The sequence below is a fragment of the Eschrichtius robustus genome, chromosome 5 (genome assembly GCF_028021215.1).
Source record: "Eschrichtius robustus isolate mEscRob2 chromosome 5, mEscRob2.pri, whole genome shotgun sequence".
Lineage (NCBI taxonomy): Eukaryota > Metazoa > Chordata > Mammalia > Artiodactyla > Eschrichtiidae > Eschrichtius > Eschrichtius robustus.
In genome coordinates, this window is record NC_090828.1 from 9121283 (window position 1) to 9391154 (window position 269872).

The 269872-nt window shown below is 40.8% G+C and overlaps 3 protein-coding genes across 15 annotated transcripts; 1 reads left to right on the plus strand and 2 right to left on the minus strand.

The window, feature by feature from the left end:
* Positions 1-10110: 10110 nt before the first annotated feature.
* LOC137765063 (nuclear autoantigen Sp-100-like) lies at positions 10111-94961 on the minus strand. 4 transcript variants are annotated; one of them, XM_068544259.1, is made up of 17 exons: positions 94812-94917; positions 61408-61502; positions 54705-54867; positions 53385-53553; positions 51095-51178; positions 49827-49976; positions 49307-49390; positions 46968-47060; positions 46183-46266; positions 42361-42414; positions 41657-41740; positions 36768-36821; positions 22232-22279; positions 20860-20964; positions 18654-18796; positions 16017-16055; positions 10111-10197 (listed from the first exon to the last, which is right to left on the minus strand). In XM_068544259.1, the coding sequence occupies exons 3-17, from the start codon at positions 54711-54713 to the stop codon at positions 10126-10128; spliced, it is 1272 nt and encodes a 423-aa protein (XP_068400360.1). In that variant the 5' UTR covers positions 54714-54867; positions 61408-61502; positions 94812-94917; the 3' UTR covers positions 10111-10125. The 4 variants fall into 4 exon arrangements, with proteins under 4 accessions (XP_068400360.1, XP_068400357.1, XP_068400358.1 ...); XM_068544256.1 differs by lacking the exon at positions 61408-61502 and having other exon boundaries at positions 94812-94961; XM_068544257.1 differs by lacking the exons at positions 10111-10197; positions 61408-61502 and adding an exon at positions 15537-15751 and having other exon boundaries at positions 94812-94961.
* Positions 94962-102798: 7837 nt separating this feature from the next.
* On the minus strand, positions 102799-179263 carry LOC137765065 (nuclear body protein SP140-like). 6 transcript variants are annotated; one of them, XM_068544261.1, is made up of 27 exons: positions 179157-179263; positions 175109-175264; positions 164300-164477; positions 163226-163394; positions 159274-159357; positions 155813-155896; positions 150916-150987; positions 149295-149366; positions 144365-144448; positions 142301-142381; positions 141084-141167; positions 140601-140681; positions 130932-131018; positions 130600-130716; positions 129740-129793; positions 120099-120164; positions 118385-118465; positions 115231-115305; positions 113854-113958; positions 111513-111655; positions 110306-110353; positions 107961-108005; positions 105568-105683; positions 104767-104875; positions 104412-104489; positions 104049-104192; positions 102799-103262 (listed from the first exon to the last, which is right to left on the minus strand). In XM_068544261.1, exons 2-27 carry the CDS (start codon positions 175138-175140, stop codon positions 103155-103157), a joined length of 2397 nt encoding a protein of 798 aa, XP_068400362.1. In that variant the 5' UTR covers positions 175141-175264; positions 179157-179263; the 3' UTR covers positions 102799-103154. The 6 variants fall into 6 exon arrangements, with proteins under 6 accessions (XP_068400362.1, XP_068400361.1, XP_068400367.1 ...); XM_068544260.1 differs by having other exon boundaries at positions 150907-150987; XM_068544266.1 differs by lacking the exon at positions 155813-155896 and having other exon boundaries at positions 150907-150987.
* SP110 (SP110 nuclear body protein) lies at positions 179254-222111 on the plus strand. 5 transcript variants are annotated; one of them, XM_068544271.1, is made up of 22 exons: positions 179254-179404; positions 181725-181872; positions 183488-183656; positions 186186-186452; positions 187875-187958; positions 189888-189965; positions 191799-191867; positions 193833-193982; positions 195756-195842; positions 196910-196963; positions 199371-199436; positions 200945-201094; positions 203651-203719; positions 212517-212615; positions 213077-213219; positions 213590-213634; positions 218123-218236; positions 218710-218825; positions 219485-219593; positions 219890-219961; positions 220543-220683; positions 221779-222110. In XM_068544271.1, exons 2-22 carry the CDS (start codon positions 181735-181737, stop codon positions 221890-221892), a joined length of 2334 nt encoding a protein of 777 aa, XP_068400372.1. In that variant the 5' UTR covers positions 179254-179404; positions 181725-181734; the 3' UTR covers positions 221893-222110. The 5 variants fall into 5 exon arrangements, with proteins under 5 accessions (XP_068400372.1, XP_068400369.1, XP_068400368.1 ...); XM_068544268.1 differs by lacking the exon at positions 187875-187958 and having other exon boundaries at positions 179296-179404; positions 221779-222111; XM_068544267.1 differs by lacking the exon at positions 219890-219961 and having other exon boundaries at positions 179296-179404.
* Positions 222112-269872: the final 47761 nt, after the last annotated feature.

The following is a 269872-nucleotide window of genomic DNA, read 5'->3' on the forward strand; positions in this document are numbered from 1 at the left end:
GTGTGTTCAGACCTTACTTCCTGGGATATGGAGAACTGCTTATAAATTTCAGTGCACAATTTTCCCAACTTGGAGGGCTGAAGGGCTGCAGTCTCTGGTCCTTCCTCTGCCTGTAGCAATTTCTGCAAGAAGCGGGCTTCTTCCTGGTGCAGGGCCTGGGACAGGCTGGGTGTGATGGCATCAGAGAACTCATGCCCTCTGGACCCCTTGCAGGTGCCATTGCCTTTTCCCTGTGTTGTGATCCCCAGGATCATGCTAATGACATGGCTCAAACTTGCAAAGTGCACGAGACACTTAATGCATTTGGCATAAGGAGTTTATATCTGGCATTCTTTTTTCTGGTAGGATACCTTTTTGTCCAAAATGTCAGAGACAGAGTTGTATTTCAGAAGGCTCACTGCTGTGTAGGCCGATGAGGTCCCTGGCTCGGAGCCTCTACATGGTAAGCAATGGCAGAGGAAAAGAGTAGGGATGACTGGGAGAGATCCAGCCCAAGGGAGAAGCCAGAGAAACCAATAAGGGCGATGGTAGAGGCCTGCAGATGGGCTTATGGGGTGTTTAGCAGAAGGAAGTTCAATGGGAGCAAGAGAGGCTGAGGTTGAAGGGAGGCATGGAGGAGCTGGGAAGGAGTGAACCACCCTGGCGAAGGAGAGACAGAGGGAAGGAAAGAAAGCCAAGAAAAAGCTGGAGAGAAAGAGGAAATGAGAAATGTAAGAGGGGGAGGTAGAAGAGTTTCCGGAGGTGAAAGGAAAATTTGCTTCACATGAATATGATACAGAACACGAAACTTTTCAACTTAAAACGCTCCAACAAATTCCATCAATTTCATGTTAAAGCAAAGCCCTAAAATAGCCTCCCAGGCCCTCTGCCGTCTGTCTATCTGCCTCCTATCTGAGGCCATCTCACCAGCTCCCCTTCCCACTGCGCACCAGACGCATCAGTCTTCACCGCGGGGCCTTTACACCGAAGCCCCGCGTGTTCACACCGCTTATTTGCTTGCTTCCCTCTGGGCTCCGCTCAGATGTTACCTTAACAGGAATGCTAGCCCGTACATTCTGTGAAACAGCCGAAGCTCCTTGACCTCCTCTTACTTCCTGTTTCCCTTACTTTCCTTTATTTCTACTTAGCACCACTTGACATGCTGATTGGTTTTATTTATTTTCTGCCTCTTCCCACTTGAATGTAAGCGCTGTGATTTTTTTTTTAACACTTTTTTTAAAAAAATTTATTTATTTATTTATTTATTTTTGGCTGTGCTGGGTCTTCTTTTCTGTGCGAGGGCTTTCTCCAGTTGCGGCAAGCGGGGGCCACTCTTCATCGTGGTGCGCGGTCCTCTCACTATCGCGGCCTCTCTTGTTGTGGAGCACAGGCTCCAGACGTGCAGGCTCAGTAGTTGTGGCTCACGGGCCTAGTTGCTCTGCGGCATGTGGGATCTTCCCAGACCAGGGCTCGAACCCGTGTCCCCTGTATTGGCAGGCAGATTCTCAACCACTGTGCCACCAGGGAAGCCCTCAGTGATTTTTATGTGTTTGTTTTTGTCTGCTGCTGCATCCCAGTGACTAGGAATGTGGAAAACTGTATTTTTCCATAAGATGTTATTCACTTAATTTAAGACATTAGAGTTTGATGCTCATGATTATGATAATAATAATGACCAGCTAACACTTGCATGGCACTTAATGGTTAAGGTGTGTGCTGCTAGATAGCATTGACTTGGTCTTTGCCCAGGGCACCTAGAAGCAGGTAAATCCTGCTCGCAGACCACTGACACCTTCATCCTTCATGAGATCCCCACATGGGGTCCATGCCCAAGGAACAATGGGAGAGGAAACCAAGTCCCCCGTTACTGTTGATGGGACTCAAACCCCGATCCCCAAAGCAGAATCTGAGAGGTCGGGCTGAACCACACATAGAAATCCTTGTTCATTAATTGTCAGGCTTTAAATTGAAGACTAAGATGACATAGCACAGTTCCCTACCTCTTCCCTTCTCCACTGCCCTCCCCCCGCCCTCTGCCTCACCAAGGGCCCTGACCACCAAACAGTGCCCCAAAAGGGGAATCACATGTAACCATTCTTTGGCTGCATTGAAGGAAGGGGCTGCAGGGAGTCAGGTAGTTTGGTCTGATCTGAGGCAGCAAGACATGGGGACATTGGCTAGGATTCTTTTGAATGAAAATGATAGAAATCCAATTCAAAGCTCATATGTGGGAGAAACCTCCAGGAAAAGTAACTCAAAGTGAAGGCTCACAATGCTGGCTTATTTGCATCTTCAACAAAGAACAAAAACCTGCAGAGAAATGACAGGACAGAGGAAAGCAGTTTCAGGCTTCCCAGGGCGGCAAACTGAAAAGGTAAACATATGGGAGGCAGCTGATAGTGTAAGGTTTGTTTGCAGATTCCTCTGGTGCTGATAAGAGTGTGTCTCCAGCACAGGGAGAACTTATATCCCGTCTTCAGGCAGAAAAGCGGAGGGTGGAGAGAGCTTTTTCTGTGTTTGCTGCTTTTTTTTGTTGTTGTTGTTAAATGAGTAAATGAAAAATTTATTTTCACAGCTGTATAATATTTCATTGTGTACCTTAATTTATTTATCTGTTCTCCTGACCATGGACATTTGAGTTGTTTATAGCTTTTGCTATTAAGACCAATGTTGCTAAAAATATTATTGTACATATTGGCTCTTCACATGTGCAAGAGGTTCTTTTGGCTATATACCTAGGCATAGAATTCTAACAAGGGTATGCCAATATTCAACTTTACAAGTTGTTTCTCAAACTCTGCTATTGTCATCCTTCCTAATGCTTGCCAAAGGAATGCATGTAAAGAGTGACGTAGTGGATTATAAAATTGATTGTTGGTTGCCTTCAGCTCAAACTAATTTTTATGGCAAAGAGGCATATTTGGGGGACAGAGTCTGGTTTCCTTCACCTGTCTCTGGCATAACCTGAACTAGTACGGGACCATGGGTTCCCCTACTCCCTGCAAAACCTCTTATGACGAAAGCAGGTCTCAGAATGAATCTAGGGCAGTCACAGAAGTACAGGAAGGGGGCGCTGTAGACTGGTTTGATGACTTTGGCTTTTACCCTGAGCAAGGTAACAATGCCTGGAGGATTTTAAGCAAAGGAGTGACAACATCTGACTCACCCTCTAAAGGATCATTCTAGCTCCAGGAGGAGATGTTAAATAGGCAATGGATATTCAAACAAGCTCAGGTGGGAGATCTGGCTAGGTGATACATTTGAAAATCATTAGCTCAGAGATGGTATCAAAAGCTGTGAGGCTGGATGAGATTTCTGAGGGATAATTAGGAAAGAGACCAAGTCCAAGAATTGAGCCATGGGGTATGTCCTCATTCAGAGGCCAGGGAGATGGAGAGGAACCAGCAAGAGCCTAGGAAAAAGCAGTCCTGGAGGAAGTCCAGGAGAGGGTCAAGTCCCAGAAGCCAAGAGCAAGTGTAAGAGGGAGGGAGTGGCCTGTTTTTGGTTTTTTCAAACGCTTCCAGATTAGGGATGAAAGTTGACTGTTGGATTCAGCAGCGTAAAGTTGGCTCATGACCTTGACAAGAGCCATGTTAGCAAGTGATGGGAGTTAAGAGCCCTACTGCATTGGTTCAAGAGAGAAGGGAGAAAAGGAACTGGAGAAAGTGAATAGACACCTCTCTTTGGAGCATTTTGTTGTAAAGGCAAAGAGAGAAATTGGGCAGTGGCTGGAGAAGCTAATGGGAGAGGAAAAGGTGTTTTTAGGATGAGAGAAATAATAGTGTGTTTCTCTGCTGCTGGGAAAGACCCAATATAGTGAGAAACCTGATGATACAGTAGGTGGAGGGTAGAATTGCAAAAGAGATGCCCTTGAGTCAGTAAGAAGGAATGGGGTCCAGTGTGCCAGTGGGAGGTGTAGCCTTAGCTGGGGCACAAGTGAAACATCCTTGGTAATTTTCTAGGCAAGATAGTAGAGTATTACATATGACAGTCCCATGTAGACACTATAACATGTGCCAAAAAGGAACCGAAGGTGTATCAGAGCCGTTCGCTCCATGGATGACTCCACTGTGTCTGGATGATTTTGCACGTGAAAATTTAAGTCACAGTTCAAGTGTTCCCTCCTACAGAAGCTTTCTCAACTCCCACAGCCTATCAAATCACTCTACCTTATTTTCCTCAGCGTGCTCATTCACCATCTGAAAATAGCTTGTTAATCAATTAATTAATTCTTTGATTTTCATCTCCTAGAACATGTGCTCTGCAAGGGTTATGACCTTGATGGTTTTGCTCATTGCTGTATTCTAAAAAATAGTGGTTGGCCAATGGTATACTGGTAAACCAACTCTCTGAAAAAAAAAAAAAATCCAGAAAACCAAAAACAACAAAAGTCTGATTTGCAGCATTTGCCTAGGGTACAAATATTCCCACCATGGCCAATTTCAAGCTACCAACATGACATCACGGGATGCGGAGTTGGGAAGAGACGCGCACGTTGGCTTTCACCAGCTGGTACAAGCCAGCTGTACTGCAACTGGCACATAGGTGGTGCTCAGTAAATACTGGCTAGTTATTCCATAAAAGGTAGGTCTCTGGATATTCTTGGAAGGTTTATATTTTTCCTGCTGCCTTTTAATCTTCTGTCTTTGCTCTTTTTTCTCTTCCCTGGGCATTCTGTATGTCTCCTGCACTGCCTTGTTGAAAACCTCCCGTGATGCTGCTTGTACCAAAATTTACTGAAGGTTTGAGCAGCAGAGAGGAGTTTGGTCAGGTCCTGACCCTGGGAGCATCTTCCGGTGTGTCCCTCTGCGCAGGGCTCCAGCCTGCAGGGTTAAGGTTGGGTTCCTTTCTTCTCCATCACCTGCCTCTTTAGGAAGTTAATGTTTTCCTCCACTTCACCTCTCTTCAGGGCCACCAAACTAAGCTTAGAGCCCATCCTTCCATAGTTAAAACCTCATGAATATGTCCCCTCATCCTGAAGGACATCTTTCTACTCATCATCTTCTAGCATCTTTGAGGATCAGAGTGCACAAAAAGAAACCCTGTGACTTTTCTTTTTATCCTGGGCAGGGTTAAATTTGTTGGCAGGGTTGCCACGCTGATTTCCATCCCCGCACTCCTCTCCAACAACCCGGCACATCTGAGAAGGCAAAAATGGCTCCTTTGAAGTTATTTTTTCTTCACTTTAAAAGACTTTTTTTTTTTTTTTTTTTACAAGAAGAAAGTGTGTGAATGGATAGAGAAAGACAATTGCAAAAGCAGACCCTGGGGATCACATTGATTCTACAGTTTTCACTGCAAATGTCTGATGGTCTCTGGTCAACGTGGCTGTCTGAGATCTTACCTGGAGGGTTCTCTTAACTCAAGACTTCAGAAAGACAACCAAAGAATTAATGGATATGGACAGCCCGAAGATGAACTTCTGACTCTTCTTCTTGAGTGAAAACTCTCTTGAGCAGGGCTCTGGAATTGTCCCTTCTCTGGTTCCACCCGGATTGCTCTTTGGTCCTGCTCCAGTTCAATTCTGCTCCGTGTGTCCTATGCGGATATTGTCCTGTCCTGTTCTGCCCTGAGTAGCTGCTTCCTTGTACTGGGGACTCTGTTACCTGATGGCAGGAGCATCTCAGTCTCTGTACCTGCAGCTGCTCCAAATGAAATCAAACTCTTTTTCAACTGTGAGGGAGCGTGCTTTGCCCCAGTGCTCTCTGCAGAAAGACCTGTTGCCAGTTAGTTATAGATTTGGAATCTTTTTTTTTTTTTTTTCCTATTTGCATGGTTCTCTGACTGCCTTTAGTATTCTCTGCTAGCTGCCTTTGCATTTCCCCATTTTGTGAATTGTTAGCCTGGGTTGCCGTGGCAAGGGATTTATAAGTGTGTTCTTTTCTTGGGATGGGTGTTCATTACACAACAGTATAAAGCCATTAAACTTCCTGTGTAACTCTCTTAAGCTTCCTCCCTAAGTTTAGGAGAACTTGGGTTTTATCATTTTAGAGTGAGCTATTAAAACCCCTTGACAACTTTATGAGCTGATTAAACACTCTTCAACTTTTCGTTTCTTCTCTAAAAAACAATGAAAATGGAAACAATGACAAAAATAATTATTTATTGAGTACATACCACAGACCAGGAAGTCTACTCTTTTCACATATTTTAAACTTTAATTCTTAGAACAACCCTAGAATTATTCTTATTATTATATAAAGAAACAAACACATAGGAAGTAATGTGCCCTAGGTCACTGAAAGTAAATTACAGATCTAGAACACAAACCCAGGTCTGGCTGACTCCAAAGTCTTTGCTTTTAAAACTTTTCACTGAATTTTGAGATCTCTCTCTCTTCCAAGGGCCATTGCAGCCAAATTATTTTTCAGGCTGAAGTGACAATGACAAAAGCCATGATCACCTTAGTGGTAAAGAAATTCAATCAAGGGCTAGAATTGCCCAGTGGACAGAGAATTTCTACCTTTAGATCTCTTGTTCTGTAACAACTTTTATTTCTTTGATTAGTACCCACTGAGGTTGCTTCTTTAAAAATTATTTACATGGAGGCCTAAGAGATGGCAGCATCATGGAAGGTATTTATTTATTTATTTGAAATCATTTTTATAATTGAAGTGTAGTTAATTTACAATGTTGTGTTGTGTACAGCAAAGTGATTCATATATATATATATATATATATATATATATATATATATATATATATATATACATATATATATATATATATACACACACACATATATATATATATATTCTTTTCCAATATAGGTTATTACAAGATATTGAATATAGTTCCCTGTGCTATGCAGTAGGTCCTTGTTGTTTATTTTATATATAGTGGTATGTATCTGTTAATCCCAAACTCCTAATTTAACTCCCCACCCTGCTATCCCCTTTGGTAACCATAAGTTTGTTTCCTATGTCTGTGAGATGGACGGTACTTACTGCCCTGCATTAGATGGTCCACAATGACTAATGTAATGAAGTGTACTTGGGATCCATGATGATGAAAATGATGAAGAAGATGATGATGGTGATTTTTTTTTTTTAGTCTGGGTTTATTTCTTGACTCCAAAACCAAAGGGTCAGATCTTGGCCTTTTTTTTGAGTATGTTTTCATTCCTCTGGAAGGCACAAGTAGTTATCTTTCCTGGTTATACTGAGCTTGTAATTAAAAGCCCCTTTTCTAGAATGGGACTATACTCCAGATGTACCTTCTTCTTTGGGAACTTGGTAGAAATGCAAATTCTTTGGCCTCCACCCCAGACCTCCTGAGTCAGAACCTCTGGATGTGGGCTTAGCAATCTGTGTTTTAAGAAGCCCTGCAGGTGACTCTGGTGCTCAAGTTTGAGGACCGCTGGTGTAGACACTCACACTCATCTTGCCCCACTTGCTCTCCTAGGCAACTTCAACCTCTCCCAAGGCTTTGATGGCTTCAAATATCTTCAACCAAGATGTGCTTTCTGAGCTCTCAGCTCAATATATCTACCTGTCCGCATGATGTCTCTATTTGGATATGTCACTGGGACCTCAAACTCAACATCTTAATAAACATTTATGCTTCAAGTTAAGTGGCATTTTCTCATTGGACTAGGATTTTTGGCCTGCCATCTCTGCCATTGCACTTTATTAGAATTCCTTTGTTTAAACTATGCCTTCTCTGCCACACCAGCGCCTGGCGAGGGCAGGGACTGGGTCTGCCTAGCGATGGCTCACTTAGGATCACGACTAATATTTACTGAGTGAATGAATGAAAACTCTTATGTTCTCTATACCAGGGGTTATGGACGGAACTGAAATATTAGAACCCTAATCCCCAGTGTGGCTGTATTTGGATATAGGGCTGATAGGAGGCAATAAAAGTTAAATGAGGTCATAAGAGTGGGACCTTAATCTGATAGGACAAGTGGCCTTATAAGAAGAGGAAGAGACACCAGAGAGCTCTCTTGCTTTCTCTCCACGTTTATACAGAGGGAAGACCATGTGAAGACACAGTGCGAAGGTGGTCGTCTACAAGCCAGGAAGAGAGCTCTCACCAGAAACCAAACTTGCTGGCACCTTGATCGTGGACTTCCAGCCTCTGAGACTGTGAGAAAATAAATGTCTGTCATTTAAGCCATCTAGTTGGTGATGTTTCGTTATGGCAGCCCCAGCAGAGGTTGGGTTGACAAACGACGGCCCATGTGCCAAATCCAGCCCACCACCTGTTTTTATAAATAAGGTTTTATTAGAACACAGTCATGCCATTCATTATGTGTTGTCTCTGGCTATTTTTGTGTCAGAACTGAGTAGTTGCTACAGAGACCTTCTGACCGGCATAGCCTAAAATATTTACTCTTTGGTCCTGTATAGAAAACATTTGCCCACCCTGATGTGTCTCCAGAAAGGCCAGATCCAGGTGCTGTTCTGTGCTATACTACGCTGAGCCCTCTAGGATGCCAGCCTGACTGTGGGGACTTCATGTGGTCCCATAGGAAGCATAAACACACCTGAGCAAAAAACCAGTGTGACGGGGGAAAAACAACCTATTAGCTCGGAATTTATAAACAGGCTTTGGCATTTATTTGAACAAAGGAGGAGGAAAGTGCTTACAACCAGAGACTGGGGGCCATCATGCCCCAGTTCCTTAACACATCAACTTACACATTCTATTTCATACATTGTCAAGAAAAATGAAGAGATTACCTGGGCATTCTTTTAATGCAGTGCTGGCTATGCAAATTTGATTGACCTTTTACGGCCTTGAATATTTTATAACTCTAAGAGGTAGAAGTTAACTTGCAGAAAGCTATAATAACATAAATGATTCTTATCTGAAAGCTTCGTAAATAATTCTTATCCATAGTCATACAAATGAATTTTGTCTGCGAGAGATGCAATTGAGTACTCTCTGGTAGAAAAGATGACCTCAAAGAGTTTATGTCCCAGTGGGATATTAACCAGTTTTGTATATATTAGCAAATTCATTTCAGCATTTCTTTGACATAAATCTCAGTTTTTCAAAATCTCTTTTGAACTAGTTTTAAACATTTTTCTGGTTCTCTCATTAATGAAATGAATTTAAAAAACCACTGACACGTGTTTGTTTTATATTTGTATGACAGTTGTAAACTCTTTTGAAAATTATAACATGAATACAACCTGTTCCCCCTTCCATGGGTTGCTTTGGGGTCAGCTGGGAAGGAAGAACCTCATGACATGCAGGTAAGAAAGATGAGAGCTAGTGACACTTAGCAAGGGATGGGGCAGTGGAACATTGTGGACCACTATTAGCACTCTTCAAAAAGGTCATAAGGAAAGAGTAATGATAAACATCTGAAAGAGGTCACAGTATTTCTCCACTAAAACACTGAGGATTTGTAAAGCATTCTTAATATTTGTGCTGGGGAGAAACACATTAAGCATTTTTTTGTTACTTGGGATTTTAACTTCCAGGATTTGTGACGTGAAGTTCTTTTGCTTACGGAGGCTGTTTTCCTCTTCACAAGGCTGGGAAACACTTAACTCCAGGCATGTTGCTCCTGCTGCAGATGCTTGCTTGCCCTTGGCAGATGTTCTATGTGGATATAATTTCCTGGGGCCAGAGCCATGATGCCACCTTAGTTATGGTTGTCAGTTTGAGAAGACCCATTCTGTGCTCTGTGTAGGACTCCTCATGAACATACAAAGATTTTCGTTCTGTCTGCCAACCGCACATTTCACAGAAAGAGTTTCCACTGGAACATCACCTCTGGTGTGGAGCCATTTCTCCACCACCCATCACCTCCTGAACAATGGTCACATGCTGCACATTAACTCGTGCTAGACAGTACTTACGATGCTGCAGGGATGGAGCCCTCCCCAACACGGTGTCCACTTACAACAACCCACTTCTCGTCTCCCCTAAAAAGATAACTGTCAGCTGTGGTTATGCTCACCTTAATACCCAGATTTTTCTTCTCTGTTCAAGCCACCATTGAGGCTCCTCTTGCAGGAAGCATTCACAGAGGAGAAAGTCCATAGGGCAAGCCAATGGACGTCAGCAGGCTCTGTGCCGAGGCGGAGGCTGTCCAGATGAATATGCAGGCACCACCTCACTGCTCTGGAGCTTCAGGGACCCCCTGGTTCACTGTGTGAGTTCTCTGAGGGGCAGAGTGTTCCCAGCCTAAGGGGAAATCCAGAGGGCAGGGATGCCTTGTCCTTGAGGACTCCTAAGCCCAATGAAGGTCTCAGGGACCTAGGAAGATGGACAGCTCAGAAAGCGGGTGGAAAAGAGTCAAAGACACAGGGCATCCTCACTATTTGAACTAAGACTTCTCTGTCTAGGTCACAAATCACTTACGGGCCTATGAACTGCCAAACAAGAAAACCATTATTTCACTCCCTTTTATTTAGAAGGAAATAATATCACTTCTAACCTTGGTTTTGAGCTCTTTGGTTAGAGGGTTAAGGAATGAATTCTACTTTTTCAGGAGAGACAACAGGATGAATTAGGAGAGGAAAAGGTTCAAGACAGTTCTAAAGGGGACTGTGCAATAGCAACATTCAGCCACCAGAGGGCAGTGTAGACTTTCTGGAGGGTCTGGAGAGAGGAAAGCGGTACCGAGAGAAAGGACGGTAAAATGCAAATTTAAAGTTCAGTTTCGTCTGGTAAAATCAGAATTAAAAACAAAACAAAACCCAGTAGTAGAGTCTTCCCTTTCATTCTGCTCTGTGTGCTCCGGATGAAAACTGACACCGGCCGAAGGCTGCAGCAGATTCCTGAAGGACCCCAGGACATCAGGTCGCTGACTGGGGAAGGCTTGGGTGGGGGCTTAGGGAGAAGACGGTTGGGGGCGGGTGCTTCGGGAAAGTGAGTGGGTGGCCCCCAGCCGGGCTGAACTTGCGCCAGCAGCTGACTTCCAGTAAGGGAGCTTGTGCAAGAAGGAGAGCGAATCCGGGGCTGGAGGGGGAGTCCCCGCCCCGTTTTCCATATCCGGTGTTTGCTAGAAGAAAACCGCTCCTGCCTGACCTTTTATTACCCAAGCGCTGCTTCAGTGGCTCATCCTGTGACGCAGGAAGGGACTGGGTCAGAACAGGGTTCCTTCCTTTAGGGAAGAACGAGGTGCAAGGGACAGGAATTCCTCCTCATCCTGAATTTCTTCACTTTTGTTTTCTGTTAAACCATTAAGTTTACCTGGTCACCTAGTTCACCCCAGGGTGTGGTGGAATTTAGGGAGAAGAGGAGCAGACCCCCTGGAAGGCTTGCTTAAAAGCGGACACCCGGGGCTTTCTGCCACTGCTTGTTTGTAGATAGTCGAAACCAAGAGAGTAAGAAGCTCAGATGTGGCTCTGAGAAGTTTCTGATATTTGTCAGGACCTGAGTGACCTGTAAGATCTCGCTCTCCACTAGGCTGAGAATTTGCCTCCCCTCCACCCCATTTACTTTTCTGTCCCCAAATATGCTCAGCTCCAGTGTCCTGGCTCTCAAGAGAGCACCAGGTGACGACTTAGTTGGAATAATTAACACAAAGCTCCAGATTCAAATAATATGAGCCCCCTCCAGTTAGTATTTTTAAAATTGTGGTGAAGTGTATATAACAATATTTATCATTTTAATCATTTGTAAGTGGATAATTTAGTGATATTAAATACGTTCACCATGTTGTGTAACCATCACCACTATATATTTCCAAAACATTTTTGTCGTCCCCAAAATAAACTTTGTACGCATTAAAAAAAAGCTTCCTCCTTCCCTGCACACGCACCCCCTTCTGCAGTCCTGTACCCTATATTCTACTTTTTGTTTCTATGAATTTGCCTATTCTCAGTTTCTCCTATAATTAGAATCACGCATTTGTCCTGTGTCTGGCTTATTAGCGTAATGTTTTCAAGGTCCATCCATGTAGTGGCATATACTAAAATTGTTATTCTTTTTTTTTATGGCTGCATAATGTTCCATTGTATGTATACACCACATTTATTTATCCACTCATCTGTTGGTGGACACGGGTTGTTTCCAGTTTTTGGCTATTGTGAATAATGCTGCTGTAAACATTGGTGTACAAATATCTGTTTGATTTCCTGCTTTCTTATGGATATATACCTAGGAGTGGAATTGCTAGGTTGTATGGTAGTTGCATGTCTAACTTTTTGAGGAGCTGCCCAGTTGTTTTCCCCAGCGGCCGTACCAGCAAAGCATGATGGTTCCAATTTCTCCACATCCTCACTAGTACTTGTTGTTTTCTGTGTGTGTGTTTAAATTATTATTTTTATTATAGCCATTCTAGTAAATATGAAGTGATATCTCACTGTGGTTTTGATTTACGTTTCCATAATGACTTATGATGTTGAACATCTTTTCATTTGCTTATTGGCCATTTGTGTATCTTGTTTGTTTGGAGAATGTCTACTCAAGTCTTTTGCCCATTTTTTAAAAATGGAAGTATAGCTGATTTACAATATTGTGTTAGTTTCAGGTGTACGGCAAAGTGATTCAGTTATATTATATATATATATATATATTTTTTTTAGATTATTTTCCATTATAGGTTATTATAAGGTATTGAATATAGTTCCCTGTGTTATACAGTAAATCCTTGTTGCTTATCTGTTTTATGTACGGTAGTTTGTATCTGTTAATCCCAAACTCCTAATTTATCCCATCCTGGTCTTCCCATTCCCCTTTGGTAACCATAAGTTTGTTTCCTACATCTGTGAATCTGTTTTTGTTTTGTATATAGATTCATTTGTATTATTTTTTGGATTCCACATATATGTTATATAATATTTGTCTTTCTCTGTCTGACTTACTTCACTCAGTATGACAGTCTCTAAGTCCATCCATGTTGCTGCAAATGGCAATATTTCATTCTTTTCTATGGCTGAGTAATATTCCATTGTATATATGTACCACATCTTCTTAAACCAATCGTCTGTTGATACTTTGCCCATTTTTGAATTGAATCGTTTGCAGACCTTCAGGAAGTCTTTACATATTCTGAATATTAATCCCTTATCAGATATACGGTTTCCAAATATTTTTCCCCATTCTGTAGGTTGTGTTTTCACTTTCTTTTTTTCTTCTAATTTTATTTTATTTATTTAATTTATTTAATTTTTAGTTACGTTTTGATTTTCTCTAAAAACTGACATATCATTGAGACTATACTGATGTTGACAGACCAGGGTTATAAATATATTTATGGGAAAAATTGTTGCATTAACTAAACAAGCTGTTGTACCAGGAACAGCCCTTGGGCATTTATATTCAACTTCTGCTACATTTCGAAGGGCAGGCCACCCTGATATGGCATGCTCATGAAAAGTAAGTAGCATTGAATACTGGCAAGTCCCAATATAACCTCTGCAGAAATGTTATATGGAAGGCATTTCTTCTGGGACTAGTAAGAACTTGCTGTTATTTGCAGTAGCATTTTTTCATTTTCACATTCATGTTACAGCTAAGCACTTTTTGTGCCCTAAAAAGGAGGCAGACAGACTCATACCTCATCAGAACTTGGAACACGAGGAGAGTGTGTCATGATAACCTCTGGGAGATAAGGTGGTGAGTAGGAAATGGCCTTGTAGCAGCTGCTCAGAAGCTTCCCAGGCTCTCATGTTCTGTAAGGATCATAGGGCATTCTCAAGACTTAGATCAGCTACAGGCAAGTCTTGCCTATGTGGCCTATGTGGAAACATGCAAGGTCACCAGGATGCCATGGCAGAGTCATTCCCCAACAGAACCAAGAATTGTCAGAGGTGAGGAATGCTCCCATCAGCTGTACCAATTATGATTGTACGAACTGAAAGTTAGAAATGCTGTGCATCTACTATGGGCTTGACTTGACTCCCTAGGACTGGGCAGAAACGTTTGGTCTTAATGAACAGAGCAAATAGCATCTCTTTCTTCGGAAAACCCAGTGGATGCAGAGCTTAGTTATTGAGTCTTTAGCATAAATTCAGTTGAGCTGGTAGCCCCAGAAACCAGCTTTGTGAAGACCTCAACTTCCTGGTTTGACTGAGATGACCAAGGTCACTGCTGTCGGAGGTCAGGAAAATGGAAGTTTTTCTATTTCCTTTTTTCACCTCACATGTTCTCTCTCACACCCAGTCTTGGAGAGGAAGACATCAACTATCTGACTGCCTTCCCTGAAATCCACACAGCATAGAAACCACTGGTCCATGAACTTCACATGCTACTTTGAAGGAGAGAGAATTTGCCTTCGTAGATGGAACTGCAGTCTGCAAAGCCCCTCTGTTGGGGCCAAAGGCCCCTAGACAAAGGAAAGAACTTTCCAGATCAGCAGCCTCTCCCACAGGGCATATCTGCTTCCCAATCACTCTATTCTCTAACGGGTCATCTCCATAAAGGAAATAAAATTTCCCTTGAAAAAGGACTTAGCATAAGTGTGTGTGCATGTGAAGGAGAGGTTTTGTTTTTTTGCTTTACCAGGTGACATATGGCTATATATCCATTCCAAAGGGGGACTCTACATTAGGTCTATATTAGGTTAGCTAGAGTGACCATGAGATGTTTCCATTTTGCTCAATTCTTATTTCATTAAAGCTAGAACCCAGAAAAACCGATGAAAATAAAATCAGTGTTGCGAAAGCAATAGTCATTAAATGTACTTTTTTGTGCCTTTCAAAATCATGCTTTTCCAGCTCCAACTTCATCTTTTATGTCTAATTTTAAGACAGTATGCCCTCTGTAATGGCCTATATGGGAAAAGAATCTAAAAAAAAAAAGAGTGGATATATGCATGTGTATAACTGATTAACTTTGCTGTACACCTGAAACTAACACAACATTGTAAATCAACTATACTCCAAAAAAAAAAAAAAGACAGTACAGTAAGAGTTCCATTCCAAGAGTGCCTTTGTAAGTCCAGCAAAGTTAGCCTAGGTACCCAACTAACACAATCGGCTATATAGTACTGTACTGTAATAGGTTTATAATACTTTTCACACAAATAATACATAAAAAACAAACTCAAAAAGTAAAGAAAACATTTTTAAGCTTACAGTATAGTACCTTGAAAAGTACAGTAGTACAGTACAACAGCTGGCATACAGGGGCTGGCATCGAGTGAACAGGCAAGAAGAGTTACTGACTGGAGGAGGGAGAGGAGGTGGGAGATGGTAGAGCTGAAGGGTCGTCAGCAATAGGAGACGGATGGCAAGCTGCAATTTCACTCATGCCTGATGTTGATGGCACAGGTTCTGGTTCCTTGCTGGATTCAATTCTATCTACCCTCTTGAGAAAACGATCCAGTGACGTTCTGGGTAGTAGCTCTTTTTTTCTTATCATAGATGACACGGTAGCACTGGATTACACTCTGAATGGCTGCTGCAACCTTCACGTACCATTCTACATTCGGGTCCTGCGCCTCAAAAAATAACAGTGCCTCCTCAAATAAAGAAAATCCCCTTGCCATTTCCTACGTCGTGAATCTCTTCGGTTCTTCAGTTACTTCTTCTTCCTCTTGTCTCTCTCTGTCCTTCCTCTGGGCCTTCAATTCCTGGCTCTTCTTGGCAGTACCAGCTACATCATCGCTGCTTTTACACTTGCTTTCAGACATCCTGAGCTTGAAATAAAGACACTGTACTACTGTACTCTATACAGTACTGTACAATAAAGTACACAAAAGCACAACCACTTGTAGAGGATGCACGCACGTGACAATGTACACCAGACATGGGAACTAACTTACGTGATTGGACATGAGAACGCACGTTCGCATTTTTGAAAGCTCGCAACTTGAAGGTTCATACGTTGGGGACTTACTGTATGCCATTCACATATTTTTCTAAAACAAATGTACAAGGTCAGTTCTGCCTCATTATCTATTTTTAAGGATTACCCCTGCACCTCTATCTCAAATATTTTAATGCTCAAAGAAATCCTGGCCTCACACACTGAAATGTTTGGAAGTAGCAAGTGTAAAAGCACCATATTATAAAATCAAATTTCAACATAATTGGTTAATTTAGAAACTATAAAATAAAGCCAGAGAGATGGAAAATCAACAATATGGTAGATGAGACATGGCCAGAAGGTCATGTGATAATTACCTTTTTTATTTTTCTTGGCGGGTTTGGTAGAAATTCTCTCTGAAAGAAAAATGAGATTCATGCTGTGAAGGGTCCTTGTCTCTACTTTGTGAGATCAGTAATTCCACTACCTTCCACTCATGTCCCATTGTCAACACAAACTCAAGGGGTCTTCATGGAAAATAACCTCCCTCTCCAAGTCTGTAACATGGTGCTCTCTGTTATCCAGACTCAGCTTTAAAGTCAGCTTTAAAAACTGCATCCTCTCTCTTGCTCTCCTTATAAAGTTTTGCCAGATTTTCCTTTAAAACCACTTCTATACCCACCACTCCCTTTCCATTCTCCCAGTACCCCTCTAGCTTTTATCTTTATACCTTGCATACTATAGCTCCATTGGCACACACCTGGTGAGTGATTGACAGCTGGCAGGCCCCATCAGTGGCCTTGGACACACAAAGGTATCCAGGCCTTTGGGGAGACAAGTGGGAAAACCTGGCATATAGTGGGGTAAGGATGATAAAGTGTAAACTGTGCCCTCATGGAGTATTTTGGGATCCGGAGATGGCTGAGTATAGTACGCTAAATAATGCCCCCCCCCGACCCATGAATTTGTTCTAATCCCCAGACCCATGAATGTGTCAACTTACATGGTAAAAAGAACTTTATTAATGTAATTAAATGAAGGAGCTTGAAATGGAAGATGATTCTGATTATCTGGGTAGGGCCAATGTAATCACAAGGGTCCATACAAGAGGGGGTAGGAGAATCAGAGTGAGTAGTAGGAGAGGTGTTGACAGGAGAAGAGGTTGGAGTGATGTGAGGAAGGGGCCACGAGCCAGGAAATGAAGGCTGCTTCCAGAAGCTGAAAAAGGGGAGGAACACGTTCTCCCTGGAAGGCTCCAGAAGGAACCAGCCCTGCCGACACCTTGACTTGAGTCCAGTGAAACTGATTTCATACTTCTGGTCTCTAGAACTGTAAGATAATAGATTTACATTGTTTCAAGGCACCAAGTTTGTGGGAATTTGTTATAGCAGCAATAGGAAACAAATTCAGTGAATTTTAAAGGACTTCAGCAGAGAGTGTGCTGTTTGAGCTGGGCCTTGCAGGTTGAGTGGGGTGGATCAGGCAGAAAGGTGGTGAAGGTCATTTGAGGTCTCCATGGGTTAAAGCACTCTACCCTCTAATCCATCTTGCATTCCTTGATCAGATTCATACCTCTAAAACACTCTTTCAACTTTGTCAGTCCCTAACCCAAACCTTCCACGATTCCCCCATGATTAAATGAAGGGTTCAGCCTCCTTTCTGGGGCCGCAGGACCTCCACAATCAGCCCAGCTCATGTATTGAGACTTATAACCCACAACTTCTTGACAGTCATGGGGAGGATTTTCATGCCATCCTTTCTATGTAGAATTCCTCATTATGACATTTTTGCTTGTCAGAACTATTCTTCTTTTAAGACCCAGCTCCGTGCAAACTGTTCCATGAAACTGTCCTCAACCTCAAAGACAGAAATGAACTTCCCTCTCCTGAGCTTCTGCATCTCCTCCTGCCAGAGAATCTCATTATGGCATCTATGAGCTGTGCAATCCTGTGTTTATAAATGTGCAGCCTTCCTCCTGGTTGGGGGCTGGGGGCCACACCTTACAGTCCCTGTGGCTTTAGATGTATTCAATAACTATTTGCTCATCATTAGAGTGGCACAAGGAAGGACCGTCTGGGGCATGTGACAGGAAGCATCAGAAGGCATGGGTTCATCTGTGACAGAGACCTGGCCCGTTTTGTCCACATCAGTGGGCCGAGATGAGGACCAAAGAGATATTTTAAAATTCATTAAAAAATATTATTTTTCAAGAATGAATTTCAGATGGCTATCCAGAAAACACTCATTCTGATGTATTATTTTCAGATACATAGTTCTATTATTGTTACTTTCAACATTGCCCCCCACCAAAAGTCTAAGACCCTCCCCCGCCAAATTTAGTTTACTTTCCTGTGACCAAACTAAACAGTGGCAATTATTAGTGGCAGTGCCAAGGCCACAATTTACTGTCCTACCTTCAACAATGTAAGAGTTTGAATACTATTCAGCCATAAAAAAGAACAAAATTTTGTCATTTGCAGCAACATGGATGGACTTGGAGGGCATTACGTTAAGTGAAATAAGTCAGATGGAGAAAGACAAATATTGTATGATATCACTTATATGGGGAATCTAAAAAATATAACAAACTAGTGAATATAACATAAAAGAAACTGACTCATAGAGAACAAACTAGTGGTTACCAGTGGGGTGGGGGGGAGAGGCAACATAGAGGTGGGGGAGTGAGAGGTATAAACTATTGGGTGTAGGATAGGCTCAAGGATGTATTGTACAACATACAACCAATGTTTTGTAATAACTGTAAGTGGAAAGTAGCCTTTAAAAATTGTATAAAAATTAAAAAAAAAATTAAAGTGTAAGAGTTTATGCACTTGGAGGATTAAGCTGTAATGTAAGCCAGCAAATATAACACCCACATGGAATGTTAGTGATAATATACGCATTGCGACCTGGGCAAGGGGAGTCATGATGGTTTTCTGGAAATTCTGCTAAAGCTTGAAGTTGATGACTTGTGGCACTAAATCCTTGATTGTAGCGCTTTGTCATTAGAATACCTGAATCAAGGTTTTCAGGGGCCATCCACCGCAGCGCACACTCAGCTTCCAGTTCTTGGATGCTTTGCGGTTTCCTTCAATTTCAAATTCCCTGAGGGTGAACCACTTTCCATGTGCATTCTGTATACACTTCTCCGAGGTGCCTGTGAGACCAAGACAAGCTGAGCTCCCTTTGTGGCCAGGGTGTGCCCCCAACTGTGAAAACCCCAGAACTTGACCTCCCCCCACGTGAATCTGGGCTACTCGTTTTGGGTTCATAATCTGCAGCAGGATAGCTGAGTCCCCTCTCTGGGGCTCCACAGCAGTCCGAAAGGCGAGGGCAGGAGCAGACTTCCTGCCCTGTGTGCATACTCTGACCCTCATGCAATGAGAAGGACAGTAATTACTACCAACATTTACTTTAAAAAAATATTTCACTATATTCAAAAGAGAAAACAGGGCTTCCCTGGTGGCGCAGTGGTTGAGAATCTGCCTGCCAATGCAGGGGACACGGGTTCGAGCCCTGGTCTGGGAGGATCCCACATGCCGCGGAGCAACTAGGCCTGTGAGCCACAATTTCTGAGCCTGTGCGTCTGGAGCCTGTGCTCCGCAATAAGAGAGGCCGCGATAGTGAGAGGCCCGCGCATCGCGATGAAGAGTGGCCCCGCTTGCCACAACTAGAGGAAGCCCTAGAACAGAAACGAAGACCTAACACAGCCATAAATTAAATAAATAAATAAAAATTAAAAAATAAACAGGAGCTGTTGTTTAAAAAAAAAAAAAAAAAAAAAAAAGAGAAAACAATGGATGACTCTAAAGAATAGGCAAGATTCTTTCCCTTCTCTTCTCTGAGACCCGGGATAGAGCCAGGCTGAGTATCTGAGGCAGCAGATGAGGTCACACATGGGGCCGTGTGTCAACTGTCACCACAGCCATGTCTGCCTTGTCCTATACAAAAGTTGATCAGCCAGCAAATGGCAATCAATTATTGCTCATATTTTGGACTCATAGCTATTTTATGTTAAAAGCAATTGTAGAAATGTTATCAAGTGGGAGAAATTAAATTATATATATGCTATGTAATCATTGGGAAAACATTTATATTTCTTGGTACCTAAAGAACCATATTTTGGGAGGAGGGAATCAATTATGGTAGATGAACATTTGTACTGTACTTTAACAGTTGTAATTTGCAAACTTTTCTATCTGTTATCTTGTTTTTTCTCATAATAATACGGTGAGGAAGGTTTTATTATTATTTTCATTTTGTAGAGGACAGTTCAGGATGACAGAGACTTAGTAACTTGGCCCATACAAAATAGACACTCTTGGTACAGCTGAAACTCGAATCCAGGTCTTCTGAGTCTAAATCTTGTGCTCCTCCCAGTTAGCACAAGGCCATACAGATGTTATAGGGAATGTGGCTGTGAAGGTTGCTGTTGCATTTCTCAAATGTGTACATCTTCCATCCTGTTATTGAAGCACTTGCCCCTGTATTGGGTGCTGGATGGGCACCTGTAGACCTTTTCCATGGGGGAAAGTGGAGATGGCCTGGTAGGCTAATGTTTATTAATTTTAAAAGAGTGGGAATGCCATCTTTCCTCCAGCCTATCTGGGATGCTGTGTGGAAAAAGAGCTAACAGAGCAGAACTGAGGCTGCTTTCTTTAGAAAGTCTGCTTGCAAGGTTGGTGCTTGGCTGGTATCTGGGAACTTGGATTTGGGGAGGGGTCTCACCACTCCCAGAACTTAAGGGTAGCTCACTGTGCCTTAACTATTTATACAAACAGTATGGTTTATGTGAACACCTGCCTTCCTTCTGGGAGTTTGGAGTTTTGGCATGTGCTAGGCAGAGGGTACTTATGTAACTAACCCCTGATAAAAACCCTGGACTCTTAGACTCAGGGCAGCTTCCCTGGCAGACAACATTTCACATGTGTTGTTACAATTCATTGCTGGTGAATTAAGTGTGTCCTGGTGACCCGACTGGGAGAGGACTCTTGGAAACTGACACCTGTACCATGTGCCTTTTCCCTTTGCTGATTTTGCTTTGTATCCTTTCAATTTAATAAATCACAGCCATGAGTTCAACTATATGCTGAGTCCTTTCAGTCCTCCTAGTCAGTCACCAAACCTAGAGACCCCCAGTACAGGTGTCTACCCCCTGTATAATATATTATTCACATGGGAGTTTTCCAGTTGAAAAGTGTAGAAGACCACGAAGCCCACCTTTTTTCATTTTCTCCTTGTATAAAATCCCCTTCGCCTCACCACAAGTCACAGAAAGTTCAGGAAGCTGAAAATCCGTATATGTTTCTTTGGGAATTCTTGGACCTGCAAGGAAGCATTGGTTTCTTCATTCCATCTTGCTCTAAAGCTGTGTACCGTCTCTCCTCACCCATCTTGAGATACTTCTTTATAAGTTAAAATGTAATGGAAGGATTTGCCCCATGAATCAGGTACATTTCTAGGCAGGTTAGGTACATAAAGATAACGTCAACCTCCACCACCATCATCTAAAATCCTATATACAAACCTCTTGTGGAAGGATCTGATTCCCAAGCTTGCTGGTCCCAACTACCTATTGCATGATAATTTTCCTCCTGCTGTTTTGAAGGAAGATTTATAGTCATATTATTGCTTTGAAGTCATACAGATGGAGAAAAAACCCTCAACTTTTAATTTTTTCTCCCCGTTTGAGGGCTCACCTGGGGAAAAAAGCAGGATTGCAATGGGACCCCCAGCAGGGGCAATGTCTGTCTTCCCACCTTGCTCTCTGTTTCACTTCTCTTTCATGTGAGCTTTCTCTGTGGCTAGAAGGTAATTTGCTCTAGAAGAAACTGCAAATTGCTCAGGGAGAGGGTTTCTGTACATCCTTGGGTGAGGGTGCTGGCATCTAATTCCTCTGAAGCAGTTGTTGAAAGTCTTAGAAAGAATGTCAGTAGCAAGAGCACCTTCTCTTGCCCTTCTGGCCAACATTGAGGAGGATCCTTTAAAGACAGGTCTGGGGGCTTCTCTCTGGATGGGGAGGGTAGGCTGTCAACAGTCCTTCCAGAGTCAGTTCTATTAGAGCTTGGGTGGGTGTAGGGGGCCATTCGGTCTAATTCACCTGCCACCCACCAATTTACAGAGGAGGAAATTGAAGCAAGAAAGAACAGCTGACAAGCCAAAGTTACACAGTCAAAGGAATTTTAGGAATTAGGACATAGGTCTTGTGTTACCACCCAGAGTCCCCCTTGGTGGGGAGCCTATGGCTCTCTATGTGGGCAAGAGAAGGGTGAGAGAAATATCATGTGAGTCATACCTTTTATATATTTTTCTTTATATTGCCCTCCTCAAAAGTTATCAGTGCAGTGAGAGGAGCCCTGCACAGGCCCAAGGAGGCCTGGGGTCTCTCACAGGTCGACTGACTAATCAACGGAGCGGGTGTTATCACCATCCTGTCATGTGGTCGAAATTGACCAAGACCAAGGACTATCCTAACGTTTGCTATCGGCTCTGTAAGCCAATTAAGAAAATTTATTGATCACTAAAAACATGGATTATAAAATACAAATTTAGATGTTTAATTATTAAAACTGCATTAATCACTTATTTTTACCTCTTTTTCTGCCTCTTTTCAAAGGCCCAGTGTTGACTGTTTTTCTCCCTGAGGAAGTAGAAAAATAACATAAATGTCTCTTTTTATAACATTGCATTGCAAATAGTAGTGTTTTGCAAAAATACCATTCAAATGTCACTTTTTAGGAGTTTACCTAGTACTTCAAGAAAAATATCAAATGCTTAGATCAGAAATTAGGAACTTTTTCTGTAAAGGGCCAGATAGTAAATATTTAAGGTATTGTGGACCACAATCTCCTTTGTGACTACTCAACTCTACTGTTTTATTGTAAAAGCATCCATAGACAATTCATAAATGGAAAGATATGACTGTGGCTGCGTTCTGATAAAAATTTATTTACAAAACAATTCATGGGTTGAATTTGCCCTGTGGGCCATAGTTTGCGGAACCCTGGTCTAGACTTAGTTAGTTACAAAGATGATGTTTAACTGAGATATATCCTATATTTCTTTTACTCCAAGTCGTTCTAAATAAAACTGAAACCGTGTTTTATGTGTTTCCCAAGCAACAGAGCAGCAAGGTGAGAAGAGTAATGAAGTTGTACATCTTTTGAGTCCTTGTTGTGTGCCAGGAACTATCCTTAGACCTTACCTCTATTAATTTACTTTATCCTTAGAGCAAATTTAGTCAAATTAGGGACTTAGTCAAACAGGGACTAATACTATCCTTATCTTACAGATGAGGAAATTGATATGCACAGATATAAATGCAAATTAACTAAAAGCATTGAAGATTTACTTTGATAAAGAGGCAGAGATAAAAGGCAGTAATATTAGGTCTCAAGGGGGACTTCATGCTCAACTCTATAGGTCAGATAGCTGCTGCAAACCTAAACTTGAAAGATTTTTGTATCAAAAATGGTTGCAAAAATGAGCAAGGACTTAAAATCTAGCCCAATGGCTCAATGACGGGGAGCTTATAAAATTGATGCCCAAGTTCCAAAAGTTGTAGGGTTAGAGATGGCACAAAAGGTTGACTTAAGAGATGTTTCAGAAAAATGTAGTATCTGATTTAATTGTTGATTTTGTCCAAAAAGATTAATCATGTCCATGTTCATGTTCAGGTCTGCCATCATTCAAATGTGTCTGAATGTTGAAGTCAGGGATGCTTTCTTGCTAAAGGTCTGTGCCCATCATTCTGTTCCCATGGCTGGAATCCTGGGGTGCTAATTTGGGTAATGCAAGTCCCAGGAGAAAATCCCCTCCAGAAAGTCAATCATGACTGATCTTTCCTTTAAGCAGATTATGACCAGATGAGGCTGGAAAGGAATATTTCCTTCAACCAAACACAAAAAGCCTTCAGGTTGATGATGTTATCTCGTATTCAGGGACTTTGCCATAACAATTACTCAAGTTTAAAAAAAAAAAACTCACCAAAATAAAAATGGCCCCATGAGATATTTATTAATGATTTTCATCCCAAGAGAAATCACACCCCAAGATCAACATGTTCTACCTTACAAAATGTTATCCTTAGGAAGTTTATCAAGGTATTAGGGAGGTACACTGAGGAGAGATTACTAAACCTGTATAAGAGAATCATAAGCATGGCTATGATCTTGAAGACTTAAGAGGAACAAGTGAATGGGGGAAAATGTAGACCTGAAAGTAGATGAAGCTTTCTTTAAAAATTGCTCTAGATGGATTGGTTTCAAAGAACATTACGGTACCAAATATGGTAGTTAGTAGTTGCCAGGTATAAAAGGTTATCCACACAGGTGTGGGTCTTGGTGAAACAGTCCTCTCCTGTCACTAGTGATGCTGAAGTGGGAAAAGGCCAGTTCTGATTCTCTCTCTCTCTTTTCCTGCAAGAATCAAGGCCCACTGTCCCACAAGAAGACACTTGTGTTCTCTTGGCTTTCTCCTTGCTCTCCTCTCCCATGCGGTGATGAAATTGAAACCCCAGTTCTAACTATAACTTGAGTCTGTCCAACAGTAGTCCTTATTGGCAAACGTGCATTCTCTTGCTCTCAGTTTCTCTCTGTTTAAATATTTCTGGGACTAGTTGGTGAGTTAGACTTCTATTTCATCAAAGCCTGTTGAGGGCAAACAACTTCACGGCAAACAAACAGAAACTCGTTGTACTCCAGCTCAGTTCTCAGAAATTTGGTCTGGAGACCAGATCATATGAACAAAGTGCTGCTAAACTTTACAGGGGTTATTTGTGTGTTAGCGAGCTCCAGCACTTTACTATCCTAGATCCAGAAAGTAAAATGCCTGGACAAAGTAGGATTTAATTATTCTTGGGTCTACCATCTTAATAAACAACTACTAATGCTATACTAAAACCCTACATTAACTCTTACAAATAATAATGTGGTCAGAAAAATTAAAAGTCATTTAAAAATAATCTTCTTAATGGTTGGAACTAATCTTTATGGGCAAAAAAGTATATCAGGATGTTTAGGTGATCTTTTGGTTGCCTCAGAGTATCAGAGAGTCCTCAGTGTTTAAGAACAATAGAATAGGAGCCCAGTATGCCTAGATCCTAAAGCAAGTGCTAGTCTAGCCCTGTTGCACAGACCATGGTAAGGGATAGTGAGGTTGGTTCTGCCGGAACAGGCCTTCCCCACCTCCAGGTCTTGTGAAAGAGGCTACATTTCTTTCAAGAGAATCGTCAGACACCTCCCCTCAGGCCAAGACAAAATATGTTAAAGGATCCACACAGGAGATGGGTCTCAGTCCTTGGGACATCAGGGAAGGAGAGATTATCAGACTCATCCTTACCAATATAAAGGTGAACGTCATGGCTAGAGTGTTCTGTGGTGGGAGAAGGGCTGAGCCAGGAGCCAGCAAGGGAATCAGTGAAGAAGCATGATTCCCTTGGCCTGGTGGGGGGCCCTGTGGATGGGAGTTGAACTGAGTATTTTTGAGAGATACTCTTCCCAAAAGAAGCACATAGGGCAACGAGGTAGCTACTGCAAGGGTGCTAACCTTCCAGAAGGGCCATCCAATGTCTTCATTCCCAAGCAAGTTGGCCACACTCACTACTGAGAGGTGGTAAAATATATTGCTTCTGCTGTTCTAGTGGGAAACTTCTAGCCAAATTTTTTTTCCAGACAAAGAGTTTTAGATTGTAATTTGTCTATAATTTGACAAATTTGTAGATATGATCCAGAGACTAGCTGAGCCGTGAGCAGGATCACAATGGGGCAGCCTAGCAGGAGATGGGGTCTGTCTTATTTGCTTGCCTCACTTCTCCTTCACAGCAGCTTTCTCCTGGCTGGAAGGGAAGCTCAGGGGAGTTCTACTGTCTTCTGAAAATTGCTCAGGGCGGAAGGAGGGTCTACCTCTACATGAGAGGGTTTGGTGGTGGGGGGCGGGGAACTGAGAGTCTGACTCCACAGAAAGGAGTCTTAAGATTAGCTGCTGTTCCTGCCCTTCCAGCCAGCGATGTTAGGAATCCATTAAAGATTTGGGGAATCCATTAAAGACACTCCTTGGGCTCCCTGTTCTTGATGCTGATGAGAGAGCTGCCCATGGTCCTTACAGAGTCCAGTGGTAGATCTACAGAATGTGAAACTGTATATGAAGCTGGGATGGGCCTTGGTGAACAGTCAGTCTCTTTATTATCATTTCACTTTACAGAGGAGTAAACTGAGGCAGAAGAGGTGAAGTGACAGACCCAAGTCCACAGGACTACCTCAGGGTGGTGGGACATGAGGCAGGACATCTTTGTCACTTGTGAGTTACACAGTGTTTTATGGCTACAACTATTTCCAGCCTCAAAAGTTACCAGTTCATCAGAGGCAGCACTTCAGTGGCCCTTGGGTCCTGGGTTTTGGTTGTGGATTCATCACCATGTTGCTTGTTTGAGATATCATATTTCTCTCCCTGTCATGTTTTAGAAGTTGAATAAATCTATTTCCCAATGGTTAGTAGTTACAGAAAGTAAATAGAGAAACAGGTCTATTAACAAAAGCATAGACTAAAGCATGAGAATTTAGATGTTTAGTTAGTAAAATTTATATATGTATTTATTTCTTCTTGGTTTGCCTCTTTTCTTTGGGGCTCTGTTACTCAGAATTTCAATTCTATGTCTGCCCCTCTTTCTGAGAAAATAGAAAATTATAAAACAGATGCTGCTGAAAAGTTGCATGGTATATAATAGTGCTTTTCAAAAATTCCATTTTACTTTAAATTTTCAAAAGCTTACTGCATAAAGAAAAAATATATAACCCATAGCCTTGCACCTACTAAGCCTTTGATGGTTAACCTGGGTTCATCCTAGATTTCATTTTATTTGCCCTCACATTAATAAAAATTCATTTATATCCACATTAATAAAAAAGAATTTAAGACAGAGTTTTGTTCCTTATATCTCAAGGAACACTGTGAGAATAATAATAATGAGAGCTAACAGTTGTTAAGTGCTTATTATATGCTAGACATGAACATAAGACCCTTACTTCTACTACTTTATTTTAGGGATTTTTACTATCCCCATTACCAATGAAGAAACTGAAGCATCCTGAAATTAAAAAATGAAGTGAAGCAATGCAGATTTCCTTTGGTTGAGAGGCAGAATCAATGGCAGTTATGCAAGACTTTGGATTGTCTAGGGAGATGTGATGGTGAGCTACACAGATAAAATATAGGCCATCATCTTAGCCCTGAATGAAGGCTTTTAGGCTGAAAATATCATGAAAGTGACCAAAGACCTTGTTCACATGGGTTTGGACAAAAAAATAGGATTTAAAGAACTAACCAAGAAAATATTGCCCAAGGGGAATTTGTAGAAATAGAACTTCAAGTCCTAGAAAACCTTAGGGTTAGAGATATCAAAAAAGGGTTGATTGAAACCATATGTCAGGGGAATATGCTCTCAGATTTAGGAGGTGTGGGTGGAAAGATGGTGGGGTTTGCGCAGGTGACTCTCCTGAGTGCCATGTTCAAACGTGTTGATCTCCAAAGCAGGGCCATAAAGTGCACACATTTCCTTTCCCCTTTCCTTTCCTTTCCTTTCCTCTCTTCTCCTCTTCTTTGTTTTTCTTTCTTTCCTTCCTTCCTCCCCCTTTTCTCCCTTTCTTCTTTCTATCTTCTTTCTTTCTTTCTTTCTTTCTTTCTTTCTTTCTTTCTTTCTTTCTTTCTTTCTTCCTTCTTTCTTTCTTTCCTTCCTTCCTTCCTTCCTGTCTTTCTTTCTCTCTCTCTCTCTTTCTTTCTTTTCTTTCTTTCTCTCTTTCTTTCTTTCTTTCTCTTTCTTTCAATGCCTGGACTACAATTTGGCCCTGTTCAACCATAGACATCTTAGACAAACAAAAAATATTTGCTTTCCCTCTCTATCTTTCTCTGGCACTGTTTGATTCACCTTTCATCAAACCTGTTGAGGCCAAATAAATTAAAGATACAAAAGTAGTCTAGTTCAGCTTACCAGAGTTCTCCTTACTGGGAGATTTGGGGTTTAAGACCTGCTAATTATTGTTCTTTGTGAAATTTCTCACTGAAATACCCCACAGGAAGTAGAGTGGTTGTTCTTGGGTTTCCTATCCAAATACTGTTTATTGACACCAGAGGCTTGCTATAGAAGTTAAGTGTTCCCCTCCCCTCAAGGCAAGTGAGAAGGCTTCAGTCTCAAGGTGATTAATCTGTGTCTCTAAGAGCTTGAGGGAGGCAGAGATGTTTAAAGACTCAAGCCTGGAAAGTCTAGAGAGGGTGACTGCGTTGGGAGCCAACCCCACATCCCCTGGTCGTAGGACCATGAAGAGACATGGTTCTCACGAGCCTCCCTGGGGAAGGGAGGGGCTCAGTTAGTTCTTGAGAGACACTGTATCCAGGAGGATCATTTGGATGAAAGAGGTGACCCCAGGAGGGGTGTGGACCTCCTAGAAGCTGGGAGACTAAGAAGGAAGTGGTAAGGCATCAGTTAGATTTCCTGCATCAGGGGAACTTCAGTTGAGAAATTCTCCCTAAAGAGAGTGAATATCTGAAGAATCCACAAATGTGGCTCATGCATCTGCCATTTCTGGGAGACATGAAGGATCTATTGTAAGAGGGCCATTCCTGCTCCTTACCACTTCCTTCTTTCCTTCCTCCTCAGTTTGAATTAGCTAAAAGCAACACATACTGAATGGTGTTAGAGAGGAAGTGTGGATGAAAGAAGAGGCTGGCCTTATCCAACTTGCTCACTACAAATTTTACAGTTTTAATATTATATCAGCTCAGTCTTTTAAATACTGAATGAGAATATCACTGCTGCTGAAAAGGATTAGCACAACTCTGGGGCTTATCTAAGATTTCATCCTGGGGCACAGAAAGAACTATTTGAGAGAACAGGTTTGACAAGGAAGTAAGTAGGAGAAAGAACAAACTGTGCTTAGACTACCCATGCCAAGTACTATAATAAATCAAGTATGGCAGTGAGATTTCACAAAAACTCAGAGAACAAAAGTCTTAGACTTGGGTAAATATAACCTGGGAAATAAACAAGATGATAAAGATAAGTATGGAGAAAAAAATGATAGAGATGCTAAAAACATAAGTATATATTTATTTACACTTATTTACGTTTATATTCTAAAATATATTTAATATATAATAATAATATATTTAAATATATATATGGTGTTAGAAATAATCAGAAGAAATGGAAACAAAATATATCTGAATATGTTTCAACTCCAGAAGGAAAATCTTGCCACCTCTACAGTGCTGTATAAACCCAACAGCAGTATTTTATATGATGTGATGTAAAAGAATGAACAAAAGAAATAAAGTATACAAGAAAAACATTAGTAGAATGGGAGAGGGGTGGGAAAAAGAAGACAGACGAAGAAGAGGAAGAAAACAAGGAATGAGAAAGAAATGAAAATTACAGAACTTAATTCAGAGAATGGAGGTTCACTTATCTCTACTGCACCAACACGGTGGGGTATGTGCTATTAGTTTGGTTTAAATAACAGTGTTTAGATCTGATGTGATACCAGGGGTCTGGCTTCTGCTTAATTGATTATGTTCTCTCTTGTCTGTTTCTCCTCATTTGGTTTAGAGCTGTGTTCATCAGTTACAACAAACTTTTCTAACGCTTTCTCTCTTATTTCTCACTCAGGGCTGGCTTGTCTCTGGCCACAAAGCTCTGTGTTGCATCCAAGTTCCAGTTCCTTTTATTGCCAAAGGGCCTCAGGTGACAACAAGGCTGGGTTTGAACCAATGGAGAGTCTGAATTTTCCTCTTTATTTGAGGAAATTAGTGACTTTGGATGAAAACATGGAGAACAAGTAAGCAGATTGCTATTTGTCACCCATAATCATCCTTTCTTTTCTTCCATAGGGATAGAGTTACAGCCAGACCCTTGGCTGCCTGTCTAGAGATTATATTTCTTAGCCTCACCTCGCAGCTAGCTCTGGCCATGTGACTAAGGGTTCTCCAATAGGATGCGAGCAGAAGACTCTGGGTCTTTCCTTTAAAAGAAATATGTGGGTGATATTCCTGTCAAGAAAAGGCAGTAAACAAATCATTTGAATTCTTGAAGAAGAAAACCAAAATAACAGAAGAAATAATTGAAGATAAGTTCAAGAAAAAGTTTTCTGAAATTATAAAAAAAATGAATATACATATCATAAGTACTTGTGTTTTCACTCTGTAGCAGAGAAAATTGACTTCAGTCAACCCTGACATATATTCCAGCAAAGTTACCGTACTTTAAAGAATTGAATGGGCAGCCTGGGCAAAACAACCAAGTCATTTTCAAGGGAGAGGGATCTCGTTGGCTATAGAATTTCCCATAGCAACATTTAATGCCACAGAAAAAAAGTACAAGAAGTACAAGACACTTCTAGAAGTAAAGAGTGAGCAAATTATTTTCAGGTATAAATAATAAAAACAAATACTTTTGAATAGGGAAATTCTGGAGATACTGTTCCTATGAGTACTTGTTCCTTTGAGAAGACTACTAGAGGATCCACTTCAGCAAACCAAGACAGGACTGGAAAAATTTTGGCAAAAGGATTAAAATAAAAATGGAGATGAGGTGACAGACCAGGGCATAAATGTATATGCCCTTACAATATAGAAATGATATAATATTAAAAAAAATTGGGAGGAAGGGAGAAATATGGGTGGTAAGGCAAGGTCATAGTTTGTTCTACAGCTAGGAGTCAAAGGGTATTATTTGGATAAATAAAGGATAAATATAAAACACATTTAATAGCTAAAAGGTAAAAATAAAGGGAACATCGTGGCCTAAATTGGGTGAGAGGGGAAAGAGAAATAGGACATACACTAATTTTATAAATCTCCTGGGTGGGAAATTAATGGGTTCTGTCTAAAGAGAGGACCAAAGGTATCATATAAAGGTAATTCTAAGAGTAATCACTATAACAAAAGTACAAACCTTTGTAAATATCAGAAGTATATACTCCTAACCAATGGAAATATGGGAAATGAGCAGGGGCTCAACCATTCATTTCTTTTAAGGAAAGACCCAAAAGAGGCTCACATTTTTTCTACTCAGATGCCATAGTCGCTTGGCAGGACAGGGAAAGCTGGGAGGGTTAGTCTCAGCTAAGCAGTCATATGCCCAGCTGTAACCACTACCACAGAAATGCAAACCTTCCTAAGTATCACAAGTACATACATGCACATAAATGCATTGAAGACAGAATGCAGAGTGTTGACATTTTTAATATCTAAGACACTAGAACAAGATGAATCAACAATATAAATTAATATGACAGGAACAAGTTCAAACACTTTGGTCCTAAAAATAAAAATAGATGGACTTAACTCACTTATTTAAATAAAATATTTTGAGATTAAATTACATAGTAAACCCCAACTTTTAACCATATACAAAAGACTCAAGTAAAAACATAGTTTTAAATGTTGAAAATAAATGTATAGGGTTTCCTTGGTGGCACAGTGGTTAAGAATCCGCCTGCCAATGCAGGGGACATGGGTTCGAGCCCTGGTCCGGGAAGATCCCACATGCCGCGGAGCACCTAGCCCAGTGCACCACAACTCCTGAGCCTGCGCCTAGAGCCCATGCTCTGCAACAAGAGAAGCCACTGCAATGAGAAGCCCACGCACCCCAGCGAAGAGCAGCCCCTCCTCACCACAGCTAGAGAAAGCCTGAGCACAGCAACAAAGACCCAGGGCAGACAAAAATAAATTAATTAGATAAAATAAAAATTTTTTAAAAAATGAAAATAAATGTATAGACAAAGGTATATTCAGCATACATCAACAAAAAGAAACCAGGGAGTCATGATCTGAATTTCAAAGAAAGTGTGATTCAGGCCAAAAAGTTTTAAGCAAGTAGAAAATACAGGAAATACCATGAGAGGTAAAAACACTCTACTAGTAGACAATTTTATTGTTATGTCGCTCAGTCCACAGGTGATCAAGTGGACAAAATGAGGAGGCTATGAAAGACCCAAATAATATGTTTTAACAGGGTTATTACTGGTACATATTCAACTCCATACCCAGAAAATAGAAATAGAGAATGTACATTTTCTCCCACCCTCTCTTAAGTAACTCTTGGGTCAAAGACTAAATATAAATCCAAATTGCAGGCTATCTGGCAAACAACAATAATAAAATGTTGCCTATGAGAACAGATGTATTATTTAATTTAAAAAACTAATTCTAGAAAGAATGAAAATATGTATACATACAGCCAATTTTCATTATTCACAGATTCCATATTTGTGAAGTCACCCACTCCCTAAAGTTTATTTGCAACTCCCAAATCAGTACTCAGGGCACTTTCATGGTCATTCATGGTGAGGCTCAGAGCAGTGAAAATTCTGAGTTGCCAGCCGCACCTGTTCCCAGATGAGGTTGAACAAGGCAATGCTCTGTCTCCTTGTTTCAGCTTATTCTGTAAACAAGTGTCCTTTTGCCGACTATTTAGTTCCATGTTTTTCTCATTTTTGTGTTTTCTGTTGGTGATTTTGCTGCTTAAAATGGCCCCCAAGCCTAGTGCTGAAGTGCTGTCTAGTGTTCCTGAGACTGTGATGTGCCTTATGGAGAAAATCTGTGTGTTAGTTAAGCTCCGATCAGGCATGAGTTATAGTGCTGTCGGCTGTGAGTTCAACATTGATGAATCAACATATATATTAAATTAGGTGTCTTTAAACAGAAACACTCATAAAACAAAGATATATATTTATTGGTTTACAAAAATGTGACCAGAGGCTCACAGGAACCAAACCCTGTATTTCTCCTGGGAGCAAAGGTACAAGATTAGCTATTTTTGTGTTTGGGGTGATTCATGAAACCTATATACCATGAAAAATGAGAACTGGCTGTATATGTGTACACACTCACACACACAATTATTTTCAGAGTTCACCCACTTTTTTCATTGTTTTTTATTTCAGTTATTATACTTTTCAATCTCAGAATTTCTATTTGGTTCTTTTTAAAATATATATATATATATATAGTTTTGAAACTTGATGAATGAATGTGGGGTGGGGGTTAGGAAAAAGGGAGGAATCAAACACATCTTCTACACTTTTGGCTCAAGCAACTGAGTAGAATTAGTGCCATTTTCTGAGATAAGGGTGAGTGGTGGTGGATGACAGGATTGGGAGTGAAATAAAGGAATCTGTTTCATGTGTCAAATTTGAGATTCCAAGTGGAAGTTTGGAGTAGGAAGTTGAACTTATGACTTGGCAGTTCAATAGAGGGATCAAAGGAGGTGAAGTATAATCGGCAGTCATTAACATATTGATGGAATTTATAGCTACCAGACTGGATGAAATCCTTAGGGATGAAACCTCTGGTACATGCCAACACGTAGATATCAGGAAGCCATGAAGGGACCATCACCACCGATAGAACCACCACTATCGACACTATCATCAACATCACCAACAAATGACCAGGAAGGAGCTATTAGCAAGTAGGAGACCAAGATGCTCCAGAAGACAAGAGAGTGCATCAAGTTCTCCCAGCTTACTCACCTGATCACAGTGAGGCCAAGGCTTGCCAGGTGTTAGGAGGCAAGAGGCAGCCAATGACCTCCCAGTCAGAAAGACCATGATCAGGCCACCCTCTGATAAGCTGCACCAGCTTCATCCTCTTGACTGGAGAAACCAGCTTGTTAGGGACAGATCCCTTCAGGTCTAATGCCCAGGCTCCTGGGAAGATGTTTGCCTCCCCATGCACACTGCTCTCCACACCTGCTGCCTACCCCTGCCTCACTCATGAGGTCAGCAGGGCCGCTCATCTATGGTCAATCTGTATAGTCCTCTTGGGAGCCTGTGGTGTAGAGGCAGCCCCACCCTCACAATGAGATTACAGAGAATCCTCATTAGCCAACAACATTGATTACTACATCACTATCCATGACAAAGAACTAACTACGAAAAATTACCAACCTTCTAATTGTAGTTTGCTGGCATTTCTTTATCCCTCCCTTTATTTTAATGTCTTTTTTTGGCTTTAAGTATACAATCATGTATTTGGATTAAATTTTTCACAAACTGATAGAATTAATTTATTCATTTAAGTTACTATCCAACACATTCTTGGATGCATCAATATGCAGAACCTCAACTATTTCTAATGCAGAGTCTCTTCTTACCTGCTACACAGCAGGAGGAAGGAATTCCTTTAATGCTAGGAACTTTAACCTGGGGCAAGGACAGATGGAGGAGGAAATCATTCCAAGTGTTTGGGGTATGACACTGGTCTAACCTTGCGGAATTAGTACTTTTTCTGTTTCATCATGGTGGAAAAATACGGCTGTTCCCACATTGCATTTAGCACCTAAGGTTGCTAGATTGTGGGGCTGTGTCAACAAGTATATGTGTCACTGGGAACCATTGTTGTGACCGGACCCTGGGCTATGTTGCAAATGAGACCCTTGACTCTTTGCCTCTGGGTGAAACTCAGAGTTTTTAAGAAAGGGAAGCTCTGGGTTCACTTCTTTCTTCTCTGGAAGTAGGGGTCGCTGTGAATTATCCTGCCACATTATAGGACGAGCTATGGGAACTTCATCTGCAGCCAGCAGAATTCTACCCAGTCTTCAGCATGAGCGCAAGCTTGGCCAAAGTCTTTCAAAATCTTGGCCTCTCTGCTGAAGCCTTCTATACCTCTCTTTTGGGGGATATCCCAAATCTGGTTTTTCCTTCCATGATGCCAAATTCCCATGCTACACCAGTAATGATGCTCAGTTTTGAAGTCTGTTTGTATATCTTCACCCAAAATGGGTACCATGAAGGAAGACTGGGTTTTAGCAGTCATTAGTATAGATGTGGTCTGATTTTCCAGGAAAGAGAAGTTGTAGAAGTGTTGAGAGTGTGAAATGGGTAAATCGAGCCGTGAAAATTGAAGTGGGATGAGGCCCATAAGGATGAGGTCTGGTAAATAGAACGTGTATAAAGAGGAGTCCTCAGTATTTGGAGATCAAAGAAAAACTGTAGAAAGTATTTTAATGATACTGGGAATAATAATTAGCCTATAAGTAGTAATGCTTATTAAATATATATATAGTTTAAAAAAAAAGATATTGTAAACATCCTCATGTAAATACTGAACAAATCATTCACATTATGTATTTAGGTGAAGGCAAGAAAGGAAATTTGAAAAAAAATGATAAAGATCACAAGCTGATTCAGATTTAGCAACAAGATGGGAGGCTAAAGTAGAAAAATTTATATACATCTTATTTTACTGTTTTAAAAATACTCTCCAGGTCCTTTTTTCTCTATTTCTGCCAACACAATCCAACTCTATGGGCCTGCGTTTCTTACAAGGCTAACTAATCAAATTCCAGAGACCAGATTTTTAAAATGTAAGTCTTCATAACTAACAGAATTACAGAAAGAGGAGGGAAAGTCCTCTCAAACCATAGCTGTAGAAGGAGAGAGAGCAGTCTGTACCACAAAACTAACATAAAGAATTGATTTGACAGTATTGAGAAATTTCATAAGAAGATAAGTCTTTTGAAATATGGAGACGTGTCTGTTTGTAACCATTACCAATTTGTTCTGTTCTCTGTAATATAAACTTGTCCTTGAAAGAGTTATTTGAAGGGGTCTTGTAATAAGCCCCTCAGTTGAAATTATTGCCACTTCTTATGAAGACAATTTCTTCAGAAACTTAGTTCTGATTGATTGTCTTGATCCTTTAGGGGCCTGGCCATAATATTTTAAGTGACATTTGGATCCTTAAACTATATAGATGCTTGTAAGATTTTATATTGAATCAGAAGAAGATCCTTGGCATTCTGATTTCCTCATATGCAAATGGATAATAAAATGACCATAGACTTCCTATTTAAATAAAGATTTTGAGAGTCTTGTCTCACTTAAATTTATTCCAGCTATTTTTTAATGGGAAAAAAAGATATTCATAGAGAGAAACAAATGGCTTCAGCATATAAATTTTTTAAAGGTGTATGAAAATTCTTAGTAGAAGAACATTAAATAAGATATGAATAAATGGGTATAAGTCTTTGCTCTCCCCAAATTAATCTGCAACTTCAATGCATTTCTAATTAGAGCTTCCAATGAACTTGGGAAGGAAATGGGGGAATCTTCTTGAGTTAATTTTAAAATTCACCCCCAGTGAATCATCAGTCTGGTGCTACTTCTGAGCTCTCCTTTCTCTTCTGCAATTTTCTTGTAAAAGAAAAACTAATATATAGACAAGCAAAGACACTGTGTGATCGAAGTGGTGATTGAAATCATAATGTAATAGTGTAAGGAATATTTTAAAAATTCTCACCTCACATATACACAAATAGGCAAAACTCACAGGGTTTTGGATGTAAATATTAAAAATGATAAGGTACTTCAAATATTCTAGAATCAAATATAGAACAATATTTTTAAAATCTTCAGCTAGAAGCTGTTGTAAATATGATAGGAAACCAAAGAACTAGAGAGAAAAAAGCTAACAAATTTGATCCCTAAAAATGTATAACTTCTCTAGGACAAAATATTCCATTAACAAACCTAAAAGAAAAACAACAAATGGGACAAAATGTTAGGAACATATAGAATCAAGATTTAATGTACATGTATATCATATAAAGATTTCTATATTCATTCAGCATGGTAAGAAAAATACAAACACCACAACATGGCCGAGCATTCTATGACAAAGAGTTCTATGAAGAAGAAAAACAAATGACCAATAACAAATGGAAAATACTCAACCACACTAAAAATGAAAATAGTGCATGTTAAAGCATCCCTTAAAAAAGACTTTTTGTAGTTCAATTTAAAATGTTAAATATTTTAATTTTCTAGGTATGATATAATAATTTTAAGAGGGAAAGTACGCATAGAATTATCCTATTTAGATAAATAAAACTACATTGCAAAATGTGTTAACACATGCATAGAAAAATTCTGGAAAGATATAGATCAGTGTTTATAAGAAACATTTTAAAATCTGCATAAAAAGCAATGTGAAGGTATGAGCATTTTGAAAAAAGTTACTTTAAAAGGCATTAACTTTTTGTCTTATTAAAGGTATAGAAAATAATAATGAACTTTAGCATTAAAAAATAGTTGATTTGTAACATGAAAATTGAGTAAATTCTTATGCACTCTTACTTCTTTTCTCACTGTGTTTTCCCAAAGTAGAATCGTTTCCAGTATCCGTGGTATCTAGAAAGTAACAGGTGGTGGTCAGAAACTGTAAAAATTTTGAAACTGTAAAAAACTGTAAAACTTTGAAAACTCTCTTCACTACTTATGTGCATCAGTTTCCTCATTTATGAACCAGGGATAACAACAGTTATGCGATTCAGGTTTTAAATTTCTTATGAAGATTAAATAAGATCTTAGCTGCAAAAGCTAATGAGAAATCACTGTGTAAATCAGTAACATGCTAGAGAGCATCCTTCAAAACTATATGGTGAGTTTATGAATAGTTGTCTGAGGTCTTTTATTCCTGTCAGGGCAAAGGACCATTTATTTGTCTTTTGAGACCTTCCCAACGTTGTGACAAAGTGACACTATTATCTACCAGCAGAAGAGCACTTTTATGTCTTCGCTCCGTGATACTGCCATTTTTACCAGTGTATTTCAACGACATCATCCATGTATAATCGACAGGACCCATTCTGTTAAACAGAATTCTTTTCTCCCTGCAGTTCCCCAGTGGGTCAGTTCAAGCAAACGAAGAGGGGAAAGGGATTCTGACATGGACTGGATGTACTCCTTGTCAAAGTATGTTTAGAGTCAAGTGCATCAGGAACCGGAGCTCTGATTTCAGACTCCTGACATCCTGCAGCACAGGCCCTGTGACCTTCACCTTCCATAACTGGCCCGCCCCCTGTTGTGAGCTGGTAAGGGTTCTCCCTGAACACCGATCACCTACCACAGCTCCCCCAGGGTCTGTGGTGTCTGCTGAACCACCTCTACCCTGACCTTGGGTGTCCTCACCCATCATGTCAATGCTTGGCTACTTTCAGTCCTTTCTTCTTGGCTTCTAGACACACTTTTTGAAAAACACATGACACGGGAACACTTCTCAGGTCCTTGGAGCTCTGTTCCTAAGTTATGATTTGTAAAGAATTTTCATCCGAACCCCTCCCCTCCCTTCCGAGCAGCCACCTTTCACGGACGTCTACGTCACAGGGTGACTCACCTCTGAGATCGCTTTCTCTTTCGTTGCTCCTCACTGCCCTTGTCTCTTCCTTTTAATCTGCCTTTTCTCTTTTTCTCTTTGCCCAAAATATATATCTTTGTTTTTCTATTTTTTCTTTATATGCTTTTCCCATCCATCCATTAATGACGTTTTTATATACATTGGTACTTACTTTTATGTGACATTATTCTTTTCCAGAAATATTATTTATTACATTTATATGTATATATATATATACGTAATTCAATTATTAAAATAATTTTTATAGATATTCTCATATAAATACTATAAGAAACTCATTTTTACCAAATTCCAAATGTTGGAATACAGAGAGTGGACTTTTTTTCTATTCACTCAACAAGTTTGCTGAGCATCTTTCAGGTACCAGGTGCTGAGGTGCGTGATGATGGTGCACGAAGAGTTAACGCTTGTCAATCTTATGAGCAACCAGGGAACTGACACTTAATGAGTGAATACATAGAAACATGGAGAATGTGAGGACACAGATTGTACAGGATACTCTGGGGATGCAGAAGGCAGGAGGAACTTGCAGAGTTTGAGATGAGGTACCTCTTCCGGAGGAGGTATCATGGAAACAGTAGTTAACCAGATTAGGGAGAAAGGTGACTAAGATGATAGCCCCAAATGGATGGAGAAGCATGTGCAAAGGTCTGGATTCAGCAAATACAAGTAACCAAAAGGAGTTTAGTATGTCTGAACATAGAGTGAGAGAATGAGAGGGAATGGTGAGAATGGAGAAAGAAGCAGGAGCCTCAGGTATGGAGCTTTGGAGATCACATGAAGAAGAATTAACTTATTCCTAAAGAAAATTAAATGATATTTGGCTCTTATGTAGGAAAGCAGCATGAACATAATTGCATTTTTGAAAGATCAATTTAGCTAAATCACTTAGAATGTGTTTGGTGGGAACAACATGAGAAGGTGGACAAATAGGAGCCTGTAGACCTCATTCAAGTGAGAAGTGATATAGATATGGATGAGAGTGCTGGCATGGAGATGGAAATAAATGGGCAGGGTGGAGACATATAAAAGGAATAATTGATAGAGTTAGGTGACAGATGGGGTACATCAATTGAGGAGATGGCTGTGTCACGGATGACTCTGAGAATTTCAACTTGAAAGAATGAGTCAGTTAATAAGTGTTTTAGAGATAGCGAACACTGGAGGAGTAGATGCTTTCTTTAGGGGGAAAGATGATGTGCTTAGTTTTAAAAGTGTTGAGTTTGAGAGACATCTAAGTGGAGAAGTCTAGAACCTTCAGGACCTTAGCCAGAGGCCTTTCTGACACTTGGATAATTGAGTTTGGAAGCTTAGAAGGCAGAGCTGGGCTGGAAATGTGTGTTTAGGAACCATTAGATTGTAGATGGTGATTGAGACCGTAAGAGTACACGAAACCCCTTTGGTGAGGTACCTTGTAATCTGGGTGAGTTACAGGAGCCACTTTGATACCTGGGGACACCTTACCCTGAAAACTCACTGCTAGTGTGAACCACCCCTTGTGCCAATGTTGCTTTTGTCTCATGGTCATCTCAGATCCCACAATTTCTCCATCTCTCTCCTTTCTTTCTTTTACACTGCCCCTTTCTCTCTCTACCATTTTTCTCTCATCTTTTAACCCTTTATCTATGCAGTTATCTCTGTGCCTCATCTTTATACCTCTCCATTGATTGCTTCCTGTATGTATCTCATTCCGTCTAGTTTTTTATGCTTCTGTCTCTGGATCTAGTTTTACTGTTGAAGTAATCCTCTTTATATTGTCACATCACTTTCTGTTTTCTCTTTGCTTCAGTTTGTTTCTCTTAATCTTATCTTGATCTTTTGGCTTTAAAAAAATTACAATCTTTGTGTTTATCTATATTTTCTTCAACCATATTTGGCTTCATCTCACAGTTTACCACTTTCATTGTCACCATCTGCCTGCTTTTTTGACACTGACCACACTATTGACTATTATTACTTCTGCCAGTTCTCTATGAGCTTTCTACATCACAGGACTGTCCATCAGTCACAGAGTTTATTATCATGTTTCTGGTAAACTTCCTAGAGGTATCTTGAAAATTATCCATCTTCCTCTACAAAACTTCCCAATCTCGTGATATTTGGATCTCATGTCCACTTAGAAAAACTTGACACTTACTCAGATATCTTTTAATTTGAGGAAACTTACTCAGATATCTTTTCAGCCTAATTTTTCCATTATTTCTCCTTGCATTATCCACTTAGTGTCACCTCCCTCCACCCAGAAGCTGAGCTCTTCTTTCTCGTTTGGCTCCTTCAAACCTGTTGAAAACAGTCCAAATCTGTGCACAGACCTGTCTCTATATGAGTATGTGTATTGGTGTGTGCGTGTATGGCAATGTTTTGGGGGAGAGGTAGGTAAAGAAGGAAGAGCTTTTCCTCTGTGCAGACAGTAAAACAAAGATAACTGAGAACTAGTATCACAATTGGCTTTTCTATCACATGCTAATAGATTGGCATCTCTTCTGAGTCTCTTCCTCTATTTATTTTTAGAGTTTTGAATCCACAGGACATTGAAGGGAAATAAGGAAACAGCAGACTGTAGATGGCGACCAGGAAACAGACTTTGATGCGGTCATGCTGATCTATGTTTGAAGCTCAGATGGGCTGAAGAAAAATACACCTGCTCCAATGACTACACCTCATATCCAACAGAGATTTTCTCTGTCTCTTTCAATCTAACCACACCTCCTCCTCCTCCTTTTCTTCAATTTTCTGCCCACCTGTGAACTTCGCTGTCCCTGATTTCTCTCATTTCATCAGTTATACTCTTAATATCTGTTCCTTTTTATTTCTCTGTTCATCCTTTTTGGCATTATCCTTCTAGGTGTTCTGTATATCATACAACTGGTTCCATTCCTACCCTCTCTGTTTCTTTATGGTTTTTGCTTTTTCCCTCTCAATCTGAATATATATTTCAAAATCCACACCAATACTGGTGGTTATATACCCACCAATACCTATACATATATATGTATATATGTGTGTATATGTATACACACATACACACACACACACACACAAACACACACACATATATATATATACATATGTATTTATTATTGTTGCTAAATAAGTTTTCTTGCATCAGGCACTGATACATTCCCCTGTGAATATGCCAGATCCCTCGTATCTCCTCTTTGGGCTCTGATCATGGGACACAGCTCTTATCTTTCTGCCCGTTACATAAAATAGTCACCCTTTTTTACCCTTATACATTTGTACATCTATTTCCTGATCCTAAAATGGGGAAGCAAGAGTTAACCTTCCTAAGTCTTAAAGATTTTGTGATAACAGAGTAAGATCTTATTTGCCAAAGGAATTTAAAATATCACGTTACAATCCAATTATAATGTGATGAATATCTGTCACAAACTATACTAAAGTTTGAGAATGGTTGATCTGAAGCTTTTATTTCTGTCTATAATTACACAGCAGGACCAGTTGTCTTTTGAGGCTTTTACGATTACAAATGACATTAATGTCAACCAGTATATCACTATAGAAATCTAGGATCTTAGTGTTAGCAGGCATGACAGTAAATGTTTAAAAAGAGACCATCATTTTGGTGATTATTTCTGCTAAAATAGGAATATAAAATTACATACATTTAGTGAATATGAGTTATTCTATTAAACATGAATTTATAAAAATTTCCTGCCTCTTTCCATTTTCTAAAATCCGAAAAGTAGTTCCCAGGATTAACTGGATACAAGGTAGTCAAGGTCTCAGAATTAAATACACCAGGAAACAGTGTCTTTTCATTCCTGACATTCTGCAGGCCAAGGCTTGGCATCGTAATCTTCTTTACCTGACCCATTTCTTAGGACTGAGCTAGACATTTCCTGAAGCTCATCTTCGTTACTCAGTTCTGAAGTGTCACTACTGCTGATTCCTGCAGAAAGAAATAAAATTCCTTTACAGTCTCAGCCTGTGTCCTAGGACCTATACAGCATGGAGTTCTTTAAAAGGAAATCTGGAAAGGGGAAGCTTACGTAGAAGAGGTAGGAATATTCCTGCCACCAGGCCCCCTACGGCTCCATCTGGCCTCCTGGTCAAGGTTGCTCCAGGGACCACCCCCAAGGCCAGGACTGGACACAACTTTGCCATGGAAGGCACTCGCTTTGGTCACTATTCTTTACCCTTTCCTCTTGTCTGCACATACTTCTGCTTCCACTTTGTTTCTTATCCAGGGGGACGGTGGAAGCAACATTTTCAAGATGTCAGAGCCTCCATCAGCTGGGCCCTCAGTGAGCACCCCTCCACCCTGGGAACCACTTTATCTTTTTATGTGAGTGAAGGATAAACTTGTACCGCACTTGTGACACTGAACTTCTTGAGGCCTACAAGTAACATCAATTAGCCCAGCTCACCTAATTCAAAATGTATAATGTGAATCATCTAAAAGGCCAACAAATTTATCATTTTATTTTAAAGGATATAACCAAAAATTTGACTGAAGCTTTTGTAGCAAAGAAAGATATTTGTTACAGCAAGAATTTTGATTGTTCTTACGTCTTTTCCTATGGCTTATGCTGCAAGTTGATGTGTTTTCAATATCCCAAGGATCTAGGAAGGAAAGGAAAATACAACCAGTAATCTATAACTAAAAGAGTAGTAAATCTTATGACTACTCACATTGTAGACAGGATTTGGACTCTAAAGACACAATGATGATCATTTCTGTCTCTTCCTGTCTAAAGGAAAGTGATCACTTCCAAATGTAGCAAAGACCCCCCCCCAATCCTTCAGCCCTAATTGCAAAGTCAAAGAAGTTTTGAAAACCAATATTTTTTCAAGGTTTGTACTAACTAGTTTGGCAATGAATCTGGACTTCAGCTGCCATGAGTCCAATAAAATATTTATCACAGTTGTTGTGAATTCACACAATTTGCTGCAGGAACACTAATACAGTATATTTGAGAATGAGATTCTGTCCCAGACCCTACTGGAGTGTTTTATAACAAATAGGATATACACCACACTGTCTTTCTAAAATAATAAAACATTATTATCTTACATCTGGCTTTAAAGATTTTGAATAAATGATTATGAATATTTGCTAAGGGTCCAGGTTGTTAGTTCTGACTCTTCCAATAATTGTCCATATGTGAGGTGTAAAGGTCCTTAAATGTTTATGTGCTGGAGTTTCCTCATCTGTGAAATGAGGGAACAACAGTTTTCTGACCTACCTTTTAGGTTGTTGTAAACATAAAATGATACCTTACTTGTGAAAATGTTTTCAAATATCACTATACAGGCCAATGTCATGTTGCAGGTAATGCTGGGTTCCTACCTGGCTCTGCCTTTTACTCTCCATGTGAATTCATAAAAGACCCTCAAACATTACCAACTCCAGTTTCCTCATCTATAAACCTGGGATAACCTGGTGACCCTAACTCCCTGTTAAGGTTTTTGTAAAAACAAAGGGAAGCTTTATTTATAAAAACCCTATGAGAAATCACCGTGTAAGCCAATGATTTAACTATAATTGGGGTTTGAGAGTATTTGGTCTTAAGCTATTTTTCCATCAATAATTTAATAGAAGCACAAATTATTCTGTGAAGTCTTTCTAAGTTGGGGACTCATGACAATATTAACAACAAATAGAGGAATGCTGTGCTTAGTATGCTCCATAGAATAAAAGCATGCTGAGGAATAAGTACACTATTTCCACTCTTTAGCATTAATAGATATGATAGTGTGTAGTAAAAGGTATAATTTTACTAGCCTATTTTTGCTACATTTTCAATACATCAATTGACCGGGCTCATCCAGTTAAACAACAGTTTATATACAATACCTCCTTGCCTCCTTCCACTTCCCAACAGGGCCAGAAAAGTTAAAGGTGGAAAATGATATCCTAGAAGGAATCAAATCAAGGCATGTGCAGAATGCTCAGAATAAGATTCATCAGGAAAACAGAGCTCTGGATTTACACTCGGGATATTTGCTGTCCATGGCTGCAATCCGTATCTTCCTACACGAGACATCTGGGATCGTGAGCAGGTGGCTTTTTGGCCCCTCCTCCCTCACTTGATTCTAAAAAGTCAAGGTTATTGGTCACTGCACAAAGGAACAGGATTCTCGAGGGGTTTGGGTGTGTGACCAAGGAACGCATTCAGCAGGAAATTCCCTCATAAGAAAACTTGCAAAAGTCTTGAAAAGCCATGCGAGGCATGGCCTGCACCCAGGCCACTCTGGGCTGCCCTTCTAAGTCATCTGCTGTGTAGGTTAGCGATGTTCCATTCCCTGTTCCCAGGGCAGAGACAATTCAAATGCAAGGGGCAACTTTGCTCTGCTTGAACCTTACCGTCCTTCCCTTCTCTCTCTTCTACTTCTGACCCCTTCTGTTGTCTTTTCAAACTTCCTTCATCTGCTGTTTCTCATGTAGGGTACCTTGGAAACCTTGTGTTCAAGACCTTGTGTGAGTCTCGTCTCCTCACCTCCTCCCACCCCCTGCCAACCTGGTGCCCTCCTGAACTATTTGCAAGCCTGGGAAATAATCTTCTCATGTGTCTGAGCCGTAGATGTGTTTTAGGACTATCTTCTAGAGCAGTCTTCCTACTAGTACTAAGACAAAAGTGTTCCTTAAAAACTGAAACAAATCTACATTTTACTTTGATAGATCTAGTGAGCAATTAGATTGAGTGTATTATTTAAAATATTGCTCTTTTATAGCACCAAGATCAGGTAACATTTTATTTCTTAGGACTGTTCCTAGTGTGTTTCCATAAATAGGTATGTTTCTGATATTGTCTAGGTCTAAAAAGTAGAAAGGGACAAAAATTCACCAATTTGTACACTACAGAGACATGGATCTTATGGCAACTCAGGCTACCCATAGGATTGAGGAACTAACATTTTGATAATCATTTCGAGCTTCAATTTTACAAGAAAATAATGCAGAATCCAGGACGCTAGACTTGTTATTCCCTTCAGTCTCCCATGAGACTTTGTAGAGACCTTGAAGCATTTATGTGATTGTGTTTCCTCATCTAGAAGCAAGGGTTACAATGTCCATCCTGCTTAGCCCTTAAGGTTGTTGTAAGATGTTGTTTGCAAAGGTCCTTTGAAAAAATCACTGTATATGCCATGACTTGTTGAAGAATTCTGTCAAAAACAATCCTTTGGGTTTCAGAATGCCTTATACGAAGCCTTTATTTCTGCTAACACTAGGTAGCTGGACAAGTTATGACATGATTCAAGTTTGTGATCAGATGATAATATGACCTTCCAATAAAGGAATACAGCCCACCCTTGAACAATATGGGTTTGAACTGCACAGGTCCACTTAAACTCAGATTTTTTCCATACTAAATACTACAGCAGGACTTCCCTGGTGGCACAGGGGTGGAGAATCCGCCTGCCAATGCAGGGGACAAGGGTTCGATCCCTGGTCTGGGAAGATCCCACATGCTGCAGAGCAACTAAGCCCGTATGCCACAACTGCTGAGCCTGCGTGCCACAACTAGTGAAGCCCACGTGCCTAGAGCCTGTGCTCCGCAACTAGAGAAAGCCCCTGCTCAGCAATGAAGACCCACCACAGCCAAAAAGAAAAAAGAAAGAAAAAGAAATTAAATACTACAGCACTAAACGATCCACAGTTGGTGGAATTCATGGATGTGACCTGTGTGTATGGAGGGCTGACTCTTAAGTTAGGCAGATTTTTGACTACACTGGAGGTTGGTGCCCTTAACCCGTGCATTGCCAACCGTATTTAGCTTTCTGTTCTTTGTAGAAATCACTGTATAAATCCACCACTTTATAGGCATAGCAACTAGTAGTTTTTTTTTTTTGGCTGCGCGCAGGCTTTCTCTAGTTGTGGCGAGCGGGGGCTACTCTTTGTTGCGGTGGCTTCTCTTGTTGCGGAGCACAGGCGCCGGGTGTGCGGGCTTCAGCAGTTGCGGCATGCAGGCTCAGCAGCTGTGGCGCACGGGCTTAGTTACTCCGCGGCATGTGGGATCTTCCTGGACCAGGGCTCGAACCCGTGTCCCCTGACTTGGCAGGCGGATTCTTAACCACTGTGCCACCAGTGAAGCCCACAGCTAGTAGTTTTTAACACACTCATTACTTTGCTGGCCTATTTCTACTATATAATCAATATAGGGTACATATATTGATTAATGGGACCCAATAGTTAATAGGCCTCATTCTCAGATATAGATTTCATATCTCTCTGCATTTCCCATAAAAGTCCAGTAAAATAAAGACAGAGAATGGGATTCCAGAGTAAACTGGAACCATGCTACAGAAGGGGCTCAGAATAAGATCTCAGGGAACAGTGGCTCTGGTTCAGATTCCTCCAGCCTAGACCTTGCTCTCCCACTTCCTTACCAGACGACTTTCTCAGTGCTGACGTGGAGGGTTCTGGGGACTCCTCCCCATCACTGGATTCTGCGGAGTCCTCACTGCTGATCACTGCACAGAGGAAAACAACCACTTAGGATCTCAGGGTGGAGCCCACGCGGCAGGAAACCCCAGAATGAGAGCACTAGGAAGATCTAGAAGCTAAGTTAACTCAGGGCACCGTGGCCTGTGCTTGAATGTGTGTGACCTGCAGGTTTCTCCAGGTCCTGCACAAAAAGTGACGATATTCACAGGGGCAGCTTTGCCCATCCTGCCAACACTCTTCTTTCCTCACCCTCATTCTACCTCTTACCACCACCCTCAATCTACCTCTGACCCTCTACTTCATTCTACCTCTTTCTTTCATTCTTATTTTACTTCTTCACCTTCCTCTTGGCTTGGCCCATTTTCCCTACTTATGCCTCTCTTTCTGGGGATGGTATCTCTTTATACCTCGCTTTGTCTTCATGTGTTTCTCTTCCATCTCCTCTCTTGAATACCCTGGGTCTCTGATTTTTTCCCTTTTCTTTATCTTCTACCCCCATACTTTCCTCTCTTGCTTTAGAGATTGTCTCTTGGACATCAATACTTATTATCTACCCCTTTTGTCTTTTGATATTTTTCCAGTTCCTGGGGAATCTCTTCTGCTAAACTCACTGCACAGGGCACTGGTTCCCTCCCCTTCCTGCCTCTGTCCACGGCCACCTGCCCTGACCTGCCCCAGCCTCTTGCCCTGTTCCTGTGATTCCTGCTCCACACTGTGTCAGCCTTACCTATTACATCAGATGCCTGGTTACAGTCAGTCCTGGCTTGGGTTTGCCATTCAACTTCGGGGTTAAAAAACGGCGTTTCCTTCTTTATATCCACTAGAAGGACAGAACAGGAATTGGTTTGAAATCCATGGCTGGGTAGCTTTGCTTCTGGATCAAATTGTAATGAATGAAGAATTGTAATTTGTCACTCCAAAAGGGAGTAAGCACCGTTCATTAGCATTAACAGCCTTCTCCTTGTAATTCCACTGCAGGAGGGACGCTTCACCCCAACCCTTCCCCTTCCTGCTGTTCAACTCTGTCCCTTTCTTTGTGTCTCTCTCAACTCTCAGGTTTTTATTTTATCTCTGTTTTTACTTTCTTTTCACTTACTTTTCTCATCTTTTGATGATTTTTTTTTTTTTTTTGCTTTTCAAAAATAAAAATCATAATTGTAGTATAACCCATAGATAAAAATGCACGAATCATAAATTTTGAATTATCACAGAACAAGCATATCTGGGTAACCATCACTTTGATCAAGTAATAAGAAATTACTAACACTCCAGAAACCTCTTAGTGATGCCCCCACTAACTGTCCAGATGTATCTTGCTCAAGTTAACCACCACTTTGACACTTTTAATACCATAGATGATTGATTTTGCTAGTTCAAAATTTATATAAATTTATATAAGTGGAATCATTCACTCTTGCTCTCTCTCTCTGTCCCTCGGACTTTTCAGGGGCGGGGGTGGATTTGGCTTCTTTAATCAACATGTGTGTGATAGTCATCTGTATCCATTTCGTATATTTATCTTCACCACTATATAATATTCCTTTATAGAAATTATCCATTAAAAAATAAAACCATAAAATATCCATTTTTGCTGGCTCAAGCTTTAGACTACTATGAATAAAACTATGATGAACATTCTTTTGTATGTGTTTTGATGAAGATAATATGCATTTCTGTTGATCTGTTGAGGAATGTAACTGCTGAGTCATAGGCTATGTGTAAAGTTAGGATTGACAGAAGTGACAAAACCATGGTTGGATTAATCCACTAAGTTTTGGGACTATTTTTTTATACAGCAATAGATAACTGATACAGCTTCCAAATAGAGATGTCCATCAGATCCTTGAATACAGCTCTTCAAGCACTTGGAGGAATGAGTCTAGAGATCAGGTGTGGGCTGGAGATGTACATCTAGGAATCAATAGATGATGGATGGTACTGAAACCATGGGGAGGGTGAGATGCCTGAGGAGAGGCCTATTTTTATCTGAGGGGGTTACAGGGCTATTTTGATCATTGCAGATACCGTACCCTTCTCAATGGTATTAGGAACAGCCCCTTGTGTCTTCTTTTTTGATGACTGTCTCCTCAAATGGGGTAATGTCTTGATTTGTCTCCTCTCTCTGTTTGGCCCACTCTCTACCGATTTTTAACTCATTGTCCTTTAAATTATTCTCTTTGTGCCTCTCCTACCCCCATTTTTCTATTTATTGGTATTCTTTTTCATCTGTATCTTTCTCTATTCATCTCTTTTCCTCTACATTTGTAATCACTGTCCCCAGTGTCCAGCAGGGTCTAGGACCAGGCAAAGGAGGTGCCTAGGGCACAAGAAGGTGCCAAGAGTAAGATAATCCTTATATGTGTCCCAGGGTCTCACCCTAGACCTGACCCTGCTGTCCCATACCTGCTTTTTCAATGTATCTATTCTCTGTTACGTTTCCTACTTTCTCTTACTCTATCCCTGTTTCTTAATTATTATTATGACCTGCACATGTCTCCTCTATATCAATTTTGTCTTTCTATATATTTTCCTCATTTAAGCATTCAAATCATCACCAAAGTTCTCCCTGTGTGCCACTGTCCAACAAACCACATCCCTCTACCTGCCACTTCCTTTCTAAAAGGCCATTCACCTGGGCTTCCTTACTTGCAAATCTGACCTGCAACATCTTACATGATTTACATGTTTCTGTTATAACCTCTGAAAAGGAAGTTGCAACTTATTTCTTTTCATCAACTCCACAACATGGCATTATTTTGATTCCATGTCAATTTATCTAAAATCTATCTCACTCTTGTACTTTGTTATTTGGTGCTGCACAGTCCACCTTTTCCTATTTTTCATCTTTGCATTCTCTTCCCAGGGACACCCCATCCACCAAAGAGCTCAGCTCTCCTTCTCCCTTGCAACTTACATCTGCTAAAATCAGCCAGAGGTTGTGGAGAAGGCTGTGTGTCTTGGACAGTGTTAGGATTGGGAAGGGGTGTATTAGTATGGGAGAACAAAGGAGAGCTTTTACTCTCATAGGAAAACAAAGATGTAATTAGAAAATTGGTAAGTAATTACTTTCTTCCTCATAAGGCAATGGGCTGGGTGTCTCCTTTCTTGCATCACCATTATTTGATTGGATAGGTACTTGTTCGCAGGACTCTGAAGATAAAAAAGACCACAGAGACTTGATTTGCCCTGTTTCCATTTTCTTGCATTTCATCCGACTTCTCTTTCCTTCTTATGTTTCTACTTATAACCTGTCTGCATATACTGCCACCTTCACCCTGTGAAAGTGCTGTGCTTCATTGATTCTGGAGTCAATCTCTCCCTGACTTGTTCGACTTTTGTTTCTGTCTCTCTTCCCCAGTGGGGCTCTGCAACTCTTCGCCTTCTGTCTCTTAGTTTTTCCTTTCTCACTTTCTTCCTCCAGGTCTCCCCCATCAATATATCAGGCCCCATTCCTGCCCTCTGTGTGTCTGTGTGATTTCCCCTTCTTTGTTAATAGATGTCTCCTTGAGTGGTGCATTACTTCCTTCTCTGCCACTAGTCAGGACCTCTTGGCCCTTCCACACTCATCAAACCCAGCCAGTCTTACCTGCTGGTTCAGACTCTTGGGCACATTGTCCATTTGCTTGTTGGCTTTCTAGTGCATCGTTTTGGTCACTGGTTGTATCTTTCCTCTTTGCATTTATCTGTTCTGTTTCACAGAGGTTATCCGAGAGTCCATTTTCAGGTGAGGTCGTACCTAAATCATGTTTTGATTCATCAATACTTTGTTTTCCTCCGGCATCAATCAGCATCCAACAGGAAAATACAAACCACCCGCGGTCATAGGGAACTTGCCTTTGTCCCCAGAGCTGCCCCTGACTGGTGGCCTTCCCTTACTTCCTGCAAAGTCCTGCTGCCTCTTCCACACTCCCTCTTACTCCACCCCCTCCCTGTGCAAGTCTTGTTGGCCTTTCCATGAGGATTCAGTGTCTGATTCTCCTCCACTTTCTCCAGCCCTTGGGATTTCCCTCTTTATATGTTTCCTTATTTTTGTTTCATGGTTCTGTCTTTTCCATTAGGTTACCAGGTAGTATCCAGGGTTGCAAACACAGGCTCTGGGTTCAGAACGCCTGGGTCTATCCTTGCTCATTGACCCCAGGACAACTATTTACATGGTCTCTCTAGATTTCAGCTTCCTTATCTGCAAAATGGGCACATGAGTGATAACATCGTCCAATGGCACTAATCCCACAACTGCCAGAATAAACGTTCAATCAAGTGAGCTGTTAATAACTTGGTTGTTTTTGTTGTGTCCCTGACCCCTTTCTCCTTTCATTTCTTCTTTCTCTTCCTCTCTGTCTCTCAAATACCCACATCCTCTCCTCCACGTCTCTACCACTTCCTTGCTTCTGTCTCTATATGACTGCCTTTCTCCTTGAATATTCCTGCTCTTGAACAACATACCCCACGTTTAAATCGGTCCCTCCTTCTGCCATCATCAAGGGTCTCCTCTTTGACGCTGACCTTGGGCCCATAGTCCTTAGCCCTTCACACCTTTACACTGATCTTCTCCTACAGGAGTCTTTCTAAATCACAATTACTTCCAGGTAGTCATTCTCTTTAAATCTGGTTACTGACACCCTGGGTTCCTCTTCCTTTGTCTTGGTATTTGGGCCCACAATCTCTTGTCACAGCTACTTCTCCAGGACTCAGCCTCTGGTTACGTGCTCATACAGACACCCCTCGCCGCCTTCTCCGTGGTCCTTCAACATTTCTTCCCTGATTCTCAGTGTTTGCTCAGGACTTGGGCTCACACCTCCCCTTCCCCTTTCCCTCTTAGCAGATGGGAATCGCTTTTGTATTTGTCTCAATCACCTTGCTCAAGGCTTAGTGGGAGAGTAGGCCTCTCCTCCCTCTCTTCTCCATTGCTTCCTTCATGATTAATTTTCCCCTGCATTACTGAAGAGAGGGACAGAGAAGAAGACAATTAGAGATCTCCACCAGAGACCAGGAACATCATCTCAAAATTACAAATTTAGGAATTCCTAGCCCTCGGGTCACTCAGAGCTCAGGGGTTCCCAATCCTCTTGGTAAAGTTCCCCCATCATCCTTGGACAGAAGAGAAGCCCCAGCAAGCTGAATGCTATGTAACCCAAACAGAAATGAGCCACTTGTATGTAAGGATAAAGGAGTCGTGGAAACATCGTGATCCTGTCAGTTATGTAAAATATACCTCGCATCGTGGGGAAAGCACATGGCAAGATAAATAAGGAAAGTGAAATGTGTTTACTGAACTGTTCAAACTGTAAGGAAGAAACAGAGAGATTTCCTCTGGAGAAGGGGTAGGATCCTAGAGAGATCCATGTGTATAAAAGAGAAAGCCCAAGAGCTATAAAGATGGGACTAGGGACTTCCCTGGTGGTCCAGTGGTTAAGACTCTGAGCTCCCAATGCAGGGGGCTCGGGTTCCCATCCCCGGTCAGGGAACTAGATCCGCATGCCGCAACTAAGAGCCTCCATTCTGCAACTAAAAGAGCCCGCGTGCTGCCTCGAAGATCCAGCGTGCCACAACTAAGATCTAGTGCAGCCAAATAAATAAATAAATAAATAAATAATAAAAAGAAATAAAATAAAGATGGGACTAGATAAGATGAGGGTTGGACTTAATTGTGTTGGGGAGGATGAGCGGTTCCCAAAGAGACCAAGCAGAAGGGGTGATGCGTTTGGTGGGGTTACTAGACAGGGTTCCCATAGTGGCCCAGATCCCACAAAGAAGGACACTCTGAAGCCGCAAGCAGGGAGTGCCTGTTGCAGCACTGCAGGACGTCCCCATGACTCCTGGACCAGGGACCCAGGAGGCTGCCCCAACAAGGAGAGGCCAGGACACCAGCCCAGGGCCCCTGCAGCTAGGTGACCCAGCAAGCGTAGGAGGAAGGAAATAAACCAGGGAGCCTAGGGCATGGATCCCTGCCAGGAGTCCGGGGAGGAGACACCAGGGGAGGCAGTGGAGCCCGGGCTGCCCCAGAGCTGATGGCAGGAGCACCTCCTGGGACAGTGCCTTTTAGGGGGTGAGATGGACAGGACTGTGAGAGCCATGGCTGCTTTGTCTCCCCCAGGACACGGGCTTCAAGCCTCAGCAAAACCAGGCGGAAGGTGCGAGGAGAACAATGGCCCAAAGCCCAGAAGAGTTGAAGGAGGCCTGTGGGCAGGCACTGGGGGCTTCAGCACATGAGATGGAGGTGGGGACCTGGCAATAGGAGAGATGTCACGCCCTGGTCACAGTCTCCAGCCTCTAACTTTGGCCGCTGACCCGAGCTCTCGGGGACAGCAGAGTCCAGGAGGCGGCAGCAGCAACCTTCCCCAGGGGCAGGTGGATGGCAGCAAGTGTAGGTGTGAGTCGCCCCAGCATTCAAAAAGTATAAATTATGCCTTCTCAGGAAAAAGTCAAGATTTAGTTTTGTATAGCACCAAAAATAGTCCCTGGAAGAGAAGAGCTTGTGTGATTATTTGAGGAGAAAAAGTTAATAAAACCATTTTTCCTTTAAGGGCAGATTTGATATTGAGTTAGCTTTCTTGCTCATTACTCTGGAAATCTGATGAAAGTGGCCTTTCTTCTGTGTTACTAAGCCAACCCTGGGTTTAGGGCTTAAAATGACCTGTGACTGGTCCTTTACATGTAGACTGGGATCTAGGCACTATTCTTGGGTCTTCCTTCAATGTGGTGATTCTTGTAACTCGGCTTGTCCCTCTAGGGGTCCCTAAAAGTTATGATTCTGGAGTGGTTGGGATACTGACTCCCATTGATCTGGTGTTGCCAAGCCAGGATAGATCCTGCACCCGCAGCTAAGCTTCAGATGGGTAGTAGTGAACTCAGTGGACTGCTGTGTAGACCACTGCTGCCCTGTCATTTGTCCTTCTATCTAAATTGGATGCCACTGTGGCTCTGGTTGTCCTGTGAGTCTAAATGCCTAGTTAAGCAGAGCTCCAGGTTGGTGTCATACTGTAGCCATTATAACATGAGCTTTGATAAGGCTCATGGTACGTGTTTTGCTAACTGTTATATCCCCACTACCCAGCACCATGTATGGCTTGTGGTACAAGCTCAATCTATACTTGTTGAAAAGAATTGGCCTTGAACATCAAAAGGTAGAGAATAAGCTAATTACCCTTTATGAAGCTTTCATAAATGTGATTTAAATCAGGATATTCCTGCCGGTTGACCTCGCTGAACAAAGCTTCCAGAAGCGACATGTCAAATGTCTTCTCCAGCTCACTGAGAACATTGTAAACCACTCTCGATACAGGGACCAGGTTTCTACAAGAATCTTGACAGTCCTAAAAAATATTGAATGGAAAAAATATAAATACAGACTTCCACGTTACAGAAGAGCCCTAGAAAGAGATTTTATAGTTAATGTATTCCAATTTCCATACATACTTATCTTTTCACATAAAGGTTTAGAATTTCAGTGTATTTGTATGGCTACTAAGTGAAACAGTAAATCCTTTCTCCTTAGAAATCCCCATTTGTGAATCTGATCTCCTCACCCTCATTTATATTAGATGTAAGAAGGAGCAATTCTGAAGAATAAAATGGGTTCAAAGTTAATGGATTTGTAGGCTTCTAAGAACTTGGTCAAATGTTTTAGGAATAGACTTGGCAGGTGATGAGCAGCTATTCTGTTGACTGGACAACTCCTGCCCCTTCACCGAGACTGACTTGGCCTGGAAGGGCTCAAGGAAGGCAGGTGACAGTTTCCCCTTTTGTGAACTTGACCACAGGGAAAGCATATTTGTAGGGCAAGGAGAAGACTTGCATCTCTGTAGCTCCAACAACACCTATTGCTAAAATTAACCGAAATTCCAAGACTCCAGAAATAGCATAAATAAAATAAGTAAATAAATGGGAAAAAAAGAACCCCCCCTCCCACACCGAAAACCACTGGAGAAAGAATAGCAAGCATATACTCCCAAATTTGTCCTAACAGGACATCAATTCCCTGTGGGTTTTAATGTTCTCAGATCTAACTATTTAAATTGAAGTTCATTGAAAAGAAATGCTGTGTCAATTATTATTTCATTAAATCATCTCATTTAAATTATTCATCAATTCATTAAATTTCTTTTAATTCTTAGTTTATGCTCTACTGTGTGCATTTCTACAAGGAATTAAACATCTGTGGAGCACACCTGCTTCAGATGCAGCCTGTCTCCAGTGCTACTCACCTTGACGCCAGTGGTCACCATGAGCACCATCCCTTCAGTTAGAAGCAGGACTGTCTCCAGTGATGCCTGTTTCTACTCTCCCTCTCCCTTTTTACCTTATCACAATACTTGAACAATTGCAAAAATACTTGAAAAGGTCTTCTTCTCATAGGACACTCCTCAGTTAGGTACTTGTGCCCTTACTTCTGTGTTCAGGTTATCGAAGCATAACTTAGTGTGGGGCTAGTTTACCAGACTGTGACATAATAAACCTCACTTACTTCATACATTCTATTGGTGATGAGTTCACGGTCACGAAGACCCTCAAGGAAAGGAAATGTTTTTTTTATTGCAGTTGAAATCTCCACTTTATGTCTTTTGAAGTGCCTGAATGCAGGCTCTAAGTTAAGCCTGTTGTCTGTGTTCTGATTTGCTGTGGCTATCCTAGGGAGGAAGAATACCATGTGAAAACAGTCATCAATATTCCAAGACGCTTGTGGAGGCTGTAACATTTTATATATAAAGGATAGGTTGTGAAGAACCAACACATATAAAATAAGTGGTTTCAGTAGAGACCAGAATAAATGGAATTGAAACAACAAACAATGATATAACAGAAGAAAGTGAGGAGGTTAAGAAAGACTGAAGCACAGGACTGAAAAAGTCCATTCCAGTCTGTCCCAATCAAAACCATTGTAAAGATATCTCCCCTTACCTGGTATATTTTTCAATTAAAAAAATTTAAAATTTGTACAAAATCAAGTGGAATAAACAGAGGAATGAAAACAATAGAATAAAAAATCTAACCTTGAAAAATGTTTCTTAATTAATAACTAAGAGAAAATAAAACAAGATGTCCCCTCCTCTGATCTATAACTGTTAAGAGAAATACCATCTTATATTATAAAACTAGTTCATAAATGATAAGATGTGGTTAAGAATGATATGATATGGATAAACTGAGAAATTCACAAGACTATCAGTCGTTTCTTCTGGGACTTCTACTTTGTGTTAATATAAATCTTTCTGTGTTATTGTTTTATATAGTGTATCTTTCTAGACATCTGAATTTCAGAAATTGCTGCTATTTTCTGTGATAGTAATTTTAAACCTGAGCCTTTAATTCTGGTTCTTAGGTGATTATTTTATTGCTCTGATAATGTTTTAATCAACATTTTGTATTCATAAAAGTTATGAAGACATTAGGATTCTTTGTCAAACCAGAAGAAAATTATTGTCACTTACCAGTACCCAAAACCATCAAAGAAATGTCACATTATTTTGTTGAATTCTGCATAAAGAAGTTTCTGATTAAAGACTGCAGATTGAAGAGAATCATTTGTCTTCTCTTTTATTATCTCCCCTCCCCCCACTAAAATGCTAATGAAGGGATTAGATTCACAATGACAAGGAGAATGGCAGGGGGCAATGAGCAGATGAGAGATTACTACCGAAATCTATAAGACAAAAACTGGTCAGAGGATCGCTAATTACTATTGTAGGTGTAGGATGCCCCCAGAGGTCAGAGAAGCAACCAGTGTGCCCTGCAGCACCTGGAGAAGCAGTGGCGATCACAAGGGGGACATGGTGCTGAAAACTGTTGTGTTATTTGAAAAGTGAAGAACAGAACAACACACCCTCCACCCCTCAACTTGGATCCTGACCACTTGTGCCCAGGCAGCCTCTCAGATGGAAACATTGCTGTCCTTTCTGTCACCATATGTTAATTTTGCCTGTTCCTGGATTCCACATACATGAAAATAATACAACACATGTGCTTTGTGTCTGACTTCTTTTGCTCATCATCCATGTTGTTGGATGAACAGAAATTTGTTCTTTTTTATTGTTGAAGGTATTCCATTGTGTGGACCTACCACTATCCGTTTATTCATTTTCCTGTTTATGGACACTTGGGTGGATTCTAGTTTGGGACTAGTTTGAATAAAGCTGTTGTTCTTGTACAAGTTTTTTAGTGGCAAGATGTTTTAATTTCTCTTGTGTAAATAACTAGGAGTGGAATTGTTGGGTCATTGTGTAGGAATATGTTTAATGGTTTTAGAACCTGTCAAACTGTATTTCAAAGTCTATGTTTGACCCATTTTAGTCTATAATGTATAATGTGATATCCCATATAGTTTTAATTTGTATTTCTTTAATGACTGATAATATTGAGCACACTTCTGTATGCTTATTGGCAATTCATAATCTCCTTTTGTGAAGTGTCTTTCCAAGTCTTTGGCCCATTTATATTATTAGATTGTCATTTATTAATTATTGATGTGTAGGAGTTTGTATATATTATGGAAAGAAGTGTTTTGTTTAATATACGTATTATGAACATTTTTTCCCATTCTGTGGTTTGCCTTTCATTTTCTTAACCATGTCTTTTGAGGAGGAGAAATGTTTAATTTTGATGAAGCTAAAGCTATCATTTTTTTCTTCTGTGGCTAATAACTTCAGTGTACTACTTAAGAAATCTTTGCCTTCCCCAAGTTAATGAAAATATTCAAAAAGTAATTTACAGTATAAGCATGGGTCTATTTCTGGATTTTCTATGCTATACTATTTATCTGTTTGTCTATCCTTGTGCCAATAGTATATTGATTTGAATACTACAACTTATAGTAAGTTTTGAAGTCAATTAGGAAAATATGTCTTGGGTTTTCTAGGTCTTTTGTTTTTCCACATATCTTTTAAATTGGATTTGTCAATTTCTACAAGAAAAGCATTTTAGAGTTTTATAAGGTTTGCATTGAACTTGTTGATAAATTTGGTGAAAAGTGACATCTTAACAATATTGAGCTCTAATCCATTTATTTATTTTCCCTTAATTTTGCCAGAAGTGTTTACAGCTTTCAGTATAGAAGTCATACACTTCTTTCATTAAAATTATTCTTAGTTATTTTATTCTTTGAGGGGGCTACTTTAAATGATATTGCTTTTAAAATTATTTCTAACAACTGTATGAACATAGAATCGATTTTCAGAAACATTAACCATGTATTCATGACCTTCCTAAATTCATGTATTCTAGTATATATTCATAGATTTCCTTTGGATTTTATAGAAAAAAACAATCATGTCATCAGCAAATAAAACTCCTTTACTTCTTCCTTTCCAAAAATTGTTTCTTTTTTCTTTCTTGTTGCACTGGTTAGGAGTTTAAATACAATGTTGAGGAGAAATGGTGAGAATGGAATCCCTTGCCTTGTTTCCAATGTTAGAGAAAATGCATTTAGTATCACCATCAAGTATGATGTCATACACACACACACACACACACACACACACACAACTGAGGAAGTTTCTGTTTATTGCTAGTTTGCTGAGAGTTTTATCATGGACAGACGTTAATTATCAAATGCATCTATTGAGCTATTCATATCGTTTTCCTTCTTTATTCTTTAATTTGGTGAGTCACGTTGATTGATTTCCAGAGCCTCCTCTTAAGTAGAAGCAGATAACCACAGGTCAGCAGACATTTGAAGAAAGTCTCCAATATTAGAAAGAAAGAAAAACATTAAAAAAGAGAAAAAGTTGCCCCAGGAGAAACAGAGATATTGTAGGAAACAGGAGAAACTTCCAAAACCTCTAATATTTTTAGAGAGATTTGAGAATACATATTGCACCCCTGGTTACAAAGAAAAAGGAACTAACAGAGAAAGAGATAGTGGCATTAGATATTTTTTTAAATTGATTTTTGGAAATTTACTAAGATTTACTAAAATGGTTGTAAAATAAAGTTAGGGAAATTTCCCACAAAATTAAATGAAGAGATTAAAAGAACAAAAAAGAATAAATTTGAAAGACAACATAGGAGAGTAAGATTAATTTAGGGGTCTAATAGCAACCTAATTAGAGTCAAGAAAGATGCACAAGGAAGTGCAGAGGAGGACCACATCAAGAGAATTATTTAAGGAGATATATACCATGGAGTAGAAGGACATGGATTTTTTTAAAAGGACTTAGAGAAATGAATTTTAAAAGAACCAAACCAAGGCATATCACTATGAAATGCCAACATCTAAAAAACAGAGAAGAGCCTAAAATATTCCAGAAAGAATTAAGAAACTGGTCACTTATGGAGGAATGATGGCAAGAATAGCTTGAGACATCTCATCAGTAACAGATCTAGCCCTTCAAAATGCAGAGTGAATCAGGACAACTTCAGACATGTAGGGCTGAGAAATTTTACTTTACAAACATCCATTTTGAGTGTTTTCCTAGAATTTTCTTTATTTCCTTTATGCATATGTCAATACATATATTTAAGGTTTAAAAATACAGTTTATACGTGCTCTAAAATTTTTATGCAATCGTTATTTTCCTTTCCATCCACATCACTGTGCCCACTCCTCCTGCATAATCCATTTTAATAACCTTGCATGTATTCTTTCCTAAATTCTCCATAAGCATATAAATCCATCTACCTATTTCTATAACCTACCCATATCTTTCAGGGGTTTTATTCATCATATTATATTAAAATATTATATAATTTTCTTTGAATTACAAATTGTCTTCTGCATCAAATTTGTCTTCACATTAATACCTTGCAAAATATCCTCTAAGTCATCTAGTGCGGTTCTAGCTTGTTTATTTATTTATTTTGTCAATGTATAATATTGAACAGCACACACCCACTCTTAGGAAAATACAATATGATGGATTTTGGAAAAACAGGGAAGTAATCCAGTAATGAGGAAGATGTGAAAATTAGAAACCAGTGGATCCAGTAATGGATCCAAGTTGGCAGTCCAGTAACAGATGGAGAACATGAACATCTCAGATTGGAACAGGTGATGATTAGAGCATATAAATAAGTGCAATGAATGACAACAATGTCATAAGGGAAGGGAGGAGGGAATTGGGAATACTCTGCTATAAGGTACCTGTGCTACAGGGGAAGTGGTATAAATGTGTATTGCAATCTCTAGACAACCACCAAAAACATTTAAAAAGAAGTATAATTGATATGTTAATAGAAGACTAAGATGGACTCATATAAAATGCTAAATTAAAACTAGAGAAGGCAGAAAAAGGGGGGGGGGAAGAGACAAAGAACAAATACAATGAATAAAGAACAGTTACAAACATGGTAATATAATCCAGTATATCAATAATTACTTTCAGTGTGAATGGCCTGAATACTCCAATTAAAAACAGAGATTGCCAAAGTGACTGAGAAAACAAGACCCAATCTTATATTGTCAATAAGAAAAAAACAAATATGAAGATGCGGGTTAAGAATGGAGAAGGAGATACCGTGTCAACACTAATCAAAAGAAAGATAGAGTAGCTATATTATTTCCAGAGAAAAAAGACTCAGGACAAGAAAAAATATTAATTAAGAGAAAGAGAGCATTACATATGATAAAGGGGTCACTTTTCCAAGAAGACATAACAATCCTTAATGTGGTATTTACACATGATAAACACACAGCAACAAATTGTGTAAGGGAAAAATTGATAGAACAGTAATAGAAATAGACAAATCCACTATTCCAGTTGGATACATGAACAGCCCTCTTTTAGTCATTTATAGATCAAGCAGGTAGAGAAGCCATAAGAATATAGTTGACCTGAACATCACTACCAATCAACTTGATCTGTTTGACATTTTTAGAATACTCCATCCGACCACAGCAGAATACACATACTCCTCAAGAACACATGGAATAATCACCCTTACCAAAATAGAATACACTCTGGGCCATAAAACACATCTTAAATTTAAAAGAATAGAAATCATAAAAAGTATGTTCTCAGAAAAAAGGAACTAAACTACAAATAAATAACAGAAAGGGGTGGGAAATTCCCCCAAATACTTGGAGATTTAAAAATACACTCTTAAATAACACGTGGGTCAAGAAAAAGTCTTAAGAGAAATTTTAAAATATTTTGAACTGAACAAAAATAAACTAAACTACAACTTATCGAAATTTGTGGGATGCTGAAAAAGCAGTGACTACAAAGAAATGAATTCCATTGAATATATATATTATTATGTATATATTAGAAAAGAAGAAAGATGTAAAATCAATAATATAAGTTTCTCCCATTGGAAAGTGGAAAGAAAGAGCAACTTAAGCTTAAAGCAGTAGAAGAAATGAAATAAAAGAGCAAAAAGCAATGAAAGAGAAAATTCCACAAAACCTAAAACTTGTTCTTGGAAAAGATCAATAAAATTGATAAACTTCTACCCAGACTAACTAAAGAAAAAAAGAGAAAGAAGTCACAAATTACCAATATCAGAAGTGAAATTAGGATCATCACAACTGATTTTATGAACATTAAAACGATAACAAAGGAATACTATGAACAAATCTGTTCCCCAAAATTTGATAACTTAAATAGAATTGACCAAATCCTCGAGAGATACAAACTATCAAAACTCACACAAGGAGAAATGGACAGTTTGAATAGGCCTATATTCATTACAAAATTGAATTAGTAATTAATAACTTTGAAAAAAGTAAGCACTAGGCCCAGGGGATTCCACTGGTTAATCCTACCAAACATTTAAGGAAGAAATGATACCCATTCTCCACATTCTTGTCCAGAAAATAGAAGCAGAGAGAACACTTCTTAATTCCTTCTATGAGCCCAGCACTACTGCAATACTCAAAGCAGGTAAAGACAAACTACAGATCAATATCTCTCATGAATATAGATGTAAAAATCTTCAAGAAAATATTAGTAAATTGCATCCAAAAGTGTAAAAAAATATGTAGCATGACCAAGTGTAACTTATTCCAGATATGCAAGCCTGGTTCAATATTTGAAATCAATCAGTGTAATCCACCATATCAACAAGTAAAAGAAAAAAATTTGGATGCTCATATCAATTGATATGGAAAAGTCATTTAACAAATTCCATCACTTTTTCATGTAAAAACCCCTAGAAAACTAGAAATAGAGAGGAACATCTTCAAAATGAGAAAGAATATCTATTAAAACATCTATAGCTAGTATCATACTTACTGTTGAAAACCTGCTCCCTTTCCTCCTAGGATGAGAAACAAGGCAAAGATGTCCTCTTTCACTATTCCTATTCAACACTGTACTAGAAGGCACAGCTAGTGCAAAAAAAGGAGAAAAGGAAATTTAATGTACAGAGTTTGGGAAGGAACAAAACTATCTTTGTTTGCAGATAACATGACTGTTTATATGTAGAAAATCCCAAAGAATTCACATGCACACAAAACCTGGAACTAATAGTTAAGTATAGAGAGGTTGCTGGACACTAGGTTAACATACAAAGATCAATTGCTTTTGTATATACAGCACTGAAAACTCGGAATTTGAAATGCAATAAGACAATAACATTTACAATAGCACCAAAAATATTAAATACTTAGGTATGAATCTAACAAAATATATACAGAATCTATATGCAGAAAATTACTCTAGAAAGAGAAGAATTTTATTTTGCAAAATAATATAATAGTAACTACTTTGATGTAAAATTTCAAATTATATAAACAGTGTTGAGCTTAGTGGTAAAGGAAAATTCTTATTAAATTATTTCTTTTAAACATGAAATTCGAACAATATGGTTTCAAATTCACCACCAAAAAATACAGAAAAATAGATTAAAACTTATTTTGAAAAGTTGAAAATAACCACTGGTTGAGTGAAATCAGACTCTAATAAAACCTTATGAAAGACTAAAAAATAATATAAAAAGGAAATATAGCTTGCATTTTTAGAGAGTAAAAAATCAAGGAAACTAATAGGAATTTAGTAACTAACAGAAAAAAAACAAGTATGAAAAATACATTATTAAAAACACTAAATGTAAATGAAAAAATAATGGTATTGAAAGGCACAGGATTAAAAATAGGATCCAATAAGAGACACAAGAAAGACAAAGTGACAAAAAATTTGTTAAAATCAAAAATAGGCAAGTTATGGTATTCAGATATAAACAAAATAAAAAATAAGGGTATTTATATTCAACTCAAAGCAAAATTCAAAGAACAAATAATGGGGCAAATGTTTTATGAATATTGAGAAACAATTCACCTCTAGTGTTTGACTCTTCATGTATTCAAATAATGATCAAAATATACAGGCTCTGGATAAATTAGCAAGAAAGATTTATTATTTAATCTTGTGACCTAAAAACAGAAAATTTTCTCCAATGTCCTTAAATGCATATCAATACAATCATAATCTTGACCATAAATGAAGTCTCAATAAGTTAGAATCAGTAGATGCTAAATAGGCTGCACGTTAAAGAAAATAAACCACACAGAGTTTTATAAAACAAAACAAGGACTAAGATAAAAACCACAAGCCTCAAGGGTCAGTAAGTGGCGAGAGCACCGGAATCACAACTAGCTGCTGAACAATCATCGACAGGAAGATACTGGAACTCACCAAAAAAGATACCCCACATCCAAAGACAAAGGAGAAGCCACAATGAGACGGTAGGAGGGGTGCAATCACAGTAAAATCAAATCCCATAACTGCTGGGTGGGTGACTCACAGACTGGAGAACAATTATACCATAGAAGTCCACCCACTGGACTGAAGGTTCTGAGACCCACGTCAGGCTTCCCAACCTGGGGGTCTGGCAACGGGTGGAGGAATTCCTAGAGAATCAGACTTTGAAGCCTAGCGGGATTTGATTACAGGACTTTGACAGGACTGGCGGGAACAGAGACTCCACTCTTGGAGGACACACACAAAGTAGCGTGTGCATCAGGACCCAGGGGAAGGAGCAGTGACCCCACAGAAGACTGAATCAGACCTACCTGCTAGTGTTGGAGGGTCTCCTGCAGAGGTGGGGGGGTGGCTGTGTCTTATCGCGAAGACAAGGACACTGACAGGAGAAGTTCTGGGAAGTACTCCTTGGTGTGAGCCCTCCCAGAGTCCACCTTTAGCCCCACCAAAGAGCTCCTGTAGGCTCCAGTGTTGAGTCGCCTCAGGCCAAACAACCAATAGGGAGGGAACCCAGCCCCACCCATCAGCAGAAAAGCAGATTAAAGTTTTACTGAGCTCTGTCCAGCAGAGCAACAGCTAGCTCTACCCACCACCAGTCCTCCTATCAGGAAACTTGCACAAGCCTCTTAGACAGCCTCATCCACCAGAGGGCAGACAGCAGAAGCAAAAAGAACAACCCTGCAGCCTGTGGAACAACAACCACATTCACAGAAAGATAGACAAGATGAAAACGCAGAGGGCTATGTACCAGATGAAGGAACAAGATAAAACCCCAGAAAAACAACTAAATGAAGTGGAGAGAGGCAACCTTCCAGAAAAAGAATTCAGAGTAATGATAGTGAAGATGATCCAGGACATAGGAAAAAGAATGGAGGCAAAGATCAAGAAGATGCAAGAAATGTTTAACAAAGACCTAGAAGAATTAAAGAACAAACAAACAGAGATGAACAACACAATAACTGAAATGAAAAATACGCTAGAAGGAATCCATAGCAAAATAACTGAGGCAGAAGAACAGATAAGTAACCTGGAAGACAGAATGGTGGAATTCACTGCTGTGGAACAGAATAAAGAAAAAAGAATGAAAAGAAATGAAGACAGCCTAAGAGACCTCTGGGACAACATTAAACACAACAACATTCGCATTATAGGGGTCCCAGAAGGCGAAGAGAGAGAGAAAGGACCAGAGAAAATATTTGAAGAGATTATAGTCGAAAACTTCCTTAACATGGGAAAGGAAATAGCCACCCAAGTCCAGGAAGCGCAGAGAGTCCCATACAGGATAACCCAAGGAGAAACATGCTGAGACACATAGTAAGCAAATTCGCAAAAATTAAAGACAAAGAAAAAGAGGGAGAGGACTCAAATCAATAAAATTAGAAATGAAAAAGGAGAAGTTACAACAGACACTACAGAAATACAAAGCATCCTAAGAGACTATTACAAGCAACTCTATGCCAATAAAATGGACAACCTGGAAGAAACGGACAAATTCTTAGAAAAGTATAACCTTCCAAGACTGAACCAGGAAGAAATAGAAAATATGAACAGACCAATCACAACTAATGAAATTGAAACTGTGATTACAAATCTTCCAACAAAAAAACCCCAGGACCAGATGGCTTCACAGGTGAATTCTATCAAACATTTATAGAAGAGTGAACACCCATCCTTGTCAAACTCTTCCAAAAAATTGCAGAGGAAGGAATACTCCCAAACTCATTCTATGAGGCCACCATCACCCTGATACCTAAACCAGACAAAGATACTACAAAAAAGGAAAATTACAGACCAATATCACTGATGAATGTGGATGCACAAATCCTCAACAAAATACTAGCAAACAGAATCCAGCAACACATTAAAAGGATCAAACACCATGATCAAGTGGGATTTATCCCAGGGATGCAAGGATTCTTCAGTATACGCAAATCAATCAATGTGATATACCATGATAACAAATTGAAGAATAAAAACCATATGATCCTCTCAATAGATGCAGAAAAAGCTTTTGACAAAATTCAACACCCATTTATGATAAAAACTCTCCAGAAAGTGGGCACAGAGGGAACCTACCTCAACATAATAAAGGCCATATATGACAAACCCACAGCAAATATCATTCTCAATGGTGAAAAGCTGAAAGCGTTTCCTCTAAGATCAGGAACAAGACAAGGATGTCCACTCTCACCACTATTATTCAACATAGTTTTGGAAGTCCTAACCACGGCAATCAGAGAAGAAAAAGAAATAAAAGGAATACAAATTGGAAAAGAAGAAATAAAACTGTCACTGTTTGCAGATGACATGATACTATACATAGAGAATCCTAAAAATGCCACCAGAAAACTATTAGAGCTAATCAATGAATTTGGTAAAGTTGCAGGGTACAAAATTAAGGCACAGAAATCTCCTGCATTCCTGTACACTAATGATGAAAAATCTGAAAGAGAAATTAAGGAAACACTCCCATTTACCATTGCAACAAAAAGAATAAAATACCTAGGAATAAACCTACCTAGGGAGACAAAAGACCTGTATGCAGAAAACTATAAGATAATGATGAAAGAAATTAAAGATGATACAAACAGATGGAGAGATATACCATGTTCTTGGATTGGAAGAATCAATATTGTGAAAATGACTATACTACCCAAAGCAATCTGCACATTCAGTGAAATCCCTATCAAATTATGAATGGCATTTTTTTCAGAACTAGAACAAAGGATCTTAAAATTTGTATGGAGACACAAAAGACCCTGAATAGCCAAAGCAGTCTTGAGGGAAAAAAAACGGAGCTGGAGGAATCAGACTCCCTGACTTCAGACTATACCACAAAGCTACAGTAATCGAGACAGTATGGTACTGGCACAAAAACAGAAATATAGGGCAATGGAATCGGATAGAAAGCCCAGAGATAAACCCACGCACCTATGGTCAACTAATCTATGACAAAGGAGGCAAGGGTATACCATGGAGAAAAGACAGTCTCTTCAATAAGTGATGCTGGGAAAACTGGACAACTACATGTAAAAGAATGAAGTTAGAACACTCCCTAACACCATACACAAAAATAAACTCAAAATGGATTAGAGAACTTAATGTAAGACTGGACACTATAAAACTTTTAGAGGAAAACATAGGAAGAACACTCTTAGACATAAATCACAGCATGATCTTTTTTGATCCACCTCTAGAGTAATGGAAATAAGAACAAAAATAAACAAACATGACCTAATGAAACTTAAAAGCTTTTGCAAAGCAAAGAAAACTACAAGCAAGACGAAAAGACAACCCTCAGAGTGGGAGAAAGTATTTGCAAACGAATCAGTGGACAAAGGATTAATCTCCAAAATATATAAACAGTTCATGCAGCTTAATATTAAAAAAACAAACAACCCAATCCAAAAATGGGCAGAAGACCTAAATAGACATTTCTCCAAAGAAAACATACAGATGGCCAAGAAGATGAAAAGCTGTTCAACATTACTAATTATTAGAGAAATGCAAGTCAAAACTACAATGAGGTATCACCTCCCACCAGTCAGAAGGGCCATCATCAAAAACTCTACAAACGATAAATGCTGGAGAGGGTGTGGAGAAAAGGAACCCTCTTGCACTGTTGGTGGGAATGTAAATTGATACAGCCACTATGGAGAACAGTGTGGAGGTTCCTTAAAAAACTAAAAATAGAATTACCATATGACCCAGCAATCCCACTACTGGGCATAGACCCAGAGAAAACCGTAATTCAAAAAGAATAGCCAGGTCATGGAAGCAACATAAATGCCCATTGACAGACGAATGGATAAAGAAGAAGTGGTACATATATACAGTGGAATATTACTCAGCCATAAAAATGAACGAAATTGGGGCATTTGTAGAGATGTGGATGGATCAATCTAGAGACTGTCATACAGAGTGAAGTAAGTCAGAAAGAGAAAAAAATATATCGTATATTAACGCATATATCTGGAACCTAGAAAAATGGTACAGATGAACCGGTTTGTAGGGCAGAAATAGAGACACAGATGTAGAGAACAAACGTATGGACACCAAGGGGGGAAAGTGGCAGGGTGGGGGTGGTGGTGTGTTGAATTGGGAGGTTGGATTGACATGTATACACTAATATGTATAAAATGGATAACTAATTAGAACCTGCTGTATAAAAAAATAAATTTCAAAAATTAAAAAAAAAATTACTATGCTTTCCTAATTGGTGGCACCTTATATATCTCTGTATATTTAGATCTTGTTTAATTTCCTTCAATAAGATTTTATCGTTTTTTTCTTCATATAGGTTCATACTTTTCAGATGTTTATAAATATATACATATTTGCTATTATGTTTGAAGTATTATTTTATTTCTTTTATGGTGTTCCAAATAAAATCTATAAATTTTATATGTCTATTTTGTATCCATGCAGATTGGAAAATTCTTTTTCTAGTTCTTACGGATTTTAGTTAGGACGCTAGAGTTTCTATGTATATAAACGTAGGACGTATAATGTTGTATCTTATTTTAGTATTTATACCAATGACTTCATTTTCTTATCCTATTGCATTAGCCAAAACTTCTAAAAATATATATATAAAACAAAGATGGTTAATGGTAGGCATCTCTGCCTTTTTTTCTATTTAAATTATTTCATCATTTCAATGTTTACTGTAATATTTGTTATTTTTGGAGACTTCATATGGTGTTAAGCATTTGTATATTTCATATAGTTTTTTTTCTATCTTTTTTTTAACATCTTTATTGGAGTATAATTGCTTTACAATGGTGTGTTAGTTTCTGCTGTATAACAAAGTGAATCAGCTATACGTATACATATATCCCCGTATCCCCTCCCTCTTGTGTCTCCCTCCCACCCTCTCTATCCCACCTCTCTAGGTGGTCACAAAGCACCAAGCTGATCTCCCTGTGCTATGCGGCTGCTTCCCACTAGCTACCTATTTTACATTTGGTAGTGTATATATGTCAATGCCACTCTCTCACTTCGTCCCAGCTTACCCTTCCCCCTCCCCATGTCCTCAAGTCTATTCTCCATGTCTGCGTCTTTATAAAAATAGCTGTTAGGTCTTAAGAAATTCCCTTTTAGGATTATTTATGGGTATATTTATACGCTTTTTCTCCTTTTGTTTGTTGATGTAATAAACTATATAAAGAGATTTCCTACTGCTAAACCATCTTTACTCATTCTCATTTAGTATTGCATTTTCTTCCACTTTTTTTTAAAAATAGCCTCTAACCACAAAATCTCATCTTTGACCCAACACAGTATATTTTGGTTTTTGTTGTTTTCTTTTTTAGGAAGGCACGTTTGGTTTATTTTTTTTTCTCGAATATTTGAATTTTATTTTATTTATTTTTTTATACAGTAGCTTCTTATTAGTTATCCATTTTCTACCTATTAGTGTTTATATGTCAATCCCAATCTCCCAATTAATCACACCAATACCCTTCCCCCACCACCACGTTCCCCACTTGGTGTCCATATGTTTGTTCTCTACATCTGTGTCTCAATTTCTGCCCTGCAAACCAGTTCATCTGCACCGTTTTTCTAGCTTCCACATATATGCGTTAATATACGATATATTTTTTTCTCTTTCTGACTTACTTCACTCTGTATGACAGTCTCTAGATTGATCCATCCACATCTCTACAAATGCCCCAATTTCATTCCTTTTTATGGCTGAGTAATATTCCACTGTATATATGTACCACTTCTTCTTTATCCATTCGTCTGTCGATGGGCATTAAGGTTGCTTCCATGACCTGGCTATTGTAAATAGTGCTGCAATGAACATTGGGGTGCCTGTGTCTTTTTGAATTACGGTTTTCTCTGGGTATATGCCCAGTAGTGGGATAAGCATAGTAATTTTAAAATGTCAGTCCTTCTGAAATTATCATAAAAGTGTGGCACACTTGCAACTTGTAATCCCATTGGAAGTGGATAAAGTAGTATAAAAACATACATGACAGAATAAATATCTGAGTCAAGCCAAGAAAAAGCATACAAAGAAAAAGACCTGTACTTAGAAAACCATAAGATACTGGTGAAAGAAATCAAAGATGACACAAACAGATGGAGAGATATACCATGTTCTTGGATTGGAAGAAGCAATATTGTCAACATGACTATACTACCCAAAGCAATCTACAGATTCAGGACAATCCCTATCAAATTATCAATGGCTTTTTCACAGAATTAGAACAAAAAAATTTACAATTTGTATGGAAACACAAAATACCCCGAATAGTCAAAGCAATCTTGAGAAAGAAAAACGGAGCTGGTGGAGTCAGGCTCCCTGACTTCAGACTATACTACAAAGTTACAGTAATCAAAACAGTATGGTACTGGCACAAAAACAGAAATACAGATCAATGGAACAGGATAGAAAGTCCAGAAATCAACTCGTGCACCTATGGTCAATTAATCTATGGAAAGGAGGCAAGAATATACAATGGAGAAAAGACAGTGTCTTCAATAAATGGTGCTGGGAAAACTGGACAGCTACATGTAAAAGAATGAAATTAGAACATTCTTTAATACCATACAAAAAAATAAACTCAAAATGAATTAAAGACCTAATTGTAAGGCCTGATACTATAAAACTCTTAGAGGAAAACATAGGAAGAACACTGTCTGACATAAATCAGAGCTAGATCTTTTTCGATCCGTCTCCTAGAGTAATGCAAATAAAAACAAAAATAAACAAATGGGATCTAATTAAACTCAAAAGCTTTTGCATGGCAAAGGAAACAATAAACCAAATGAAAAAGCAGCCCACAGAATGGGAGAAAATATTTGCAAAGGGACCAACAAGGGATTAATCTCCAAAATATACAAACAGCTCATGCAGCTTAATATCAAAAACACAAGCAACCCAATCAAAAAATGGGCAGAATATCTAAACAGACATTTCTCCAAAAAAGACATACAGGTGGCCAAAAAGCACATAAAAGGTGCTCAACGTCATTAATTATTAGAGAAATGCAAATCAAAACTACAATGAGGTATCACCTCACACCAGTCAGAAGGGCCATCATCAAAAACTCTACAAACAATAAATGCTGGAGAGGGTGTGGAGAAAAGGGAACCCTCTTGCACTGTTGGTGGGAATGTAAATTGATACAACCACTATGGAGAACAGTATGGAGGTTCCTTAAGAAACTAAAAATAAAACTACCATATGACCCAGCAATCCCACTCCTGGGCGTTTATCCTGAGAAAACCATAATTCAAAAAGATACATGCACCCCAACGTTCACTGCAGCACTATTTACAATAGCCAGGACAGGGAAGCAACCTAAATGTCCATCAACAGAAAAATGGATAAAGAAGAAGTGGTACATATATACAATGGAATATTACTCAGCCATTAATAAGAATGAAATAATGCCATTTGCAGCAACATAGGTGGACCCGGAGATTATCATACTAAGTGAAGTAAATCAGACAGAGAAAGACAAATATGATATTGCTTATATGCAGAATCTAAAAAAATATGATACAAATGAACTTATTAACAAAACAGAAGCACACTCACAGACTTAGAAAACAAACTTATGGTTACCAAAGGGGCAAGGTGGAGGGAGGGATAAACTGGGAGTTTGGGATTGACATATACACACTCCGGTATTTAAAATAGATAACCAACAAGGATCTACTGTATAGCACAGGGAACTCTGCTAAATATTCTGTAATAAGCTAAATGGGAAAAGAATTTGAAGAAGAATAGATACATGTGTACGTATAACTGAACCACATTGCTGTATACCTAAAACTAACATAACATTGTAAATCAACTATACTCCAACATAAAATAAAAATTAAAAAAAAATAAAATGACAAGCAAAAGAAGTCTGAATAATATTCCTTTATAAGTGTATTCCACATATTCTTTATACATTCATCTGTCAACAAATATATGGATTGTCTCCATATTTTGGAAATTGTGAATAATGCTGCAGTGAACATGGGGGTGCATATATCTCTTCCAGATCCTGATTTCTATTCTTAAAGATAAACACCCAGAAGTAGGATTGCTGGATCATATGGTAGTTCTATTTTTAATTTTTTTGGAACCTTCATATTGTTTTCTACAGTGGCTGCACGACTCTATCAGTGTACAAGTGTTCCAATTTCTCCATATCTTTGTCAATACTTGTTATCTCCAATTTCTCCATATCTTTGTCGATACTTGTTATCTTTGGTTTTTTGATAATAGCCATCCAAACAAGTGTGAGGTGATATTTCATTGTGGTTTTGATCTGCATTTCTCTCATGATGAGTGATGTTGAGCATCTTTTCACATACCAGGTAGCAATTTGTATGTCTTCTTGGAAAAATGTCTATTCATGTCCTTTGCCCATGTTTTTTAAAAATTGGTTGTGTTTTTTGTTTGTTTGTTTTGCTATTAAGTTGTAGGAGATTTATGTATATTGGATATTAACCCCTTGTCAGATAGATGGTTTACAAATACTTTCTCCCGTTCCATAAGATGTCTTTTCATTCTGTTGATGTTTTCCTTTGCTCTGCAGAGCTTTTTAGTTTGATATACTCCCACTTGTTTATTTTGGGGTTTGTTGCCCGTGTTTTTGCTGTCAGATCCAAGAAATTATTGCCAAAAGCAATGCCAAGACTCCCCCCCCCCACACACACACAATGTTTTCTTCAAACAATTTTACAGTTTCAGAGATTTTTTTTAAAAACTATGTTTAAAATAGACCTTTTTTAAAGAGCAGTTTAGGTTCACAGCAAAATTGAGTAGAAAGTAGAGATTTCTCCTATGTCCTCTCCCCTAAACATGCCTAGTACACTCCATTACCAATGTTCCCCAACGGAGTGGTACATTTTTCACAATTATGAACCTACTTTGACACATCATCATCACTCAAAGGCCATAGATTACATTAGGATTCATTCTTGTACACTGTTGGCTTAGACAAATACATAATGCCATGTATCCACCATTATAGTATCATACAGAGTAGTTTCTCTGCTCTAAAAATGCTCTGTGCTCTGCCTATTTATCCCTGCCCCAAATCCCTGGCAACAACTGATCTTTTTACTGTCTCCATTGTTTTGCCTTTTCCAGACTGTCATATGGTTGGAATCATAGTATGTAACCTTTTCAGATTGTCTTCTTTTACTTAATAACATGCATTTCCTTTTGGCCTGAATAGTATTCCGTTGTCTAAATGTACCACAGTTTATTTATCCATTCACTTTTTGGAGGACATTTTGGTTGCTTCCAAATTTTGGCAATTATTTATAGATTTTTAAAATTTAGGTATAACTGGCATATAACATTACATTAGTTTCAGGGGTACATCATAACAATATGATATTTGTATATATTATGAAATAATCACCACAATAAGTCTACTTAACATTCATCACCATACATAGTTACAAATTTTTTCTTGTGATGAAAACTTTAAGATATACTCTCTTAGTATTTTCAAATATGCAATACAGTATTATTAACAAGAACCCCCATGCTCTACATTACCATAGTTTCAGGTCTTACAGTTAAGTCTTTAATCAGTTTTGACTTGATTTTTGTATATGGTGTAAGACTGGGGTCCAGTTATGTTTCTTATTCCTTCGCTCTGTGAAATTGGCTACTGCTTATACATCCGCATCTCATCTTTTGAAATGTCTGCTTGACATCTGGTGTTTGATATCCTCCCTTCTGTTCTCTCGTCCTTGCTGCTTTCTGCCATGTAACTCTCTGACATGATTTAGTGTTAGAAGGAGCACTGATAAATGCAGATGTGTTCAATCTGCCGGGTTTAACCAAAAGCATAGAAAAATTTTCTAATGTGACCTGTCCTAGAATTCCTGAGATGATACTTATGTGGTAATATCACACTAATTTTTCATCCCCCCTTGGACTGGACTCACTAATATCTTTTTAAGGGATTTAATATTATGTGTTTATAAGCAACATTAACCTACAATTTTCATTTATCTTGTGTTTATCTGGGTTTGATAGCAGAAATATAGTAATCTCATGATGATTTGGGGTGATTTGAATTTTCTTAACTTATCGGAATAATTTACTTAATACAAATATTCTCTGTTCCTTGAAGGATTGCTGGAAATTATTCATTAAACTGTTTGATGTCTAGGGGTGGGGGTGTCGGGAGGTGGGGAGAGGGCGGGGTTAGGGTAGGTCTGGAAGGACATTGTACATTTCTTCTACTACTTTTAGTTCTATTTAGTTCTCAAGTTGACTCAGTTTTGATCATTCCTATTTTCCTAAAAAGTAACCATTTTTCCTAGATTGTCATATTTATTGGTAGGAAATTATACATGGATTTTTTTAATATAAAATTTTAATCTTTTCTTTCACTAGAGACATATCCCTTTCCTTATTTCTGGTGTTGTTCATTTATGTCTTTCCTTTTGTTCTCTTGATCAAATGTTCCATTTTGTTATTCTTGTCCAAGAACCACCTTTTGGTTTTCTTGGTTCCATTATTCTTATTTTTTGTTTGATATTTAATTAAATACTGCTTTTAAAATTATATTTATATATTTTTCCCTTCCTTATTCTAGTCTTCAACGTTCTTGGGGGGATTATCTTGATTTCTTTTCCTAATACCTTGATTTAAAGTTAAATTTACTTTTCAACATTTCCTGTTTTCTAATAAATGGATTTTAGGCCATGAATGTTCACCTTTGTGCCCATTTGGGTATGTCTGTGGTTTTTGTATGCAATGTTTTCACTGGAGTTTATTTCTTAATCATTTGTAATTTCTATTTTGATTTTCTCTTTAAACTAAGGAGTGTTTGGAAGGAGCTTTGAAAACTTCTCAGTGGATGGATTAGGGAAGGTCTTCCTTTGTCCTGGTTATTTATTCTGATCTTATCATATATGATTAGAAAATGTGTTCTTTAAGATTTTTTCACTTAAGAGTCTATTGTTATTTCTTTTGCAGCCTAATGCATGTCATTTTTGAGGCTTCTTCATGTTTGAAAGGCAATATATTGTAGTGATTAATAGTGTGGTAGCCAGTGCCAGACAGGAGGAAGGATGGAAGGTGAGGGGATAGGTAGGAAGGTGGGGAGGATGTTTTGAACTCCAGCTCTGCCATTGCATAGCTGTGGAGGTAGGGCAGCCTGAGTTCCCTACCTGTAGAATGATGTTGACAATAATGGTACCCATTTCATAGAAGGGTTATGAAGAGGAAATGTGTTAAACCACGTATCAAGCACTTAAGAGTGTTAGTGGAGAGTGAACATCCAAAAATATCAGATATTTTTAAATTTGCTGAAACAAATTTTAACCGCTGCTTTTCACATCTATTTAATCCAAAGTGCTCATTATTTTATTCAAATCTTTTTAAAATTTAATTTTGGTTTACCAGATTTGCTAGCTTCTAACAGAGATCTGTTAATATTTTATACTCTAACTGTAGGATTTGAGGTTTTCCTGAACATCCAGCAAACTTTCCCTTCAATATTCTAAGGATATTTTATTACAGATCATAACTTCTACCATTCAGTCTGGTAGAGTGTACATTTTATCAGTACGAAATAACCTGCATTCTTTGTAGTACAAGTGAATCTAAATTTTATTTGTTTCTGAGATTAGTTTTGCTACAGAGTGCTCTTTAACTTTGCAGTCATTTAATATGTCTCTTCCAATCCCTTTATTTTCAATCTCGTTGAGTTGTTTTATTTTTAAAACTGGCTGAATTTTGTTTCCTATCCAACATACATATTTCTATATTTTATGTCAGTTAATTACATTGACATTTATTTTGATCACTAGTGTGTTTGTATTTATTCTTGCTATCTTAATTATTACTTAGTATTTTCAAGGATTTCTTATTATTCTCCCACCCTCTTTCTCACCTGTTTTTTGATTGATCACATTTCCGTGGCTCCATAATTTTCCACCAATACATTGGAAGTAATGTCTACTCTTTTTTTCAGTTGAATTTTTAATAAACAAACTTAGGTATATATTATTCTCTCAATGTCAGGAGTTATTTGGTATCTTTTCTCAAGCTAAAAACTGAAACTTGATATTATTTCTCTCCTCTCTCTTCCTATTCCCATCATAAACTTTCTGAATCTTTGTGGTCTGAAAATATCTTCATTTTACTTTCATACATGCATGAGTACTTGTGTATGTTTAGAATTAAGGTTCAAAATTATTTTTCACTTAAAAATTAGGACATTTTCCTTCATTGTCTTCCTGCGTTCAGTGTCGCAAATGAAAATTGCAACTTCCATCAGGTTTTCATTCCTTGTATGTCCATTGCTTTTACTTTCTGGAAACTTTATGATTTGTTTGTTATTTGTGATATTCTAGATTTTCACTAGAATGGTGAAATCCTAGGTATGGGATTTAAAAATTCATTCTCTGTAATGATGGGACTTTTAAATCTAAAGTTCTAGCTTCCATTCTGAGAATTGTTTTTCCCTCTTTTTATTTGATTTCCTCATTCTCATTCTTTCTCTTCTTCTGGAATTCCATTGGCAGAATGTTGAAACATCAGATTATGCAGTATATCTTAATTTTTTCACATTTTCCATTTCTTCTAACTAACCTTACTTCAACTGAGTCTATTCAGCTAACACACTTACCTTTGTTTTTATAAAAAAAAAATTATTTTAATGAGGTAAAATTTATATACCATAAAATTTGGCTGTTTTAAATTTACAATTCAATGATTTTTAGTAAATGTATAGAATTCTGCAATCATGAACACAATCCAAATTTAGAACATTTTTATTACCCCAGAAAGTTTGCTCATGGCTATTTGCTGTGATTCCTGTTTCTATTCCCCAGCCCCAGGCAACCACTACTCTACTACCTGTCTCTGTATATTTCCTTTTTCTGGACTTTTCATATAGATGAAAGCAAAGATTATATGGTCTTTTGCAACTAACTTTTTTTCACTGAGCATAATGTCTTGGGGGTTCATCCATGTTGCCTCAGGTATTAGTATTTCATTCCTTTTTATTGCTGAATGGTATTCCATTGGGTGGAATTATCACATTTTATTTATCCGTTCACCAGTAATGGACATTTGGTTTGTTTCCACTTTTGGCTATTATGGAAAATGCTGCCATGAATATTTGCATACAAGTCTTTGTGTGGACATACGTTTTTATTTCTACATAACTACCTAGGAGTGGAATTATTGGGTCATATGGTAACATTATTTTAGCTTTTTAGGAACTGTTTTACAGTGCTTCCAAAGAACCATTTTACATTCCTACCACTAGGAATGTAAGGGTTCTAGTTTTTCCACTATCTTGCTAACCCTTTATGTCTTTGATTGTAGCCAATCCAGTGGGTATACATTGGTATTTTGTTTTGATTTTAATTTGCTTTTTTCCATAATGTCTAATGATGTTGAGCATTTCACATGTTTATTACCTTCCATATGACTCCATGGAGAAATATCTATTCAAACCATTGGCCCATCTTTTAATTGGACTGTTTGTCTAATTATTGAGTTGTAAGAATTCTTTACATATCCAGGTGCAGTTGTTCATTACAAACATGATTGGTTAATATTTTCTTCCAGACTGGGATTAGTCTTTTATTTTCTTAATGGTGTCTCTTGAAGTACAAAAGATTTAAGTTTTGTGAACTCTGATTTATCAACATATTATTTTATGAATCATGCTTTTTGTGTTCTAACTACCTTTTTGTCTAACCCAAAGTCACAAAGATTTTTCTTCCATATTTTCTTCTAAAAGTTTTATCATTTTCTAAATTTGGAGTTTGGGATTAACAGAAATACATTACTATATATAAAGTAGATAAACAAAAAGGACCTACTGTATAGCAAAAGGAACTATAATCAATATCTTGTTATAACCTATAATGGAAAAGAATCTGAAAAAGAATATATATATATATATATATATATATATATATATATATATATAACTGAATCACTTTGCTGTACATCTGAACCATTATAAATCAACTATACTTCAATAAAAAATGAAAATTAAAAAAAAGTTTTATCATTTTCACTGTCACACACACCCAGCTACACAATTTGTGGGACCCAGGGAAAAAGAAATTAGTGGGACCCTTGTTTACAAACCATTAAGAATTTCAGAACAGTGAAAGCAGAGCAGTAAACCAAGCACAAGGCCTTGTGCATCTGAATAAGATGCATGGCCCTGAATCTGGCCCTGCTCTTACATTTTGGTCTTTGATCCATTTTGAGTTGATTTTTGCAAATGGTGTGAGGTAAGGGTATAAATTAATCTTTTTGCGTGTAGATATCCAAATGTTCTAGCACCATTTGTTGAAGAGACGATCTTTTCCTCCTTGAGTTGCCTTGGCACTTTTGTTGAAAATCAATTGACCCAAAACATCAGTGTTTATTTCTGCACTCTCAATTCTGTTCCATTGATTCTAGATCTATCTTTATGGCAGTGCTTTAACTGTCTTTATTAATGTAGCTTTGTAATAAGTATTGAAATCAGGAACTGTAAGTCTTACAACTTTTTCCTTTTTAAGATCATTTTCACTATTCTGGGTCCTTTGCATTTCCACACAAATTTTAAGATCAGCTTCTCAATTTCTGCGAAAAGGCCTCCTGGGATTTTGATTTTGCATTGAATCTGCAGATCAATTTGGGAAGAATTGCCATCTTAAAAATACCGAGTCCTCCAATCCATGAACCATAATTTTCTATTTATTTCGATATTTAATTTTTCTTACAATGTTTTGCAGTTTTGACATATAAGTCTTATGTTACATTTGTTAAGTTTATTCCTAAATATTTTATTATTTTGCCTACTTTTATTTCTGTAAAACAACTTTTAAATTTCTAAGTTTCCTAGTTAATTGTTTTATAGAAGCAATATTATCTCATAAGCTGTGGGAGGATTGAATATACTTAGTCTGAAGTCTTGTTCTGTTGGCTCTATTATTTCTATTTCCTCTGATGTTACCAAGAAATGATTAAAAAGAAGGATCTGAAGGGACCTGGGTGTAACCCGGACACTCTTCACTAAGCCATTGTTAACAGCCTGGGGCGTAGCATTCCACGCCTTTCCCATCATTTGTTCCAAAATTTACCACAAGTAAAATATTTTTATTACTTTGATTTGTATAAAAATAGGGACATTATATATATATATATATATATATATATATATATATATATATATATATATATATGTTTTTTTTGTTTTTGTGGTTTTTTTTGGCTGCTTTGGGTCTTCGTTGCTGCGCGCAGGCTTTCTCTAGTTGCGGCGAGCGGGGGCTACTCTTCATTGTGGTGTGCATGCTTCTCATTGTGGTGGCTTCTCTTGTTGTGGAGCACAGGCTCTAGGTGCACAGGCTTCAGTAGTTGTGGCACGTGGGCTCAGTAGTTGCAGCGTGTGGGCTCAGTAGTTTTGGCTCATGTGCTCTAGAGCACAGGACCAATAGTAATGGCACACGGGCTTAGTTTCTCCTCGGCATGTGGGATCTTCCCAGACCAGGGATTGAACCTGTGTCCCCTGCATTGGCAGGTGGATTCTTAACCACTGTGCCACCAGGGAAGTCCTGGGTCATGATATATTAATCTGAACTTGTTTTTATTCATTAATAAAACTATGCCCTTCTATCCAAATTATTAGAAATAAATAGGTATGTAATACTCTAGCAATATGTATTTACCATAATTTATTCAACCATTCAGCTCAATGGACAATCAGATTGTTTTCAGATTTAGAGGTCAGTGTTATGTAGTCATTGTTCTATTTTGCCATCAAAAAACAATGCTTCAATAAAGACATTTATACTTACGGCATCTAACCAATTTATTCGTGCTTTGTGTGCATCAAGTACTCAAGAAAAATCAAGGGACAAATTAACAAATTTCCTATGCTCTGGCATATGTATTTTGGGAGATGTCAATGATTGAGACAATAAACACTAAATAAAATAAATAAGTAATTAATTTAGTATGTTAGGGAGTGATAAGGACATCACAGACAATAAAAATAGAACCAGATTAGGAGGTTGGGAGTATGCAGGTTGGGTGGGGGGCTGGGCTGTGGCTGTGATTTTGAGTAGGTTGGTCAAAACAGCCCTCATTGAGAAGGTGACCTGGAGCAAGGATTTTAAGGAGATGGAAAGTTAGTTCACTAATAGGTATCTGGACAAAGAACATATCACACAGAGGTGAGAGCCAGCACCACTTTCCTAGAGCTGTAGTGTGCCTGGTGTAGTCAAGAAACAGCAAAGAGTAGTGTGGCCAGAGAGGAGTGAGGTAGAGGAGAGGAGAGAAGGGCTGGATCGTTTCAGGTCCTCTGAACACTCTTAAGGACTTGGCTTTTACTTTGGGGGAAATAGGGAGCCACTAAGTTCTGGAGCTTTTGTATATGCATATTGGTGTTTTTATTTTCACAGGATAGGTTCCAAAAGTAGGACTGACTGCTGGGTTAAGCTGTAGTGTATCTTAAAATTTAGTAGATATTGCCAGATCTTTCCTGAAAAGGCTCTAGCAATTCATGCTCAACCCAGCAATAAATGTCTGTTTCTCTGAATCTTCTCCCACACTGCAATGTCATTTATGAAGTTATGTTTGCCATTCTAAGAGGTGAGAAATGGTTTCTCACTACCATTTAATTTGTATGTATTCATATGTTTATTGCACATTTTTATTTTCTCTTCTCTAAGCTTTCTGTTCAAGTCCATTTTCTTTGGAGTTATTTGTCATATTTTATCAGTGGGCTGGGTCTGTGTATATCAGATATATTAAGCCTTTGTTATATGTGTTGAAAATATTTTTCTACATTGTCTTTTAATGTTTGTATTGCTTTTTTTACATTAAATCTATTAAATCTTCCTCTACCTATTTTTTTTAAATTAATTTTTATTGGAGTATAATTGATTTACAATGTTGTTAGTTTCTGCTGTGCAGCAAAGTGAATCAGTTATACATATACATATATCCACTCTTTTTTAGATTCTTTTCCCATATAGGTCATTACAGAGTATTGTTTTCTCCAGATATAGGCCCAAGAGTGGGATTGCTGGGTCATATGGTAGTTCTATTTTTAGTTTTTAAAGGAACCTCTGTACTGTTCTCCCTAGTGGCTGTACCAATTTACATTCCTGCCAACAGTGCAGGAGGGTTCCCTTTTCTCCACACCTTCTCCAGCATTTATTGTTTGTAGAGTTTTTGATGATGGCCCTTCTGACTGGTGTGAGGTGATACCTCATTGTAGTTTTGATTTGCATTTCTCTAATAATTTGTGATGTTGAGCATCTTTTTATGTGCTTTTTGGCCATATGTATGTCTTCTTCGGAGAAATGTCTGTTTAGATCTTCCACCCATTTTTTGATTGGGTTGTTTATTTTTTTGATATTGAGCTGTATGAATTGCTTGTATATTTTGGAGATTAATCCTTTGTCAGTTGCTTCATTTGCAAAAATTTTCTCCCATTCTAAGGGCTGTCTTTTCATCTTGTTTATGGTTTCCTTTGTTGTGCAAAAGCTTTTAAGTTTAATTAGGTCCGATTTGTTTATTTTTGTTTTAATTTTCATTACTCTAGGAGGTGGGTCAAAAAAGATGTTGCTGTGATTTATGTCAAAGAGTGTTCAGCCTATGTTTTCCTCTAAGAGTTTTATAGTATCCTACCTCACATTTAGGTCTTTAATCCATTTTGAGTTTATTTTTGTGTATGGTGTTAGGGAGTGTTCTAATTTCATTCTTTTACATGTAACTGTCCAGTTTTCCCAGCACCACTTATTGAAGAGGCTGTCTTTTTTCCATTGTGTATTCTTGCCTCCTCTGTCATAGATTAGGTGACCATGGGTGCGTGTGTTTATTGCTGGGCTTTCTATCCTGTTCCATTGATCTATATTTCTGTTTTTGTGCCAGTATCATACTGTTTTGATGACTGTAGCTTTGTAGTATAGTCTGAAGTCAGGGAGCCTGATTCCTCCAGCTCTGTTTTTCTTTCTCAAGATTGCTTGCTATTCAGGGTCTTTTGTGTCTCCATACAAATTTAAAAATTTTTATTCTTGTTCCGTGAAAAATTCCATTGGTAATTTGATAAGGATTGCATTGACTCTATAGACTACCTCAGGTAGTACAGTCATTTTGACAATATTGATTCTTCCAGTCCAAGAACGTGGTATATCTTTCCACCTGTTTGTGTCATCTTTGATTTCTTTCATCAGCTTCTCATAGCTTTCAGAGTACAAGTCTTTTGTCTCCTTGGTAGGTTTATTCCTAGGTATTTTATTCTTTTTGATGTGATGGTAAGTGGGATTGTTTCTTTAAAAAAGAAAGAAATCCTGCCATGTATGACACCATGGATGAACCTAGAGGTTCACTATGCTAAGTTAAATAAAGCAGTCACAGAAGGATAAATACTGCATGATTCCACTTATATAAGGTATCTAAAATAGTCAAACTCATAGAAGTAGAGACTTGAATGGTGGTTACCAGTGCTGGGGGTGGGAAATGGGTAATTGTTTTTCAATGGGTATAAAGTTTCAGTTATGCAAGACGAATAAGTTCTAGAGATCTACTATAAAACATAGTACCTATAGTTAACAAACACAAAAAAGGGTTTTGGAGGTGATGAATATGTTTAGTACTTTGGTTGTGGTGTGGTATCATGTCCAAACTCATCAAGTTTTATACATTAGATGCGTGCAATTTTTTATATATCAATTATACTTCAATAAATCTTTAAAAAATATAGTTACTCATACAAGGGGAAACTGGAAAGAGGCAAGCCAATTTAGGCTTCTGAATTGTGAAAGGGGTCAGGAATCAGAGGCACCATTACTTCAGAAGACAGATTGAGAGGTGAAAATCAAAACTGGCACAATGAAACTCACCAGTCAACTAGAGGCATCCTTTACACAGAGCCCTAATCAAGTTTTCATGTCTCATTCTTAAATGTAAATGGGCACCTGATGGAATCCTTGAGAAGAAACAAATAGTAGGGAAAGAGCTGGAAAGTAACTAACTCTCAAAAAAACCTTGTAATGAATGGAATTAAAAAAAAAAAACTATTGTCTTCAGTAGTAGAAAAACAGTATCGGATTCATTTTTCAAAAAAGGTGGTATAAAAAAAGAAAGTTTTAAAAAGAGCTTTTGGAAATTAAAAATATGATGGCAGAAATTTAAAAATCACTAGAATGAATGAATGAGCTGAGAAACTTTTACAGATGGTAGATTCAAAAGAAAAAAATATAAAGAACTGCCCCAAGACCCTGAAAAGCAGGAAGCTTGTAGAGGATCAACCTAGGAGACCTAATATCCAACTAACATGAATTCCAAAAGATAGGAGAAAGCAGAAGGGAGGAAATAAGTGAAGAAATATTACAAGCAAAATTGTGTGACTTAAAATAAGTAGGTTTCTATTTGAAAGGGCCCTGGAGTACCCAGAACAATGAATAAAACCAACCCTCACACTAAGGCAATTAAAAGAACAAGAGAAATCTCCTGAAAGAACAAACAATGAAACAGACCTCTCCAGTCTGTCAGACCCTGAATTGAAAAAGGAGGTAATAAAATTGCTGAAGGAATTAAGAAACACTATCGATAGAAATGCAGATCACTGTAATACGGAACTAGAAATTATAAAGAGGAGCCAATCAAAATTAGACAACTCAATTGCTGAGATGAAAACTGAGCTAAAGGCAATAAATCTGTTGCATTTCTTTACACTAACAATGAAATATCAGAAAGGGAAAGTTAAAAAAAAAAGCAGTCACTTTTAAAATTGCATCAAAAAAAAAAAAAAAACAACTTAGGAATAAACCTGACCAAGACGTGAAAGACTTATATGCTGAGAACTATAAAACATTGATAAAGGAAATCAAAGATTTCTCCAGACAAATACAAGACAATATTAGGAGAAGAAGTCCACTTAGTAAGATTTGTATCCATAAGATCAACAAACTCAAACCGAGTTTTCCCCTATGCCAGCAATAAAAATTTAGAAAATGTAAAAGAAAAATGAGTTCCCATTTATAAATATAATTGTAAAATGCCTAGCACTAAATTGACCCAATGAGCTTACCATAGGGATCATTGAAAAACAATAACTTTACTATAGAACTTGAATATGTACTTGAATAAATAAAGAGACATGCTATCTTTCTAGTTGGGACCATTCAGAATTTTTAAAATTTTAATTTAATTTAAAATTTAATTTAAATCTATATATTCGTTCAATGTCTATTGACTGAATCCCAGAAAGATGGGTTATACTACAGAACATTAACAGTTGGTCCCAACATTTATCTAGAAGAGAAAGAACTCAAGAATAGCTATGAATATTTTGAAAATAGGAATGATAAAGAGCTTTACCTATAAAGCCATAGTAACTAAAATATTTCAGTGTTGAAAGAGGAATAAAAAAATAGAATCATGAATCAGAACAAGGATCACCTATATATAAAAGGTAATCTAGTATATGTTTAAAATGTTATTTCAAATCAGTAGTTAAAGGATAAACTACTAAGTTAATGTTATTGCATAAATGGTCCTTTTTTTGAAGGAAAAAAATGGTAGTTCTGTATCTCATTCCATGTGCAAAAATAAATCTCCCGTGAAATTAAGAAGGAAATATAAACCAACCAAAAAACCAACTAAACAAACTATAAAACATTTTATCTTTCTTTTTTTCTTTCCTTTCTATCTGCCATTCTATTGGCTACTGTCCCTTATTCGAAGAAAATTTTTGCAAATACCTTACCAGGAGTCCTTACAAAATTCATGATTATTTCCATATTCACAGAGATTCCATTAAATTTCCTGATCTTTCAACTTACTGACCTTCCTATCTCTAATAATCTTGTCTTCCACTGGATTTCTGCAACTTTCTTCCATGGCCATACTTTAGACTTCATCATTCCTCCAATTTGTGCATGCTACAAAATCTCAGACTGAAATATGACCACTGCCTCATCTATTGCAGGTCATGTCTTCTAACACCTGCACTCCAATGAATCTGTGATCCCCTACACTCAGGCTCCCAATTCTGCTACTGTTTTTTTTTTAATTTTCCATAATTGCTTCTATGTCTTCACTTTTCTTACCCACCTAAATTCATGATATATTGTTATATTCCAGTGTTCTTAACCTTGGCTATACATTAGAATCTACTAAGGAGTTTTAAAACATCCTAATACCCAAGTACAACTGGGAAGGGGATCAGTAAGTTCAAAGCTCTCCATCATGCAGTCAAGTTCTAGGACTGCTATTAAAATCTGCCTCTTAAATTCACCTTTAACTTCCTCGTTCACACCTCCCTCCAGTGAATTTATCTAATATATCGATAACCCTGGATAAAATCAGATTAGCCCCTCTTCCACTCATCAGCACCCAAGCTGTCTGGAGAAAAAAACAAGCATGTTAAGTGCTCTCTCTTTAAGTTTATAATCATTAAGCTGAAATGGATTCTCAGTGCTGTTGAGTAATCCTACATCATGCTATTCATTTCACATTTTCCTTCCCTGAATGACTGTTTTACAGCTTTTCTATCCTCAAACTCTTCCCACCCTTTCTCTCCCTCTCAACTGAGAATGTAGACGCAAAACAGAAGAACGTAACTGCATCCTCTCACCATGGAATACGTCAGCCTACCTACCTGGGCACCCATTGGCCTTCCCTCCTGTTACAGTGCACAGATTGCCCCTCTTCAGCCTAAGGACAATCCACCCACTTGGGCACTGTTTTCCATTACCTCTCCCTGACTCAGGCACAATCAGTACAGAACCATTCTCTCTCACTTCTGCCTCATCAACTTCTCCTTCTCTATTGGACTATTACTATCAACATACAGCATGCTTCAGTATTACCCATTTAAAAATCTCCCTACACTCAGATTACCTCTCCTGTTGTGTTTCTCATTTGAAATTGTTGTCCATATTCACTGTCTCCACTTTTCCACCTCAGTCTCTCTTGCACTCATTCAAGTTTTACCCTTACCAATACCCTATACATAATATTCTGGGTTTATGTTTTCCCTGACCTCCACACTGCCAAACCCAAAGGCCAATTCTCAGTCCTCCTCTTATCTCATCCCTCAACCTCATGGACATTGAACAACTTCTCCCTTCTGGAAATGCTTTCTTCATTTGGCTCCTGAGAGCCATGCCTTTATGGCTTTCCAACTATCTCCTTGGCTATTCCTGCTCTTCTGCATGTATTCAACTCCTCAGGGACAGTTCTCTTACCTCTTTTCTATCTGCACTCCTTCCCTGTGTAATCTTATCTATTCCCATGGCTTTGGATACCAGCCACACATGGACAATTCCCAAATGTGCATCTCTACCTCATATCTCTCCCCTGGACTCCAGATTTATATTCAACCATCTTCACTTTGATGACACAGGTAGGCTTTTTCCAATTAGCAGGCAGCAACTGATCACTGATCTTCTGAGTCACCTCTTGAAACCTGCTTATTTTCTAATTTTTCCATATATAGGATTTAGTAAATACATATAACAGCACCTATGAGGTATATGCTCTTATTATCCCATTTTACAGATGAAGAAACAGAGGTACAGAGATGTTAAGCAATATCCCCAAGGCCACATAATTATTGAAGAACAGAGTGAGGCTTTGGACCAGAGTCCAGGCCCTTTAATCACTACACAATGTTGCCATCTAGGCAAATGACAACTCTCTCCTTTAATTTCTTTGGCTAAAACATTTGCAGTCTTCTATGACACTTCTCTTCCTCTCATACTTAATGTTTGATCCATCTTCGACTGTTCTTGGCTTTACCATAGAAATATATCCGATATCCCACCCTTTTTCTTAATATTCATTGCACCAACCTGGTCCCAACCACCATCATCTCTTGCCTGGCTACTGTAATAGCTACCAACTAGTCTTCTTGTTTCCACTCATGTCATATTGCAGCTGTTCTCCAAACATCAAACATAAGCAAAAGAGATCTTTGAAAAACTGAAATCAGATTATTTCACTCTATTGAAAACTCTCCAATGACTCCCCACCCTATTTTGAATAAAATATAAAGTCTTGACCATGACCCGTGAGAAACATGACATTCCAACCTCATTTTCTACTACTCCTCTTCTAGATCACTGCCCTTTGGCACCTTAACCTCCAAGCCTTCTTCAGACATTCCAACCATGTTTCTATGCCTGACTTTTCGTTGGCTGTTTCCTCTACTTAGAACATTTCTTCAGGAATTGGCATGGTGCTTTTCCTCAATACATTCATGACTCTCATCATATACTAACCTCTCAGAAAGCCCTCCCAGGACATCCTGTCTAAAATTGCACTCCCATTACACTCTATCCATGTACCCCATATGCTTTTTTTCTTTATACTCTTACCACTTTCTGCCATTAAATTATACATTTATTTGTTCATCTGTTTACTATTTTTCTCTCACTGGAATGTCATTTCCATTAGGGCAGGGACTTGGTCTGCTTTGCTCACCATTATATTCCAGCATCTCATTAAGTTCTGAAAACATGGTATTGGGAAATATTTGTGAATGAATTAATAAAGTATTAGTATAATATATAGGAGAATATGGTTAGAATTCTGAGAATATAAAAGGCATTTTAAAAAAAGCATAAGGAGGACAACATTGGTAAACTTGAGTATAAAAATGGATATGGAAACATGTACCCCAATGTTAATAGCAGCATTATTTACAATTGCCAAGATATGGAAGCAACTTAAGTGCCCATCAACAGATGAATGGATAAATAAGGCATGATGCACACACACACACACACACACACACACACACACACACACACACACATTGGAATATTACTCAGCCATTATAAAAATAAAATTTTGCTATTTGCAGCAATGTGACTGGACCTAGAGTATTATGCTTAGTGAGACAAGTCAGATAGAAAAAGACAAGTACTCTATGTTATCACTTATATGTGGAATCTAAAATATAAAACAAATGAATGTATATAACAAAACAGCAACAGATTTACAGATATAGAGAACAAGTTAGTGGTTACCAGTGAGGAGAGGGAAGTGGGGAGGGGCAAGATAGGCATATGAGATTAAGAAACACAAACTACTATGTATAAAATAAATAAGCAACAGGGATATATTGTATAGCACATGGAAATATAGCCATTATTTTGTAATAACTTTAAATGGAGTATAATCTATAAAAAATCGAATCACTGTGTTGTACACCTAAAACTCATGTAATGTTGTAAATCGACTCTACTTCAATTAAAAATAATAAAAATTAAAAAAAATTTGTATGTGATTTTTGAATAAGATCAGAAAATGAAACTAGACTATAGGTTAACCCTTGGTTAGTATCCACATAAAATAATGTAAACAAAAATTCATCAGAGGGTAGGATCGAACAGTTTGAGGCAGGCCAGAAGTCCAGTAGAGAACAATTAGAAGAGCTGGGTAGAATACCAGAACACTATTTTAAAGGAACTAGAGAGCTACAGAAGCAACAGAGTCTGCAGAGACTAAGGTTCTAGAGACTGGAGACCTTTGGGAGCTGAGAAGCTATAATTGTTATTTTTCAGGGTAGTGGCTGGTATTTGCTGATTCTGGGAATAGAGGCTGAGAATTTGGGCTTGGCCAAGAGCAAAGAGTGTTACTCTGAGCAGGGAACACAGAAGAGCTTGTGACAGTCACACAGGGCTGGAGACTTGACGGGCCTCAATACACAACCCGTTCTTCTTCCCAAGATATTTGGTAAAGTTTTTAAGGCCAGGAGGCTGGAATAACTATGTAAAAAGTCTCTGAAAGGCAAAGAATTACCTGAAGGCTCACCATGCGGAAAAGGCAAAGACAATCATGATGAGGTCCAGAGAACATAAAGGGAGAGAGTTGAAAGCTCTGAAGGGAGAGGTGATCTGGCTTTGGAATCTGTAGCCTTTTTGTCCCATGACAGCACTTGTAAATTCTGAACACAGCTAGAAGCTGAGAATCTGGACTTGGCACAGGCAAAGGGCTGTAGCTGGAGGACAAAGAAACTAGCAGAACTTCTGATGGTCATTTGGAGTTGGAGTGCAAAGTTAGAGACTTCAAGGAAATTAAAAACTTGGTTGGTTTTCTCAAGAACTTTTTTCAATTCGAAAGCTGCATGAGGAAAGAGGGTGAAAATATGACAAAATCTTTGAAAAGCAGAGAAAACTTGATTGCTGTCTCTCAGTTGAAAGCCCTGGATGTCCTCATCTGTGATCAGGGCAAACCAGAGGTATATTAAATCTTATCAAAAAATGCATACTATTCTTGAGTCATTTCATGCCCTGAATGTGTAATGTAGTCTGCCTCATTGTTTTACTTGCTTAGCAGAGGAAAGGGGAATTACTCTTATGTGGAAGAGAATATTTGGAGGCTGCATGTCTTGCATACACAATGTCTAGCATTCAATCAAAAATTAATAGGCATGTCAAAAGATAGGACTATAGGACCAAACCAAGAAAAAAAAAGATGATGGAAGCAAGTGCACAGATGATCCAGACATTGGACTTAGCACGTAAAATCTGTGATTAACATGGTCAAGAAAAGGGACGAAATGATGGAGAAAATAGAAAGTCAGATAATTCTACCAGAGAATTGGAATCTACAAAAAAAAAATGAAATGGAATATTTAGATCTAAAAATACAATTCTAAAAATGAAACTTGTTGGTAGTATTTAGCAGAAGATTGGATAAAAAAGACAAAACTTGTCGATTGGTTAACTAGAAGATAGATACCTCAATAAAAGACATCCAACTAAAGTACAGACATTTAACAAATGGAAAAATGCAGAAAAGCATGAAAGGAATATGTGAGAGACAGTCAAAAGGTCTAGTATAATCTGCTTTTGAGTCCTAGAAAGAGAGAGGAGGAAGCTGGGGGGAGGGCAGAAGAAATATTTGAAGAGTTAACGGCTAAGGATTTTCCAAAACAGATAAAAGGCGTCAACTCACAAATTCAAGCAACTGTGAAAACACCAACAGGTTAAATGCAAAACAAAAACAATAAAAAAACAAACAAACAAATCTAGACTCACTACAGTTTAAATGCTAAGAGAAAAATCCTAGAAGCAGTCAGAGAAAACTTCAAGAGCCACAATCAAACCTCAAGCCATAAACTTTGAAAAACGGCAGTTAATCAATCAATCAATCATTTAGTCAATGACCATAAGTTTCTGATGTGGTAGGTCAGGATTCAAAACATCTCAATCTCTCCCAACTCCCACAAGCAGTACAGAGTTCTGTTGAAAAAACTTGAGTTGGAAAAAGCATTTAAACATGTTATTAATCATAGAAGAGATGAAACCACCATAAGGATTTGCCAGGCAAAAGTAAAGGGGAAGGAGAAACCAGAGAGGTAAGCAAAGCAGAGAGACACTTTTGATTTGAGGGCATTTGCTGACCCCAGAGAATCAGGACCTCAGGTTTGACAGCCTTAAGGAGTGAGAGAGACAGAAATAAAGTCTAGAGTCCACACAGGGTGGAGAGTCCAATGGGAGTCCAGACCCTGACCTTGACATCTTCATGGTGAGAATAAGTGGAGGCACATCTCTGAATTTACTGAATTGTATTCCCAGTTAAATCACCTGGGTTCCTCCAGGTTCTCTCAGCCCCTGAACATGTGCTAAAGAGTTCCCAAACTGGTGCGTCCTGAGGCACCTGGTTGTAGCAAACAGCAATCCTTTCCAAAGCCTAGTACCTTCACTGTGGTCCCAGATTTTACCTATAAATAATTTTTCTAAATACGATGCTAGTACATAGTCAAAGATAACCAGCTATATAAGCAAAATAATCTTTGTGAATAGAGTGTGGAATGGAAAAAGATAGTAACTTTATAGTGGTAAAGCCTGGCAAACACTACCTAAACCAAATGATCAAGGTCAGCATTCCTGGTGATAAGTCAGGTTGACATATCCCCTGATACGAGGTGATGAGAAGGGCATTTCACCCCTGTGGTTTTCTTTCATAAAACCTGTAACCCCAGTATAATGATGAGAAAGACATCAAGACAAACCCAAATTGAAAGAGTCTACAAAATGCCTGATCAGTACTCCTCAAACTGTCAAGGTCGTGAAAGACAAGGAAAGACTGAGAAACTGTCACAGACCAGAAGAGAAGAGGTGATGGGATGGCTCAGTGCAATGTGGGGATGGCTCAGTGCAATGTGGTATACTGGATTCAATCCTGCAAAAGAAAATGGACATTGGTGGAAAAACTGGTGAAAATGAAAAAAGTCTGGGCTTTAGTTAGCAGTAACCTACCAATATTGAGTTTTCTTAGTTTTGACAAATGTACCACAATAATGTAAGAGGATAACAACACAGGAAATGAAACTGGGTGCACAGTATTAGAGACTTCTGTACTATCTTTGCAACTTTTCTGTAAATATAACATTATTCCAAAATAAAAAGTTTATTTAAAAAAGGAAATTTGTGAGTGAGAACTGGCAGAAACAACAGAAAACAGGGTCACAGACACCTCATATACTGAAAGTATCAGATGCCAAGTATAAAGCTTCTTTAATCTGTGTAAGTCCTTTTATTAAAGAAGAAAACCTGCAGCAAACATCATTCATAATTGTACAATGATAAAGGCCTTCACTTTGGGACTGGAATCAAGATAGAGATGATTACTATCACTACTTATATTCACCGTGTACAAAGTCCCAGCCCACACAGCAAGGCAAGAAAAAGAAGTAGGAAGTATAAGAATTAGATTGAAAGTAACAAAATAGTCATTACGTACACGTTATATAAATTTATATCTATATACAAAATATATATCTCCATACAATTTATTAGAATTTTTTCAAGTTTGGCAAAGTTTCAATTTATTTTTGTATCTTAGTAACAAGCAGCTAGAAAGTTGATTTTTAAACTATATAGATATCATAGCACAGATATCTCAAGTATCTACGAATAAATCTAGCAGAAGTATAAGACTTCTGGGCAGAAAAGTTTAAATTTTATTAGAAAATATTTTAAAATTAATATATATATACCATATTAATGAGATGGAAGACAAGATTGTAAAGATGTCAATTCTCTTCAATTTGACCTATAGAGTCAATGCAATCCTAACCAAAATCTCAACAAGATTTTGACAAGCTGACTTGGAGATGCAAAGGGCCAAGACACTTTGGAAGAAGAAAAGGACGTGGGAAGATTTACTCTTCAAGAGTTCACATGAAGCTGTTGTTGCCATGACAGTGTGGAAACGCATAAAGAGAGGCTGTCATAGGTCAACGGCAGAGAAGAGAGTGCACGGAAACAGACCCTGCACATATGACCCCTTGGCTAATGGGAAAGGGAGCGCTGCAGATCAGTGGGGAAAGGGATGGTTTAACAGATTAACGGATTCTCAGACAAAAATTGGTCAGAATTAAAGTAGAAGCTTTAACTGTAGATCAGACAGGAAGTAATTTGGTCTCAGATAAGACAGGAAGTGTGGGGGGAAACAAAACAAAAACATTCGCTCAGCTTAAGACTGTGGGCGGTGAGAGAGCTGCCCAGGTCATGCTGGAACGAAATGGGCTGTAAAACCAGGGCAGGCACGTGAACAAGAAAGTAAAGCAACACTTGAAACCAAACTGCAAATAGAATCCATCCGGAAGGATAACCCAGAGGATGAAGAAAACATCCCCAAAGCACTGAACATCACACGAAAACCTAAATAATAAAGCAAGAGCATGAAGATAGGGTGATAAAATAACAATATGTGATTTCAAGTGGAGTTGGAAGAGCTGTAGAAACAAATTAAGATCCCCCCAAATAAACAAATCAACTTAAAAAAAAACCCAAGAAACCAAAAACTACTAAACATTAAATAATTGTCATGAAGAAAAGTTTGAGACAACCATTATGAGCAGAAAGTAAAAAGCTAAAGAGATGAAAGATCAGGGACAGATAAAAGCTGTGAAGGCCAAAGTTGCTCCAGTGGAAGAATCATTTTGCCCCAAAATTGAAGAAGAAACTCATTTTGCTGATACTGGAGGAGAAACTTACCCTGAAGTAAAGGTAGAATGGAATCTATCACCTTAAAAACACAAGGGCTGTAGTTAAAGGCTGTGCACACGGAATTCATCAATAACTTTCTGCATCACTTTATTTATTCATAATAACAAGGGTACATCTAGTTTAAAAAATCAATACAATAATAAGTCTATACGTTAAAGTTTAAGCTTTAATAAGATAAAGTCACCATAGCAAAGTGAAAGGGCAAGGGAAGTATATTTATAAGTTGCAGAAGTTTAGCAAATTCTCCCTTACAGTTAAAGAAAGAACAATCACCTCAACTCACTCACACTGGCAATAAATCAACCAGCACTTCATAGAAGAGGCCGATAAACACAAAACAAACTGCTCAACCTCTCATGTAATCAGGAGAGTAAAGTTAACAAGATGCAACTCTTGATCCACCACCTCTGCGAAGTTTGGGTGTGGGGAGATGGCTCACCTAGATCGTGTAGGTGAATACATTGGTTCAGCTACTTAGAAAGGCCGTTTGCAGAATCTATAAACAATTAAATATTAGTACCCTTTGCCTCAGCATTCCATTTTTTTTTTTTTTTGGTTATTGACACAAGACAAACACTTTTATATGTACAAAAATATAAAGAAATACATAATCGTTATCACTGCTTCTTGGTAAAAGTGAACAATTGAAAATGATCTAAATGTCTGTCAGTAGGGTGGGGAGGAGGGATGTTTTAAAAACCATGGTGTATGGGGCTTCCCTGATGGTGCAGTGGTTAGGAACCCGCCTACCAATGCAGGGGACATGGGTTTGAGCCCTGATCCGAGAAGATCCCAAGTGCCGCGGAGCAACTAAGCCCGTGTGCCACAGTTAGTGAGCCTGCGCTCTAGAGCCCGCAAGCCACGACTACCGAAGCCTACATGCTGCGACTACTGAAGCCCACACACCTAGAGCCCGTGCTCCGCAACAAGAGAAGCCGCTGCAATAAGCCTGCACTCCGTAACAAAGACCCAACGCAAACAAAAATTAAAAAACAAAACAAACAAAAAACTATGGTGTAAGTCAGAATGGCCATCATCAAAAAGTCTATAAATAATAAATGCTGGAGACGGTGTGGAGTAAAGAGAACCCTCCTACCCTGCTGGTGGGAATGTAAATTGGTACAGCTACTGTGGAGAATAGTATGGAGATTCCTTAAAAAACTAAAAACAGAGCTACCATATGATCCAGCAATCCCACTCCTGGGCATATATCTGGAGAAAACCATACTTGGAAAAGATACACACCCCCCAATGTTCATAGCAGCACTTTGTACAACAGCCAAGATGTGGAAGCAACCTAAACGTCCATGAACAGATGAACAGAGAAAGAAGCTTGGTATATTTATACAATGGAACGTCACTCAGCCATAAAAAAAGAACGAAATAATGCCATTTGCAGCAACATGGAGGGACCTAGAGGTGAAGTAAGTCAGACAGAGAAAGACAAATCTCATATGATATCACTTATTTGTGGAATCTAAAAAATGATACAAATGAACTTATTTACAAAACAGAAACAGACTCACAGACCTAGGAAATAAACTTATGGTTACCAAAGGGGAAACATGGGAGGAGGGATAAATTAGGAATTTTGGAATAACATATACACACTAGTATATAAAGTAGACAAACAACAAGGACCTACTGTATAGCACAGGGAACCATACTCAATATTTTGTAAAACCTATATGGGAAAAGAATCTGAAAAAGAATGTATATTTTTATATGTATATATGTGTGTGTGTATATATATATATATATATATATATATATATATATATAGAACTGAATCACTTTGCTCTACACCTGAAACTAACACCATATTGCAAATCAACTATACTTCAATTAAATAAACAAACAATAAAAACGATGGTGTATCCATTCTACGGGATAGTATTGGGTTGGCCAACAAGTTCGTTCGGATTTGTCTGTAATCTTACGACCTTTTGGCCAACTCAATATATAGCTGTTAAAAAGAATGAGAAGATCCTATGGCTATTAAAGTAAGTGAAAATGCAAAATGGCATTCACAATATGAACACATTTTTTAAAAAACAGGATTCAAATTTTGTATTTAAGAAAATGAGTTATATATGTAAATGCAGAGAAAAGGATCTGGAAGGTTATGCCTGTGACTCTAACAGGACTGGTATTGGAAGCTGCAAGGGGGTGAGTGGTGAACAGGACTTTTTCCCTCTATATACGTCTGTATCATTTGAAATTTTATGAGCAAGGATGCATAATGTATTTCTTTTGTATTAAAAAATCAAAAAATTTAAAATATTAAGTAATGCTATTTCTGGCCCATTACTAGAGAAAAAGATAGGATTTCTACTCTTTTCCTTTTAGAGGTGTAACCTATTCCAGAACAGAAAATGAAAGCAAACATAAAATTACTCAGCCTGTGCTAGCTCTTTGCAGTTTGGTGTATTTCTCTTCCCTTTAATTTCTTTGCTCCGGATTGCTGGAGGAAGAACCCAGGCCCCCAGCTAGAAGTGGGAAAAGTGGCCCCGTCCACAGGACAGGTACGAGACCGACAGCACCACCCAGGGTTTGAGAATAAATCAGGCGTTTCTCCTGAATTTTTTATTTTCGAAACTACCTTCTTCGAAATGACGTATGTGAAGGTAGAACTGACCTGAGGGAAACGAGAGTGATCTGGGGTCACAAGGAAATAAATCTTTGCTGCAAAGCCTCAGGAAGGACTGCTGCCTTCAGACAGGCCTGCCAGCTGAGCAGTAGTTGCAAAACAGTCATGTGCCTTGCAGCTGCAGGACTCAACCAGCAGGCACCCTGCTGCAGTTTAAAATCCGATTTCCTCATTATACATTCCTGCCCTTCATTACGCTGCACGTGACTGTTCCCCTACACCAGGCGTAAAGCAGAGTCCAAAGGACAGCACTGAAGCAGCAGCGTGGCCAGAGGGAAAGGTGGGAGGAAGGGGGAGAAAGACTGACCTGCTGATGAGCTCGCTGCCCCAACCAGCCATCTTCCCGCCCAGCCTGGCCTGGGCCTGAGCTTGGCCTCTGACCCCACCAGGCTCCCCAGCCTCGGTCTGGGGAGGCTGCTGGAGCCCTGAGCCCTGAGCAGGAAGTCTGTTCTGGGACTCACCCAGAGATGACTCCGCCCAAGTAGGGAAAAGAGAAGTGAAAGTACTTGTCAGTGAGCTGTGCTGGGCAGGCGCCCTCCCTCTTCTCGCAACTCCACTGTGCTTCCAGCCATCCTGACATGTGGTCCCAGGGATGACAGACAAGGAGAGACAGTCAGGGCCTGGAGGGCCAGGGGAGGAGCAGGGCCAGCCCCCAGGGGTCCACCTGTTTGTGCAAAGACAGCAACAACTTCTGCATGACCACAACTGTCCTCAGTCTCCTGCCTTCTCAGAGCAGTTCAGAGTATAGCACAGGGTCAGGGGTAAGCTCCATGTGTGCCCCTTCCCCTTGCCGAGATGACCGTGGTGGGGGAGAGGAAGAGACAGAGACTTCAAATCTTTTCTCCGGGCTGTGGGAGAGCCTGGACCGACCCAGTTAGGTCCTAGCCTATGGACATGGGGCAGGAGAGAGCCCAAATGCTCAGCTTTATAAAGTGGAGAGAATGTTCTTAGTATTCCTGGAAATCAGCCAGAGGTAGGAGAAAAATCTCCAAGGCCCTGGGGCCAGAGGCTGGAGCCAAGTTGGTGACAAGGGTTGACATCTTAGGTGCAAGGGTCTAAGGTGCCCCGACTAGGGGATTGCTTCACAACTGCAGCCAGGGGTGATGAGGAGAAACCTGGGAAGCCGTCATTGGAATGCTGAGGGGCAAAGGCTTCCCTTTGGATGGAGATGGAGGTTGGAACCCAGACAACCTAGAAATGAAAAGGCAGGTGACCCAGCTGAGAGGGTGACCCTTGGCCCTGAAGTTGTGTCTGCACACAGGTTTTTCACTCAGATTCTGAGTCATCATTCCACAAAGAATGAGAAGTGACCAAAAGACTCACTTGAGTCAGCATAAAAGCAAATCATATTTGAAGATGAGTGGGAAGGTTTCTACCTTCTCTCCACTTCTGTTCTTTCTTTCCCCCAAAGAAGTGAGCATCACATCTCAGTGGTTGGGACAGGTCCCAGGACACTGATGAGGGCATCTTTTCCAGTGGGCAGGGTCTCAGTGGTACCAGGTCCTGAACACGTGTGGGTCCCTCTCTCCCTCCCTCACTTTGGGGGGGTAGAAGGAGTAGTAAGCCGAGCCTCTGTTGGGCACAACCGTCCTCTGCTCCTGACTCCATGGGGCACGGGGTCCAGACAAGGCTGGCACAAACCACACCTGCCGTTTCTAGTGTCCCCTCTCCCTCTTCTCTCTGTCCCTGGGCAGCTGGTGGTCCAGGCCACTGCCGTGCTGGCACGGCAGTGCCCACTTTTCTGTTGTCTGTTTAGGACCTTCAAGATGAGCACCTGGAATTAGAAGCCACCTAGCAGCAGCTGGGCGAGCAATCCACAGGGTGGACACTCCCGCGCGGGGGCTGCTCCCGGCCCCTGGCAGAGACCTTCCTGTGGGTCTGAGAAAGCTGGGCCTGCACCACACTCTATGAGAGCAGTGGGAGTTTCTGAAGCATCCCCAGGCCTCTGTGGAGAACACAGTTTCTTTGAGCCAAGAACTCGGGTTTGGAAAAGGACAGGACCAAATTAAGAAGCAGGTTGATCCTATGATAAACCATAATGAAAAAGAAAATATATACGTAAAAGAAAATATATATCTATGTATAACTGCATCACTTTGCTGTACAGCAGAAATTAACACAATATTGTAAATCAACCATAATTCAATTAAAAAAAAAAAAAAAGAAGTGGTTGAACTCCTCCTACAAACCCTGCTGGAGTGATTGAAGGAAATAAGGGGGCACCTGGGGCATCTTCCATGGCTGTGAGGAGCACTGACAATGGGGAGCATTTCTGCTGTCCCGGGAGGAGCCCAGCTACTGGGCCTGGAAACCCAGAGAGCGGGGGAGGTCGTGGTTGAGGAGGGACCTGGGGCAGAGGACCCGCTAAGGCGACGGGCTTCACGAGCTTCACCAGGAACAGCTTCCCCTCAGACTTCAGTAGTGGGGCTGAGTGTCTAAGTTGGGAGACCCCAGTGGGGACCAGAGGCTTGTCCCTGAGACCAGACAGTAGGACCTGGGATCTGAGCTTGAAGGGCAGAAGGAAGCAGCAGCAGCTGCCACAGTGGCCACTGGGGCCAGAGGATCAAGACCCTCCGCTCCTCTACGGGTCTAGAAGTGGAGGGGAGCGGGTGCCCGGGACCTAAGTGGTTACACTCAGGCCCTGCTCCGTTGTCCCCTTGCAGGGGCAGCACATCAGTCAGTGGGACTGGCCTGGACCCCCTGCTCCTCCGTCCTCCTGGGAGACTCTCTGGGTAGAAGGGGTGAGTCTGCTTGTTCCTCGTTAGGTCTCCCTGGGCTTGTCCTTCCTGCAGGGCCAGGGCTCTGTCAGCCCTTCCAAGGTCAAGTGCACAGAGACAGGGGCCTGGGGAGTGGGGTGGGGTGGGGTGTGACTGATTGGAGCTGTGTAAGACTGTGTGGATAAGCCCAATTCTGAGGTTCAGTTTTAGGGATCTCTTTTTTGCTACGTGGTAAGCCACATCACTAAGCCCCATCCAGCTCTTACCATGAAGAAAACTAGTATTTTGATCCCCATCTGTCTCACCTTTTTGCCTGTCAGTTGGTTTCGAACTCAAGTAGGGAGGGTTTATATGCAGAATTTGGGGTTCTTCTCTGTGACTTTCACCTTCCTGGGATTTCCCCCTCTCTCCCCAGAAAGCCTGGTTGCCCTGGGCTTCTTCCCGGCTCTGCTGACCAGAGAGAAAGTTGGCTTCCTACCAAAGTTTTGGCCACCCCATGTAAGGCTGCGACTGCTCTCAAGTAGAGTCATAATAAACAGGAAACATTTTGTTCTGGCTGCTTCCCTTGAGTTTCAACTTCCCTCTACCATCAGCCTGGTTTTGTTCACTTTCTAGAAGCCGTAGGCAACTGTTCTTTGCATATTGTCCTCATAGGGACATCTTCCACCCAGTTTACTCAGAGAGAGCTGGAGAACCCCGTCCTCTCCTCCAGACAGAAGGCGCGGTCCTCTCCACCCAGACAGCAGGGTGTGTGCTGATTCTCTGGAACCCACACTGGGAGGTTCAGGCTGAAGGGTGGAGCCCAGGACCTCAGGAGCATTAGTCCTACTGCAGTTCCCAGGGACACAGGCACACTCCCCCCAGGTAAGACCACGGCCAGGCTCCTTTGCAGCCAGCAGCCCACATATGCGTCCAGGTAAATGGAACTGACAGGGATGTGATGGGCTTAGTGGCCGTCCTTGCCCTTGGCTGTCCAGGGTGGTGGAGTGGACGCTCTCCCTTCTAACATGATGACCGACTCAGCCTTAATCTCCAAAGCACAGGCAATGGAACCACAGTCAACCTGTTCCATTCGATTCAGGAACGTGCCCCCCAGGCTCTGTGGCCTCTCAGACTGGCCTGGGACCACCCCATTCCTCCCCTTAGACATCAGAGCTCACTGATGGTCCCTGGGTGGGTTCTGCCAGTCAGTTTCATTTTCCTTGGTTGTCCAGCCTCCTCCACCCCTTTCCTAACAGACCTGGATTCCTTTGGCTGAAGACTTCTCCCCTTTGTGTGCAGGATAGAAGGAATGTTAACCAAGACACTGGCCCATGAGCAAGCCAGGCCAGCCAGACTCTCTTCGGGGAGTTGGACTCTCACGTGAAGTTTGTTAAGGAGTTAAAACACAGTTGGATAACATTTGTTCAGTGGCAGCTCCTTACCAAGATGGAGGAGATGTTCCTGGTGTTCAATTCCTGGAGCAGCTCTGCTTCCTGCCTGGTTCTGGGGCCATTTGCAGGCTCTGAGCCCAGCCTCCTGCCTTTTCGTGAGCCACTGCGCATCCCATCAATGAAGTCGCTTTCTGTCTAACCTAGATAAAGTTGGTCTCACTGGCAAAGAGCCCTAATCGATACAAGGATATTTGCATGTAAATTTTCTTAATTTATTTACTTATTGCTTTCAGGGTCAGCGCTTTCTAAGTGCATAGCAAATATTATCTCACTAACCCTCACAATGATCCAGTGAGCTATGTACTACTAGTATCTCCATTTTACAGATAAAACTACTGCATGGGGAGGGTAAGTAACTTGCTGAAGGACACGCAGCCAGTACATGAGAAGCTGGGTTTCCACCTACATGGGCTAACCGCAGAGTCTGTGCTCTTATACAATAGATACAGCACAAATTAGCACTGTTCACAACACCAAAAATAATCAATAAGGGCCAGCTGCAGTCAAGCCTTGATGAAAAATGAAAGTTATGATAAGGATGACACGTAACTATATTTACTGACATGTAACAATGCCCATTAAGTGGAAAACATTGATTAGAACACATTTTATTATTCAGATGGTATAACTACTCCCTCTCCATCCTCCACCCCTACCCGCACATTACAAAGCCCAGAATCATTTTCATCAAATTGTCAACCATGTTTATTCTCCTTACCTGGAGAGCCCTACCAAGCATTGTGCTTCTTAGTGGTAGGAAACACAAGATACGATAGCTTGGAGCTTTGGAGGGAATACACTGTTATGCTCCAGACCATTGAACCCCTAAAAATTTACCTATATGGCATGTCTCCAAATCTTATAGGGTTTATCTCTCATCATCTGGAGTGCATGTGACTCAGCCAGGCTTTTAGAACACTCAACACTTCTTGCTCATCCGGCACAATTAACACACTGTTATTGTGATAGTTAACTTTATGTGTCAACTTGACTGGACAATCTTGGGTGCCCAGATTATCCTGGGTGTCTCTGTGGACATTAGCATTTGAATAGGCGGGCTCAGTAAAGTAGATTGCCCTCTTCAAGGTAAGTGGGCACCATCCAATCTGTTAAGGGCCTGAATAAAACAAGAATTGAAGGAAGGGAAATTTGTTCTCTTCTTGCCTGCCTAGTTGGGCTGGGACAGGTGTCTCCAACTGTTGTTAGACTGGAACTTACACCGTTGGCTCCCCTGGTTCTTGGGCCTTCAGACTTGGACTGGAATTACATACCACTTTTACTGGGTCTCTGGCTTGCAGATGGCGTATCATAAGACTTTTCAGCCTCCGTATGCACATAAACCAATTCACATTTTATATATAAACAAACAAACATATATATATGTATATATATGAGAGAGAGAGAGAGAGAGAGACAGAGTTCTGTTTCTCCAGAGAACCCTGATTAATACAGTCATCAATATAGTGGACCAATGTAATGTACTGCAGAGTGGCCAGACAGTCTTGGTCCCTTCAGGCTATATTGTGACAGAGAGCAGGAGAATTCACATAGCCCTGGGGCAAGATTGTAAACATGTACTGTTGTCCAGTCCATGTGAACATGAACTGCTTATCCTACTTCCTACTGAATGTTTTAAAAGTACATTTCTCCATATTAATAGTTGCATGACATATACCATAGGCTGTGCTAATCTGCTCTAATGAAGACACCACACCAAGCAACAACAGCTGCAACTGGGGCTACTATTGGTTAAGTTTCTCGTAGTCATCTAGCAGCCATGAACCACTTAGCTTTTGCAGAAGCCAGACTGCTGTTCAAACAAAGATGTAATGAGGATTACAACCCTTGCATCCTTAAATCTTTGCATGTGGCACTAATCTCTGTCATTCCCTCATTCTCCAGGACTGTGATTTTCTTTCAACTTACCGTTTTCACCAAGGGAAAGTTCAGTTTCAAGCCCTTCTGCTTGGCCTTTCCTAAGACAGTCATTGTTATTTCACAGGTTAAAGATCCAGGTCAGTCAACTGCTATGTATGTTCTCATTATCCTTACTTTCAGGAACTGGGGTAATGGCTGCTGGGTGATCCCATGGATTGAGTGGACTCACTGTTAGATGGACGTTACCTGACATCCATACACTCTACTCTAGCAGGGACCATGATGGTGTTTTGGGACCCCAGGTATTAGCATCAACTCAGATCCTGTATCAACAACTGTTAAAAGATGTGTGTATTTTCCTTTGTCTGGCATATGGTTACTTGAATAAATGACCTTAGGTCCTTTTGGTGAAGAACTCAGGAATCACTACCTTTACACTTTCTTATGAGACCTGCCCTCATTTCCATGAGCAGGTCCTAGATTTGGCTCAGGTCTGGAAACTAGGCAAGGGATCTTGACTTTTTATTGGGGTAGCTGATCTCAGCCATCTGTTTATCTATTTTTAATCTTTTTTGATGATATATATGAAGCAATATCCTTGTTGGTTGCCCATCTCTCTATAAGTTTAAGGTGTACAGCATAATGATTTGTCTTATATACATCATAAAATGATTACCACAATAGGTTTAGTGACCGTGTCCGATTAGCTATCTCCATAGACTGCTTTGGGCCAGGGCCCCAGCCGTCGTTCTAACCTTGCTGTACATTACAAAAATTATTTCATCTTGCTCTGACAGTTAAATGCTGCCACCTGGCTTCGATTATTCTAGAATCCTATCATTTCCATTGTTACTAGGGAATCCAGTTCTGTAAAACATTCCTCCATTATGCCAACCTTCAGAGGACAGCCCCCGCTGAGCATCTCAGGGATGCTGGCGCCCCTCAGCTGTGTGCTCCTTATCACCATGTTAAGTTAATGTCTGAGGCCCCCTGAAGAGCATAGTGGCCCGGTGGATGGGTTTTCCAGTTGTAGAGAGTGGAGCCATGCCAACATCCTAAGGCTTTCGGATCTTCTTTTCCACAGTCTGCCCTGGCATCTCTGCTTCCACTTCATCTAGTAGGTACCACAGTTTATACCAAGCTTTTTTTTTAATTAAAATTTTTAATTAAATGTTTTTCTTCCAGTTTTATTGAGATATAAGTGACATACAGCACTGTATAAGTTTAAGGTATATATAATGATTTGACTTATATACATCATGAAATGATTACCACAATAAGTTTAGTGAACAGCCATTTTTATTCCAAAATTAAAGGAATAGAAAAAAAAAAAATATATATATATATATATAAACCTTTAAGAGCCACCCAGGAGCATACTTGAATCATCCCCTTTGGCCCTTGCCAGGCTAATTAAACTTCTTGACACAGGAGAGTGCTTCTGTATTGACAATTTTCCCTTTTCCAGTCTCATATTTCCCTTCTTTGTCCAGGACCCACCCCCAGACACAACCTCCTGGTAACTGCTGGTACATGTTGGCCAGTACTGCAGCTCCACTGGGGTAAATTCTTTCTTCAGCTGGCAGGACAACCCAGGACTTTCCCAGTGGGGTCATGCTGGGAGGACTCTGCCGTCTTCATTCAAGCAAGATTAGGATGGGGTAGGGTGGGGGTCTGTCTTCCAACAAAGGGTAGGGAATTCTTTTGCAGGCCCCGTGGGTTGAGGGAGACCTGGAGTTCAAGGTTCTCACTTGCATCTACCTAGAAAGGCTGATTCTGATTCAGGACTGCACTCCTTCTTTACCAGGGATCTGCCTTTGGCACAGGAGGCCATCACGGTTTAGACTTCAGTCTTCTCCTATGTTCTGCCATTCTTAAAACTGGGACCTGTGTCACGCCTTCCTTTTGTCTGCCTTCTAGCTGCAGTTGTAAGGGTGTCTTTGCTTTGACTAATAGATTTAAGGCTGTCATTTATTCTTTTCAATATATTAGTGGCACTTAGCAATAGCCACCAAAATCTTCAATTCCATTTACCATTTCTCCCTTTGTGAATGCCAATTTCAAAAGCTAGTGAAATCCTCTTTATCTCATCGAGTTTCCCGAAGGTGAAAGTTTGGTAACAGCACTATTAGAGCACACCAGGGACCATCAATACACCACCCATCACCATCTGGCCAGACTGTGATCCAAATCCAGAACCCACCCTTACAGCCTGCTTGCTCGGACCATTACCTTAAGTTGGGTTCCCTAGAAGCAGAGCCTGAGATAAAGTCTCTTAAGTAAGTGATTTATTGTGAGTTTCTTTGGGAGAAAGGGGGGAGGGAAGCAGGATGGTAGGAAAAGCCAAGCAAGGATGTGATTACAGCCACAGACTAGCTCCAGCCTGATCTCATGAGGAACACAGGAGCATGAATCGTAACACAAGGTTGAGTCCACCTTGGCACTGGAGGCTGGCCCCCAGGCCAAGGAAGTGTAACCCTCCAGGTGAAGCTGGCTCCATTTGGCTGAAGGCAATGCTCTGGGGGGGGGGGGCGGGGGCGGCGTCAGCAGCCAGCCTTCCATGCGGCTGGGGGATGAGAAGTCTGCTCCAAAAGGGGTTTTCCAGGACACTAACAACATCCACTATTCCAGTGAACTGTCCTCATTTGTTTCCTGAATAGTGAACACTTCCTTGAAATTCTTCTCAAATTCTGCCTCCAGTCTAAGTCCCATTAGGCCAAAGTCATTGAACTGGAAAAAAATAAAAATAAAATGAACACAAAACTCATGATCCTCAATATCAGTGTCATTGGCCACCTTGTAACTGAGAATGACCAGGACTCTTGTCTTAGACACCCTACGTCATATGAACCAGGTTATGCTAAAGAACTCATGCAGTGAAGAGCAACATGCTTCCTAAGAGCACGATTATTTCTTATTAACAAGATAGAAATGGGAAATCATAACCACACTTGGGGACTCTTACTTATTTGGTTGGGTTATTGATTTCAGTGAGAGTTAGAAAAGTAACCTATGTTCTTTGTAACAGTGCAAATAGTACAGATTGCTTTTAAGTTAGATCAATGATCTACCTTTTTCACTGTCACTTCTGTTCCCCTCTGGTGACTCCTGTTAAACTATATGATCCATTCACATGGAGTGGAATCTGGAGATTGGGATTTCTGAGAGGTCAGATTGAGTGTTTTGGGGGAGAGATAAGAAGCACAACGTAACGTTAAGATGCAAGTCTCTTCTCCCTGGGTTTGGAGCAGGCAGGACCCTGCTGTTCTCAATGGCAGCTGTAGGAGGGTCTGAGCTCTTCGGGGCCTGGGGTTCTGGTTGCAGGGACACCTTCTGATTCACTGTTACTACGCCTTGCTGAGCTCCAGTCTTGAACGGAAAAGTCACTGACTTCTGGAACTCTTGCTTTGCAGGTTTCATAGGATGAGGGAAACTAAAATTTCCCAGGCACCAGAAAATGAGGGCAGAGTGGCTCCATGGACAGAAAATGAAATGGAAGCAGGGAGAACCACTTACCTTGTAAGATGCCCTGTGGTTCTGAAAGATGAGGCGCATGTCCTGCACAAACCCCTCCACGTGGGAGTAACCCTGCTCATTCAGCTTCTTCTTGATCTTGTCCAACCACATGGGTTCCTTTAGGTTTTCAGAAGCCTCTTTAATCTAGTGAAAAACAAAAATCAATGGGAGAATTACTGGCAGAGTTCAATGTGTGCCTCCTGCAGATTCCCATCAAATCCAGTAGAAATACAAAAAGGTAAAGGTAACAGCAGCTCATGCTCTCACTCCCATGGGATTCTGATCTCAAATCCCGTGGGTACCTGTTTCAAGGTGGGGTAACATCATGGCAGCCTGTAATCGCAGTTTGTTATTGTTACTTACATAATAGTAGTATGGAATCTTCGCAAAAAAGGTGCTCTCTGTATGACAATAGACCTTCAGGAGGAGGAACTCACATTTCTGCAAAAGAAGGTGGCTGTGAGGGAAAAGCAGCTTGGAGACAATGAGCCCATATACATGCCCAGGCAGAGGCATGATTCACACCAGTATCTGGAAGTTTCCCCAAACATGGATGGCTCTTGGAAACAGACATGCAATGGCTGCAGACAAGTTCTGGTGTGATTTCAGTGTGACTGAGTCATGGCTCACCCTTTGGTCGCCTTTCTCCTGACCCTGCCTATTTGACTTCTCACATGTGAGGGGAAAGGGGAAGACTTGGGGTTCCCATCCGACTCACCAACTGCTCCTCGGGCTGCATCTGCCTTGCCAGGACCCCAGATTCCCCGAGACACTGCTGGCTTCCAGAAGACTCCTTCATCCTGCAGAAAGTGCAACTCCACGGGCTCCTGAGGGGCCGGACATAAGTGAGTGAGGGCAAGGTCCCTGGAAACAGTCATCACTCCTATGTCTGATACTGTCCTCCTTTCAGGAATGTTGATGGACACAGCTGGAGGAGGAAGGGGGCACCTCCAGAGTCTCCAAGAACCCCACGTGGGGTCTGAGCCAATGACCCTCATCCCATCGAAGGAGCAACAAGGGGTCAGGGCATGGAGGTGGTGTCAGGATGAGTAGTGGGCTCTTCTTTCTCTGTTTCTGGGAGCACAAAGAATCCTGCCCGCCAGGCCTGAGTGTCGAAACGGAGCCTTAACCCCTGGGGGGCCCTTGGGCTTCCCTCAGCCCATTAAGAACGTGGCAAAATGAGGGAACCAGCCCATGTTTCCTGCCTTTTCTGAATAAGTGCAGAACACAAACAAGTGGCATTTCCACTCCCATGAACAGGAGTCCATGCTGGAAAACTTCTAGGAAAGGACAGTAGCAGTATGTGGGCAAAGGACCTGGCTACCGACCCAGAGGAGAGCAAAACGCATTAACTTGCCACTGCCAGCATCTTGAAACAGCTCTCCGGATCATACTGCTGGACCCTGTACCTATGGCCCTGCTGTTTCCGCATCTAGACATAGTAAGAATTCTGTAGGGAGAGTGTGTATGGCAGGAGGAAGTGTCACTAATAGGAAGGGAGGGGCTGCATCTCACGAACCTCTCAGTTTCCACAGGTGGGATGTGACAGTCCTCATGAAAAGATCTCGAACAAGTATCACAGCAAAACAGCTTTCCTCCATCCCGGCACGTCTCACACACATCTGAGTTTCCCAGCTGGAAGGTAAAACAACATCTATATCCCTGGTGAGACCCCAGAAGGCCAGAACTAGGGGAATCTAGAACTCATTGCCTTTGTGTGAATCTGGACACTTGTATGCTTATATGCTTCTCCCTGAGATATTAAAGAACAGCATAGCGTGGCGATTTCAGAAGCAGAAATTGTGGTCTGCAATGAAATTCAGGAGAAAGGGCCCGTGTGTCAGACCAGAAAAGTCTTCCCTATAAAACCAGAGACTCTAACACTGAAAGGCTAGCAACAAAAGAAGACAATTTTTTAGGAATCTGAATAACTTTATTACCTTGCAGATAAAATAAGGTCCTGAAATAAAGTGTTAAATGCATTTGTCTATACCACAATAACTAAATTGACTCCTTGAAGGGTCATATATTGAGAATTTAGTAAGGTGGATTAAACTTAGCGTGGAAAGCAATATAAGATTATTTTAACAATTATTTTGAGTCTTGTTCTGGGCTTTTGCGTGAAACTACTTGTGTCGGGTGAATTGGGATTCTGGCCATTTCTTTTGTTTTTGAAAGGGCCACATATGAGGAAGTGCTAGCTCCAAGGACCATTTTGCCAAAATCTCCCATTCAATGTTCTGGGGATCCTCAAGGACACCCGCCAGTTGGAGACTGAGACTGCTCGGACATGGAGTCACGGGGCCATGTTTTTTCTCATCAGTGTAGACACTCACAGATTACCATCATCGTTCTCTAGAAAGTGCTGACGCCTCTTCCCAGAAGAACAAGGAATAACAAATATAACCAATGTCTAAGAACCTCACGTTTGTGTATTTTTTAGCAGATTTATCTAGCTCTTTGTTTCTTAGTCCAGCTGCACATTAGAACTTTCAGGGCAGAGTATATAAAATACTAATGCCCTGGCCCCTATGCCAGAAATTCTGAATCAACTTGTCCGGGTGGGGCAGATCCATTGGTGTTCTTCTTTAATTCATGGAATGGGTAATTTTGTGTATCAGAATCATCTGGGGAGTTTTAAACAATCCCAATGTCCAAGTCATAGCCTAGACTGATGAACAGAATTTCCTCTAGGGTGGGATCTGGGCAATACTATTTTCCAAAGGTCTTAGTTTCAGCATAAGTTGAGACTTACCCTGGGCAAAGGGGATATTATAGGCCTGAATTGGCCTGTAATATCAGTCCCAGGAAAGATTATTAACAGCAATGAGGGTACTCTTGCTGGAACAGCTGCCATCTCCTCCCCATGGACTCTTGGCCGTGGGCTGTGAGATCTGACCCTCTGTGTCTATATCCATCCCAAACAAGCCACACAAACACTGGACTCCAGCACTGTTTAGATGACTAAAGAATCCTTCAGTTGGCCAAGGGTCAGAAAGAGTGTGGATAAGATCTAAATATTGTTGGGGGGATTGCTTTGGAGGTAAACTATATGTAAAACTACTTGACTATCCCTCCTCTTTTGGACGTTGTGTATCAGTATTACTGCATACTAACCCATGTGAGTGCTTCCCCCTGGAGTTGTGCAAAGGTGACTCTGCTTAAAATGTCCATCTTGTTGCAATGAAGGGAATCAAAATATGATTCAACTTAGAGATTGGAGTCATCCATAATTTTAGCAGACCTTAAAGCATCCAGCCATATGGTACCAGTTTGAGTAAAAATGCCCTGTGATTTGCTATGTGGTGACCAGCTCAGCACCATGATGGCTCCCTCAAGATTGGATACAGGGCTTCCGTAAAGAACCCACTAGCCCGGAGTGCATTTCTCTGCAGGACTCACAACAGGGTTCACACCTTAACTTGCCAGGTTGGCCTGGCCTGTTCCTTTTGGTTGTTGCTTAAAACCATCTAGCTCTCCCTGTACCTTGGAATAGATGTTTGGGATTTTCCTTTCCTTCCTTATTGCCTTCTTTAAACTGCTGTTTTCCCCTCAAATTTCCTCCTTACCCCTCATCTGCAGGCCAGCCGCACCCATTACTACTTCAAGCCCAGGCTCTAGAGATCCCAGTGGTCTCAAGCTCTGCCTCCCAGACTCACTTTTGGGGGAAATGAGGAAATGGGAAGGTTTCCACTGAACAAATGGAAAGGATGCTTTCAGGCTGAGACACCCAACGCCAGAACCATGTACCTGATGTGGGCAATGCATCCGCTGTTCCCTGTTCATCACACATAGCAACATGCTGCACCTGAGTGTGAATGTGCTTCAGGGAAATGCGGTGATGACTCAGAGAATGTGCCGAGGGAAAAGGCCTGCATTATCCTGGGGTTACAGGTGGGCGTTAGTACTTACACAAAGGTTATCTAAAGTATTGTCGTGAGACATCGGTACTCCTTTCTGCATAAAAGAGAGAAAGATTAAAGGACAATATTGAATGCGATGTATGCATCCATCACTTATTTAAACAGCAATCTGTTGAGGGATTCAAGACACGGTTTACCCATTACTTCATACCTGTTTTTATGGATACACATATCTACTTGGAAAATAAAAAGTACCAAAGTACCACTGTTTGGCCCAATGCAAGTTCTATTCCCTGGCTCTCAGATGCAAGGTGGGGGTTTGTGAAGCCATGCAGGGAGTCTGGCCCTGGTTCCCACAGACGGAGTTGGAGAAACTCTGCTGGTTTTCTTGCTTCGAGAGGCCCTTAGGCACTTTTCTCTGTATTAGAAAATGTCATCCCACCTGGAGGAGCTGCAGTGAGAGTATCAGGCCGAGGACTCATCGTCAACAGCTCCAGCGACCACAGGGCCTAGAGTCCTGGCATCCATGCAAGTGGCCCAGAGAAGAATGTCACCACCTATCACAGGTCTCCTAGGGCACAGCCCCAAAGATAAAATGTGCCCAAGTTTCCCAGGGTTGCAACTCTTCTTCCAGAAGGTCACCCTCCTCTTCCCTCCCTCTGAATCCCAAAAAGTCAGCTAGCTGACTCTTCAGAGGTAACTGACTACCACCCACTAACTTTACATTGCATTCCAATATTCAGTAGAATGACCTGACCTCCTTCCCTCTAGGACACAGGCAGCCTCAGCTTTTATCTGCAGCCCAGGGCAGAGTGGTCATGGAAAAGTGTGATCCATGGGACAATGATCTGAGAGGTGTCCGTGTCACTGCCCACGTTTCTGTGTGGCCTAAAGTTCACCACCCATCCCCATTAGTTATTCTTCCATGTTAGACAATGAAGTTGAAACAATCCCTGAGGTCAGAGATATTGTTTCAGTCTTCTAATGACCATTGGGCATTTAGTGTGCACTCAATCATTGTATGTTGAATAAGTGAATAAATGAGTATCATTTCACTTAGGAACAGATTACTTGCTATCTCCTAAGCAAATATTAGCCTACAATAAAAAGATTGTTCTAAAGGTGTATATCAGATTATTTTACAACACAGCAGCTGTCATCAAAAGGTGTTAGTGACCTTTGTGAGGCGCCAGGAAGCTGTCATGTGGTGCTGAGAGTGACACTCAAGATTCCAGAAGCCCACGGGCAAGAGAGGTTCTGAGAGAAACAGAGGACCCACGGAGGTAGTAATGGGTCCTGAGATCCGCCACTTGGGGAGCTTCTGTTCTTGCTCATAGGGAGATGCAAAATATAGAGGTAACTGCAGGTTGTTGCTAAAAAGTGCTGCACCCACAAATAAGGGTAGAATCTGTTGGTAGGACGTTGTCAGCTTACGTGGGTAATCTAACTGAGTAACTCTTGGCACCTGGGGAATGGTACAGATGCTGGTCTTTAATATACTCACTAAGTAGGGCAAATAATATGATAGTTTCCCTTTAGGAAATCCAGTGGGTGAAATGTCCCAAGGACTTACTAAAACTGTCCAGAACATCAGATAATGTAAAGGTCTGGACCTCACATTCCCAGTGGAAGATGAAGTCCCATTGGCCAGCTACGTCTGACCTGTCTTAGAAGTCTGTGAACATCTTGAATGGCCATTTCTACATGAAGTGTATAAGAATGGCACTTCTCACCTCCTCCTTCTTCTCAAGTTCTCATTCTACCCAAACCTGGAAAAACCATCACCATGTCCTGAATCTACGCTGCACCGTACATATTTGTTTGTTGCCTCCATAGAGGAAGGAATCACTTTCATAGATAGAAGGGAGGTCTGCACAGCCCCCTTGAGGAACTGAAAGAGTGGCATCAGAGTAAACAATTTTCCAGGTCAGCCCCTCCTATACTTAGACTGTGAATAAACTTTTGATTCATCAGATTTCATTAAAGTTAGGAAATAGTAACATTGATTTTAAAAATCTGGGTTTGAGTTGAAGATGACCCTATCACCTTATTATGATATATTTTTATGTATTCCAGCATCATGTTTTCTTTTACAACTTTGACACCCTTACATCTGCATCTATAGCTAAAGCACATCCATGAGGTCTATTTTGATGGCTCCTTATCACCTCCATCTCAAATGGTTTACCATTCAAAGAAGATCTTGCCATATATACAACATAGTGTTCAAAGTAGCAACACTAAAGGTGCATACCGAAAGTTTTTAAAAGGTGGGAGTGGGGTGTTGGAGGAAGTTTAATAATAATTACCCAGTTGAGAAACCACAGAATAATACACAGTGCATGAAAAATCAGTTATGTGATGAGAACTTGTAGAGAGTTATGCAATAATCACCTTTCTTATCCTGCCATATTTCCTTGGAGGGTTATGGAGAAATCTTTTCTGAAAGATAAAAAGATCTAAGTATATGGTTGGCCTGTGAGTCTCGCATTTCCAACCTCCTCCCAAATATTTCTACCTGGATGTCCCACTGTCAGCCCAAAGCCAAGGTGTCTAAATGAGAAATCATCTCCCTCTCCTCACTTGTACTTCTTCTAGAATTCAATCAGTGGTAGCTTAAAAATCATCTTTAGAACTTTTTTTTTTCCTCCTGTGCTTTTTTCCTAACTTTAAGAGGTTTTCCTTCATAATCTCTTTGACACCTCTCACCTCCTCTCCATTTCCACCAGTGTCACTCAAGCTTGAGTCCCTCTCCCAGGGCTAGTCAATCAACACACAATTATCCCATGCCTACTTGGTGCCAGACATTCTGGCCAATCTTGGGCACACAAAGATGGACAAACCCAAGAGGCGTCTAGAGAGAAAAAGGGGATGCATGGAAGGATGAGAATAAAACAGTATAAGAAATGCCTTAGTAATGGGCTCAGGGAGCCTGGGAAGGGATGGTCAGGGTCAGGTCAGTCAGGGAATATTCAGGGAAAAATGGCATTTGAGCTGAGCATTGCATGTTGAGTGTAGGTTTCTTGGGCTGAAAGACACTGAAGTCATTTCAAGGCCCCATGGCCACCTAAAACACTATTTTAAATATGTCATTTCACACCTCAGAAGACTTCACTGATTTTGCATTGTCTATATTGTGAGTTTAAACATCTTAGCCTGGCATTAAATCCCTCCACAAACAACTCCAGTTGATGGATTATGCCTTATCACATACAATATGTCTACCTCAACCATGGTTCTGGTTTTCGTGCCATTCTTTATCTGGAGTAACTTCTTCCTACTTGTTTGATTGTAAACTGTCTTCTTCTTTCAGTGCATAAAGCTGTCTACATGCACCTGAGTCAGAATTACCTTTCCTTCCTCCAAGCTCCTGCATCCATCCTGACAGAGCCCCTTTTACAACAGTGATGTGCTGCATTGTACTGAGGTTAGGAATGTGGAACATCTCTCCCCAGGTGAGAGGATAAACTCAGAGGCATCTGGGCTTTAGCTATAACTCATCTGGGCTTTAGCCATAACAAATATTTGGTGAGCAAATAGTGACCTTATTCTTGGGGCACAGCAAGAAAAGTCACATCTCCCATCCCTGTCACTGGAATACCTCGATCAGCCAACGTAGGGGCATCCCACTACAGCGAACACTTATCTTCCAGTTCTTGGATCTTTCGTGGCCTCCTCTGATTTCAAATTCCCTGGGAGTGAACCAGTCTCCATTCTCACTCTGTATACACTTCACCAAAACTCCTGTAAGACCAGGGTAAGTTAATCTTTAGCCCTCTTTGTTTTCAGATGGTGGGCTCCCAACACACTGGATCTGGACCCACCCAATTTGGTCTCAAGATCTAAAACAGGAGAGTCTAGCCTCCCCTTTCAGGCTTCAGAATCCCCAAACCTAGCCTTTAAGTCCCCTCAAAGGATATTTACTGCTTTGTGGCAACATTTCTTTAACCAATGTGCAACAACAACAACAAAATGATAATTACCATCAAAATCAACCTTTTAAAAGTATGTCAAAATCACCTACGAAGGAAAAGCAGGTGATTTTGAAGAGTGAGACCATTTCAATTTGCTAGGGATAGAGAGCAAGTCAGAATCTCCTATGGACTTTGGGGAACCTCAGGTTGGGACTAAGATCTCCAGTGGGGGCTCTGTGGCTCAGAACAGCACCACAGCAGCATCTGTGCCCTTTATTACACTTTTCATCCAGTTTAATGGCATTATTGAGCAGAGATTTTCCCACCCCTGAAATCATGGATAGCTGATATTAAAAATAATTGTGAAATGCTATCCAATGGAAAATTTAAGTCATGTATAAAAGATAATCATATGCTTAACATCACTAGTCATTAGAGAAATGCAAGTCAAACCCACAATGAGATACCATTTCACACCCACTAAGACGGCCATCAGACAATAACAAGTGTTGGCAAGGAAGTAGAGAAATGGGAGCCCTCATACATTGCTGGTGGGAATATAGAACAGTACAGCCACTGTGGAAAACATTTTGGTGCTTCCTCAGTAGGTTAAACATGGAATCATCATATGAACCAGCAATTCCACTCCTAGGTATATACCCCAAAGAATTAAAAACATATGTTCACACAAAAACTTGTACATGAATGTTCAAAACAGCATTATTCATAATAGTGAAAGAGTGGAAACAATCCAAGCTGATGAAAAGATAAACAAAATATGGTATATACATACCATGGAATATTATATTATTGGGCAATAAGAAGGAATGAAGGGGCTTCCCTGGTGGCGCAGTGGTTTGAGAATCTGCCTGCCAATGCAGGGGACACGGGTTCGAGCCCTGGTCTGGGAAGATCCCACATGCCGCGGAGCAACTGGGCCCGTGAGCCACAACTACTGAGCCTGAGCGTCTGGAGCCTCTGCTCCGCAACAAGAGAGGCCACGATAGTGAGAGGCCCGCACACCGCGATGAAGAGTGGCCCCCACTCGCCGCAACTGGAGAAAGCCCTCACACAGAAACGAAGACCCAACACAGCCAAAAATAAACATAATAAATAAATAATAAATAAAAATTTTAAAAAAAAAAAAAGAAGGAATGAAGTACTAATTCATACTATTACATGGATGAATCTTGAAAACATAATCTTAAGTGAGAGAGCCAGTCCCAAAAGGGCACATATTCTATGATTCCATTTAAATGAAATACCTAGAATAGGCCAATTTATGGAGCAGAAAATAGATTAGTGGAGAGAAAATAGATTAGCCCAGTTTAGGGTGGGGTTAGGTGGGAATGGGCATTGATTGCTAATAGACATGGAGTTTCCTTCAGTGAAAAAATATTCTGACAAAAATATTCTAAAATTAGATTGTGGTGATGGCTGTACCATCTTGTGAATATACAAATAAAGCTCAACATTGAGATGTACACTCTCAGTGGTGAATTGTATCTCGGTTAAGCTGTTTAAATACCTTACCTCAATTATGTACATTAATTCCTCACAGCTACACCGTGAAGCAGGTTTTTAATGATTTCTTCTTTAGATGAAGAATTTCAGGGTCAGAAAGGTCCCATTCTCTACTCAGCTGAATCAGTCCCTCTCGGCATAGCCGAGGCTGGGACTCAGGTTGTCTGATTCTGAATTCTGTTCTATCCTTACTACATCAAGCACCTGCCCTGGTGACAATCACCCAGAGGGAGAGAGGATATGAAGGTGGAGGCTGAGGGCCTCTTCCCTTTTATTTCTGCTTCATTTCTCTTTGGCCTCCCCATGGACACTTTCACGTGGGAGTAAGCACCTAATATGCATGATTTCTTAAAGTGTGAAAATAGCAACTTAGGGATCCCTTCCTCCTTCTCTCAAGCCAAACCATTGTCCCAATTCCTTCAACTATGTGTAATTCACATGGATAATTCCATTACTTCTCGTGATCTCTTCAGACAGGTGTTGCAAATAGACCATAAAACCCACCTTCTTCCAATTTCTTCTTATGTAACATCCCCTTCACCTTACCACAGGTCACAGGAAGTATCTGAGAGTGAAAATCCACTTTTTCATATCTGTGCTTTCTTTGCCCTGAAAGAGAAGATTCCTTCATTGTCTCATTTTCAATTGCACACGTACTGCTTCTCCCATGCTGAGTTTGTTCCTATAAAGGTATGGAGGAACTTAGAAAGCTTTATTCCATAAATCTCTAGAGTCAAAGTCTTTCTTCCAAGTGGCGTTTTTGATACATAACTACAGAATGTCTACCTCTACCTCATCCCTCAAATCTCACACAAAACAGAATGTGTTAGCAGAGAAATCGGGCTTCAGTAAAAGTGTCTTAGCTCCCAGGCCAGTCAGCCCCACTGATTCTTACATGCCAATGAAACATACAGCTGCATCATGTTCTGAAGGGAGCCCCCAGTTATACTATTTCAGTGCAGTTAGGTAGCTGGAGCAAAGTGAGAGACTGTACTTGCATCTCCCTATTTGAGCTCTGGTTAGTGAGCAGAGAGAGAGTAATGATGGGGGAACCTAATGGAGGTGATGTCTGCCTTCTCTTTGTGTTCTCTGCTTTGGTTCACTTCTCCCTCACATCGGCTTTCTCCTTAGCTGAAAGAGGAGTTCAGGAAGCTCTAGGATAATCTGCAAGTTGCATGGGGGGGGGAGGGCTGCTAGAGACCTGATTCCACAGAAGTAGGGGTGAAAGGTCTTCAAACTAGCTCAAGGAGGATGTGTAACTGATGTTGACCCTCCAGCCAATGTTTTAGAGCTATGATGGGAAGAGGGGGAGCTGTCCATGGTCCAGTTTTGAGGTAGTAGGCTAGTAGAACTGGGATGAACTGAGAAGGATGGTGGGGGCCTAATTCACTCTCTTGCTTTACAGATGAAGAAGTTGAAGCAAAAGCTGTCAAGTGACAGGTCCAAGCCCACACAGTCAGAAGAAGAGAATGACAGACTTCTGACTACCACTCCAGGCCACCCGTGGTGTGCAACCTCTGACTCTCTGTGTAGCAGGAAAAGTGTCTGCTAAATAATGTGTGGGTGGTATATGTGCCCTTTATATGAAAGCAGACTATTTCCAGCTTGAAAGTTATCAGTTCAGCAAAGACAGCATCTCTGTGGTAGCCCATGGACCCATTGGGTCTGGTTTAGATCTGTCACCAAGTTACTTGTTTGTGGAATTATCTTCTTTTTCTTTCATACACATTTTGAAAATAGACCAAATCATATACGTTTTCCAACAGTTAGTAAAGCTACATAAAGCAATTAGGGAAATGGATTTATCAGTAAAAACACAGAGTAAAGCACAGGAAATTAGCTGCATAATTATTGAGAGTGTATTCCCCTTTTCTTCTTTACCTCTTGACTTAACTTTTTTCTGTAGGACTCTGCCACTATGAGTTAAGTGGAGTCTCTGTCTGCCTCTCCTTCTCCCTGAGAAAATAGAAAAATAGAATCACAGTCACAGACATGCAGTTGCATTGTGTATATTAGTGCTTTACAGAATTTCCATTGAAATGTAACTTCCCAAAAGCCTGTCTAATGCACAAAGAAAAATATATAATGCCTAGTCCTTAAGCACCAAGAATTAGATGGAAAATCTTAGACTCATCTTATGTTTTACTTTTCATTGTCTCACATTAGTAAAACAAACAAATAATAGAAATCAGCATTTTATTTATGTCTCAAGCAGCCATGTGTTGAGTGCTTAATAGATGCCAATTGTACATCTACTAATGTACAATTAAAGGCAGTGAGTTAAGGGAAACCCTATGGTGGGCTTCACAGGTAAGACACATGTCCTGCACATCACCTAGAATGAAGTTATTTGTACATTTGTGTTGAAAGTTTTAGTAATGTGACCAAGAGTTTTGTCCACCTGGGTTTAGACAAAGATATTAGAATTGAAGAAACTAACAAGAAGAAGTCTCATCAAGAGAATGGGTAGAACTGAGTCCTCCAAAACCTTGATTTCAAATAGTAATTAAGGACCGACTCAGTAGATGTTGCAGCAGAGGATGTTCTGCCATTTACAAGTTAATTGACGGTGGATATGCATCTCAGTATGTTTGCTATCATTCACATGTGTTTTATTTTCTAAGGTAGGAAAATAAATTCATTTCCTCCTTTCTGTGTTCAATGCCTACCATCAAATGACCACCATCTGGTGGTGCTGGGTGGGGTAATACAGACCCCAAGAAGAAATATTTTCCAGACTACTCCTTCCTAACTGCTGTAAACTCTAAGCAGATTATGAGCATATATCAGACCAGCAAAGTAAAAAGACACTTTCCTTCAGTCAAACCCAAAATGGACACATTGGTTGGAAAAATAATCCCACTTTCTGGTCTTTAGACTAAACAGTTACTGAGAGGGTTTTCATTTCCTCAAGATCAAAATGGCCTCATGGGACAAATGTTGATGATTAGACCTTATCAGAAGATCAAACAAGTCACAACTTTGCAAGTTGTCACCCTGTTATTATTTAACAAGATAACAGAATCTCTAACAAGATAATAGAATCTCAAACAAGAGGCCTACAGAGATTTCTAAACTTAAGAAATCTTAAGTTTAAGAAATCTTAAAACTTAAAGAAATTTCTAAACGTAAGAAAGTAGAAGACTTGGATAGTATAGCCATGGGCTAAGGAGAACCACTAACAAGACAGAATTGCAGTTCTTAAAGAGGCAGATTAATCTTTTGACTCCCTCTCACTTCCTCCCTCTGGAAGGTGGGTTCACCAGGCAAGAGCAGGTCACCCACCCAGGTATGGCTTTCTGAGGCTCTCCGCACCTCCTCTCTCACCCAAGATGCCAAAGTGGTGGAATACTCTAGAAGACCATGATATTTCTGGTTCTCTTTCTCATTCCTCCCTCCTCTTCTAAAGGTCCATGCTCACAGCCCAGTGAGAAGAGATCCAGACATCTCATCCTTGCCTCTGCCATATTCCAGTTTGGCTTGGCACTAAAGCTCTGATTACAACCTTGGACAGTCCAGCAAATGCAGAGTTCTTTCTTGCTCTCTGTTTCTATCTGTTGCTTCTGGTTATATCTTTCCTGGGTAGTAGGTATGTTGGATTTACCTTTCATCAAATCTGTTAGGCCTAATATTTGTAGGGAGAAAAAGGAAATACATTGAAGTCCATTCTAGTCTAAAGCTTCTAGTAAAAGGAGATTTGGAGCTTAAAACCCACTAATTCATAATATAGCACTATTGTATTTTACTTTCAAAACAGATTGGCTGAGCAAGGCAGGATTTAACTATTTCTATGTCCCCAGGCTGTAGTACCCATTTAATAACACTGAAACCCCGTAACAAACCCTAATAAATACTATGGCAGTCAGATTATAATCTAAGGTTATTTTTTAAAAATTGTTACGTTTGGTATTAACCTCTAGAAGTAAATGTGACAATTTTAAATTTTATACTGTTTTCTCAAAATCTTAGTAGAACTAAGTCCCAACAGTTGAGAACAATTCACTAAGTGCCAAAAAGGGTGACCAACTGCCCCAGTCTGTTCAGGACTAAGGGGTATCCAGGATGCAGGACTTTCAGTGGCAGAACTTGGAAAGTCCTGGGCAAACCGGGTCGAGTTGGTCACCTTACTTCACAGACTACATCCAAAGGCAATGCACCGAACCACCTATGCGACCGTCCAAAGTATTAGTGGAACAGATTATGGCGGCCCTAGCTCTTCACTCATATCCAGGCTACACTTCTTTCCAAAAAATCAAGCTGGTGCCTCTTCCCTCACCGCGGAGTTAATGAAAGCATCTCGTGGAGGAAAGAGCTAGCGATTGTGCACTTTCCTTATCCAGTGTCATCTCACAGCTGTGCCTGTCAGGTAAGACACTTCCACACTCTTCTCTCTCCTCTCTCATCCACTTCCCCAATCCTGAATGGGCTCAAGCCAGCAGCTCTTGAGTGGGAGTAGAGCCAAGAGAGAATGAGAGAAGACCCCGATTATGCCCCCTCTCCACTGCAGGTGTTCCAGACCAAGCTTGCTCAGGCGGAAGGCAGGGAGGTGCTTTGAATTGGAGAAAATACTTAAGTTTTAATACCAGGCCTTAAAGGACCCCCAATAACTGGAAAAAGACTCTTATTCCTGTGAAAAGGGAACAGAAAAATGCTATGACCTGCCCAAGATAGGAAAAACTCACCTAGAAGGTAGATTTGAAAGGGCAATGAGAGAATGAACTTACTTTCTGTTTACAATTTACAAAAACTAGTCATTTTAATAAACCAATGATATAAGGTAAAGGAATTTTCATGAAAAACAGATAAAACTCAGAGGAAAAAATAATTAGGTCCTAGGCGGATAAGAGCTATGATATAAATGCAAATAATTTACAATCCTGGCTCCAAATGGGTTGCTTTCTAAAGATTTCATGGCTCTCAAATTGACTGGTAAGCTTGACTAGTAAAAAATTAAGGAAGATCTGTGTTCCTCAAAACTTTAACAAAATTTCTATTGATCCCCAGGGCAAAATAGAATTGGCACAAACAATCTTACGCCTGATTTTGACAGGGTCCTGCAGATGCATTTTCACCTTCTTTCCACTCGAGGCCAGGTGGCCAGCAGCGTTGCTGTTGTCTAGGGGTAGGCAGGGGAAAATATAGAGTTATGCAAACAGCAGCTGACATGTGAAACGAAAAGCAAGCGAGGAATTTTATGAGAGAGTATAATATAGTGGAAATAAAACATCAACTAGGAACCAGAAACCCAGGAAAATCCACTTAAACCTCTGTCCCTGTCTCTTCCTCCATAACATAGACCTACTATTGTTGTTCTATATTATCACAGAAGATCAAGTGTTAAAGTTTTTTGAAAGTGCTTTATAAGCTGTGAATTACAAAGTACAATACCATAACTTATGGCTGTCTAATTGTAAAAATACATAAGAAATGTATCAATCTACCACTGAACATGTGTTGAAAAGAGTTCAATTCAGAAGTATCAAAAAAAAAAAAAAAAAAGCAAGTGAGGGAATATGGGTTTGAATTCTGAACCCCCTTGCACTATACACTCAGACAAGAAAGAAAGTTATGGCAAGGGATCTCAAGCAGGTGTCCAGAGCATTCTCTACTTATGAGGGACCACTTTTAAAGTACATACAAGATTTCATTATACTTTGGAAAAAAGTGGTTTAGAATTTATGTATGGACACATAGACCTAAATGAAAATGTCATGATGATTAAATACAAATATTTAGTGTTTTTAAAATATGTATTCTTAAAATGGATGAAACCACTTTCTTTCTTTCTGAACAATATTATACACATTCACTAATAGTGCAGCCATGTAAATTGACAAGAATGTAAGATATATAGATTAGTGAAAGTTAATAAATTTTAATTGGACTCTAAAATCTTGTATAGATCTAGTGATTCAAAATCGGAAATCATGTGGAAAATGAAGTCTAGCCCTCATTGTCTAGAGAAAATTTGTTCCTTAAACCACTACTAAAATGAACAAGATTTCAGGGGTCTGATTAGAAGTAATATATACACGTTATTGGAAACTCAGAAAATAAAAATTGCATGAAACATCACCATCTGGAGATAGCCACAATTAACTTGTTAGACTTTTCTTTTGCATATTTTACTGTTTAAATGACACTTTTCCATTACAATAGTTGAACATGTTTAATATTTTGAGTATATACACATACCTTTAAAAAACACAAATAAAAATGTAAACATTACCTATATTCCAATGACCAAATTCAACTACTGCATATATTTTTATGGATGTACTGACATTGATTTTCCTATATGTCTATATCTATGTCTCCCTCTATATGTAGATTGATAAATATGTATAAATAAGGATTTATAGAGATATAAAAACAAATAATGCTTATACATATATTTTCTTTAACACACACACACATGCACACACATACACATACAGTCTGCTTTATTCATTTAGCCTTTAGAACATCTCTCCAAATTAATGTTTCTTGACCTAGGAAAGAAGCCACATATTGAGGATGGCAGTGTCTTGGTAGCATTTAGCTCTGGACTATTACACACGTGAGATATAAACCATTTTGTTGAAGCCACTGTATTTTTGGGCCTCTTTGTTAAAGTGTCTTGGCCTATATCCTGACTGACATAGTAGCTAGGAAACTATTATTGTCCTCAAGAGACTGCAGGCTGCAAGAAGACAATAAGCAGTGCCTTATAAACCGAACAGGTGTGACTACTTCACTTTGCTGCTTACCTTTTTGATGTATGTTTCTCTGATATTTCATTTTTACTCTTGTCCAGGAATGCCCTTTCTTTTTTTCTTAAAAAAAACATAATAAAGTTAATTACTTAGAGCTGTAAATATAATTCTCAAAGCCCTATATATCAGTAGTTTTCAAGTATTTTTTTCAGACCTTAGTTCACAAGAATGGGGCAAATTTCTTAACTACCAGTGTAGCAGTGTGAGGTTGATTTTGAGCTATATTTTACCCTGTGTAGATTTGGAGACTATAGGAGATGACTTTCTCTTGAACAAATATCAATTTGTTCCCTTTTCAAGTGTTTTTATGTAAATTCAAATGCTCTAAAGTTGGGAGGCATTCTCAACTTTAATACGGAGAACTGCCATTAAATAATCTCTGTATTCTTGCAGTTGTAACACAAATCTTCTCACTTATGTTTAATATAGTGCCTGAAATTCCCAGAGGACTTAAGGAGAGTGGATTTTGTGTTGTGTTTTGCTTTCTTGTGTGTGATATGAAAATGTGTGAATGTGGGAAGACCACTGGTGCTGGGCAAGTATCTAGCTCAGTGCTGACTTACAAGGCAGGAAGGGCCAAAAAGCCTGGCTCTTCAAATGGAAATGCTATATTCAAGAATGCTGGATCTACCATATGATCCAGCAACCCCACTCCTGGGCATATATCCGGAAAAGATAAAAACTCTAATTCAAAAAGATACATGCACCCCAGTGTTCATAGCAGCACTATTTACAGTAGTCAAGACAAGAAAACAACCTAAGTGTGCATCAAGAGATGAGTGGATAAAGATGTGGCATATCTATACAATGGAATATTACTCATACATAAAAAAGAACAAAATGACATTTGCAGCAACATGGATGGATCTAGAGATTATCATATTAAGTGAAGTAAGTCAGAGAAACACAGATATCATGTGATATCACTTATATGTGGAATCTAAAAAAATGATACAAATGAACTTATTTACAACACAGAAATAGACTCACAGACATAGAAAACAAACTTATGGTTACCAGAGGGAAAAGGAGTACGGAGGGACAAACTAGGAGTATGGGATTAACAGTTACTACTATATACAAAATAGATAAACAACAAGCTATATTTACTGTATAGCACAGGGAACTATACTCAATATCTTGTAATAACCTATAATAGAAAAGAATCTGAAAAATATATATATATAACTGGATCACTTTGCTGTACACCTGAAACTAATACAATATTGTAAATCAATTATAATCAATTAAAAAAGAAAAGAAAAAAAGAGAATGCAGCGACCGCCCCAGTGGCACCTTGGCTTTCTATTCTACTTCACAGCCTGAAGCAAATCTCAGCCTCACTGAGGTCTTCAATTCACCAAGATTCCCCAGAGGCCTGGGCCTGGTGCACTGATGCTTGGCTAAGCTGACAGCCGAAGTCCACTGGGCCACTGTGGCTGTTTGGCCTCAGAGCCAGCTTGGCAGAACCAAAGCGGATGTGGTCACTCCTCTGGTTGGCGGAAGTCAGATGACTGGGCTTTTGCACATAAGCTACATGCTTGGTCGGCCATGTGGAAAACTACAGACTGGCAGAGTAGGGACACCGATCTCTGGGGCAGTGATTGTGGAAATGAACCATGGTGCTGATTGACCAGTCTGGGCCCCTCATGGGAATGCCCAGGTGCCTGGTCTTTACTGACGGAGGCTGACATCATGATTCTGATGCAGGGGTTATGGCTGACCGCCAGGCTCGTGACTCCTGCTAGAAGCTGGCCCATTTGTCCCACGCTGGGGGAGCCACATCGCAAGGGGCTTTGCCTCTACCTGCTCCTGCCTGACCAGGCTTCAGGATGCTTTTGGGGTTATGGGTGGTGCCACAACATGGTCTATACTTCCGCTTAAAGACCAGCTGACTCTGGCCGTGCCATTGTGACCCTAGAAAGTCATGGGTATCTTGAGCCTGGCTGCCTGGACCACTGCAGTCTGACAATGATGTGCCCTTTAACAGAAGAGCTCTTCACAGTGCACTGACTATCTGGCCCACATCCCTCATCTCCTGTCCATACACCTCTGTAAGGCTCTTTGGTTACTGAAGGCAGCTGTCCCCAGAAAGGGATCAGCTCCTTCCTGGATGATGATCAGGACAAAGCGGTGAGGGGTTAATGGTATTATATAGGCCAATTCTGAAAATCCAGGATTCTGTTCGAACATGCCTGGGAATCATGCCTCACTCTTTCCCCAACCAGCCTGGAAGGCACAGCCTTGGAGGGCCTAAGGGATTCAGATTTAATTCTGGTTATTTTATGAAAGTGCCTTTGCCCCACTTGTATCTGACTGTTCTGAATGAAAGGGGTCTGAGTGGGAATAAGAAATGATTGGGAAAGAAATATGAAGTCCCAGCCACTGGAATGTTATACACAGATTTTGCAGCAGTGAAGGAAGAGGAAAACTCCAGGCATCTGAGGAGGGAATCCCATAAGCTCTAGAAGGTACAGGGGATGGAGGTACATTAATAATATACATCTTTCAGAACTTCCCTGAATCCTTCTTGCAGAAGGAAAATGCTCGGTACAGCTCTTCCACTACAAAGATGCAGAATCTACTATTCACCAGATACAGGAAAAGGAGCTGGTCCAAGCGTCTGCATATCCCATGCAGAATCCCTCCAGACATCACCCCCACCCCCATTCTCAGTCATTCTATGGTGGGGGGTGAAGAATGAACACCATCTGGTTGGTGTCATGGACAAAGAGGACGGATCAGATGGACTGTCCTCAGGAAGTGTCTGCCCTCCCAATCAAGGACTAGACGCAATGAACAGAACTGGGAACTTTAAGGCTTACAGTTGGCCAGGGGCCCACCCTGGAGATACTGTCCACCTTCCCCCTGGCTGATGTATGTCCCATTAGGGGACCTCAACCACTGTAAATGTTTCCCTTCCAGGGGCACCATGTGTGCCCTTGGGACTGTATTTCTTGTGTGAAAGCCAGGCATTCACTTGCCTCTCTCACGCAAACGTGGAGAATTACACCTTAGGGGTGGTCATTAGAGACCTAAGGCATTTATGGTTTATGAAATTCGTTAAATGCAGCAGGAAATAAATTGAATGGATTTTGTCCTAGCCTACATTTGTTGGATTAATCAGGGTGGCTGGTGGAATGGTATCTTCATGGGGAAACTTGCCAGAATCTGATGTGTGAGGTGAATTTGTTGGGGTGGAGGGCTGGTTCTGTGGCATTTCCACATGGCTGAGAGTATCTTTTCAAGGATGTTTGAACAGCTAACAGCTTTGGAAGCTAGAGATAGTGTAGCCTTCCAGGTCAGAGTGCAGATTTGTTTCATGACCAATATAAAATAGAGAATGTCTCCCTCCTTAGAAATATTCCAGAATAGTAAAATTTTCTTAAATTCCAGCTAATAATATAATGTCTCCCTCATGGATAAGTTTCGTGCAGGTTTGCTAGTAACCCCCTTCTACGACTGGGGGTATTCCTCAACTTGGGCACAGCTTGTGTGTGCCATATTACTAACCCGTATGTGGGTTTAGGGAGACAAAAAAACTGATGCACCTAGCCTATATCTCAGCAATTTCATTTATAGGAATTTATACAAGAGGTATAAAGGCATAGAGCCACAGAAAGGTTTCTACAAGAATGTTCATTGCAGCTTTTTCATATTAGCCCAAAACTGGAAACACTTGTGGTGTCAATTAATAGAAGAAAGTATACACAAAATATGGTATAGTCATACAATGTAACTTATTTTGTGACAAAATGGTACAAACTACTGATATATTCAACAATATGGATAAATCTCAAAAACATTATGCTGAGTGGAATAAACCTTATACCAAAAGAGAACATGCTCTAAAATCATATATAAAGTTTTATACCAAGCCAAATTAAGTTATCATGAAAAAAATAAGAATAGTGGTTGCCACTGATGAGTGAGGGATAAGGATATACCAGAAAGGGCATAAGGGTTGTTTCCAGGATGATGGTCATGTTCTGTATCCTGATAAGGATTTGGATTACATGGGAGAATACATTTATTAAAACCCATCAATGGTACACTTAGTATTAGTACATTTCATTATAAACTTTATCTTGCAAACAACTACTGAACTCTTGTTAATGATGTACATGCTGAAGTATTTGGGGAGAAGGGTACTGACGTCTGCAACTTTGAAACGTTTCAAACTTGAAGATGGGTTAGTGGATATATAGAGAAATGGATAGATGGAAAGAAATCTGATAAAGCAAGAATAGTACAATGTCAATTGTGAATCTATGTTAAAGTATTCTGGTGTTTACTGTAAAATTCTCCCAAGTTTTCTCTAAATTTAAATTTTCCATTATTCAGTGTTGGAGAAAGAGCTTTTAGAGAGAAAGGACAGATTATTTACCAAGAAATGACAATCACAATAAAAGAGGAATTTGCATCAGTCACAAAACAGATTCTAGAAGACAATGTAGTAAACACTTTACTAATGAAAAATAAAAGTCAACCTAGAAATTTTAACCTTGGGTCTATCAAAAAAAAAGACAAATTTGCACATACAACACTTGAAAAATTTACCACTTAGAGACCACTCACTAAAAGAACCGAAGGATTTAATCCAGCTAGACAAAAAGCAAAATCAAAGAAAAGAAACAATGATGAGTACATAAAATGATTTTTAAAAATTTTAATTTAAGTAAATATCAACTGCAAAAATCATAATATTAATAGTTTCAAAATTGTAATTAAAAGAAAATAAAATGTTAAACAATAGCTAAATGGTAGAGATGGATGGTCAAACTGTAGTGAATCCATGCTAAGATCCTTGTCATCTTTGGGGATTGGGGCATGGTTAAAAAGACTACAGAAATTTATCTCTAATCACCAAACCAGCAGGGAAAAAAGGTGGACTACAGAATTCTATCTCAGTCCATTTGAAAGTAGGAAAGAGACACAAAAACACAGAAAAACAAAGATGAACAGTGATATAGAATATATAAGTCCACATATATTAGGAATCAAAATAAATGTAAACAAATAAAATTTAACCATTAAAAGATGAGGATTATCAGAGAAGTTTAGAAAAAGCTAAGTGTTGTTACATGAGGCCTAAAACAAAGCTGCAAAAAAGGGCTTAATGCAAAGGGAGTAAAAAACTTCAAAAACATAAAACATAAAAGTTCATGGAACACTATCAGGACCCTGAAAAAGAGATTTAAAGATCAAAAGCATTAATAGGGATAAAGAGGAACACTGTATAATAATAAAAGGAAAAAATCCACTAAGTTATACAGTCATGAATAGCCTCAAAGTATTTAAAGTAAAACAACAGAGTAGTGAGGAGGCAAATACACAACCATGTGGGAGAACTTACATCACCTAAATACAAACCTGATAGAAAGAATATAAGCTACTTTAGAAGATTTAGAAGAACCAAACAACAAAGTTGTGCTTGATAAAGACTCTGTTTATGGGGAGAGGCCAGATCCCAAGAAATAGTTCAATGCACACTATTTTTAAGTGGCACAGAACATTCACAAATATTGACATAAATTAGGATGCAAAGGAACTTTCAACAAATTTTAAAGAAGTGACGAGGTTAGTTTGTTAAAACTCATCCAATCATACCTTAACAGTGATGAGTGCTATTATAGAAAATTATAGCTCAGTAAAGCTGACAAGGAAAGTAAAAATGTGCAAGATCTATTTAAAAAACTAAAACTTTGTTGAAGAACATAAAAGGTGATCTGAATAAATGAGTAGTTCATTCTCCGTGTCAAAACGTCATTTCTACCCAGATTTATCTCCAAATTGAATTATTTTCAAAGTTCCAATGCAGTTGGGGAGGTATTAAGAGGAAATCTTGATTGATTCTAAAATTCATGCACAGTGAGGGAGCCAGAATTACTGAAATTCTGAAACCTCCTTTTCTCTTGCTTCACATTATACTTTTTCACTTTTTTCCTTTGTTAAAAAAAAAGTATAACAAGTAGGAATAGAAAATTTTACTTTAAAGCACTGTAATTAAACCAACTTGATAACACGGTATTGTGAAGCAATTATATTCCAATAAAGATTTATTTAAAAAAATAAAATAAACTGACCAGCATTTCAGAGTACAGTCAGACACAGATCTGTGAATACAGGAAAAGGCGCAAAAGAGCATTAAAATCATGAAGAAAAAAGTGTTGGTGTTCATAGGCACATGAAAAGGTGTTCAACATCGCTAATCATCAGAGAAATGAAAATCAAAACCACAATGAGATACCACCTCACACCTGTCAGAACGACTATCATCAAAAAGAATACAAACAGCAAAGTTGGCAAGAACGTAGAGAAAAGGGAACCCTCCTACCCTGTTGGAGGGAATGTAAGTTGGTGCAGCCACTGTGGAAAAAAGTATGGGGGTTTCTCAAAAAACTAAAAATAGAACTATCATATGACCCAGCAATCCCACTCCTGGGCATATAGCCAAAGAACACAAAAACACTAATTCGAAAAGATACATGTATCCCAATATTCATAGCAGCGTTATTTACGCTGCCAAGATATGGAAGCAACCTAAGTGTCCATCGACAGATGAATGGAAAAAGAAGATGTGGTGTATATATATATACTATGGAACACTACTCAGCCATAAAAAAAGAATGAAATTTTGCCATTTGCAGCAATATGGATGGATTTGGAGGGAATTATGCTAAGTGAAATAAGTCAGACAGAGAAAGGCAAATACTGTATTATATAACATATTTGGAACCTAAAAAAACAGAACAAAGTAGTTGAATATAACAAAAAAGAAGCAGACTCACAGATATAGAGAACAAACTAGTGGTTACTAGTGGGGAGACGAAAGAGGGTAGGGGAAATATAGGGATGGGGATTAAGAGGTACAAACTATTAGGTATAAAACAAGCTACAAGAATATATTGTACATCATGGGGAATATAGCAAATATTTTATAATAACTATAAATAGAGTATAACCTTTAAAAACTGTGAATTACTATATTGTACACCTGTAACATATAATATTGTACATCAACTATACTTCAATTTAAAAAAAAGTGTTGGTGTTATTCCTTGTAATTACTATCTCACATCACACACAAAGAGGTGAATCCTATGTGAATAATAGATTTAAGCATTTAAAAGCACTAAGTACTTCAAATATTCTAGAAGCAAATATAAATATTTTAAAAATCTTGAGATGGAAAATATCTTTGTACATTGTAAACAAAACCTAGAAGCCATAAAGGAAAACCCTGATGGATCTTACTACATAAAATTTTCAAATTTCTCTAGAACAAAATATGCTATAAACAAACCTAAGAGAATAACACCAAATGAGACAAAATACTAACCACATACATAGGCAAAATTTTATATATATATATATTCCTATCTGGTTCAGCATGGTGAAAAAAAAAATAGCAATACTGGGCAAGGCATACACACCAGCCATTTAAATTTATTTATTTATTTTCATCAGCCAGTTTTAGAAAAAGGAAAACAAACAACCAATAACAAATGAAAAGTGCTCGACCACAACAAAAATGAGAGCAATGCAAATTAAAGCAGAATGAAATGAAACTTTTTACAATTAAGTTTGGCAAAATGTTAAATGTTTATAATGTCTGTGCATGATATACTGATTTAAACTAAGGGATATGTAACAGTAAGAATAGATTTATGACTTAATGTGTTAGTATATGATATAAGTGTGTTAATACATGCATAGAAAAATCTGGAAAGATATACATCAATCAAAATTTACAAAGAGCATATATTTTAAAATTTTAAAAACAACAAAATTTTTGAAAAAAATATAAGTCTCACTGAGCTAAAATCAAAGAATCCATAGAGCTCTGTTCCTCTCTGGAAGCTGTAGGGGATAATTCATTTCTTTACCTTTTCCAGCTTCTGAAGGCTGCCCACATTTCTTAGCTCATGGCTCCCTGCCTTCATCTTCAAAGCCAGCCACATTGTATCTCTCTGATCATTATTCTATAGTCACATATCCCTCTCTCCATAGCAGGAAAGGTTTTCTGATTTTAAGGACCCCTGTGATTTGATTGGGGCCACCCAGATAATCTAGAAAAATCTCTGCATCTCAAAATCCTTAACTTAATCACACCATCAAAGTCTCTTTTGCCAGGTGAAGTAACAGGTTACTGGTTCCAGGGACTAGAAAAAGGACATCTCTGTTTCTGTTGGTAAAGTTTTCAGGAATCTTATCAATCTCTCATGTATGTCATGGGGATCTCCTCCATTAGACAACAGTCTCTTCTACAGATCTTTCCTGTATACTCACGTATCTATTTTTCACTTCTGCTGAGATGGCTGAGGGTATCTATGGGTCACAAACTTAATCTCTTCAAAGAACATTTTATATGACTGAATACCCTGACTTTTCACTACTTCTGGGGCATTAGCAAAAAGTTATACAGCCACACTCTTGCTTGTCACTGCAGAGCACATTTTCCTGACAATGAAGCTCCTAATTTGAGCATCTTTTGCAATCTGAAGAGGCTAAGAATTTTCCAAATCATCAAGTTCTGATGCCTTTTGTTTAGCAGTTCTTCCCTTGACTTATCTCTTTCACAGTTTACTCTAAGCAGCAACATGAAACCAGCTGCACCTTTATCATAGTACTTAGAAATCTCCTTAGCTATATATCCAGAAAATTCTGCTTTCCGCATAACTGCAGGACAGAATTTCACTGAGCTTTCTGCCACTATATGATAAGGATCCCCTTTCCTTTAATTTCCAAAAACATGTTCCTTATTTCCTTCAGTGACACCTTTAAACTAACAGTGGTTTCATGACAATTTACATATTCTCTAATATGATATAGGTTTTCTCTACCATGTTCTTCACTTCCAAGTCCTCACAAGCAGAGTCTTCAGCACCACCTTTCTACTAACAAACTGCTCAAGGCAATCTAGACATTCTCTATCATTCTACTTAAAGTTCTTCTTATAACCCAATTTCCCTCTGGCCGTTGCCCAATTCCAAAGCCACTTCCACATTTTCAGGAATGCATTATAGCTGCACCCTACTTCCAATGACCAAAAATTCTGTATTACTCTTTTATTGCTGCCATAACAAATGACCTCAAATTTAGTGACTTAAAACAATTTATTATCTTACAGTTGTGTCGGTTAGAAGTCTGACAAGGGTCTCTCTGGGCTAAAATCAAGGTTTCAGTAGGCCTTCATTCCTGTCTGGAGGCTGTAGAGGAAAATCTATTTCTTTTACTTTCCCAGCTTCTAGGAGCCACCCATATTCCTTTTTCCTCCCCTCCATCTGCAAAGCCAGCAATATTGCATCTCTCTGTGACTATCTTCCATAATCGCTTCTCCCTCTCTTCACAGCCAGGAACAGTTCTTCATTTTTTAAGGCCCATTTGATGATATTGGCTGCACCACGATAACCCAGGATAATCTCCCCTTTCAAGGTCCCTATCTTAATTATATCTGTAAAAACCCCTTTTGCCATGTAAGAGAACAGATTACAGGTTCCAGAGATTAGGATATAGACATCTTTATGGGGATGTCATATTAGTAATATTTATTATTATAAGTAATAATAATGAAACTGGCCTTAAAAACTCATTTTAATATCAAAAGCAAGTAAAATTGTATGCACTCTTACTTCTTTTCCTCTTGAGTTTTCCCAAAGTAGAGCTGTCTCCAAGATCCACAGTATCTAGAAAAAACAGGTGGTGAGGAAACAAAAATGAATTAAAAAAAGTTACAAATCTTAGGATGATTCATACTGCAGAAGGCTTGAATTTATAAAGATGTTTGGGTTATCATCTGTCTCTTCCTTCTAAAGGAACTAAACCTACTGAATTGAGAAATGAGAGTCCAGGATGGGCCCTGGGTCTTCCTTTATTTCTTAATGGGACTTCGAAAAACATTCTTCAATACCTATGTACTTCAGTTTACTCAGGGATATTTGTCTAGTTCTTAAGAATTTTGTTAGGATCAAATAAGATCTTACGTACAAAACTTAATAGGATCACTATATAAACAAGTGACATGCTGGAGAACATCTATCAAAAATATGTGCTGGGTTAAGAATAGTTGATCTGAAGTCTTTTCTCCTGACAATTAAGTGACGGGACTAGTTATCTTTTGAGACCTTTCTAAGGTTGTGACAAAATGACACTATTATCTACTAGTGGACATACACTTGACTTTCTTGGGTGACAGGGATAGAAAACATTGTAAATCACGAGGCTTTATTAGTAATATACTGATGTAATACACAATATACTGCCATTTTTAAAAGTGTATTTCTACTACATCATCCATATATAATCAACATGGGCCATCCCTTAAACACAATTTTATAATGATCTCTTGCTTCCTTGCTATTCCCAAAAGGATCAGGTCAAGCAAATGCAGAGATCAGGATACTGGGATGGATTGGACCACCTGCCACCACCCAACCTGCGTCTGTGTTACCAGTGGAGCCACCCCCATCTCACCACACTCAGGTAGCCTTACCCATCATGTCACTAGCTTCTTTACTTTCAGTACTTCCTTCTGGACCTCCTGGCATGTCTTTTGAGAAACACATAACACAGGAACACTTCTCATTTCCAGATGTTGGTAGCTCTGCTCCTGGGCCAAAATTGTGAATTATGAAGACTTTTCATTTCTCTAGTGATCCTCTTTTCTGAACCCTTGTTGATCCCACTTTTTCTACTTCTTCCTCTGAAATCTTTCATTGATCCTCCCTACACCTGACTCTTCCTTTAAGTCTCTCTTTTCCCCTTTCTCATCCCTTTCTCTTTACCAGAACTTTGTTTCTGTTTTTTTTCTTAATTCATAATTACCTTGTCCATCATAAGATAGTGGAGTAGAAGTTAGCTCTTCAGAATCTCCTTCTGTATTCATTTGGAGAGCTTCTAGTTTGCCAGATACTAAAGAGAAACAGGAAAATTACCATCCACAGATCCTGAGACAGTGATTAGGGAAGAGTTCCTGGGGCTCTCATAATGCACACTAATATTCTGAACTAAAATGAACTGCTTTCTAGCTCCAGTGCTGGACACCCCATGCCAAACAACTAGCAAGACAGGAACACAACCCCACCAACTAGCAGAGAGGCTGCCTAAAATCTTACTAAGTTCACAGACATCCCAAAACACACCACCAGACACGGCTCTTCCCACCAGAAAGACAAGATCCAGCCCCACCCACTAGAACACAGGCACCAGTCCCCTCCACCAGGAAGCCAACACAGACCCCTGAACCAACCTTACCCACTGGGGACGGACACCAAAAACAATGGGAACTACGAACCTGCAGCCTGCGAAAAGGAGACCCCAAACACAGTAAGTTAAACAAAATGAGAAGACAAAGAAACACACAGCAGATGAAGGAGCAAGGTAAAAACCCACCAGACCAAACAAATGAAGAGGAAATACGCAGTCTACCTGAAAAAGAATTCAGAGTAATGAATGATCCAAAATCTTGGAAATAAAGATGATCCAAAATCTTGGAAAAGATGATCCAAAACCTTGGAAATAGAATGGAGGAAATACAAGATACGTTTAACAAGGACCAAGAAGAACTAAAGAGCAAACAAACAATGATGAACAACAAAATAAATGAAATTAAAAAGTCTCTAGAAGCAATAAGTAGCAGAATAACTGAGGCAGAAGAACGGTTAAGTGACCTGGAAGATAAAATAGTGGAAATAACTACCACAGAGAAAAATAAAGAAAAAAGAATGAAAAGAACTAAGGACAGTCTCAGAGACCTCTGGGACAACGTTAAACATACCAACATTCGAATTATAGGTGTCTCAGAAGAAGAGAAAAAGAAAGGGACTGAGAAAATATTTGAAGAGATTATAGTTGAAAACTTCCCTAACATGGGAGAGGAAAGAGTCAATCAAGTCCAGGAAGCGCAGAGAGTCCTATACAGCTTAAATCCAAGGAGAAACATGCCAAGACACATATTAATCAAACAATCAAAAATTAAATACAAAGAAAAAATATTAAAAGCAGAAAGGGAAAAACAACAAATAACATATAAGGGAATCCCTATAAGGTTGACAGCTGATCTTTCAGCAGAAACTCTGCAAGCCAGAAGGGAGTGGCAGGACATATTTAAAGTGATGAAAGGGAAAACCTACAACCAAGGTTACTCTACCCAGCAAGGGTCTCATTCAGATTCAATGGAGAAATTAAAACCTTTACAGACAAGCAAAAGCTAAGAGAATTCAGCACCACCAAACCAGCTTTACAACAAATGCTAAAGGAACTTCTCTAGTCAGGAAACACAAGAGAAGGAAAAGACCTACCAAAACAAACCCAAAACAATTAAGAAAATGGTAATAGGAACATACATATCGATAATTACCTTAAATGTAAATGGATTAAATGCTCCAGCCAAAAGACATAGACTGGCTGAATGGATACAAAAACAAGACCCGTATATATGCTGTCTACAAGAGACCCACTTCAGACCTAGGGACACATACAGACTGAAAGTGAGGGGATGGAAAAAGATATTCCATGCAAATGCAAATCAAAAGAAAGCTGGAGTAGCAATTCTCATATCAGACAAAATAGACTTTAAAATAAAGACTATTACAAGAGACAAAGAAGGACACTATATAATGATCAAGGGATCAATCCAAGAAGATATAACAATTGTAAATATTTACACACCCAACATAGGAGCACCACAATACATAAGGCAAATGCTAACAGCCATAAAAGGGGAAATCGACAGTAACACAATAATAGCAGGGGACTTTAACAGCTCACTTTCACCAATGGACAGATCATCCAAAGTGAAAATAAATAAGGAAACACAAGCTTTAAATGACACATTAAACAAGATGGACTTAATTGATATTTATAGGAAATTTCATCCAAAAACAACAGAATACACTTTCTTCGCAAGTGCTCATGGGACATTCTCCAGGATAGATCATATCCTGGGACACAAGTCAAGTCTTGGTAAATTTTAGAAAACTGAAATCATATCAAGTATCTTTTATGACCACAGTGCTATGAGAGTAGATATCAATTACAGGAAAAAAACTGTAAAAAATACAAACACATGGAGGCTAAACAATACACTACTAAATAACCAAGAGATCACTGAAGAAATCAAAGGGGAAATCAAAAAATACCTAGAAACAAATGACAATGAAAACACAATGACCCAAAACCTATGGGATGCAGCAAAAGCAGTTCTAAGAGGGAAGTTTATAGCAATACTATCCTACCTCAAGAAATAAGAAAAATCTCAAATAAACAACCTAACCTTACACCTAAAGCAATGGGAGAAGGGAGAACAAAGAAAGCCCAAAGTTAGCAGTAGGAAAGAAATCATAAAGATCAGATCAGAAATAAATGAAAAAAAATGAAGGAAACAATAGCAAAGATCAATAAAACTAAAAGCTGGTTCTTTGAGAAGATAAACAAAATTGATAAACCATTAGCCAGACTCATCTAGAAAAAAAGAGAGAAGACTCAAATCAACAGAATTAGAAATGAAAAAGGAGAAGTAACAACTGACACTGCAGAAATACAAAGGATCATGAGAGATTACTACAAGCAATTATATGCCAATAAAATGGACAACGTGGAAGAAATGGACAAATTCTTAGAAAAGCACAACCTTCTGAGACTGAACCAGGAAGAAATAGAAAATATAAACAGACCAATCACAAGTACTGAAATTGAAATTGCGATTAAAAATCTTCCAACAAACAAAAGCCCAGGACCAGATGGCTTCACAGGCGAATTCTATCAAACATTTAGAGAAGAGCTAACACATATCCTTCTCAAACTCTTACAAAACATAGCAGAGGGAGGAACACTCCCAAACTCATTGTACGAGGCCACCATCACCCTGATACCAAAACCAGACAAAGATGTCACAAGGATAGAAAACTAGAGGCCAATATTACTGATGAACATAGATGCAAAAATCCTCAACAAAATACTAGCAAACAGAATCCAACAGCACATTAAAAGGATCATACACCATGATCAAGTGGGGTTTATCCCAGGAATGCAAGGATTCTTCAATATATGCAAATCAATCAATGTGATACACCATATTAACAAATTGAAGGAGAAAAACCCCATGATAATCTCGATAGATGCAGAAAAAGCTTCTGAAAAAATTCAACACCCATTTATGATAAAAAACCATCCAGAAAGTAGGCATAGAGGGAACTTACCTCAACATAATAAAGGCCATATATGACAAACCCACAGCCAACATCGTTCTCAATGGTGAAAAAGTGAAACCATCTCCTCTAAGATCAGGAACCAGACAAGGGTGCCCACTCTCACCACTAGTATTCAACATAGTTTTGGAAGTTTTAGCCACAGCAATCAGAGAAGAAAAAGAAATAAAAGGAATACAAATCGGAAAAGAAGAAGTAAAACTCTCACTGTTTGCAGATGACATGATACTATACATAGAGAATCCTAAAGATGCTACCAGAAAACTACTAGAGCTAATCAATGAATTTGGTAGAGTAGCAGGATACAAAATTAATGCACAGAAATCTCTTGCATTCCTATACCCTAATGATGAAAAACCTGAAAGAGAAATTAAGGAAACACTCCCATTTACCACTGCAAGAAAAAGAAGAAAATACATAGGAATAAACCTACCTAAGGAGACGAAAGACCTGTATGCAGAAAACTATAAGACACTGATGAAAGAAATTAAAGATGATACAAACAGATGGAGAGATATACCATGTTCTTGGATTGGAAGAATCAATATCGTGAAAATGACAATACTACCCAAAGCAATCTACAGATTCAATGCAATCCCTATCACACTACCAATGGCATTTTTCACAGAACTAGAACCCAAAATTTCACAATTTGTATGGAAACACAAAAGACCTCGAATAGGCAAAGCAATCTTGAGAAAGAAAAACGGAGCTGGAGGAATCAGGTTCCCTGACTTCAGACTATACTACAAAGCCACAATTATCAAGACAGTATGGTACTGGCACAAAAACAGAAATCCAGATCAATGGAACAGGATAGAAAGCCCAGAGATAAACCCACGCACATATGGTCACCTTATCTTTGATATACAATGGAGAGAAGACAGCCTCTTCAATAAGTGGTGCTGGGAAAACTGGACAGCTACATGTAAAAGAATGAAATTAGAACACTTCCTAATACCATACACAAAAATAGGCTCAAAATGGATTAAAGACCTAAATGTAAGGCCAGACGTTATAAAACTCTTAGAGGAAAACACAGGAAGAACACTCTTTGACATAAATCACAAGGAGATCCTTTTTGACCCACCTCCTAGAGAAATGGAAATAAAGACAAAAATAAACACATGGGACCTAATGAAACTTAAAAGGAAACCATAAATAAGAAGAAAGACAGCTCTCAGAATAGGAGAAAATATTTGCAAACGAAGCAAATGACAAAGGATTAATCTCCAAAGTATACAAGCAGCTCATGCAGCTCAATATTAAAAAAAAACAAACAACCCAGTCCAAAAATGGGCAGAAGAACTAAATAGACATTTCTCCAAAGAAGATATACAGATTGCCAACAAACACATGAAAAGATGCTCAACATCACTAATCATTAGAGAAATGCAAATCAAAACCACAATGAGGTATCACCTCACCCTGGTGAGAATGGCCATAATAAAAAAATCTACAAACAATAAACGCTGGAGAGAGTGTGGAGAAAAGGGAACCCTCTTGCACTGTTGGTGGGAATGTAAATTGATACAGCCACTATGGAGTACAGTATGGAGGTTCCTTAAAAAACTAAAAATAAAACTACCATATGACCCAGCAATCCCACTACTGGGCATATACCCTGAGAAAACCATAATTCAAAAAGAGACATGTACCAAAATGTTCATTGCAGCTCTATTTACAATAGCCAGGACATGGAAGCAACCTAAGTGTCCATCAACAGATGAATGGATAAAGAAGATGTGGCACATATATACAATGGAATATTACTCAGCCATAAAAAGGAATGAAACTGAGTTATTTATAGTGAGGTGGATGGACCTAGAGTCTGTCACACAGAGTGAAGTAAGTCAGAAAGAGAAAAACAAATACCGTACACTAACACATATATATGGAATTAAAAAAAAATGGTTCTGATGAACCTAGGGGCAGGACAGGAATAAAGATGTAGATGCAGAGAATGGACTTGAGGACACAGGGAGGGGGACAGGTAAGACGGGACAAAGTGATAGAGTTGCATTGACAGATATACACTACCAAATGTAAAATAGATAGGTAGTGGGAAGCAGCCACATAGCACAGGGAGATCAGCTCAGTGCTTTGTGACCACCTAGAGGGGTGGGATAGGGAGGGTGGGAGAGAGACGCAAGAGGGAGGGGATATGGGGATATATGTATACATATATCTGATTCACTATGTTATACAGCAGAAACTAACACAACATTGTAAAGCAATTATACTCCAATAAAGATGTAACAAAAAAAAAGAAAAGAAAAGAAAAGAAAAACCAAAAAGAAAATAAAAACAATGAATTGCTTTCTGGGAAAAAGAATATCTGCTCCAATAATCACACCTGAGATCCGACAGAGCCATGTTTTTCCCATCTTTTGAACCTCATTCTGCTTTCTCTACTTTTATTTTTCTACTTTTAGTCCTAAGAATAAAATAAAAAGATCTTATCCTTCTAGGAAGAACTGACTGTCCTTTGAAAGCTGCAAAAAGTAATTGCCAGAACCAGTTTTAAATTCATCCCAGTTGGCCAATGACTGCTTGCATCACTAACCACATCTAGTCAGCTAATCAGCGGCAGCCTTACACTTACGAAAATCAGCCAGTCAGCAACAGACGCACTTCAGAAAGCCTATGTGTATGGCTAAATGCTAACCAATTTATAAACACTCCTGTTTCTGAAAGTCTGCAGTCCCTGAACTACATGCTTCCCAAAACTGTAAATAAAAACACAACATTGTAAATCAACTATACTCCAATAAAAATTAATTAAAAAATAAGTAAAATCAGCAGTTTCCTTTATTAAAAAAACTGTGTACAGTGCTTCCTCCCACCATGTGTCTTGCTTAGCAAGCAATAAATCCAGCTTTAGCTTCATATTGCATGGTGGCCACTCTTCCTTCACAAATGGTGTTCCCACCAAGATCATCTTGAGGACTCTTGCTTAGGGGTGTCTTGTGGGACCCTTAGACCAACAGGTGTTGGTCCAAAACCCCAGCTTCTTGTGCACAACTCAGATTGTCTTCCTGATCCACTGCCAAGTGAATCCATCACAAGAACAACTTGAGCTCTGACTTGTTTCATTGAAGTTTTATTTCTGAATTTATTTTATTATTTAAAGATGTGTATGCAATTAGATACAAAGTAAGTAGACATTTTGGTTTGGCGGGACAGCATTTAGCAAATGTTCTGTTAATGTGCTTATTCTTCCACTACTTCATTTACTCTCACTTTTCTTTTGTCTATTTTTTTTTAAGTCTTGTCTCATGTGTGTTTGTCTGTTCCTGATTTTCCTGTGCTTCTTGATTATCAGAAGATAGTGATCCAAAGCAAATAGATAGAGGCATAGACTTGATCAATCCCCAATCCAAGCTAGCCCCAAAGACTAATTAATGGATGGGGGTCCATTAGAAAGTAGATAATTTGTGCAAATATATTTTGTCACATTTTGTCTTGGGTCCCTCACCAAAACTTTCATGAGGATACTTGACATCATATAAATTTTTGAAAGAAAATCCTTTTGTTTAATACATAACTGTTATCATATAATTGATCATATGTCTTCTTTTTAGTTTCTGCTTGATTGATGAGCACAATACTCCATTTGCAGGACACCATTCATATTTATGACTCTATGTCATGGGCTTGTCTTTGCCAAAGTCACAATCTCCCACTGGCAGAACTTTCACTTCCTCTCTGTACTCTCAGTATGATTCTAACTTGCACTTAATAAATGGTAAATTTTCACAAAAGATGTCTTTAGATTACAGTGGGGAACTTTTGGCATGTCAAAAGTAAATGACTCATTTGATAATATTTCTCTAAAAGGACTGAAAAAAATGACCAAGAGTAGTTCCATGTGCCAACCAATAACTGCTATATTCAGACCATTATGTAACAAACAGTCCTTTCTTTTCTCTAAGAAACTCCTATAAATTTAATAGGTAGGGCTCTATTCTGCAAATGAAACTACATATTAAGTGTACTAAGAAGGGCTAACCTTAGAATTCCTGGAAAATTCTCCTACACATGATCACTTTATAGTTAATCTGAACATCAGTATGCCTATACTATGCATATTCAAGGTATGCAGGAAATAAACAACATAGGTATACCTCACTTCCCTGTAGTGCCTAAGCCAATTACTATAGTCTTTTCTAAAGTCAAATTCTTTTCTTTAACACACTTATGCTCAGCTTTCTTTGGTGTTTTAATTTGTTTGACAGCCTATATTATTTGCTTGGGAAAATCAATGGCTCATCTGGATAGTTATTTTCTGGAGATTTACTCAAGCTTCATTGTCATAGGTAGAGTTCTGAAATGACCTCCCAAGATTTGTTCCTAAACCCCAGGGACCATGAATATCATAAGACATTACCCCCATTTTTAGGTTACGTTGTATGGCAGAGTTGATGTTTAAGAAAAGGAGATTGTCAACACAAGCAATAACAAATGTTGGTGAGAATGTGGAGCAAAGGGAACCCTTGAGCACTGTTGGTGGGATGTAAATTGGTGCAGTCACTGTGGAAAACAGCACGGAGTTTCCTCAAAAAACTAAAAATAGAACTACCATATGTTCCAGCAATTCCACTCCTGGATATATAATCCAAAGGAAACAAAATCTGCACCCTAATGTTCATTGAAGCATTATTTAAACAATAGCCAAAGACATGTGTTCATCAATAGATAAATAGATAAAGAAAATGTGATATGTGTGTGTGTGTGTGTGTGTTATAGAGTAATATTCTTACTCAAGGAAGGAGAATCCTAGGATTTAGTTTCTAATGTCCACTTCCAGAAGAGATAGTTTAGATACTTCCTTACTAAATCCTGACTTAATATTGTTTGGTGATAAGTTTTATCTCCAAAATAAAAATAAAGTTAAATGAGACAAAAGAAAATAAAGTAAAATGAAATACCAGGCTGGTTATGCAATGACTGTTCCAGACTCCCTTGTAGAGTTCATTCCCTTACAGAAAGCAAAATTGTCTCAAGTAACTGAACATAGAGCCTTCTCTAGGACATGTCAAATTGTTAAACTGAAAGCCATTATGCATTTGGAGTAGATCATAACTTCTGAATGCTGTGGAAGCAAACAGATTTTCAATCTCTTCAGGTACCCATATAAAAACAGATATCAAGTGGATTATTTAATGTCTTTTTACTACCCAAAGATCCCCAGAACATGCAGATAATTCCATGAAGTAGAACTGCTTCCACTCAAGATCGTCAGAATAAGGTTTTCCTGGATGCCTAGATTGTCACACTGATTGTCACATTCTCCTTCATATTTTTACCCTTTATCCTTACAACTTTAGTTTTTCTATTTACTGGTTTAATGTTTGAAGCCTCTGACTTTCCCATAATGTTACTACTAATAATAACATTCCAAGACTGACTTCACTTAGGACGATCACCACTCTAACTTTATAATTCAGTTCTTCTAAAATATTTCTAGTAGAGCCAATTTGAAGAATTTTTGAATATGTCATCGTCCCAAGCCAACTCCTGGAAAAAAATAATGGCTTACTTGTAATTATGCTTCTAAAATAAGTTTTAATTGAGGATAAACTGCATTAAGAAATATCAGGCTGACAGCTATTGATGGGCATTCAGGGCAAGGATGCTACAAACTATTTATATAAAGACCATGACTCCACCTAATCATCAAAATCAGCTTAAACCCAACTGTACTTCATCTTTGAGCGTTGTCCATGGAATAGGAAACAACTACAACCCCCAAAGAACCTCAAACATTTGAAGTCATGAGTTATTCCTATAATAAGATCAAAAGTTCAAACATTTGGGCAAAGAAAGAGTTTATGATGATTTAAAGTACATTACACCAACTTAACCAATAAATCAACTCTCTGTAGATAATACACAAATGAAAGATTATGTTTCGGTGCTGGAAGAGGTGAATATAAATATTCTTGGGAGATAATAAATAGCTAGAGATAATGTACTAACAGTTCCACTAAAGTTAATCAAATTTTTGTGCAGCTTCTGTGTTCTTTCTCCTATGTGGAATTCTATCTACTACAACTGAATATATGGATACCTACAATCAAACAGCATGATCTCCTAATTATGGAGTTGCTCAAGGTTTCTTGTCCTTTGCAAGGTACAAGAGCCAAAGAGCCAAGGTAAGTGTGAAGAATGATATTTGAGAATTAACTGGAACTTTCATTGTGGAGTATTCCCAGAGTAAAATCCATTAGGGAACACCATCCTCCTGACACCCTGCAGCCCAGACAGTCCTTATCTCTCTCACCTGCTCCCCTTTTTGGTAGTGAGCTCAAGGATTCCTGGGGTTCTTCTTCATCACACATTTCTGAATAGGTACTGCTTCCTTCTGATAAATAGAATGAAATCTCTTGGAATCCCAGTGTATGACCAATGGAAACCATAGTAGGAAAACCCTCCCAGGGACAACCAGGAAGACCAGAGCAGCTCAAGTATCTCCAAGATGGGAATGTCCTTGCCCTTAGACCCTCCTGCCTTTGAGCTCACCTGACCTAGAGGTTAACATGGTTCCCATCACTATCATCAGAGGCTGAAAACAGTCTACCCATCTCACTCCCTTCTTATACACTAATTTTCTCTGTCTTTTTCATCCTTTCCAGTTGGCTCTACATATTTCTTCTGTATGGGTATGTGAAGGGGAGCAGGGTAGGAAGGGAGAAGAAAGATGGAGATTTTCCTCTCTGCAGACAGAAAAACAAAGATTCAATTTGGGAGTTGAAATCACAATTACCTTCTCCATCACATAGTGGTTGACTAGGCAGCTCCTCTGGTTCTTCTTCATTGGTCATTTGGGAAGCTTCAGGATCACAGGACACTAAAGAGAAACAAGAAAATGAGCTGAGCCAGGATGCTCAGACCACAGGTGAGCTGCCCTTTGGGAAAAGGGACATCTGCTCCAAGGACCACACCTGAGATCCAACTAAGCCCTGTTCTGCCTCTATTTCCACCTCATTAATCTCATTCTCCTACCCTCTGCTTCTCAGTTTCCTATCTATAGATGTGCCTCTAAACATTTCTGCTTCTGCACTAGGAGAATAATTGTGCGCCTTTGATTTTGTGGGCTCTGATCCCCCTGACGTCTTCTATCTTTACTTTTTTTCCTCAGTGATTATCTTAATCTCTCCTTTTCTGCTTATTCGCTCCAGCTCCGTTCTTCTAGGTCTCTCCAATCCCTACAGCAGGATCCATTCCTTCCCTCACTGTCTCTCTTGATCTCTTCTTCTCCCTACTGACATTCTTTATTTGAGAAGTGGAAGGCTCTCTGGTTCAGGCTCTGTTCTATTGCCCTTGGGATCCTGCAGGTCTCCCTTTGGACATTGACCTGCTACAAGCCTCACACAGCCACCACCTGCAATGAGATACTCGGGACACAGGTATCTCTGCCCTTCCTCCTACTTTGATCTCAGGGAAAAACAAGTTCCTTCTTCTGTGCGTCCATATTCTTATCTCTAAGGAAGGATATTAACTGTTTCCCTGGCTAAGGCCTAAAGTTTTGTGAGGAAATCTTACTTGCCAAAGTACTTTGAAAAGAATAAAGCACTATATACTCCAATAACCTGATGAAGAATACGTGGCAAAAAATGTCATTTGGGCCTTAGATCATTGATCTTAATTTCTGACAAGTAGATCTCAAGGACCATGTTTCTTTGGAAGCCTATCCAAGGTTATGACAATATAATGTTATTATTATTAAACACTAGATAAATACTTATCTTTTACTCCTTATAGAAAATAAAAGGTGGTCAGGGGTTAAAATCACAATACTGAGCCTTTAGTGTAAATAAGCATAAAGATTGTGGAGGAAAAAACACTCTCTCCTTCTTTAGGACTGATCTACTACAACACGAAGAGGGAACACATCTATTCTAACAAGGGTCATGCTGTTCAGCTCTGAATTCAGACATCTGAAACCCTGCAGCTCAGGGCTGGCAATCCCCCCTTCCTTACCTGGCCCACATCTTGGTGGGGAGCTCGAGGCTTCCTGGGGCTCTTCTTTGTCACAGACCTCCCAACAGGCATTGTTGTCCTCTGCAGAAAGGAATGAAATCCCTCAGAGGTCTCAGTACACAAGCAGGGGGAAATCATGGCAAGAAAACTCATACTGAAGACATGGGAAGCTCAATGATCTCATGGGTGGGACTGTCTCTATCCCAGACCATCTTGGTCTGCCCTTGGGGTTCCCCTGGCCTGCAGGTTAACTCCCTCCCATCACTACCACCGGAGGCTGAGAACCACCCACCATCTCCCACACTCCCCGTACACCTAATTCTCTTTCTACTTCTTCCTCTTCCCCATTGCCTCTGCATATTTTTCTGTCTCTGCCCTTGTTTCTTTCTGCCAGCATCTCTAGATGTTTCTCTTTGTTTTGGTGTGTTTCTGTCTCCTCTGCTCCTGTCTCTTTTTCTCTTGCAGCCTTGACACTGCTCTTTATCACCTTTCCCCATCCCATTTTTCCCTCTCGCTCCCTTTCTCATGGTGAGTGTTAGGAGAGGCAACCCTAAAATAGTATAATATAACCTGATCAGGGAATGGGGTAAGAAATAGAGTGGACCAAGGCAACACCACCAACCACAGGGGAAAATTTTTCCAAATCCCTCATATAAAAGAAAGATCAGAACATTGCAATCACTGAAAATATTTATACTATCATTAGAGATGAGGAAGAAGAAATTGGCAAGGGTCGCATGATGAATGGAAGGCACAGCAAGACAGGAAGGATAACTGATCTACTCTTTGGACAACAAAGGACACCAGGTTTAAGTGGGAAAGTAATATGATCTGATTTCCACCTTGCAAATAAAAATTGTGCTAAAGTGGAGAAAATGGGCAAGATGGGAGCAAGAGAAAATGGGACATTCAAGTTCCATTTACTGAGAGAGCAAACCCTGTAAGAAAAGGACATTCCAGTTTCATGGAAGAAGATGTTGGTTTCAATTTTGGAAGTGTCAGTTCCTGAAAGACATCCAAATGGAGAAGACCCTGGGATAAATGTCTTCAGGTACATACATAGGTGGATGACCTTGGAAGATGGGTCTGCCTAGCAGGCATGTGCTTGAGACACATTCTGTTACCTGAGAGTAGCTGAGGCTGCCAGGGAGAGAATTATTACTCTGTGTTATGGACACCGCTCTCTCCATGGGGCAAACCTAACTTGGAAACTCACTACTGGGATCGAAGGTGCTCCTGTCTGATGTGCATACTTCAGTGCTCCAGGATCCCAACTTCTCTCCTCTCTTCCCTGTACAGCAGTTTTCACTCTTTATTGATCTGATAAAACTCTTTCTCGACATAGTTTCTCTGCACTTCCTTGCACACTTTTTTTTTTTTTTGGTATTTATTTGCCTCTCTATATGGTTTCTCTAATTTTTATCTTTGTATCTCATTTCTTATTGAGGTAATTCCCTTTCTACCTTGTCTTCCATTTTCTCCTTTTCTCTTTTTCTCTGGGTCTTCTCTTTCTAGATGCCTGTAAAATTTCCTTATTTTATATATTTTCCTCATGCTCACAGATCCCTTCTCCCAAACCGACAAAAGTCCTTCCATTTTCACATGGACCACAGTGCCGGAGAGCCTTCCCTTATCAGCTCTATTCTAAGTGTCCCCCATGACCTTTCTAAATTGCAAGCTTATCAGTCATTCACAAAACTTACTTCCATGTTCCTTGTACTTCCAGAAGTAAGCTGAAAATGATCTCCTTGCCTCAACTGCCATAACCTGCTGACATTTGGATTTTATATGCATTTAATAAAGTCACCCAGGTACTTCTGCTTTGGGACCCCAGCCTACCTTTGGCACATCCTGTCTCCCTACGTTCTCCACGCAGGGGTGCTCTCCCCACTCAGCTCAGCTCACCTTTCTCCTTAGTCTCTCTCACAGTTTTGGAAAAAAAAAAACAGAAAATCGACACAATTCCATGTGTATGTATGTGAATATGAAGAAGAGAACGGCAAGATGAGAGAAGGGGGGATTTTTTTTTTTTCCTATTTATTGAGGAGTTTAAATCATAATTACCTTCTCCCTCTACTGGTAGTAGGCTGAGCACCTCCTTGGGTTTTCCTTCGTGAGTCATTTGGGGAGCTTTGGGATAACAGGTCACTGCAGAGAAACAAGGACATGATGGACCATGCAGGGCGATCAGAAACAGACCTCGGTTGGCTCATGCCAAACATGACGGGAAAGCCATATGTCTGCTCCAAGCACTGCTCCTGAGAGACACACCGTCTCCTTCCGCTTCTTTGCCATCTGCACCTCTTCTCTCTCCTTCTCAGTGTCCTACCCACAGTTCCACCTCCACACAGCTCTGTTTCCTAGCTGTGCATCTCTTTGATTGTCTGTGTTTCTCTCCTCATCTCTTGTTTTCAGGTCTTGGGTTTTTTGTTTGTTTGTTTGTTTGTTTTTCAGTGATACTGTATCTCTTTTCTCCTGTTATCCTTTCCAGCTTTCTTATTCTAGATCTCTTCAAGCCCAAGTGGTTGGGTCCATTTCTATACTCCCTGTCTCTCAGTGGTTTCCTTTCCCACCCCACCAACATTATTTTTTCCTTAACTAAATCTTCTCTTGGACCCTGGTTCACTCCCCTGGGAACCTGCAGAACTCCTTGGGTTTCCTCTTCCTTTTCTGACCACATGACCCCACGCTGACTGTCAGCTGGCTTCACACAACTGTCACCCTCAGTGACACACCCAAGATGCTGGTGCCCACTCTTCCTTTTCACCTTGCCCTTGCAAAAATAACCTCCATGCCCTTCTGTTTCATTTCCCCAACCATAAAATAGAAGTTACAACAGTTTGCATACCTGTGTCTTAGGGTTTCGTGAAGGTAAGAGGGGACTTGCACAATCCAATAATCTGATGGAGACTGTACACATTGTCTCCCAACCTTGTTCTCTTTCTCATTCTCACCCTTCCCACACATCTCTGCTTCTTCTATTTCTATCTCAGTATCTTGCTATTGGAATCTCTTGGTACTTCTCTTTGTCCTGGTTTGTTTCTTTTCCCATGTCTGTTCCCACCTGCCTTTTCTCCCTTTTCCTTTCTTGACGCTGAGCTTTATGTCTTCTCCCCGTCTCTCATGCTGTTTTTTTCTAGAACTAGGAATTAGAAAAGGTATCTCTGAGGTGGTCTATAACTTCCATGTGATTTCACCAGATTAGTGAGCAGAATGGAGAGTGGAGTGGACCAAGAAGATTGTTCCAAGCACAGGGCTAAGTGTGTGCAAAGGCTCAGATGAGAAAAAGTAGTCAAAATTAAAATTACTGCAAAGGTTTAAACAAACTTTAGAAGTCGTTGCAGGAGAGGCAGACATGAGGCTGGAGCCATGGGAAGGAAAATAGGGAAGGATTTAATCCTTTTGACAACAAAAAGTTATTGATTTAAGGTAGGAAAGTGAGATAAGCCAACCTGCATTTTCAAAGGGTCATCTAGTTGAGTTGGAGAGAATGGATATGGTGGGAGGATGACTGGGGGAAGGTATGAGACCAGATAGAGTCTGTTGCTCTGGCTCTAGTTCCAGATAGAAGAGAGATCTGACTAGGGCTTCTGTGTCGGGTGTGGCAACAAATGGACGAGTAAGAGACAAGTTAAAGGTATAGTTAACTAAACTAGATGATTGATGGGGTGTGTGAGTTGAGGGAGGGGAAAGAGTCATTGGTGACCCCTAGGTGTCTACCTAAAGAATGGAACAATAGTGTTCCATACTGAGATAGGGAATACGGGGAAAGGAGGCAGATCTGGCATCAAGAAAGATGGTACATGCAACTATGGAAGCGACTTGTATTAAAGTTCCCGAAAACCATCCAAATGGAGATGTCTCTCAGATCCCTGTACAAATATAGTCAGGCACTTAGATGAATGAGCTTACAAGGCAAGCTGGGGCCAGAGTTAGGAATTTGGGGATCATTAAGTTATAGATGGAAGTATACAAGAATGGCTGAGGGGAGGCCCATTGCCTCTGAGAGTATTACAGTTGCCACTTTGATAACTGGAGGAACCATAATCTGAAAACTCACGGCTAACATGTTCAACTCCTAGTGTTAGAAGTTGCTTCCATGCAGCAACTCTTCTTTCAGTCCCAACAATGTCCCAAACCATCTTCTCCATCCTTGTACATAGTGTTCCCTCTCTACAGACGTTTTACTCTTCTCCTTTATCTTTTTCTCTATGTATAACTGTTATACTTTCCTCCAGTCTTTCTATTTCTTAGCACTTTCCCTCTCTGGGTCTTTCTCTAATGTCACATTCTCTACCTTTTAAATTCTGTACCTTGTTTGATTATTGAGTTTACCTCCTTTCTTCTATGGTGCTCATTTCCCTGCTTCTATCTGTTCTCTCTAGTTCTTAACTTCCTGTTTGTAATGTTTCAACTTAAAATTTAAATCTAAAAATTAAAATTTCAGCCTTTCTGTATATTTTGTCCATCTCACATATTCCTTCTCCAAATCATCAAAGTTCTCATCTTTTGCCACTGACAAAAGAGCAGGGATCCTTCCTTCCCCTTGGCAGGCTCGTTTTAAATGTCTTTCACATGAGTTTTCTATTTTGCGATTATACCCACTATGCCCATGTTCCTGGCACAACCTTGAGGAAAGCACGTTGAAAATTATCTCCCCTCCCTGATACCACATTCTAACCTGGTTCTACTTCGATTCCACGTCTATTTATTTTTTAAAATTTTTATTAGAGTATAGTTGATTTACAATGTTGTATTAGTTTCTGCTGTACAGCACAGTGAATCATTTATACATATACATATATCCACTCTTTTTTAGATTCTTTTCCCATATAGGTCATTACAGAGTATTAAGTAGAGTTCCCTGTGCTCCACAGTAGGTCATTGTTAGTTATCTATTTTATTATATTTTTAATTTTTTAAATTAATTTTTAATGTCTTTTTTGGAGTATAATTACTTGACAATGGTGTGTTAGTTTCTGCTGTATAACAAAGTGAATCAGCTATACATATACATATATCCCCATATCTCCTCCCTCTTGTGTCTCCCTCCCACCCTCCTTATCTCACCCCTTTAAATTAATTTTTATTGGAGTATAGTTGAGGTATAATGTTGTGTTAGTTTCTGCTGTACAGCAAAGTGAATCAGTTATACATATACATATATCCACTCTTTTTTAGACTCTTTCCCCATATAGGTCATTACAGAGTGCTGAGTAGAGTTCCCTGTGCTACACAGTAGGTTCTTATTAGTTATTTATTTAATATATAGTAGTGAGTATATGTCAATCCCAATCTCCTAAATCAGCAGTTCCCAACATTTTTGGCACCAGGGACCAGTTTCGTGGAAGACAATTTTTCCGCGGACGGGGGGTGGGGGGGGGGGATGGTTCAGGTGGTAATGCCAGCAATGAGGGGCGGCAGATGAAGCTTCACTGGCTCGCCCACTGCTCATCTCCTGCTGTGCGACCCAGTTCCTAACAGGCCATGGACCAGTACTGGTCTGCATTTCAGGGGTTGGGGACTCCTGTCCCAAATTATCCTTCCCCCCACTTTCCCCCTTGGTAACCATAAGTTTGTTTTCTACATCTGTGACTCTGTTTTATAAATAAGTTCATTTGTACCATTTTTTTGGATTCCACATATAAGTGATATCATATGATATTTGTCTTTCTCTGTCTGACTTACTTCACTCAGTATGACAATCTCTAGGTCCATCTATGTTGCTGCAAATGGCATTATTTCGTTCTTTTTTTATGGTTGAGTAATATTCCATTGTATGTATGTACCATCTTCTTTATCCATTCATCTATCAATGGACATTTAGGTTGCTTCCATGTCCTGGCTATTGTAAACAGTGCTGCAATGAACACTGTAGTTCATGTATCTCTTCGAATTATGGTTTTCTGCAGATATATGCCCAGGAGTGGGACTGCTGGATCACATGGTAGCTCTATTTTTAGTTCTTTTAAGGAAACTCCATACTGTTCTCCATAGTGGCTGTACCAATTTACATTCCCACCAACAGTGTAGGAGGGTTCCCTTTTCTCCACACTCTCTCCAGTATTTATTGTTTGTAGGTTTTTTGATGATGGCCATTCTAACCGGTGTGGGGTGATACCTAATTGTAGTTTTGATTTGCATTTCTCTAATAATTAGTGATGTTGAATATCTCTTCATGTGCTTTTTGGTCATCTGTATGTCTTCTTTAGATCTTGGAGAAATGTCTATTTAGATCTTCTGCCTATTTTTTGATTGGGTTGTTTGTTTTTTTGATATTGAGCTGCATGAGCTGTTTGTATATTTTGGAGATTAATCCCGTGTCAGTTACTTGGTTGCAAATATTTTCTCCCATCCTGAGGACTGACTTTTTGTTTTATGGTTTCCTTTTCTGTGCAAAAGCTTTTAAGTTTAATTAGGTCCCATTTGTTTATTTTTGGTTTTATTTTCATTACTCTAGGAGGTGTATCAAAAAAGCTCTTGCTGTGATTTATGTCAAAGAGTGTTCTGCCTAAGTTTTACTCTAAGAGTTTTATAGTATCTGGCCTTACATTTAGGTCTTTAATCCATCCCTATTTTTTCTTTTAACTCACTTCCTCTTTGTCTCTCCTATACATAGCATTTCATTAATCCTATGCAATCCTGGGACATAAGTTTAAAATGATCTCTCTCCTCCAAACCCCAATCTGGTTGTATTTAGATTCCATATACTTTTAAATAAAATTGAACCTACTTAGGCAACTCCATGTGGTGGCCCCAATCTACATTTTTATTATTCTGTGCCCTTAAATTCTCTACCCAGAAGCCCCTCCATTAAGGCCCTTAGCCCCTCTTTCCCCCTTGCCTCCCATATACCTGAAGAAAGCAACCAGAGCCTAAGGAAAGGTGTGTGTTTGTGTTTGGGGGAATGAAGGGAAATGTCCCTTGCATACAGACATGCAAGCAAATTAATGAGATAATTGGTCACTTAAATCAATATTAGCTCCCCCGTTACCTGCTTGCAGTTTGGGAATCTCTTCAGACTTGCCTTCGTTTGTCCTTTGAAGAGCTTTGTGCTCACAGGAAACTAAAGAAAAACAGAAAAGACCATCCAGACATGGTGATGAGGTACAGACCTCAGGGTGCTCATGCTGAATTCTGGTGTTCAATGGTCAGGTGAACTTCGCCTTGGGAAAAAGATACTGTTGCTCCACACACCTCACTTTAGACCCACCAGAGCCTCTCTCTGCCTTTTTTCCTTCCCGTTATCTCTCAGTCACCTTTCTCCTCATTTTTCTGTCCCCACACATGGTTGTTTTTGTGCCATGAAGGATCACACACCTCCTTTACTCTCTGGGCTTCCCTCCCAGTCTTCCTCTTCTTCTTCTTTGCCCTTCAATGTTCTTTGACAGTTTTCCTACTCATGAGTCAGTTTGTTTGTTTTTTTTTTTAATTGGGGTGCAGTTACTTTACACTGTTGTGTTAGTTTCTGCTGTACAACAAAGTGAATCAGCTATATGTATAGTGATATACATATATATGTATACTGATATATATCCCCTCCCTCTTGGACTTCCCTCCCCACCACCCCATCCCACCCATGTAGCTCATCATAGAGCACCAAGCTGAGCTCCCTGTGCAATACTGTAGCTTCATACTAGCTATCTATTTTACACATGGTAGTGTATATATGTCAATCCTAATCTCCAATTCATCCCACCTCTCCTCTCCCCTGTGTCCACATGTCCATTCTCTACGTCTGCGTCTCTATTCCTGTCCTGCAAATAGGTTCATCTGTATCGTTTTTCTAGATTCCACATATATGCGTTAATATACGATATTTGTTTTTCTCTTTCTGACTTACTTCACTCTGTATGACACACTCTAGGTCCAGCTGCATCTCTACAAATTACCCAATTTCGTTCCTTTTTATGGCTGAGTAATATTCCATCATATATATGTACCTAAGTCTTGGATGCCCTGACCCTCTGCAGCCCCACACGATAGTCACCATAGTAAGTCATCGAGGATGCTGGTACCCTCGCTTGTTTAACTGCTTTGACTGCTAAAAGACCCTTACACACTTCAGTGCTTCTATTTCTTTACCTGTAAAACAGGAATAAGTAACATTTTGTCTGTTACATCCATAACTTTGTGGAGAGAAGAATGACATCTTGTTTGCCAAAATTCTTTGAAAAATCAGTCACATAATAAATAATAGTTGACAAAAAATTGTACTTTAGATTTGGGAGCAATTGATCTTTAGGACCATGTTTCTTTTGGGGGTTTTCCAAAGTTAGGCACAAAATAATAGCATTATAACCAAATAGAATAATACATAGTTTTTATTCTTTAGAGAAGATAAAGGGCAGGTCGGTATAAATTCAAGTCTTTACTATTAATAGCTATGAGAGACATCACTTTTCTCCAGCATATTGCTACTAGAATGCACTTAGGAACATTTATGTTATTTGTTATGTTACTTATGTTATTATGGACTCATGGGATTCGAAGACACACTAGACCTTTTGACTGTGGAGTGTGCTCAGGGTAAAAAGCATCAATAAACACCAGCTCTGAATTCAGCCACCTGACACCCTCGGCTGGCAATCCCTCCCCATCCTTACCCAGCTCACATCTTGGTGGGAAGTTCGAGGTTCCCTGGAGCTCTTCTCCATCACAGATCTCCCACCAGGAATTGTTGTTCCCTACAGTAAAGAATGAAATCTCACAGACATCTCAATTTATGACCAAGGAGGATAAACAGCAAGAAAATAACTAGAAAACCAAGAAATCCTGAGAAACTGGAAGGTCCCACTCCCCAAAATAACCTGACCTGAAGGTTAACATTGCTTCAGCAGCTTTCACTAGGGGCTGAGGAATTCATTCATTGTGGAAAAATCTTCCTTTCCTTTTTTTTTTTTTTTAACATGTTCATTGGAGTATAATTGCTTTACAATGGTGTGTTAGTTTCTGCTTTATAACAAAGTGAATCAGTTATACATATACATATGTCCCCATATCTCTTCCACCTTGCATCTCCCTCCCTCCCACCCTCCCTATTCCACCCCTCTAAGTGGTCACAAAGCACCGAGCTGATCTCCCTGCGCTATGCGGCTGCTTCCCACTAGCTTTCTATTTTACGTTTGGTAGTGTATATATATCCATATCACTCTCTCACTTTGTCCCAGCTTACCCTTCCCCCTCCTCGTATCCTCAAGTCCATTCCCTAGCAGGTCTGCATCTTTATTCACATCTTGCCCCTAGGTTCTTCTGACCAATTTTTTGTCTTTTTTTTTTTAGATTCCAAATATATGTGTTAGCATACGGTATTTGTTTTTCTCTTTCTGGCTTACTTCACTCTGTATGACAGTCTCTAGGTCCATCCACCTCACTACGAATAACTCAGTTTCGTTCCTTTTTATGGCTGACTAGTATTCCATTGTATATATGTGCCACATCTTCTTTATCCACTCATCTGTTGATGGACACTTAGGTTGCTTCCATGTCCTGGCTATTGTAAATAGAGCAGCAATGAACATTTTGGTACATGACTCTTTTTGAATGATGGTTTTCTCAGGGTATATGCCCAGTAGTGGGATTGCTGGGTCATATGGTAGTTCTACTGTTAGTTTTTTAAGGAACCTCCATACTGTTCTCCATAGTGGCTATAGCAATTTACATTCCCACCAACAGTGCAAGAGGGTTCCCTTTTCTCCACACCCTCTCCAGCATTTATTGTTTGTAGATTTTTTGATGATGGCCATTCTGACCGCTGTGAGATGATATCTCATTGTAGTTTTCATTTGCATTTCTCTAATGATTAATGATGTTGAGCATCCTTTCATGTGTTTGTTGGCAATCTGTATATCTTCTTTGGAGAAATGTCTGTTTAGGTCTTCTGCCCATTTTTGGATTGGGTTGTTTGTTTTTTTAATATTGAGCTGCATGAGTTGCTTGTATGTTTTGGAGATTAATCCTTTGTCAGTTGTTTCATTTGCAAATATTTTCTCCCATTCTGAGGGTTGTCTTTTCATCTTGTTTATGGTTTCCTTTGCTGTGCAAAAGTTTTAAGTTTCATTAGGTCCCATTTGTTTATTTTTGTTTTTATTTCCATTTCTCTAGGAAGTGGGTCAAAAAGGATCTTGCTGTGATTTATGTCATAGAGTGTTCTGCCTATGTTTTCCTCTAAGAGTTTGATGGTGTCTGGCCTTACATTTAGGTCTGTAATCCATTTGGAGTTTATTTTTGTGTATGGTGTTAGGGAGTGTTCTAATTTCATTCTTTCACATGTAGCTGTCCAGTTTTCCCAGCACCACTTATTGAAGAGGCTGTCTTTTCTCCACTGTATATTCTTGCCTCCTTTATCAAAGAGAAGGTGACCATATGTGTGTGGGTTTATCTCCGGGATTTCTATCCTGTTAGATTGATCTATATTTCTGTTTTTATGCCAGTACCTACTGTCTTGATTACTGTAGCTTTGTAGTGTAGTCTGAAGTCAGGGAGCCTGATTCCTCCAGCCCCGTTTTTCTTTCTCAAGATTGCTTTGGCTATTCGGGATCTTTTGTGTTTCCATACAAATTGTGAGATTTTTTGTTCTAGTTCTGTGGAAAATGCCAGTGGTAGTTTGATAGGGATTGCACTGAATCTGTAGATTGCTTTGGGTAGTAGAGTCATTTTCACAATGTTGATTCTTCCAATCCAAGAACATGGTATATCTCTCCATCTATTTGTATCATCTTTAATTTCTTTCATCAGTGTCTTATAATTTTCTGCATACAGGTCTTTTGTCTCCTTAGGTAGGTTTATTCCTAGATATTTTATTCTTTTTGTTGCAGTGGTAAATGGGAGTGTTTTCTTAATTTCACTTTCAGATTTTTCATCATTAGTGTATAGGAATGCAAGAGATTTCTGGTCATCAGTTTTGTATCCTGCTACTTTACCAAATTCATTAATTAGTTCTAGTAGTTTTCTGGTAGCATCTTTAGGATTCTCTATGTATAGTACCATGTCATCTGCAAACAGTGAAAGCTTTACTTCTTCTTTTCTGATTTGGATTCCTTTTATCTCTTTTTCTTCTCTGATTGCTGTGGCTAAAAATTCCAAAATTATGTTGAATAATAGTGGTGAGAGTGGGCAACCTTGTCTTGTTCCTGATCTTAGTGGTTTCCTTTTCTTATACCACATTCTCTTTCTACTTCTTCCCTTTCCATTTGATTCTTTACATTTTATCCATCTCTGCCTCTGTTTCTTTCTGCTGGTGTCTCCTGGAGTGTCTCTTTCTCTGTTCCTGCAACTTTAGTCTTGTTTCTCTGATGTTGCTCCTTCTCTCCTATCCTTTGTCTTGTTTCTTTCTAGCTTTCTCTAAAGAAAGGCCTCCCTGCAATAGTATGTTTTAAATAGAATTTACCAGAGTGAGGAGGTTAAGTGGAGGGCAGTAGAATGTGAAAACAGTTCTGAATAAGGCAGAAAATGTATGAAAAGGCTCAGATATGAAAGATTTAACAATTAAAATTATTGGGGGAGTAAACGAGACAAACAAATATCATATGATATTGCTTATATGTATGTGGAATTTTAAAAAATGATACAAATGAACTTACTTAAAAAACAGAAACAGACTCACAGACATAGAAAACAAACATATGGTTACCAAAGGAGAAGTCGGGGAGGGATAAATTAGGAGTTTAGGATTAACATATACACATTACTATATATAAAAAAAGATAACCAACAAGGACCTACTGTATAGCACAGGGAACTATACGCAATATCTTGTAATAATGTATAATGGAAGAGAAGGTAAAATAAGAATATATATACATGTATACAAACATATATGTATAACTGAATCACTTTGCTGTACACTTGAAACTAACACAACATTGTAAATCAACTATATTTCAGTAAAATTTTAAAAAATAAAATAAAATACAAATTAAAAAAATAAAATTATTGGAGGAAAAAAGTTTATACTATATTGAATTAATAGTGCAGGAGGCAGGTGATGAGGCTGGGAAAATCGATACGGGGCTTATCATGGGTGATCTTGGATGCCACTCAGAGAAACATTTATTTAATCCTTAGTGTATTAAGAAAGTATGTTGGAACATAACACAATCTAATTTTCATTTTCAAATGTCCCATGTAGTTGAAGTGCAAATAACACATTTGTTGGAAGCAAGATTAGAGGAAGGTAATGAACAGAAGACTGTTGCTTTGAGAACCATGGCAGAGGTCTGAAAACTTGGGGGTGTGACAGATGGACAGCTTGGAGATATTCTGGAAGAGAAATGACTATACTGGATGAGTAACAGGCATTTATTTGAGGGCAAGAGCAGTCACGGTGACGCCTAGACTTCCAACTTGAAAACCTATGAGATAATAAGGATCCATCACTGAGACATGAATGCTGAAGAGGAGTTTAGATCTAGCTTGAGTGATGAAGATGCTACTTTTAGTTCTGAAATGCCAAGTTAAAGGTTCTTGAAAGAATTCACGTGTAGATATCTAGCAGACCATGGTCTTCGAGTCCACGGATAAATGTACTCTGAAGACAATCTAGGGTGGTGATTTGGTCATAGGAATCACTGGAATATTCAGGGAGAGGACTATTGCAATGTGATTATTTTACAAGTCCCACTTCGATGGTTAAGGACAGTTTAATCTGAAAACTCACAGCTAATGTTGCCAACACTTGTGCCCAAAGTTGCTTATATCCAGTGCTCTTACCTCAGGTCTACAATGTCCCAATCTGCTCCTCTCTCTTTTATTGTCTTTTCACTCTCAACCTGTTTTCCATCCATTCTCCTTCAACTCTTTCTCTACATAGTTGCCTTTGTACGTCTCCCTGACTTTTCCCAATTCTTAGTATTTATTTTCCTCTCACTCTTGCCCTTTCCATACTTTTCGCTCTCAACTTTTATCTCTGTTTCTCGGGAGATTTTTCAGTTTCTCTCTTCTCTGCTGTGTCTTACACTTGCTCCCATTCCATCTGTTTCTCCCACTTTATTTTGACCTCTGTCTCCCAACACTATTCAACTTTTGTCTCTCTGTGTGATTTCATCCTCCAGGTTCTCCCCTCTCATCATCTCCAAAACTCTCCTCTTGGACTCTGACTACGGTACCAGGGACCTCCAACTGGCCAGTTCTCCTGCGTGAACCTGACATGCCATGATGTTTCCAAGTTCCTCTTAGTTGTTCTGTGAAATTAATTGAAAATTATCCCCTATCTCAACCTGGAAGAGTGGGATTTTAGAAAACTGGATCCATTCATGTAATTTGTCACATATTACACCTTATCTACCTTTTCAATTTTCTCTTTTTATATTCCCCATCAATGGGTGCTCCATCTACTCAGGAGCTCAGATTCCTTTTCTCACTGTCTCTGTTGCATATGTGAGCAGGTAAGGGCAGGTAGGAGAAGTGGGGGCTAGCAGAGGCCTAGGATAGGAGACCGAAGGTAGGCTTTGCTTCCATGAAGACAAGAAAACAAAGGTTTAATATGGAATTGATAAATTAAACGATAGTTACCTCGTCTGTCATATGGCAGTAAGCTGGGTACATCTTCTAACCTTATTACATTGTTCATTTGGAGAGGTGACTGTTCCAAGGACACTAAAGAGAGCAACAGGAAAAAGAACTCAGACAGTATCCAGAGAAGAGACCTCTGTGTGCTCAAGATGAACTCTGATGATGTTCAAGTTCCAAGGACCCCATCTGAGGCCCAGCAGAGCCTTGCTTGCCTCTTTTTCATTGAGATGCACATATCTTAAGTGTAAAACAGCTCTGTGACCAACATCACAGTCAAGATTTGGAACATTTCCACCATGCCAGTCAGTTTCTACCCACTATAAGCAACCACTGTTTTGATTTCTATCACCATTAACAAGTCCTTCCTTTCTGGTACTATACTTGTCTGTACTGATGCTCACATCAATAGGATCACATAGTACATACTCCTGTGACTGGTTTCTTTTTCTCAACATAATGTTTCTGAGATTCATCCATGTGGTTACATATACCAGTAGTTCATTCGTTATATTGCTGAATAGTATTCCATTCTATAAATATATCACAGTTTATTTTCTCTTATTGATGAGAATTTGAATTGGTTCCAGATTTTAAATATTAGGAATAAAGCTACTATGAACATTGTTGTACAAATCTTTGTGTGAACATATGTTTTCATTCCTTATGAAAAGATACTTAGGAGTAGGACTGCTGGGTCGTGGGTTATATTTAACTTTATAGGAAACTGCTAGTTTTCCAAAGTGGTTATATCTATCACTTTATAGTCCAACCAGCAACGTATATAAAGGAGTTCTAATTGTTCCATAGTCTCATCAGCATTTGGTGTTGTCAGTATTTTTAATTTTAGCAATTCTAGTAACCGAATGGTAGCTCGTGTGGCTTTTCCCCAATGACTAATGAAATTTGCATTTCCCCAATGACTAATGATGATATATACTTTGTTTATGTTCTTATTGGTCATTTTATATCTTCTGAGTGAAGTGTCTGTTCAAGTCTTTTGTCCATTTTTTAAATTAGTGGTGTGTCTTTTTATTATTCTTTTGTAGGAGTTCTTTATACATTCCAGGTACAATCCTTTGTCAGATATATGCATTGCAAATATTTTCTCCCAGTCTATGACTTGCCTTTTCCTTTTCTTAATGGTGTCTTTGGATTAGTAGTTTTTAATTTTGATGAAGTGCAATTTATCAAGTTTTTCTTTTATGGTCCATGCTTTTTCTGTCCTATGTAACAAATTTTTGTCAACCCTAAATTTGCAAGGATACGCTCCTGTGTTTTCTTTTAGAAGCTTTATCGTTTTAGCCTTAACTTTTAGATTTGTGATCCAACTTGAATTATATTTTGTGGATAGTGTGAAGCAGGAGGAGAGGTTAATTTTTTCTATGTTTGCTCTGCCTTATTTTCCATCTTTTTACAGTCCATTCTACTTCTCTCCATTTCTCACATTTGTACTTACAGTCCTCTTCCCAACACTGTGTCTCCCCGAGGAAGGATTGTGCATTCTTGTTTCTGAGGGTGTCTCTCTCCTTGGCCACTCCTGTCACCTTGTATTTCTGCCTCTCTCTTCCCCAGTGAGGCTTCTGGCTCTTCCCCCTTTGTCTCTCTAGTTTTTCTCTTCCAACTCTTTATACCCTTTATACCTATGCTATTCCAGTGTACTACCCTCTCTGTCTCTTTGTGTTTTTTTTTACCTCTCCCCTTTACCACAAAAACCAGATATGCTTTCTTGGTAAGTAAATGTCTCCTCACCCTAGACTCTGATCTACTCCTCTGCCCCTTGGGGAGAGGAGCAGGGTTCCTTGGGGCTCCCTGGGGCCTCCTTTCTGAATTATGAACACATGACATCCCCCTTCCTCCCTCCCTGTATGTGCTACCATACTCAGAGTCAGTCATCCAGGCAAATATTGGACTGTCAGTCAACCTTACTGCTTGTTCAGATTCTCGGGCACATTCATTCACCATTTCCTGGATTTTTATTGTACCATTTGGGTCACAAGATGAATCTTCTTCCCTTATACTCATCTGCATCCATCACTGATATGCTCTGGGATTCTAGCTCTAGGTAGGGTGTCACCTAGATCACATTAGGAATGTTGAAGGATTTGTTTCCCCTTCCTTTCATACTGAACCTATATCCTTTACCAATAACTATTACAAATCCTTCCACCACCCCATTCTCATTCCCACTATTCGTAGTGGTAGATGAATCTCTAAATATATTTTTGATACACTTTGTACTTTTTAATATACATTTTATACTTTTAGCTATTTGTCTTTATTAAAAAGAGTAAGTATTATTATTAAAATACATCCGAATGTTACATAAATGTATTAATACCTCTATAAAATATATAATATCTGAGGTATAAATCCAAATTAAGGATACATATTAATGGCATTCTGCAAGGCCATTCTTTGGTTTTTTCTTACATTTGTCATTTCCAAGAGAAAAAACTCAACATTTAACAAATAACTAAATTTATTGTAGACCATTTGGCTTAAGGATGGAGACCTTTCCTTGGGCTTGAAGGCTGTTTCACTCACTGAATCACTAACTATCTTCACACCTCAGTTTCTTCTCCTGAAAAATGGGCATAACAAAACCCTTATGACAGGATTGTTATGAGAATTAAGTGAGATGCTACTGGTAAAGTGATACCTGGGTTATAGTAACTTAGCAAGAAATCATAATTTTCAATTAATGTCTTACGTGTTAGAATTTAATGATTAATTATTAGTAATAATATGAATGAAAAGATGGTTAAAAGCTAGAAACGGTGCATACTGGTTACAAAAGTACATAAGGCATATGTGAGCATTAAACATGTCGATGCACATGAAGCGCTGACCTTACGCCTAGTGGTCTGTGAATGTTATGCGTTGTGACTATTGTCATAGTCAGAGTTATTACTGCCCTTTGTTCTCTTCGCCCCTTTTTACTCCTTCCCTTCTCCTTTCTTTTACTCCTTCCCTTCTCCTTTCCTTCTTTTCTACAGAACACCATCTCTTCCACACCCTGCACACAATTACTGCTCACTCTCTTCCTCTCTTTTCTTTTATTATGAGTACTGTTTACAACTGTTCCTCCTTTTGACACATCAAAGCCTTCCTCTTTGGACTTGTCACAAACCCTTACTCCTTCCCAGATCCACTGAATTCCTAGCTCACAATTACTGCTGTCAGTTCTCCCCCTTAATTCTGCCTCATGGTTGCAGTGAGATCTTCTCTCTTGGGTTCATGTTCCATCTTCTTAGTTGTCACATCGCCTAGCAATATTCTTGAATTCCAGATCTGGCTGGTTAGTTGGGAGCCCATACAACACACCACTGCTCTGGCTTCCCCATCTCCTGCTGCATCCCTTCCCCAGGGTGCACTCTCCACCCAGGAGCTCAGTCCCCTGATCCCTGATCTCCTTTCCTCTTAGTAGATGAGACAGCAAGCTTCTATCAAGTCAGAATTACCTTGTTCACGGTTTAATTGTAAGTTGAATGTCTCCTTTGTCTCTCCTTCACCAATGCTTTGGTAATGGAAGTTTTCATGAATCACTGAGAAGAGAAAGGAAAGGCAATTAGAGATCCCAGACAGTGACCAAGAGCTGCATCTCATAGTTACACATCCAGGACATCCTTGACTCCCATAGTTCAGAGGGAACCTTCCAGCCCTCAGGGAACCCTAGACTTCAGTGGGTCTCACATGACCTGTGGCTTGATGTTGCTCCTGGAAACTTACAGCTGTTCCACATCTAATGCACCTCTCAAGTTTTAAAAAAGAATGGACATATGAAGGAGAAAAACCGTATGATCATCGCAATAGATGTAGAGAAAGCTTTCAACAAAATTCAACACCCATTTATGATAAAAACCCTCCAGAAAGTAGGCATAGAGGGAACTTACCTCAACATAATAAAGGCCATATATGACAAACCCACAGCCAACATCATCCTCAATGGTGAAAAGCTGAAACCATTTCCACTAAGATCAGGAACAAGACAAGGTTGCCCACTCTCACCACTATTATTCAACATAGTTTTGGAAGTTTTAGCCACAGCAATCAGAGAAGAAAAAGAAATAAAAGGAATCCAAATCGGAAAAGAAGAAGTAAAGCTTTCACTGTTTGCAGATGACATGATACTATACATAGAGAATCCTAAAGGTGCTACCAGAAAACTACTAGAGCTAATCAATGAATTTGGTAAAGTAGCAGGATGCAAAACTGATGACCAGAAATCTCTTGCATTCCTATACACTAATGATGAAAAATCTGAAAGTGAAATTAAGAAAACACTCCCATTTACCACTGCAACAAAAAGAATAAAATATCTAGGAATAAACCTACCTAAGGAGACAAAAGACCTGTATGCAGAAAATTATAAGACACTGATGAAAGAAATTAAAGATGATACAAATAGATGGAGAGATATACCATGTTCTTGGATTGGAAGAATCAACATTGTGAAAATGACTCTACTACCCAAAGCAATCTACAGATTCAATGCAATCCCTATCAAACGAACACTGGCATTTTTCACAGAACTAGAACAAAAAATCTCACAATTTGTATGGAAACACAAAAGACCCCGAATAGCCAAAGCAATCTTGAGAAAGAAAAACGGAGTTGGAGGAATCAGGCTCCCTGACTTCAGACTACACTACAAAGCTACAGTAATCAAGACAGTATGGTACTGGCACAAAAACAGAAATATAGATCAATAACAGGATAGAAAGCCCAGAGATAAACCCACGCACATATGGTCACCTTCTCTTTGATAAAGGAGGCAAGAATATACAGTGGAGAAAAGACAGCCTCTTCAATAAGTGGTGCTGGGAAAACTGGACAGCTACATGTGAAAGAATGAAATTAGAACACTCCCTAACACCATACACAAAAATAAACTCCAAATGGATTAAAGACCTAAATGTAAGGCCAGACACCATCAAACTCTTAGAGGAAAACATAGGCAGAACACTCTAGGACATAATTCACAGCAAGATCCTTTTTGACCCACCTCCTAGAGAAATAGAAATAAAAACAAAAATAAACAAATGGGACCTAATGAAACTTAAAACTTTTGCACAGCAAAGGAAACCATAAACAAGATGAAAAGACAACCCTCAGAATGGGAGAAAATATTTGCAAATGAAACAACTGACAAAGGATTAATCTCCAAAACATACAAGCAACTCATGCAGCTCAATATTAAAAAAACAAACAACCCAACCCAAAAATGGGCAGAAGACCTAAATAGACATTTCTCCAAAGAAGATATACAGATTGCCAACAAACACATGAAAGGATGCTCAACATCATTAATCATTAGAGAAATGCAAATGAAAACTACAATGAGATATCATCTCACACCGGTCAGAGAGGCCATCATCAAAAAATCTACAAACAATAAATGCTGGAGAGGGTGTGGAGAAAAGGGAACCCTCTTGCACTGTTGGTGGGAATGTAAATTGATATAGCCACTATGGAGAACAGTATGGAGGTTCTTTAAAAAACTAACAATAGAACTACCATATGACCCAGCAATCCCACTACTGGGCATATACCCTGAGAAAACCATCATTCAAAAAGAGTCATGTACCAAAATGTTCATTGCAGCTCTATTTACAATAGCCAGGACATGGAAGTAACCTAAGTGTCCATCAACAGATGAGTGGATAAAGAAGATGTGGCACATATATACAATGGAATATTACTCAGCCATTAAAAGGAACGAAACTGAGTTATTTGTAGTGAGGTGGATGGACCTAGAGACTGTCATACAGAGTGAAGTAAGTCAGAAAGAGAAAAACAAATACCGTATGCTAACACATATATATGGAATCTAAAAAAAGAAAAAAAATGGTCAGAAGAACCCAGGGGCAAGATGGGAATAAAGATGCAGACCTACTAGAGAATGGACTTGAGGATATGGGGAGGGGGAAGGGCAAGCTGGGACAAAGTGAGAGAGTGACATGGACATATATACACTACCAGACATAAAATAGAAAGCTAGTGGGAAGCAGCCGCATAGCACAGCGAGATCAGCTTGGTGCTTTGTGACCACCTAGAGGGGTGGGATAGGGAGGGTGGGAGGGAGGGAGATGCAAGAGGGAAGAGATATGGGGACATTTGTATATGCATAACTGATTCACTTTGTTATAAAGCAGAAACTAACACACCATTGTATAGCAATTATACTCTAACGAAGATGTTAAAAAAAAAAAAAGAATGGACAGTGGAAAAGTTGTAAATAGTGGTCAACCCCCTTCAAAATGATCAGAAAACAGTGAAAGGCAATTTAAAATAAATAATACACGTGGAATGTGTTTTGTAAATTCTATGTGCAACTAAGACCAGGGAAGAAGCAGATGGATTTCTTCAGGAGAAAGCTAATATTTCTAGAGAAATACACCTACATTACAGAAGAAAAGCCCTAACATCTTTCGAAGATGGAGATTTAGAAGGAAGGAAGGAAAGGAGGGAGAGAGGAAGGAAGGAAAGAAGAAAGGAAGGAAAAAACACCTTGGGTCAGGGAAAAAGACTTGGTTATAAAGAGACACACAGTGAAGAGGAACTAGTACTTCCCTGGGGTAAGATGGGTGGGGAGAAACCCAGAAAACAAGGAAAGACACATTCTGAAAGACACAGACAAGAAATGAAAATTTTCTGAAAGGCACAGATGGGAAGTGAATACTAACACAACTGTACCTCCTGGGGGCAATACCCACTGAGGGGTCAGGGCAGTAGGGAGCTGCTTTTTCCATCCCCAAGACATGTTGACTTCATGCCCAGGCCAACTTTGGAAGAGGACACAGGGGTAAATGTTATGTGGGTGAGAGATTTAGAGAACATAAGGAGGCCTAGGCATGAACGAGCCCTCCCACCCATGCTCCATTTTTCAGCCACATGGTTCTGCAGGTCCACTGTTCCTTTCCTACTTTGTAGCTTTCACATGCTGCCCCCTCCCCAATGCATGGGTATGTGCTGACCTTCTCTTGTGAATTCTCCATTCTTTGTTCAGGCACAGGACTGCATTGAATGACAGATCTTTCAATACAAAGAAAATATTTCCATCTTTGAACATGTCTGCAAGTATCAGATAGGGCTACTTCCTTTCCTACAAAAGGCATAATTCATGCCTTCCTCCAGAAAAGTAGAGACTCAAATCCTATGTTTCTCAGCACCAAATTCAGGTCCTGGCTGAGCAATCATTTGTGGGATTACTTGGCTAAGGTGTCACCCCCACTATGTGTAAGCTCCATGAGGACACAAGTCATGTGTGTTTTCTTCTCTATTGTATTCTCTCCCTGCCTGCCATGTAGTAGTCACTCCATATAATAACTGTCAAATATAATGAAGAGTGAATGAATGAATCAGTGAATGAAGTGGACTTGAACCCCAAAACTTGTTGAAAGTTATAATTACCATTTTGGAAGTTTCTGCAAATCTGAAGTAAATCAGGATAGGCCTTCAGGTTAACTCTGCTGAACAGGGCATCCAGAACTGTCTTGTCAAATTTCTTCTCCAGTTCACTGAGAGCATCATACACCACTCTTTCCACCGGGACCAGATTTCCACAAGCTTCTTGAAAATGCTTAAAAATATTGAATGGTGAATTATGTAGCTTTGAGTGTATGGGTTATAGGAGACTTGGATTATAAATAGACTAATTGTTCTCTGGTGAAATATTAGAATGTTACATATATTTGGATGACTTCTAAAATATTCTCCATCATAAAAATAGACTCTTATTTTGTTAACCTGCCTCTCTGACATTGATGGCCACTTAAGAGAGCAATTTTGAAGAATAAAAGTCGGTTCAAAGTAGAATGCTGTGTGGGGGCTTTAAGAGCCTGGCCAGGATGCTTCAGGAGTAGCCCTTACTGGTACAGAGAGGCCATTTAGTTGACCAGACAATAACCACTGCCCTTCCCTCCAGGAAACCATGTAACCGCTCTCCCCTTCTGTGAATGTTGCCAAAGGGCAAAGAAAATTCACAAAGACAAAAAGAAGACTTGTCCTCAGTAACCCCAAGAAGGCCCATTGTTAACCTTTACCTGTACTCTGTATCCGGAAGTGTCTAAAGTGCAAGAAACGATTTGGAAAGAGAGCAGCAAGCATCTGCTTCCAAATTTATCCTACCGTGACACGACTTCCCTATGAGTTCAATCACTTCAGGTTCGAGTGCGTAAAATAAGGAGTCTTTGTAATGAAATGTTGCCCAACTCACTGATTTGCTTTAATTTTGTTATTGTTATCATATTGTATCAAAATATCTAAGATGCTCCCTACCTACTCGCAATTCCAACGTTGCCACATCTCCATCGCCACGCACCTCCCCCGTTTACTACAGAAGAAGGGATGTTGTCTGTGATGTTACTTCTCCTCTCACCTCCTAACTTGTAGGATGGCGAACGTCCCTGTTCATAGGAGGACCTTTAGCCTGCTCATTGCATCCTAAATTTGGCAGGTTATCAAGAGGGAATTCTCCTCACTTACCTTGTACATCTGCTCAGGGATGAAGCCCCGATCTCGGAGGCCCATGAGGAAAGGAAACGGCTTTGTTATTGCACTTGCAATCTCCACCTTATTTTCTCTGAAGAGCCTGAATATGAACTCATAGAAAAACTGCACCTCTGGGTTCTGCTCCTCTGGGTTCTGGTCCCCTGTGATCATTCTGAGAAACAAAGACACAATATGAAAGTAGACGTTGAGTTTCCGAGAGGCCCATGGAGGTCAGAAGATTTTATTTTACTTATTTATTTTTTACAGCTTCTGAATGTTTTTATATATGAAATTATATATTACAATGACTATTCTTTTTTCTACATGAATATTTACTACATATATTTTTTATACAATTTTTAAAGGTTACACTCCATTTACAGTTATGACAAAATATGGTCTATAATTCCCCGTGTTATACAATATAACCTTGTAGCCTATGTTACACCCAATAGTTTGTATCTCCCAGTCCATCACCCCTAAATTCCTGCTTCCCCCTCTCTCCCTACTGGTAACCACTAGTTTGTTCTCTATATCTGTGAGTCTGCCTCTTTTTTGTTACATTCATTAGTTGGCTGTATTTTTTTACATTCCACATATAAGTGATACCATCCAGTATTTGTCTTTCTCTATCTGACTTATTTCACTTAGTATAGTGCCCTCCAAGTCCATCCGTGTTGTGGCAACTGGCAAAATTTCATTCATTTTTTTATGGCTGAGTAGTATTCCATTGCATACATATACACTACATCTTCTTTATCTGTTCATCTGTTGATGGACACTTAGGTTGCTTCCTTATATTGGCAATTGTAAATAATGCTTCTAGGAACATTTGGGCGCATGTATCTTTTCTAATTGGTGGTTTTTTGTTTTTTTTTTTCAGATATATACCCAAGAGTAGAATTGCTAGGTCATATGGTGGTTCTATTTTTAGTTTTTTGAGAAACATTCATGCTGTTTTCCACTGTGGCTGCACCAATTTACATTCCCACCAACAGTGCAGGAGGGTTCCCGTTTCTCCACATCCTAGCCGACATCTGTTATTTGCATTCTTTTTGATGATAGGTACTCAATGGAGGGCCAGCGTGTATAAAGTGATGTTCTTGTGCAAGGACCAGAATAGATGGGATTTATTTACTTAGAGAATAATCAAGGGTGCAATAGAAGAATACACTGGGCTTAAGGAAGGCTTGTACATAGAAGTGAAAGAGTTTACCCTGTGCTAATCAAAACTACTGTAAAAAGACTTTCACCCAAACTCTCTACGGAAAACATTGAATTTTAAAATTGTAAAAGCTTTACAGGAATTTATATGATACTCAGATGGCTAATTTTATGTCTCAATGTGGAGGGTTTGGGGTATAAGACTAACATTTTATTTTAAATTGGTGAACTTTGAGTAAGCAGTTTGCCCTCCATAATGTGGGTCGGCCTCATCCAATCAGCTGAAGGCCTGAATAAAACAAAAAGACCAGCCTCCCTGAGTAAAAAGGAATTCTCCAGCTGACTGCTTTCAGAGACTCTGCTGGGTCTCTAGCCTGCTGGTGCATAGCAGACTTTGGACCTGCTGGCCTCCATTAATGTGTGAGCCAATTCCTTACAATAAATATCTCTTTCTCTATATATATACACGCACACACACACACACACACACACACACACTCACACACACACAGCCTATTGGTTCTGTTTCTCTGAAGAACCCTGATGAATACACATTACAAAAAAAAAAGTTACAGACAAAGAAATAAAAAAACAAACTGAGATAATACTACAGAACCTAACACTGAACTGCAAGTCTTCTTAGTTAATAACAAATAGAATAAATCTCAGGAAGGTGTAAAGGAGCTAGACCTCTCCCACCTGTAACTGCAGAGGCAGGAATGGCATTCCACATCATAAAATTAGGTCAAAGACACTCCTCTGATAAAGTCTCAATTAATACTGAGAATATGTCTTTTTCTTTGGTCTAATATAGAGACTTGTGTGAATATTCAAAACTAGGACAGGTTGCTCTATATCTAAACCTGCCTGTGGAAGTGTTATATACATGAAGAAATATAAGACCTCTGGGTTTCAAACATAACCACACCTGTGAGAAGTAATTTAGAGACTCAAAAAGCTTTATAATTCTGATTCTTACTTGATAAATTCTTCCCCTTGCTGATAATGTCTTAATAAACTTCTCTGTATTTCTAAAAGTTGTAAAGACTCATAGGATTTTTTTTATCCCACCATAAAAGGGTCATTGGAACTTCCCATTCTCCAAATATGCATCAGGATAGAATAAAATCCATTCCTTCACTGAATTCCTTAAAAAAAATGTTTTTGCTTAAAGATAGCTGATTGAAAACAAGTGCTTTCCCCCTCTCTCACTGGAGGGTCCTCTAAAATGACAGTAAAGAAATTAGAGTCACAATGACAAAGAGAAGACGGTTGGATGAAAAACTTAAACCAAAGTCTGAAAAAGAAAAAGTGGTCAGAGCATTCATCATTATTGCTGGTGGAGGATCCTCCTAGAGGTCAGAGAGGGGCCCAGTGTGTCTTACAGGCCCCTGGAGAGGTAGTGGAGGTGGGGAAGAAGATGCAAGAATGAAAACAGAGGGATTGTTTGAAAGGAGAAAATACAAAACAATGTGCTCCCCAACTCCTCCCTGACCCCACCATACAGAACTCCTGCACCCAGGCAAGAAATTAGAGGTTTCCTCTTAAGAAAAATGTAAATGACTCAGAAAAATGGTCTTCACCTTCGGGCATTTGGGACTTACCCAGCAAAGTCACAGGTTTTCAAGCCCATCTCATTAAATGCAGTTCCAAGCTAGCTTATCAGTGCCTCACCCTTAAGAATGAACAAACAATAACAGGCCACAGCTACTTGTGGAAACTAACAGCACAAAGGGGCAGAGGGCAAAAATGACTCCAGAACAAATAGAAATATTACAGGGAACAGAAGAGAGTTTCTAAAAAACAATTTTCATACACATTGGAGAAGATATTATGTCCAGGATGACATGAAGAAAAAACAAGAAAATAAGATAATGGGCCTGGAAATTTAAAGTGATTGCTGAAATTTTTTTAAAAAGTTTAACTAAAATGGTCATAAGATAAAGACAAGGGAATTTCCCCAGCACATAGCTGGAAAAAAAAAATTCTAAAGGAAACATGAAAAGTAAATTTGAAACATCTAAATGTCTAAAGTAGTCACTCAAGTGTGTAGATTCAGAAGTAAAAGGAAATGACTAAAAAATATACCCCCTGTTCAATCATTCATGTGTGAAGGCAAAATAGCTGTGCAGAGGCTCAGAAAACATTTTACTCATGCACCCTCTGTGTTGGTCACACAGTTTTCAATGCTCTATTTTCTTTACTTCTGAGCAAAGGTAGGGTTGCACCCTCCTGCCTCCTTGGGCTGATGGGTGTAGCTTTGGCAGAAGAATTTGGAGCCAGCACCTGTGAGCCATGCTCACTGTTTCTCTGCTACGGTGGCTGTCATTTCAGATGGTGGTTGTTCATCAGCTAGAGACAGTCCAAGATGAGGGTTCCCTTAAGCAGCTGGTGACCCACTGAGATTTTAGAAATGTTTGTTCCAATAGAATAATCTACCCCATTCTTACTGACATACTGTCGGGAACAAATTATTTGCTGATACCCTACAATAAGAGAATCAGGAAATCAATACGAGCAAAGTTCTGTTATATCAATGAAAGAAGTGGAAGGCACCACTAAAACCAGTTAACATACTGACGTCTTAGATATACAGAATGGACTTGAGGACACAGGGGGTGGGGGCGGAGGTGGAAGCTGGGGGGAAGTGAGAGTAGCATCGACATATATACACTACCAAATGTAAAAGAGATAGCTAGTGGGAAGCAGCAGCATAGCAGGGAGATCAGCTCAGTGCTTTGCGATGACCTAGAGGGGTGGGATAGGTAGGGTGGAAGGGAGGCTCAAGAGGGAGGGGATATGGGGACATGCATATGCATATGGCTGATTCACTTTGTTGTACAACAGAAACTAACACAGTATTGTGAAGCAATTATACTCCAATAAAGGTCTATTAAAAAAAAAATACTGATGTCTACAAATTGTAAATTTCATTTGAGAAAACAAAGTACATCTCAAAAATTATTTTAGAACAGTGATTCTCAAAGTATGGTCTGGGGACCCTGGCATTTTGTGCAAGACCCTTTCAGGTGTCATCAAAGTCAAAACTGTTTTCATATAATACTAAGATGTTATTTACCCTTTTTCTCTCTCATACTCTCACAAATGTATAGTGGATTTTTCCAGAGAATACACGGCCTGTGGTATCACAATAGATTGAATGCAGAAGCAGATAGGAGAAACCAGCTGTCTTCTACAGAACTAGCTATTAAAGAGATTTGCAAAAATGTGAAGGGTGGCTAATCTCACTAATTTAGTTTATTGTAGAAGACAGTTATTTTTCATAAAATAGGTCATTTATGTTAGCAGGTAGTGAGTTCATTATTATTATTATTTTAAAATGAATAAATAAATATATTTAAGTGTTCAAAGTTCAACTTTCTAATATGGTAGATAGTAATAAGTATAACCTACATTAACAAAAACTAGCTCTTTGGATTCTCAGTAATATTCAAGAATGTAGAGGGGTCCTAAAATCAAAAAATTTGAGAAGCCTTGTTCTAGAAAGAGGATATATACTGTATGCAGTAGTAAAATTATAGTAATCTTAATCTAAAACTTCAGAGTATATTAAAAATTTTAACAAACTGAATCTGGGCAAGTTAAAAAACTGAGTTAAATGATTTATTTCAAAGATGCTAAATTCAAATGGCATGGCTTCACATTTGATGCTATCAATCAGAGAAATATTGGGTTGGCCAAAAAGTTCGTTTGGGTTTTTCTATAACATCTCACGGGAAAACCCGAATGAAATTTTTGGCCAACCCAATATATATTTGAGAATTAATTAGAAATCATAAGGGTAACAAATAGAGTCAAAATGAGACTATAAATCTTACAAAAGAATAAAAGTAAAGAAAACACACTGTTTTTCTTAAACAGAGAAAACAAAGAGACATTAGATATTAAAAGTGCCCCCAAAATTTATAAGCAAAAGATATATGTCATTTAAAACAGATTAAATTACCATCTTAGAGTATGAACGAAATAAAGTATAAATAGAGTCTAACTACCAAAGACACACAAAAAACAAAGTGACATTAAAAATGTTAAAAGTCAAAAAATGGGCATGTGACATTAGACAAAGGCAAACAAGATAGAAAGCAAAATTCACAATATATCTATTTCAATAACAACATTTAAGACTGCTAATAGACAAATCTTTCATGGTCGTTACAAAATTTCACTTTCAATTTTTAACTCCTCAAGTATATTTAAAAAGATATGTGGGATAAAAGTTTTTAAAATTGCAAAAATATGTACTAATAACTCAGTCATAAACACAAGAACATACCAAGTATTTGGCCCTGAATTGATCTAACTAATAAAGAAAAATTGAATAGGTACATGCTCTAGCTATAAGACGATATTACAATAAATCAAAATTTTAAAACAAAAATTTTGTTTTAAGAAACAAATCTAACTTTCAGTGGTTTAAAAAGTTCATTTTTGGCTTCAGCTCTAACATTGCAAAGACCTTGGAAGTCATCACTCCTATCCTTACAAAAATAAAAAAGCTGAAAAAACTGAAAATCAATGAATTTCAGGCATGTACAGGAAAATTGAGGCCATAGGTCAAACTGTCACCCCAAAAACTGGATTGATAGACAGGTCCAGAGAATCACAGATGAGATCAGCTACCTGGAATGGAAGCCACTAGAGCCATAGACCATAGGAACACTTAAATGATAAGTTTGATGACTTGCTGGAGGCTGAGTGTGGACTTACATGAGAATGAGAAACTCCTAGGGACCACTGTCTTAGGAGAGCCCCCAGTCTTTTGTGGGTTTTACCTCAAGGAACCCCACCAGGTACTCATGGAGAAGAGCCAAGAAAAATCCTCTGCTCTGGCAGAGGGAGAGGGGAAAAGGAAACTTTTTAAAAGAGCCCAGAGCATTCTCCATAACAACGGTCTACTCTCCAGAAGAAAACGCTTTGCCCAAGCCTTATCTGACCTAGGGGAAGGTCAGTTACCAAAATCCAGCTCCTTCTAGGCTTCTGTCTCATTTAATGGGGTAAGGGAAGGGGAAATAGCTAAGAAATCATTCTAAAATTTACAGTCCAGGAACACAGTTCCACTACAAGATTGAGATTTAATTATAAGATTAAAGAATGCTTTCTCTCCCCAGTACCCTACCACTACATCAATAGGGCTCCAGTATAATAATTGAGGATTACAGCTGAAAGAGCTGCAAGGCTCTATTTAATGACCTCTTAGGGAAATCCAAAGAAAATAGGGGACACAAAATGAGAACATTAGAGGAATTTGAAGCCTCTGTCACCTAAAGCCAGAAAAAACATTAAACATGGCCCATCTCCTAGCCAGGTTAACATAAAACTTCACAGTAAACATTTATTTGCCTCAGTTTCTATTATCTGATACATCACATCTGGCTTTCAAAAAAATTACAAGGCATACCAAAAGACAAAAAGCAGTCTGAAGAGACAAAGCAATCATCAAAACCAGACTCAGATATGACAGGTTTTCAAATTATCAGACAGGAATTTAGAATAACTATGACTAATTAATATGTTAAGGGCTCTAATGGCAAAAGCAGACAACATGCAAGAACATACGGCTAAGTAAGGAAAAAGATGGAAACTCAAAGAAATAACGAAAAGGGAAATGCTAGAAATCAAAAACACTACAACAGAAATGGAGAATGCCTTTGATGGGCTTATCAGTAGATTAGACATGGCTGAAGGAAGAATCAATGAGTTGAAGATATGTCAATAGAAATTACTTAAAATACAAAGAGAAAAAGTATAAGGAGAAAAAAACACAACAGAACACAATATCCAAGAATACCAAAAAGAATAGATATATATAAGTGGAATACCAGAAGGAGAAGAAAGAGAAAAGAGAGGAAAGGAAATACTGGAAGTAGTAATGGCCAAAAATTTTCCAAAATTAATAACAGACAACAAACCACAGATCGAAGAACCTCAGCAAACACCAAACTAGATAAATACCAAGTATCTATGAGTCATTTCATATTCAAACTGAAGAAAACCAAAGACAAAAAGAAAATGTCTCCCCCAAGGAAGAGAGGGGGAGAGGGGGCAGGGAGCCTTACCCTTGGAGAAACAAGGATAAAAATTACATCAGATTTCTCATCAGAAACCATGCAAGAGAAAATGTAGATAAAAATTTGAAGTGATAAAAAAAATTTTTTTAAAAACCCTCCAATCTGGACTCTTATATCCTTTGAAATTAAGAATTCAGAGCCAGCACTTGGTTAACTATGTTCACTGTTTTCTCAAACAAACAAAAACTGAGGTAATTTATTGCCAGAAGATTTACCATGAAAGAAATGTTAAAAGAAGTTCTTCAGGCAGAAGAAAAATGATATGGGTCAGAAACTTATATCTACATGAAGAAAGGAAGAGCATCTGAGAAGGAATAAATGGAATAAAGGAATAGGAATAAATAATTAAAAATTTTTTTCCTATTCTAAGTTGATCTAAGAAATAGCTGTTTGTTCAAAGTGATAAGAACAACTGTGTGATTTATAGTAAATGGATAAGTGAAATGACAGACAGCAGTGTTAAAAAGGACAGGAGGGAGGAACTGGTAACATTTTGTTGTAAGATGCATGCACTGACCATGAAGCAATATATTGTAATTTACAGTGGATATGGCTAGTTGTAAATATATATTGCCAACGCTGGGGAAACCAATAAAATGTTTTAAAAGAAGTATAATCAATATACTAAGAGAGATGAGAAAATGGAGCCACAAAATGCTCAATTAAAACCAAAAGGCAGAAAAAGAAAGGAAGAAAAAATGGAAGCAAATACAAGTACAATGAATAAAAAACAGTTACAAATTAAAAAAAAACAGTTACAAACAGTTATAAAATATAAAAAACAGTTACAAATATGGTAGATTTTAATTCACCATATGAATAATCACTTTAAATGTGAATGGTCTAAATACACCAATTAAAAGACAGAAATTGACAGAGTGAAAAAAAAATAACACCCAACCATATGTTGCCTTTAAGAAAGCCACTGTAAATATGAAACATAGATAGGTTAAAAGTGAAGGGCTGGGGCTTCCCTGGTGGCGCAGTGGTTGAGAATCTGCCTGCCAATGCAGGGGACACGGGTTCGAGCCCTGGTCTGGGAAGATCCCACATGCCGCAGAGCAACTGGGCCCGTGAGCCACAACTACTGAGCCCGCGCATCTGGAGCCTGTGCTCCGCAACAAGAGAGGCCGCAACAGTGAGAGGCCCGCGCACCACGATGAAGAGCGGCCCCCGCTTGCTGCAACTAGAGAAAGCCCTCGCACAGAAACGAAGACCCAACACAGCCAAAAATAAATAAATTAATTAAAAAAAAAAAAGTGAAGGGCTGAAGATATGCCATGACAACGTTAATCAAAAGAAAGTTGTGGTAGCTATATTAATTTCAGAGAAAGACTTCAGAGCAAGGAAAATTGTCAGAGACAAAGAGGGGCATTATATAAAAATAAAGGGTCAATTTCTCCAAGAAGACTCAGCAATCCTCAATGTGTAGGCAACTAACAAAATAGTATCAAAGTACATGAGACAAAAATTGATAGAACTACAAGAAGAAACAGACAAATCCACTCTTGGATTTGGAGAATTCAATACCCTTTTTTTAGTAATTGGTAGAATAAGTAGGCAGAAAGTCAGTAAGAATACAGTGACCTGAACAGCACCATCAATTAATCTGATTTAACTGACACTTATAGACTATTCTATTCAACAATGACAAAATATACACACCACTCAAGTTCATGTGGAATATTTACCTAAATATACCACGTTCTCAGCTGTAAAACTCATCTTAACAAATTAAAAAGAAAAGAAATCAGGAAAATTATGTTCTCAGACCACAATGGAATTAAAGTAGAAATAACAGAAATAGAGCTAGAAAATTCCAAAATACTTAGAAACTAAACAGCATACTTCTAGGATCAAAGAAGAAGTCTCAAGAGAAATCTAAAAATAACTTGGACTAAATTAAAATGAAAACACAGCTTAACAAAATATATGGAATGCAGCACAAAAGTGCTTAGAGAGAAATGTGTAGCATTCAAATGTATATATCAGAAGAAAGATCTAAATCAATAATTTAAGCTTCCCTCTGAAGAAACTAGAGAAGAAGGAGAAGTTTAAGCCTCATTCAAGCAGAAGACAGGAAATAATAAAAATTAGAGTAATAATCAATAAAATTGAAAACGGGAAAACATTAGGAAAAAAATCAATGAAACCAAAAGCTGATTTTTTTTAATCAATAAAATTGATAAACTTCTAGCCAGGCTAACAAAGAAAAAAAGAGAAGACAGAAATTGCCGATATCAAAACAAAAGAGTGGTCATCGCTATTAATCCAACGAACATTAAAAAATAATAAAGAAATAATACTATGGACTACTCTATCCCTACAAATTTGATAAAAGATAAAATGGACAAATTCCTTAAAAGAAACAAACTGCCAAAACTCACACAGAGAGATAGATCATCTGAATAGGCCTATATCTATTAAAGGAATTGAATCAAATATTAATAGCTCTCCAAAAAAGAAAGTACCAGGCCCAGATGGTATCACTAGTGAATTCTACCAAACCATTTCAACTATAATCTCTTCCAGAAAATATAAGCAGAAGCAACACCTCCTAAGCCATTCTATGAGGTCAGCATTACCCCACCCTCACCTCTCGCTGCCCTTCTTTTCCTGCCTGGAGGCCAAAGGTTGGCTGGACTTTGAGCTCCACTGGCTCGTCTTCCCATCTCTCAAGAGCAGGTGGGTAGCAGAGGCGGGATGTACTGTCACCCTCCAAGAGAAAGGGTGCTGGGCGCTAAGGACCTGCCAGACTGCACCGCTGCCAGTAGCAATGCCGCTGCCTTCTTGGGGCCCAGCCAGCTCCAGAAATAGCCCCAGCTTAGAGGAGTTTTCACACACTTTAATATTGCTTTAATTTTTACCAACAATAATGGATCGATGACTGACAATAATATCTTCTCTTTTTAAAAGACAAATTTCCCTCCTTCTCTAACCAGATGTGTAATACATCCCAGAATCGAAAAAGCAACTGCTCCCTCCCTGCCTGTTTGCATTCATGCATGTTGAGCCCCATCTACTTTCAGTTCCTCTTATCGAGTGTTCAGAGGTACGGAGTTGACTCTCAGACTCAGGGCCACACAGATGGGCTCTGACAAAACTGGTCCCCCACTACCCAGAAACTAGAAAAAGGTTTTACAACAGTTGGGAGTTAGATTTGGATGTAAATTTTTCTGAAAAACTCTTACCGACAGAGCTGTCTTTGGAGGTAGGGATCAAGGAGGTTATGGGGGAAATGAGAGGGCTCAGAGGGCACAATGAATCATCCAGCCTTGTAGCAAGCCCCAGAGGGACCAGGGAATTCCAACAGTGCCCACCCAGCTGCATGGCAGTTACAAGAAAAGAAGAAGGTGATGTGAGTCAGGGTGTCCTTAAGTTTCCACTGCAACGGCTAATCCACTGCAATTTTTGAAATCTTACTTCCTCACTGTTTATTGATTTGTCATCCATTCTGTTTATACCTATAGAACGAGGCTGGGAAGACAGAAATAATGAGTGTAGATGCCAGCCTTAGGAGAGATGCTGGACACAGGGGGCCAGGACTAACCTGCAGCTGAGGGGGGTACCTGCACTTGCCATCTTCTCCTTAGGCCATAGAGCTGGCCTAAGATCACTCTTGATTAGATTTTCACTGCCTCTGTCCTTTCCAGGAGCTCTGACAAGGAAGAAGTTTGCCCATTGATGGATCCCTCGGGTGCGGCACCTAAAGGGTAAAAGGAAAGTGAAATAGCTGAACCGTTTGACGTGGCTGCACCACCATGCTGGTCTTCCCTCCGCCCACTCTCAGCCCCGGGGAGGAGGAGCGGGGCCATTTCCTGGCATCCAGGGAAGAGAGGGGACTACTCGTTCCCGCAAAGGAAAGAGGGCAGGAAAGTCTCTTGAACTCAAACAGATCAAATCTGTTTTGAGGTGACATGGCATAGTGGCGAGGGGGAGGAAGAAAATGCCACGTTTGCTCCTGCGTCTTGCCAAGGTGACTGTGAGACGAAAAAAGAAAAAGCCAGACATTTCAGATCTTCTCTTAGGCCCATGGGCGGGCCAAGCACAGGACTGAGCCTGCACTGGATGAGTTAGACCCAGTGTTCAGACACAGGACTGGAGAGAGCCGAAATGCTGGGGAAAATAGTCTTCAAATTTCTGGAAAGCAACCAGAGGCCAGAAAGAACCCTCCCAATTCCTACAACCAGAAGGAAGTGCTAAGTTTGGGCAGAGAAGCCTGATGTGCAAGTCTAAGTTTTCTTGTATATGTGGGCACTTTACAAATGTAGCCAGGAGTGCTTGGGAAAAAACTGAGCTCCAAATAGCCACTGAAATCTCAAAGAAAGTGACAGCCTTCTCATTAGATGAGGAAAGGTTTGGAACTGAGACTACCTACACCTTAAAGAATAATGTGGGCTTCCCTGGTGGTGCAGTGGTTGAGAATCTGCCTGCCAATGCAGGGGACACGGGTTCGAGCCCTGGTCTGGGAAGATCCCACATGCCGCGGAGCAGCTGGGCCCGTGAGCCACAACTACTGAGCCTGCGCGTCTGGAGCCTGTGCTCTGCAATAAGAGAGGCCGCGATAGTGAGAGGCCCGCACACCGCGATGAAGAGTGGCCCCCGCTTGCCACAATAGAGAAAGCCCTTGCACAGAAACGAAGACCCAACACAGCCAAAAATAAATTAATTAATTAATTAAAAAAAAATAATGTGATGATGCTAGCTAACAAGCGTGTTACATTTATGTTTGTACATAATTTTTTCACTTATACCCAGCCCTCATTTTGTAAAGGATTTGGAGCAACTTAGAAAAACACACTGCATCGGCATAAAGTTGAAAGATAAAGAAATGGGAGCAAAGCACAAATAAAATTAATAAACAAAACCAGAGGACTAGAAACCCAGGCAGGACAATGGGTCAAAGACAGAGATGAACGGGAGTCAAGGTATCTGTAGAATCCAAGGTCTTGGTCAGGGCCGTGGGCTAAAGCAGGTGAGAACTGGGAAGCCTCAAAGTAGTAAGTTTCCAAAGTATGTTCCACTGAATCTGCCTTCTTCTGGCTCATTATAGATGTGCTAGAAAATGTGCATAAATATGTTTGCCAAGTGTAGGGGACAAAAGATTTCTACCCCTCTGCCCTTGTCTGTTCTCTTTCCCCCAAAAAAGTGAACACAAATCTGGCTGGGACAGATTCCAAATTCCAGGACATGATGAGGCCAGTGGGCAGGGTTCGTGTGCCTACCAGCTGCTACACACACGTGGGACTGCCTGCCTCTCTCTCTCCCTCACGTTGGTGGGCAAAGAGGCTAGTAAGCTATGTCTCCGTTGGACACCACTGTTCCCAGCTTTTGGCCTCCGTTGGGCACAGTGTCCCCGACAAGGCCTGACACAGACTAGACCAGCTGACATAAATATGCCAGCTTCTTTGCTTATAAGCACAAGGCCTTTGGTGTTCCTCAGCTGATGGTGGTAAGACTAGGACTTACAGAGTATTCCTGTCAAATTTACAAGAAAATCTTACTTGGCAATATCCTGCATTAGCCCAGATAACAATAGGAAATTTAGCTTCTGTTTTCCACTGTCTTTTTTTCTCTGTGTTCACTAGAGAATCATTCTCTCTGGGATAAGATCAGGGATGCCTGGACCAAGCCCACTGATGACCATCAGTTGGTCCCTGGCTCCTAATGGATGGAGAGAGTTGTCTCCTTTTTCTTCCATATGACCTGAGGGATGAGAAGATTCTGACCTGCCTCCTTGCTCTGTTCTCCCACCCAGATTTAGGTCAAGTAGGTGATAATCTCTGAAGGCAAGTCACTGCTTTCTTTCCACCTGAAGAATTTCTTTCCACGTAGTTAAGTGCGCTGAGATCTGACACTTGGAATATAGGTGTGAATTGCAGGGTCCTGACCACAATCCAGTGCTATTAGTTAATTTGCTATTAACTCGCCATAGTCTACCAAACTCCCATCTTTGAACGCTAGCGGGCTGCTCACTATCGGGTCAGACAACCCATCCCAGATGGATCACATTTCTGTGAAGATCCGTTGCCCACAATTCACTCTCTGTTACCAACTTTTTAATCAGTTGGGATTTGGAGGTACAAGTAACCAAAACTGACTCGGACTAACTCAGACAGAAAATCAATTTCTTAGAAGTATATTGGGTAGCTCAAACAATTTATAAGAAGGCTGGAGGACTGAAATCAGAAAATAGGCAGACCGGGCAGAAAGGTCCCCAGCCCAGGTCATGGTATGTGGCCATCGATTTGACAAATGTGTCCTTTTCCATTCTGATTAAAAAGGAGGATCAGAAACCGTTTTCATTCTCGCTTGGCAGATAAGATTATTCATTTACAGTTTTGTCTTGTGTCTGGATCACCTGGACCTCTCAAAGAACATCGCATGGATCGGTTATGTTGGTGACATCCTGGTGATCAGACATTATGATGAGCAAAAGAAGCCATACCTCAAAAAGTGCGTGCCGTGTGTTTTCATTTATGTAAAACTTTAATACAGGCAAAACAAATCTGTAGTCATAGAAAAGTGATAGTCATAGATACCATAGACATCATAGATCAGTGATTGCCTGATGCTGGGCTGGGGAGGAGGCTATCTGCAAAGGGCACAAGGGAACCTTCTGGGGTGATGGAAATGGTCTATATCTTAATTGTGGTTGTAATTATCGGGTTAGCCGAAAACTTCGTTTGGGTTTTTCCTTAAGACGTTTTGAAAAAACCTGAACGAACACTTTGGACAACCCAATACATTTGTTAAAACTCATCAACATGCACACTTAAGTTGAATGCATTTATACTTCAAAAAAATTGAGCTCTTGCCCGTGTAGGTTAGCCTTAGTTTCAAGGATTCTTGGACCCTAGAACTGTGTTCCCCATCTTTTTTTCTGAGGGATAGGACACCTTATAGGTGTCCTGGTGGGGGAACCCATGGATCAAATACATTTGAGAATCATTGATTTAAATAAAGTTAAACAGATTTCTACATTAAAGGGTTTCTCACAGACCCTACATGCCAACGCACATAAGAAATCTTTAATCGGATGTATAGAGGGGGCATTTCCTGCTTCTCCGCAGTGGCTGCCCTAGAGTCTTCTCCTGGCCCTGGCTCTGCCCTAGATCCAATTTCCACACACTTCCAGCTCCCAGCTGCCAGCCTGGCTCCGACACACTTTCCTGCCTGGAGTTCTGCTGCCTGCCACTGCATGATTTCAGCTTATATTCAGGTTTCCTTTGATTTCAATTTTCTTTGGTAATAATTTTATCCTGACAGAGTACAGGCATTTCCGAGTCACCGCACCTCCCCTTTTTTAGTTTGTTTTTTTAAGTTTGATGATTTCTAGTAAATTTATTCAGTTGTGTAACAATCACCATCACCACAATTCAGTTTAGGTTCATTTTCATCACCCCGAAAAGTACAGAAGGAGGACGGGTCCTGGGGAAATAAAAGTGGGTAAGGAGGCAAATAGATGGTGGATTCCCAGTTCCCGGGGACCCTGGGGCTGGACCCTATGCCTCCTTCCCTTTGTATCCACCTCCCCAGGATGGGCCCGATAGGCAGCAACCCCCGCCCCCGACCCCCAAATGCCCTGGGAAACTCACGAGTTTCCGGAGGTGGAGGGAGGCTGCAGGCACCGCGTGCGGCCTTGCCTTTAGCTCTGCGCGGTCTGCCCAGTTACTTTCACTTTCCTTTCCTCAGAAGCCTGGCCCTCACCGTGTGTGGCAAAGCACAGACTTCCTGTTTCGCCCACTGGTATCTCCCTGCCCTTCTCGCAGTCTCCCAGGAGCCATCCCCAGGCAGCCCCTGGACCCGGAAGGGGGCAGGAACAGCTAGCAATCTCAGCATCCAGGTGGGTTTTCTTCTCGGCTGCTTTATTCACTTTTGGTGATTGGCTTTTACAGTTAATGTCCTGGCAGCAGCTGCAGGGTGAAACTCAACAGTTTAAACTGTGAGGCTCTTTCTTTGTTAAATAATGTTTTCCAAAGAGGTAGAGAGGGGATATGGGATTTTTATAGGAGACTGTTAAAAAGAAGACGGATGAAGAGGGGGAGCAAACACACAGTTCAGTTCTTTTTTCCCTAAATTCTAGCCTGTTATTGTGGATGGAACTTGAGATTTGCTCTGTACCTTCCTTGTCCATGCAGAGTGATCCTGCACTCTGCCCCAAAAGGGCAACTCATTCATTGTTCATTGTACAAGTGACTAGAGGTAGTTGGGAAGCCAGTGGGAAAGAGAAAATAAGGAGAGTACATTTAATTTCCTCTAGAGTGTATTAACTTTTTAATATCTTTTCTTTAAGCACATTCATGATAATTTTCTTGAAATAAATTCCCAGAAGCGGAATTTAGGACTCAAGGGAATACATATTTTAGAGTTTTTGGTACTGATTACTAAGTTAACCTCCAGAAAGTTTGGCCCTATTTACATCTTCACCAGGACTGTCTGTGATTATTGCTATTATTTTTCTCTTGACCAATTTGATAGGCAAACGTTATTAAATTATTTTTGTTTGCACTGTTCCGACTACTAGTGAGTTACCATGCTTTTTACATATTCATTGTGCATTTGACTCAATTGCCTGTTTATGTCTTTTGCTTTGTTTTTCGTACTGAATGTTTCACTTTGCCTATTCATTTTTCAGACCCCTTTACATAATACAAACCTGAATGCTCATATATAAGACATGGTAAAATGCACTGGCGAGAAGTGGGACTTTGGTCAGATGAGCTCTGCCTGGCCACCAAATACCTCGGGCTAGTTACCTAACCTCTCTGTGCTTCATGTTCATCCTTGGCAATCATAACAGATGAAGAATGAGGGTTATGGAGGATGTTCTATTCTGAATGCTGTAGTATAATTAGTCATCCAGGGCCCCTTCCTCTTCTTAGCACGTGATCATTCTGCTGTTTTCTGGCTCTGTGCTGATCTTTGCAATATCCTTCCCCTACGCAGATGGTGAACGGTGGATTCCTTTCCCACCTGTTCTCTATCTTCTAGGATTTCATCACAACTATAGACCCCCTATGGCATCTTCTCTTGTTTTCTAGTACTGTTGTGGATGATTGTTTTTTACAATGTATATTTTTTTCTGTTAAACTTAAGTATTTGGGAATGAGGAGAAAGAGACAGGGGTACTCAATCTGCCACTGGGATTAAATCCCTAGAAATAGTCATTAATTAACAGTTCAACTTTTTCTTCGACACAAAGTGAAGTTGGAAAAATGGGATCCATGTTTGTTTTGTTTTTAAAAAAAATCTCTAGATGATCGAATTTTTTGTTAGTGACTCCTTTTTCTTGACAATTTGTCAAGAATATCACAGGTACATTTTCTTCCTATTATAACTTATCGATATTTTCTCATGGCCTACAAATGGTCAAATGTTGTAATGTCGCATGGGCATGGGAAAAGACATGTCTGTTCTGAGATGTGAAATTGATACATAAAATAAATCAGTCAAGTCACCTTTGCTAATCATGCCTTTCACATCCTTCGTGTTCTTATTTATGTCAGGCCTGTTTGTGTGTCAGAGACTGTAGGTGGTTTAATAAAGTTTCTAAATATTATCAGATTTCCATCTTCCTACTCGTCTTTGAGCGTTCCCTTTTGTGTGAGCGTTGCTAGTGTATACTTAAACTGAGTCCCGGCAATCTTGGTTTACTCAGTTCAATGTAGCCACAGACCATAGTACTTAAGACTACACACCTGGAACCAGAAAATTGGAATTCGTCCCTCTCTACCACTTCCAAGTTTTGCAACTTAGGGCGAGTTATTAAACCTCTCTATTTCTCAGCGTCCTTGACAATATAAATAGGTGCAATCCAAACTGAAAGGGTTTTGTGAAGATCAAATAAGTTACTGCATGTGAAACTCTTAGTACACAGTCTGGCATGCAGGAAGCACACGGTAAATAGTAGCTCTGTTTAGTACCAGCAGCCCCTTCGGGATTTCAGTGTCACATTGTTGGTCACTTTCAGCTTCTGTTGTTGCTGGGCATTGTCACTGCTTCCTATACCCATGAGTCTTTTTGGCAGATGTGGCTTTTCAGATTGCTGAGGGATGCCTTTGGGACCAGAATGCCTGTCTCGAGATGCCTGTACAACACGGAGAGCAGCTCCCCTAACTCCTCAAAGTCTTTGCTTCTCTTTTTTTCTTGTGCCTCTTCCGTAGGAGATTCACCATGACCAGGGCCTTGAAAGAGGCTCTTCTACAGCACTTTATACATCAGAAGCTGGAGATTGCTTATGCCATAAACAAGCCATTTCCCTTCTTCGAAGGCCTCCGAGACAACTTCTTCATCACCGAGAGCCTGTACCAGGTAAGTCACATTGACCGCTTTGCCATGGCAACCCAGCCCCCACCAAGAATGCCGGATCATTGAGGTCTCAAACTACAACACCCCAGGGCTTCTAGAATTTGGAAGTTCCAGACAAAAATGGTCATTACCAGGGAAAGAAGGTGTCCAGGGTAGGTGACCTTACACCAGATGGCTTAAAACAAGGAAATGTGTTCTCTCACAGTTCTGGAGGCTAGAAGTCCAAACTCAAGGTGTTGGCTGGGTAGATTCCTTCTTGAGACTCTGAGAGACAGTCCATTCCCTGACTTTCTCCTGTCTTCTGGTGGTGCCAGCAATCCGTGGTAAACCTGGTTCACAGAAACATCACTTAACTCGCTGTTTCCATCTCTACACTGCCTTCTCCTCTCTGTGTCTTCTCCCTCTCTCTTCTCTTACAAGGACACTCGTCACTGTGATTTAGGGCCCACCGTAATCCAGGATGGTCTCATCTCAAGATCCTTAACTTAATTACATCTGCAAAGACCCTTTTTCCAAATAAGGTCACTTTCACAGGTTTCAAGCGGACATATCTTTGGATATGAGGAGGCACCATTCAACCCACTAAGGGTACCATCCCAACGCTTACGAGCTTGTGACCCACAGTCCATTCTGATGTGAAGCAAGACAGGCAGTGGGAGATATGGCTATGTGGACAAAAATGGCACTCTTTTCATATAATTTTGGTTGTTTAAAGCATTTCCTGAGCCCCAAGCCCAGAAAAATGCTAGCACTGGTAGAACAATCTTCCCCCAGTCTTGGCCTGGTTGGATCCAACCCTTTTTCAGATCATAACTCAGATGTCACTCCTCAGAGAGGGTCCTTGGCCCACTCATCTAATTAAGACCCCCTCGTTATTCTTCCCCATAGCAATCCATGCTTTCCCTTCGTAACACTGCTATCAATAGGAATTGAGTATTTTTAAAATTTGTGTTTATTATTTAACGCCCATCTTCTCCACCTGACAGTGCCCCTCCCCCAACACGGGTAGCACCATGTTGGTCTTATCTGTTGCTAGGTACCCTAGGATGAGCTCACAGAGCCTAGTCATTTCTCAATAAGTATTTTGTAGTTGATTCTCTCCTGCCATGTTTCTCCTTTTGGCCAACCTCTCATCAGGAGGACTTCTCTGATTTCCCATGTAGGCCATTTCAAGTCCAAGAGAGAAGGAAAGAGAGAGCAGAGGCTAACAAGCAATCCACAGAATTGCCACTTGTGACCAACTCTTAGGTCCATTGCTGAAGAGTCCTGCCCAAAGCCTTGGAGAATTACACAGTAGCAGCCTTTGACTCCACTTTCCTTCCTTAACATTTCTCTCTTCCCTCAAATATACCTAAAATAAGGTTCACAGGAGCCTTAATTTTCAAGAATGCTGAATTCCTGTGACTAACCATCCAAATATATATGAAGCTCCAAAAGTAAACATGTGGAACTGTGATTTCTCTATGTTAGAGAATTTGACTATTGACATTTTGCACAAAATTCCTTCTTAAGAGAGCAAAATCACTTTCTCACCAGAGCTTAGAAAACCACAAGTGTGTAATAAATCTCCATTCCATTTTATAATCATTTATAATAATCCTTTACTCCGCTTTTTAAGGAATCTCTGGAAGCCTGTAGAAATCTGGTCCCTTTATCCAGGGTCGTGTACAACATCCTCACTCAACTGGAGAATACGTTTAGTCTGTCATTTCTGGAGTTGTTGTTCAGCCGAATAAACCTGAGTGAATACCCCAACTTGACGACGACTCTCAAGAGCTTCAAAAGGGGTATGAGGCTTCTTGAATAACTTTGGGGCTATAGAAACATGATAGAAGTTGCTACGCTAAAAGTTTGGGCTGGTTTTCTGCCTTGTGGAATATGCACTTGAACTGCCCACTTTCTCTTTGGGAAGAGATGGACCATTCTCTCTCACGAGTGTGGCAGGAAAAGCAGCCCCTGGCCCTGGTTCTTTAAGATGAATTTCTAGAGGACACAAATATTTCTGTCTTACCTGTTCTATGAGTTGGGGGGAAATTGTACAATTTAGCATACTGGACAGTCTCTAGGGAAGGGAATGCATAAAGTGACAGAGACCAAGTCTGGCAGAGGGACAAGGAGAGTTAGAGAGGAAGAGAAATGGATAGGGATGGATAATAATAAGTATCTTTTTTTTTTGAAGTATGGTTGCTATACAATGTTGTGTTAGTCTCAGGTGTACAGCAAAGTGACTCAGCCATATATATATATATATATATATATATATATATATATATATATATTTATATTTATATTTATATTTATATTTATATTTATATTCTTTTTCAGATTCTTTTCCATTATAGATTATTATAAGATATTGAATATAGTTCCCTGTGCTACACAGTAGGTCCTTGTTGTTGTTTGTTTTGGTTTGGTTTGGATTGGGGTTTTTATTGTTTGTTTGTTTTTGGAGTGCTTACTATGTGCCAGGCATTATCCCAAGCACTTTATATGATTATCTTATGTCATCTTTAAAACAATCCTATGAAGTCGTTATTATCCCCATATGACACATAAGGAAATTAAGGCTCAGAATAACTTTCCCAAAGTTACTTGTCTGTTAAGTGCAGAGCCAAGAGTCCTACTTGGGTCTCCTAATTCCAGGTTCCAAGATTATGATCACTATTTTAAACGAGGACAGCTGGAGGGCAGATTGTAAAGCTAGAGGAGGGAAGAAAGGTAGCTAAAGAGGAAGGAAGGGGAATTGTGGACATAGAGGTAGAAAGAGAGGGTATGAGAAAGAAGTAGAGAATGAAGTTCCTTGAGAAAGAGAAAGGGCTGCATAAGTAAAGGAGTATAAAAAGAGCAATGACATTGCTGGGAAGAAAGTAGCAAGAGTGGGCTTTCCTGGTGGCGCAGTGGTTGAGAATCTGCCTGCCAATGCAGGGGACACGGGTTCGAGCCCTGGTCTGGGAAGATCCCACATGCCACGGAGCAACTGGGCCCGTGAGCCACAATTACTGAGCCTGCGCATCTGGAGCCTGTGCTCCGCAACAAGAGAGGCCGCGATGGTGAGAGGCCCGCGCACCGCGATGAAGAGTGGTCCCCACTTGCCGCAACTAGAGAAAGCCCTCACACAGAAACGAAGACTCAACACAGTCATAAATAAATAAATAAAAGAACGTGAATGTCTTTAAAAAAAAAAAAAAGAAAGTAGCAAGAGTAAGAGGAGCAGGCAGTGAAATCACTTAGTTTAGTCAAAGTACGTGGTTCATTTATCTGAGAACAACAAGGGAAGGACCAGTAGATCACACTGAATTGTGACAGTCTTATTAGTGGAGTCACCACTGTTGACAGCTCTTCATCTGGTCTTTGACATTTTCCCATTAAGAGGCTCCTCCTCAAAGGGAGAAATGATTCCTTGAGCTAAAGGAGCAGCAAAAGAGAAGAATCCTTCCCCAGGCAGGCACAGCTGCACGTGGGCCTGAGCTCTTGGCAGGATCAGGGCAGTGCTGGGAGAAATATGTGCTCAAAGGCCAGGCTAAGTAAATCTAAGAGTCAGAGGGACCCACACACTGATAGTTACCTCCAACCCACCCCACACCCCCGGCCTGGCTGAGCTCAAGCATCTTTCTGGATCCAACTCTGTGCTTTTGTTCTGGGACCCTCTCCAAAATCTGGCCTTACTTTCCTTTTTTTGTTCACTGGTTGAGACAACTTTACTTCTGAAATAAATAGAGTAGAATCATAAAAGAAACCCGACCCTGGCCTTGCAGGGGAACGGCATGCAGAAAGCCCAGGGCCTGGGGTATTGGGGATGGGAGAGAAGTTTGGTGTGGCCAGATCACAGGGTGCAAGGCAAGAAAGCATGGAAACGGAGTCTGCAGAAATGAGCAGAAACCAGAATATAGAGGTCCTAATGCACTGTGCGAAGGAATTTATATTGTCTCTTATTTGCTCCAGGGAGATGTGAGATATTTATTTCTTAAAACAAGGATGACATTTAACATTATAGCATTGTACGTAATTGTCTAAATTCTGAAGCCAAAACTAAAGAAAATAAATCCCTGGGTACGAAGTCAATCTCAACTTCACGTGTGAAACCACTTTGGTATGAGATCAGAGGTGAGAAGCAGTTGTTATAGCACTAAATGTTCAAATCAAAGAAAGAAAATCTAAAGGGGCCACAAATGGACGAAGGTGATGATGATTCAGTTCTGCGCACCTGTGAGAGAGTGAAGACTCCACGCCCTTGTCCTATTGAACGTCAAGTATAAAGAAATCCCCTTCTCCAAATAATTCCGAGGTACTAATGTGTGATCCTTCGCCAATCCCAGTTGTCATTTCCAACGGAGGGTGGAGCAGAATCACAACGATTCCTCTCGAAGCCGCAGCCAACCCAGCAGGAAGGAGCTCCCCCTGGGCACTGCTGCCGCTGCCCACCTGCCAACACCCCCCACTGAGCCTCCCGCCCTGCTCACCCAGTGTCAGCGAGCCCGGAGCACATGTCCAGCCCAGCGCTGAGATCCTGCACGAGCAGCCCAGCCCTGCTGGCCTCACCGTGGCTCTCCCCGGAATCATCCAGGAAGGAAGGCTCGCTCCAGGTGAGAAACAGACCCTGTCCAACACCTGTGCAGCCCCAGCCTAGGGTGCCTGTGGCCCTAGAACCTCAGGGTCCTGTCTTTTTGATCTACTCCTTCCCATGCACGCACCACCATACACAACTCTTTCCAAGAAGGGTGGTGGGCACTGCCAGGGGCCTGGGTAAGCCCCAGAGCCCAGAAGACCTGCTTCTCACCCCTAGAAGAGCCCAACCCTCTGCCCTTTGGCCCTTGGTACTCTGCCCGCCCCTGACATTTTTTCCGCTCTCCTCCCTGACACCCTGTCCCTGTAACCTGTGATTTTTCTTCTTGTCTTCAATGACCAATGACAACTTGACATCCCAAATAAGTGATGAAAATTCACAAGAGACACCCAAGCTACCCTGTCCCTGTTCAGGCAGTGTTGCTTGGGGCCGATTTGCCCAGCTCAAGGTGGCTGTGAAGGGAGGACACACACCTACAAGCCAAGAGGGCTGTGGCAGGAGCCCCAGGAAAAAGAACTGGGAGTGACAAGGAAAAAAACGAGAGGGGGGCCGACGCACCAACACGGCTCAGGACCTCTTGTCAGGGATGCCACCACAGCCACTTTGATGCTGTCACGTCCAAGAGCCCTGTCAAACCAACACTCAAAACACACTGTTCTGAACTGAAAAGTAACTTGTGCAACACACCCACCCTCAGTGCTTACCGACTGCTCACCCTCTGATTACAGGGACCTTTCAGTTTCAACCATATTCATTTTTATATGGTTTGGAGGTTATTGAAATTATTAGAAAAGATGATAAAATGTTTAAAGGTTGCTGGACCTGATTAGCTTCAAAAATTGTGTCATTTATCTCCCCCAACCATCAGGATAAAGGACTTTGATTACATTAAATGTAACTGTGGAATACTATTGGCCGCTGTCAAAAGTGGTATCATGGGTTCTGAGCTCTCCAATACCGAGAATAAAGGGCCCTGTTTGGTCCAGATGTTTTCTCCACCCATCTAAAAAATACCATCCAAATAAGGTTAGCATAACCCCAAAGCCAATAACAATGGAAGAGTCCATCTTCTAGATTTTCAAAGGAAAAAAAAAAGTGTCTGCGTTATTAAATTAGTAAGTGACTGATTGAAATGAAACGATTGGGGAATTCCCTGGCAGTCCAGTGGTTAAGACTTGGCGCTTTCACTGCAATGGGCCCAGGTTTGATCCCTTTTTGGGGAACTAAGATTCCGCAAGCCACACAACACAGCCAAAAAAGAAAAAGAAAGAAAGAAAGGAAATAATTGTTCCCTGGCCTCCTCTCCCCGACCCTCGAGGGGCCTTGGTGTTTGGTTGGCCCATCATTTTTACCTGCTGGAATAGATCGTTCTTGTTCCTCCCACTTCTGGTTCCTGCTCTTGGGTCCTCGGATCTGAAATTCCTTTTCTCCCTCTGCTCAGTGTCCAGTGACAACCTGATCCCCCAAATAAAAGATAAAGAAGACACTCAAGAGATGTCCTGCGCTCCATCAGGCCCCGTGCCAGGTAATCTTGATTTGGACAACTTAGGCTCACCTTAGCTTTCGCATCTCCCACGAGGAGAAGCCATTTGGATCATCCAGGCACGGGCTTCTCCTCTCCGCTCTCCATCACCAACTTGGCCCAGAACCTGCTGCTCAGCCCGTCCTCAGGAGCTTGGAAAGGGAGAGAGAGTCCCTGGGGAGGGCGAGGGAGACAGGTCTGGGAAAGGTGGACCAGGAGACGGCACTGAGGGCGAGGGACAGGAGCCCCATTAGTACTTGCCCAGCTGAAGCCAAATCCAGCCTCTATACCCAGACATCGAATTATATCTCGGAGACAGGGTTTTGGGTGAAGCAGAAAAGAATAGTTTTATTGCTTTGCCAGGCAAAGGGGGCCACAGCAGGTTAGTGCCCTCAAAACTGTGTGTCCCAACTTGGAGGGGGTAGTGAGAAGTTTCATAGTAATAGTTCAAAGGGGGCGTGATCAGCTCGTGGACCTTCTTCTGATTGGTTGGTGGGGAGGTAAGTGGGAGTCAGCATCATCAATCTTCTGGCTTCAACCGGTCTGGGGTCTACGTGCTTGTGGGCAACATCCCGTTAACTTCTTCCACCTGGTGGGGGTTTCAGTATCTGCAAAACAGCTCAAAGCTACTCTTATGCGTGTCCCTTGAGGGGGAACCAGGACCCTGCCCCAAGGCTGCACTATTGTTTCTTTCACCCGGTCCTCCCTTGTCTCCACATCCCCTCCCTTCCCTAATTAGCATCTGTTTGAACCTGCTGGTTGGAACTCAGGGAAGGTCATGGAGGCTGAATGAAGTCTATTTCCTATAATCAAGAAATGGGGGACACAGAAAGGCTTTTGTGCCCAGGAGCCCCACAGTGTCCTGCTCAGTATCATGACCTGGACCCCAAACACCACTAAGGGGTCTGCAGAGGGAGAACATTCATCTGCCAGGAGGCAATGTGGTGGGAACCCTGGGGAAAGGACAAGGGGCTGAGTCATGGCAGGACTATTAGACTCAGCCACTCTCTGAGGCCACTTCAAGAAGGTAAAGGTCCAAACTGCTGCACCAAAATGCAAAGCGAACAAAAACACTGAATTGGTGCTCCAGACATGGATGGTCCTCCTTCCCAGCCCTCACCCTGACTGGGGGAACTTTCACATTCAACCCTCATCATTTTTACATCATTTGGATTTTTAAGATATTTAAATAATTTGAAATGAAATAAATCATTTTTAAAGTCTAACGACTGCTTGCTAGCTGCCTCAGTTAGCTATTGCTATGTAAGATGGAATTTGAGACAGATCTCACAGCTTTGTGTAAACAAGGAAGTGACTGCCTTTTGTGAGGTGGGTCTTTATCTGTCATGGCTTCAAGTCCTTCTGTCTTTCTTCGTGCAGCAAAAGCTAGAGGGACTTTGTATATTCTTGCTGCTAGCAAGTGCTGGCAAGTACAAGCTGACCCCTGCTTTCTTCGACAGCAAATAGGTGAAAATACATAGGGCACTTAACCTCCTTCACTATTTCTCAAGATGAAATAATCACAGATGCAGCAGTTTAGAAAGATCACATCACAGACACCTGAGCAATAGCATGTACTTTTCATATGGCAAAAGCATTCATCCTCATTGTGGCCGTCAGAATTCAAGACCACCACGCACACTAGCTGCTGAGAGCCTTTGTACTTCTCTTCCACTGAGAAAGGGAAACCTTTCTAAAGGGCTCAAACTGAGCCCTCCTCTGCGAAGCGGTTGTTCCCTGGTTCACTGTGATAATCACACAGGTAGCAGTAATCACAAGTTGATCAAACCAAGGCAGAGCCCGGGAACCCTGGCGAGTCCCCGGACCTGTGCTGTAGGTGCTCTCCACCCTCTGGCTCTCCCACCAATCTCCCTCAGCACTTTCTCGTCAGCCTGTTCTGAGTTCTAAAGTGAATTATATATTTTTTGTCAGTGATAAGAGACGATGCTGCTGAACCAAGTGACCCAAAGGAGCTCCAGGAGGCATCCAGGGCACCTCCCAGCAAGAAAGGTAAGGATTGCCTTTCTCCTGAAGATCTCAGGAGGGTGAATTTGGAGCTGCATCTTATCATAAGCACCCACTAGGTGATTATAGTCATCGTGCCCAATACAGTTTGTTTCCCATTCACTGCGTCTTCCTCTAAGGCCTTCATGAAAATTATAGGGAAACGAGAAGGCACTTAGGGCCATTGAAATATGCACCCATCGGAACTGTTTGTTCTGAAATCATCGAGGTCTCCCACACACACGACTTCTTATAGGGTTAGTCGCACTTCCCTCTTTAACTGAAAGTTGGTTCCCCAAGAGGACTCTGCTTCCTCTTAAGACATGGCTGCATATTTTCTGCTGCCGCTCACCCCGTGGCTGAAGGCAGGTTGGATGCCACCCCTTGCTACACACTGCCCCACCCGGCCCCTTGCTCCCCATTCCCTCCTTTGAGGCTTAGCCATTCAAGTGAAATGCTCACTCCCTTTTCATCACTATCATCTGTTGACTTCCCCACTGCTCCCTGGAAGAACTCAAGGCTGACTTAGAGTCCTTCTGTCACTTCAGGTCCTGCCATCATCCGGGACATCTTCAAGGTACATGTGGATAACAGACCCATCCAATATTCTGACCTCTCAAATCCTTCTTCTGCTTATTTCCAGTGACCTTTTCTCCCCACCCATTCTTGCCCTCCCGAACCCAAAGGTGATCCACAGGCCTTTTCATCATTTAAACCTGGCTCAACTTCCCAATAGTTAATTTGAGATTTCCTTTTTTTTTTTTTTTTGACACTTAATGCTTGAAATTTGCTCCTTCTATAACTATTGTTCAACTTCTGATCTCTCCTTCTCAGCCCAATCTATAAAAATGAATTCAAAAATATCCCTCCCTGATTTCTTCCTTACAATTTGTTTCCTCTGCAGCTGTCCTTCAGTCTCATCTGGGTGACCAGTCCACTGGCCTTTCTCTTCTCCAGTCCATCATCTGCATTTCTTTCATGACCCTTCTTACCAGTTCAGAGTTGAAGAGCCATCGTTTCAGTGACCTTCTGCTATCTTCACCTGCCTTGCCTCTCTGTCTTTTCCTAGAACTCTCTGGCAGATGTTCGAGGAAACTATTGTCTGCTTCCCGCACACTTCCCGCATTTGAAATCAGGCACTGCTGGGGAGAGGCACACAGCTGAGCAGTGCGTACCCACTGTGTCTTCATGATTCCAGCACAAATGATCCCTCCACACGGCGTCACAGCTCCACTTCCTGTGACAATCCTTTCAAACCTTGAGCAATTGTTTTCAAACCTCTGATGCCTCACTGCCCCCTTTTTTGCATAACAGATGACCTTTCCTCCTGTTTCATAGAAAAAATCAGATGGGAGTTCCATCACTTCCTGCTCCCACCCTGCAAACCCCAACTGCATCTTTCCTTTCCTTTCCAGTTCCTTCTTTTTCTCCAAGGCAATCCTTCCACCTCTTCTGACAGTATCCATGGTCCCTTCTCTTCCCCAAGAATTCAGCATCTCCCTCTCACAAGGACATTCATTCAGCCAATGCCCAAGCCTATCACAGTTCATAAAAGGAACTTTCTCTTGATCCTCATCTCACTTCAGCAGCCTCCATAGCTCTCCCCTCCGTTTCACAACCAAACTTCTAGAAATGAGTTACCTAAACTTATTGTCTCCATTTCTTCACTTCTCTCTCTCCTCTGCCACTTTAGAATTTCAGCATCACCTAAGGTCACCAATGGCCTCCTGACCACTGTGGTTTGAGGACCCAAAGTTAAAGCTAAAAATTGTTGACATATGAGGTTAGTAGATCAATGTTTGTAGCTAATAAAAGATGATCTGTATCTTTTCTTTTTAGGAAAGAAGAGAAAAAGAAATATCTGGTTAACCTCAAAGAAGAGACGCCAGAAGAAAAGCCTCCCGAGAGGTAAGATGAGAGCACCAGAGGGGGCTGGAGGCTAGAGACAGTTCACACTTGTCAGCCAAGATGTGGGAGGTGGGATTTTATTCTAAATGCAGTGGGGAGCCACTGAAGAGATCTAATCAGTGAAGTGACGTGATCCAATTTTAAACGGCGAGACCAATATTGGTGTTACATAAAGAATGAATTGGAAATAGAAAAGAATGGAAAGAGGGCAACCCCTTGGGGGGGCAGGTGCCATGGGAGTTGATAGTAGCCTGGTTTCAGATCTGGCAGCGGAGATAGAAGAAGAGGGTCTACTCAAGATTAGTTGAAGGTAGATTTGATGAGACTTGGTAAATTGGAAGCTGAGGATGAGAGAGAGAAATCAAGCCTTGCTCTTCAATTTCTGGCTTAAGTGGCTGGGTGAATGGTGATGCCGTTGCTGAGAAAGAATGCAAATATATTGGGAGGAAATTTTTAGAATTCAATTTTTGACCTGCTCGTTTCTAGATTTGTGCTAACCTTCTATGCACGTGTGCCAGGTATGTGCTTTGTCAAGTACTGTGAGGCTCTGAGATATTACCCCCTCTTGCAGAGTGATGTTCTTCATATATATGAATATTGCAGAAACACAAAGCACCTGGGTCAGGGAAAAGAATTCTTTACTGATGTTCACAACCAGCTCAACACGGCAGCATTTTTCCCCCACACGCAGACCCACAGGCTCGAGAAGAGAGCTGATGAAATCTTTCTGTGTGAGTGGCAGATTATACCCTATAGACACAGGAGAAAGAATGATGGATTTTCTGCCCTGTTTACATACAGGACAAGGACAGCCATGCTCTCCTCCTGAAAAGAGAAAAAATTTTTTTTGCTGCTTTGCGATAAGACTGAAAAGATCCAGGTCCTCACCCTAATTTGGGAGAATTTAAATGCCTCTTTCCAAGAGGCAGAGAAACCCCAGGTGTCTCCAGCTTTTACTAAAGACGTCTGCAAGTTCTGGGCTTCATCCCCTTTGACATGTAAATACCTAGGGATAGAGTGCTCCAGTATCCCTGGTACTTTGGCACTTAACCTAGGAACCTAGCCCTGGCTGTAACCCTTTGGCCATGTCAGGAGATGAGAAGTTTTATTACCTTTTTGGATTAAACAGCAATTAACTAGCTACAGATTTATTTTCTGTGGTATATGAAAAGTGAAATAATTCTAGAGGAAGTGAAAGCAAACATCCCCTATCTTTATACTGTATACACTTTTGTGTCTCAGGAGGCTCAGGCTTTTTACAGAAGCACTGAGAAATCAAGGAAACTTAATTTCCCCACAGCATGCCAATTTGGCACACTCAATAAAAAATCTGGTCCAAAGATACAAATATAAAATTCATTGGCAGAATAAAGGGAGAAGAGAACCCTAACGCTAACACCCACCCCCCTCACCTCCTGGCATTGCAAATCCTGTAGGTCCCAGCCTCACTCCCCATTGCAGGGCCCCTGCCTCTCAATTCTTTGATACCTTGCACTTTCCCTACTAGAGGCACCCAGGGACCCCTGGATCTCTCCTGTCTCCTGTATCACACACAGGCCCTAGGGAACCTGGAAAAGTGCTTTACAAGACTCCTCCTCTGCTGCAACAGACCATCTGGCCATGTTTACTTGGATGTGGCACTTTCTGGCAGCAGGGGTCTCAAGCCAGGAAACAGGAAATCAGCCCCAGTGCTCTGGGATTCCCCCAAATTTATCTGATTGATTTCAAAAGGTTGCACAGAGAGTGAGAGCAGATGGTGAGTCTGGGGGCGGGGGAGGGGGAAAGAAAGGTGTACACAAGAAAAAATATATAATTACAGAGAAATCGCAGGAGAAAAGTGAGGCACAGGGGTATAGAGATCTCAAAGTGAGGGGGCTGGAAGTGTGAGAAGGAGGTCACTGTTGGGGGAGGAGGAGGGCCACTGGGACCCCGACGAAAACTACTCACAGATCACTGTTTGGCCAGGGGCAGCCTTACCTGGGCATGGAACCCAAAAGACGCTCCAAGTGGCAGAGCAGGTGACTCACAGGGAGGACGACTCAACCAGGAACACAAAGGTCACGACAAGAGCAAAAAAGAGAAGGACAGAATGTGCCCAAACGCCTGCACCAGAGGGTAAGGCTGGTGATGGAATTTGTCATCTGAATGCTCAGCGTGGGAGGGTCTCTCCTGCAGCCCACAATCAACCAATTACCTACTACCATAAATAACATATTTTTATGAAAAATAAATATATTTTTCAAATAAAAAAATTAGGTGAGTGGTATCATTGTACATTTTTGCAAATCTCTTTAATGTCTACCTTAATCAAAGATGGCTGGATTCTTCAAAAAAAAAAAACATTTTTTCACTCTCTTTTCCATGTGCTTCCTTAATATTTTTGTATATATCTTCATTGTATTATATTGAAAGCTGAGAGGGAACATTTTTAATAGCATCAATCTATATCTTGTTAACAATTGCTTTCTATTTTTAAAGGTTCTTTTGAAATTTTTTTCTTTTTTTTAATTGAAATATGTTTGATGTACAGTATTATGTTAATTTCAGGTACACTATATAGTGGTTTGACATTTGCATACACCGTGAAATGATTACCACAATAAGTCTAGTAAGAATCTGTCCCCATACAAAGTTATTACAATATAATTGACCTTATTTCTTATGCTGGATATTATATCCCCATAGCTTATTTATTTTATAACTGGATGTTTGTTTTGGGTTGGCCAAAAAGTTTGTTCAGGTATTTCCTTAACATCTTACAGGAAACCCGAACAAACTATTTGGCCAGCCCAATACCTCTTAATCTCCTTTACCTATTCCCTGCTCCCCCACCTCCACCATCAAGGACAGCTGGGCTCTTATCCCTGCTTCTGTATTCAGTCAGTTGTGATTTGTTGCTTTGGTTGAAGCATAGGAAGAAAATCCAGCCTCACACAGATCTGTAGCTGAAAAAGGTGGAGTATTTCAACAGTCTTTTGAGATATCTGTGGATATTCACTTTTGATACTACACCAAAACTCAACAAGGGATAGTTTCTTAAAGGTTAGTTGTAACATAGAGTCTGAGACCATATACTCTGTTGTAATAAAATGTCTTATGCTATCTTGTGTTTTGAGTGGATCTTCTACTCATGCCAGATTTTATAATATCATAAATAATTAGAAAATTTTGGTTCACTTAACTTTACAGTGAGCTTGCAACTCAAACAATCACTTGAGTATTAGTCTTGAGACAACATGGTACTTCAAGATGCAGCAAACTGCTTTACATGTTCTACCCAGTTTTTTACATATGCTATTAAAAAGATGTGTCCTTAAGGGTAGAAATTTAATTAAATTAATAATTTTAACTGTTTCATCAAGAACATTCTTAAATGAAACTGGCTTTTTTTTTCCATGTTGAGTAAGTGGTAGTGAAGAATGCAATGCCACCTTCTAAGGTTTGGGGACATTGCTTTGATTTGTACTGAGGCACCAGCATTTTTACCTGCCTTGGCTCTTGCTTCATCTGTGCAAAAGTCAACATAGCAAAAAAAGGCAAAGAACATCTAATTATAAAAACAATTCTGACCTTGAATATCTCCTGAAAGTGTTGCCGGGACTCCCCGAAACCTCTGGTCCAGGGGCTCAGATGACTGCCCCCCACTGGACATTCCATTAGTGGAGGGACCACTGCTGACCAGCCTTGCTCTACTCCTCGCCTGAGTGGCAGACAGGACCAGCGGTAGAATTATTCTCAGGAGGTAGTCGCAGGGTCTCATCAGGACTGGAACCTCCAGCCTTCAGCCCCAGAGTGTGCAAGGTCCTTCCTGGGTCTCTGGGAGATTCTGCAGGGACTTTCCAGAGGGCATTTACTGAGATATAAGATGAATGTTGCTTCTTTTTTCAGAGGTCAGTGATGGCACTTCAGAGATGCATGAAGGAAAGAGACCCCAGGAGCCACCCAGCACACCACCAAGACTCACCCACGGTAAAGGTGAGGGATTGCAAGTCTCTCAGTATGGTCATCAGGAGCCCAAACTTAGAGCTGTTTTACTCTGAGTCAGAGTTTCTCAGCCATTTTTTCATTATCACTGCTCCAGGGAGCCCATTTAGATATTTTTTTCTAATCATGAACCCTACCCCCCAGGATATTTCAATACCACAAGTATACTATATATCCATTTCTGTACTGGATATATTTATTTGTGCTTTATACATAAAAAGAGTAAGTTTTTTTCACGCCCAAGAACCAATTCTGGGGCAACTTACCACTGCCAAGTATTCATGCTCTAAGTATATTCATGGTACTTTATTGCAGTGCCAAGCCATCCAGGTTTTCCTAAGATCCCAATCTCCATGTTTCTCACATGACCTTTCTGTGAAAATTGAAATGAGAACAGCTGATCATAAACACAAATGTAATACTATGACTGAGCCCGAGCTTCTGACATTGTTGCGGGCAAACGCTGGACAAATGGTGCACGTTAATTCACTCCTCACCGTGGCTACTGTTACTCACATTGTTACTGTTATCCTCGGAGGGGAAAGAAAAGCAGAGCATTCTTCTGTTTGCTGGTAGTTCAGTCACTGTGTCACATCTTCACAGAACTCCCACAGAACAAATGTGACTTTCAAATGACAAATATCTCATTATTGTCAGAAAGAATGAATTACATTTGACCATATTAAAATACAAACTATCATTTTTAACAAGTTTTTCCTGCATTACACTGACTCATACAATGTATATTTCTAATTTTATCCTGAATAATATATTTTATTTTTACAACCACCTTTGGAGAAAGTTGAATGATTTATTCAAATTTGAGATGTAAAGGATTAATGGGTTTTCCCAAGATCCTGTGGATAAAGGCTGGCTGGCACAGGACTAGCATCTTGGTGCCTAGAACCTTCTTCAGGAGCCATCATCCTCCTTTATAATGAAAGGTATAGAATTAATACTGTCAAAGCTTTACCAACTCAGTATTGTCTGAAATGAATGTGGTCACAAAACGTAAAGATTGTTTATTTAAAAATCACTTTCTTTCTCATACCTTCTAGATCCCATGGATAAGGGAAGCAAACTGCCTTTGGGAAAATCTCCTGAGGAAAAACGTAAGTGTAAAGAACTTATTTGGTCTCTATTAGCGTGGGTTTGATATTATTTTTATTGGTTTTTATGCCCTTCAGGCTACAAAAGACATCTAAGCCAGAAAAAGATGTGTGCTTTTTTACAGATGTGTGCTTTTTTCAACATAGAAATTTTTTCATACTATAAAAGCAATATGCTGTAGCCTTTGAAATTAGCTTGCTGTGTGTGACAGAAAACCACATCATCCCCCCAAAAATAGTGGCTGAAATTAGAGAGCTTATTTCTCTCTCGTACAGAAGTAGGTGGTCAGGGCTGGTGCCATACGCAGCTCATTCTGGCTGTTGCTCCCTCATCCTCAGCATGCAGTATCCCCTTCACTGGGGTCCAGCCAGCAAGTGTGCATTCCATCCAAAGGAAAGAGGCAAGGTCAAGGAGAGGCATGCCTCCTCCCCCGAAGGACACTATCTGTATGTTGCATTTAGTAATTCTGTTACCATTTCATTGCCAGGACTAGTTACATGGTCACACCTGACTGCAAAGGAGGCTGGGTAATGCAGTCTTTATTTTAGAAGGACAAGTATCCAGCTCGAAATCAGCAGCTTTATTACTAAGGAAAAGGAAAGAACGGAGAAAGAGGAACAACCAGCCCTGCACACTGTGTGGTGGGCGGTACTACCACTCTCCACTATTTCCGGTTCTCCTCCCCTTCCCAGACACTTGGAAAGCTGCATTTCCCAGCTCCTTGCAGGAGACAGCGCCATGATACTAGTTCTGACCGAGGAGCTGGTGAGATGGGTGTCACTCCTGAGTCAAAACGCACGAGATACTGCTTAGCTCTTCACACTTTCTTCCCCTGATTGTAGAAGTGTGTGGAAGAGGGAGGTCGCAAAAGGCCAAGCAGTGTGGATCTCAGCACCACTCATAGCGGACAGCTGCCCTGGAGACCCCCTCCACGTCCTGCAGAGAACTCTGCATGACAGAGAAATACACTGTTGTATGTTAAGCCACCAAGATCTGGTTTTGCTTGTACTGTAGCATAGCCTCTCCTGCCCTGCCGGATACAATGTTCCTCATAAAATCTGCAAACGGTACAGAAAGTTATTAATCAGGAATTTAAATACCTATTTAATCTCCTTCCCCCACCTTATTTTTATACCTTACAAAAACACATACATTCTCATATATGTGTATTCTTTATATGTATACATTCTTTATGTATATATATACATGCTCATACTACATAGTCTATCCTATAAACACTTTTAAACACTTTTTTCATCATTGTGTGATTAACAATTTGTTTCAATAATAACCTGTTGGTAGTAAGTTAGGCTATATCCAATTGTTATCCGAAAATAGAAATCATATTGTGTGTGTTGGTATCTTTGCACACTTGTCCAATAATTTCCTCAGAATTAATTTCTGAATGCGAGATTACTTGGTTAGAGTCTGTATATCTTAAATTTCATATTTGTTACCAAACTGTTCTCCAGAAAATGTATTTGTTTACATTTCCTTTAATAACACACGAGTGTTCATTAACTACATCCTCATCAACCCAGACATGATAAAACTTTTTAAAAGTTTGGGTATAATTAAAACTAAACAATGCATTGTCAGGGGATTATTGGTGGTCTAAAGATGCTTTTTAGGGACGTCCCTGGCAGTCCAGTGGTTAAGACTTCGCTTTCCAGTGCAGGGGGTGCAGGTTCGATCCCTTGTCGGGGAGCTAAGATCCCACATGCCTCGGGGCAAAAAAAACCCTAAAACATAAAACAGAAGCAATATTGTAACAAATTGAACAAAGACGTTAAAAAAATGGTCCACATAAAAAAAAACTGTAAAAAAAAGACACTTTTAAAATAAATGTGTCATTTGTATTTCCTCTTACAGCACTTCCAATTTATGCTTTTTGCCCACTTTCCTAGTGTACTATTCATCTTTTGCTTTATCTATTAAGGGCAGTAACCCCCTAATGTTACATATATTGCAGTTTTCCCCTTTTTTGTTTTAATATTGTGTGGATGTTTTTTGAAGTATGTGCATTTAAATTTTTTAAGCAGTCAAATTTGTTCATCTTTTACGTTTACAATTTGGGTCCTTGGCTAAGGACCTTCCTTCTTTGGCTAAGAAGATCTTTTATATCTATGGCTTATAACAATCTCTCTCTATATTTTCTTCTAGTCTTGAAAAAACTGGTTATTAATTAGAAAATGATATATTTTAATTTTAATAATTTAGTATATCTCTATTACTTCTTTATTCAATCCTTTTTCATTTCCGAGTACTTTCTTCACATAGGTCTCCTGGTTTTCTTGCCTCCCCAAAGTGATGGGAAGATAGAAAAAATTTTACTTAAAAAGCATTGATGTTTCAAGCTTATAGATCAATATATATAGCCATAAGAGCTGATTTTCTTTTCTGTTTTAGGAAGGAAGAGAAAAATACATAGCTGGTCAAGTTCAAAAAAAAGACAGAAAAAAAGTCTCCCAAGAGGTAAGCAAGACGGGTGAAGTCGTCATTCCCGTGGTATTCATCAGGGTTCTTCTCTCCAGCCACACGGCCACCCGGGTGTCACTAGAGCACGGCCAGCCCCATCTCGACCCCTAGGTCATCCCATCAAAGGCTCCTCCTCACAAAAGGAGAACCATGTTGATTCCAACAGGCTTCTTTTCTCTTATCATTGGGAAGGAATGGGGTGGAGGTGAACAGGAGGCATCCGTCAGTTTTGAGATTAGGACTGTGTCCAGTGCAAGTTCAGAGCCAGGAAGAATAGACAAAGCAAACCTGAATGTGCAGGCAGGATTCGGACTCCCAATCCCAAACTGGAGTTAGATTTGTTGTCACGGAGTGTTCAAAACCACCTGAAGCGATGCTTAGCATGCATTGACTCCATGCATGAAAATCATGTTATTTGCAGTACAAGAAACAAAAATGTATGTAAGTCTGCCTTCTTCTGGATCCTCTGCTTTATTCCTTTTTGTGCTCATCACCTTTTCTCCTTCTCCTCTGCGTTCTCTTCCTCTTCGCCTTCCCCTCTCCTTTCTCCTTCTTTTTGCTTTAGTTCAAGGTGTGCCAGTTGGTGGGGATTCCCTTGGATTTCCAGCCCTTGAATGGAGCACCCTGAGAGGGAATCTCCTGTCAGCCCCCAAACATGAATCATGACATGCGTTCCACTGCTTTGGACATTCCCCAAATTTTTCTGTTTGTTTCCAACACCCCTCAATCTTGGGGTTTGACCTGGGAGGGGACTAGGACCTCCTTGAATCGCCCTTCTCCTCCTCTTGTCACTTTCTCTCAGTCCCCAGCGCCACTGTCTCCTTGTCATATGCTGAGTTCTCTCCACCAGCGACTTCTAGGAAAACTTGACATTCAGACCTCTAAGCTTCTCCTGTGGGTATATAAAGGTAATTTTTGAAGCAAAGAAATCTCTTTCACTCTCAACAAATTTGTGTTTCAAGATTTAGTGTAGCATCTCCAAAACGGCCTCAGCTGAGCGGTTTCTTCTCAGATCTAACCAGCATCTATCCCTTCCCCGAAATTTATTGATTTAATAATTAGGGAACCCTGGACATTACAATTTATAAGGGTGAAAAATACATAATTTGAATATTTTCTAAAATATGCTGCCTGTTACACATTCATTCCACAGAGATGAATTGAGCTGAGGGGTGTGCTGGCACATGTCCTAGGTTCTGAGGACTCAGCAGTGAGCAAAACAGAAAAATCCCTACCCTCATGGAGCTTAGATTCTCACTGATACACATGTAATTAATAGTCAGAAAGAGAAGTTGAAGGGGGAAAAGAGAAACAGGAGTTTGGGGGAGAAAGAAAGATACCCACAAGAGAAGAGAGGAGTAACTATGGAGAAATAGCAAGATAAAAGTGAGGCAGTGGGTACAGAGATCTCAAAGTGGGGGGACTCGGAGTGTGAGAAGATTCGGGGAGGAGGAGGGCCACTGGGACCCCAAGTAAAACTCTTTGCAAATCGCTCTTTGGCCCAGGGTCAGCCTTACCTGGACGCAGAACCCAAGAGAGGCTCCAAGGGGTGGACCAGGTGACTGAAAGGAAGGACGGCTCAACCAGAAGTTCGAAGGTCATGACACAGGCCCAGAAAGCAAGGGCTGAACGTGCCCAAAAGCCTGCACCAGAGAGTAAGGCTGGCGATGGAATTTGTCACCTGAATGCTCAGTGTGGGAGGGGCTCCCGTGGAGCAGACACGGGGTGACGGTGACGCAGAGGCGTAAAGTTACTAGTAGAAGGAGGGAGGGGGCGGACGAATGGGCGTGAAGACAGAGCCAGAGTCTCTTGGTCTGGGGGTGGCTGTTGGGAGAGGTAACCGTGTTCTCAGGGTGCAGGTCGCCTCAGCTGTGCCCTGCAGAACCCATCCCCACTCCCCTGGGTCTACTGTTCACATTTCTATCAGCAGAGCCACCTCTCGTCCACGGAGTCTGGGGGCTCCTCTCTGATTCGGGCCGATCCGGTGACGGGAGTGGCATCAGACTTCGAAGTGGACACATTCTCTGTCTTATTTCTTAATGGTTTATTTCTGGAAGTGAAGTAGATTGGTCAGTGGGTCTGCATATTTAAAATTATCCCATACTGGAAATTCCCTGGCGGTCCAGTGGTTAGGATTCTGTGCTCTCACTCCCGAGGGCCCCGGGTTCAGTCCGTGGTCGGGGAAATAAAATCCCACAAGCGTCAAGGCCAAAAAAATAAAATAAAATAAAATAATAAAATAAAATAATCCCACATTGATGATCAAATTGTTTCCAGTTTAGACCCCCATGAATGCAGTGTGGACACCCTCTTCCCTACATCTTCACGAACACCAGAAATAACAAGACTTTTCTGTTTGCCGAACATAGAGGCCAAGAGTGATAGTCCGCCAGTGTTTTCCTTGGAATTTCTTTGTGCTCTGTGAGTGGTTAAATACGCTTTCGAAGGTCGCAGTACTGCTCACCAACATCTCAGAAGGTCACACACCCCCCTGCCCTGTGGACTCAGGAATGGCCTCGTGACTTGGCCAAAGAAACGTGGATGGAAGTGAGAGGGCTACTTCCAAGCCAAAGCTTGAAGAACTTTTTCTAAAAAGGGCCAGAGAGTGAATAATTTAGGCTTTGCTGGCCGTAAAGTCTCTACTGCAACTATTCAACGCTGTCATTGTAGCGTGAAAGCAGCAGAGACAAAAATGTAAGCAAGTGGGCCTGGCTGTGCTCTAATAAAATGTTAATACCAAAACAGGCATTGGGGGCCTCCCTGGTGGCACAGTGGTTAAGAATCCACCTGCCAATGCAGGGGACACGGGTTCAAGCCCTGGCCTGGGAAGATCCACATGCGGCAGAGCTACTAAGCCCGTGAGCCACAACTACTGAGCCCACATGCTGCAACTACTGAAGCCCGCGTGCCTACAGCCCGTGCCCTGCAACAAGAGAAGCCACTGCAAAGAGAAGCCCATGCACCGCAATGGAGAGTAGCCCCTGCTCACCTCAACCAGAGGAAGCCCATGCACAGCAACAAAGACCCAAAGCAGCCAAAAATAAAAATAAAAAATAAATACGTTTATTAAAAAAGAAAAAACAGGCATTGGGCTGACTTGGCCCTTGGGCCGTAGTTTGCTGACACCTATAATACACCACTGAGATTTAGGAGGGTCATAAATGATTAAAGCATTATGTAGCCTATATTTACTAAGATGCCTGTTTTTTAAATAAATTTTTCTTCAGAATGTTTTCTTTTGAAGGTCCCCTATTCATATTTGCCTATTTTTATATATGACTCTTCTTTTTTTGTTGTTTAATCAGTTTGGGAGATTAACCCCTTGTTGCTGCAATTTTCTTATTTTGTTTTTGTCTTTTAACTTACTTGAGAAGTTTTTGGCTGTGGAAGGTTTAGATTTTTTTGGTTTGGTTTGGTTTTTGGTTTTTTTTGGCCATGCTGTGTGGCTTGTGGGATCTTAGTTCCCAGACCAGGGATTGACCCTGGGCCCACGGCAGTGAAAGCATGGAGTTCTAACCACTGGACCGCCAGGGAATTCCCAAGAGTATTTAATATTTAGATATAGGCACATCAGTTTATTTTTTTCCAGTATGCTTTATGTCAGAGTTTCTCAACTTTTGCACTGTTGTTATTTGGGGCCGGTTAATTCTTGGTTGCAGAGGCTGTGCTATGCACTGTGACACGTTCAGCAGCACCCCTGGCGTCCACCCATCAGACGGCAGTAGCGCCCACCTCCCAGGCTGGCTGGCAAAAAGATTTCCTAACATTTCCAAATACCCTCTGGGGGCAAAATCACCCATCATTGAGAATCACTGCTTTATGCCCTGTACTTCTGCCTTAAAAAGCCCTTTCTATGTAATATTTATAAGGCTACATCCTTTATTTACTTCTAGTGTTTGTATTAAGTATATATATATATATATATATATATATATATATATATATATATATAATATTGTTATATGTTATATTAATATATATTAATTTGTGAAAATTTGGCTTCTGTAATACTTTTAACCTTCCCATCTATTACCTTGAGCTTGCTATATTTTTTTTGGTCAATGCTATAATTTTTCTTTCATAAGGACTCCTGTCTCTCTTGCTCTCCAAACTGGTAGAAAGACAGAAAAAATTACTTTGAGATAGTGACGTATAAAGCACGTAAATCTATGTTTCCAGTTATAAATGACTATTAATTGTTTTCCTTTTAGAAAAGAAAAGGATAAAAGATGTCCGTTCAAGTGCAACAAGAAGTTGTCAGAGAAATATTCGCATTAAGGGTAAGTAAGTGAGAGGCAGGGCCTCGCCCTCAGGCTCCCCAGGGCCCTGGCCTGCTGTGGTGGTCAGGGGTGCAGGCCTGGTCTCTGGGGTGAGCACCCAGTTGCTTCTGCCCCTCTGCGCTCTGCTGTGTCTCTTGGGGACACAATCCTCCTCTCCCTCCTCCTCATCCTCCCCCTCCTCCTCCTCTCCTTGAATTCATTTTCCCTCTCCTTTTTGTTTTAAAGAATTGCCATATTTTTAAAATATTTATTTATTCATTTATTTGGTTGCGCTGGGTGTTAGTTACAGCAGGCGGGTTCCTTAGTTGCAGCTTGCGGGCTCCTTAGTTGTGGCACGAGAGCTACTAGTTGTGGCATGAATGTGGGATCTAGTTCCCTGACCAAGGATCGAACATGGGCCCCCTGCATTGGGAGCGTGGTGTCTTAGCCACTGTGCCAACGGGGACGTCCCCCCCTCTGCTTTTATAACATACTTCTTGGGCATTATCTCTTGTCACTCTCCCTTTCCTCTATAGACGCCAGCCACACTGGCCTTTTTTCCCCATTAACTTATTACTGAAGTATAACAGGTGCTACCCAAGCTGGGGCCCACAGACTGGTGACATCTACAAGCCTGCTCGCCTCAGGTCTGCAAAAATCAGGAGCTTGTAAATCAGCTGTGACTCTGAGCACACTGGTTTCATAGCAAGACCCCAGTGGAAACAGCAGTGCGTTGATTTCTATTCTGGTCAAATTCCTGTCTCATCGCAGGCCGGCATCTTGAGGAGCACTGGTGCCCCGTGCTTGTGGAAAAATGCGTGTACATAGTGCACAGCTTCGGGAATGAACACAAAGGAAAAGCCCACACGTACCCAGCACCCAGGTCAAGAAATAGAACATAATCCACACGCATATTCCGATCCCTACCCAGAGCCCCAGGCGTCGCCAGCAGCCTGATTTCCCTGAGCATCGCCACTTTGTCATGAGCACTTCACCCTCCATCCTGCTCAGTATGTCTCCTCCCTCCTTCACACGCTCCGTCCCCAAAGCCAGCCCCCTCACCCTCCTTCCTCCTTTGTTACGCAGCCTCGGGCTCACCTTGAACAAAGCCTTCTCTGACCCAGCAGGCAGGGTATTTTTTCTTGGTGGCACTTGTCACACATATCATTTGTTTCTGATAGTGTCAGATCTCTTTTTTTTTAAATTTATTTTATTGGAGTATAGTTGGCTTACAATGTTGTGTTAATTTCTACTGTACAGCAAAGTGATTCAGTCAGTTATACATATACATGTATCTATTCTTTTTCAAATTTTTTTCTCATTTAGGTTGTTAAATAATATTGAGCAGAGTTCCCTGTTCTATACAGTAGGTTCTTGTTGGTTATCCATTTTATTTTTATTTATTTATTTATTTTAACATCTTTATTGGAGTATAATTGCTTTACAATGGTGTGTTAGTTTCTGCTGTATAACAAAGTGAATCAGCTATATGTATACATACATCCCCATATCTCCTCCTTCTTGCGTCTCCCTCCCACCCTCCCTATCCCACCCCTCTAGGTGGTCACAAAGCACTGAGCTGATCTCCCTGTGCTATGCGGCTGCTTCCCACTAGCTATCTATTTTACATTTGGTAGGGTACATATATGTCCATGCCACTCTCTCACTTCGTCCCAGCTTACCCTTCCCCCTCCCCCTGTCCTCAGGTCCATTCTCTAAGTCTGTGTCTTTATTCCTGTCCTGCCCCTATGTTCCTCAGAACCTTTTTTTTTTTTAGATTCCATATATATGTGTTAGCATACGGTATTTGTTTTTCTCTTTCTGACTTACTTCACTCTGTATGACAGTCTCTAGGTTATCCATTTTAAATATAGCAGCGTGTTAATGTCAATCCCAAACTCCCAAACTATCCCTCCCCCAGACCCTTCCCCCCTGGTAACCATAAGTTCGTTCTCTAAGACTGTGAGTCTGTTTCTGTTTTATCACAAGTGTAATCAACTGTCTGTGTACATCCTGTTCACTGAGCGAAACGCAAATGAGGTCAGAACACGGGTCCATCTTGATGATTGCTCCATGTCTCCTCTGTGCCTTGCGGTTTGTGCTTAAATAGCTGTCAAATCAATACATTATTCATTCTTTCTCATCAAGTGTGAATACCAATATCAGGGCCTCCACTGACGCATACAGTGAACTTCATGAAATTGAAAAATTGCCCCTTACACCTTACACTTGACCTACGTCTGTCAGAGCTGATTCTCGAGACCAGGCCCTTTGCTGCCCTCTGCTGGAAGAACGTAGGAAGTGTGCAAATGGATTACAGCTCTGATGTGACTAGGAGCTCCCCACCCTCCCACCGTAAAGGGGAAATCCTTACTCAGTGCACATCCCACACTACCATATGCAGAGGCCCTGCCAGCAATATATAAGTGTGTACATCACTTTACAGTTGGCAAAGCACTTTGTTCCACATTTTGCCATTTAATCCTCAAAGAGGTATTTTTCGGTCCATTTTCCAGATTCAATTAGAGCATAAAAGACTTGCATGAGCTAAAATCAACCTAGGTGTTTTAATCCCAAGTCTTTTGTCCTTTACACTGAAAAAAAAAAAAAAAAACACAAAACCTCCTGGTGTTTTTAGGAAACACAAGTAGGAAGCAAAGAGTCCAGGCAAACGCTGACAGCTCTCCATCTGCATCAGCTTTTCCTGTCTCCTTAGCACCTCCACCCTGGCTGTGACTTCTGAGTATCTCTGTGCTGTTATCCATCATATGATGTGGAGTCTTGTTGCGGTGTTTCTTTTTTTTTTTTAAGATGAAGGTTACTTTAATTTATTTTTTTTTATTTATTTATTTTTGGCTGTGTTGGGTCTTCGTTTCTGTGCGAGGGCTTTCTCTAGTTGCAGCAAGCGGGGGCCACTCTTCATCGCGGTGCGCGGGCCTCTCACTATCGCGGCCTCTCTTGTTGCGGAGCACAGGCTCCAGACGCACAGGCTCAGTAGTTGTGGCTCACGGGCCCAGTTGCTCCGCGGCATGTGGGATCTTCCCAGACCAGGGCTTGAACCCGTGTCCCCTGCATTGCCAGGCGGATTCTCAACCACTGCGCCACCAGGGAAGCCCGTTGCGGTGTTTCTGATGGCACGGAAAGAGCACGAGACTAGGGGCGGGGCCGGCACGTCTGGATTCCAGTGCTAGCTGCATCTCACACAGTGTGGTGACCACCAGGAATTCTCTCTCCAAATCTGCACCTGAGTCCCCCATCTATAAAATGAGGATCATTGCCATTGCCTTCCTTTTGTTACAGGTTGTAGTGAAAATAAACAATAGAGTGTGTGTGCTGCTTTTACTGTTCCCTTAACTAGCGTTTCTCCTCCAGCCACTTCATCCCCCGCCCAGGCCCCTTGTGTACAAATCATAGAGCTCCGGACTTCTCCCCAGGCCGTGTCTTTCCAGGCACAGTTTCACCTTGTGCCTTTTCTCTATGTTCTGTAAGAATCCCTGTAGTTCGTCTTCCCAATCCCTCACTGGGTTTTTTTCCATTCTGCTCTTCCTTGTTCTTTTCATTTCCTCCATCAGGCTTTTCATCTCTATGAACTCCCTTTGTTCTTCCCCCACCCCCGCCGTGCAGCATGTGGGATCTTAGTTCCCCCACCAGGGATCGCACCCGGGCCCCATGCGTTGGAAGCATGAAGTCTTAACCACTGGACCGCCAGGGAAGTCCCTCCCTTTGTTCTTTAATTGCTTACTTCTAGCAGACTTCCTCAGTTTGCTCACATTTACTAGCAGTGACCTAATAGATGCGGGAGAGCTCCACACAGGCCTCACCCTCAGGCTTCCATCCTTAGAGGCTTGTTTACTGAGATGAGGGGTGAGATGGAGCCAAATGCAGGATCATCAGGAGCAGATCAGAAAGCTGCCTCCCTTTGTGACATCTTTGTTTGGTTTCAGTATCAGGGTGATGGTGGCCTCGTAGAATGAGTTGGGGAGTGTTCCTCCCTCTGCTATATTTTGGAAGAGTTTGAGAAGGGTAGGTGTTAGCTCTTCTCTAAATGTTTGATAGAACTCGCCTGTGAAGCCATCTGGTCCTGGGCTTTTGTGTGTTGGAAGATTTTTAATCACAGTTTCAATTTCAGTGCTTGTGATTGGTCTGTTCATATTTTCTATTTCTTCCTGGTTCAGTCTCGGAAGGTTGAGCATTTCTAAGAATTTGTCCATTTCTTTGAGGTTGTCCATTTTATTGGCATATAGTTGCTCGTAGTAATCTCTTATGATCCTTTGTATTTCTGCAGTGTCAGTTGTTACTTCTCCTTTTTCATTTCTAATTCTATTGATTTGAGTGTTCTCCCTTTTTTTCTTGATGAGTCTGGCTAATGGTTTATCAATTTTGTTTATCTTCTCAAAGAACCAGCTTTTAGTTTTATTGATCTTTGCTATTGTTTCCTTCATTTCTTTTTCATTTATTTCTGATCTGATCTTTATGATTTCTTTCCTTCTGCTAACTTTGGGGTTTTTTTGCCAATATCACTGATGAACATAGATGCAAAAATCCTCAACAAAATGCTAGCAAACAGAATCCAACAGCACATTAAAAGGATCATACACCATGAACAAGTGGGGTTTATCCCAGGAATGCAAGGATTCTTCAATATACGCAAATCAATCAATGTGATACACCATATTAACAAACTGAAGGAGAAAAACCATATGATCATCTCAATAGATGCAGAGAAAGGTTTCAGCAAAATTCAACACCCATTTATGATAAAAACCCTCCAGAAAGTAGGCATAGAGGGAACTTACCTCAACATAATAAAGGTCATATATGACAAACCCACAGCCAACATCGTCCTCAATGGTGAAAAACTGAAACCATTTCCACTAAGATCAGGAACAAGACAAGGTTGCCCACTCTCACCACTGTTATTCAACATAGTTTTGGAAGTTTTAGCCACAGCAATCAGAGAAGAAAAAGAAATAAAAGGAATACAAATCGGAAAAGAGGAAGTAAAGCTGGCGCTGTTTGCAGATGACATGATACTATACATAGAGAATCCTAAAGATGCTACCAGAAAACTACTAGAACTAATCCATGAATCTGGTAAAGTAGCAGGATACAAAACTGATGAACAGAAATCTCTTGCATTCCTATACACTAATGATGAAAAATCTGAAAGAGAAATTAAGGAAACACTCCCATTTACCATTGCAACAAAAAGAATAAAATATCTAGGAATAAACCTACCTAAGGAGACAAAAGACCCGTATGCAGAATATTATAAGACACTGATGAAAGAAATTAAAGATAATACAAATAGATGGAGAGATATACCATGATCTTGGATTGGAAGAATCAACATTGTGAAAATGACTACTACCCAAAGCAATCTACCGATTCAATGCAATCCCTATCAAACTACCGATGGCATTTTTCACAGAACTGGAACAAAAATCTCACAATTTGTATGGTAACACAAAAGACCCCGAATAGCCAAAGCAATCTTGAGAAAGAAAAACGGAGCTGGAGGAATCAGGCTCCCTGACTTCAGACTATACTACAAAGCTACAGTAATCAAGACAGTATGGTACTGGCACAAAAGCAGAAATATAGATCAATGGAACAGGATAGAAAGCCCAGAGATAAACCCACTCACATATGGTCACCTTATCTTTTATAAAGGAGGCAAGAATATACAGTGGAGAAAAGACAGCCTCTTCAATAAGTGCTGGGAAAACTGGACAGCTACATGTAAAAGAATGAAATTAGAAGACTCCCTAACACCATACACAAAAAAAACCCAAAATGGATTAAGACCTAAATGTAAGGCCAGACACCATCAAACTCTTCGAGGAAAACATAGGCAGGACACTCTATGACATAAATCACAGCAAGATCCTTTTTGACCCACTTCCTAGAGAAATGGAAATAAAAACAAAAATAAACAAATGGGACCTAATGAAACTTGAAAGCTTTTTCACAGCAAAGGAAACCATAAGACAAAAAGACAACCCTTAGAATGGCAGAAAATATTTGCAAATGAAGCAACTGACAAAGGATTAATCTCCAAAATTTACAAGCAGCTCATGCAGCTCAATATCAAAAAAACAAACAACCCAATCCAAAAACGGGCAGAAGAACTAAATAGACATTTCTCCAAAGAAGATATACAGATTGCCAACAAACACATGAAAGGATGCTCAACATCACTAATCATTAGAGAAATGCAAATCAAAACTACAATGAGGTATCACCTCACACCGGTCAGAATGGCCGTCATCAAAAAATCTACAAACAATAAATGATAGAGAGGGTGTGGAGAAAAGGGAACCCTCTTGCACTGTTGGTGGGAATGTAGATTGATACAGCCACTATGGAGAACAGTATGGAAGTTCCTTAAAAAACTAAAAATAGAACTACCACACAACACAGCACTCCCACTACTGGGCATATACCCTGAGGAAACCGTAATTCAAAAAGAGTCATGTACCACAATGTTCATTGCAGCACTATTTACAATAGCCAGGACATGGAAGCAACCTAAATGTCCATCGACAGATGAATGGATAAAGAAGATGTGGCACATACATACAATGGAATATTACTCGGCCATAAAAAAAATGAAATTGAGTTATTTGTAGTGAGGTGGATGGACCTAGAGTCTGTCATACAGAGTGAAGTAAGTCAGAAAGAGAAAAACAAATACCGTATGCTAACACATGTATATGGAATCTAAGGAAGAAAAAAAATGGTCATGAAGAACCTAGGGGCAAGACGGGAATAAAGACGCAGACCTACTAGAGAATGGACTTGAGGATATGGGGAGGGGGAAGGGTAAGCTGGGACAAAGTGAGAGAGTGGCATGGACATATAGACGCTACCAAATGTAAAATAGATAGCTAGTGGGAAGCAGCCGCATAGCACAGGGAGATCAGCTTGGTGCTTTGTGACCACCTAGAGGGGTGGGATAGGGAGGGCGGGAGGGAGGGAGACGCAAGAGGGAAGAGATATGGGGATATATGTATATGTATAACTGATTCATTTTGTTATAAAGCAGAAACTAACACACCATTGTAAAGCAATTATACTCCAATAAAGATGTTTAAAAAAAAAATTAATGCACAGAAATCTCTTGCATTCCTATAAGAAAGCTCTCTCCCTCCCGGAGGGGCGGAGTGGTGGCTTCGGAAGTACTTGGGACACAAGGTCCCTCCTGACTCGGTGAGCTGCCTGGACCAGGTAAAGAAGGGGGCACTGCCTGTGCCCACGACTCTGCATGCTGGCTTGCTTCCCAGAGCTCCCAAAGCCTCCCACTGCTACCGCATCTGCTTGTGGGCATGTCCGGGATGTCTGTGTTCACTGCACCTGTACTTACCGTATGGAGTTAGGGAAGATAATTTGGTGACACAGACAACTATGGAAGGTCCCTGTTGCCATACTAATCCCTCTCAGGATTTGTCACAGTGGCTCAAAGTTACCTGTGATTCTGCCTTGTCACCCAAGCTAGGAACCTGTAGTGCAAATGCCCCACTCAGCTTTGATGACGTCAGCGCACACTTATGTAAACTTGCTAGTAAATTGCAGAGCCAGGATTACAAGCCCACCCAGTCTGGCTCCCAGTGTCATGCTCTCATCCACTGGGTCATATTTAGTGAGCAGACTCTGGGGACCAGTGTTGCAGGTGGCCACTCCATGCAAGAGCACCGGCCAGCTGTTGGAACAAAGGTCTTCCCACCCCCTCATTCCTACCTACCTTGCTACAGTCCCTTCTCCCCTAAGACTGGGCATCCTCTGGGTTCTGTTGGAAGCAACCATCCCCTCATTTCTCCTGTCTCATCTGACTCTAGCTAGTTCGTATCTTTCCAAAGTAACTAATGATTTCTTTGCCACTGATGCTGCTCTGTTGGTTTTTTTTTCCAGCGATGATCTTGCTTTTTCATACATTTTCCTTTGGATCTTTCAGTAAGTGTTTGAGGCCAGGGAGAAAGTTGGACTAGATATTCTCCTAGCCTCATTGCAGATGCAACATCCTGAATAACTGCACATCAGCCGTGGAGAGCCCTTTCCCCTCGTCCCCAAGAAGCAGCTCCTGCGGTCTGTCTCTAATGAATTCACCCACAACGAGGCTGGGGGGAGGGGAAGCAGGAATTGCTGATGTTTATGTTAACCCTTTTACAATTCCTTCTCCTAAATCAGAACCCCAGATCCCTACTCAGGGGCTGTGAGTTGCCAAATCGCTCCATAGGCAATGTGCAAACTAGTCTAGTGCTCTCCAGGGTTTTCTTTTACTCATAGAGGAAGAAGCAGGGGAACAATCAAATGAAAAGGGACAGCAAACGATGAAGACTAACACTATCCCTTCGGCGCTAACTGCCTCACTCACCCCCATCTTGGTTTGAATCAGGCAATAAAATCATAGACGGAGAAATTTTCTCCAGCTACATGAATGCAAAGAAATATTTTGCGTAGGCAACTCCCATCAGCACAGAGGGATAAACAGGATGCTTATGGAATAAAGGAACTTCAGGTGATAGTCAATGAGTTTGTGAATTTAAACACATTCACTGAAGAAGCACAGTATGTTTTATTAAATTATTTTATTTGATGTAGTGTTGGCGGGGGTAGTTTTGTTTATTAGAGACCCCTCTGTTCACATATCTAATCTGCTACTCAAAACGGAAGACTTCCTGTAAATTAACCAGAGGATGGTCCCTACTGCCGTTCATGTTATTATTGTCATTACTACTATTATTAGAATTCATGGAAAATTCATGAGGGAGACAGAATGAAGACTGAGGAACGCTAATCTGTTCTTTTCTACTTTCAGGAAAACCCAAAGATGAAGCTCTGGATTTTCACTCTCCTAAACTTCCTGTGACCTGTGGTGAGGCAAAGGGGATTTTATATAAGGAGAAAATGAAACAAGGTGAGTTCCTAGATCTTCTGCTCTTTGGAAACCCTAGATGAAGGAATCACTAGAAGGGAAGAAAATATCCACGTGTGTCGTTGTTCAGGACATGGATCCTGCAAGCTAGGCTGCAGAAAAAGCAGTGCTTTTTAAGAAGGAATTTTTAACCTTTTCAATGTCATGGTACATCTGATGACCAGGCCACTCCCCTCCCACATGGAAGTCATCCATGGACACTGTGACACCTGTCCTTGCCACATAAAAGGCAAATTCTGTCCCAATCCTTCACCAGTCGGGCAGGTTTTAGGGCTTCCTTCAACCTGAGAGAGGAGGAATCAGACTCCCCTGCTACTGCTGCCACCTCACAGGAAGTCTCTGGACCCAGAAAGGTGGAGAATCACAAGTAGGGGGTTGGAGGTTTAGGGTGAATTCACAGAGGATGGAAGTGGATCCAGGAATGGGCTGTCTTTACCTTACAGGCTCCTCAGAGAAGTGTATTCAGAACGAGAAGGGACTTTGGTTCACACCAAGAGAATTTGAAATTGAAGGAAAACGCAAACAATCAAAGAACTGGAAGCGGAGTGTGCTTTGCAGAGGAAAGACCCTAGAACAGCTGCTGGAGGTATTGTAATAACAAGGGACACATAGGTGATGAGTTTAATTCCTTGAAGGATGAGTGGAATTTCAATAACAGAAGGGTGAAGAAATTCCCATTAGGATTCCACAGCATGATTGAGAAAGAGCTAAACGATCATAGAGAAACATTGTGGGTGAGAAATTTAGGAACATAGATTGGTGCTAATGGTGGTGAACTTTAAATGCAAGGAGGGATGCAAGAAGCTTAGCATGGTCGTATCAGAGGGGATGGGCTGGAAGGAAACTAGATGAAGACAGAGACACCTGTCTTGTTTCATTAGGAAGTGGAAACTTGGATATTTACTAGAGAAGAACCTCCAGAACAACCCCATTCATTGACCCATCCTCTCTTTCAGAAAGGACTTTTGCTCTGTCCTCCAAGAAGAAGGCTCAAGAGAGAGGTAAATAGCAGGTGAATCTCTACCACATTCTCAGTCGTCATGTTGCCGACTTTCTGTGTCCCAAGGCTTGCCTGGGAGTTCTCGACTTTCCCAGCCTCAAGTCACCTTCCCATTTCAGCACTGCATCTTCATGACAACTGCTTTAGCACACTGGTACATGTATGTGCCACCATTATTTTCAGAGTTAATTTTAAGATGGGGAAGCAAATAACTCTTTAAAATAAAGATTAGGACAAAAGCATGTGTTTTAGGAAAAGATCTGTATATTTGGATGATTACCAACAAAAGACGTCAGAAATAGAGTGCCCTAGATTGAAAAGTAGATACGGTATTGAAATAGACAAGAACGGTATAAGAAAGAATAAGAAGATCATCGTTGATTGAACTCCAAGTATTCCTCAATCCAACATGCTCATTACTGGTAGCACCAGAATGGAATAATGTGTTTGAACTGAGCTTTCTCTCTGCACAGCCTCCCTCCAGGTGAAAATGGCAGTCATCCATTGGCCGTACCCGCTGCTCCTCCCCAGCTGTCTTTACTTCCGTAAATACAACTTCCAGCCCCGAGTCCCATTCATGAGCTTCCCGTTAGATATGAACCTCCAGCAGAGGCAGTGGTGCCTCTCCCATCTTGCCCTGGAGGTTAGCCTGACACTTGGCTGGATTCATTCAAAGTTTATAAGGCACTGGTCCCCCAAAGCTGTTTATTGTATAAACCATCTTTTCCATGCTGATTTGAAATATCTTGATATGTTTAGGGAGGCTCCTTGTAATGGCAAAAAATGGGGAAGAATACAGATGTCCATCAGTATTGTAAAATAAACTGATACATCAACAGAATAATACTTTTTAAAAATGGATGGTTTGCAGGTATAGACCCATCCTTCAGTCAGTGGAAAACCACCCAAGGGTTTTAAGGTCAAGAAAGCTTCAGGAAGCTTAAACTGGAAAGAACATGTAAAGGAGCCCAATTTTGCTTATGTGAATATGTAAGGCTATGACTAAATAAATATCTGAAAGAATCAGTTATTCTGGGCTGGGATTACAGGGTACATTTGACTTCCATATTATATATTTATGTACAGGTGGAATTTTTATTTTGATCATTAATTCCTTTTGTAACCAGAAACAAAATAAAGATATTTAAAATCCAGATCATTAATGGCCCCAATATTATAGTTCCTTCTTACTCATAATGCTACAAGTCAGCAAATGATAGCCAGGGGCACACTTGACCTGCCCATTCAGTCCCCCCATCAGGAGCCACACTGAGATAAAGAAAACAAAGTTTAGTTCTGATCATGAATGGACCAGTGCAGGCCTTTCCCCCAGCAACGTTTTCCAACATGTCACTGTCGCTCTGCAGTATACCCAGTCTCCACTGGTGTCTAGCTCTGTTTATGTGTACCAGCAAGAGATCTGATGCTAATACTATAAACATGTGGGGTTTTTTGTTTTGTTTTTTTTCTTTTTAATTTTATTTATTTATTTTTGGCTGTGTTGGGTCTGCGTTTCTGCGCGAGGGCTCTCTCTAGTTGCGGCGAGCGGGGGCCGCTCTTCATCGCGGTGCGCGGGCCTCTCACCATCGTGGCCTCTCTTGTTGTGGAGCACAGGCTCCAGACGCGCAGGCTCAGTAGTTGTGGCTCACGGGCCCAGTTGCTCCGCGGCATGTGGGATCTTCCCAGACCAGGGCTCGAACCCGTGTCCCCTGCATTGGCAGGCAGATTCTCAACCACTGCGCCACCAGGGAAGCCCCTAAACATGTGTTTTGTGGCTGCCCTGCAGGGTGCTGCTCCCTTGACCCAAAAGGCAAAATGGGCAGCTCAGGGCCCGTGAGAGCCTCTACTTCCAGAAGGGCCCCGTACGCAGCCAAAAGTTGCTACCCTAATGGCATGTAGTGTGGGACTGATAGTTTTTGCTTTTGTTTTCTCGGGGGTTTCTTTGGACAAATTCTAGAGCCTTTTATTGAGGAGTCCCCATTCAAAATGGGCTGATTTGCAAATAACAGCTTAAATGGGTGCAAGCAAAATCTGTGAATGAGGACTATGTTACCTTCAGAACTCAAAAGGGGTAAAAATGTTGGGCAGTTGTTGTGCGATTGAGTATTCAGAGGGTCAATTATTGTTTCTTGACAGTGTCGGGAATAGAGCAGCCCTCAACTGACCAAACAAAGCCCAGCAATTTGCTGAGCTGGTAGGGCCTCGTACTGCGTGTGGGGTGATGACCCTTCCCTTTCCCTGAGTTCCTTTCTGAGTAGTTGTATATTCTGAATGAGTATGTCAAAGGAGAAGGATGTCATCAGTGTTGTGTCATACCTGTGCTCCTGGGGGAAGTCGGATGCAGTCACAATTTTGCCTGCAGAGACTGTGTGTGATGGCAAAGCTGTAGAGGTACCCCATGGTAGCCAGGTAAAGGCGTGTTGTATCCCTGCAAAGGTGGAGGCCAGCTGCAGCTGAGATGCTATTGAAATAAGCACAGAACAGAACATATTAGCCAAATCTGTGACAGTAAAGCATTTACCACTTGCTAAGTGGATGGCATCAGTAATTGCAATAATATTGGGTATAGGGACCTTAATGGGTGGGGCTCCTTTGTGAGTAACTGTATCCCACTAAATTTAAACAAGGTACCCGCTACCCTCCTAGGGGATTCACCAAACATATAACAGAGGACAAACTGGTATACCTTACCTTAACCATCAAAACTGTTGCCTTACCTAAATGCCCCAAGGTCATAACACTCATTGCCCGAAAATATCCTGTAGTGGGCATGGATGCTCTGACCCAACAAATAATAAAGTAAAATAAAATTAAATCTTTGACACAATCAGCTTTATAAAATGGAGCCCATGGACCTTCCTCTCTGTTAAAATAGTTGATAGAACTCAGTATAGATTAAAACAAGGCCTTCGAGGATAGAAACTTACAATACAAGATCTATATATTTAGAGCAAGAGTGATGATCTCTACTTTTTCTCCATTTAACTGCCCAATTTGGCCTGTTCTTAAACTTGGAAAGAGTGAATGGTGCCTCATGGCGGATGCCCGCAACCTCAGTGCCGTGGCGCGGCAGCCAGCCACACAGCTCAAAGCGTAAGCCAGCAGGGAGCAGAGCCAGTTAGCAATCCATAGCAAGAGGAGAAAGACCCCTGGGGGCGGGGGGTGGTCACCCAGACTCCTGCTTGCTAACCCAAGTGGGTTCAGATAGTGAAACAAATGATGCAACACATGTACCAAGAGAGAATGAAAGATTTATTACCCACATACAGAGTCTTTCTGGGAAGAGGCAAGGTAGGCCACCCAAGCTGATCTGAAAATGGCTTGAGCTAAGAGAGGGTGTAGCCCAACGTTTTATTATGGTGGGGCAAGGTGAGGACCCCCTTGCCGGGGCGGGGTCTGTCTGGCTTGAACGTCTCACTGTGGTCGAGGGAGGGAGATCACGAGCTTTCCCATCACCTTGCCCAGATGTGCCAAGAGGGGAAGTTGGGCTTGAGGCCATCAACAGTCAAACATGAAAGCCGGAGTCAAACTCTTTATTACAGAATGTGACTGTGGGGTTGTATGTCCTTTCTCTACCATTTCTTTATCATATCATGTGTGCTGGAAACTTTCACTCCAGAGTATGGCAAGGGTGGTGGGGTGAGAAGTGGCAATGGTGCTCAAGGCTCTGGACCCAACCGGGATCTCAGCCAGGAGGAGTGGGCCGGCCTGGGCTCTCTGGGAACTGGCATCTGTACTCTGGACCAGGGCAGGCCAGGTGTCCAGTCAGAGGCAAGAATGGCCGTAGAGTGTCAACCCCAAGAACAGAGAAAGGCAGACTGACAAGTTCAGGATGGGAAGGCCAGAAAGATTCCCTGACATTCAGGGTCGGGGAGTCCTCCTTATGAGGCCCTGGGGCCTAGTAAGTGGAGGGGTTGAGCAGGAAGCCCCCCCAGTTAAGAGAGATGAACAGAGTCCCGGATCAAGAAGATTTTTCACTCTGGCTGAGTGGCTAGTTTTGCAAATGGACAAAACATGTCCATCCCTTAGGCCCTTGCCCAGGTCCTCATATTTGTATTATGGACGGTTGAGGGTAGTGGCAGGGTTTCTCTCCTTGGGTGTAAGTGATTCCCAGGCCCTTCGAGCCTTTGCTCCAGCTCCTGATGGTCTATTTCCTGACCACCTTCCATCCATCTGGGGGGGACAGTATCACAGTCGGGCAAAGGCAGAAGGACCCTTCTTCCTGACTCCCACCTTTAGTGCAGAAAAAATGTTCCCTTGGGTGCGTGGAGCCCAACACTGTCTGTCTTGTGGGGCTGGGAGCGGAACCGGGGTTCCTGCCTGTGAATATTTGTCCAGCCGTAAAGACCGTGTTCCTCACATAAATCACTTGTAGAATTTACTACATTTTAAGGCCATGAGAAAGACCCCTATGGTTCCTCAGGCCCCCCAAACAACACATTTACACAGCAACTCTCTGTCTTTGTATATCTTTCTTTCTGTGTGTCAGCATAACATCAGAGACTGTTCTCTGAGTTGCCAACACGTTTGCCTGGCACGGCGCACAGCGGATGAGAACAGCTCTGACCCAGGCACGGGCAGCCTTGGGGCCAACCTAACTCAGGTACTAATTTACTTTGACTGCAGAGAAAAAGCATTCCTCCTTTCCAAGGCTTGTCAGATGAGACAGTTGCCCAAAGCTGTGTTTTCTCCAATTTCGTGTACTTACAAACTCGCCCCGGGATCCTGTTAAAAGGCGAATTTCAATTCAGTAGGTCTGCGAGCCTAACCAGCTCCCAGACAATCGCTGGTCCTCAGACCACGCTTGGTGTAGTAAGGACTTAAATGACCTTCCGGCCCCTTCCAGCTCTGACAATCTGTGGTTCACGCGGCGGTGTGGCAATTCTTGCCGCCTGCTCTTCCGCGATTGCAAGGCCGGGCTCATCCTCCGTCTGCGGGCGTTCCCAGTGCGCGCCCCGCTGGGTCAGGCCGAAGCGTCTAGTGGGACACGAACTCCGCCGTGTTCCAGGTTCCCGCAGTGTCAGTGTCCGCGGTTCTTTCTGGTCCCAGCGGTGCCCGCATTATCTCCCTTTCTAGCAGGAAAACTCCAGGGAATGTGAGGTATGCTGTAGAGGGGGGCCGCTGCTCTGCTGTGACACTTGTCCAAGGGCCTTTCATGAGGACTGTCACATCCCACCTGCGGAGACTGAGAGGTTAGTGAGACGCAGCCCCGCCTCGTGCGCGTACACTTCGCCCAGGCTCCGCCTCTGGTCGCGCATCTCCAGGTGGAAGAGCAGGACCTGTGAGCATCCTGGGCTCGGTGTGACCCCGCGCAGCCCAGTGGGGCAGCAGCCTGTGTTCCCTCTGGTATCAGTGTCTGAGTCCGTGTCTGAGCCACCCTGACTGCCACTGCCTCTGGGAGATGGCCTTTCCTAGTTTCGTAACCCAGACTCCTGTCCAAGGAGGGTAAGGGACGAAAAACACCAGTTGTCTGTGTTCTGTGAGTGTTCAGAAAAGGCAGGAAACGTGGCCTGCTTCTCCCATTTCCCCAGGGTCTCAACAGGCTGATGGAGCCTGGGTCCCCCAGGGGTTTAAGACCCAGTTTCCAATACTTGGGCCTGGTGGGCAGGGCTCCCTGTGCTCCCAGCAGCTCTGAGGGGGGGAAGGAGAGCCCACCACTCACCCTGACACCACCTGACACCACACGGACCCCTGTGTCTCTGCCTTGATGGGAGATCCCCCCCTTGGGGGTCTTGGAGATTCTGGGAGGTGTCCCCTTCATCCCCGGCTGCGCCCATCAGCCGTTCCTGAAAGGAAAACGGTGACTGTTTCCAGGGACCTTGCCCTCGCTCACTTATGCCTGGCCCCTCAGGAGCCCGTGGAGTTGCACTTTCTGCAGGATGAAGGAGTCTTCTGGAAGCCAGCAGTGTCTCGGGCAATCTGGGGTCCTGGCAAGGCAGATGCAGCCCGAGGAGCAGTTGGTGAGTCGGATGGGAACCCCAAGCCTACCCCATTCCGCTCAAAGAGGCAAAGGGTCCAGGGAAGGGCACCCAAAGGAAGCCTGCAGTGTCTCACTTCAGAGGACGGAGCTTCAGTGCCCAAACATGGAGGACAAACAGAATTCAACCACCCCCCACCCCCCCATCATGGTGCATTGGCAAACGGGGTCGGAAGTCTGTTTGTGTTTGGCTGCTCCTGTTTGTGGTACCAGGGCAAAGGCTTGGCTTCACTTTCTCCAAATAACATTTCCCTTTAAATCCCTCTTCGCACTTCACAGAAATGTGAGTTTCTCCTCTTGAAAGCCTACTGTCATCCACAAAGCTCTTTCTTTGCGGAGACCCCATGTAATGTAAGTCCTATTAGATGTTTCTCATCCTCTGGGCATCTCTCTGATGTTAGACTCATTCTAGAAACATGGAGTGTGCGTCCTGCAGGTACCTCTGTTTGCAGAGAGCAGAGGTTTAGCTGCAGACTCTGGAGTGGCACTGCCTGATTCAAACTCCACCCCATTGCATACCAGCTCTGGGACACAGACGAGTTGCTTCTCCTGCCCTGTATCTCAGTTTCTCCTTCTCTTCCGTGGGAATGTCTTTCTTAGAGAGAGCATAGGGTTGAGGGTACAGACTCAGGAGACTTGAACTGTGGGTTCAGTGTAGCTCTACCAGTTTTTAGCTGTGAAATCTCGGGTAGGTTACTTAACTTCTCCATCCCTTGGTTTCTCATCAATAAAACAGGGGTAATTATAGTACCAATCTCTTAGGGTTGTTGTGGAGACCCTATGTTAATATAGTGGCAAAGCTTAGAACAATGCCCGGCACATAGATGTCGGATGTTATTATCAGTATTACCCTGGACATAAAGGCTTGTGTTGGATCCATTTCAGCGATGGTGGCTATGCTAACATCACCTCTTTGATGGCTTTGCCCCTAGATTCGAGATTATGGTGAGCCCTTTAGGGAAGCCATGTGGTTGGACCTGGTTAAGGAAAGGCTGGCTGAGAAAGTGTACACAGTGGCCTGGTTTCTACGGGACATGCGCCTGATATTTCGCAACCATAAAACATTTTACAAGGTAAAGGGCATTTCCTGCCTCCGTTTCACATGCTTTCTACTTTCCCCTCATTTCTGGCGCAGCAGAGCTTTGCAAGAATCTTACCCAGTCTTGTCCCGGGGAGAGCTCAAAAAGACAAGGATTGTAGAAGGAAACTGCCTCCAAATCCCAGAGGTGGAGAGGAGGATGTCAAAAAGAACAGCAAGCAGGACAGGGAAGGATCCTTGTGAACGGTACCTGAAAAAAGAAATCCATCCTCAGTTTCAGAAAGATACGCTACTCCCACCGAGTAGTCAATTTCATCCTGCCTCCTTGTTCAAACTAGGGGGAAGGCAGTTTATGCTTACATGGTCCTTCATGCCTCAGAAACACAGAAATAAATGAATTAATTAATTTAAATGAAATAAATTAAACATTCAGGATGCTCATGCTTGGATTTTACTCTTGAATTTCCCAGTGGACTCGAACATCCGGATTTGCCTTCAGCTGGTGTCGGCTCCATCCTTCGTTAGAAGGGAGAGTCAATGAGTTGAGCTACCTTGCAATCCAAGGCATTCTTAACTTTAGTTTATTGAGTTTTCCCTGATTTTTACTCTCACTTATACAGATATTTCTTGGGACAGATCTAGGGTAGATTCTCATCTCCACCCAGCCTCCTTCCTCTCCTGCGTGCCACAAGCTGGCATGTTCATGAGCCACAGACTGTAAACTGGTATCCATCCATGGAGCTGGAGGGGAAAGAGTCAAGCCAGGGAGGCCCTTGATGCCTGGCACAGTCTTAGCCTTGGAGAACAGAAGGGTCATCCTGTCTTCAGAGAGTGGGCTTTCAAGAAAAGCTTTATCTTTCTCTGTTTTGCACCAAACTCGGGCTTTGCAGGGGTCAAAATCGGCTCATCAGTCCAGATCGCCTGTCAGGTCCAAGTTAACAACCGGGCAGAGTCTCATGCATTTGAACATTTGAGCGGCAGGCAGCATCTTCCCACCTATTCTGCCTGACGGCTGGGGAAACACAGCATCTGGGAAAGGGAGGACAGGGCTCCTGAAAAAGCATGAGCGATTTGCTGGTCCTAATCCTTCGTCCTTAGACCTCTGTGTGTTTGCTTTTTTCTCTTTCAGGCTTCCGACTTTGGTCAGGTAGGACTGGATTTAGAGGCAGAATTTGAAAAGAACCTCAAAGAAGTGCTTACTTTTCATGAAGCCAATAAGAACAGCTTCCAGATTCCTCCTTGATCCTGTTCTGGACGAACTAAGGCATCCCAACTTCAAGATCCAGATGATGTGGCCCTGGCCATCCTTAGATTGCCAACGAGTCTGGAATGTTATTGGTTGCCTCTTGACTCAAATCCAGACCCTTCAGAGCATTGCCACACCCTCCACCGCCTTTTATTGTTTCTTTTTATATTTCGCACCTCAAAAGAGTTAAATATTTCCTTAATACTATTAAATACCCCATCACAGTTCATATTCTCCCCATTGTCTCATAAATCTTTTTACAAGTGTTGTTTGAATTGGGATCCAAACAGCTTCCACACACTGAATTTGGCTAATCTATCTCTTAAGTCTCTTTTAATCTGTAAATTCCCCACTGCCTTTTTTCCTTGCTGTCTACTCTTTGGATAACCTGGGGTCTTTGTCCTATAACATTTTTCATATTCTGGATTTTTCTACATCCCCTTAGTGGCATGTTCTTTTCTCCCTGGCATTTTTTGTAAAGTAGAAGTTAGAACTAGAGGCTTGCTTAGATTCAGGTTTGGGTGGGCGAGGGGTGGAGGGGTATTTCGATTTGGCTTTTTAGTAAAGAGACTTCACAGGGGGATCTGTGTATTCGTTTGTAATGTTAAGATCATCCAGCAGGTTCAGGTGTTACCAGCCTGACCCATCTGTTATACATCACCCTTTCCCCTAATGATTTTAGCAGCCACTGATGCTCATTGCCTAAGCACATTTCACTAAGGTTTGCAAAATGATGATTTTTTTTGGCTGCGTTGGGTCTTCGCTGCTGTGCACGGGTTTTCTCTAGTTGCTGCGAGCGGGGGTTACTCTTCGTTGCGGTGTGCGGGCTTCTCATTGCGGTGGCTTCTCTTGTTGCGGAGCATGGGATCTAGGTGCGCGGGCTCAGTAGTTGCGGCACGCAGCCCCTAGAGTGCGTGGGCTTTAGTAGTTGCGGCTCATGGGCTCAGTAGCTGTGGCTCGCAGGCTCTAGGGCGCAGGCTCACTAGTTGTGGAACACGGACTTAGTTGTTCCGTGGCATGTGGGATCTTCCTGGACCGGGGATCGAACCCATGTCCCCTGCACTGGCAGGTGGATTCTTAACCACTGCACCACCAGGGAAGTCCCCAAAATGATGATATTTAGATTCTGTTATTCATTCTATATTTATTAGTCAGAATTCCTCTGCAAAGAGCTTCCCTTCAATAATATTTGGTTAGTTTGAAATACAGTTTGTATAGGAAATGCAAGATAAATGATGGATCTTTATTTAAAGTGTTCAAATTAATGAATTGTTTCCCTAATAGCCTCTAAAGATAAGCAAGGAGGTTTTTTCCTTTAACGTATCTTGAGCTCATGGATTTAAATATATTTAATATGCTCTAGACCATTGCAGTTAATATCTTTATTGCTGCTCAAATTGCTTATCTTCAGTGAGTGAGAGTCTCTTCAAGTTGCTTCCTGAGTTGTTCTGAAATGACCCCAGCACTCTTTGATAGTGTATTAGCTACCTATTGCTGTGTAACAAATGACCCCAAAGTTTAGTGGTTTCAAGGAACAATCATTTTATGGCTCACTATTCTGTGGGTCAGGAATTCAGGCAGTCCTCCATGTGGATGCCTTATCTTTGCTCCACATCATATTGATTAAGCCCTTTCATGCTTGCACAGTGTCACTTCTGCCACATACCATCAGTCTAAGCAAATCACTGGGCCAAATTCAAAAGGAGGGGAAATAGGCTGTACCTCTTGATGAGATGAATGTCAAAGTCACGTTACAAAGGGAATGTTGCTTGGGAAGAAATGTTGCCACCGTCTTCAGAAACACCCTGCCATAGCCCACACTCTGACCACAGCAATTCACATCCTTCCCACATGCAAAGGACACTCACCACCCGCCCCCCCCCAAGAAGTCTCACTCATTGCAGCACTGGATCAAAGTCCAGGACCTCAGCATCTAAATCAGGTTCAGATCAGATAAGTTTCCTTAGATGTGGTTCATTGGATGTGGCCCCTCAGGTGCACCTCCTCTGGAATCAAAGACCTGTGAACTGAAGGACAACTTAGTCTTCCCCACTTTCCAAATATAATGATGATACAGAATAACCACTGTAGACACTTGCATTCAAACAGGGGAAATGGGTAGCACATAGCAGTCACTGGTCCACAGCAATTCAGAAATCAAGTGAGGTGCATGTTGCCAGGTCCCCCAATCCCAGGACAGAGAACATTCCTTGATAATCCCGTGAGTTATGAATATTATATCCTTCTAATTCCCATCCAACACCACAGGCTTCTCCCATATTTTCCTCCAGGCAATATCTGTGTCTCTCTTCTCCCATAATATGTTTACTCATTTGCTCAAATCTAAACTACAACAATAATAGTTTCAGAATTTCTATACTCATACCACTATGAAAACAAAACTAAGCTGAATTCTAAATTTGTGTGGAATTTATTTTTGTTTCTGTTATATATTCAATATACCATTGCAGAGAGTATTTTTTCAGGATTTTGCATTTGTATTTATAAATGAAATAGTTCTTTAAGTTTTCATATATTGCCATAGTCAGATTTAGAGTTAGCCTAGCTCGGTAAAATAACTCATGAAACTTTATACCTTTTTATATGTTCTGAAATAGTTTACAGCATTTTAAGTTAACCAACTCTTAAAATGATATAGCCTAGAGTACTTTGGGGAGATAATATTGACCACATTCTCTGTCTTCCCATAGTGATTAGACTATTCAGATATTCTACTGCTTTTTTTAAAAAATAGATCTTTATTGGAGTATAATTGCTTCACAATAGTGTGTTTGTTTCTGTTGTACACCAAAGTGAATCAGCCATATGCATACATATGTCCCCATATCCCCTCCCTCTTCCATCTCCCTTGCACCCTCCCTATCCCACCCCTCTAGGTCATCACAAAGCACCGAGCTGATCTCCCTGTGCTATGCTGCTGCTTCCCACTAGCTAACTATTTTACATTCGGTAATGTATATATGTTGATGCTACTCTCACTTCGCCCCAGCTTCCCCCTCCCACCCCATGTCCTCAAGTCCATTCTCTATGTCTACATCTTTATTCCTGCCCTGCAACTAGGTTCATCAGTACCTTTTTTTTTTTTCAGATTCCATATATATGCGTTAGCATATGGTATTTGTTTTTCTCTTTCTGACTTACTTCACTCTGTATGACAGACTCTAACTCCATCCACCTCACTACAAATAACTCAATTACATTTCTTTTTATGGCTGAGTAATATTCCATTGTATATATGTACCACATCTTCTTTATCCATTCATCTGTCGATGGACATTTTGGTTGGTTCCATGTCCTGGCTATTGTAAATACTGCTGCAATAATCATTGTGGTACATGTCTCTTTTTGAATTATGGTTTTCTCTGGGTATATGCCCAGCAGTGGGATTGCTGGGTGGTATGGTAGTTCTATTTTTAGTTTGTTAAGGAATCTCCATACTGTTTTCCATAGTGGTTGTATCAATTTACATTCCCACCAACAGTGCAGGAGGGTTCCCTTTTCACCACACCTCTCCAGCATTTATTGTTTGTAGATTTTTTGATTATGGCCATTCTGACCAGTGTGAGGTGATACCTCATTGCAGTTTTGATTTGCATTTCTCTAATAATTAGTGATGTTAAGCATCTTTTCATGTGCCTCTCGGCCATCTGTATGTCTTCCTTGGTGAAATGTCTATTTAGGTCTCCTGCCCTTTTTTTAATTGGATTGTTTGTTTTTTTGACATTGAGCTCCATGAGCTGTTTGTATACTTTGGAGAGTAATCCTTTGTTGTTTCATTTGCAAGTATTTTCTCCCATTCTGAGGGTTGTCTTTTTGTCTTGTTTATGGTTTCCTTTGCTGTGCAAAAGCTTTTAAGTTTAATTAAGTCCCATTTGTTTATTTTTGTTTTTATTTCCGTTACTGTAGGAGGTGGGTCAAAAAAGATCTTGCTGTGGTTTATGTCAAAGAGTGTTAGCAAGCATCATACTCAATGGTGAAAAATTGAAAGCATTTCCACTAAGATCAGGGACAAGACAAGGATGTCCCCTCTCACCACTCTTATTCAACATAGTTTTGGAAGTCCTAGCCATGGCAATCAGAGAAGAAAAAGAAATAAAAGGAATCCAAATTGGAAAAGAAGAAGTAAAACTGTCACTCTTTGCAGATGACATGATACAATACATAGAAAATCCTAAAGATGCCACCAGAAAACTACTAGAACTAATCAATGAATTTGGTAAGGTTGCAGGATACAAAATTAATGCACAGAAATCTCTGGCATTCCTATACACCAACAACGAAAATTCAGAACAGAAATTAAGGAAACAATCCATTTACCATCACAACAAAAAGAATAAAATACCTAGGAATAAACCTGCCTAAGGAGACTAGAGACTCGTACTAAGAAAACTATAAAACACTGATGAAAGAAATCAAAGATGACATAAACAGATGGAGAAATATACCATGTTGTTGGGTTGGAAGAATCAATATTGTGAAAATGACTATACTACCCAAAGCAATCTACAGATTCAGTGTAATCCCTATCAAACTACCAATGGCATTCTTCATAGAATTAGAACAAAAAATTTTACAATTCATATGGAAACACAAAAGACCCCAAATAGCCAAAGCAATCTTAAGAAAGAAAAACGAAGTTGGAGGAATCAGGCTCCCCGACTTCAAACTATACCACAAAGCTACAGTAATTAAGACAGTATGGTACTGGCACAAAAACAGAAATATAGATCAATGGTACAGGATAAAATGCCCAGAGATAAACCCACGCACGTATAGTCACCTAATTTATGACAAAGGAGGCAAGAACATACAATGGAGAAAAGACAGCCTCTTCAATAAGTGGTGCTGGGAAAACTGGACAGCTACATGTAAAAGAATGAAATTAGAACACTCCCTAACACCATACATAAAAATAAACTCCAAATGGATTAAAGATCTAAATGTAAGACCAGACACTATAAAACTCTTAGAGGAAAGCATAGGGAAAACACTCTACTGCTTTTTGAATCAGTTCCACTTTTATATTTTTCTAAGAAGTCATCTACTGCATTTGTTGTTTATAGTTGGTCTTATTTCTATCATTTTATTCTTTCTCTTTTGAATATGTTCATATTTTTTGTCTACATTTTCTTTGTTTTCATCTTCTTTTCTGGAAAGCATTGTAACAGTAATTCTTCTATTTACCTGCAAGTTTTCCAAATCTATTTTTAATTTATTCTTCAAAAGTCATAGCCAAAAATAAAATATTTTAATGTGCCACATATTTAAGCCAAGGTGTTTGTCACTTTTATACCCACCAGCTCCCTAATTCCTGTCTATCCACTGTATAATAATATGGATATTCATTATCATTATTAATGTTTTCTGTCTTTTACTCTGTTAATTATTTTAATTTTATTCAATTATTTATATGTCATTATTTTGCTATTTTTATATATATAAATTATAATCATGTCAAATATCATATAACATAATTCAAAAGCAAATATTAAAAATTTGTGTTATGATAATCCATATTCATGAGAACAATATTAATGTTTTCTGTTCTTACTATTTAAGTTTCCCCACTGGTCTTTTCTTTTCATGATATCTCCATACTTCTTTTTTTGATCCATCTTTCTGTTGACTGAAGTATATCTTTAAGTAATTTTAAAAGAAGAGTACATGCTTGGTGTGTTTTCTGAGTCTTTGCATATCTCAGAATGTCTTCTGTTGTTTTCATTAACTAACAATATATTGCACTACAATATATATTTTATCACAACTTCTCATCTTCAAAATTGATTTAGACTTTGTTCCACTGTCTTTGAGCATTTTGTTCTACAACTCTAATGTCTGAGTTCAGTCAGAATTCTGTTTCTTTGCTAGTGTGTGAAAATGTATGAAATTCCCCCTTTATCTTTGTAATTATGTGTTTAGTTATTTTTGGCAGAATCGGATTCAGTGTAATATTCTTTTTTTTGTGGGATTTTTTTTTTTTTTTTAAATTCAGACAGAAAGTCACAAAAATTATACTCATCCTCATCAGTTCACTCAGTCCCATGTAATTAATTTTTTTTTTATCTTGATCTTTTGTTAGCACTTTTATGAGTTCATCAGTTTTTCATTAGAGTTCTGAAAATGCTTATTCATTCAGTTCAGCAGTACAGTCAGTTACCAGAAACCTGTACTTGTCAGAGTCTTTTCCATGAATTTCTTGAAGATGAAACCCTTTTATAGGAACATATTTGCAAAATCATCAGAGTACACCCAGAACTGTCTGTAAATGACAAAAGACTTAAAAATGACCACGGTTAAAGATTTGACGAAAGTTCATAATAATGCAGTTGACAAGAAAATTAGTTATTTCTGAGATATACATTTTAAAGTAATAACTAGGATTATTACTTATAACATTATACCAGAACATATAAGATTTTTAGAACTTTCATGTAATGTCTGAAACATTTATATTAACATATTTCCATACATATTTCCATACAAATACAAATATAAGATTTTTAGAAATTTCATGTAATGTCTGAAACATTTATATTAACATATTTCCATACATATTTCCATACAAATACAAATATAAGATTTTTAGAAATTTCATGTAATGTCTGAAACATTTATATTAACATATTTCCATACAAATAACCCAATGAAAGTTTAGTATTAGCTGTTTTGTTTGTTGTTTTATACTGCAGGTTCTTATTAGGCATCAATTTTATACACATCAGTGTATATATACATGTCAATCCCAATCGCCCAATTCAGCACACCACCATCCCCACCTCACCGCAGTTTTCCCCCCTTGGTGTCCATATGTCCATTCTCTACATCTGTGTCTCAACTTCTGCCCTCAGTGTAATATTCTTACCATTGATATTGCCTGGCACACTGAGCCTTTTCAATATACATATCTGGTTCTGTTTTCAGCTCCATTAAATCTTTCTGATCCATTTGTTCTGGGCTTACTTTCAAGAATATCCTTTATCCATGCTCTGTCCTCCCTATTGATCATTTTAAAAAGGAGAAGATATTTCAGAAAGCACTCTTCCTCTTAGGCCATTAGTATGAGACTTAAATATACTAACTTTAAACAATTGCAGTTCTATGGTCAATATTTTAAAACTAACAATCTTTTAACATTTTAATAGTGCTAATTGCGGGCTTCCCTGGTGGTGCAGTGGTTAAGAATCTGCCTGCCAATGCAGAGGACACGGGTTCGAGCCCTGGTCCAGGAAAATCCCACATGCCCAGGAGCAACTGAGCCCGTGCGCCACAACTACTGAAGCCCGTGTGCTCTAGGGCCTGCGTACTTCAACTACTGCGCCCGCGTGCTGCAACTACTGAAGCCTGTGCGCCTAGAGCCAGTGGTCCGCAAGAAGAGAAGCCACCACAGTGAGAAGCCCGCACACCACAATGAAGAGTAGCCCACGCACCACAATGAAGAGTAGCCCCTGCTCTCCACAACTAGGGAAAGCCCGGGCGCAGCAATGAAGACCCAACACAGCCAAAAATTTTAATTAATTAATTAATTAATTAAATAAAATTTGAACTCCCTTACTCTTGTTCTAAAAAAAAAAAAAAGAAAAGCACAAACACTATTCACTTTGCCACTGTGGAGTGACACTTGAGATAATGAAATCCAAGGAAGCCATTGTCTTACATACTTTTCCCTGGTCTCAGGGGTCCATTGCATCTCAGGAGCCATCTAGAAAAGGGAGTACCACTCAGTGAGGCCCTCCCAGACTGGACTCCTCGGGCCACGTGCCAACGGCCATCCTAGCTGGATAGAACCAGAGCTAGGACACATTGGCACTGGAGACACCTCGCCCCACGAGCAGCCACTGGCATCTGATTATATACAGAGAGGTTGAGCAGAGACGCCACAGGAATTCTCTCCTCCATCACCCAGATGTCACACGGAGGCCAATTTTCCAGAAGATAGCACGGGGCCTCAAGCAAGAACTCAGCGGCGAGGACAGTGGCCCAGACCTGGACACAGGGCTTGAGGATCAGCAGAAAGGAGTGGCTGCATGTCCAGAATGTCAGCTGATACCAGAACTCATCTGTCCCGCCGCCCTGGGACAGTGTCTGTTTAATGTGGAGTGACTGTTTGACACGCCAAATGCTGTGGCATCTAGGGGGTGGGATGAGGCAGAAACATCCTTATTTCACAAGGGCAACAGTGAGGTTCTCCAGGCTCCACAGCCCGGGGGCAGAGGCAGAGCAACCAGGCACTGCGGTTGCATTGTCCAGATCCAGGGCTGCAACTGCGCCCAGCTATCGAGGTGCGGATGGAGGGGATGCCTCAGTTGGCCCTATGAATAGGTTCTGGACTGATTCACGGGCCCATGAAAATGGGCTGGGGAGCAGGGGAGCCCAGTCTGTCTGCCCTCAAGCAGGTGGGTTCTGGCGGCCAGTGAAAAGGGCTTCAGGTTCATGGGCACCTGTTAGTACTTACCGGAAGGAAAAGCCAGAGATGCTCTGGCACATCCTGAGGGTAGGAGTATTCCAGTGTGAGAAGCACATCCTCTTAAAAAGTAAGACAGAGGATTGGTCCTAACATGAAGCAGGCGGGCCACCCCTCGGCACCTACAAGTGCCAATGCAGCCTAAATTTTCCCAGATGCAGCCAAAGGGCAGATCTGGCTATTTCAGTATCTGCACCGTGACCCTGTTTTTTTGCGTAGCCAGTGCCTGATATCAACGCCATCTCAGTTTCCAGTTGCTCAAAGCAGTTTTCCCTGGACCCTCTAGCCCTGGTTCTGAGCTTTTTGGAGAATTCGGACAGAGCAGAACGCAGAGAGGTTTTCCTACTCCCGCTCGGAACCCAGCAGGCTCTCTGGACTTCTGCAGGCGATGGTACAAGGCTGCCTCACCACCAGGGGGCAGTGTGAACCCTCTCCAGAGGCGCTAGGTAGTAAAGCTCCTGCAGGAACTAGGCACTAGAAGAAGTAGTGAGGGCTTTTAAGGGGGCAGAGGTGCTCTGAGAGGCTCTGTAATTGAGCATCCAGTAGCAGGAAAGCCAACCAAGGACGTGTGCCAGGTCGTCCTCAGATTAGGTGAGCTAAGAATAGCCAGCAGGACTGTCATGGTTAGGCACATGCTTGGGCCTCTGACATTTAGGTGGAGATTTCCTTACGGTGACAGGAGGGCCCTTCTGTCCTTTACCACAAGCTTCCAACCTCACAGCTAGCAAGATGTAACAACGGAGGTGTGATAAGCAACGTGGCTGGAGAGACGGCCGTGCAGTCTAGTTTTTCATTTAAACGGGTTGGGGTCTGGTGGTAGGCCCACCCTGAAGACGGCCAGTGGCATCCTCAGACTTGGATTCTAGAAGCTCTCATTTTTAAGAATGTCCCATGAGACCTGCTCTCCAGGAGGCTGAAGGGTGGGGATCTGGTGAAGAAGCTGCACCAGTAAAGTGGTCTTTGGTGCCAATAAAGTAAATTTGACCAGATGGTGTTTGAAGAGGGGTCCCCTGAGATGGCTGCCCATCTGACTGTTTCCCATTGAAAGGGTCCATGGACCACCACTTCAGAATCACCAGGGAGCTTGTGAGGATGCAGATTCCGAGGTCCCTGGTCCTGGAGGAGAATTTCTATGATTGAGGACCAGGAAGTAGTGTTTTTAACAAGTTTTCTAAGTGACCCTTTTCTGCCCCAATTCAGTTTGGCATCCATTTTCCTAAGATAAGACTGGTCTTTATCTTTTTTAAGTCCTTCAATCAGTTATTTATTTATTTATTTATTTATGGCTGTGTTGGGTCTTCGTTTCTGTGCGAGGGCTTTCTCTAGTTGCGGCAAGCGGGGGCCACTCCTCATCGCGGTGCGCGGGGCTTACACTATCGCGGCCTCTCTTGTTGCGGAGCACAGGCTCCAGACGCGCAGGCTCGGTAATTGTGGCTCACGGGCCCAGTTGCTCCGCGGCATGTGGGATCTTCCCAGACCAGGGCTCGAACCCGCGTCCCCTGCATTAGCAGGCAGATTCTCAACCACTGTGCCACCAGGGAAGCCCTGGTCTTTATCTTTTGACAAAGGAACAAATCTAACCAGTATCCGTGGTGCCAGCAGTAGTGCTGGAACGTGCAACTTAATAGCGAGAGCTGGCTCAGCCCTCTGTTTGTGGTTTGGTTGATTTTGTTTAACTTTAATGTTTTGTAGTTTACTTAAGCATTTATTTCAGTATAATTGGTTTTCAGAATTAGTAAGAAGAGAAGAATGAAGCCATTTGCAAAAGAAAAAACTAAACCAGGAAGAGAAGCAGCTGAGAGTAAGGGGGAAGGGAAGACAAGAAGAAAAGGCAGCCCAGTGGGCCAGACTGGGCGAGGGGGGAGGGGCAGAAGCATATGAGAGAGGAAAAAAAGATCATTCGTGAGCAGCTGCCAACAGGACTTCAGAAAGATGGATCTTTAAGATGTTCTACTGTGGGTCAATCTCAAGAGACCTGAGATGTTTACATTCATTCTGAGGCTTTTTTTGGATGTTGGGCTGGTATCATACTTGAATGTGAAATCACCCTGAGGTGGCCGCCAGGCACCCCCGTTATCTTTGGGCTACAGGCAGTTATGAAAAACAAGGAATTCAGAATACTGACAGGTCCCGGGGTAGAAATGCTTTACTGCAGTGGCTGCACAGGGAAGCAAGAAGTAAAGACAGGAGGGGCCCAGAGCCAAGGACCAGAGGCCCCAAGGAGGCACTGAAGCAGCGACGTCTTGACAGAAGCACTGGTGACACCCACCCTCTAGGGACCAGGTGAGGAGGGGAGACAGGAGCTGGGGGTTGCACCTAGTATAACCACCTCTTCCGAGCTTCAAAGGATCAAGTTCCACTGTCTGGGCTTTCCAGGGGGTGAAGTGGGGATGGGAGAGAAGGAACGCTGTGGCAGGAGAGGGGAGCGGGAGGTGATGTATGGCGGGGGGGGTCTACTCTAGGCTTCAGCTTCCGTCCTAAAATACATAAGATCAAAGCACACCTTACCCTGAAGAACTCATTTCCTTCTGACACCCGCTCCTGACCCCCAGGCAAGATTCATAGTTCTATCGAGCTGGCAGAGTCCTTCTACTTAACTTTCTTCTCTTTACGGAAGTCATTTCTTGAGAACTAGTAAGCCTGGCTTGGGCTTTGTTCTGCTAAGAACAGCACTGCCTCCGGCGCTGGAGTATGTCAAGTTTTCCTTCACTGACAGATAATGGAGGCTGCCCGGCCCCAAATTAATCATCCCAGTTTCTCAGAAGGGAAGAAACATCATCCGATCCAACCATGTATGCAAAGTGCCTGGCACGCAGTGGCAGCTCAATAAAGCTAAGTCATTGCCATCCTGGAGGTCAGCCAGAGCTCCTTGCCCTTGACCTGTGTGTCCCAGGGCCGCCCCCACCACCCTGCCCATCAGTGGCCCATGGAGCTGAGGTCCCATCATGCTTCGGCCCAGGCACAGCACGAGTGACCAGCTTCTGTCACGCTGGCCAGAATCCACAACCCCCGCTGAGCTCAGGCAGGGGCACCTCCAAAGAGAACAGGGACCCCAGCCCAGGGGACTAGGGACTGAGGGAAGCTGCAAGGGTGGAATTCCTGAGATTGGCTGCCTCTTGTTCTTCGTTTTCCTTTCAACCTTTTTTTAAAGGGGCGAAAGGGGAGGTTTTTCTCAGAGACATTCACAGCCAGGCGTCATCCCTGCTGGCTTCTGACCCCATCCCTCCCCCAGCTCCCCGGGGTGGAAATTCCTGATCTATCCCGAGGTCCAGGCCCGGTGACATTCCAGACCAGAAGCCAGAAGACGGCCAACAGCCACAGCCACCAAAGAGCTGGCCCCTGATTTGCTGGCTCTGCCTTTAAGTGACACACCCGGAGAGCGGCCCACACGTCCCCACCTCGCTGGAAGCCACCATTGCCTGTGTCTGCAGTAGCCTTCCCTGTCTCCTGCTTCTACACTGCCCGGCCCCAACCGCAAAGCCTTTTCCCAGCGCAGTGGCCAAACTGTTCTTATCTACTCCGCCCGCAGGGGGAAAGCCCCAGGGTCCTCATGGGGGGCCCTCCTCTCATCTTCTCCCCTTGGTGGGCTTTCCCCTTCTCACTCCTCCTCCTCCTCCAGCCCCCTCTCTGTGCCTGGAGCACCAGGCAGCCCCTGCTCAAGGCCTTTGCACCAGCACGTCCCTGCGTCTAGAAGGTTCCTCCGCCTGCAATTGTCCATGGTTCATTCTCCCATCCTTAAGGTTTTTGTTCAAATGTCACCTTTTGGGGAGGCCAACCCTGCAACCCTCCCGTCTCTCTCCCACTCCCTCTCACCTGTGGCTTGCTTTCCATAGGGCCCATTTGATCATGTTCTAGCACTCCATGTTGTCTGTTTATTGTGTTCGGTGTCTGTCTCTTGCCACTATAATGTAAGTTCCTCAAGGACAATATTCTGTCTATTTCGTTTGCCAGTATATCCCTCTCGAGCTCAGGGGGCCCAGGTTCGATCCCTGGTCGGGGAACTAGATCCCACATGAATGCCACAACCAAGAAGCCCACATGCCGCAAATAAGAAGTCCGCATGCCACAACTAAAAAAAAAAAAGATCCCGCATGCTGCAACTAAGACCCAGTGCAGCCAAAATAAATAATAAATGAATGAAGAAAAAAAAAAAGAACAAGTGGGGATTTATAGCGGAGGAGCAGGTCGGGGGTTCCGTGGATGGAAAATTACTAATAGGAAACAACAATGGTCAGGGGGTGGAGAGTGGATTCTGGTTAAGCAGACAGGATTCTTGCTGAAGGCAAGCAGGGTGATCAGATACCAAAAATGGGGGATGAAGGATTTGGCCAGCTGTCGAGGGTGATCGCATATCAAAGGTGATCAGGTACCAAGGATGGGGGATTCTCTCTAAATTGACTTAGCAGGATTCTCGCTGAAACTGAGCAGCACAGGCCCACCAAGGACGGATACTGAAGTCCAAGGTCAAAGCCTAGTTGAGAAGAAGGCTTAGAGGAGCCTGGTCAATGGAAGGGCCTTCATCCCCACCTTGGGAAGAAGAACACTTTGCTGGCACCACTTACACCTATGTTACTTGATCTGGCTGTGGGGCCTGGTCCACCCCTACTGCCCTGCCTTGATGAACAGCCCAGACCAGTCAAGACAGGGCAAGAACAGCCTGCAGGTGTGAGGACCTTGCTTCCACCCAGCCCTAGCTGCCCACTACCCACAGCCTCCAGATAACGCTGTGGGTGACGGGGTGGGACAGAGCTGAACCCGACTGCTGGGGAGCCAGAATGCCAGCCCAGGGCAAGCCCAGGTGCCTTGAGAAACACTCAGTCACTGGGAGACTTGCCAGTTCTTCATGGCCCCAGCTGAAATCCCAGGAGCTGCCTCAGGTCCCCAGCCCCTGTGCAACTTCAGTTCTGATCTCGGCTTGGAGACAATTACCTCAGGCTGTTTTGCCCACAGATTTTGAGGAAGGAACAAGAGGCTTTAAACTCAGTAAGCTTAGCTGCTGCAACTCTCATTTTTACTTAGGAAAGAAATGGATTAAGAATTCAAGACTCCTCATCTCATCTGTTGATCTGTCTCTGCCCTCTGATTCATTCCAAAGGCCGGGCTGGTCTGTGAGCCAAGCTGGATATTTTCACATTAGGTCCCAGGTTCTTAATGGGTCTCTTCTGATAACGGCACCACTGAGAGAGCCACACGGGGGGCATGGCCTACAAAGAGGCAAATTCCTATGTTAACTGGCATGTGCTGTGAGCTGCCTGAGGTTCCACGGTTTTAGCTTATTCCTTTCCTGTCTACCAGTCAGATCCCAATCCTGTCTGGGCCCTAACCCCACACCCTCTACCCCTGCATCTCATCTGTCTAGAATTGACCTGCTATGTCCAGTCCTGCCTTCAATTTCTGACCTTTACCCCATCAGCCCAAGGATTACTTCCCCTCCTTAATATGCCTTCTTCTTAAATGTTTCCAAGGAAATGCCTACCCCACCCCAAAGAAGCAAGAAGGAGGAACCAGGGGGGTCTTTTTACAGCTTCCTTCAAGTTCAGAACTGTCAAGGACACCCGAGCCCACAAGCCACGAATTCCACAGCCATCGGAAATGCTGAGTGTGTACAGAAGGTGAGGAGAGAAATGGGGTTCCATATGCCCCCACTCCTAAGAATTCCCAGAGGAAAAAAATTTTTGTAAATGCCAAAAACATGATAGGACTGTCCATGAAATCAGCTATGACAGTTATGAAACATAAGTCATGGTTCTGTTTGTTCTGAAATTTCTTGTTATATCCTCACATGGAGGATGGGCCTAGGGACCTTGCTGGAGCCTCTTTTATAAGGCACTAATTCCATGGCTTAAGCTCCCCCCCACTAATATTATCACAGCAGGCATTAGTATTTCAACATTTGAATTGTAGGGGGTCACAAATATTCAGCCCATAGCACTAGGTCATAAAAAGGATACCTTCACCTGGTGCACTCTCTCTTTCTCTCTTGGATAGCTCAGTCTGGTGAAGGCCAGCCACCATGCCATGAGGACACACAATCAGCCCTTTGAGAGGTCCACACGTGGCCAAGTCCATGTAGACAGCAACCAATGCACCAGCACCAACTTGCTGGCCATGTGAGTGGATCCTCCAGCCTCAATCAAGCCTTCAGGTGATTCCAGCCCCCAAACCTGCAAGTCTTCCAGCTGAGGCTCCAGACATCGATCGTAGGGCTGTGTCCTGTCTAAATCCTCCCTCACTCCCATGTCCTGTCTGAATTCCTGATCCACAGAAACTGTGAGATGATAAATGATTATTGTTGTTTTAAGCCTCTAAGTTTTGGGGGTGGTTTGTTATGCAGCATTAGAACTCTAATACACGTGGCTTCACCTAATCTCAAGAGGATGGGGAAATCTAAGGGTCCCACTGGCCTAGAGATGGGAGAAACTAGTTATAGGCAAGTATCCTGATCTTACTGGAAGAACTTATCAATGAGAAGTTTTCAGACAAAAACCAGGACTCACATTCCTTCCTTTGATGGTTCATAGATAGTTGTCATCTGAAAAATCAAGGGATTGCTCCTGTCCCAAGGTACCACCAGGAATAATATCCAAGTTCATAGATGTGCAGGCAGTAACACATTAGAAATTTTTAAATGCCATTGCTGAAAAACATCCAGATTTCAGAAATATTAAAACGCAAAAAGAATAAGCATCTTGAAATTAATGGAAATGGCATATCACTGTGTTTTCAGTCACATGCTCTCTTATTTCTGCCTGTGTTGTGGTTATTTGCCTTTATCTGGGAGATCTGAGGCGGTAGGTTTGGAGATAAAAAGAGAACATGAGTAGAAAGTCTTCCTATTCAAAGCAAAGCACGTTGTCTTAGTCCATTCAGGCTGCTATTTAATAATTTTTTAAAAAATCCATAGACTGGGGCTTCCCTGGTGGCGCAGTGGTTGAGAATCTGCCTGCCAATGCAGGGGACACGGGTTCGAGCCCTGGTCTGGGAAGATCCCACATGCCGCGGAGCAACTAGGCCCGTGAGCCACAATTACTGAGCCTGCGCGTCTGGAGCCTGTGCTCCACAACAAGAGAGGCCGCGATAGTGAGAGGCCCGCGCACCGCGATGAAGAGTGGCCCCCACTTGCTGCAACAAGAGAAAGCCCTCGCACGGAAACGAAGACCCAATGCAGCCATAAATAAATAAATAAATAAATAAATAAATTTAAAAAGCATCAATGAACAGTTTCAGAAAAAAAAAAAAATCCATAGACTGAGTGGCTTAAACAGCAAACATTTATTTCTCACAGTTCTGGAGGCTGGGAAGTCCAGGATCAAGGCACTGGCAGATAGTGTCTGGTGAGGACCTGCTTCCTATTTCATAGACGGCAGTCTTCTGGCTGTGTCCTCACATGGTAGACGGGGCAAGGAAGCTCTCTGGGGTCTCTTTTATCAGGGCACTAATCCCATTTATAAGGGCACCGTTCTCATGACCTAATAACCTCCCAAGGGCCCCACCTCCAAATACCATCACATTGGGGGTTAGGTTTCAACATACAAATTTGTGGGGGGACACGTAGATTCAGTCTGTGATTCAAATGATTGAGTGATTTTTCTCAATTAAAAACTAAGTTTTAATGCACCATAAACTATAGGTATATTGATTACAACTAAGGTCAATCTGACCTTAACTTATTAAAATAGATTGGATTTAATTGGCCAAGAATGGTCTTATAACTGTATATGTAGAGAGAGAGAAATATAAATTTCTCTCTCTCTCACTACACACACACAGAGAGTAGAGTATATACAGTATACGTAACATTAGGTAATGTGTACATCCATATGTCATAGCTAGGAATGAAATTTCCTTTAAAACTAGCCCTTAACAAATTATTAGTAGTGAATGCTGGTCTTGTTTATAGTTAAGTTTATAGTAAATCACAGAACATGATAGGATTTGAGCAGGAAACAACTTGATTCATTTCCCCGGGGCCAATTCAAACTACATTAGTGGAGTCAACCTTTACCTCCCCTTAGACAAAAATTCGGGTGAGATCTTGGATCTCATATTTTTGCCTATCACTTTTTTTTAATTATATGTTTGTAAAAAACATATAACATAAAATTTACCATCGTAACCATTTTTAAGCATACAGTTCAGTAGTATTAAGTATATTTACATTGTTGTGAAACAGATCTCCAGAACTTTTTCATCTGAAAAAAAAAGTTCATCTGAAACTATTCCCATTAAACAATTCCCATTTTCCCCTCCCCTCAGCTCCTGGTAACCACCATTCTACTTTCTGTTTCTATGAATTTGACTACTTTGTGTATCTCGTATAAGTGGAATCAGACAGCATTTGTCTCTTTGTGACTGGTTTATTTCACTTAGTTTAATATCCTCAAAGTTCATTCATATTGGAGCATGTGGCAGAATTTCTTTCCTTTTGAAGGCTGAATGATATTCCATTGTATGAATATACCACATCTTGTTTATCCATCCATTGATGGACTTTTTGGGTTGCTTCCACCTCTTGGCTTATTGTGAATAGTAATACTATAAATATGGATGTGCAAATATCTTTTCTAGACTCTGCTTTCAGTTCTTTTGGATTTACACCCAGAAGTGGGATTGCTGGATCATGTAATAGTTCTATTTTTAATTTTCTGTGGAACTTTCATACTGTTTTCTGTAGTGATTGTACCATTTTACAATCTCACCAAGAGATCACAAGGGTTCCAATTTCTCCACATCTTTGCCAATGCTTATTTTCTGTTATTTTTATAGTAGCCATCCAAATGAGTATGAAGTGTTATTTCATTGCTGTTTTGATGTGCATTTTGTCTAGTCATTCTTTTTTTCTTTTGGCCATGCCACTCGGCATGTGAGGTCTTAGTTTCCCAACCAGGGATTGAACCCGTGCCCCCTGCGGTGGAAGCATGGAGTCTTAACCACTGGACCACCAAGAAAGTCCCTGTCTAGTCATTCTTTTTTTTTTAATAAATTTATTTATTTATTTATTTATTTATTTTTGGCTGTGTTGGGTCTTTGTTTCTGTGCGAGGGCTTTCTCTAGTTGCGGCGAGCGGGGGCCACTCTTCATCGCGGTGCGCGGGCCTCTCACTATCGCGGCCTCTCTTGTTGCGGAGCACAGGCTCCAGACGCGCAGGCTCGGTAATTGTGGCTCACGGGCCCAGTTGCTCCGTGGCATGTGGGATCTTCCCAGACCAGGGCTCGAACCCGTGTCCCCTGCATTGGCAGGCAGATTCTCAACCACTGCACCACCAGGGAAGCCCTAGTCATTCTTAATTAATAAAAGTCCTTTGTTCATTTTCAGCTCCAAAGAACAATCTCATTTTATAAATGTGATAGGCAGAGTAACACCCCTTACTCTGGCAAAGATGTCCTAACCACAGAAACCTGTGGATGTTTTGCTACACTGCAAGGGTGAATTAAGTTTGCAGATGGAATTAAGGTTTCTACAGCTCCCTCAACCCCCAGGTTGCCAGTAACTTTTCCAGAGCTAGAAGAGACAGAAGCTGGGAGGAGATGTAAGGGGCAGGAGAAACCATCCTTATCAACGAAGGCAGATATAGTATGATGTTTGCATCTTCTGGGTGGGGCAGAATCCCAATGATTATCCTTTCTCTTCTATAGCAAACTCTGTGGGATCCTCAAAGTTATCTCCTCTGGGCCCTTGGGCAATCCTTGTCTCTGGCCAACTGCTTCTCACCCCATCTTCATCCTCTGCAGCCAGTGGTAACCTCCAGTCTCTTTCTGATGAAAGTCCCTCCCCTTAGGCATGAAGCCTTTTTGGACAGGTCTTTTCCAACAATCCCAAGACCAGATCCTTCCCACGGTCCTCTTGGTTCACAAGAGTGCTCTGGAATCCTTTCTCCTACCCCGACCAGGGGTAGATGTGCAATTTTCTCTCCATTGCAAAGATATGTCTTTGCTTGGTCACCAGGAAGGCAGTTTTAGCCACAATTTTTGACCTTCCCAGAGAGGAAAAAAAATGCTTAAAATTCATTACTGTGGCTGGTTTTACAATCTTGAAATTCTTTGAAACAGTGGCCTGGATTCATTCACCATTTTCTTCTAATGGATATTATAAACTACTTTTCTGTCCTTGCTTTTGAAAATTTTGCCCAAGTTCATTCTTAGTTAATCAATATGTGTTTATAGAACATATCTACATATAAGCCAGAAATAGTTTCACGCAGTGATAATAAGGTTAAAGTTACAGTAAATGAAATGTTCAAAAGAACTCAGGAATTTTGAGATAATTCACATTTTTTTTCTTAACTAATTTATTTTTTTAGAGCTATTTGAACGTTTTGCCTGAACCCCTTTCCTTTCTGACTTTAAAGTCAATGTCATTGCACCATTTCTATAGGGGAAAAGAATATTTTACAAGAACTCTCAAGTAATTGCAAGTAACTTCAGCCACCATTTCCTCTCTCCCCTTTCCTTCTGTATCTTGCCCAAGTTTAAGTTTCTCAAAGAATTTTCACATCATGAGAAAGATTATTGTTGATGTCATTCATGATATAAACTATCGTTCTTAATATCAGTTTAAACTTTCAAATCCAAGTCCAGGATATCAAAGCCAACATTATCTTACAAATGAGAAATCTTGAATACTTTCCCATTTATCGATCATCTCTTGAGGAAAACACAGAAACTGATCAGTTGTTGACTCTTAGATGAGAAGGAAGACCTTGAAAAATGGGGAGGAGGAAGACTTACTTTTCACTAAATATCATTTTGAACCTTTTGAATTTTACACTATATGTTCCCAATTTAAAATATTTAATTTTTAAAAAGTAATACTTTACATTTGAAAGTATAAAACTACCATTCTATCAATTAAGGGTACAAGTAGAAGTTACCTTTTGATATCAGAAAATAGAGTTTTAAAAGTTCTAAGGATAAATTGAATTGTGAGTATTAGATCTAGGACTTACAATTAAGCTTGGTCAGTTTTTTGAGTTTTTCTTCTTCTTTCTGCTCTCAGATTGCTTAATATTTCAACAAAAACAAGGACATTGGTTTTTGTGGGGCGGGAGTTTGTACAAAGGCATGTCTTACTGACTGATGCATCCATTTTATCATTTGTCGAGAGCCTGCCGTCTATCAGACTCTGTGTACTGTGCCGGGAGACAAAGGTAAAAGCCCGCCCTGGAGAGAGAATTGTGCAGGGAAAAGAGAAGGTGGCGCTTTGAATTCTTAGAGGTGAGGTTGGAGGAAGAGGGAAGTCGTAGAATGAACAGCCAGAGAGAAGGCAAGACGGACTGGAAGCCAAAATAGAGTCCAGGCATTATTTAGAAACCACTAGAATCTGAAACCAAGGACAGCCTAAGGATGGAGAGAATAGTCAAAGCAATTGGTGAAAAAAGGCTCTTTTCCACAAGCCAGGTGTCCACACCCAAAGCAAAGTGGAGAGCCAAGGCCCCAAGTTCCCAAGCAATTTGTCCAGCTCTCAACAGTGGTGAAATGATCACCCTGGGCCAAGTATGTATACGGCAAATTTAAAGGGAAGGTCCTGACCTCCTAAGCTCCTGTCAGGCCTTTATAAGCCTCAGCTTTTCTCATTTGTAAATCAGGAATAATAATACCTACATTATAAAATTGTTGGGAGGACTTGACCTAGGGTATGTAAAACAGCTTGCATAATATCAGGAGCATTAGAATTGCTCAATACATGGCATCTGTTGTCCTTGTTGTTGTTGTTTTTGTTACCTGTAAATATAACTAAATATCATAACGGTGGATCCCATGGATTGGCTCATTCAATCCTCATTTTACACTCCTTTCAGGATACCTTCCTGTACTGCCAATTCTGTGAAACTAGAAACTACATTTCTCAGACTCCTTTGCTCTTAGGGTCTGGGTACCAGTTAAGTTCTACCAATTAGAGGCAATCGCGTGAGATGTGGAAGATGGAGGAGATGGAGGCCGTCTTCCTGTTGCTGTTTTGCTCCCAAATAAAGTCACAAAGACACAAGTGGCATGGGGGGGAGGGGGGAGGGGCGCAGTGGTGGAAGCACCGGCTTGACCTCCAGGTCACAGCTGCAGTGGTTTGCTCTTGACATCAATCAAAGGTGTCCCCTGATTTCTACTCCTTTAGCCCTTCCAGTGACTTTGTACACATCAAATTCCTGTATTAAATCCTTTCTGTTCAAAATACCTAGAGTAATGATTCCTGTTTCTAGAACTGAATCCTGACCAATTCAGAAATGGGTGTTTTATCTAAAGAAATAACATATGTAGACTCCTGTGAAAGAATTTATTTCATACTACTGCCCCAAACTTACTTAGATTTAAATTATGAGTTCCCATGTTTAAACCAGTTCAGTGATCTCTTTATTGATGCCATTCTCTTTGACATAACAAAAAGTTTTCTGGGATCCAGAACAGATAACTCTGTATTTATATATCAAATTAAAAGGTAGACTGTATTTTTGTGATGACCATAAGCCATCCATTGTGTTTCTTTGTATTTTATTTGGTTGAGAGGAAATCAGTTCCTGAAATAATTTTGTCTCCCAATATCCATTCTTCTTTACTTTCTTAGTGTTAAGAACCCCAATTTTTAACTGAGGACATTGCTACCCTGCTACTCTCCCTTAAAGCTAGGTCATAGCTACATGACTAAATTTTGGCCAGTTAGATATAAGAAAAAGTGTTTTGTAACTTCTAGAAAGTGTCTTTAGAAGAATGGTGTAGAGGCTTCTTTCCCCCTTTCTTCTTCCTGTTGGCTGGAGTGTGAATGTGATGACAGGAGCACTAACAGCCATTTTGGGTCATGAGGTAGTACACTACTCATGGCAGAGTAGAAGAAAATGAGCCTGTGGCCTACAGAGTTGCCACATAGGCCTGGATTGTGTACCTCCAGGTTTCTTTTACATAAGAAAAAAAAAATCAATCTCTACCTTTTTAAAGTCACTGTTATTTGCTGAGTTGTTATTACATTAGACAAACCTACCCCTAATTAATAAAGGGGAACAGGGCTTCCCTGGTGGCGCAGTGGTTAAGAATCTGCCTGCCAATGCAGGGGACATGGGTTCGAACCCTGGTCTAGGAAGATCCCACATGCCGCGGAGCAACTAAGCCCGTGAGCCACAACTACTGAGCCTGCACGTCTGGAGCCTGTGCTCCACAACGGGAGAGGCGGCGACAGTGAGAGGCCCGCGCACCGCGATGAAGAGTGGCCCCCACTCGCCGCAACTGGAGAAAGCCCTCGCACAGAAACAAAGACCCAACACAGCCAAAAATAAAATTAATTAATTAATTTATTTATTTATTAAAAAAATAAATAAATAAATAAAGGGGAACAGCCAAACTTCTTTTTCTATCAGCCATGGACTATTTCTCTAAAAATAAGTGTATTCTCAAAAGCTGCCCAACTCCTGAAGCACAGTAAGGCAGGCTGCCCAAAATGCTAATCTGGGTTTAGAATTAAAGACATAAAATGATTTCACTGAGGCCAATTCAGTGTACACAGTAGCAAAGTTTGTAAGCCGGATGGATAACTTTGATTTACTCATATTATTTTCAAAATCAAATCAAGGCATCAATATTAGGTTGAGTAAATAGCAAATCCTCATCCCTAGCTGATGGTACATTAGGACTCGCATTATTGATTCAAAATGGCTGAGTTTTCGTTTAAACTGGCCCTCTGCTGGTCACTGTGTGACCACACCATAGTTGACAGCACATCCAATGGTATAATCTGCTTTGCAACTCTCTATTCCAGAGCCCATAGATCAGAGGGTTAAAACACTGGGCAAATGCAAAGACTCCAAAAAGCACCAGATTTAAAGCAAAGAAAAACACTCCACACATCTTTCCCGAACCTATGAATAAGAAGGTTGATATTACATGTAAGCCCAACTGCACTAAATGAATAAGGATTGTTTTCCTTGCTTTGATATTTGACCTATTAAAATGGCCAGCCCGTTTCCCTTCTTTGTATATCAGAGAGTAACTTATAAGAATGATAGACAGAAGAAGGAAAAGGAAAACCATGCCAGTGGTTCTGGCAAGAATGCCATTCAAGACCACTGGGCAAAGGGGTTCAGATTTTAAAACAGCTCCCTGAGTAGAGCTAGTGCCCTCTATGAGGAATAAGCAAGCATTCTTCAGTATAATAATTATCCAAGTCCCAGCCAGAATCCCATACTTAACCGAATCTACAAAAGACAGTGATTTCAAGGGCCAGCAAATTGCTAGGTAGGTGTTGACAGCCATCAAGCCCAGAGTGAAGAGAATCCCTTCTCCAACACTTCGCTGTGCCCCAAACACCACCCAGCACGGGGCTGTTGGCCAGGAGGGCCCACATCCCTTGGAAAGCCACCCCCAGACCACAGGACAAGATGCACAGCAGATGGTGGCAAAGGAGGATGTATCGGACCTCTTTCCTCAGTTTTGAATTCTGTGACACTATTGCGCTAATGATGACATGTAGCGAAGGAGAAAGCCACCACTTATACAGAAGCCTTCACTGTTGCTTCCAGCCTCAGCCAATCTGATGTGTTGCAGTGCTCGGAAGACAAGTTCATGATCTTTGGGGAAACTTGGATCCTGCAGGAGAAAAGAATGAGAAAGGATGAATCTGTGTTAAAGCTTCTTGTGTGGCTTTCTGACCCTCTGACCTTGTGTACAGTCTCAAGGAACAGATTGCACGTTTTTTGGTATAGACGATGACACCTTTAGAGAGTGTTGACATGGATCAAAGAAACTGGAGAAATCATCTGGAGTTCTCTCTTCACTTCAGGGGAGGGGCATTGTGATATTAAGATTTATAATAAGAAATATATATATGGTCTTTGCTCCATTTCTGACACAGAGCTAAAACTCTTGGAACTTCCTAAGTGAGGAGAGTGACAACCGTCTTCTGTTATGTTAATGAGGTGACTTTTGGAAAGCCCCTCGGTCACCTAAGGATGGGGACTGGTTGTCAGGGGCCCCAGCCTTGTGATTAGATGGTTGGAACGTTCAGTCCCACTCCCCCTCCTCAAGCGTCCAGGGAGGGAAGAGGGGCGGGAGGTTGAATCAGTCATTAATGGCTAATAATTTAATCAGTCATGGCTGTGTAATGAAGCCTCCATAAAAACCCAAAGGACAAGGTTGGGAGAGCTTCCATGTTGGTGAACACGTGGAGATTTAGGGGTAGTGGCTCGCCTGGAGAGGGCACGGAAGCTTCGTGGCCCCTCCGCATACCTTGCCCTATGCATTTCTCAGTTACATCCTTTTATAATAAACTGGGAGCTTAGTAAGTAAAATGTTTCTATGAATTCTGTGAGCCCCTCTAGCAAATTAATCAAACCCAAAGAGGGTGCAGGTCAGAAACACAGATGACCACACGGACTTGCAGTTGGTGTCTGGTGTGGTGGTAGGGGGATAGTCTTGCAGGACTGAGCCCTTAACCTGTGGGATTTGACAGTATCTCTAGGCATATAGTATCAGAACTGAGTTGAACTGTAGGACACCCAGCTGGTGTTGGAGCATTGCTTTGGTTGTGGTGGGCGGACTCCCCACCTCCAGAATTGGAATCAGAACTTTAGACATATGCTTAGATCGTTTAAAAGGAGGGTTTGAAAGATATACTCTCAGTACTCAGCAAATTGCTCAAAAGCAGGTCAAAGTTTTACTCCTTAGGCATCCTTTTCTGTCTTTGGTTGTGAGAACTTCTGCTCAATTCGGAGCACAAAGCACAACATTGTAAAAGTCAATTGATTAGCCATCAAACCCTTGTTAACACTTAATGCACGCAAAGATCTGAGGGAGAAGTTAGGGCCAAAGCTGTGAGGAATGGGGGGAACTCGTTGATGCAAAGACTTGAATTCATCTGGGTCCCTAAGACATGAAAGGGAGACTAACAATAACGACGGCAGCCGAGGTTGACGTTTACCGAGTACTTCCCAGGGATCAAAGACTGTGCTCGGAGCACACGCCTCACGAAGCCTGTAGTATGTTTTATTTTCCACCACGGGGTTTGTTACGCACTTTTCCCAAATGGGGAACCGGAGACTTAGAGAGGATAAGTAACAGCCCACTCAAGGCCGTACGATTATTGCCCAGTGGGACCAGGATTTGGATTTAGGGGTACAACGCCAGAGCCCACTCTCTCAACAACTACGAGGAGGAAATGCAAGGCCAGATGGATGCATTCTCCCAGTTCTTCTTTAACCAGTACCGTTTGTCTGACCAACTGGACCCCATTTGTAGGTGAATTGTTTCTGTTGTTAAGGAGCTGGAAGACGGCAAGCCCAGGAAGTTGCTGGGATCTTGGGATTGCTGAGGGATGGGGTCCACTGAAATGGTAAGACGTACACAGGAGCCTGATAAAGCTTCTGAGGCATGCGCAGCAGGGAATGGCACACTGTGTGGCAGCCTGGGGAGCCCCTGATTACACCGTCATTGCTGTCTCTGTGCCAGTCTGCTGTAGAGGTACCAACTGTTGCCTCCCCAAGTGCAGTGCTCCGCAGGAGGTGGGCCCCACCCTCGCCTTGCTTCCTTGCTTCCTTGCTTCCTCACGACCTCCTCCTCCTCCATCAAAGCTGCCTGGACTGGGAGAAGTGTGCCTCGTGGAAAATCGTTCTGCAGGCTGTGCTGCGTCCATCAGCGTCTGTCTCTTAAAAAACCCAACCATGGGATTCTCAGAGGATGTAGTCCGAGCATGATAGCATGTAATTGACCTGCCAGCCACGTCGGAGTGTAGATGAGAGGAAGAAAGAGACAGAGAGCGGCTGGAGAGGAGCAAAGAGAGGCAGGGACCACGGAAGCCCTTGCAAGACAGAGAGCAACCTGGGTTCCTGGACTTCTGATTCTACCAAGATGCCCTGCATTTTCTGTCCTTGGGTTCTAAAAATATCACAGCCCCCTCTACTGTTTGAGCTAGCTTAAATAGGTTTCTATTCCTTTATTCTGGCTCCTAGAGATGAAAGTATATAAAGTGGACCCTGAAGAGGCACACTAAGTGCTACTGATTTCCTAAAGGGCAAACCACAATGGAGGTACGACGATACCACTCCCTGAGAATTGAAAATGCCGAAGCTCCTGATGAAATCCCTTGTGAAGGCATAATTTTTTTCCCTACATATTGTGTTGTCACCCTGGGTGGAGAATTTTCCCTGTTCGGATGGATTTTTGTGCCATTGTCATGCTGTTGAACTCCAGCTCCTCAGAGAGGAATAGAAATTGTAATGGTCACTGTCATTGTCAAGCTTTCTTTTAGCTGCAGATTTTTCAGTCAAACTCTTACACTAGAACCCCTCAGTAATAAACAGGAAAATGCACCTCTGCCTGCATTACATGCCCCCTCCTTGATCTCTTGCTCCCAGAGCACACGGCTGTAACCGCCCTCAGGGTGCCACCACAGAAACGGAGGGCTCCCATAAAGACTGCATGAAGACCCTGGTGAGAGGGAACAAACACTCTACCTCTGGACTGGGGAATCACACGAACTGGGCTCTAAGCCTAGACTTGCTGCCAAAGAGGAATATGACTTTGGGTACTTAAATCACTTTGCTGCTCTGGGCCTTGGTTCCTTACGTCACCCCCATGCAGCATTGCCAAACTCCTCACCCTTCCTTTAACTCAGGCCTAGAATGTCTGGGCTTTTACCTTATTCTTGAGAACAAGATTACCCCACTCCTGCCCCAGAGCGTTCTCATCTATTCCCCGTCTCACTAACCTGAATAGAACTCCTGGCTCTCTAGGACAGGGCCTGCCTTGCGTAGCAGTATTTGATAGGAACTCTGCAGAGCGGGCAGCCCACAAAGGAGAAATTTGCACAATGAAGACATTGCAACCATAGCAAATACTTAGAACACTTTCTGTACATCTGAAATCTCCAGGAGGGTTGCAACTCTGCAAAATCAATGAGGGCAAGTAGTATTGCCTTTCATTTATTTATGAGATCTCAAGAAGATCAGTCATTTATTCTGGATCATGCAGCCAGAAAGAACATCCCAGTCTCCAAATTCATATTCCTTCGTGGACATATATTTGCATATCAAGAGCTCATGGCAACCAAACCCATATAATAAGCCCTCATCTATACATATTACCTCCACTTAGAGTCTTTTCCTTCTGGAATTCTAAAACGGGGAATAATGTTTCCTTCTAGCCCAAAATGTTACTTTGGCTTCAGTTTTGAAATAAAATCTTGAAGCTTTAGAGATTTATGCAAAGAATTACATTATACCCACAATTGCCCTGAAAAAAAATCAGAATCAGCCACTCCCTACACAAATCTTGTAAGAATCAGAGGTGTGGGAGGCTGGAATGGGTACATACAAGACAGCGAAGCACCTGGGTCTCATCCTAAGTGCCCTGCTGGGGACCAACCCTTGAGGGCAACAGGCTGCCCACAGTGAGAGACTGAATCTACAAACGGATTTGGCCAGACCATATATAAAAATAGAACTCTCACCTACAACCTGCAGCAACGTGCCCAGGAAACCAAGCCCTTAGCTACAGTAACCAGCCCAGGAAGGCAGCCTGCGGTACGTCAGACCTGGGGGAAGTCGGATGGCTGTCTCTACTGACAATGCAGGAAGGCAAACAACAACACCTGTAACAATCAAAACAGCCAGGACATGATTAATAGCTGACAACTTCCCCAATTTTTGTCCCTGCTTCCAACTTAGGACCAACCAGAAGAATCAAATATGTACCCCTAACCAATCCCATAGGACACCCCACTTCCTATTGGCCACCTCCAGCTTCCCCAGGCCCCCAGTCCCCCATCTGAGCCTACCTGAAACCCTCCCTTTTTTCCATCAGAAAGCTTTCCCACTCCCCTGCCAGTGAGCTTCCGCCAAACTGCAATGATGTTGGCTGACTCCCTTGTTCTAGCAAGTTCTGAATAGATAGCCTTTGCTTTTCTCCTGTGGTTGGTCTTGTTTATCTCCACATGGGTCTGAAAAGATAGTCCTAGTGGCCCTGAAACAGGACGTGCACTTGGAGACGTTTCTCCAGGAAGCTAATGAACTTGGGGCAGCCCATGCTTCCTCTCTATCCTCTGCCCCTTCCGGTCAGCGGCAGGGGCATGGCGGGCAGCTTGGGCCAAGTGAGACAGATTCCCTTCATGGAGGGGCAGCTGCTGCCTTGGCCTCATTGTGAGCTCTGGGTCACTGAGCTGGGGGTATCTCTCCCTTCTCTCACCTCTGAGGGTCCCCAAGGTAACCATTCCTGAACAGACACCACACTTGAGAAGAAAATCAAAGGAGCACTGGATGTGTACAAATGTGAGTGATGGGCCTGGAAGGGAGCATTAGAAAATGATATTTTGTTATGACACAGACAAAATATAATAGCAGATAACATGTGTTGATGGTTCGCTGTGAATGAGGCTGACTTGTTTCATCTGCACAACAAGCCTATGAAGTAGACACTATCATTATTCCCACTTTTCAGTAAAGAAAACTGAGGGATAGAGGAAGGAAGTAACTCTCAGGGGTTAATTAGCCCATGACAGTGATACTGGAATTTGGACAACGCAGTCCAACTCCAGGGCTCACTCGCTAAACCACTGGGCTAGGGCCCTCAGTCAGTGAAGGTTGATATTTAGAGGTTGTAAAGGGCTCCTTACACTTCTTCTCAGGGAGTTGCTGGTTAATGGTGAAGTCTGAAACATAACTCAGTTGTTATGATTTCTGAGATAACATTTTGTTATTGTTATTTGTTGAGTTAGGAAAAAACTCAATTATATTGTAGCCATATTGGAGTACCATACTGATGCATGTGAACTGAATTCTTTTTTAAAAAAAGGAAAAAATATTTTAAAGGCTGAGCAGGTGTTAGGGTCTGCGTTGTGTCCCCTCCACCACCAAATTCAGATGTTGAAGCCTTAACCCCCAGAACCTCAAAATGTGACTGTATTTGGAGACAGGGTCTTGAAAGAGGTAATTAAGTTAAAATGAGAACATTAGGGAGGCCCTTATCCAATCTGACTGATGCCCTGTGTCCTTGTAACAGAGGAGATTAGGACACAGAGAGAGAGAGACCCTAGCGGTGTGTATGCTCAGAGGAAAGGCCGTGTAACGAAGCAGCAAGAAGCCTACCATCTGCCAAGTGGATGCTGGCAGAAGGCCAGTGAGAAAAGTGGATACTTCCAGAATGGCCCCTAAAACCCTTCCCAAATGATCAGACCTTCTCCTCTCTCACAGTAAACATGCCACCTTCTCTTTAAACACGTCTTCCCCTTTGCTCTAATTGTGGTCTTACCTCTTTAGTACTTTAAAAATCACTCCAGTCTGTGAAGCTTCTGTGATCACCTCTGTTATTCTCCTCCAAGCGGGCAGGAAGGAAGGGAGGGAACTGGTGTTTACTGAATGCCAGGCACTTGACATCAAGAATAAGCACTTACTAAATATTAGCTGTGAGTGTTAACCATCTGGAAACAGCTCCCAGGGGTGATGTGGAGAAGCGGGTAAAGTCACAAAGCCTCTGAAGGTATATCCTGTGACTTCTGAAGACAGAAAAATTACATATTTTGCTAGTGAGTGCCTTCCCAGGCAGTTAACTTTTGTGTTAACCTGCTCTTTTTTATAAAAAGGGGAAATCGTCAAGCTTCCTTCACCAATTTTTTTCTGATCAAAACTTTGATCTACAGACATTCTTCTAAGCACTCGTAGGATTCCTTAATCTAGAGACACACTACCTTGCTTTAATGAAACATGGCCCTTTCTTAATGCTCAGAAACACTTCTTAAAAAACAATGTGCACCACACACCTACGGTTAATTAATCTTCGACAAAGGAGGAAAGAACGTACAATGGAGAAAAGACAGTCTCTTCAGCAAGTAGCGTTGGGAAAGCTGGACAGCTGCATGTAAATCAGTGACGTTAGAGCACTCCCTCACACCATACACAAAAACAAACTCAAAATGGCTTAAAGACTTAAATATAAGTCATGACACCATAAAACTCCTAGAAGAGAACATAGGCAAACAATCTCTGACAAAAATCATATGGGGCTTCCCTGGTGGCGCAGTGGTTGAGAATCCGCCTGCCAATGCAGGGCACACGGGTTTGAGCCCTGGTCTGGGAAGATCCCACATGCCACGGAGCAAGTAGGCCCGTGAGCCACAATTACTGAGCCTGCGCGTCTGGAGTCTGTGCTCTGCTAGAAGAGAGGCTGCGATAGTGAGAGGCCCGCGCACCGCGATGAAGAGTGGCCCCTGCTCGCCGCAACTAGAGAAAGCCCTCGCACACAAACGAAGACCCAACACAGCCAAAAATAAATAAATAAATAAATTTTAAAAAAAAATCATAGCAATACTGTCTTAGGACAGTCTCCCAAGGCAAAAGAAATAAAAGCAAAATTAAACAAATGGGACCTAAGCAAACTTATAAGCTTTTGCACAGCAAAAGAAACCATCAACAAAACAAAAAGACAACTCTCAGAATGGGAGAAAATATTTGCAAATGATGTAGAAACCAAACTTATGGTTACCAAGCTCTTAAATCCATGAGCTGGGGATACTCATCAGCCAACACAGGCCAAGGCTCTGATGTCTCGTCTTGCCAAGGCTCCTTGTAAGGCCAAGGAGCTTACACAATCCTGAATCTTCTGACACTTACCTGGCAGGTAGTAAACAGATGGCCTTTCTCCCTTCCTGCCTATTTCTCCAGATGCCAAAGATCAGTATGATGTCTATAAACCACAAAAAGCAAACAGCAAGCTATATGTTGCTGAGAAAATGATTCTCAATATTATTTCTCAGAATCTGAGAGGATTTTGTCTTTGGTCTATTAGTTTCTCACAAAAGTTCACTTTGTAGCATTTACTTTTAAAATATGCTAAAGCTATTTTAATATTACGTGGTTGCAATTATTAAGCTGGCTGAAAGTTAATTTACCTGTATATGATTTTAACATTATTAAAGCTTATAAAATAACACAAAACAGCCAAGATGGTGAGTTTTGTGCTTTGCTAGTATGCAATCCTCTACTCCATAGTCAGTGGTTTCCTTTCATGCACAGTTTAAATAGTTGCCCCATCCTAAGGGACAAGACACACCCTTTCTGTCTCAGTCGACCACGCCTGGCTTTAGCAGTAAACTGGATGTTTTATCAGCACAATCTTGGCAAGGTTGAAATCAGCAGATTCCATGAAGCGCTTTGGTTTTCTCTCTCTGACTCAGCATTGGGATTATCATAAACTTTCTATCAGGTTGAATTTCATTTCCCCAAATTAAAGTACAATTTAATTATAGCTATTCTTACTAACCTTTTTTATATGATGTGACTGGTTTTACTGATGAAAAAGAACTCCCTAAGTTTTGAAATCTACATATAATATACATCGCTTGGTTAAGTATACCTACCTTTATTAGGTATCTTTGCACCATTCATATTATACATGTCACACAAAATCAACTCTCTAGACCTAAAAACTATGATTTTAAACAAATCTTATAATTGAAAGTGAAAATTCATGGAACACCTTAACCTTTTGCCTGCTCTGAGAACTTGTACTTAGCACATAATTGATTATTAACTTGAATTTTTACTCAATTATTGTATAATTGATTTCTCTAAATTGTCAGAACCTAATATATTTATAAAGTTCCTTTTGCAGGGATATAAGCTCACCTATCACAGCAAAGTTTCTATTACCATCTGAATGGACTTGCATTTGTCCATAGCAAAGTGCACTTATACCAAGTTATTATATTCATGGTTATTTTCATTAGCATTTATAATTGCCTCTTAGAATTGGCATAGAATTTTGAATCACATTTATAGAGCAAATGGCTATTTCAATATTTATCCTTGTAATTATCTTAAAATATGACCATATATTTATCTTTTTATTTAAGGGACTTATTCTCAAGCAGAAAATATATTATTATCATTAATGTTATCCTTGCAAACATTATTTGTAACTGTATTTTGTATTTTTCAAAAGAACTTACATTCTAAGTATTGGTGACAAAGAAAATTATTAACTTTGAAAACCCTGATCAAAAATTTTATAGTCAGAATTTTAAAATTCATGCTGATATCCCAGTTTCTCCATTTACACATTTACTCATTCATTCATTCAATAAACATGAATTGGGTACCTACCACATGGGTGAGTATGCAGAGATGAGTGAGATATGGCCTCTGTCATCAAGAAATTTACTTTGTTGATTTGGAAGTGGGAGCAGGTATGAATGTTCATACACTGGTATCATTTATGAGAGAGATGGCAAAAAGAGAGAGGAGTTTCAAATATTTTAAATTGGAGAATATATATGAAAGTCACAAACCTTTAGAATAAAGAAAGGTGAGTTCCTTTCTCCTTCTCCCAAGAAGAGGATCTGGGGAAGGTATTCTTCCTTCTCTTGCATGAAAAATCAGGGCAGGAGATGTTTGCGATCAGGGCAGTACAGACATGGGGCTAGCAGGAGAAGCCTCCTAGAAGAAGTAAGGCCATCAAAAACCTTAATAAGGCTGCCTGAGAAAGACAGAAGGTGGTAAAGAAGCCCTCTAGGAAACCACAACTGTGCAAAAAAGGCTGGCCCTGTGGAGAGGAGGTGAGGGCAAATCTGATCAAGACAAATTTATAGATGATGCCTACAGCAGGAGAAACAGTCAAGAAATTATCTAATTTAAGGAAACACATGTGTTTGAAGGGTACAGTTAGCTAGATCCAGATACTGGTCAACTTCGGGGTTTGGCTCAAATGACTAAGAGTCTTTCAAAGCCATCAGGATGTTGACATGGAGTAGCTACCCCATCAAAGAACAAAGGAGCCGTCATCACAGGGATTCTCCGTGTACAACACAACTGGATGAATCCAAGTGCAGGATGCAAGGCCTCCTGGGAGGTGAGGGTGGGCCTTAGATAAGGAAACAATGGCTGAGATGAATAAATCCCAGTGGTGGTTTCCAGCAAAAGCACAGCTGTGTCACTCTGGTCTAGTGAGGCTTGCACCAGCACTCGAAGAACCTTCCAAGAGAACTCTAAATTTCCTACCTTCCCTTTCACCACCTCCTCAACCACTTAAACCGTCCACATCCACGGGCTCCACAGATCTATCTATGGGTTCCTTAGCTGTAGCAAACTCTAGAATCAGGCTCACATCACCATTCCCTGGTTATTGCCAATTTTACCTAACTTGAGTATCTACCTTGTTGCAAACTGTCAGCCTGCCCTGATCTCAAATGTGTGTTTGCCACTTAGTTTAGGTCTTGACTTTCTAAATTCCTGGTCTCAAAACACTGAATATTATTTCTGGATGATCCAGGACCACATGCGTCCATTTGCTTTCTTCAGAGTCGTCAGAGTGGCGCCATGCAAATCCCCACCTGGACCCCAAGGACATATGACCTGGTCAGAAGGCAAGTATACCTATTAGAGGAAGTGCAGTCTCCAGACCAGAGGATCATAGGTGATAAAAGAGATGAGCCAAAAATGAGTGGGAACGAGACTGGGGGCTTCAGTTTGTGTGACCAGAGCTCTAAGAATCCACATAACCCAAGAGGGTTATACTGTCTCTAGATGGCCCTCCTAGAAATAATACATCCTATCCTAAGACTTGCAGACGATTTGCCGATAAGATTAAGGTGCCTCTTTGTATAACACCAGGAGGTGACTAATTTGATCCTGGAAATGTAATCCATGGAAACCATTCAGTGTAATGTAGGTTCAACAGAGAGGATATTGTAATAACAGCTGAAAATAGAAGGATGCTTGTTCCCTGGGAAGCAATGAAAAGCAAAGACCAACACCAAGGAAGCAAAGGGGCCTTGATTAATGTAATGTCCTGATCCACTTAACAGGTACGTCCTACAAGCTGAGAGATATTCATGAGGCTGCCACAGTATTTTTGTATTCAGTGAGTATCTACCACGTGCCAGAGTACTGTGAAAAGTGTCTGTAGTTAGTTAAATGGAAAAATAAGGCAGAATCCCTACATTTGCAGCGCTCACAGTCTTTTAGGGAAGACAGATATGTAAGCGAATAGTTTCAATACTATGAGTTAAGTGCTTTAATTCAAAGTGTCATGGAAACCCAGAGGAGGGAGTCTAATCTTCCCAGAAGGGTCAGGGAAAACTTCTCATGGGCGGTGTCTCTAGAAATTAATAAGGGTTCATCCCTCCATCTAGCCGGCCTTCCATTCATTCATTCATCACTTATGTGTTGAGTACCTCCGATTGTTCTAGATGCTGTGCATACAACATCGAACAAGACAAAGTCCCTCCCTGCATGATGTTTACATTCTGGTGGGGGAGGTGGATGACATTTCCAGGAGAAACTCAGAATGGTTCCTTCAGACCATCCAATATCCACCCTCTGGCCTCATTTCCTCTCCCACGTGTATTTTCCTGAGACCAGAGTGCCTTGACCTCTCAAATGGGAGCATTTTGATCTTTCTGGTAAGTACAGCTCTCATTGTGAAACAGAATTGCCAGTTCATTGCTTACCATCACAATGGGATAATTTCACAAGCGCAGGATCAGATAAAATCAAATTTCTGAAAATGCAGAGCTAGGCATCAATTACAAGCAGAAATAAAAGTGAGACGTGGGATGCCCAGACTGCCATGAGAACTCCTTACCTTCCTTTACCAGTGGAGGTCTTTTCTGCCACTAGAACAACAAGTTCTCTTTTCCAGGGAAAAGTATGTGGAAGTGCAGCAGGAGCTTCTTCACGAATTGTAGGAAGAACCCCCAATACCCAGCATCTAACAGGAGTGAACCCAGGGACTTCAGTTTCTCCCAGGACCCTGAGTCTTCAGACCTGGGGCCCTTTCCGTGGTGCCTGCAGTCCGTGTCGCACTGTGATTCACAGGGCAGAGAAAGCCAGGGACTCTCTAGGGCGACCACTTCCTGAAAGAACACTCAGGGCCATCTGTCCGAGAAGGAAGTGGGACAACGGGGGGCCAGCGCCTCCCCTTCTGCACACAGAGGTCCTTCTGCAAAGAGACGCATGCTCTCTGCACCTCTTGTGGGATTTGGGACCCACTTCATGGTGTTTAGAGGTGACAAGGAAAAACATCTCTAGAGAAAGCTAAAATGTTTCCCACCGTAACATTGGGGGAAAACTCTAGCCACTGGAACCAGTGGTTTTAAATCAGACTAGCCTTCAACGATCTCCGATTACATCTTTAGAACTGATCACAATTTCATAATAGAGGCAAGAGAAAGGCAGTTAGAAACTTCTGCAAAGCACAGGTGGTACCACTCTGAAAACTCATATTTCCTGTTTGCCAACATGTCTGCTTTAAATCTCTCAAGCAGCTAATTACATCGCAAGCGTTACACACCAGCTTTTCCTCATATTTATAGCTTTCATTTTTAAAAGTTATTCAAGTCGTACATGTTTGTTGTCAAAAATGAAAAGTGCAGGCAAACATAAGGAAAATTTTAAATTCCCCATATTTCCGCCACTTGAAGATAACCACTGTTGGCACTTTGGTGTACATCCTTCCAGCCTTTTTTCTGTGTTTCAGTGGATCTTAGGATGAGCTTCTCAGCAGCCGTTCCATCCCGCACCACTATGGGACATGCATGCAATTTTGTTGGGATTTACCCACGCTGAGCCCCTGTGTAGATCCTGATTTGGCTAAACTAAATTAAAATAAACCCATGCTCTTGCCACAGTGTTTTAGGGGCCAGCACCTAATCCAGACCTAAGCCAATCAATACAAAGCACTTCCACGGCCACCAGGAAAGTCATGTGATCCAGATGATCCAATCAGAGGAAAGCCTAGGACTCCTGCCAAGGGGCGGGGTGGAGGACGACACTCAAACGCTCCCTCCCTCACTCCTTCTCTGGGTTTGGACTCAGAGACCTGGGAGCTATTGGCAGCCATTTGCCTCCACAAGACAAACCATCTCTCAGGTGAAGCAGACGCTTCAGAGGCAAAAAAGAGATAGAAAAAGAAATCAGGTTTTCAAAGGGTTTTCTGAGATGCTAAATTAAGCTAACACCAAAATCTGTCTTACTTCTGGAGTTGCTAGTTAGATGAGCCAATAAATTTGCTTGTTGAGATCAGTTTAAATTGAATTTTCTGTGACTTGTAACTGAGTGTATTCTAAACAACTCATATCGATATTTTTATAAAAATGGGGCCATACTGAACATACTGTTTATAACTTCCTGCTTAAAAATACATCATAATCGTCTTTCTTTTTCAAGATAAATATACTTTTACAAAATTATGAATTGCTTCAGAGTAACCCATCGTTATGAACAGACTTTAAGTTATACATCTAATCCCCTATTGTGAGGCGTTTACAACATTTCCAGGTTTTTCCATATTGTATCAATATAAACAATTCTGTGTTGAGTCTCCCAAATATTAGAGAACACATTTATTTCCTTCGAACACATTTCTAATGCAGAATTTCTGAGTCAAACTATGTCCTTTTTAAGAGATTTTTGATTCATATTGCCAGATGGCTCTCCCAAAAGGTTATTTCAATTATATTTCAACCAACAGAGCATGAGAATGCCAAAAAAACTGCCTCACTCCTCCCAGCCCAGAACCCTCAACATATATAAAGTTTCAACACAAAGTCTCTATTTCATAAATGGTAATCCATTGCTGATTTAATTTGCATTTTTAAAAACCATATACAGTGCTTGGAGGTTTTTTCCCATATATTTATTTGCTTATTATATTTCTCCTTTTCTGAGTTGCCACTGACATTCTTTGCCCATTTTCAATTGGAGCATTTGTTTATTTCTTACAGATGTGTAAGAGCCATTAATATATTGAGATTATTAAGCATTTTCCGATTATATATGTTGCAAATAGTTTTCACTGTACACCACGTGCCTTTTAACTTTCATATGGTATTTTTGACAGTTCTGAAGTTTTAAATTTTAGCTCATCAATCCTCCCCTTTATTGTTTCTGCCCTTTTGTGTCATTCTCTAATCAGAGAACTTGCAGTCATCAGGATTCAGCCTCTGCTCATAAAAATGATCTGGCATGAAAACACCGATGCTTGGGGTGCCTGAGATTCTGACCCCTTGGGAGGCAGCTCAGGAGCTGTCTGAACCTTCGAACCCTGACTGCTTTTCCCTGCCTCCCTCGGAGTGAGGTGTGGTCTGTGATTAAATTATGGCCCACAGGATGAGAGCAGATGTGATGCATGCAACTTCCAGGTTGTTCTCTTTAGAAGGGGAAATGCCTTCCCCTTAGATTTTCACTCTTTCCTTGGGTTGGAGTGCAGAAGCGGTGGTAATCTTACCGATGAGAACGATACCTAGGAAGGACAGCACAACAAGCTAGAAGGCTCCGGGGTCCCTGACACTGTGGAATGTCCATATCTCCAAGACTACTTAAAACTGGACTGTTTTGCAAACGAGAAGTGAACTTCTCTCGTGTGTGAGCCACTGTTATTTGGGGTCTTTATTACAGTCAAACCCATATCCTAAGTTAAATGATAATACATGACCCCATTTTACACACGCACACAACCCAGCATAAGAAAAGGTAAAGAAAATTACATACCAAACTGTTAACGTTAATTCAGGGAATGGGATTGTAGGAATTTGGGGGAAAATGAATTTTTCTTTTAATATTGATTAAAAAGTTTTTTTTAATCCAGGTTGCTTTGACTTAATAGCTTATATTACCCGAGGTCGTTAAACACTTTCTTTTTTTTTTTAATTTATTTATTTTATTTATTTATTTTTAGCTGCATTGGGTCTTTGTTGCTGCTCACGGGCTTTCTCTAGTTGCAGGAGCAGGGGATACTCCTCATTGTGGTGCGCAGGCTTCTCATTGTGGTGGTTTCTCTTGTTGTGGAGCACGGGCTCTAGGCATATGGGCTTCAGTAGTTGTGGCACACAGGCTCAGTAGTTGTGGCGCACTGGCTTCATTGCTCCGTGGCTTGTGGGAATCTTCCAGGACCAGGCTCGAACCCGTGTCCCCTGCATTGGCAGGCAGATTCTTAACCACTGCGCCACCAGGGAAGTCCCCAAGCACTTTCTTTTAACAGCCCCTTTGCATGTAAAGTCACAGCCCTAGACACTATGGGCTAGAAGAAACGTGTAACTGAGGAAAGGGTACGAAAATATGACAGGTGGAATAATCTAGTTCTAACAGAACTGGTTGAGATTGGAACTATATCATTAATAATGAATGTGTGTTTTATAACTACCCTGTACCAGTATTCAATGACATTATTATATTTCTTTTTAGATATACATTTTTATCTTTTTAAAAGGTTACCAGCACTTTCTACTGGATTCTGAGATATAACATATAACATGTATCTCAATACATAATGTTTTTCCTGTAAAAGGAAAAATATTTAAAATCATGTCAATACTCATATGACAAAAGTTCTTATATTTTTAAAAATTCCTTGTAAATTTTAAATTTTCATTCATCTGTGCCTATAAATATTTAAATAAGCTATGTTTTTAAAATAGATGTATATTTGTCACTTTCACTCATAGAAAAAGATCTAGAAGGATGCACAGCAAATTGATAATAATGGTTATTCTCTAGGAAGGGTATCAGGTTAGCTTTGTGGGGAGGGAGACCTAGAGGATATTTCAACTTTTTTTTTTATTGAGGTATAGTTGATTTACAATGTTGTGTTAGTTTCTGGTGTACAGCAAAGTGATTCAGTTCTACATATATACATATTTATTTATTCTTTTTCAGATTCTTTTCCATTATAGGTTGTTAGAAGATATTGAAAAGAGTTCCCTGTGCTATACAATAGGACCTTGCTGTTCATCTATTTTATATATAGTAGTATGTGTTAATCCCAAACTCCTAATTTATCCCACCCCTTCTCCCTTTGGTAACCATAAATTGGTTTTCTATGTCTATGGGTCTGTTTCTATTTGAAAATAAGTTCATTTGTATCATTTTTTTAGATTCCACACATAAGTCATCTCATATGATATTTGTCTTTCTCTTTCTGACTTACTTCACTTAGTATGATAATCTCTAGGTCCATCCATGTTGCTGCAAATGGCATTATTTCACTCTTTTATGGCTGAGTAATATTCCATTGTGTGTGTGTGTGTGTGTATATATATATATATATATATATATATATATATATATCTCACATCTTCTTTACCCATTCATCTGTCAGTGGACACTTAGGTTGCTTCCATGTCTTGGCTGATGTAAGTGGTGTTGCTGTGAACATTGGGGTGCATGTATCTTTTAGAATTAGAGTTTTCTTTTCCAGATATATACCCAGGAGTGGAATTGATGGATCATATGGTAGTTCTATTTTTAGTTTTTAAGGAACTTCCATACTGTTTTCCACAATGACTACACCAATTTACATTCCCACCAACAGTGTAGGAGGGTTCCCTGACTTTTTGTATTAATCAGGTTTGTAATGTCTGTACTTTTACAATGAGGCTGAATTCATATATTGAGTTCATAAATTTGGAAAACAACACAAAATTTTAAAGAGCAGGAAAAATAAACAAAAAATACTTTTTAAATGAAAAATCTATAGCTTATGATTTTCCAGGAATGTGTTTTAGCTGTTGATAAGATATTAGATAAGATGATTTCCACTGCATATAACAGAAAACTCCAATGCAAGTAGACCTGAGCAGTCCTGAAGATCTTTTTTTCATCTAACAAGGAAGCGACATGTTAGATCCAAGGTTGGTTAGAGCCTGGCTCAGTGTGGTCGTCAGGATCCAGGGTCTTTCTGTCTTTTTGCTTTGTCATCCTCCGCATGTTGGCTGTTTGCCCTCATTCTGATTCCCCTCACAAAATGACCGCAGCAATTCCTGGCATCACATCTAGACATTACAACATCCGGAGGAAGAAAGGGGCCTCTCTTCCCATGTCTTCTTAGGACAGAGACACTGTTCCCAGAACTCCCAGAGCCAATTTCCCTCCAGCCTCACTGGCCAGAACTGAGTCACAAGCCCTTTTCTGAACCCACCTTTGCAAGAGGAGGGGAACTGCCACTTTGACTGACTGATCGTCAACCATAAGAGATCAACACACAGGAACCAGGTAAAGCAATGACTCTTCCTAAGAATTACCTGTTCATTCCCGCAAGCCGCGTGGCATGGCCAAAGAAAAAAAAAATTATCTGTTCATAGGTATGTTCATAGATCAGAAAACTCAATATTGTTAAATTCTCCTCAAATTGATCCATATATTCAATGCAATTCCAAACAAAACCTTAGCAGGCTTTTTTAAAATAGAAATTAACAAGTTGATTCTAAAGTTTATATGGAAAAACAAAGGATCTAGAATACACAGAACAACTTTGGAAAAAGAGAACAAAGTTGGAGGAATAACACTACTGAATTTTAAGATTTACTAAAAGAGCTACAATAATTAAGACAGTGTGATATTGGTGTGCAAATAGACCTATACATCAATGGAGCAGAGCAGAGTTCAGAAAAAGACTCATATGTATATTGGCAATTGATTATTGACAAAGATGTCAAGGCAAATCAAAAGTAAATGGAGAGTATTTTCAATAGTGCTGTAATATTTATTTACTTACTTATTTATTTTATTTATAAATATAATGAACCTTGACCTGTACCCTTAATCGTAAACAAAATTCAACTTGAACGGATCATAAACCTGAATGTAAAAGCAACAACTTTACAACTTCTAGAAAAAAACATAGGAGAAAGAATCTTTGCAACCTTAGGTTAGGCAATTATTACTTATATAGAACACAAAAACTCAAGCCATAAAATAAAAAGTGCATAATTTTTTTCAATATCTAAAACTTCTGCTCTTTGAACTCCCACAACTTAACAATAAAAAGACAAGTTTTTTTAAATAAATTTATTTATATTTTTGTTTATTTATTTTTGGCTGCGTTGGGTCTTCGTTGCTGTGCACGGGCTTTCTCTAGTTGCGGTGAGCGGGGGCTACTCCTTCTGGTGGTGCACAAGCTTCTCATTGCGGTGGCTTCTCTTGTTGTGGAGCACGGGCTCTAGGCGTGCGGGCTTCAGTAGTTGTGGCGCACGGGCTTCATTGCTCCGTGGCATGTGGGATCTTCCTGGACCAGGGCTTGAACCCTTGTCCCTTGCATTGGCAGGTGGATTCTTAACCACTGCACCACCAGGGGACCCCAAGACAAGTTTTTTTAAGGGCACAGGATTTGAATAGACATTTCTCCAAAGAAGACATACACATGGCCAAGAAGACATGAAAAGATGCTCATTGTCACTAGTCATTAGGGAAACATAAATTAAAACCACAATCAAATACCACTTCATACCCACTAGGAGAGTTAGAGTCAAAAGGCAGTCAATAACTAGTGTTGGGAGGATGTGACAAAATCGGAGCCCTCACACAACGTTGGTGCAAATGTTGGTGTAAAATGATGCAGCTACTTTAGAAAACGATTTGGCAGTTCCTCAAAAGGTTAAACATAGAATTACCATATGCCCTAGCAATTTCATTCAAAGGTATAACCCAAGAGAAATGAAAACATATGCCCACACAAAAACTTGGACACAAATGTTCACAGCAGCATTATGCATAATAGCCAAAAAGTGAAAACAACGCAAGTGTCCATCAACTGATGAACAAATAAACAAAGTGGGGTATAACCATACAACAGAGTGTTACTCAGCTGTAAAAGGAATGATACATGCTACAACATGTATGAGTCTTGAGCACATTATGCTAAGTAAAAGAAGCCAGAAACCAAAGGCCACATATAGTGTGATTCCGTTTACATGAAATAACCCGAATAGGTAAATCTATAGGGACAGAAAGTAGATTAGTGGTTGCCAGGATCTAGGGGGAGGAGGGCATGAAGAGTGACCGCTAGTGGGTATGAGGTTTCTTTTTGGATGAAAATGTCCTGGTTAGATAGTGGTGATGGTTGCATGATTCTGTTTATATACTAAAAACAACTGAATGGTATACTTTAAAAAGGAGAATTTTGTAGTATGTGAACTATAGCAACTAAAGCTCCATTTTTTAAAAAAAGAAACAGATTAAAGAAAAAATGTTCTGCTCTTTGAAAGACAATAAGAAAATGGAAAGACAATCCAGAGACTGGGAGAAAATATTTTCAAACCATAGCTCTTATATTTGTAAATCAACTGTACTCCAATAAAAATTTTAATATAGATTTGATAAAAGAAAAGTAACCAGAATATAAAAGATCTCTCAGAGTTCAGAATATAATAAGAAAACAAACAATTCCATTTTTATTTTATTTTTTAAATTTATTTTATTTATTTATTTATTTATTTTTAGCTGCATTGGGTCTTCATCACTGCACTTGGGCTTTCTCTAGTTGCGGCGAGTGAGGCCTACTCTTCATTGTGGTGCGCGGGTTTCTCATTGCAGTGGCTTCTCTTGTTGCGGAGCATAGGCTCTAGGCACGCGAGCTTCAGTAGTCGTGGCAAGCAGGCTCAGTAGTTGTGGCTCGCGGGCTCCAGAGCGCAGGCTCAGTAGTTGTGGCACCTGGGCTTAGTTGCTCCACAGCATGTGGGATCTTGCCGGACGAGGGATCGAAACTGTGTCCCCCACATTGGCAGGTGGATTCTTAACCACTGCACCACCAGAGAAGTCCCAGAACTCTATTTTTAAAATCATTTGAATACTTTACCAGAAAGATAGAGGAAAGGCCAATGAGCATATGAAAAGATGCCTAACACCATTAGTCATTAGGAAACCATAAATTAAACTACCATGAGAGACCTCTACACACCTATTAGAATGTCTAAAATTGCAGCGGGAAACTGACAATACCAAAAACTAGAAAATATGTGAATCAACCGAAACTCTCATCCTCTGCTGGTGGCAATGTGATGTAGTACCATCAGTTTGGAAAACAGTTGGGCAGTTTCTTAGTTTCTTTAAAAGTTCATGCAGTTACCATACAACCCAGCCTTTTTACTCCTAGATATTTACCCATGAGAAATGAAAACATGTGTTCTCACAAAAACCTATACACAAATGTTCATAGAATTTGCCTAATAGCCAAAAAATGGAAACAATACAGATGTCCATTGACTGGTGAATGGATAAACAAGCCTTGGTACATTCATACCAAGAATACAACTCAGCAATGAAAAGGAATAGTTAAGCTATATACACACTGACACACACAATGTGGGTAAATCTCAAAAGCATTATGCCAAGTGAAAGAAACAAGACACAGAAAGCTACCGAGTGCATAATTCCATTTTTGTGATATTCTGGAAAAGCCAAAGCTGTCGAGACAGAAATCAGATCAGTGGTTGCCAAGAGTTAAGGGTGAATAAAAGGACGGCTACAAAGGGGCAGAAGAGAACTTTTTGGTTTTGATGAAATTGTACTATTCTTTGTGCTGGTGATTATAAAATTGTAAACATTTGTTAAAATTCAGAGAACTGTATGTTTCAAAGGGTGATTTTTTTACTGAATGTAAATTATACCTCAATAAATCCAATTTTTTTAAAAAACTAAGTCTATCATCTTAATCCACCTCCTCTGTCTAAAAAAACTATATTGAAATTTATTTTTTTTAACGTAGGGAGAGTCCCATGAATAAGAAGGAATGCCAGGTAGTTTTACTTTCTCAAAAACTTACACTCTTCATTTTCTAAGACACAATTAAGCACCAGTGATCATTCACACATCACCAGATTTGTTAAAATTTTTAGCAGTAGACTACTTACTTTTTTGAGAAAGAAATTAGCTTTGCTAAGACTGTCTCTCCCTGTTCCTCCAAACTGGTCACACTTGTTCTAAGGCTGGCAGCCTGGCTGTTAGTTGGGAAGATGTTTTCTTTCAAGTGTTTTCACTTCCTCTCGGAGGAGGCAACTGTGGGCAATAGTGGATAAAACCAAGAGAGAGAAAATTGGATCCAATCTGCTCCTATGAGAGATGTGGCAAACAAAATCCATGCTCTGCCCACACTCTCTTAGATCCTTTTTTTATTTCCCCTAGTTATATGCTTTCCCTCCCAGCAGCCAGCATCTGCTTCTTTGTTGGAGGACCACCCTCAGGCTGCCCAAGTCCACCTCCTGCTGCACTTTGTAAGCCAGATGCCCCTGGAAAGAATTCACTCCCCTTGACTGGCAGATTACAGGAACTCCTTTGCACCTGGTGAGGACAACGCCAATGTATATTTTATACCAGTGCTTCTCGTACTTTTAGGCTTAGCTGAATTGGCTGGGGATTGAATCACATGCAGATTCTGATGCAGAAGGTCTTTGAGTCTTCAGTTCTCATAAGCTCCCAGGCGATGCCAAGGCTGCCCTCCAATGGATCCCACTTTAAGCAGCAAGGGTCTCTTTTCAGAGCTCCCTACAGGATCTAGCCAAAGACGACAGGTGTCTTGACGGTTTGGTCTACTTGAGCAAGAGTAAATAAATACCCAGGGACAAAATGTGGATGAGATGGATAATATGTGTTTCCACAGGCAGGCTATAGGAGAATCATCTCCAGAAGTTTCCAAAGCACCCCAGGATTTAGGAATTTAGTGAGGTTCTTGAGACGAAGGTATGTTCGTGGGCTGAAAATCTTACGAAATTCCTGCCTCCCCCCTGCAACTACTGAAAGGCAATGATCTGCAAGATGTCTTTGAGCTGTGGGCAAGGGGAGCTGGGGCCACGCACACACAGGTGAGGCTGTACAGCATTCAGCTGTGTCTGACAGCAGGGAGCCAAGGTGCATATCAGACCATTTCAAAAATTTTAAAAAGGATTCTGGTGGCAACTAGCAACGGATAGTTGTTGGCGGGCAGACTGGTGTGCCTTTAGGCTCTGTCAGGAGATTACTTTGTTAGACCACGTCACAGAGTACATAGAGCTATTCATCAATCTAGTCCATATGACAGCTCCACGAAGCAATGACCTGATAAGGTGTCAAGGTTATGAAGCTAAAAGAAGTCCTCTCTTCTGTGCTCCCCTGACACTCTTTAAAACTACTGCTAGAACACTTATTTCTCCCCTTCATTTCATTCAACAAATATTCAGAGTGCAAATATGTGCTTATTTTAACCTGTTTCCACCCTTGGCCAGATGCCCTTCAGGCTAAGAAGTCAGGTTTATGCTCAACTACATGAAGGCAGAAGGGTTTATATCTTTGCCCCTCAGGTGTCTCTGTCTGTCTCTGTCTCTCTCAAGCTTTCTTTTTTATTTTTTTTAAAGCTTTTTTTTTTTTTTTTTTGGATGTGGACCATTTTCAAAGTCTTTTACTGAATTTGTTACAATATTGCTTCTGTTTCATGTTTTGGTTTTTTGGCCCCGAGCCATGTGGGATCTTAGCTCCCCAACCAGGGATTGAACCCACACCCCCTGCATTGGAAGGGGACCACCAGGGAAGTTCCTGGACCACCAGGGAAGTTCCCTCAAGCTTTCTTTAAAACACTCAGGACATAACCCAGCAGAAAGTAGACGCTCACTTGAGGGTCACTGTAGCAGAAGGTACAGAAGCTGAAATGGGCAAAATGCTTGGCAAAGTGGGGTTTGCAGTTGATGGTGAGTGATCCCTGCCCCACCACAGACCTACCAAATCAGACTCTTCAGGGATGAGGCTCAGGAAGCTGTGTTTTAACGCCTGCAGTGATTTTAATGCAAATAAAGTTTGGGTGCCTTTGTAGCATAAGAAAATGGCTCCAACTCTAGGATGGAAAAATTAGATATTGGGCATGACAGGTCCCCAGTTCCACCTTCCACCTGCTGCCCAGATTGTCTGAAGGACAAGGACCGGCCAGGACTAGCGCACAGCTGCGAGGGAAGGGGTCCCACCGTATGAAAACCAAATAGAGGTGGACTCGGTGACATAGCAACACACATGATAACTCACAATGAGTTCCCGACAGCAAGGGGGATGGAAACTGTTCAGCATCACACACACACACACACACACACACACACACACACACACACACGACTAATACCTTTGTTAAATACTGCAAATTTTTTTTTTGGCAGGATCACAGTTCCCCGACCAGGGATTGAACTCGTGCCCCCTGCAGTGGAAGCGTGGAGTCTTAACCACTGGACCACCAGGAAGTCCCAATACTACAAATTTTATTTCTCTTTGATAAGTTCTCCCTTTGATACAGACTTGAATTATGTCAAGTTATAAAATGGCTCAGTCATATACAAATGATAAATAAGACACTTAGTAAATAATCCACTTTTTCTCCCACAAGTTCTTACCTTCTTCTCCTAAACAGCTTGCCGAGCACTCAAACTGCTGGTACTAATTAGGAATATTTAAAAGTGATGGTTCCCATGTTTATATATTTCACGTAATAAGTTTTTTATTCCCAAAGCAACTACTCAAAAACTCTCAGAGCCAATAGGATATTTGTTGGCCAGGGAAAAGCAAGAGAGAAGAGGAAAGGCAGGTGTAGGGCTCATGGCCCGTAGCAGGGGCCATGCAGAGCAAGAGGCCATGGCTGTGCTCTCCTGATTCCCAGGGTCAGACGGCCTTCCTGAAGCAGATGGACAATTTCCTACAGAAGGGTAGTGAGGACAGAGGTGGAAAATAGATCCTCTCACCCTGCTGGAAATTTTCCAAAAGCGCTTCCAGAAAAGATCCAATATCCTCTATTGTCATCCAACCCTGATTCAACATCAGGAAAGCAAAGCTGTTAAGCACCATGCAATAGAGAAAATGACTGTGCAAAGCCATAAGTTTAGTGTCAAAGCACAGAGGAGCCAAATGACACGGCCATCGATGTCCAAACTGAAATCAATCCAGGGGGTGCCAGATAGTTCACCTGCACCATTGTTGTGCGGAGGCCAGGAAGCAGCTGAGAGGGGCGGAGCTACGGAGTCAAAAGTGGAGAAAACTTCTTCTTAAAGCTCCTCCCACATGGGTCACCTTTTGGATGTGGCTCCTGGAAAAGCAGTGCGTACAATTTCAGGACAATATCCCTGGCAGATTACATTTTCCAAGGATAGTTATGGCAATATCTTCCACCCCTCCTGCTCCTCCACAATGTAACTTTGCCACATCTGCCCTTGAGAGGCGGGGTCCCTGTCCCCCCACCCCCAAATCAGGGTGGGCTTGTGACTGTTTCAACCGATAAAGAAACTTCTTTTTTTTTTTTTTAAACTAGCCAAGGTTTTCTTTTTGTTTTTGTTTTTTAATTTATTTGTCTATTTTTTTTTTGGCTGTGTTGGGTCTTCGTTTTCTGTGCGAGGGCTTTCTCTAGTTGCGGCAAGTGGGGGCCGCTCTTCATCGCGGTGTGCGGGCCTCTCACTATCGCGGCCTCTCTTGTTGCGGAGCACAGGCTCCAGACGTGCAGGCTCAGTAACTGTGGCTCACGGGCCTAGTTGCTCCGCGGCATGTGGATCTTCCCAGACCAGGGCTCGAACCCGCGTCCCCTGCATTAGCAGGCAGATTTTCAACCACTGTGCCACCAGGGAAGCCCAGTAAAGAAGCTTCTGAGTGTTCAGGAACACTTGTCCTCGGAGCCCTGAGCCACCACGTACATCGTCCAGTTAAGCCAAGGCTGCCATGCTGGAGAAGCCACGCGCAGGCACTCCAATGCACGTCCCAGCTGAGTGCCAGCTATCAGCACCGTGACAGCTCAGGTGTCAGCAGTGGGACTGAGCCACAGGGCACGTCCAGCCTGGCCGACATCTGACTGTGTCCACATGAGAAGCCTCAAACCAGAACTGCTCAAGTTTGGGGGTGATTTGTTACACAGCCATAGTAAAGAGAATATGCGTGTATGCAAGTGAAATCCTAAAGTTGCACAGTCTCAGACTTTTCATTCTTGGCATAATTATTTCTCTTCTGCTATTTCATACACTGTGTGTGTGGATGCCAGACCACGATGTCATGAGCTGACCACCTTCAGGAGGCTGAAAAGGGAACATTGGCGGGAACTCCACCTCCCAAGGCTGATTTGGCTCAGCCTGCAACAAGACTGAATGCCCTGATTTTCGAGGGTGGACCTCATAAGTGAGCAGAAAAGAGGCAAATACCCGGGTCATGTGGTTTGAAAGGTAATTACCTCTAAAGCCCTTTACCTTCATACCAACTATCTCTTCCACCAAACTATAAAAGTGTGTGGGATTCTACCATCAGAAATTAGGTCCTTGGGGTTATCTGAATTTTTAGTTTTCCGATAAAGTGGTAGAAAAAAGAAAACCAAGAAAGCGAATGCAGCTTAACATAAAAAGGAACATTCTAGAATTAAAGAGCTGGTGAGTATTAGGAAGTGAGCTCTCTGTCATACAAGGTGTTCAAGAACTGGTCACCTACAGGAGACGTAAACAGCGTTAGGTTGGATCAGGAATTGGCAAGCTTCATCTGTAAAGGAGTAAATAGTAAATATTTTTGGTTTTGTGGGTCATATGGTCTCTGTCACAACCTGTCAGCTCTGCCGTTCTTGCTTTTTTGTAGTGTGCACACACACACACACACACACACACACACACACATACACAATGTACAAACGAATGGGTGTTGCATTCTAACAAAACTTGATTTCCCAAAAATGGGTGTCAAGCTGGATTTTGCCCCGTTTGCTGACCCCTGGGGTTTTTTTTTTCATTTTTTGGCCATGCCACACAGCATGTTCCCTGACCAGAGATCGAACCCATGTCCCCTGCATTGGA

Excerpts from the sequence above, each read along its gene's own strand:
- SP110 (XM_068544271.1), top strand. The coding sequence starts at position 181,735 with ATGACCAGGGCCTTGAAAGAGGCTCTTCTACAGCACTTTATACATCAG. Across the intron at positions 191,868-193,832 it reads GAAGAAAAGCCTCCCGAGAG|GGGCAGCCTTACCTGGGCAT; the intron begins GTAAGATGAGAG and ends CTGTTTGGCCAG. Across the intron at positions 220,684-221,778 it reads ACCATAAAACATTTTACAAG|GCTTCCGACTTTGGTCAGGT; the intron begins GTAAAGGGCATT and ends TTTCTCTTTCAG.
- LOC137765065 (XM_068544260.1), bottom strand. The coding sequence starts at position 175,140 with ATGGCAAGTGCAGGTACCCCCCTCAGCTGCAG. Across the intron at positions 131,019-140,600 it reads ACTACCAAAAAGGGGAGCAG|TATCTGGCAAACTAGAAGCT; the intron begins GTGAGAGAGATA and ends GTTTCTCTTTAG. Across the intron at positions 103,263-104,048 it reads ACCACAGGGCATCTTACAAG|TTCAATGACTTTGGCCTAAT; the intron begins GTAAGTGGTTCT and ends ATTTTTTTCCAG.
- LOC137765063 (XM_068544256.1), bottom strand. The coding sequence starts at position 94,843 with ATGGCTGGTTGGGGCAGCGAGCTCATCAGCAG. Across the intron at positions 49,977-51,094 it reads CCCACTAAGCCTTGAGCAAG|GTACGACCTCACCTGAAAAT; the intron begins GTGATTGAGACA and ends AACATGATTTAG. Across the intron at positions 16,056-18,653 it reads CCCTGAAAACCTTGATTCAG|AGAGAATTTCTACCAAACCC; the intron begins GTATTCTAATGA and ends TTTTTCTTTCAG.